At 40.3% G+C, this 288358-nt stretch overlaps 2 protein-coding genes across 3 annotated transcripts; one reads left to right on the top strand and one right to left on the bottom strand.

Moving 5' to 3' along the window:
• Window positions 1–77515: 77515 nt before the first annotated feature.
• BHLHE22 (basic helix-loop-helix family member e22) lies at window positions 77516–80443 on the top strand. The gene has a single exon (XM_027128008.1). It carries the CDS (start codon window positions 77636–77638, stop codon window positions 78737–78739), a length of 1104 nt encoding a protein of 367 aa, XP_026983809.1. The 5' UTR covers window positions 77516–77635; the 3' UTR covers window positions 78740–80443.
• An 11749-nt stretch (window positions 80444–92192) lies between these two features.
• CYP7B1 (cytochrome P450 family 7 subfamily B member 1) lies at window positions 92193–273634 on the bottom strand. Of its 2 annotated transcripts, none has more exons than XM_027128006.1 (6): window positions 273347–273634; window positions 120748–120884; window positions 111220–111807; window positions 110540–110746; window positions 100473–100648; window positions 92193–93273 (listed from the first exon to the last, which is right to left on the bottom strand). In XM_027128006.1, exons 1-6 carry the CDS (start codon window positions 273457–273459, stop codon window positions 92986–92988), a joined length of 1509 nt encoding a protein of 502 aa, XP_026983807.1. In that variant the 5' UTR covers window positions 273460–273634; the 3' UTR covers window positions 92193–92985. The 2 variants fall into 2 exon arrangements, with proteins under 2 accessions (XP_026983807.1, XP_026983808.1); XM_027128007.1 differs by lacking the exon at window positions 273347–273634 and adding an exon at window positions 170670–170769.
• Window positions 273635–288358: the final 14724 nt, after the last annotated feature.

Here is a 288358-nt window from a genome sequence, read left to right as displayed (position 1 = left end):
CTCTGAAAGCACAGGGAAATGAAGAACCCCTTTTAAATCTAGATAGAGGCTATACTGCATCTATTCAATATACATGCACATATTTGTAAACTTTGTTTGGAAAAACGCATTGATGGAATGTTAGTTACCATGTGGAAAATGGAGCACATTAGGGCAAGAGTGGGTGCAAGGGATGAGTGAGTTGTGGAAAAAGGAGCATTTATTGAGAATGTCTTACATGCTTGTCAATATTCCAAGTGCCTGATATACAGTATTTTATTGTTTCTCTTAATACCTCTTGAAACAGGTATCCTTACCAGTTATACCTCCATATAACAGATGATAAAACCTAGGCAAAGGGAGACCAAATCACTCCCCCAAGATCACAGTTATAAGACTTAGATCCAGGACCCAAACTTCAGCATTCTGATTCCAGCCCATCCTGGACCACTGGGCCAGACCACAGTCCTGCATGAGAGAGACAGTGGTCACTTGGACCAGGGAGGGGCAATGGAGATGGAGAGAAGCTGATTGACCGGAGACACATCTATGTTTATATTCATCTGTCAGAGTGGAAAGTGGGAAACAATGCTAATGTCCTACACTAGGAGGTTGACAATAAAATTTCAAATATTTATATAAAGGTACACCGTGTAGCTATTCAAAAATCACTTTTTCTCATTATATTTAATAATAACAAGCAGGAAGGGCACCGTTTATTCTTGACTGAGAACATCATGCTAAATGAAAAACATAAGCATATAAAATGCGTATTTTGGATGGCTCCATTTTTGTTTATTTATTTATTTTGCGGTACGCGGGCCTCTCACTGTTCTGGCCTCTCCCGTTGCAGACCACAGGCTCCGGACGCGCAGCCTCTACGGCCATGGCTTACGGGCCCAGCCGCTCCGCGGCATGTGGGCTCTTCCCGGACCGGGGCACGAACCCGTGTCCCCTGCATCGGCAGGCGGACTCTCGACCACTGCGCCACCAGGGAAGCCCGGATGACTCCATTTTTGATAAACCTGTGCGAGTGTGTGCAAGGATCTACAACACTAAAAAGTCTCACAGCCACACGAAATGGGTTGGGAGTTGAGACTATGTGTAATTTATATTTTCTGTTTTGCACCATCTTTTTCCAATTATTTCTGCAAGAGCATGCACTGTTTCTATAATGAAAGCAAAATGGTTTCGGGGGAATAAAAGGATAACAAAGCTACAGTTCAATCCTGAGAACTAACAGGACCAGTGGAGATTCAAGACATGGGCTGACAGGGATGATGGCAAGAAGGTGGGATTCGTGCCAGGTCAGCCCTGCAGCTACAAGCTCCTAAGCGAGTCCAGCAGGTTTGGTCAGCACTGGCTGAGGCACATTGAGAAGCTGAGCTTGCTGAGAGGTGATCTTCAGCATGAACACACAGAGGACACGGAAAGCCACGCACTACAGGACCAGAGAGGACAAAATAATTCATCCAGAGCCCCGCACAGAACCTAAAGTCTGTGCACTGAAAATGGGCACTGGAGAAGACAAGGAGAGGAAGTGCGGTGGACAGGACAGAAAGGGGGTCAGAGTAGGGCAGGTGGAGTTTCGTGTAATTTATCCATCCTCCGGGTAGGGAGCCTCGTGTAATTTGCACAAAGGTGCTCTATGTGCTAGCTGCAGCCAAGATTGCGAGATGAGCTGAGGCCAAACGTGATGGGGCTTTGGAGTCCAAAGTCATCAAAGGTAAAGACGCACAGTTGGGAGAAACTGCTAGACGCAGGGGTCTTGAGGGATGAACAGGATTTATACTGGAGAAGTGGACAGACGGGAAGCGATCTTGTACTGGGGTGGAAAGAAATTTAAACATTGAAGTTCAAGGTGGGGTCATTAACTAGATTTTGAAAACCTATTGAAGTTTGGGAAACTCTGGGCTTTTGCCTTCAAGACTTCAATAAACCAGCAGAAGGACAATAACATAAAAAAAAGATCCCTGTAACAGGATGCTCTCTCCTTCAAAGGCCTCCTTTCTCCTGCTTCCTTTCAAACTATCTGCCCCCTGGCTCTACTCTGACTTTTGGGAACAGGCATACCAGTTCAGACTCTCTTCTTTGGGGGCAGAATTAGAACTCCAGTAAGACCCATATGCTACCTAAGGGACCACATTCCTCAACTCAAGCTACACCGAGACCCATGACCATCCAGTGCATTCCGTCCAGGGAGCCGGACAGATCAAATAAAACTTTCGTTCATCATTTCAAAGATGTTCTGCTGAGAATATGTTCATTTTCCCTCATGCAGGCTTGAGCAAAGTTTACTTTTTCCGGACAATTGCCATTTCTAGTCCATTTGCATGCAGTTAGTCTTCCACTTTTCCGCAGAGTATTTTATTGCCAAGCACGTTTCAATGATTTATTAGCTAGTTCTCCACTAAAGGCTGAAAAGTTGTTATTTCCTCCATGTTTATGGATGATAAAAAACAGAGCCGCAGATTAGTGAAGTGTCTTCTCAAAGGTCATCCCACAAGTTTGAAGGACGGAGCCATGGTCAGGACTCGTACTCTCTGACGAGCCCCACCCTGAGAGGCCCACTGGGCCCACCACCTCGCTGCAGGACAACATAACATGCCGTCAGGGGCAGGTGTTGCCTGTCACCCTGACCATCCATCATGCCCATAAAAAGATGCATTTACAAAGAGGGATTTTAGAAAATAGCTCCTATCCAGGTGGCTAAAATCACTTTACCGAAACAAAGGCTTAGAAATCAATGTCTGAATAGTGGTCCCGTTTTCATCCTCACCTAGCTTCTCTCTGCTGGCCAGCCGGCACAACTCTGAGTCACCTTCCCCTGACATTAGTGACAGGTCCTCAAAGAATGAAAAATAAGATCCTTTAAGTATTTGTCGAAGCAATTAGGAAAGGAAAACTTGGAAAGGAGGCGAAGTCACCTGCTGAATTATGAGTGAGGACTAAGGTTTGGGGATCGTCTGCGGTCCCAGATTTATTAGAACCACTTCTCAGTTCTGTCTCCTCCTACCTGTCCTTTTTCTTTGTTAAAGAGCCATTTGTCATAGGTGATTGGGGAATGAATTTAAATGTCACCAAGAAAAATAGGCCATGGAATTGATCTAGAAGAGAAGAGCTACTCCAACTCCTTTATTATGCCAGTGAGGAAACTGATAGAAAAGTTATGTAAATTCCTGAGGACTACATGGCAATTACTGGAAGCATAACGTCTGTAGACCCATCATTTAGATCTAGAGATCCACTGCCTCCCAGCCTAGGGTCTATTCTGCCACATACCCAGAACACAAGTAAATTAACAAAATTCAATCACCTGTTCAATAAATTCTCGGTAAGGGCCTACTATGTACCAGGAGTTTGGTAAAATATAGCTCTTGCCTTCAAAATACCCATTGTCTAATGTAACGAAAGCAATACGTTATCTGATTAATAACTACAATAAATTTTAAAATGCTTCCATAGATCATAAGATGAGGGGATAAAATCAGCTTGACTATTTTTTTAATTAAAAAATTGTATCAAAATATAGTTGACTTACAGTATTATATTAGTTTCAGGTGTGAGATATCTTCTGTTTCTAATTACTATTTAAAAATTAAGGGACGTGTCTTTTAAAAGACACAAAGGGAAAGGAAATTGACATAGTCTACAGAAAGGCTGCACTTCCTTATTTCCTCTCAGTTTGTCACTAGTGCCCTACACCGAGATGCTAAGGCCCCTTCTGTCCTGAAACTACCTGTGAATAGGCCAAGGAGTAAAATTTAGACACATTGTGGGACTGTTATGTGGAAATGTGTTGTTTCAAACGGCTGTCATTCATGACTGAAAGAACAGATTATTTTCAAATGCAGACGTGTTCGTGAGTAGTTGAAGCAGGAAACATATTTCGCTTCCCCCGCCCCTCCACATACTGATATGAGAATTGTAGGATCTGGAGGACTATAGTGGGCGAGGCAGCACAGAATGTAAAGGCGGTACAGGTTGGGTCAGGGCTGTGTATGCGTGTGTGTGTGTGTGTGTGTGTGCGCGTGTGTGTGTGACTCAGGAATAGAAGATTCTACCTCTTGGCTTTCGTTCCTGGGGAGTTCCTCCAAGGTAAAGTCCAAGGGGAGCCAAGCTGAAAGTCTGAGCTTCAGCAGAGTCCTAGGAAGTAAACATTCTGAGAGGCTTTTCCATATCTGACCACCTAGAGGAAACTAGGATAAAGATCAAGTTCATCAATCCTTTTTTTTTTTTTTTTTTTTTTGTGGTATGCGGGCCTCTCACTGTTGTGGCCTCTTCCGTTGCGGAGCGCAGGCTCCGGACGCGCAGGCTCAGCGGCCATGGCTCACGGGCCCAGCCGCTCCGCGGCATGTGGGATCTTCCCGGACCGGGGCACGAACCCGTATCCCCTGCATCGGCAGGCGAACTCTCAACCACTGCACCACCAGGGAAGCCCCCTCTTTTTTTTAATAGATTTTTATTGGAGTATAATTGCTTCACAATACCATCTTAGTTTCTGTTGCACAACAAATTGAATTCAGCCATATGCATACACATGGCCCCATATCCCCTCCCTCTTGAGCCTCCCTCCCACCCTCCATATCCCACCCCTCTAGGTCATCGCAAAGCACCGAGCCGATCTCCCTGTGCTGTGCTGCTGCTTCCCACCAGCCAACTATTTTACGTTCGGTAGTGTGTATATGTCCATGCTACTCTCATTTCGGCCCAGCTTTGCCCTCCACCCCATGTCATCAAGTCCATTCTCTACATTTACCTTTTTATTCCCGCCTTGCCACTAGGTTCATCAGTACCATTTTTTTAGATTCCATATATATGTGTTAACATACAGTATTTGTTCTTCTCTTTCTGACTTACTTCACTCTGTATGACAGACTCTAGGTCCATCCATCCACCTCACTACAAATAACTCAATTTCACTTCTTTTTATGGCTGAGTAATATTCCATTGTATATATGTGCCACACCTTCTTTATCCATTCATCTGTCGATGGACACTTAGGTTGTTTCTTCAGTGATCTCTTGGTTATTTAGTAGCAAACTGTTTAGCCTCCATGTATTTGTATTTTTTACATTTTTTTTCCTGTAATTGATTTCCAGTCTCATAGCGTTGTGCTCAGAAAAGATGCTTGATAAGATTTCAATTTTCTTAAATTTCCTGAGGCTTGATTTGTGATCCAAGATGTGATCTATCTTGGAGAATGTTCCATATGCACTTGAGAAGAAAGCGTATTCTGCCACTTTTGGGTGGAATGTTCCAAAAATATTAATTAGATCTATCTGGTCTATTGTGTCATTTATAGCTTGTGTTTCCTTATCCATTTTCTGTTTGGATGATCTGTCCATTGGTGAAAGTGGAGTGTTAAAGTCCCCTACTATTATTGTGTTATTGTCCATTTCTCCTTTCATGGTTGTTAGCATTTGCCTTATGAATTGAGGTGCTCCTATGTTGGGTGCACAAACATTTATAATTGTTATATCTTCCTCTTGGATCGATCCTTTGATCATTATGTAGTGTGCCTCCGCATCTCTTGTAACAGTCTTTATTTTAAAGTCTATTTTATCTGATATGAGTATTGCTACTCCAGCTTTCTTTTGATTTCCATCTTCATGGAATCTTTTTCCATCCCTTCACTTTCAGTCTGTATGTGTCCCTAGGTCTGAAGTGGGTCTCTTATAGACAGCATATATATGGGTCTTGTTTTTGTATCCATTCAGCCAGTCTGTGTCTTTTGGTTGGGGCATTTAATCCATTTACATTCAAGGTTATTATCAATATATATGTTCCTATTACCATTTTCTTAATTGTTTTGGGTTTGTTTTCGTGGGTCTTTTTCTTCACTTGTGTTTCCCGCTTAGAGAAGTTTCTTTAGCATTGGTTGAAAAGCTGGTTTGGTGGTGCTGAATTCTCTTAGCTTTTGTTTGTCTGAAAAGCTTTTGACTTCTCCATCAAATCTGAATGAGATCCTTGCTGGGTAGAGTAATCTTGGCTGTAGGTTTTTCTCTTTCAACACTTTAAGTATATCCTGCCACTCCCTTCTGGCCTGCAGAGTTTCCACTGAAAAATCAGCTGATAACCTTATGGGGATTCCTTTGTATGTTATTTTTTTGTTTTTCCCTTGCTGCTTTTAATATTTTTTCTTTGAATTTAATTTTTGTTAGTTTGATTAACATGTGTCTTGGTGTGTTTTCTCCTAGGGTTTATCCTATATGGGACTCTGTGCTTCCTGGACTTGGGTGACTATTTCCTTTCACATGTTAGGGAAATTTTCAACGCTAATCTCTTCAAATATTTTCTCAGACCCTTTCTTTTTCTTTTTTTTGGAACCACTATAATTCAATTGTTGGTGTGTTTAGTGTAGTCCCAGAGGTCTCTGAGATTGTCTTCAATTCTTTCCATTCTCTTTTCTTTATTCTGCTCCTTGGCAATTATTTCCAGCATTTTGTCTACCAGTTCATTTACTCGTTCTTCTGCCTCCGTTATTCTGTTATTGATTCCTTCTAGTGTATTTTTCATTTCAGTTATTGTCTTGTTCATGTCTGTTAGTTTATTTCGTAGTTCTTCTAGATCTTTGTTAAACATTTCTTGTATTTTCTCAATCTGTGCTTCCATTCTATTTCTGAGATTCTGGATCATCTTTACTATCATTACTCTGAATTCTTTTTCAGGTAGATTGCCTATTTACTCTTCATTTATTTGGTCTTGTAGGCTTTTACCTTGCTCCTTCATCTGTGACATATTTTTTTGCCATCTCACTTTTTTTTTTTTTATGAGTGGGATTGTGTTCCTGTTTTACTGGTTGTTTGGTCTGAGGCTTCCAGCACTGGAGTTTGTAGGCTATTGGGTAGAGCTGGGTCTTGGTGCTGAGATGAGAACCTCTGTGAGACCTTGCTCCAATGAATATTCCCTGGCATCTGAGGTTCTCTGTTAGTCCAGTGGTTCAGACTCAGAAACTAACAGATATGTTAGAAAGAATGTAAAACTACAAATATAGATGAATCAACAACCAGAAAGTACATCAGTACCACAATAGTAAAAAAGAGGAGGAGGGAAAAGAAAAAATAAAAGGGGGGGGGCCTTGGCTGTGAGGGTGGTGCCTAAGCAAGGGTGAGGTTTGGGGGGTGGGTGGGGCCAATGCTCAGGACCCACAGGGCTGGAAAAGGCCCTGGGGGCCATGGGGGGGTGGGGCTTAGGCTCAAGGGAAAGAAGGGGCCAGGCGTACCACCCATCCCTGATCTCAGAGGTCTGGGGACCTCACCTGGGAGCCCAGCAGGCTTCCTGGGCTTGAGTGGGTGGAGCAAACGTCCTCCTCTCCTCTCCTGCTCCTCTGGTCTGGGGTCTGTGAGGACCCCTCCCGCCTGCCTCTCCTGATTTCCTCGGCCTCCCTCCTATGGCCCCAGGACCCATGCAGCCTGGATGGGGCTTTGAAAGGGGGAGAACCGGCTTGGGAGCTCAGCAAGCTCCCCAGCCACAGTGGGCTAGGCAATCGCTCCTACCTGCCTCTCCTGATCTCCCCGGTCTCAGGGGTGCTGATCTTGTCTGGCCTCCACTTCTCCTCCCCCCTTGATCCCCCTACATCCTACCGGTTCACTCTGGGGTTCCTCCCATCCCCTTGGGGGTCAGTCCCCCACCAGCGGCCGGCAGGTGCCCTAGTTGTGGGGAGACATTAACTCCACATCTTCTCACACCACCATCTTGACTCCTCCCATCAATCCTTTCATTGCAACCTCTTAAGAGGACAAGTGGAGAAGGCATCATCCTTTTGAAGGACGGGAGGAGGGCAAAGGAAAGACAGTAAGTGTATGGACAGACAGAAGACCAAGGGAACAATTTATAAAGGCCACTAGAAAAGTATTGACAAAGCATCACATCAAAAATTATTACAAAAATCGAATTATCATGGTGCTGGAGAGCATGCTGCACTAGGAGAGTCAAGTTAAGCCATTAGTTTCCCGGAAATATTAACGCTCCAAAGGAGAATCTGGAAGAAGTGGATTTCGTGACCACTATTAAAACGCCAAACTTTCTTTAAGTCAAACTATGGAAGGACTTACACAGCTAAGTAAGTGGCCATATAGAAGCAGGGATGTTTTAAGGTGGGTAAACATAAAATAAAAAGTTTAGAGGAAAACAATGGAAATGTGAAATCTTTAGAGACTGAGTAAAGCAGTCCGGCTGTCACGAGGGCAAAACCCACTATACTTTCCAATGTCTTAATATAATATATCAATAATATAATATAATGTAATACAGTATAATGTAATATATAATACAAATCAACATCCTAAGGGCACCAGGGAAAGGTACAGCAGAATTAAACTCTCTGTTTCCCTGGTGCTTAACCACGTATTTGGTTGTGTTCCTTGGTTCCTGTACTTGTCTGTGGAGTAGGGTTTTGGAAACTCCACACAGAGACTTTTGGTTCCGCTTTGTGAATTGTGAATAGCAGTCACTGGCCCTCCTTCCTCTCTTAACTCTGCCCTCACAGCACACTGAGTGTTGGTTTCTCCTTTTAGGTGATGTTGACCAGGCACATTGTTGAATTCAACTTTTGCTCAGTTCATTTGGTTCTTATCTATGTTTTTTGTTTTGTTTTGCCAATTTGCCAATTTCATGAGTATGTGGTTTCCAGAATTTTTTACTTTTTTTTTAAATTAAGAAAATAATTTTCTCACTGCCAATTTCCTAGAAATTTCACGTGATTTCATTTTTACGATTATTTATTATTTTTCTAGGATCACCTTTTCAAGCCTTCTCAGCAACTGTGAATATAAATTGCCAAAATTTTGGATCTTAAGTCATTTGAAGTGTCTGTGTTTTGTTTTGTTTTGCCCATTGTAGGATTTAGCACTTCTCTTCCTCATCATTCTTTAGCTCCCTGTCACTCAAGTCTGTGTACAGTGAGGGAGAGAGAACAACCATGAGCACCCATGTCTCATTCAGGGAACAATTCCCTAGGGTATTTCTAACGTGGAGAGTAATGACTTAGACCAAGGCTATTGGTTCAAAGGAAGAGAAACAGACACCAAATGCCTATGTGGTCAGCACTTTTCAGGACTGGCAAAGGAAAACCATTTTTAACCTAATTTTTTGAGAAAAACAGAAATTGCTTTTTAAAATGTATATGCTTTGACCCAGAAATTCCATTTAAGGACATTTATACTAAGGAATTAATTGTACAAGTATTAAAAGATAGCTGTACAAAAACATAAACTCTAACTTAATGCAAAATATCAAAAAATTTGCAAACAGCCTAAAATTTCTACATTGATTAAATAAAGTATGATACTACCATACTATGAAATATCATGTAAAAATTTTAAATGTTAACATCGAAATAGATTTATTGATATGGAAGATGTTCATTTACATAAAGTGGGGAAAAAAAAAAACAGTTTACCAAAAAGAACTTTGTGTTATTGTCTCATTTTGCTTATATGTGTGTTGGTAAAGTATATGTATGAATAGAAATAGAAATGGAGAAGAGGACTATACATCAGACTTTAATAATATTATCATTAGAAGTATAATTATGATTAAATAGTTTTCTTTTTGCTTATTTGTTTTTTCCATTTTTCTACAATGAATGTAGATTTTGTACAATAAAATCTATTTCATTTTAATGAAAGGAAGGACAGATGAAAATCCTAACATGTCAGAATGAGTAATTTAAGGCAGAAAAAAAGTTGGTTGTTGTCTTAGAGGCTTATGGATTTGTGGCATGCACCTTCAGAAAGAGGAATAATTTTTTGGCCTAGGGTACCTAATAAACCAGTAAAAGCCTCATTCTCCTTTCTGGCCCTTTCCTTCCCCTGACCTCAGCCCTCCCCCATCCATACAGGGGCTGCTTGGGCAGGTTCTTTAAGCAAATGAGGAAAATAAATGGTGTTTCCAGCACAGTCGTCAAGGCTGTGTCGTTTGATTATGAAAACTGACCCTGCAGGACCCCTGAGCAGAGTCATCAGGAGTCACACTGAGCAAGTGTCCACTTTCCCAACACGAGAAGCATTTCCTCAGGTAACATATTTCACTGACATACAGAAACCACTGCTTGCTTGCAATGGCTCAGTCTTTCTGAGATTGGCCGAGGTGAGCATCGGCTCGAGTTTTAGAGGACAACCCATGCAGAGAGCTCCATTTCCCAAGTATCCATGGCAGCCCTGATTTCCTTCATCTACCATTCCTGAGAGCAGCCTTCGGCTACCTGTGATTTCACAGGGGTGTGTGTGTGTGTGTGTGTGTGTGTGTGTGTGTGTGTGTGTGTGTTTGGGGGACGAGCGGTACAGGTAGAGAGACTAAAGACAGTGCTATAGCCTTTCCCCTCTTCAGAAGGCAAGAAAACTCTCGTGCAGACACCAGTGGCATCAGATAAGAAATTGTCTTCAGCAGCTCAAGGACCCACAAAACTGTTTCGGACCCAGCCGAGGTAGCACTGATAAAGGCCGATGACAATCCACCAATCTCTCATCACACTACTTCAAACACATTGTGTATTTCTCCAAAAAGTTAATTCAGAGACAGCTTTTCTTGTCTTAAATACGTTGACTTTGTTTTTCGGGACTATAATTTTCACCCCTTCCCATGTATCTATCTTGAAAAGTTATCTATTAGCATCAGGATGCAGTGAAAAGGCCAGGAACTTTGGCAATAAAAAGATAAATATAAATAATGACATACCCACCATGGAATACTGGGGGACTTCATAATTTCTCTGTGCCCTCAGTTTTCTCATCAATAAAGGAAGCTGAATAAGAATTGCTACCCAGGGACTTCCCTGGAGGTCCAGTGGTTAAGACTCGGCATTCCCACTGCAGGGGGCACAGGTTCGATCCCTGGTCAGGGAACTAAGATCCCGCATGCTGCACAGCGCGGCCAAAAAAAAAAAAAGGAATTGCCACCCAGAGTTGGAGGGAAGATTAAACGGTGCTCCTCCTGCCATGTCAAGCGCACGAAAGTTAGCCAGCCAGTGGTTCCCTCTCCCGTGACCTGGGCACCATTTCTGCAACTGCAAAGAAAGTAGGAGGTATCCAAAAACTCCCCTGTTGATAGATGTTCAAAACTTTATGGAAATTGCAGTGTCATCTCCAGGAGGCATGTAATAACTTGCAGCACAGAAGAGAGAGACTAAAGAACTGATTAATTAAAAGCGACAGGCGCAACTTAAATTTCTTGTTGGATGTTAAAACAGCTAGTGACAGGGTCTGTAAGAGAGAATGATTGAAGGGATTCACTGGCCAAGGCACAGCCGTATTAAACGCTGTCCCTCTGGTTGAGTCCGCCAGGAAATGGCATGGTCTTTATTATTTCTTTCAACCTCATCACTCCCCTTACAAAGTAAACAAAACCAAAACAATTCGGGGGTGGTTTTGTATTTTTTAACCCTCAGACTCCTGTTGCTGCCTGACCTAAAAGAGGATTTTATCTAGCTAAGTTATAGATCATTAAGCTGAAAAAAAAAAGTTTGCCTGTTACTGCTGTTTCACCATCTTGCCCCATCTTGTCTCATTAGCGGAAACTGATTGAGCATGAAGGTGTCTCTGGCTGTCAGTAGATAAAGTAGGTGCTCTTGGCTTTCATCTGTTCTGAATTCTCCTGGTCTCATTATCTTCCCAAGGTCAGATTCTCTGACACGGCGGCTGCACTTCATTCGGGCAATTACTTGCCAGGCAGCCGTAGCCAGGATAAGGTTTCTGGTCTGTGGCATAAAGGCAGGCATGGGCACCACGCCCATCCCTGTGTTCGGCCCCCAACCCAGCTTTCTCCAGAGCCACGGTATCCAAGATCGGTGTGGCTTGTTCAGGGCTGCACTTTAGCACCTCTGAGGCACTATCCCACTGGGATATTCTAATTAAGCTGCGGTCCCATACAGGTCATAGAGTGGTGTCCAGTCTTATTTTCTACTGGGACAAGTTGTTATATCACAGACCTCACACTTTGGGCCCCATCCTTAAACTTCGTTGTTCTGCTTCAGCGAAAGGCATAGAACCACAAAGCTATACAATCTTCACTCTTAAATCCGTCATCCTCACACCATTAATAATTCCTGCTGGACTTCCTGTTCCTTCGAGAGATTGTAATGAGCAGCTGAGCAAGGAGAGAATGTTCCAGGCTCCAGCCCCAGGAGCACAGGTCCCACCAGAGCGGCTTGTGAAGGTGAATGTGGTCACAGTGGCTTTGTCTGAACTGAGTTCCTTCTTGCCTGGGGCGGGCAAAGTCCTTCCAAGTATTGTTTTCCTTTGCAAAGACTCTGTGCAGGGAAAAGAAGGAAACAGTTTTCTGATATGATTCACTTAAAGGTGGATCTGGTTAGCGTTCACATTTTCTTCTGAAAATCTGTAGAAGAATCTTGGCCATTTGGTTTGTATAGAGATACACACACCAGCCAGGCAGCATTTCGTTAAAAGAATAGCTTCTCCTCAGATGAGATGCAAATCCACTGGCAGTATCCACATTATTTTCCAGATTGAAAAGACAGTGCACAAATGCACACCCATCTTTGTGAGGTAGGCGTGACCAAGCCATCCAAGAGGCGGCCAGAGAGCCAGGCCGCAGGGCAACCAGGTGCGAGCCTTCGTGGGAGGAGCAGTCTGCTCCCTGGGAAAAATCCGGCCATCTGCCCTCTTTCTAACACAATTCACTGACCCTTATTTCCCGGACTTAACATGTGCAAACAGAATGGTCCTTGGCCCAGGAATGGACATATAACCATTATACTTACTGCACTCTCCAAACTCACAAATTTCAGGCCCCTCTGCTCACAATGGAGCTGTTTCCTACAGTGGCATCTACTCTGTGCTCATCACAAAAAATAACCGAACCAAGGGAATTTGAAATATTTTTTGCTTCTTGCCAAGAAATGATATATGTCCAAAAACTTTAGGTCAGAAAAATAATTCTCCAGAACTCTCATGCAGTTAAGTACACACAGGAAGCCCAGTGGGTGATCCAGTAGCTTGGATATCTATCTACACGGCACAGTCTTGTGCTTTTCTGAAATTCTGCAAGGTTGTGAACACTCAGCTTTATTTTCTGGCCAGTGTCTCTGGGTCTTTAGCACTTGGGTGTGTAAAAATGTGCAAGCCACTGTTTGAGGCGCTGTCCAACAAACCCAGCAATATAACTTTAGGACTGAACTTTTTAAGAGTTACTCTATTCCTCCAAATTAGAATTTTGTTTGTTGAATTTGTGCATTCTTTCCTGCCTCGCTCCTATGGCCTTTGGTTTCTTAAGGTGTCGTACAGGAAGATGGGTAAAGTATAAGACAAGCTCCCGTGTTCTGTGTCTAGAAGGGAGAGGCTTCAGTTGATGGGGGAAAAATCATTGCATCACCCGGCTACTAAGAAAGGAATATGTCCCTCTAAGCAAGAGCAAAAGCTAAACGGGTTGGTCCTCGAGGGGTGGAGAATCTGGAACCCTCTCTTTTCTGGCATTATCTCAGGAGATGACTAGATTCTCAGGAGCCTGGTTTTGTCCATCAAGATATATGATAATCACGATAGCTAACATTTAATGAGTATTCATTCTATGCCAGGCACTATGCAAAGTACTTAAAAATACTTAATCCTCCCAACAATCCAATGGAGTAGGGGCTCTCATTATTCTCATTTTTCAGATTAAATAACTGAGGTTTTGTAACTTGCAACCCATCACACAGATCACAGGTGCTAAAGCCAAGTTTTAAGATGGTGCCAGGCATAGGAATGGATTTAGAAGGCCACAGCCTGGCAAGTTACCTAGAGCATTCTATCAGTCCTCTGGCACTAAAAGTTACTAAGACAGAAGCATAAATCTTTTCAAGGTTCACTATTTTAATGCCCCTTATATTTCTTCACATTCTTTGTGCATTGATTTCCTTCTTTTTCCCTTTGAAGATTTCGTCTGTCTTAAATCAGGTAAGAGAAACCAAGGAAGGGATTTATAACACTTTAGTGCTCAGGGGTTTAAATAAAGAGGTTCATATGAATGTGGCCAAACTATGTTAAACGCCCTTATGGGAGGGTAAAATGGGGTAGGCTGGACATTATGATTCATTTTATAAGCTTCATCTCCTCACATAGGGATTCTTTTTCTAAAAACTCTTGTCCATGTTTTGTATTAACAAAAGACAGGGGGTTTTTTTGTTGTTGTTTTTTTAACGTTTTTATTGGAGTATAATTGAAAAGACGGGGTTTTGTTTGGTTTTGTTTTTTGTTTGTTTGCATAACAAAGCTGGGAATGGAAACACAATGGCGACATATGTACCATAGATTTCCTCCAGCTATGGCTTTCACATTTTCTGTTTGCCCTTAAGGCACCATCTCATGATCTTGGAAATGAAGTCCAAAGAGAATCTATTACCATAAAACATCACCCAGCAGTCTTATCATATCACTTGACAGTATCACTTTGGTTAACGTTGAGTTAGTGTTTCTATTATAAACCCAATTTACTGAAGGGGCTGGGGGAGAGGACAGGAAAAAGAGATGGGCTCATATGTCAACGTGTAAAATGACATGAGGCTGAAAGCAGGTTGCCAACCAGCATAGGACTTTTGGACCATGACATCAAAGGGAAAAAGAATTCATTTACATTCCATGTTCATACTATTCAAAACAGGTAGCACAAACGTCATCTAAACGATGAGTGCAGTACCAACAGGCTAGCGTATCCTGCTGGTGGGAGGTGGGAGGGTGTATTAAACAACTGGAGGGAAAATAAGGTAGAGAAGATGTGATAGGAAAAGCTTCAAGTAGGAAAGAGAACTAAGCCCTAATCCTGTTTCTGCCATTTCTTAGCCACATCATAAGTCACTTTACAATTTGCATAAGGAGATGTCCATTTCTCCATCTTTAATATAGAGCCCACAATGCCTCTGATGATGCCTGAGCAGGTTCCTGTAAGAAGCAAACCAGGTCCGTCTGAAACTGCACATTGAAGCTCAGGAACCACAAGACAAATGAGCGACACTCTCCTAGCCCTCACCCAGCAAACAGGGTCCCTGATCTGCCTGGCCTGCGGGTGGGAAGACTCGTTAAGCACCTGGGTGACTGCTCAGACCTCACCGCCCCGAGGCCACACTGAACCCCTCCTGGAGCCACTCTCGGCTTAGCAGCTGGAGAATTTCCCAGGCAGTGTCAGGAGAGGAGACCCGGGATACTCAGCCCACCCTTCAGAGACGAGACTTCCAGACGGCAAGGGGCCCTAGGTTTGCTTAAAATGTTAGTATCATATACATATATGTAAAATCATACATATGAGATAGACATATCTCATATATAATCATATATGTACAAAATCATGTCATATTTATTATTTTATACACATATGATTTTTATATTCGATGGATTTACCGCATATATATGATTTTCACATATATGTTTTATATGTGATTTCATGCATTTTACATAATTTTCCATAATCTACATGTAAAGTCATATGTATAGATTTTGTCATATATCTCTATACATATATATATGTACTGGGCCTACCAGTTAATCAATAAGTTTAGGTTTTGAGAAGAAAATGTTTTCATAAAATATTTCTAGGTACGCATTTATGACTCCATGATTTAACAATTTTTGAGTACCTGAAATGTGATAGACTGCAGATTAGAAGCAATGTAAATAAGCCTGAATGGAGAGCAAAATACAAGAAAATTAAAGTAATATGTCACTGAGATCAGAAATTTTAATTAGTGCCTAACATAAAATTCAGTTAGTATCATTTAACTGTTTGAGGAATAATTCTGCCTTAAATTGCATTTTCTGTGCAACTCTTGTGAATATTATCTCCCATGAGCCTATATTAATTTAAGGACACTATAAAGATTGATTCATGAAATATACAACAATAGGTTAGTATCAGCCTGGAATTCCACTTTGGGAGAAGTGATATATATGATTTTCAGAGGAGAGGTAGGGATGCAGCAGAGGCAAGGAAAACTTAGAATGAATTATGACTAGGGACATGTGGAGGACAGTTTGAGAAGTTAAGATAGTAGAAATGCCTATGTAGGTAAATAGCATTGATTAGGAAAAAGAACTCAGTCTTGAAAGGAGAAGTCTCCCTTCTTGGCTGGTGACAGCAGGAGTGACAAACAAGGAATGTGGGTATCTCTGTTTGGATATTCGTGGTATTTTCTTACATGAAGTTCATGTCAATCATTCAGCTGGCTGGAAGGCAGTGTCCCAGTGACCCAAGGTTCTCAGTGAGAGAGACAACACCTGTCCAGGTGGCCAAGAGTGGGGGCTTTAGAGACAGACTGATCCAGGTCCCTGCATCAACCCTGTGACCTTGGGCAGGTGAGTTTACCCCCTAAGTTCCAAGTCTCTTGGCTATGAAATGGGGCAGCGATATAACCAATATCCCATCGTGAATATGAGGATAAAATACCATCAAATATGAAACGAGCTTAACCACATACTTAGCACCTCGTGTGGGCTGCATCATCATCTTGAGAGGACCAAGGAGGAGGCTGACCCTGGAGATCAGGGCTCCTCAGGAAGTGCCACTCTGGGATATGGAGTCTGCCTGGAATTCCAGCTGAGCCTGAACCACTGGCTGGTGCTTTCTGAACCCAAATGAAAGTATTTTGTGTCCCCAGTTTCAAGAGTGCTGAGCAACATGGTTATGGCTTGCAGTTAAGAATCAGGAAGATAAATCAGAGAGAAAACAAAAGGACCTGGGCACAGATAACTGAATCCTTCTAATTTTCCTATTTGTTATAATCTGTGCTACATTTGGGCCCCAGCCCACATCAGTGCTGGGTTTCAAAGATGAAATGCATTCAGGAAAAAGAGCCCAGTACTTCTTCTGAAACTTACTGGCTGGGATCAGTCAGTTATTTAAACCCTTTAGCTCTCATTTTCTCATCCATAAAATGGGACTAGTAATCATAAAAAGAATAAGAAAACTAGATATGGGGACGATCAAAGAGAAAACATATGTGAAGGTAGTACTTGGACAGCTTTTCTTTTTTCTACAGAAATTTCATTTCTTAAATCGCCATTTTCTGGCGCCTACTCATAACAGATCTTCTTCCCCAAAGGGAAGGTGATTTTTCTTGTCAAGTGTTAGAGATCTCCAGGAATCTGAGTGATCACAGGCTTTCTATTGATTAGAAATGCTCCCAGTGTAGGAACCTAAGCCAGGGTCTCCAGAAAGCTGGCCTGGAAGCTTTGCCCGCGACTCACCCTGGGCCACATCCTCAGCTTTCCTGGATGACCATCAACCTAAGAACAGTGGCACATGCTTCTGGACGCGGGCTCTGGACTCAAATTCCAGCTCTGCCACACAGCGAAAGCCAGCAGTTTTCTAAGCACACAAAGAATTTAAGCAAAATCACTGTCCCAATATTAAGGATGATAGTAAATTCATAGCCTATATACATGTTAGACACACATACAGATTAGACACATTTCCTGTCCTTTAGGAACACAGAACCTGTCCCTGATTCTCCTCTAATTCTCTTTCCAACACTCACCAATAGCATCCTAAGGTCCAGGTTCACTGTGTGTGAGAGCTGTAAATTACAAAATGGGGAAAAGTTTTTCAAGTTTTGAAGGAGACATACATAGTCCTTCAATCGATTATGGGAGACTATTCCAGTTTTAAGACATGAGGATGGGAATGCCCCCTTTTGGGAGGGTATGCAAAGCAGCAAAAGTGCAAAGCTGACAGAAAGAGAAGTTCGGCTGATCAGGTGTGGCAACTGAGGCAGAAAGCGAGGTGTTATAAAGTCTAATTGTGACACGGTCAAGAAAACGATGTCAAAATTAAGGGAGGGGCTTCCCTGGTGGCGCAGTGGTTGAGAGTCCGCCTGCCGATGCAGGGGACACGGGTTCGTGCCCCGGTCCGGGAAGATCCCACATGCCGCGGAGCGGCTGGGCCCGTGAGCCGTAGCCGCTGGGCCTGCGTGTCCGGAGCCTGTGCTCCGCGGCGGGAGGCGCCGCGGCGGTGAGAGGCCCGCGTACCGCAAAAGAAAAAAAAAGAAAAAAATTAAGGGAAAGGAAAAAAGTACCATCAAGACCAATTTTATTATCTTGCTGGCTAATTATTAGCAGAGTATCAGTAAAAAGGAGGGTATCTAAGGGTGTGTGTGTGAGAGGGAGAGAGAGAAAGAAAGTATAAAAGAAATAAAGTCTAGAACATAGGACAGAAGCAACTAGCTATGGTAGATAAAATATATACATATATGTTACCACAATAGCATAAAATCCTTCCTACAACTGTAAAATATCTTAACAGAGTAAAAACCATCTATAACTTTACATACACACATTTTCACAATGTTTTAAAGCTTTTTACAGTGGCATTAAATAATTTTAAATGATTTTATATATATATATATATATATATATATATATATATATATATGTATATTTCAAAGATTCCGTTTTGAAACTTAGATAATCCAGGCACATCTTCTCTAGAAGATGCACCCTAGGTAGGGTCTGTAGCAGAACTTGCTATGTGTTCTCCAAGATCTGTTTTCCCCTTCTCCCCTGGTAAACTAATTTTTTGCTGGGCAAATGACTACCCAAGATAAAGGCAACATTTCCAAGCTCTCCTTGGAGTCAGGACTCAGTTGTGGCCAACGCTATAAGAGAGAAAATTATGCATACGATTTCTAAGCTGTGCCCTTGAAGGAAAAGCATGTGCCCTTCTCTTCCCTTTCTCACTGCCTGGTGGCTGGAATGCAGACGGGGAGGTGTAGAGCATCTTCGTCTGTGTGAAAAGAACAATCCCCCAGGGACGGTGGAACGCAATACAAGGCACCTGGACCTCTGGTTATTCAGTTTGTGAGCTTGAACAGATATATGTGAGTAAAAAACAGCTCTCTCTTTATAAGCTACTTCTATTTTCAGTCTCTCTCACAGAAGCCAAACTTGTATTTTAAGACATCATCTCTCTTCATTTCAAGAGGGCTAACGCTATGCTACTACATCTGCATTGATTACCATGCCAGGGGGTAGGAGTGTCCGGGATAGAAACTATGCCACAACCTCATCCCCAGTACAAAGGAGACCGATCAGAATTGCCCTGGTGGCTCCCACTGTTGCTGGCGCCAGGTCCACAAGTTCACCTACAGCTGCCACAGACAATTGCCAGCACGCTGCCAGCTTTGCACCTCGGGATTGCATCGCTGGTCTTCCCTGCCTGAGGGCTTTTTCTGGGATCAAGGGAGCTTGCTGTGTATCCCTCAGTGCAACCCACAAGACAGAGGAATGACATGCCTGGGGGTAGCTCTCAAACAAAGGAGGATGGGAGCAGGACCATAAACGCCCAGTCACCTCATCCTTAATTGGAGAATTCGGAGGGGGATTCCCTCACGGCTTTTCAGAGATTGACTCCCCAAGCCCATCTAGACCAAGTTGCCCCAGCGGTAACCCGGTCACTGACAGGCTGACTGGCCTTTCTCCTTTCCCTGTCTCACCTTCCCTCTTGCCTCCGGTCATCTCCTCCCAAATAAACCATGTAGCCGAATTCTTCTTTCAGGATCTGCTGTTGGCAGGACTCAACCCCCCAAATGCCTATCCTCTTGATACTTTCACTCCAAAGATGTCTGAATCGGTTAGAAAGAAAATAATAATTCACCAAAAAAGTACGAAAAATAATCGCACACATTTGTCATCAGGTTGTTTGTATGAAAAGTTTCTTAACTTCTCCTATGTCACAAATCCTACAGAATTTTCCCAGGATGCAAGAATTTCGAACAAAACCTTGCTCACAATGTTAATGATTGTAGGAAAATTTTCTGTTGTAGGAAATAAACATCTCTAACACGTCTTAACATAATGATCTATTTAATGCAAAGATTTGGGGCCCAAGTAAAAGTTTGGTCAGCCAGCAAACTAAGTGAACATAGAATGCTTCCTAAAGGTCTTCATACTCCATCATTTCCTGTAAAATTATAAATCATCACATGAAGTCGCTTCCTTTACACGTCCCTTCTGAAATATATCAAACTGGGAAAGACGCAAGAAACTCCTTCCCCTGCTTGCCTAAACTTACTATTGAAATACCTTTACAAAAACTCCAATTTCTGGCTTTGATTTTCCTGCGTTCAGAGGAACTTCTTGTACATACATTTGAAAGTTTATGCGTTGCAGTAAAAATGTAGTTTACTGGTGTATAATTGCTGTTTGGTTCCTTTGAACGTTAGTAAAAACATAATTCTTATTAATAAGGGAATTCAGTGAATATAAAAATGAGGGAAGAATGGTTTAAAAGCTTTTCATTTCTAAAATGTTTTATTCATATTGCTTTATATTTTTATACACTTAATTTACTGATCTGACTCACCCTCGATTTTAAGAACTATAAACTCTTGAAAGCATAACTGTCACCATAACAGAGGCAGCATTATCTTTCACTTGTCATCTTTCCAATTAGATAATAGATGTACAGAAACTAATCTAATTGTGACACTGCTCTGTGTGTAGTAAACTTCATGGTAACAAATCTTTTATTTTAAAATAGAGGCCTTGGGCTTCCCTGGTGGCACAGTGGTTAAGAATCCACCTGCCAATGCAGGGGACACGGGTTCGAGCCCTGGTCCAGGAAGATCCCACATGCCGCGGAGCTACTAAGCCCGTGTGCCACAACTACGAGCCCTGGTCCAGGAAGATCCCACACACCACAGAGCAACTAAGCCCGTGAGCCACAACTACTGAGCCCACGCCACAACTACTGAAGCCTGCGCGCCTAGAGCCTGTGCTCTGCAACAAGAGAAGCCACCACAATGAGAAGCCCGCGCACCACAACGAAGAGCAGCCCCGCTGGCTGCAACTAGAGAAAGCCCACGCCCAGCAACAAAAACCCAACACAGCCAATAAATAAATAAGTAAATAAATAATGCAGAGTTCTTGTCATGAAGAAATGGTCTACTAACTAGCATATTAAATGCTCTCCTTTGAAGGAAACGCAGTCCAATAACTGGGATAATGAATTTGTGGTAGAGTACCCCTTTAAAAAGAGATGCATTTGATCATCACATTGCATTCAGTGAGACCAAATGGTATAGGTCAATCCTGAGATGTTCTCACTGCCCTACTTATTAAGCCATTTGATTATCTTTGGTCTCTTATTGTTTCCCGTTTTCTAGAAATGAAGGTTAGATCAGCACTTCTCTTGCTAACCTTACACAGGGAAGTACCATCTAGAAGAAACTTGAATGGGCTGGATTTCACCAGCCTGTGGATCCAATTGAGGTCACATTTATTTTAGTGCCAAAATGATGCATATTTGGAGCTCCACCTTCCAAGGCAGATGCTGAGCCATCCACAAAGGGTCCTTGGTCGCTTTCTGGGTACCCAGGGGTGTTGTCTCAAGTCCATCTGTGCTCTCCCACTGCTGCCAGTACTTTCTGTAGGCCCCAGCTCCATCACCCCACCCTGTCCCCCGTCCTGACTAGGGCTCTCTCCTTAGCATCCCCAGCTTTTACTCCCAGCTCTGCTGGACTCTCCCAGGGTCCTATGCCTCAGTAGAAAAAACTGACCTCCCCTCAAAGTATCACCCCTGGGTCCTGGTGTCTCACCAAGTCTCTCAGGAAGTCAGCTCCTTTGGTGTCTTTCTCCCAGCTCCCAATCCAACAAAACAGAAATATCACCGGGGGGAAAAGAAAAAAGATTTCCCCTGAATCTTCAGAGAAGAAACAAACTAAACTCTCTCAGGGGACCTGAACACAGAGGAAATACAATTCTGCTCACCTCTCAGAAAAATTATTGATTATCTTGAGTATCAGGTTAGTCATTTAGAGTGGCATTAACTTAAGCAGCTTTCCTGGGGGCAATTCTGCTCCACAATTGAAGGGTTAAATAATTCCCTTTAAGGGGCTCTTCCAAATCAAAGGACCAGACTGTCCCAAATCTCATATCTTCCAACACAGAATATAACATTCTTGCAGTTTGAAACTACTGACTCTGTTCTTAACCTTCTACCACTGCAGTTAAAACATTAAATATTAAATATTGAGGACAAGTTTCAGCAGCACTCAAGCAGGTTCCCAAGCTCTGCATCCCACCACTCCCCCAATTCCCTGCTCATCAGCCTGGAAATAGAGTTCAATTCAGAGCTACGTGTTGCACAACCCACCGCACCCTGCTTTAACCTTTGTTCAGAGAATATTTAAGATTATTGCCAAAATAATGCTTATCTGAAAGAAAACGTTAAATAAACTAAGCAACATTATGACTATATATATGATCTCTAGAGCAATTTCTCTACTGCACCCCTAGTAGTTTAGAATTTAACTTCATATCCTTCCAAAGTTAAAATTAAATAATGAGAGGGTGGCCTAGTAACTTGGAGATCTTTCTGCAATGGTATCACAAGTGTCAGGGAATCTTGCTACTAGCTTTGCCCAACTTAGAATTTATTTTTTAAATTTTGTGTGTGTGTGTTTTCTGCTTTTTTTTTAAATTAATTTTTATTGGAGTATGGTTGCTTTACAATGTTGTGTTAGCCTCCACTGTACAACAAAATAAATCAGCCATACACATACAGATATCCCCTCCCTTTTGGACTTCCCTCCCATTCCATTTAGGTTACCACAGTGCACTAGGTGAGTTCCCTGTGCTATACAGCATGATCCCATCAGTTGTCCATTTTATACATAGTATCAATAATGTATATGTGTCAATCCTATTCTCCCATTTCCTCCCACCCCACCCCTTTCCCCCTTGATATCCATACATTTGTTCTCTATGTCTGTGTCTCTTCTGCTTTGAAACTAAGATCTTCTGTACTATTTTTCTAGATTCCACATATATGCGTTATTATACGATATTTGCTTTTCTCTTTCTGACTTACTTCACTCTGTATGACACTCTCTAGGTCCATCCACATCTCTACAAATGACCCAATTTCATTCCTTTTTATGTCTGAGTAATATTCCATTGTATATATGTCCCACATCTTCTTTATCCATTCATCCGATGATGGACGCTTAGGTTGCTTCCATGTCCTGGCTATTGTAAATAGAGCTTCAATGAACATTTTGGTACATGACTCTCTTTGAATTATGGTTTTCTCAGGGTATATGCCTAGTAGTGGGATTGCTGGGTCATATGGTAGTTCTATTTTCAGTTTTTTAAGGAACCTCCATACTGTTTTCCATAGTGGCTGTATTAATTTACATTCCAACTTGGAATTTAACTGCACACTAAGGAAGAGATATCCTTAGATATCTTGAAGATTACAGGACAACTAAAGACGGGAAATGTTCTCAGTGGGAAGACTTTTAAGTTCTGGCACTTTCAGTCTACCACATCTCTCCAGAGTGAGATTTGACATTCCATGTTTGATTGTATAAACATGAATAAAGATATGATCTTTATTCTTGTTCAGTGGATCAAACCCCTATGCTAGATGTTCTAGCCAGGGCAATTAGGCAAGAAAAATGAAATAAAAGGCATTCAAATTGGAAAGTAAGAAGTAAAACTATTTCTATTTGCAGTTGACAAGGTCTTATATAAAGAAAATCCTAAAGAACCCACAAAACACTATCAGAGCTAATAAACTAGTTCAACAATATTGGATGATATAACATCTATATATAAAAAATTAGTCTCATATAGCCACTCCAACCTCATTTTGGTTGTTGTTTGCGTGCTGTAGCTCTTTCCCACGATTTTCTCTTTGTTTCTGGTTTCTAACAGTTTGAGTATAATGTGTCTATGTGTGAATCTCTGAATTTAATCTACATGGAGTTTGTTGAGCTCAGATGTGATAAGATAAGACAGGTAGATGAACATAGACTAATGTTTTCAATCAAATTTGAAAGTTTTCAACCATTATTTCTTCAAATATTCTTTCTGCCTCTTTATAATCTCTCTTCTCCTTCTGGCTTTTCAGTGGTCATTAAGTCATGAGAGTGGAGCCCCCATGAATGAGATTTATGCCTTGATAAAAGAGATCCCAGAGAGATCCCTCACCCCTTCCACTATGTGAGGATATAGGGGGGAAAATGGCCATCTGTGAATAATGAAGCCCTCACCAAACACTGAATCTGCTGACACCATGATTCTGGACTTGCCAGCCTCCAGAACTATGAGAAATAGATGTTTGCTGTTTATTAGCCGCCTAGTCTCTGGTATTTTGTTAGAGCAGCCTGAACAGACTAAGACAGTAGTGCCTCACAGGCTCTGAGACTCTGTTCAGTTTTCTTTGTTCTTCTTTTCTTTCTGTTCCTTGGATGAGATAACCTCAACTGGCCAATCTTCAAGTTCTCAAATCCTGTTTTCTGCTTGCTCAAATCCTCTGTTGAGCACCTCTAGTGAATTTTTTATTACAATTATTATATTTTTCTATGGAGTTTTTAGTTTTAAAATCTGTTTCTTTTTGGATATTCTCTATTTGGTGAGACATCATTCTCATATGTGGCTTCCTCGAATCCTTTGATAATATAAAAAATAACTGAACTAAAGCCTGTTTAATAAGCCCAACATCTGGACTTCCTCAGGAACAGTTTCTATTGACTGCTTTTTCCAGTGTACGGGCCATACTTTTCTTTCCTTGCATGTCTTATATTACTGCTTAAAAAAAATGGCAACTCTGCAAATTAGATTCTACTCCCTTCCTAAGGTTTATTTTTGTTACTATTTGTTGTCATTTGTTGTCTTACTGACTTTTCTGAACTGATTCTGTAAAACCCGTGTTTGTCATTTGTGACCACTGAAGTCTCTCCTCGTTTAGCTTAGTGGTCACCTAATAATTGGACAGAGATTTCCTTAAGTGTCTGGGCCAGTAAGTTTCCCAGTTTTTGCCAAGGTACTCTGTGCACATGTTGGTGAATGCCTTCAACTCGCAGTCAGGCAGTTTATAATTCCACCTTAGCCTTCACTTTCCACTGTATAGAGCCCAGAGGTGAGAACTTAGGGCTTTGGCTGATCTTTCCTGAGTATGCGCACAGCTCTGGGCATGTGCACAGCCCCACACATATACATTAACTTCTAGATTTCCAGATGCATGTTGCAGCTTTTCCAAGTTCCCAATGGACATCTCATTCCCCAGCTTTTCCTTTGAAGCTTTTTGGTTAACCTATTTGCCCCAGTTGTTATTTACCACCTCAGGCAGGCACAATGTTAAACAATTGCCTCTGATTATTTTGACAAATACCCCCGGGGAAAAGGCTGTCTGCACCAGGAGAGCTGTAATTACAAGTGCTTCTTTCTGGAGGCTACCACAGAACTGGGGAGGGGGAGTGGGAATAGGGCAGGTTACAATGTCACTGTTCTTACTAAGATGGAGTCATTTTTCTTGAATAAACTTCCCCAGATCGCTCCAAGCTCTTTGCTAATTGCCAGATTTCTGAAAAAGTTGACTTTGACTTTTTTGCCAGTGTTTTCATTGCTTTAATGGAAGAAAGATTGTTTGGAGGTACTTACTACCCCATTTTTGCTGAAGTCCCATCCCCATTCCCCAATGCAATGCATATTGTTTTTATTCATTTATTTGAGCAAAAATTTTGCTCAATTTGGGAATCTTGTTTTCCTTAGGACCTCATTTAATATACATCACTAATAAAAATTTTATTTACACCTATGAACACATGTAATTTTGGTCAAGTAGCATTTTACAAAAGGAAGCATTTTATTCACAAAATCCCATAATAGTCATGTACACACACACAAATGAAAACATCCCTCACGCACACACAACGGCTATTGTGCCCTCAGTGTTCACTAATTTCTGTTCCTACATGCTTATCAACTGGTTTGCCTCGAATAATGCAGAAGAAACAAGTAGAAGCTAAAATGTGGTAGAAGCTGTAATTTCTGAAGGAATAATGACCCTACCACCTCATGCCACCACCCTTCAATCTTCATCAGAAACTCTGGCCTTCAGTAGTCGAAGAGAAAAGAAACTGGAAATGCAATAAGGCTCTCTTCACATCTCTCTCTGGTGAGAAACAGAAGACAAAGATCTAAGACTTTATGATCCAGAGCAGCTTCTGGTGTGGCCTATGCTTCTATGTGGCACATTCAGGTCATCCAATTCTTGACCCGTCCAATGTGGATTCTTCAACTTACAGACTTTACTGCAAACCTGGGAAAACTTCCATTGTACAAGGTAGAGATTGCGTTGCTAATGTTGGGCCAGTTTCAGGTGTGCTAATTACTAACAAAAAAAGGTGTTAAACCTCAAAATATGCAGGTGAAAAAAAGTAAAGTCTATTTGCATCAAATTTACCTTTCAAATGTTATTCCTCTTGAAGCAGCATGATGTTATTCTACAACAAGGGGTGGGAAGCATCAAAGCAGTGCTGTCTGTTTGTAAGATGAGGCACATTTGGGGTTTCCTTTTTGAGTAACAACTCTAGAAGGCCCTTGTACCAGCACGTATAAAACATACCAATGAAGATCCCTGGCTCCGGATGCGGCCTGCCAGAAGCTGAGGAGTGTTCACTTTAAACACAGTAATAACTTTGTGGACTAGACAACATTCATGCAACTGAAAACAACATACGGTCTTCAATAACATGAAAGGTACACTAGGAAAGGGCAGCTCTGAAGAATACTTTTAAGAAATAGGCATGGAAAAAAAAAGAAAAAAGTAGGCATGGAATTAAATTCAACATTCTTCTCCTAATTCAAAAACAAAACAAAAAAAACCCCAGAAATGTTTATGTGTCTTTGTTATTCTAAGAAATTCGTGAGGGGAAAATTTATGTGACTATACTTTCTTCCACCACCCCCCAAAAAATGTTCAGAGCGCACCTTAAACCACAAAGATAAAAGAGAAGCAGAATATTTAAGAGCTGTTCGAAGGTATAAGAATCCAACTCATTACACACAAGTTTACTGTCACCAACCCCTATCTGCCAATCGAAGTTCTGTATCTCCAATCTCTAGCCTGTCTCAGGACCCATCTTAAAAATCTGAGAAATCATGCTTTTAAAATGTACTTCTCATTGGTGTTGTACCCAATCCCAGACAGAGTTGTGGAAATCAGCACATACTATTTGCCTGGAAGAGTAAACATCTCTCTCACTGCTTCCTTTTGAAAATTCTACATAGTGTTTTTCAAAAGAAATCATTTACATGTAAGATGTAATATGGAGCTGTGAAGTGTAGTCATGGAAACCATGATGGTAGAGAAAAAAAGAGAGATTTGGGGATTTAGTGAGTGTTTTTGATTTTTTCAAATACAATAGTCCGCTTAGCAAAATAAGTCGTGCCATATGGTGAACTGTGTGTGGTAATTTTCTAAGCTTGCAAATAGAATTCTGCAAAATGTGATCAACTGCTAAGTCACTGCACTCCGAGTAAGCCTGAATTCCACAATTGCTCACTGTTCCCAGGGGTACTAGATGCCAACACTATACATACTGCAAACAAACAAACAATGCTTAGGATTTAATTTTAAGAATGCTCCAATAAAGACGCATGGGATAGGACAGATATTCACTAAAATCATTCAACTTGAGAAATAGAGAAATAGTTGGTTTCAGAAGGTCGTAGGCTTCTTTGAAAACTCACTGCTGATTGTCTCTCTGAAACTCAAACTGCCCTGAGATTCAGTTCTTGCCCTCTCTCCACCACCCACAGTCCATAATATTGGCATTATTCCCTTCTAAAAGTGAGCATTTTCTATGTCTCTAAATATAAATCAGCTTCTTCTACAAAGAAAACAATCGCAAAAGTTCAGTGATAAGAAAAAGCATCTATTACTTTTTTATGCAACGGCAAGTTGGCTGAGGCAGTTCTGCTTTGGACTCCAGGTCTGTGGGTTGAGGACAGCTCTGCTCCATGCATTTGACACCAGACCCCAGGCCGGAGGGCCAGCAGCTACTCCAGCAGGTCTTTCCATGGCTATAGCCAAAGTGCAAGAGAATAAGCCCAACCACGCAAACATGTTTTAAGCCTCTTCTTGCATCTCATCTGCTAACATCACATTGGCCAAGTAATTTGCAGAGTCAAGCCCAACATCAAGGAGAAGTGGCATATGCTATTCTCATGGAGGTAGAGAATAGCATATAATAAGCCAATGTACCACAGTGCACCTTTTTGTTCTCATGTATTCTCCATCCTCCCACACGCGAAATATACTCATCCGCATTACACTCCTCAAGTCACAGCATCAGGCTCAACACCACGACCTCATGATCTACATCTGGTCTGAATGCAGCTCCGTTTGATTCACCGGGCCATGAACTAAAAACACAATTTGCCCATCCCCACACACCCAATACAAAATGATGAAACTTGGATAGAGTACCCACAATAAATACTCCTATTTTTTAAAGGAGTATATGATAGTTCACTTGTCCATAACAAATCAGGAGCCCTGCAGAGCAAACGCTGTCAGGTCTTCAAACTGGATAGGGAACTTAAATGATTGCTTGCTAACTGCTCTTTCCCTACAGATAGACCGAAATAAGATATATATAACGATATCATGTAACTAGTGGGAATAAAAGCAATAGTGAACGATACCTGTGCACACCTCATAGGAGGAAGATGAGCCTTCCTGAACAAGAATACTCAATGGAAACCTTTACCTGTGTAATCATGTGAGTTGAGAAAAGGTGGTTTGCTTCGTTCTCAGTGAATATGGAACCCATAAATAACAGAGTCATGGGTTATGGTTCCTGATAAGACCCTGGCTCTGTTTCCTGGTAGTGGTTCTTAGTCCACTGTCCCCATAGACTTCGAGTTGGCCCTCTTGGGGCTTCTGCCATTGCCATCATCCCGCTTGACTAATTCTGAAGAGGGCATTTGAAAATAAGTCTTTCTTGGCCTCTGAGCAGGGATTTTTTTGGGGGGGTGTGGGGTTGTTTTGCCTTTTTTTTTTTAAGATCAATTCCTGACTATATAAAGTTGGGAAGCAAGAGATTTCTTTTTTTGCATTTTTCTTTTTTTTTAATTTTTAAATTAAAAACAATTTTTTTGGTGTAGAAATTTCATTTTTTTTAAATTGGAGTATAGTTGCTTTACACTGCTGTGTCAGTTTCTGCTGTGCAGCAAAGTGAATCAGCCATACGTATACATAAAGCCCATCTTTTTTGGATTTCCTTCCCATTTAGGTCACCACAGAGCACCAAGTAGAGTTCCCTGTGCTTTACGGTAGGTTCTCATTAGTTATCTATTTTATACATAGTAGTGTATGTATGTCAATCCCAATCTCCCAGTTCATCTCACCCACCCCTCTTTCCCCCTTGGTATCCACACGTTTGTTCTCTATGTCTGTGTCTCTATTTCTGCTTTGCCAAAAAGATCATCTATATCATTTTTCTAGATTCCACATATATGCGTTAATATACGATATTTGTTTTTCTCTTTCTGATTTCACTGCAAGAGATTTTTTTTACATCTCTGTGTCGGTGTCTTTCAGTCTAGGCTGGCAGCACTTTTGCTAATACTGGTCTCTCAAAAGAGTGGTTTGTTTTCTATGTAATTAATTCTAGTTAAATCCAAGTGCCAAGAGTCACACTCATAATACTTTCCAAGGCATGTCTCTCTCTAGACTTAATTTCAGGTACTTTGGGTACATTAATCTTCTGTGGGAACTTGCTCTCAATTCTTCTAGAAGCCCTTTTGTCTAGCTGAGACTATCTACTAACCCACACATTCCATGCATACGTCTTAACAAAGGATGTTAGATCCAATGTTAATTTGGTCTTTAAAAACACCACATCTTTGTTTTAATTTTAAAAAACTCTTTTATTTTTCAAACTTGAGATTTCTGGTCTCTTTATAGTCCGTCTAAATCCTCCTTGCTAATCAACCAGCGTTTCCTGAGCTTATCTTTTTCCTGTAGCACTTTGTTTCAAAAGCTCGTGCTTTTGAAATCTCCTAACTAAATGCTACAAGTATATTAGGTACATTTTCTGTCTTCTCGGTTACTGCGAAGCAACAGTTTTATCAAATATTTTGTCATTTTAGAACACAAATGACCATTTTTACAGCCTCCCATGATAGTTTCCCCATTACCCCCTGTGCGGTCCCAAAGCCAAACCCAAGCCAAAGATCTGAGGTTTTGATACGGCAGCACCTCATTTTCTTACCAACTTACATACCAGTCAGTTAGGGCTACAGCAATGCTACATTTATTTCCATATGTATGTATTTTCATGCTGACTACTGTTGAGCTGATTCAGGATGAATTTAGCTGCGGTGGCTTTATATTCGGCTGTAGCTTGACCGAGCCTGGCCCCATGAGGCATCAGATATCTAGGAAATGTTCTCCTGGTAGAGGCTGGGGCCGGGAGACAATGCTGCATGCATCACTCATGTGTCTGCACATCTTATAAGCAAAGGCACTGACAGCCTTTACTGTGGACTATTTTTTTCAAAGATGTATGGTAAACAGACTTAGAAGATAGAAATAGGTTCTCCTACAGAATAAAAGGGAAACATACTGACTGCCCATTATAAAAGATTTGGGTTCCCTAAGCTCAGGGTTTCTCTCTTGTAATGCAACTCACTACGAGTGCAGGTGTCAGCTGGTCCTCCTCATATCACCCTGTGGGAACTGGGGCTTGGGAAAACAACACAAGAAAAGGCTGATACTCTGTAATTGCTGTAACAAAGCTCTTTGTCTGATGTGGGAGCCTTATGTCTTCTGCCAGCATCCATGAAACTGTGGCAGAATAATTTTTAGCTTGCAAATAGGGTGAAATATCAGACCTATTATAGTTCCTGACCATCAGAAGCAAAGCAAGTCACACAGCCAAGCCCAACACCAATGGGGGGAGAAAGTATAATTCTCCCATGGAAGGAGGGCAGAAGGGAAGGTAGGAAGTGAATATTTTCTGAGTAACAACCTGTACCTATTTACCATTTATTCTCATTTCGAATACTACATGAATTTTACTGGGAAAACAATAATATATAAGTGATGAGTCTTGGCAGGATTGAGAAAAAGGTAAAAATTTCAATGGACCAAACTCCACAGCATTTTTCTTTTTCTATCTCTTATGGACACAATTTCTCCTTCCTTATTTTGCAGATTTTCTTATTACTTTCCCCTTCTCCCATTAAAGTATTTTCTCAGATATTCCATGCCAGCTAAAGTTTCAATATTGGCAGTATTTATGAAAGTCTTTAAAATAAAAAGGAAATCCCAAAATGGCATTTCAGGTTAAAGTTGAGTGAAAAGAAGCCAGTGTGACCTCCAAGGGTTCTCTAAAACCAAACCAGAAAGGCAGTAAATGTCATTCCTCTTTACATATCCACCACCATTAGGATTCAACAGCAGCACGTATCACTGATGACAGCGTGGTGAAGGACGAGTTTAATTTAGCTGGTAGAGTATGCCATGATCTCACTTGCTCAAACCATGATTGTTAAGTCAACAGCTTTTGTAACAAATTAACCTATTTCCTCAAACTCATATAACTACAAGGGATTCACAGAATACCAGAAGCAAACTTACCCCTCTGGTACAACAGGTACCAGATAGGTACTTCCTACTCAGTTTCAGTAACACTGGACAAAAGGCTTGCAAACACATGACAGATTAGATACTGGAGTTAAAGTTAGGTGATGATTTCTCATCAACAGGAAAGGTAATTGAAACTCCAAGAATTTAAGCATTTAATAAAAAATAAAAGTCATGCCAAATTAGGATTAAAATCAAAACTTGCCGACCAGTATTTTATCTCCTATATTTCTAGTCTACCTACCAATCACACACAAGAAATGTTGAAAACAAACACCAGTCAAATCCTCAGCTGTTGCGTAATGTTTAATCTTTTTCATTGTGTGCAGTTATCATCATAATTTCAATATCTGTCTTATACCTCATTCTCGCTGAACAGGTATTATATTGAAGGCCAACTATTACAAGAGCAAAGGGACTATTCTAGGCACATGGATGCTAGTGTAGCCCCAACACCTGCTTACTGATTCACTTGATGTTAGTCTTATTCTTATCTGAGGCTCTCAGATACCAAGAGCTTTGGTTTATTTGAAGGCATCTTCCCAAACTGAACAAGAAAAGTCATCTGGTTTTGCACTCACCTTTCAAGTGTAATGGACAGAATTAAAGACTGATGAAAGCACACGAGGTGGGCTGGGGTCAAGTGAGCCATCATGACTGGAACCCAATGTCCTGCAGGGGGGAAAAGACCAGAGAGGTAAATAAGAGCTAAACTGTAGGGTTCTTTGAATGCTAGGTTGGCAAGTTTCTCTCACTAACGGTTTTAAAGCAGAAAAATGACATGATCTACCTCTTACGAAGACCTCTCTGGAGAGACCTGAGCCTGGTGGTCAGGACAGTTAGGAGATAATCACTGAGCCCTTGGGAAGAGGTTACTGAGGGCCTGAAAAGGTGGATCTAATGGAGGGGGCATTACAGAGATGGACTTGACTAAACTCAGTGACTAGTCTTATAAATTTATAAATTTCTAACAACATTATAAAAATGCTTAGAGGTAATGAATATTTTTAACAAAATAAGAAAAGTATAGAGAAAAATGTGAGTATCCGTTCACCTACCACCCAGCTTAAGATATAAAATGCTACAAATATAATTGAAGCCCACTATATGCTCTTCCCCAAACCCAATCCCTCCCTCTTGACCACAGGCTACCTCTATCCTAAATTTAGTATCTATCCATATTCTCTTTTTTCTCTTCCTCCATCCCTTTTCTTGTCTGCTGTAACCACTATGTTTGTTCAGTGAAGAAATGTTCTCTTGCTAAACCACAACTTTAAATATTTGCTTGTAGTGTGTCCAAATTCTAGATGAATTTTCTAACTGGTCTCTTCCTTTTGTACACATAGGGCTTCTCCCACTATGGTTCTAGCAATCCCCTTCTTCACATGTCATAAAGTTACATATTTTTCCCATTTACGCCTTAGACATTTGTCATACACCAATTATTTGCCAGCTACTCTGCTAGGGACTGGAAATACAATAGACGTGGTAGGCCCACTGTAATTGCTTAGTAGGTATTTACTGAATGAGTGAATAATAGGCTCTATTCTTGCCCTTGAAAGCTTACAGAATAAAGAAAGAGAAAGACACAGCCACGAGGTGATAAATGATATTAGACAGAGTAATAAAGGGCTATGGGAATACTAGCCGAGATATCCAACAAAAGGTCGTCCCCTGGTTTATTCCATGGTATATCAGAACACTGTCACTTCATCTGATGACTTGCCACTTAAACGTTTCCAGACTACTACCATTCCTGCACCTTCACAAGGTAAAGACGTAAAGAAAATACGCTTACTTGTCAAGATGAGACCACCCCCCAGAAGATATTCCAGTACTGGCCAGACAATGTCCACTTCCCCCAGTGTGGCAGTGGAGAGACATCACCAGCTCATCGCCAGACATCACCTTGAGCCCCACCTTGACCAATCCCCGGAAGCTCTGTGCATGCAAGGGCCCCTCCAGAGAGATTTCCCTGCATCCCCACTTCCAGTAGTGGGGACCTGCCTTGACTACAATGTAGAGGCGGATCACTTATCACAGTTACCCAACAATAACAATGATATACCAAAACTAGTGACAATGACTAGCAAATATCGAGCACTTACTATATAAGTGATACGTATATAAAAATTCGCATGTGGTATCTCATGTAATCCTTACAGACTCTCCATTAAACATCAGGTCTCACCCACTTCAGATCTAGGGACACATACAAACTGAAAGTGAAGGGAGGGAAAAAGGTATCCCATGCAAATGGAAATCAAAAGAAAGCTGGAGTAGCAATACTCATATCAGACAAAATAGACTTTAAAATCAAATGACAAAATCCTTTGAATCTAAGCCCTAGGACAATAACACCAATTGAAAGTGTGTATTATATTGGGTTTTTCTGTAAATTCAAAGTCAGAGATGCTCTTATAATATTTCTAAGAAATCAATATATCTTGAACATCATGTATTAAAACAAAGAAAAAAGTAAAATAAAAAAAAATTCAGGTCTCATTATTTCCCCCCATATTTCCTGGAAAGTTTCCCAACTCACCCTCAAGATTGTCAAGTAATCTGTCCGAAGAGATAGAGCCAGAAAAGGCAGAGGTATGCCAATCTGAAAGCTTCCAATCCTTTAGGAAATTGTTATGATAATGATAGGAAGTTTTAGTGCCATTAGCAACAAATTATTGACAAAACAGTAGTAATAGTAACAGTCATAGCAGTGTGCCTGAAAATGGGACAGCCTGGGCAGAAAGAGAAGTGATCCTTGGTGGAGGAGACCCCTACCAAATGCAAGTTCGGGGACTGTATTGACTGCATTGCTCCTTTGTTTAGCAGACAACCAAGAGTAGGTAAGGACTCACCTTCTCTCCGCTTGTCACACCAGGCAGTGGTTTCATACTGAGGCAGCAAACCCTCTGCTGTGACCTGTGTTAGTAACAGAAAATTCATTTCTATAGTTCCCTTATGGTTTCTAGAGACAATTATATATATATATATATTTAAGCTTGGCTGATTTTATTCATGGATTCCACCCAATAGTTGACACATTACAAGGGGCGTAAGTCCGTATTGTGTAATGTGTATCAACATCTCACAGTTATGAAGTATTGCATTCCAGAGTAGAAAGGTCTTTTTAAAATGATATGCATCTGTGACAGTCTGGCTCAGAGCATCCAGCTGTAGACCCGTGTTGCTGATGGGAGCCAGGGTGTCCTCACTGGTCCTTGCTGGCTGAGGGCTCACAGAGGTCCCCTGGGACACCACAGAGGCAGAGTGGCAATCGGCCTCACCTCAGGTGTCAGTGACAGTGGGTGGTAGAGGCTGCAGAGAGCAATGAACTCATGGAAGAAAGGGACTCATAAATTTTATAAATTCTCAGGGCACGTGGCCTATTCTTCAGTATTTTTTTTAGGACCGAATAATTAACTCCCTTTAGGCACGACCTTCTCAAGAAAAGTTTCCACAGAAGGTATAATATATGAGCTAGATGTTCAAGGAAAAATAAGAATTCACCAGGTGGCAAAGTGGGTGAAGGCCCAGCAGATGCAAAAACATAAAGGCATTAGGAGGTTCTCAGCCTTTGTCGAGATGAGCTGTGAGGTGTACATGCATTTGTATGTGAAATCATCTATTTATCAGGTTGTGTAGGGCTTTTTCTTAAATGTTATATCAGGATTATATTTTAAATTCTTGAAATACCATTTATAAAATGGTATTCTCTCACACAGAGCGGGTCCCAATTTATTTAATCATTCCTTTATTGTGGGCAGTTAGGTTTTTCCCAACCTTTCTGTATTATAAGCAAGGCTCCAAAGAATATCATTGTGTATAAATTTCCATCTGACTTTCTGATAACTGATTTAGAGTGTATTCCCAGAAGTGGAAATACTCGGCAAAGGGGAATGGATGTATATGACCTTCTGGATTTATATCAATAAATTGCTTTCCAGAAAAGCTTACATCATCTGACTTTCCATTCACCTATGCAAGAGAGTGCTTGTTTCCCTTAACCATTTCCACTTTGGGGTATTAATTTTAACAAAACTTGCTAATGTCATTGAGCTGAAATAGCATCATTTTGAATTGTTATCTCTTTGAACTTTTTCTTCCTAATATAAAATAGTCGTCATTTGGTCATTGTGAGTAGTAACACCCCTCTTCTTTTGGAAAGGGTGCTCTGTCAAGGAGAATATCAATTTCTGCATTGCTTCTATCTACAGGCTAAAGAGTGGAACGGAGTGCTACTTCCTAACATTGTGACCTGGTCTAAAGCGGGCGTAGGGAGGGACTTTAATTCCCAAACTTCTGCCTGGTGTTGGAATAACAAAAGTTGCTGAGTCTGTTGTTTGGTAAGGCCCTGGGGATGATCTGGAAGCAGAAGGATGAGAAAAGAAGAATGGACATTGCTCTGCGTGATAATGTAATTCTCTACATTATCTGTAGGAAAAGTCTCTTCTTCCTTATTATCTAAAAAGTACCATCTGCCATTGGGTGATGTGTATGTGCATGTGTGTTCTCTTCACAATTATATAAGTCAAATTTTACATGGTCACATGTGACAGAAACTGAACTCGAAATAGCTGAGGCAATAATAAGATTTGTTGGTGCCAGTAACTGAAACTTATGGGCTCGATCCAGGAATTAAAACAAGGAGCACAAGCCCTATCATTTTCTTGCTCCTTGTTTAGACTTTCTTTTCCTCTGTGCTGGCTGGCTTCATTCTCAAGCAGGCTTCCTCCATATACCTGTCCATGTGGCCCTCACCAGCTCCAGATTTTCAGGGACCTTAGTGTCCAAAATCCCAAAAGGAGAGGGTACCTCTTTTCCAATCATTTCAGGAAAAGTCCTGGAGGGGGATTTGATGGGTCCCTCTCAAAAATTGTACCCATTTTTGTACCAATCACCAAAACCAGGAAGGATATTTCACTCTCCCTACTCTTGGAGCCAAAGAATAGGGTCAACCTCATCTGGACCACCTGGGCTAAGAATTGGGTCCCATAAAAGGATGCTGGGACAGGGGTGTGCTCATAGATGTTTAACAGTTGGTTCTCTCAAGTACAAAAAAAGCCCTGATTTGTCGCAATTGCTGACTGCCATGGTGTAAACACTCCTACTATGACTGACTGCAAACTACCAACAAGACACATGAAAGAAGAGTTGGGAAGAGATGCACAGCATTGGCTCCTTCACACCACTGTGGCTGGACCAAAGAAGAAGACTCAAGCAAAAAGCACCAGGTCCCTTCTGAATTGTCCTACCGAATCTCCCAACCCCACTCCGCACATACTTCCTACACTTCATATACAACAAAATATTACTATAGTCAGTTACACTGATAAACTAGACTTTGGGAAATTACATCTCAGGAGATACTCTGATATGGAGAAGAAGACGGAACCAGGAGACAACTAAACCTTATGACAGAGAATAGAGTTTTCCTAAAGTGGGGTGGAGATTTTGTAGATAATCAACAGAATCATGGCTTTTCTTAAGCTCATCGGTAGGCTGAGATTACAAGGTTAATTGTGGCTGAGAGAGGAGTAAAAGCAAAAACCATCTGAAGGAGAGGAAAGACATCTGAGCACAGGCTCTTGCTCTGATACAAAGCAAAACTCTGCTACAGTTGGTCAAGACTGAAGCAGCACCCTCCAGCAAGATGCCCACCACAAGCCTCACACTGAGTTACAAGCAAAGTCAGTTTCCCACTGAAGGAAGAACAAGCATGAGAAGAGACCCTCTTTATGCTGAAGGCACACACTGTGCTGAGAGCTAAGAGTAGAGCAGAATATTTCCTCTTTGATTTCTTCAGTGATCACCTCGTTATTAAGTAGTGTATTGTTTAGCCTCCCTGTGTTTGTATTTTTTACAGATCTTTTCCTGTAATTGATATCTAGTCTCACAGCGTCACGGTTGGAAAAGATACTTGATACAATTTCAATTTTCTTAAATTTACCAAGGCTTGATTTATGACCCAAGATATGATCTATCCTGGAGAATGTTCCATGAGCACTAGAGAAAAATGTGTATTCTGTTGTTTTTGGATGGAATGTCCTATAAATATCAATTAAGTCCAGCTTGTTTAATGTATCATTTAAAGCTTGTGTTTCCTTATTTATTTTCATTTTGGATGATCTATCCATTGGTGAAAGTGGGGTGTTAAAGTCCCCTACTATGAATGTGTTACTGTCGATTTCTCCTTTTATGGCTGTTAGTATTTGCCTTATGTATTGAGGTGCTCCTATGTTGGGTGCATAAATATTTACAATTGTTATATCTCCTTCTTGGATCGATCCCTTGATCATTATGTATTGGCCTTCTTTGTCTCTTCTAATAGTCTTTATTTTAAAGTCTATTTTGTCTGATATCAGAATTGCTACTCCAGCTTTCTTTTGGTTTCCATTTGCATGAAATATCTTTTTCCATCCCCTTACTTTCAGTCTGTATGTGTCTCTAGGTCTGAAGTGGGTCTCTTGTAGACAGCAAATATATGGGTCCTGTTTTTGTATCCATTCAGCCAATCTGTGTCTTTTGGTGGGAGCATTTAGTCCATTTACATTTAAGGTAATTATCGATATGTATACTCCTATTCCCATTTTCTTAATTGTTCTGGGTTCATTATTGTAGGTCTTTTCCTTCTCTTGTGTTTCTTGCCTAGAGAAGTTCCTTTAGCAGTTGTAAAGCTCGTTTGGTGGTGCTGAACTCTCTCAGCTTTTGCTTGTCTGTAAAGGTTTTAATTTCTCCATCAAATCTGAATGAGATTCTTGCTGGGTAGAGTAATCTTGGTTGCAGGTTTTTCTCCTTCATCACTTTAAATATGTCCTGCCAGTCCCTTCTGGCTTGCAGAGTTTCTGCTGAAAGATCAGCTGTTAACCTTATGTGGATTCCCTTGTGTGTTATTTGTTGTTTTTCCCTTGCTGTTTTTAATATGCTTTCTTTGTATTTAATTTTTGACAGTTTGATTAATATGTGTCTTGGCATATTTCTCCTTGGACTTATCCTGTATGGGACTCTCTGTGCTTCCTGGACTTGTTAACTATTTCCTTTCCCATATTAGGGAAGTTTTCAACTATAATCTCTTCAAATATTTTCTCAGTCCCTTTCTTTTTCTCTTCTTCTTCTGGAACCCCTATAATTCGAATGTTGGTGCGTTTAATGTTGTCCCAGAGGTCTCTGAGACTGTCTTCAGTTCTTTTCATTCTTTTTTCTTTATTCTGCTCTGCAGTAGTTATTTCCACTATTTTATCTTCCAGGTGACTTATCCGTTCTTCTGCCTCAGTTATTCTGCTATTGATCCCATCTAGAGTATTTTTCATTTCATTTATTGTGTTGTTCATCGTTGTTTGTTTCATCTTTAGTTCTTCTAGGTCCTTGTTAAATGTTTCTTGCATTTTGTCTATTCTATTTCCAAGATTTTGGATCATCTTTACTATCATTATTCTGAATTCTTTTTCAGGTAGACTGCCTATTTCCTCTTCCTTTGTTAGGTCTGGTGGGTTTTTTATCTTGCTCCTTCATCTGCTGTGTGTTTTTCTGTCTTCTCATTTTGCTTATCTTACTGTGTTTGGGGTCTCCTTTTTGCAGGCTGCAGGTTCGTAGTTCCCATTGTTTTTGATGTCTGTCCCCAGTGGCTAAGGTTGGTTCAGTGGGTTGTGTAGACTTCCTGGTGGAGGGGACTGGTGTCTGTGTTCTGGTGGATGAGGCTGGACCTCGTCTTTGTGGTGGGCAGGACCACGTCGGGTGGTGTGTTTTGGGGTGTCTGTGGACTTATTCTGATTTAGGGCAGCCTCTCTGCTAATAGGTGGGGTTGTGTTCCTGTCTTGCTAGTTGTTTGGCATAGGATGTCCAGCACTGTAGCTTGCTGGTTGTTGAGTGAAGCTGGGTGCTGGTGTTGAGATGGAGATCTCTGGGAGATTTTTGCCGTTTGACATTATGTGGAGCTGGGAGGTCTCTTGTGGACCCGTGTCCTGAAGTTGGTTCTCCCACCTCAGAAGCACAGCACTAACTCCTGGCTGCAGCACCAAGAGCCTTTCATCCATACGGCTCAGAAGAAAAGGGAGAAAAAGTAGAAAGAAAGAATTAGTAGAAGTAGAAAGAAAGAAAGAAAGAAAGAAAGAAAGAAAGAAAGAAAGAAAGAAAGAAAGAAAGAAAGAAAGGAGGGAGGGAGGGAGGAAGGAAGGAAGGAGGGAAGGAAAGAAAAAAGAAAGAAGATAAAGTAAAATAAAATAAAGTAAGATAAAATATAATAAAGTTATTAAAATAAAAAAGATTATTAAGAGAAAAAAACAAAAAAATGGACAGATAGAGCCCTGGGACAAATGGTGGAAGCAAAGCTATACAGACAAAATCTCACACAGAAGCATACACATACACACTCACGAAAAGAGGAAAAGGGGAAAAGATCATAAATCTTCCTCTCAGAGTCCACCTCCTCAATTTGGGATGATTCGCTGTCTATTTATGTACTCCACAGATGCAGGTACATCAGGATGATTGTGGAGCTTTAATCCGCTGTTTCTGAAGCTGCTGGGAGAGATTTCCCTTTCTCTTCTTTGTTCTCACAGCTCCCAAGGGCTCAGCTTTGGATCTGGCCCCGCCTCTGCATGTAGGTTGCCTGAGGGCGTCTGTTCTTCGCTCAAACAGGACGGGGTTAAAGGAGCCGCTGATTCGGAGGCTGTGGCTCACTCAGGCCGGGGAGAGGGAGGGGCACGGAGTGCGGGGCGGGCCTGCGGCGGCAGAGGCTGGCGTGACGTTGCACCAGCCTGAGGCGCGCCGTGCGTTCTCCCGGGAGAGTTGTCCCTGTATCCCGGGACCCTGGCAGTGGCGGGCTGCACAGGCTCCCCGGAAGGGGGGTGTGGACAGTGACCTGTGCCCGCACACAGGCTTCTTGGTGGCGGCGGCAGCAGCAGCCTTAGTGTCTCATGCCTGTCTCTGGGGTCTGTGCTGATAGCCGCGGCTCGCGCCCGTCTCTGGAGCTCCTTTAAGCAGCGCTCTTAATCCCCTCTCCTCGCGCACCAGGAAACAAAGAGGGAAGAAAAAGTCTCTTGCCTCTTTGGCATTTCCAGACTTTCCCCCGGACTCCCTCCCGGCTAGCCGTGGCGCACTAACCCCCTGCAGGCTGTGTTCACGCCGCCAACCCCACTCCTCTCCCGGCGCTCCGACTGAAGCCCGAGCCTCAGCTCCCAGCCCCCGCCTGCCCCGGCGGGTGAGCAGACAAGCCTCGGGCTGGTGAGTGCCGGTCGGCCGTGATCCTCTGTGCGGAAATTTCCCCGCTTTGCCGGCCGCACCCCTGTCTCTGTGCTCTCCGCCGCGGCTCCGAAGCTCCCCCCCTGCGCCACCCGCAGTCTCCGCCCGCGAAGGGGCTCCTAGTGTGTGGAAACCCTTCCTCCTTCACAGCTCCCTCCCACTGGTGCAGGTCCCGTCCCTATCTTTTTGTCTCTGTTTATTCTTTTTCCCTACCCAGGTACGTGGGGGGTTTCTTGCCTTTTGGGAGGTCTGAGGTCTTCTGCCAGCGTTCAGTAGGTGTTCTGTAGGAGTTGTTCCACGTGTAGATGTATTTCTGGTGTATCTGTGGGGAGGAAGGTGATCTCCGGGTCTTACTCTTCCGCCATCTTCCCGGAAGTCTGCTCCTGAATTCCCATAACTTGTATTTTTAAGTGTTTCTTCTTAGAGAGATTAGAGAATCTCTTAAATTTCTTTTTTTTTCTTTTTTTTTTTTTGGTTTTCTAGTTTCCTTGGAAAAAAAACATGAGTTTTTAAATTTCTCTGGCATTTATTAAGATCTAATTGTTTTCACTCTATCACTGCTTTTAATTCAGAAAGCCATCTTCATCCAGATATTAAAGTTAAAAACTTCCTTGCTTCCTACTTGGTATCTCTTTTGGGACCTATAAGGACTTGGCCGAAAGTTACAACTATTACCACTGTTATCACAAATATAACTATTACACACTGCTTTGCAGTTATCTGTTTGGCAGACTTTCCCCTTATATGGGAAGATTCTCATGAGAAGAAATCACTCCCCATTCATCTCCCTGTGTTTCCATCTCTGACCACAAGTGTTTGGCACATGATAGGGACTTGACAAGGGTGTCTTGGAGAAATAAATGAGTGATAGGGGTCTGAACAGCTGGGCCTTATTCCTACCCCTTCCACGGTCACAGTGTGAACACAGGCCTACTCACTGCACTCGTTTATAAAAGCTAAATCCTGCTTCTCAGCATGTTGTAGTGTAATCCTAAAGAAACCAAGCAAATCTAACCAGAGAAGCATTTGAGTTGTATTCGTTTCTTTGTGTTCTCCCTTCCATGACATAGGAGGGCCTCATTAAATTACTTGCAATGAAGGGGTTTTCTTTACTATAAGACAGTATAGCTAGAAGTTTAGATCATAGGCTGTGGAAACAATTCCTGGGATTAAAGGCGAGTTTTGCTACACACTGTAGTTTTGCACAGTTAGTATCTTTCCCTGTAAAATGGGGAAAGTTCACCTCTGATAGGGCCATCTGGAGGATTAGTTGAGATAACGTGCGTGAACCTAGCACATAGGAAAGGGACAGTGAAGGTGAAGAGCTCTTTTGATTAGCTCTGTTCTCCCTCTATCCCATCTTCATTGAGTGCTTACAATTCACCGAAAGTTTTTAACGGGTTGTTTGACACAGGCTAGCACATTGGGAAGAGGTGGAGAGCCAGGGGCAACGTGGAGGTGTGTGTTCTCGTGCCCACTGGCCTTACTGGTTGAAAGAAGGCAACTCCCTCAGCATCTCTGGCCATGCTGAGAATGAGGGGCTGCGCTTAATCCTCTCTGGCCCTGCAGTTCTGGGATTATCCTGTAGGATGGCCGTGATTGATAGAAAAGCCTTCTCAGCAAGCTTTGCTCTTGTGCTCTGTCTCTGCAAAGATGAACCATTATTTTTCATCTCATCCTGTCATCAGTGCCCCTCAGTCATCCCTTGATGCTTCCACTTACATATGTGCTGCAAGGTCTGAGGGCCTGGATGCCACCCTTATTCTGTCTTCATTCATGCTGTGATTTCTCACCTATTGAGAACTGTTCTATTTGTGTATCATTCCAGCAGCTGGCTTCCTCCTGGTCTTTTTATTTCTCTTATTTGCTTTACAAATTAGAGAGAAAAATTCTTTCCTCATTTTTTATTTCTGTCATGGGGCTGGGGGCTGGGAGTAAGCTGGTCTTCAAATGTCTTTCTTCATGCCCAGAAAACAGGAAATCGAAGGGCACTGTAGAATTTGCTTTTAAGCTAAAGTACATCTGGGATTGTACCTGCTTGGGTGTCTGGGCTGTAAATAAATACTAACCAAGTGGTTATTTCACCAGGATTTTAACTACAGGCTCATTTGCTTCTGTGAAATTCTAAGTGAGACTCATTTTTTTAAATGGCTGGTGAAGAGAGACTACAAACGCTGTATTCTAGGCAAATGGTATAGCCTCCCAAGGCCATCCACCATGTGCCAGCCAAGTGTCTAAATTGCTACAGCTCAAATCCCACTCCAGTAAACAACATTAACCGAAAGGTTCACTTTGATGAATCATTTTCAAGTCCTGAAAAGTGGTCCACGCTGACATTCAGTGTGGCATAGGGGGAAAAACATCATTTTAGAGACAGGGTGATCTGAGTTTGAGTAATTTGCAGGACAGTATGAAGATTAAAAATAATAAAATCGGGCTCCCCTGGTGGCACAGTGGTTGAGAGTCCACCTGCCAATGCAGGGGACATGGGTTCGTGCCCCGGTCCGGGAGGATCCCACATGCCGCGGAGCGGCTGGGCCCGTGAGCCATGGCCGCTGAGCCTGCGCGTCCGCAGCCTGTGCTCCGCAACGGGAGAGGCCACAACAGTGAGAGGCCCGCATACCGCAAAAAAAAAATAATAATAAAATAAAATAAAAAAATAAATAAAAATAATAAAATCATAGTAGATCCTGCTTACTGGGAACTTACTCCTTCCTGGCCCTAGGTTCAGCACTTCCCAATATCATCTTGTTGAATTCTCAACACAACGCTTGGAGGTAAATAAACACTCACATTACCCAGTTTTGCGGATGGCAAAAGGGAGGCTCTGAGAGCTTCAGCGACCTCCCTAAACTCACACTGATGGTAAATGGCAGAACCAGGATTCATATCCTGTCCTGCCTGAAAGCCAGAACTGCTCTGAACCAGTGGCCTCCAGAATCAGGTCTGGACAATAGCACTTCCTTGGCCGTACAGGAGTCCCCTGAGGCTCCCGGAAAGAAACAGAAACCACAGGCTTCACCCTGGGAGACGCTGATTCAGAGGCTCTCAGATGTGAGCCAAGGAATTCTGACAGCAGCCCCAGTCTACCACCTACTCCACAATAACCCCTGGATTCTGGATTTGTGGGAGAAGATTCCGGAAACAGTCTCTATATTGTGGCTGCAGAAGAGAGAAAGACTGGTGGGTTTGGAGGTAAAGACATAGGCTGTCATCTTTAGAGCAAGTTGCTTGATGGTGCTGTACCTCAACTTCACACATCTGAGGAGGGTGTCATAGCGTGTACCTGTATCTTCTAAGGTTGTAATGAAGATCAGAAGAGATAATGGTAGACTGTTATATACACGCATGTCCTACACATATTCCTATAGTATTCTGTTTCTTATTCCTGGGTGGAGAAGACTTCAGTGCTCTATCTAGAACAACGTGGATCCAGTTTCTACCATTTTTTTAAAAATTGGTACAGTTGATTTATAATGCTATGTTGGAAACCTCGTTCCCCACAGCCTCAGTGGCTTTATTTCCAACAACCAGCACCTTCAGGTCCTTCTGAAGGCTGCCCTGGGGCAGCTGAAGTTGCTTTGTCCTCAGAGGTTTACCTGGGGGGTTAGGGAGGGAGGGGAGGCCCTCCTGGCTCAGGTTGGGACAATTCTGAGGCATAAGCTACTCTGCAGAGCTCCTCTGCAGGGTCAGGACTCTAGGCTTCAGCCTGAGATCACACCCTTGCGTGGCTTTTCCCCCTTTCCACCTTGCTCGCTCTCCCATCAGTCTCTCCTGGGAGCCCTTCCGTAATATGTTGCACAGGAATCTTCCACTTAAGATCTGCTCTAACCTAACCTCTAGGATTTCCCCCCAAAGTCTGAGAGCAGTGCCCTTCTATCTGGGACCCACCAACACAAACAATCATAGATTCCCCTTGGTCTTTCCTTCTCCCCAAGCCCAGCACCATATTCTAGTTTAGGTTGTGATGGAGTTCTAGACTCTCACACTGATAGTCAACATTTTTTCCCCTGCCTTTCAGCTGAAGAAAAGGCCCAAGGCACCGGGGCTGCTGGAGGTGGAGGGCAGGCCAGGCATAGACTGTGGCACACGTGCTTGGTAACTGCCACATCTCCTCCCAGGGCAGTGAATGAAACAGCTGCTCAAATGGGAGGAGGGGAAAAGGGGAGAAGTTGATGGGGTGACACCAGTTAATATTTCCAAAATATTCTACCACGTGACTCAGTATCACAGTTGCTTTTCTCACTTTTGTTTATTGTTAGCTTGCTTTTTACTCATTGGTTCTCACTGGTCAACACTTTGAGAAGGAAGTTTCCCCAAAGTGACTTCCGCCACTATTCTCTTTTGAGTGGCAGATAAAGGCCCCTCTAAATAGGACTCTGTGCTACCAGATCCCTCTTTGACTCTCTCATCCTGAGTTGGACAGGATCCGTAGGGTGTGAGGGAAGTCAAAACTCCTGAAATTTCCAGAGAAAAGTAAAGTCTCTGAACACTAGGATGAGTAGCCTTTTGAGCAACCAAATATTTTTCACAGCATGGCTATCTCAGTTCAGCTCATTTATTCAAGCTACAGAAGGAAATTCTCATTAGAAAAAATAAAAACCTGAACTCTTAGAGTTAGTGCATCCCTCTGCCTGAATATTAAACATCTTTAGACCCAAAATAGCTGTAAGAAACTAGTTTAGGGAAAGGATTGACACAATGATCCTAAAATGAATGTTACCAACTGCTCCACATCATATATTTAGAAAGCATCTGTTTATGTTGTTTTGCTGTTCTAATGACTAAAATCTGAATGGTTTAATCATCTTTCAAATATCAAATAATCTTTATTTTGACAAATGTCCTTATCGGTCCAGACTTTCAAACCCGAGGACCTAGAATGAGACAACATAGCCATTTTCATGCCAGCAAGAGAAGCAACTCTAGGGCCTCAGGGCTAACAGAATCACCTCACATCCCAGCTTACGGCGTGGCGCAGCCCATGTGATGCTGAAGCAGCCAGGTGAAAAGCAGAACATCCGACGCCTCCAACAGCTATTTCAGCTGCACGAAGAGTCGGAACGGCTGTATTTTACCGCTGGCTAATAGATTTAGGTTTTTAATGAATGACTGAGACAACTGGATTTTTCTGAAAAATAAATTTATGACTGAGATGACTTAGAAAGGAAGGCTGCCGTAGGAAAAGAAGATCAATTCCCAACCAATCTGGGGAACAAAAGATGGTTAAAAACTCTATATAAAGAATCCTAACTCAGGGCCTATGATAATAAGCTACTTAAAGCTTACGGGAAGGGAAAAACACAAAACCCACAGTTGAAAAAAAAAGGCATCCACACTTTTAGGTATTAGATGAAAAAGACTGAATTCCATTTTAGAATCACTTCAGTAAAATTGTAAATGATGGTTATAAACATACTGCAGTAACCTAAAAATAATAATAAAAAAATAATAAAAAATAATAAACTATTATTATATGATGTTACATATATAAGAACACTAGAAAATGTATTACCAAATTTCATGCCATCAACGGTTAGTTACATCCACACTGACTTTAAGGCATACGCAAAACTGCCAACAGTCGAGTTAGATTTGGGGAACTATTTTCCTTTTCTCTATTTTCAAAACTTTCTGTAATAAGGTTAAATTCCTCATAAAAATATGAAAATATAAACCCATTTAAAATTACACCAATTTTAAAATGGGCCCTGAGGCACACTTTAAGAGCTCTGAAATCAGAGCTGCACCGCGTGGTCACTGTTTGCCGGTCAGCAGAAATGCCACGGCTGCCACTGCCTCTCGGTTCCCTGAAACTTGCAGAAGGGGCGTCAGTGGCTTGAAGAAAATTCTAAAAACAACCGCCCCTACGCGCTGCGAGCAGCCTTCAGAGGCCGAGTCAGGCACGTTAGTTTCCACTAGGATCCCCGCCCCATCTCTCCCCAGTCAAGTGCCTTCACCCAGCGCTGGTTTTATAACAAAACAAAGAAGTTTTTCTTCATAAATAAAGATTGTCTGCACAGGAAAAAATCCTAGAAAGACAACGTAGATGTCACTACAAACACAGAGAAACTACCACAACCCTTGACTGAAAATCATGTAGAACACTTTCTGTTTCCAGTGTACAGCAAAACAACAAATAAAACCACAACCATGTAAACAAAGGAATGATTGCTGCTAAATTAAGAATCACAACAGCATCTCCTCTTAATAAATGAAACAGTGGAGAACACAGGCTTTTTTAAAAAGTTGCCCAAGTTTCCCTTAAATCTAATCTCCTTAAGATTTTACTTCTAATTCAACACACGCTGGGACATAAAAATTCCGTTGGAGATCCTCGTGGAAGATGTGAGAAGTGAATGCTGGGTTCAGACTGTACATGATGAAAAATGTACAAAAAATAAAGAAAAAGAAAAATAAACCAGACAAAGAGAGCACACACACACAGCTATCCTCAAACCGCTGCATCATTCACAATCATCGATGACTTCGACTGCACTAGTGATACAGAACAGTTGGACTCGATAGAGCGACAAAGTTTTAATGATATCTTCGTCCATTCATTCTGCTGATGGTTTCCTTCTTACGTATGCATAGAGAGGGATACACGATAAAAGATATCTGGGTCTAATCAAGGCTAATACTCTTTTCAACAAGTGGAAAATGAATGATCTAAGTGATAAGGAATCATTATGCCATAGTTCAATTGGCAGCAACTTTTCTCCTTAGTGGAATATAAAATAACGGTGAAATCTTGCAAGCAGCGGTGTCTTAGCTTGAATGAAATTCAGCATTACCAACCCCAGGCATTTTCAGCAGGTTTTGCAGCTACTTTTAGCAGTTATCCGGTATTTTGTAACTACTGTGCTCTTCTATTTTGTTTAACACCACACCCATTATTTAGGGGAAAATCATTAACCAAGTTAACTGGTAGTTGTAAATGGACAGAGGTCTTGAAAACAGGAAGGCCAGTGAAATGATACTGAGACTGAAGATGGTTAAACATAATTTCAGGAAAAACAGCTATAAGGGACTTTTTATGCCTTCTAATCATCTGGGAGAAATAATCGATCTTTAGCGACAGAAAGAATTCCAACTGGCAGAAAAATCTACCTCCAGGGAACAAGTCAGATAAAAGCCTTACCCTGGGCTTCCCTGGTGGCGCAGTGTTTGGGAGTCCGCCTGCCGATGCAGGGGACACGGGTTCGTGCCCTGGTCCGGGAGGATCCCACATGCCGCGGAGCGGCTGGGCCCGTGAGCCATGGCCGCTGAGCCTGCGCGTCCGGAGGCTGTGCTCCACAACGGGAGAGGCCACAAGAGTGAGAGGCCCGCGTACCACAAAAAACAAACAAACAAAGAAAAACGAGGTATGTCCAGAGAGCTATCGGAGATCGGGAGAAATAAAGGGACATTTGCAGACAGTGCCCCAAGCTTCTCCTTGATGATGCTTCACAGCTGTGTGCAGAATTTGTCCTCAAAATAGAAGACGACAGGGGGACACAGAGTGTGAGCATACACAGGTGGGCAGCTGTAGGGATAAGGGTTCTGGGTTGTGTAATCCCCATAGAAACACCACCAGGGGAACAGAATGTCTGAATACCTGCCACTCCCCACCTTCACCTAATAGGTGGGTTAATAAACCCACTTTGACCAATGGCTACCACCTACTGGACTATGACAGAATGAAAATGTCTGTGCTTTAACAGGATGTGCATTAGGTCCATACGCCTCCTTGTTCTAAAAAAAAACCCAGAAAATATTTGGTGCCAGTTTTTCCTATCGTATGAACATTTCAAAATCCAAATTTTATGGTAAGAGTAATAATGGAAATCTCTTTTCTAAATGTTTATTAAAACATACCACTTATACTGAGCCTGCACGTCTGGAGCCTGTGCTCCACAACAAGAGAGGCCGTGATAGTGAGAGGCCCGCGCACCGCGATGAAGAGCGGCCTCCGCTTGCCACAACTAGGGAAAGCCCTCGCACAGAAACGAAGACCTAACACAGCAAAAATAAATAAATTAATAAACTCCTACCCACAACATCTTAAAAAAAAATCACTTAATAGAATGTCCTTAGGTGAATCTAGACCTCAAGATTTTTTTTTTAACCCTCCGTAGAGACATTTAAGAAAGCAAAACTGGACTGAGATCGGGCTAAGTTATGGACATTCTACACATTCTTTCTAAGATCGATTTTCTTCAGATTTCAGAAGGTTCTGATGTCATATGATCACGTGACAATCTCCTTGGCTCTGTAGGGCCAGTCTCTCCCTGGGGTAGAGAAAAGATTTCCCTAGAGAGAAGAAACATTTCCAACGTCAGTTACTCTAGGGAATGATCAATTCTACGGCAGGAAATGAAGACTCTGGGAGAGGTATTACCTTGGGTGTTACGAGGTGCGGGCTGTACCAGAGCTATGTGGTCTGGAGACACTGGCAGCATGTGGAGAGGTAGGCCAGGCACTGAACTGCTGCCGCCCCGTAAAGACCAGCTGCGACGAGGCAGAACAAACTCAGCTGGACGCTCGGGGCCTGGGCCCCCACCGGGGCAGTTTTCTCTGTGCTGTATTTCCTTATGTAATGGGAGTAATGGTTTTAAACCTCCTAATGTAAGTTTACTTTTTTCTTTTCTGCTTCCTCTCTGTGATGACATTTATCCCTACAGGGAAGGGGAAAGCAGCATGGAACAGACTCTGCCTAGGCACCATCCCAGATCCACACGCAGGCTTTGCTTACTGGCCTGTGAAGCCCCCAGTGGGCCTCATCCTCTTCCACAGGTCACACAGCCAGTTGTCTCTGCAGCTACAGACAGCGCCACCCCCTTCTCTCCCGTTGCACTGAGGTGAGGGTACGCTGGGGTTTGTTTGGCATTCCTGTTAGCGTTAAAGCTCCATGGGCCTGACCGTGACCCATAGGATATGGGAGGCAGGGCACGATGCTTCTCCCTTCCTCTCCCCGACTGGCTATACAGTCCCTTCATTTATCCCCCCTAAAGACATCCCGGGAGACTGAGCAATGGTCTTGCCATTATGCTCAACAACACATTCCCCTTACATTTTCTTTCCCTCCTTCTCTGTGTCACTTGTCCTTCCCCTACTCCTGCTTCTTTGGGATTGCATTTCCCAAATCAAACATCAGTTTGGCCTCAGGCTCTGCTTTCTCGGGGTGGGCTAGGCTGACACCATAATCCCCAGAGTCCGTCCTAGGAAGAAGGAGGAGATGAAATAAGAGATCTAGCCAGATGGGAAAAAGAAGTGAGAGACAGAATCATAGGATGAAAACATAGACTCTGGAGCCAGACTGCCTGGATTCAAATTCTGGTTCCAACCCTTACTAGCTGGGTGACCTTGGGCAAGTTATCCAGCTCTGAATACATACTTTTCTAATCTGTAAAAACAGAGTGATAATAGAACCTGCTTCACAGGGCTGTTGTGAGGACTGAATGAGTTAATTAGTAGAAGAGTGCCTGATACGTGGTAAGAGCTATATTAGTGTAGCAGCTATTCACCATCACCACCACTACCGTCATCATCCAGGCCGCAAAGGTGCTGGGAGAATGAGGGAGGGGGAAAAAAGAAAAGCAAGAGATTAGCTGCCAGCATCCTTAATTCCAACTCCCATCAAACAAAGGAATGGGAGACTGCGATTGGAGAGGTGTATAACCCCAAGATGGGGGCGCCAGATGGGTCTGAGGGCATCTAAGAACATAGCAGCCAGGGCCTCAGTTCCCTTGGGCACAGCACAGGTGAGGTGAAAGCCTCTCTGAGAAGCATTCGGTTCAGTCCCAGTATTGCTCCAGTGGGGAGCACAGTATCTGTGAAGAGAGAGAAGTGAGACGGAGCCCCCAGCTCTGAGCAGGGAATCCAGAAACACCAGCTTGGCAGGGGTGGAGGGGCCCAGGTGTGGGGAGAGTGGTGCAAAGAATTCTGAGAGAATGGGGGGAACCAGGAGATTCTTGGAGACAAGAATGCCCATGGTGCAGCACACTGAGGGCTGAGCTTTGCAGATACTGCAGCCTACATCTGGGGCTGTCAGCAGAGAGACTGGAACAGGACCAAACGTAGCAGGCACCAGTACCAATCACCCACAGGATCTGCAGAATGAGGGGATTTCAGAGGAAGTTGTACATTATCTGGAAAATAGCACGCAGACCAGAGCCACGCGCTCTCATCCCCACAATGGATTTACCTATGATCTTCCCTGCACGGAGGTACCAACTTGGGAAGGCAAAGAGCGGAGGGAACTCTTTAAGACAGAGGGATCACTCCTGAAAGACCTGTGACCTGTGAATGGGTTAAATATTTATCAGAAGATATATTATAAATATTTATATTATATTTATATTTTATTATAAATATATATTTATAAATATAAATAATTTAATATAAATATAATATAAATATATATTTATATTATATTAAACGTAAATAAAGTATATTATAAATATTTATCAGAAGGTATATTATAAATCAGGAGGATCCTGATTTATATTTTCATAGAAAATTTCACTTTCTTCCCCTTCGCCCTGCCCCTCCTTCATCAGTGGGAAGGAGAGCCCTGGTGCCAGATATTATCAGTTATAAGCCATGAAGGCAGTTACATTATCTTTGCACATCAGAAGAACTCTCAGAAATAACAGGGCATTCAAAAAGCATCATTGCAGAACTCAGGTGTGTAGAGTAATGATTTCTGACAATAAAATCCTTTGGGGCTTGTAACATTGAATTTTAAGATTTTTTAAAAATCCCCTGGACATTAATATTATCCCTTTAAGACCACTTCCACTTATTTTCTCCTCCAAAGGAGGAATTGGGGTGAGGGAGGTGTGTACCAGACATTCAATGTGTCTGAAATCACAGGGCGAGGGGGGCCAGCCGTGTTCATTCAAAATGGGCAGAATATTCTGCTCCCTTTTCACTGGGGTAAACAGCACATATCCCTTAAGGTCAAGCAAGTACAGAACCTCAAGCATGAATAATTAATAAGGATGTACAAGATGTCAGAACTCACGTTCCCTGGATTTGCTAAGATACAGATAAATTGGAATCTGACAAAAACAAATTGTGTTTAATAACCCTTAAAGACGTGATCTCTGAAGCATTCTGCACTGCTCTGGTTGCCCCTTGTCCAACTTCTTCTATCTCAATTTATAGTTGACAAAGACTAGCGAGAAAAGAATGTTTGAACTTAAGTAATAAAATCAGTTACCAAACCACTTACTTTATCACATATTTAATGTGCTTCCCTACCACCTTTTTAATATAACTTTCTAATCTCTCTATTTAGGGAAGACACATAAAGTATCATTTAGTTTCAGCTGAGAAAGCACCTTCCACAGCCAGCTCTGGGATCAGAGTCACGGAATGAATCATCTTTGCGAACTTTCTTGGTTATGGGGAAGAGATGGGTGGTATAAAGTAGCTCTACTTAGAGCAGGAAAAGAAAAAGCCCTCTGACACTCCCAAAGCGAAACTTCCCAAGACCGGACGTAGTTCTACCCTGGGCAAGATTATGAAAATAGGGAGAAATTATACTGCTATAAGATTCTGTATTCCTCCACATTTTTATCAATCATTTCTCCTTGGGGGACCTTTAAACCTCTCCATTAGTTCTTGACAAATGTTACTCATTTGCCTTTCTCAGATTATCCAAATATTTCCTTCCTTCAAGAACAGATGTGCCCAGTTAGGGAGCAACTGTATGTGTCTCACAACTAAAGGAGAGAAAACATGAGGACCCTAAGTTACTCCAAAAGGAATTTAATACAAATAACCCCTTCCCCACAAAAAAGGAAAGCATTACCAAAACTCAAGGCAGCATTCAAGGTTAAGTGGGTCCAAAGGTTTTCAGCAACTCTATAACTACCTAGAGTTAAATTATGTCTTCAGTGTGTGTCTTTCATGGTGCTGTGTGTGTGAGTGTGTGTGTGTGTGTGTGACAAAATAATGCTAATTACAAAACTTTTCTTCAGAGCCTTGACACATCCAAAAAAATAAATATTCCTTTCCTCTATCTCACATAGTTAATTTAGTTTGATATTAAGAAAAATTATAGGACTAAAAGTGGGACTAGGAAGGCCACATCATTAAGGGAAAAGGGAAAAATACATGTCACATGTTATCATTCATTGAGTATAAAGACTACATTAAAAAATAATATTTTCTGATAAAGCTGGAACTTCCAACCACTGAGGAAACAATGTATTATTCACTAAATGGTTTTGGAACACACTACCAATCATTTGTACAACAAATTACAGTAGTTCATATATTATACTGCACCAAAATGAATTCCAAAGATTACAAATGAATTCCATATAGATTACAGATATAAAAGTAAAACCATAAAATACTAACAGAATGTAGGCGTGATGATTTACATGATCATGGTGTGGAAATGGCCTTTGTAAGAATTGTGCCGAAAGCAAAAACCATTTTAAAAAAGATTAAATTTAATCATATAAATTAGAACTCGTATATTTCCAAGATCCATTGTGAAGAAAAATTAAAGCAATGCAAAAATTCCAGAAAATATATTTGCAATATATGATGAGAAAATACTTGAGATATTGAAAGTCTGTCAGAAACAAATTAGAAAAATGAAAACACCAGTAGAAAAGATTACAAATAAACTTAAAAAGCACTTTACAAAGATGAAATCAATCAGTCCTTAAGCATATGAAAAAATGTACAAAGTACTAGTCATCAAGGAAATGCACATTAAAATGATTATGAGATGCTGTTTCCATCCACCAAATTGCCAAAGATTTTTTAAAGCTGAAGTTCTAGGAATTGGCAAGTGTTCAGAAAAATGGTCTCTCAGAGAAGCATAAATTAATATATATCAGTTGGGTGATATGTATGAAAAGAATTGAATTGTTCTTTCCCCTTTTCCCAAGACTCCCACTTCTGGAAATATTCCTTACCTAATAAACGTAAATGGCAATATATTAATATGTATCTGAGAATCACAGAGCAGACTGGCTCATTCACTTCCATTCCAGCTCCCTTGTAGCATATTTCTGTCAATAAATATAAATCTATATAATCAATTTTAATGACTTCCTAATTGCATTGTGTGGCTATGTGATAACTTATGTATCCATGCTAATAGAGACTGAGGCCATCTCAAGATTTTGTTTTTGTTAAAAATGCTTCAGAGAACATACTACTAAGTACATCTTTGTACATGTCTCCAATTATTTCCTTGAGATACAATTCCCAGATGTAGAATTACAGAGGCAAAGTGTGCCCATCTAAAGTATAAATACATAGTTGTAAAAACTTGTAGCAATTTATTCCCATCAGTAATATAGGTGCCATTTTTCCATACCCTTGCCTCAGAGAACATTAATAATCTTTCTAAATATTACCTTTCTTATAGGTAAAAAATAATATCTCTTTGCTTTATTTGGTAATTCTTTTTTTGCATATGGAACATGAATTTGCCTATTTTTCTATTATATTAAAAATATTAACTTTGTCTACATGTGCACTGCAAATAGTTTCAACAAATATAGTTGTTTTTGACATTTATGTTAATTTTTTCAGTACAAAATTTTAAAATTTCTACATGGTTATGCCGTTAAACTTTTCCTTTATTGTTTCATTACTTAGTGTCATTTTCCGAAAGTCCTTCCCACCCAGCATAAGTGAAAAAATATTCAGTGCATTTACTATTTTAAAAATGTTCCATTATGAAAAATTTTAAACATATATAAAATGGAGAGAATAACACAGAAACACATCACAAAGTCAACAGTTATCAAGCATTTGCAACTGTTGCTGTATTTATCTTTATATCTGTTTCACCAGGTTTGTTTTTGTTTCTGTTTTTTATGGGGTTTTTTTTGCAAAAGTAATGTAAATTCCTGGTATCATATCACTCCTATATCATTCATTATGAATCTCTAAAAACAATTTTGTTACAAATCCACAGCTACAGTTTTACATCTAACAGAATTAACAACAATTCCTTGGGATCATATACCTCAACCACTATCAAATTTCCCCAGCTGACTAAAACGGGTCCTTTTATTGCTAGTTGGTTTGAATCATTTATAAACCAGGCCCACACACTACTTTGGATTTCATGTCTCTTAGATCTCTTTTAACCTAAGAATTTCTTCTCTTTCTTTCTTTCTTTTTTTTTTTTGTGGTACGCGGGCCTCTCACTGTTGTGGCCTTTCCCGTTGTGGAGCACAGGCTCCGGACGTGCAGGCTCAGCGGCCATGGCTCACGGGCCCAGCCATGATCTTCCCGGACCGGGGTACGAACCCGTGTCCCCTGCATCAGCAGGCGGACTCTCAACCACTGCGCCACCAGGGAAGCCCTCTTTCTTTCTTTTTTCTTGTTATTGAATTGTGACAGAAACCAGATTCATTATCCTAAAGAATGTTCCCACTTCTCAGATATAGTTGTCTACCGCCTCATGGTGTCATTTAACTTATTCCTTTATCCTTACAATTCCTGTAAATAGAAGTTAACTCTAGGGACTTGATTAGACTCAGGTTCAGCCTTTTTTTTCCCCAAGAATAAGAATACTTCATCGGTGTTACTATGGGCTTCATATAGCATCCTGTCATTAGTCAAACAATATCTGATTGTCTCACCTATTAATGCTAAGATCGGTTTGGATTTAGTTTTCTCATCACCCAGAGCTTTGTACTTACCCTGAATTGCGTTCTATTAATTGCAACTTTTCAGAGTAAGAATTTGGCACCTAATTACTTCAAATAGTGTCCAATGATTTTATTTTTAATTTTTCATCATGAACCTATGGGTTTTTTGTATATTCAATGTGTACCGGTCATTTGCAGTTACAAATTGTCCCATTTTTGGCCAAATGGGAGCCCTTTCATGTTGGATCCTATGTCCTTCGACATAAAATTAATAGATTTTTTAAATAAGGTTTTAATTTCAGAATGGTTTTACATTTATAGAAAAATGACAGACAGTATAAAGAGTTCTCATATGCTCCACACCCATTTTCCCTTATTATTAGCATCTCACATTAGTATGGTACATTTGTCACAATTGAGTCAATATTGATACATTTTCCAAATTATTTAAAGTCCGTACCCTATTCAGTTTTCCTTAGTTTTTACCTAATGTCCCATTTCTATTATAGGATCCCACCCAGGTTAACGTATGAAATTTAGTTGTCATCTCTCCTAAGGCTCCTCTTGCCTGTGATAGTTTCACTTCAGTGTAAAATAAAAGAGATAAAAGGATAAAAGTGTAAAATAAGTACAAATTGTGCAATGTAAATTTGCATTGAAAATAGTAGAAATTCTTGATGTTTTTTCAAAAACATACATTTTTTTGCTCTGTTCACTAAAAATGTCTGAAAGAAATGAAAACTACATACTCTATATCCTACTCTGTTCCTTGCTTTTTCTCAATTAACAATATATGCAAAAGCTCACTCTAGTTTAGCCTGTAGATATTCTGTTAGGATATGATTTACATGCTATAAATTTTACCCAGTTTTTAGTATACAATTCAATGATTTTTGTTAATTTACTGAGTCGTGCAACCATCACCACAATCCATTTTTTGGACATTTTCATCCGCCCAGTGAGATCCCTCATGCCCTCTTATAGTCAATCCATGTTCTATCCCCAACCCCAGGTAACCACGGATCCACTTTCATCAGCCCAGTGAGATCCCTCATGCCCTCTTATAGCTAATCCATGTTCTATCCCCAACCCCAGGTAACCACGGATCCACTTTCTGTCTCCACAGATTTGCCTTTGAGATCTGCATCATATTCAACTGTATAGATGGACAGTAATCTATTCAATCAGTTCCCTCTGGATAGACATTAGAATTGTTTCTCAAATTTTGCTATTACACATGATGCCATAGGGAATAATCTTGTGCATAAAGCACATCATACATCGTACCAATGTCTGATGAGATAGATTTCTAGAAATGGAATTGCTGAGTCAAGGATAAATTTATACGGAATGCTGCTAAATTCCTCTCCATGGAGTTTCATTTTGCATTCCCACCAGCAAATATGCGAGAGTGTCTGTTTCCTCACAACCTTATCAACAGAGAATGGATGAAATTTGGGATTTTGTCAATCTGCAATCTGAGAAGTGTATCTTGGATAATTTTAGTTTGCATTGCTCTTATATTGAGTATATTTAAGCAATTTTTTGTACTTTTGAGTGATTTTCATGTCTTATATGAAATATTTGTTCATTTCTTTGCTCACTTTTTTTCCTGCTTTAGGAAACTTTTATATTTATATTTTTTAATGTAAATTGCAAATATATGCTTCCCTTTTATTATTTGTCTTTGATTTTTCTTGCCATGCAGAATATTTTAAGCATATAATAATCTCTTCTTGTATTACTTCTGAATTTTGAATCATAGTTAGGTTTTTTCTACTTCTAGATTATAAAATGATTCATCCATGTTTCCTTCTTATACTTTAATACCATGACAACACCTGACTTTAGTGGAACTTAATGTCTCATTTAGTAAGAAGCTGACTTCCCCCCAGAGAAATATATATTTTGTGTTAAGAAAGGATCTATCCATTCTTATTTTCTTGAATTTTTAAAACTGAGGAATGTATTCAACTTTGTCTTTTCAGGTGTCTTTTCCCTAAACACATTTGCATTTCTTCAGTGAACTCCACTTGACTATTACGTTGATTTTTAATGGGCTGATGGATACCATTTGCTACTATTTTAAGATTTTTTTTTTTCCCTCAACTGCTGCTAAAGTGCTTGGTCCTTCCAGGAGACCTAATTGGGACGAGGCCCTCACTTCGTCCTGAGGTTAGCACTAAGGCACTACAGCACCAGCCCAGTGCTCGCCGCACCATGGCCTGGAAGGAAGCCATCACTTTTATTGATATTACTGATACGTTTGTTCTCAGTACTGTCATATTGCTGTGTGTTACATTTACTATATACTATGTGGTCTCTTTTCCTTGTTATTTCTTTTCTTTCAGTTTTAGGAAAGTTTGTATATGCGTTCCAGCCCTTACATTTATACTAAGTAATACCTTTATATAATCCTTTAGTCACTCCTATAGTAAGACGGTATCTGTTGGTTCTCTATTACGTAAAGTATTAAAGCTAGCTTTAAAAATAGTAGGGTCACGTGGGACAAGCCGAGCAAGGTTTAAGGGAGGCGCCCCTCTGAATGGGTTTGTGACGGTGGCGTTTCCCCTGCACAATCTCCGAGGGGGTTGGTATAATTGGAAGCCACCTTACCTGGCCTGAGGTTGTGTAATCGCATCACTACCTAGTCCAAGAGGACACGAACAGAGAGCGCGTTCAGGAAGCAGTCTCTCAAAACAGGATGAGCTCATCATTGGTTGGGGGCAGGGGAAGCACAGAAAAAGCTAAACAGAAAGATGGCATCAAATAACACTTCAAAATTTTGCATGAATTTTGCCTTATCATCAGTTAGGGATTTCTACCAAAATTTCCTTAAGAGACCCAAGGCACATATCCTATGATCCAGTCTGAGGCCACCCACTGGGTACCTAAACTGCTAGCTTGCCAAGTTTTAAACTCTAATTACGCTCGGCAATAGAAAACGCAGTTTGGATTAAATTCTACTGAAGTTGTCCTTATGATGCAGAGAAACTCATCAACAAAGAGGTCTTTTCCATAGAAGATCCGGATAAGAGAGTTTTGGGTAACTAATGAAGAGTTATGACACAGGCTGATGGTACAGGCCCAGAATCAAGTGCACGTTACTGGCCTCGTGCCGCACTAGACTATCTTTTCCAACAATGCTAATGAGGCAACTCAGGTCGTGAGGTGGGTGATCTCAGGCATAATACCTCAAAGTACCTACGAGGGATATTGTGAAAATTAAAGAGTTCACCCGTGTAAGGTGTTTAGCATAGTTTCTGATGCATTGTAGGACTTCAAGAAATCATTCTAACACTTCTATCATTATAAACTTCCATTGGTATTAGGCCAAGGGGAAGGACTTTAGCACAGATGTATCTGTGAAGAAAAGTACACCCTTTTGTCCTTCACTGAGATGGGCTATTTCTCAAAAAAAAAAAACCCCAAAAAACCCCAGGATATAATTAATTTGCCTCCCCTGAATGTTGTGACAATTTACTAATTAATACTGTAAAGTGCTTTGGAAACATCAAGTGAAGTTAAAATGCTAAATATTGTATAAGAGCTTTCCTTTGCATTAGCATCTTCAACACACAATAATGTAACCTAATTTAATTAAACAATACAAAGTTAAATAATAAAGAGCAGAGGAAGAAATAAATTAAGAGGCATAGTCCAGGGAGAAAGGCATGTTTTCAGATGAGATTTGAAAAAAGAGTGTGAATCAGTGAGGCAGAGAGGCCCTGGAAAGTTGTTTTACTTGAGAGAAGCTACAGACAAGGTCTCTCCTTAGCCAATCTGCTACATTCCCTGGGACCTCATTATAACATTAAATGCATCAGCATCTCAAATAACAGTGAATGTTAATGGCCATCACTGGTGCGACACAAAAGAGCAGTTAATTACCCTTTGGGAGAGTAAATGCAATCATTACTGAGAATTGTTGAAGTCATATAAAAGTTGAAAAAGATAATAAATTGTAGCTGGCTAACACTGAAGATCCGGGCTCCCCTTCCGTATTTTAGAGTCACTCCTGGGAGGCACCTGCCCAGCCAGGAACTCCATTTCCCCTACTCCAGCTGATGGAACATGAACAGAAGTGATGTGTGTCATTTCCAGACTAAGGAGGATAATTAGTAATTGTGCTCTTGCCATAATCATTTTCCTTCCCACAGTGCCCTGTATATTGAAGAGAGTGGCATCAAAAAAAAAAACCAGAAAAAGCTGAATCCCAGAGTCTCCACATGAAGGAAAGCAACCCAGGAGAGCTGCCCAAGTAGGAACATCCACCTTGACTCAGCATGGGTGAGAAACAAAGCTGTATTTGCTAAACCACTGATACTTTAGAGCTGTTGGTTATCATGCCTAGTAATATATTACCATCACTAGTAATATATTTTTATTTCTAAAGTTGATTTTTGACCTAAACACCTATTTATTAGAATAAATATTTATCACAGATCGTATAAAAAATGGAGTGAAGGGGCCGAGCAAGAAACAAAAGCTGTCGTTGAAAGAATCTCTATGCAAAGTGGAGAGTACAGCACTTGGTCAGTATGGCTGGATGAAGAGACGGGGAAGGGTCCACTCTTAAACATGGTACAGAGGTCAAGTAAGAGAAGAAAAGTTTCTTTACAGTAAGTCCCCTAAATACGAACGAGTTCTGTTCTGAGAGCACGTTTGTAAGTCCAATTTATTCGTAAGTCCAACAAAGTTAGCCTAGGTACCCAACTAACACAATCAGCTATACAGTACTGTACTGTAATAGGTTTATAATACTTTTCACACAAATAATACATAAAAAACAAACACAAAAAAGTAAAGAAAACGTTTTTAATCTTACAGTACAGTACCTTGAAAAGTATGCCAGATACATGAACTAACTCACGTGATTGGACGTGTGATCTCATATTCACATCTTTGAAAGTTCACAACTTGAAGGTTCATACGTAGGGGACTTACTGTAAAGTGAATTGGATTTTGGAACCCGGATGTCATAAATTGTCTTTAGTGAAAGCAATTTTCACTGAGTGTCAGTAGGATAAGTCACACTGTAGCTGTTTGAGGATTGCAGTAGAAGTGAGGTACGGTTCTTCTTTAAGAAACTTGGCATGAAAGGGAAAGAAGGATGTAGAAAGGTAGCTAGAGGAAGCTGTAAGGAGGAGGGACAGTCTTGTTTCGTTTTGTTTTGTTTCAGGATTGGAGTGACTGGTGGATATTGCAGGAAATGCTACCGCAGAAAGGGAGTGGTGTGAGATACAGGAGAGTTCCCTGGAAAATGGGACAGCATGGAACAAATGGGGAGGGACGTGATGGCAGGAAAGGCACCCCTTCCTCCACAAGCAAGAAGCAAGAACAGGTCCTGCTGCAAATTGGAGGAGGAATGGCTGCCTGCTCTCACCATGGGGACTGCAGAAAATTAGAGACACGGGCACTAATGTTTCAATCAATCAATAATGATAATAATAAAAGAAATGGCAATAATTCAAGACAATGAATAAAATAAAATATATATACAATACAAATAAAAATATATAAAACCAAATATTACTCAGCCATAAAAAAAGAATGAAATAATGCCATTTGCAGCAACATGGATAGACCTAGAGACTGTCATACTGAGTGAAGTAAGTCAGACAGAGAAAGACAAATATCATATGATATCGCTTATATGCAGAATCTAAAGAAATGGTACAAATGAACCTATTTACAAAACAGAAGTTGAGTCACAGATGTAGGAAACAAACTTATGGTTACCAAGGGGGAAGGGGGAGGGATAAATTGGGAGATTGGGATTGACATATACACACTATTATATACAGAATAGATAACTAGTAAGAACCTACTGAATGGCACAGGGAACTTTACTCAATACTCTGGAATGACCTGTATGAGAATAGAATCTAAAAAAGAAAAAGAGTGGATACATATGTACATATAACTGATTCACTTTGCTGTAAACTAACACAACATTGTAAATCAACTATACTCCAATAAAAAAATTTAAAAATATATAAAACATAATAAGGGGGAAAACTGCAAGGATAGATATAGAGCTAGATTCACATACTATAAGGCTACAAGTGTGAAATATAGTAAAATAATATATAGATACCGGCAATATATTTGCTAGTTATTTTGCAAATATTCTGAGTTAAGTGAAGAAGAAGAAAACTAATTATTATCGAGGGAAACTATGCACCAGGCAGTGAGCTAGTTTTACAAATATTTTCTCATTTATTCTGTATCACAATTGCATGAAGTATCATTTCCATTTTTTTTAACTTGAATAAACTGACATATGATTCAGAGTTATTAAGCAACAGAGCTAGGGTTCAAACTCATGCCTGTGACTTAAAACTCATGTTCTCATTATACTCAAAACTGCTATTGCTTTAGCAATGAAAGAGCATTCCCTTTGGAGACAAATAAACCAGAACTGATCTATTATTTCCACATCTTACTTCGTACATTGTCAGTTTCTGAGAACACGGTCTGTGTTTTTTTCACCTTTGTACCACTTAAAGCGTAGCACAGTGGTTAAGTATATGGAAGGGATCCAGTGAGTGAGCATAGTATTAAGTTTAATTTCCTTATGTCTATTTTAATATTACCAGCAGGATTAGATCCTTATGTCTATTTTAATATTACCAGCAGGATTAAATAGAATTATTACACAAAAGACAAGTGAAAGAGAGAAAACAATTTTAAAGAAAAATGTGTAATGAGATAATCAAGAAAGAATGAAGATGGAAAAGCAACAGAGGGTGTAGATCACACAGAACCGTAGAAATAATTGCCAAGGGCTGTGTGAGTGATCTGCACTGATAACGGTGGAAGTTCTACCACTGTCAGTGGATAAGAACACATTCCTGCTCTACGCCAGCCCCTAGTATTTTTAAGTAGGGGCCCTCAAAAAGTCTAAACAGCATATTGTTGTCAATTACTCACTATCAAATATTCCAAAAATGCTTTGTTTTTCCCAAAACGTAGATTGAATTTCAAAATTACATTTCCATGTTCACACTGCAAATAATGATTTTTGCTGAAGATGAGAGTTTAACCCTTTTTAAGACTCCATGTGAGAAGCCCAAAAGCCCTCCTTTTAAGGACCAGACTTTAATATATACAATTTTAAGAACAATGGAGTTAAGAGTTTGGAAGCAAAATAATGCATATTTTAACAAAAGTTCACAGTTTTAGGTAGCAAAGGAAATCATACTATGCATAATACACAATAAGCAACATTTGCAAACTACATGTATGGAGCAAGGATACATCCGGTAGAATATTTAATTTGAATACTATCTTTGGGTTATGCACTCAGCATGTCAAATAGTACCAGTTATTTTAGTCACCCAAATTAACAAAATATTTAAATGCTTCACTCCAAGTCTATAATTAACAAAGTCCCAAACCAAAAACCATAGGAAAAGGGGATGGTACGAGCTAAAGCTAAAACACCAGATTTTATTCTTTTATTTAAAATTACTTTTATAAATGATAATGGCTTTTTTATGACATTCCAGCCAAAAGAAAAACAAACCAAAAAACCAAAGAAATAATGACTTCAAATCGAACTAGCTAGAAGTTATTCTTATGAAACATAAGTCATCATCAGCCTAGACATCCTCACAGGAATAAATACAGATAAAGACAGAGACGTAAATGACTATAAAATAGGGATCGTTCTACGCACGTTTTTAAATTATTTAATTTTTGCACTTAACAGCAAAACAGAATTGAAGCATAAAACATTCTAATTATAGATAAAGTCTTCCCACTAAAATTAATAAAAATCACAATGAAAAAGATTGAGGGGTTGGAATTAATTATGGCTACTTTTTAAACTGCAGTTCACTTTTAAGTACTACTGACTGATAATATAGTAAACTGAGGAGATTCTCACACGAACACTTTCTCCTATCTTTCATTTTTTTTAACCTTTGGCCTGTCAAGGTTTACATTCTGTCCCAACTCTAATAATCCCCATAGATGCTTTGTCTTAGTTTTATACTGAAATGAAATGCTCGCCTCCATTCCTTTCATCAAGTTGTCTTCCTTCCTGAGTTCTTTATTTTAGTTAATTGCCTAGCTGGCCAAATTTCAACATCAAGTTGTCTTTCTAGGAAGGACTCAACAATGCTGACTAGTAACCTGCCTCTTGCCTTCAGACTTAATGGACAGCTTGGATGGGTGTAACATTCCTGGGTCCCACTTGGCCTCAGAATCAGGCTTCTTTTACTGCCCTGCCTTTGGGCATTGGATGTTGCTATGAAGAAATCAGGAGCCAGCCAGTCTTTCCCCTGATAGGTGCCAGATAGGAAAACACTACATAGACTCATTTTATAGATTAAGAAACTGAGGATCAGAGAGGTTAAGTGTCATACAATTTAATTAACCACAAAACTGGAACCAGACTCCAGGTCCCTTGACTCCTTGAAGTTCATAATAGAAGGTCAAGAAAATGCTAAGCGTAGCCAGCTATGGACGCTATTGCCCCCATGAACATCATGCTTGAATGTGTCTCAGAAGATGGCCATTCCTCACTTATTTCACCTGCTGCACTGGAATTCACACTCCAAGTAATGCAGCAACCTGCCTTCCTGTACGTGATTCATAGAATAACGTGGCAAGTATTTTCTTTCCCTTTCAGACATAAGATAAAGTGTGTAACTATTCACAGTCGCAAATTAAACTGAAAGCACAATGAAAAGAAGATGAAACCTGAATACGATGAATATGAAATATCAAATATGTGTTTACAGATGTGTTAGAAACAAATGAAGATGAGAATCAGTGAAACAGAGAAAGCTAAGATGTATGAAAGCATTCACCAGCTACCCTTAAAAATCTTAAGTAATTATAAGCCTGTGAAGTGTTGAAATTATGTTATGCATTTGAGCAAATGGAAAATCCATAAAATCCATTTTTATATTATAAAATGAGATTTTAGGAAGTATCTGTTTGCCTATCTAATGGCCTATTTTGCAATAAGTGCCTTTGTAACCGCCAAATAAATTTACAAGCCTAGCATGCTATGATTATTTTCTATCCCTTTTCTAAAGTAAACTATGTATATGCAATTATAAGGGCCATGGAGTGTATATAGAGCTAAGAAGAAGAGATTGTGCTAAAAGGGGTGTCTTTCCTCGAAGTAAAGAAAAAAGTAAATTTTGATATTTTCAATCACAAGTAGAAAATTTATTTTTAGGATATCTAGTATAACGGTTGCCGCTACTGAAATTACATTGAATTAACTAGATACTCCACGTACATGTACCGTGTCCACAAACTCATGCCACTAGGTGGCAGTGGCGCCATCTAGGCCACTAGGCCATAGGTGGCATTGACCTCATACAACAGCTTCATCCTGATTAATGCACACCTTCTCTCCCCTACAGCATCTAGAGCCTGCCCACAATTCACACGTGTCTCCTTCAGAATTCTTTTGCTGTTGTTAAAATAGAATTTAATTAACAAAAAATTAATTAGATATCTATTTCCAAAAGCAATCTTCTTAGAAACAAGATTTAAAGAAAGCCCTGTACACGACCACAGAATATTTGCTGTGTTGCTCTGGGTCCGTTTGAGTTGAATTGCACTGCGTGAATTGAATCCGGTTTGTACAGATAGAGGCATCGCTGGGATGTTTAAATAGGTTTTGTCACCACTTACCTTAATTTAGGTTTTACAAAATTACTCTGACATGCTTCCCAGAGGCAGGGGCTTTCTTGATTCTGCACCTTCAGGTGAGTTTTAAACTCACTGCTTACTCTTATCAAGATGAAGATCACATTTGATCCTGCTAATGAGCTTTGAAGCATAGTTTCTCCTTGCAGGACGGTTACTCTTCAAAAATAGGCTGAAGAAATTCCTGCTGAAGCCCTCTGCTCTTTCTTTTACCTCTCAAACCTACCCATGGTTCAAAACTGTCACCTCTGTTATAAGTCGCACTCACTGAGAATCAATGCTTCTTAGAAACACTGTCATCTGTCAACCTCTCTAACATACTTCCTCTTCTGACACTTCATTTAATAGTGGAGGTTCTTTTTTTTTTCCATGCATTCATTTAAGAGATCCTATTAAGTAAGTTAGCACTATTCAAATCTCTTCAAGTCCCTCCTTAAAAAAGTTTTGCTCTCTTATCTTTCATTATCCATCAGTATATTTTGATGTAGATGGAAGAGATTGATTTTAAAGCTTCTATAGATAACTATCATGTCTTCATATTTTAACATCAAGTTCCACAAAAAGTGTCTGTATTCATTAAACAAGGAACAAAAGCTTTCCTCATAACTGTAGTCTGAGATTGTATTCAACATGTCTATTTCTGTATCATAGCATATTTTTAAAATGAAAAAAAGAGTCCCATGCATTTAAAAAGAAAAATAAAAGCTATAACAGCATCAGCAACTAGAAAATATAAGGGGGGTTGATAGTAACGAAAAAACAGTGAAGAGCTGCCCTGACTTTAAGTCGTATGCAAACCGCTTTCTTTGAAATGGTAGCATGATGAACACAAATGATATTTTTGGGTCTTGGCACATCAAACTACCCACAGATGAAAGATGACTTAATTGCTTTGACCACAGTCCGAGTCAGAAGAGCTCAGTTGGCAAATATAAAAATAGCTTGGTGCTATTTGCATTTGCATTTGAGTAAGGAGTGATTTCATTTCAATGCCAAAAGTCTAAGTAACAAAGCAGCCCACAGGTAGTGAAACACTCCTTGCAAGTAACAGCTACAATCCCTGACCAGACTGTCTAAGGCTGCAGAGGACACCTTGATCCTGTCAGCTCCCTCCGTGTGCACAGGAAATACCGCTGTCAGCACAGCGCCTCCAAATTCAGATCACAATATACTGAGAGTTTATGTCTTCAGAGGTTAAGCACTTAAGCATTCAGAGATTTGTTGCCTGTACCATCACCTTTACATAACCTCCTAAAAACCTTTTAATAATTAATTATTATTCTAAATATCTGCTGTTACTGTTAGTAGCTTAAGTTGCTTCTCATAATTTCACCTAACAAGGTTTTTTCAAACAATAGTCACAGCAGACTGAAGCTTGCTATATTTTAGACTTTACTACACAGCAGCCCCCCACAAGTAAAAATACATAGAAGAGGAAAAAGACGACACAAAGAATAGGAAATTTCTCTAGGCCTTGTATTAAATGTGATTCCAAAGCAAGTAATGGTAAAATGGGCACTATGGACTTTCCATTTCTTCTAACCAGTTATCTTTGAGATGATGTTACTTTCATGTTTTCTAAACTTTGTAATATAAACAGCAAACTTAATTCAGAAAAAAAAAAAAAAAACCTGCCATCACTGAATCCCACAGCCAGGATCACAGACATTTAAATCAAAAGTCACCTGAGTTGGAAAAGGTTTAAGTTTTTTCAATAAATTATTTTTTATCATGACTATAAAAGTTATATAGTACACAGAGGCTAGCTGGAGTTACATACTTTAGTGTACCTGAATTGCGAGGAATTCTTTCCAAGACATAAAGTTGACAATCAGACATCTGAGTATGACTGGAAAATAGCAGTCCCTGAAAGATTAAAGTGTGAATTTTAGTAACCTCGAAGGCAAAGACCATCGTTCTTCCACTTTTGAACCAGGAAATAGAATGGGCCAATGATGGTACAAACACATGTAAGGAGATCAAAGGGTGAAGCCATACCCCAAAATCACTTTGTCAAAGCTGAAAGTGAGAATTCTTGCTACACAAAAATCTATTTGTTCTGCTCCTTAAAAAACAGTTTTGTGATCAAGCTAAGATAGAAGTTATAAAATGGCTCAATTGACAGAGTAAAACTGAATTATTCCTATTGAAATTCAATAAAGTCACTAATGTTGCAATATAATCATATATAATATATGATAATACATATTATATAGCATATTATATATAATATATTTTATTATCATAAATTTCCTTCAAAACTTTAATTACTAGTAATAAAGGGCAGGTATCTGTTGTTAAGCAAAGATATATCATTATATCCTACATACCATTATTATTTTTAAATGCATTCTTGATCCAAACAACATGAAAGAAAATGGTTTTAGGTAATAAAATGTGAGAAGCAAAATTACGGAAAGCAAGTGCTTAAAATTAGGAAGATCACTCTTAATATTTTTAAAAAGAGAAGAGAATGAATAATGATGCAAAGAACCCACAGGAAATATTAACACTTTCATTTATTTAATCATTTATTCTTAAGTTTTTTTAATTGTAAAAAAATAATCTACACGCATAACAGACAGTAAATATCTGTCTGTCACCCATAATCTTTATCAAACTATTTAAAATAACTCTTGAAAAACCCTACCATTGACCCTCAAACCTCAGTTCCCAGAGAGAACCAGGGGTAACTGTTCTGTAAACTTCTTTCAAATTTTTTCCTGAATGTGTCCACCCACATACCTTTTTTTTAATAACAGAAATGACCTTGTTAGATTCTACATCTTGCTTTTTCAACTTAATCATGTGTCAGAAATGTCTTTCCAGGTCAGTGTATATAGATAGGTTGACTTCATTTACTTTTTATAACATACTATTTTATAGAATGGAGACACCGTCATTTATTTAATAATTTGATTACTAAAGAACACTGTTTCATATTTTTTGCCTTTTCGGAGAACCCTTATACCTGTATCTATAGGACTCTTGCCATTATTTCTATAGGATAGAGTCTTAGGTGTCAGACCCAAAATCACCTTCACAAAAAGATTGTACTGATTTTCACTACAACCGTTTTCCTCACAGCTCTATATATTATTACTTTTTTTTAATTTTGCCTATTTTAAAATGTTTTAATTTATATTTTCTTTTGACTAAGGATTCTGAACATCTTTTAATATCTTTTTTTGGACATTTATATTTTTTCTACTTGTTGCCAGATTAAATTATTTTCTTATTTTTCTATTAGATAGCTTCTTGTTTGTAGAAGCTCTTTGTATACTTAATGTATTTATTTTCTCCTTCTAGTCTGCTATTTGTCTTTTAACTTTGTTTATGGTGAAATTCTTTGCAGAACAGGAATTCTAATTTTTAAATGTGTAGTTAAATGGGTCAACCTTTTTCTGTGTGAGTCTCTGGATTTTTGCCTTGTTTAGGACAGCCTTTCCACCCTTAATCTATAAAATGCATCTCTATAAATAATGTTACCATCACATTACCTTAAATGCATTTCTCAATCCACAAAGAATTGATGTAACTCTGATTCTAGTAAAATAATAAAACAAAATTTAAGTAGAAATTATCTTCAAATGTTACAGAGTAATGAATATTGCCTAGGAGGCAATAAACAGCAGCTGAGGAATAAAAAGAAAAATAATTCGGACAAACCTGATTTCCTTTCTTGAGAAAAATAACTAAATTAGTGGGTAAGGGAAAGCAAGGTGTGTAATAAATTTAGACCTTTGACATACATTGTCTCCATAAATCTTTCATAAAAAATTAATTCAAATTGGCTTTGAAGTGAGCACCCTCAACTGAATTGAAAACTGCCTGATGGACCATAAACAACAGAGATAATAATAGCATTGATGTATCCAGCGGTGGGAAGGAAGAAACAAGTACCATACTAAGACCAGTGATAGATCTGGGTTCACAAAGCTTTTATATTAATGATCTAGACGGAAGAAAGAAAAATGATGCAATCATTAATTTAACAAATGTCACTAAGTTGAAAAGCGTGGTCCACACATTTGGAAGCGTTATAATAGAAGCTTGTGGTAGAGGATAGAAGCACAGGGGGATGTCCAAGTCAGAACTGACTTTGCACCAAATCCACGGCCCTTTCTCCATCCATACACTAGTTAGTTCAGTCAAATCACACTATGGTGACCACTTTGTAACTGGCTAGAGGCAAATTCATTCATCCAAGACCGCAGAAAGAGAGCAAGTGCTCCCCAAGCAGGGCGTAGGGATATTCAGGAGAGGGGAGAGCAGTGGAGGAGATGGGCTCTGACAGTGGGAACACAAAAGGTCCAGTACCTATCGCTCTTACTCCCAGGACCCTCCAACGTGGCCCCAGCAGTGAAAGATGCTCTAAAATCTGCCAGCACCTGAGAGCTGTGATTTTTTTTTTAAGTAAATAAAATACAAACCCATAATGATAATTCAAGGTGATGGAACTGGTTTAGATGAAACAGTCAAAGAAGCATAATAAAGTGCTAACATTCAATTCACATAACATTTTAGTGATTACAAAATGCTTCCACAAGGTCTCCTTGGAGTAACACCCAGGGGTGGTCAGGAAAGGAAGATGAATGGATCCATTTTCCTCTGGAAGCTAAGTAGGATCAAGGAAATTGCCCAAAATTACATAGTTACTCTGCCCGGGATCTGCTATTTCTACTACACCTACTCATGTCTTTTAAAGTAATCACAGACAAGTGCAATCAGGTTTGGACATGTGTAAAAATCATAATTCAAAAACTTCTTTTTTATTTATTTATTTATGGCCATGCCACGTGGCTTGCAGGAGCTTAGTTCCCCGACCAGGGATTGAAAAACTTCTTTTTAAAAGAAAAGCACGGCTTCCCTGGTGGCGCAGTGGTTGAGAGTCTGCCTGCCGATGCAGGGAACGCGGGTTCGTGCCCCGGTCCGGGAAGATCACACATGCCGCGCAGCGGCTGGGCCCGTGAGCCGTGGCCGCTGAGCCTGCGTGTCCGGAGCCTGTGCTCCGCAACGGGAGAGGCCGCAGCAGTGAGAGGCCCGCGTACCGCAAAAAAAAAAAAAAAAAAAGAAAAAAGAAAAGAAAAGAAAAGCAGACTTCATCTTCATGAGACAAGCACTTTCCACATACACCAAACACCCTAACTGCATCCTTTGTCCTCTATTCTGCATACCTACTTTTCCTCAGCCTTCCTTCTTTCTATCCTTCCTTCCTTTTTCTTCCTTTCTGTCCCCATGACCCTTGTTCTCAAAAACAATGGGAATATGGGAGGTAACTCAAGGGAGTAAGGATATTTAAGTATGTACACGTATCACAAAACAACCTTCCTAGGAAAACCTCAACTTCTTATCTGGGAAGGCAATGGCAGATTTTTTTTTTTCATAAGTACCTAAGGCCTAGGAGACTCTTCAGTCACTTTGAGGATTACCTTTCATCTCTCTCTGCCACACGGTAACATCATCCATTCTCCACACAGGCATTTCAGGACAACAGACAGATATCCTGGTTTGCCTGCCAATGTCACTGTAAGCAAACGATGGCCCCCTTCAGGTAGTCTCAGTGAAACATTTCATCAGAGGAATGTTATTTTTATGTTGAGGCACTCTTATGATGCCTTGCCGCTATTGATTTCCTTTTTTAACATTTGCTTACCACTGTGAAAATACAGCACAAATGTGTGTGTATGTATTTCCAAGTGGACAACTCAAAACAGTACAGTTTTAATCCAAATACATTAATAGGAAAACCAAGTCAAATGTTTCTTAAACATAAGTTAAAATGATTATGTGCAGCAATACTGCATTGCTAGAATAGATCAAATGACCTCATCGAAGATGTTTGAGAAGGTGTCAAACTTATCCATGTTAAGTTTAAAAATTTCAACTGTGAAAAGCTCTCTAGCTAACCATCTGTTTATCTAGTTCCTCCTATATATAATCAAATTTCTTTCAAACAGGAAGGCTTACATTGACAGAGTAAATGAGTCCAAATATTTGGCTTCACTTTAATTAATCAAATAAAATTAATCTTTCAACTGAAGTGAAGTTTACATTTGTCTGTTTGATCTACAATATTTTTGAAGGATATTCATAATATTTTGTACACTACAAAAGGCATATCTACTTTTATTTGTATTTCAAGCAGCTGGCCTGGGCATATCATCATAGATGAGAAATGTTCTTAATTGGGGTATCATCTCTATACTGGATTTCAATCTTACAAAAGGGAGCAAAGCTTGCAAAAATACTCATACTTTAGAAATATTTTAATTCACGAAAGTGTTAGGTATCCATGGTTCTATTACGTGCATTAAATTTTTGGAAAAAGATTTAGCTTCAGATGAAATTTCAGGCTCAGAAAGCCTAAATTAGACATTCTGAAAGATTGTGAGATGATAAGACTGTTAAAGAAAGTGAAGGGCTATTGAGAAAAATGGGGCAGATTCTTTACTAATGTTGAATAGCAAAATTCAATGAGGAACTAGGAGGAAAATTTATGTCTCAACACACCATCAGTTCACAGTAATCTCCTTTCTATCATATATGGTAAGCATAAGCATCGTCCACAAAAAGTAAACCAGGAGAACTGCTTTTACTGAATAAACACATACTTGAACGAGAAATGTCTTGGTGATTAAAGTATCCGAACAGTAATTCAGCAATTGCTTTTCACTAGTCAATTAATGCCCGAGAGCACTGAGTTATTTATAAAGTTACAGTATTTTTTTGTGTAAAATAACTAGTTCAGATCCTGATTTAGAAATTAATCTGAGACTTAATTTCTTCCATCAAATTATGTATTTATGATAAGTTAAAGAATCATATTTTATCACAAGTCCCTAGAATAATAACTATATCCCAATCTATAAAAACAATGTGTGTGTAAATGTAACACACAAACTTCTATTCACAAATAATTAGCTTCCAGGATTGTGTCTAGCAACCTTTAATGATCATAAACTTCCAGCTCATCTTTTGTCATCGCAATCACTTTATCACTAAAATAATTTTTGAGGCGTAAAATAAAGTGTGTCTCCCATATTTGAATATTTCATATTCAGCATTTAAGTATGCTGTTGTCATCCACCGCTACATTCTCCTCATTGCCAGGAGATGGCGCTATGGGTTTTAAATCTCAGAGCTAAAATCCCAAAGCAGAACTGAGCCCTTTTTAGTTTGTTTCTTCCTTAATTCGTGGACAGCAGACAAGCCCTAAACGTGTTCACTTTTTTATCCCAACAATTTTTCTTTCTCCAAAAAAAAAAAAAATCGAATGTTTTTCAAGATTCGATAAAGATAAGCTTCGAAAGGAGAAACACGTGTAACACAAGTATTATCAGTCCCTAGGGAGTGTCACTGAACGCAGGAGTACGTCCAGGTACGAAGGAGGGAGTGAATTCTTCAGAAACTCTTTTCACAAGTTTTCCTCTATCCGTGCATACTACCCGATCGCTGGGGTCCCAGCAGTGATAGACGGGCGCCAAAGTCTTCTCTCGCTATACCGTGCCCCTCCCCTTAAAAGTGGCGGCAATGGGAAGATCCCTCGGGAGCCAGGTGAGCCCTTCGCTGCGAGCCCGGGCACCCGCCTGCGCGCCCGCGTGGGGCGCGCCGTCTCGCCGAAAAAGCTGCTTCTCTGGGGGCTGAGCGTTTCCCTTCAACGTTTGTTCAAACTTCAAACAACTTGCCGCCAAACAGTCTTGAGGATCAACCTCTTTCCTTTAAAATACACAAAGGGAAAATCTTCCCGAAATAACTTTATATCAACAGGTTCCTGCTTTTCCAAGGTCGAAGTACTTGGAATTGCCAAGAACTTCAGATCAATCGTAAGGCTGGGGCCCTTGGCGCACTGCCAGTGACGGTCCAGCTCCCAGGGCCCCGGCACCCTCGCTGCCTTCCTCCTCATTAGGCCCGCCAATCCCCAACACACACGTGGACCCATAGCATCTCTCTGCAGTGAGCTTTGAGGGACCTAGCCAAGAGGGTAAGAAAATATTGATGACTAAACGAGGCCGAAAGCCTTGACTTCACCTTAATGGGGTTGAAGCTCTCCACCACCAAGTAGATCCTGCGTTCCCAAACCCGGCGGGGGCGCAGGATGATGAACCTCAGCTGTGCGGGCTTCAAGCTGACCCAAGAGCCACCAGACGGCGTGGGGCGGGCGAAGGGCGGGGTGTAGGCAAATGCAACTTCAAGGTCAACGTGCCTCTGACTGGGGCTGGAGAGCGGCCAAGGGTGCACGGGCCTGGAGCGCTGGGGGCGCGCCCTGCTTGCGCGCGCTGGACGCGGCGGAGGAGGGCTCGGAGCTAGTACTCCTCCGCGGTTTTGCGACAGAAAGTCCCTCTGGGTCGCCGCAGTCCCTGCCTGACGCGACCTCCCAGGCTGGACTCCGCCGCCTCAGGGTATGCGCAGCCCCCAAAGGGTTTCCGTCACTCTCAGGGAATGTGCTTTTCCTGAGCAGCTCCCAAGCGAAAGTTCATGTCATTTTTACCAAACTTTGCTTTTTACTTTTTAGAATGTTCTCAGATAGATAAATTGAAATGCAGACACACAAGGAAAATTCTCCCTTTCAGAAAACACAGATACTCAAATCCCAGTCTTTTGGGGTTCTCCTAACTTTTAAATCTAGATAAGTAATAAGCTGTTTATCAGGGCTATAAAAATAACAGAGAGGAACTCCTGGCTTTGCTCTTTAATGACGGATTAGATCGTGTTCCGTTCTGATTTTACGTGGGTTCCTATTTCAAATTTCAAGCAAATATTAAGGAAGACGATCACTAAGAAATGTAAGTGACCTAAAAAATTAGTTTGGTCTAAAACTCAATAGCTCTGTAATTTCAATGCGGTGCGGCTTGCTGAGTATTTAAGAGTCCTTTCAAAGCCGTAGGTGTGTTCCTTCCTGCTGTAACAAAACTGTATTCATCTTTGCACAACATGCGCTGGCGTCTGTAAATTTGGTACTCAACACTCGGCCAAGAATGCTCCCTATCCTGATATGTGTCTACCAACCAGCCTCAATGCGCCAACCAGCCCAGTACCAAGAGCGCCCTGCTGGGTGTCCCTCGATGGCGCCCACCCCACCGTCTGGACCACGGAGTGGCCTGAGCTGCCCCACCATGACTGGGCAGAGGAAACAGTCCCCTGCGTTTCCTGTCCCCCAATCGCTTCGGTAACTCACCCTGACCTTCTCTGAAACTGCACAGACTCAGGGGATTTCGCTTCCAATGTTTCATTTCCAGGGGTCATCTGTGGGTCAGAAGTTTTGGCCGCGGGCTAATTTCCCACCCTTTCTTCCCAGGCAACCAGAAATTTTTTGTTTTGGCTTTTCCTCTGCTCTCCTTACAACTTGCTAGTTATAGCAGGAACCCAGGCCCTTTCCCCTCTTCTTGGCAGAGCAAAGTTCAAGCGCAGAGCTTTATGGAGCTCTTACGGCCAGAGGGTGCTAAGTGAGCAGGTGACGTCAGCCCTTCACTGGCCCGAAACCAGGCGGCGGGATCCCACTCAAGTGAGGAGAAAGAGCCTAGGCCGTGACTTAGGGCTGGCGACGATTAAACCAGGTAACGAGACACCGGGCAGATGTGTTTTCATTGCCCTGTGAGATAAATGCAGCGTTAAGTGCCTGACAACTTCCCAGAAGCAATCAGCAAAAGTTTACGAGTGCATAAACCTCAAAGACCATTCCCCGAAGGTTGTTATAAGGCCCACATTTAAAGCTCCTATAAATTCTTCGGCACTTTCCAAAATCTAAGTTTCCAGGGACTATTAAGCAGTCACCTCCTCCGAGGAGACCAGGGGGATTTTCTTGAACCGCCAAGGAAAGAGGTTTGGGGCTCCTACTGAGTGAAATAAAGCTGCGCAAAAGTTTGTTCCGGAAGTTTCGATGGCGGAAGCGGGGAGCGGGGGAGAGGAAGGAGGGCGTGGAAGTGGGGTCCGGGAAGGGCCAGGAGGTGCTCTTCGGGACTGAGTTATCTGACAGCGGCGCAGGACCGGAGTCTGTCGGGGGTCGCGGATCTAGCGGCATCTTGGCCGCTTTCGGCGGTGGCCCCAGCTTGGCCAGTCCGGTCCCGCAGGGCATAGCCCCATGTGGCGCTCGTAGCTAAACCCTATAGCTCCCACCCGGCCCGGACACGGTAGCTCCTTCACCCTTCTAGTGCCGACTGAGTGGCCGGCAGGAATACAGGCGTCCTGCGGAAAGTGCCAGCACTCTAGAAAGGGGAGCCGGAGGGAGAATCGAGTCAGACACTGGAAACGTGTCTCCACTCCGCCCAGAGCCACGACGGTGCCAGCCTCGGTCCTCCCCTAAGTGGCCAGAGTTCTTTGGTCAGTTAGTATCAGGCACACACGACTCACCTATGTTTATAGAGAACCTTTGTTTATGAGCCCGGTGACAACAAAGCTGCTAATTGAAAAACAGTAACAGGAGCGTGTCGTTAGCTTCCTAAAGCTGGAGGTTAATAGCTGCGCGCGCCGGGGGACGGAGGCGGGAGGGAAGCGGTGAGCGAAGGGCCGCCCCGCACGTCTACGTGCTTTGGGGTCCCCAGGCGAGACACGTGGGCCGGCTCGAGCCTTCCAGAGCCGCCGGCCCGGGTCCCAGGCTGGAAAACGTCCCGCAGCTCGCCTGCTCTTTCTCAATCTTTGGGATCCAGTCAATCCCAAGGCACGAAGGTAGCTGATGACTGCGTAGCATTTCTGTCCCGGTGAGACTGAATCTCAGGCAATTATTTTGAAAAGATACCGCTGGGCCCGTTTTCCTCAGGTGAAAATGCAGACGTTTCTATGCCGTCCTCACCCCTCCTTTATGAAATAAGGCGCCCAACTGTTCTGATATTACCATTCAAAAACAGGTTCTGTGGCGAACCTCATTTGTGAATCTATTACAGAGATTAATAGATTATTTCTCCTTTTTCAACTAATTCTCAGTGGGGAAATTTAACCATATGGTAAGGAAAGAATTAGAATTTCATCACATTAGAGCAAAATGTAATGAAAAGAGTCCAACACCTGGGGCCAACTCTGAAAGCCACAATTAAAAGGATTTTAATGAAACCAGAGAAACCAAAAATTTCATAAGCTTCAGTAATTCTGCCACATAAGAGAGATTTACTGGAGGGTGTTGGGAAATATTGTTTTTACTTATGTCATAAGGATGAAACCCAGCCGCTAAATACCATGTGCTCCCAGATACGGGACACAGGAGCTGGAAGACCGCGTGTACCACTTCCCATCCGAAGAGGAGCACTTGTTTTCACACTTCGCCTTCCTCTCCCTCTAAGAACCGAGGCAGACCCAGATGTCCCTGAATGGCTTCCTAGCTATGGCGGCTACGTTTCTGGGTAAATAAATGTGCACAAATGTCCTCCTTGGTGTGTGAGAAGATCTGACTACCGGTGAAGTTGACTCTTCCGAAACAGCTGGATTTTCATCTTGAGGAAAGTTTGAGCAATCAGTTTCTTCCTGTTTAGGAAATCCTGTGCTTCATTAATCACCATCACTGTAGCCGTTCTTTGGAGACGGCTGCAAAAGCACCCCCCTCCCTTTAAAAAAATCTAATGGGCTGCATACGCAACTCGATCTTCATTTTCTTTCTCTCCTCCTCCACCCCTCCTCTCCCCTCTCCCCGAGCACCGCCTCAGTCCGGGTAGGAAATGGGCAGGGAGTGGGTGAGCGGGGGCGGAATAAGGCAGTGTGTTCGGGGGGGGGGGGGGGGGGGGGCGATCGCTTTGCTGTCTTACTAAGAATCTTGGGTGAATTTGGGGCAAGCCAGCGGAGACACCACTTCCCCCCGAAAATCCCATCTCCACATCCAGACCAGAGTCATCCTAGGAACAGGGGTGGAGTATCAGCCTCCCCCGGAAAGGGTCATGTAGCACAGGATGAGACAGTAGTGGCGAGGGAAGGGCAGTGGGGAGGGGGGTGCAGTGGGGGGAGGCGTCTGCTTTCCACGGGACTCCCAGGCTTCGCCGCCGATCTACAATTTGCTGAAGGAGCAAAGAACATCCTCGGCTCTAAGTAGGGCTTTTAGTGTGCTCATTGATGAGTGAAAGTCGCCACACATGTCAAGCTAAAGGCAGTTGTTGGGTTACTAACAGGACCCAGCGCCTTGCAAACATATGCGCTAAGCTGTGTATACAGATGGCAGGCAGAATAATGGAGCAGGCGCCTTTTATAAAGCTCTAGCTGCTGCCTGTCTTCAGACCTGGGAAATGAAACTATTCAGACTCGCGGCCAGATAGCGCCTGCGATTGTTTGTTACCGTTTTAATCCTATTAATTAAAACGTTAACCTGATTGGGTAGAAAGCTCTGTCCCAACAGGCGACTCTTCTTCATAATAACCTACTCAGAGATAATGATGTAAAAGACTCCCCCGTCTGTGGCGGCGGCTGGTTGATGGGTCCGGAAATCTCTTGAAGGTGAATCCAAGCAAGATAAACGGTGCGGAGAGAAGGCGCGGGGCTGGGCTCAGAGCGGCGGCGGCGGCAGCGGCGGCTCCACTCCCTCCGCGCCCACCCTCCCACCATGCGGGGCCGCGGCCCATGGTGAGCCCCAGCAGGCAGCACCATCGGCTGGAGACGAAGAAGAAGAAGAAGAGGAGGCGGCGAGCGCGGGGGAAGGCGAAAAAGAAAAAGAAGGGGAGAGGGCTGCCAGCAGCACCGGGACCGACGCGCGCACCAGCCCCAGAGCCCGGCTCGGGCGCGGCTGCGGCGCCGCCCGACTCCCGAGCCCAGGCGGCGGCGGCCGGCGCTGGACCATGGAGCGCGGGCTGCACCTCGGCGCGGCCGCCGCGGGCGAAGACGACCTCTTCCTGCACAAGAGCCTGAGCGCCTCCGCCGCCAAGCGCTTGGAGGCGGCTTTCCGCTCCCCGCCCCCGAGCATGGACCTGTCCCTGGCGCCGCCGCCTCGGGAGCGCCCGGCGTCCTCCTCCTCGTCGCCTCTGGGCTGCTTCGAGCCGGCTGACCCCGAAGGGGCAGGGCTGCTGTTGCCGCCGCCCGGGGGAGGCGGCGGCGGCGGCGGCGGCGGGGTGGGCGTCCCCGGGCTGCTCGTGGGCACCGCCGGCGTTGGGGGCGAACCTAGCCTGAGCAGCCTGCCGGCTGGGGCCGCTCTGTGCCTCAAATACGGCGAGAGCGCCAGCCGGGGCTCGGTGGCCGAGAGCAGCGGCGGCGAGCAGAGCCCCGACGACGACAGCGACGGCCGCTGCGAGCTGGTTCTGCGGGCCGGCGGCGCCGACCCGCGGGCCTCCCCGGGCGCGGGAGGCGGCGGCGTCAAGGCGGCCGAAGGCTGCTCCAACGCCCACCTCCACGGCGGCGCCAGCGCCCCCCCGGGGGGCCCGGCCGGCAGCGGCGGCGGGGGCAGCAGCGGCGGGGGCAGTGGCGGCGGCGGCGGCGGCAGCGGCGGCGGCGGCAGCAGCAGCAAGAAATCCAAAGAGCAAAAGGCGCTGCGGCTCAACATCAACGCCCGGGAGCGCCGGCGGATGCACGACCTGAACGACGCGCTGGACGAGCTGCGCGCGGTGATCCCCTACGCGCACAGCCCCTCGGTGCGGAAGCTCTCCAAGATCGCTACGCTGCTGCTCGCCAAGAACTATATCCTCATGCAGGCGCAGGCCCTGGAGGAGATGCGGCGCCTCGTCGCCTACCTCAACCAGGGCCAGGCCATCTCGGCCGCCTCCCTGCCCAGCTCCGCGGCGGCGGCGGCGGCGGCCGCTGCCCTGCACCCGGCGCTCGGCGCCTACGAGCAGGCTGCCGGCTACCCGTTCAGCGCCGGGCTGCCCCCGGCCGCCACCTGCCCGGAGAAGTGCGCCCTGTTCAATAGCGTCTCCTCCAGCCTCTGCAAACAGTGCACGGAGAAGCCTTAAACACCCCCCACCCCCCGAAAAACATAAGACCGACCCCAAAGCTAGAGGAGAGTGAAAAGCTGCTCCCCACCCCCCTTTATTTGGTCCTCTCGTAGTCGTGAAACATTTGCAGAGAAAACAAAAGCAGAGGCGAGAACTGCGGAGAACTATCAGAGACAAACGGGACTTCTGGCCTCGACATCCCCAGAATCTCGGTCTTCGGGGTGGGGAGGGAGGGAGGAGGGAGGTGGAGTTGGGATAGAGTATGGATGTCTTTTTTTCTCGGAAAAGTGGCAACTTTGGTGGCAGCCTAGACCGCGAGGAAGCAGAGTTTTCCTTTAAGGGTAAAAAATAAGTTGAGAAGTAGGTGTTATTAAGCGTGGAGAGTATTACGTGGCAAAATAGTAATCCTACTAATAATTGTGAATTTGGCCAGTGCTGAGGGGGAGAGGAGTCGTCCGGGGTTGGGTGGCTTGTGGCACGGAATATTCATTCAGACAAATCAGAAAGGGCACTTGAAAATAAATTTTGATTCTGAGCCAGGAGAAAAACTTGAAATGTAGATTTATTTAAATGAAGAAAAGAAAAACAAAAAACAAAAACAGGAAGAGACACGTTGCTATGAAAGACTTGTATTTTTTATTGTCTCTGAACTTTAATCCTGTGAAAATGCTCAAAAGTTTTGGCAAGAGTGATATTAAAAAAAAAACTGACTGTGGCTGACAGAATTGCATTTAAAAATATTTATGTGCACCTTGTTACTTTCCACTCTGCAATGATGTATTAACGATTCATGGTATTTATTTGTTATTCTTCAATGACCCTTCCACATCAACAGTATTTATCCTGTGTTAAGGTCATGGGGTCTTATGTGCAGATTTTTTTTAATGCCTCTAAAATTCTGTTTTATAGATTAACTTATATTGTGTGCCAAGTGTTTAAAAGGGTTTATTTGCCAACAAGTATGAAGAGACATACTGATGTATCTGAGCTGCTTAGGTTTATCAAAGGTCACCTGGATATCTTCAGCTGCATCATCCCTGTATTTAAATTGAGCTTTAATAAATTGCTTCAGTCCAAAAATTACAGGAAAGGTGTATTCTTAATTGATGAATGAATTGATCTCTTTTTTTGAAAGGGGACTCCTTTGCATTCTAAAAAGGAAAGACATCACAGCAATAGATCCTATAAGTAAGAACATGCTAAGCAAATATTTTTCCAGGCTGTGCTGTGCATTTTTAAAAGGTCTAATTTAATTGCTTTTAATATATGTATACATATATAAGTTATTTTAACTGTGGAGAATTATTTAAGTTGAAAGACTGGTTTGATTTGCCTATGGTGTGAAATCCTTTGTTATTTTTCTAAAAAAATTTTTAAAAGAAATAAAATAAAACTAAGGAAGAGCAAGAAGCTATTTACCCAAAGCGAGCTTTCAGTTTTAGTTTGCATGGCTGTTTGCCTGCCTTTCTATCCTACGAAAATCAAGAAAACCTTTTTTAAAAATGGAGTCCTGCTATTTTCCACTCCTTGCAGATAATACTAATTCAGTTTGTCAGGTTGGATGATGAGTGGGGAGCTATGATGGATCTATTGGCGGGTTTTGGATGTGTAAAGAATGATATATATATTAAATAGGTCAATCAGACTATGACAGCTATGTACAACCATTTGTATGTGTATCTATGTCAGAGAGAATCTTTATTAAAATATTTTGATCAAACATTTCATTATGCTGTGCTTTGTGGAGGGAGCAATCACCTCCCTTCTGTGTTACTCTTTGCTTGAAAGGTAACAAAAAAGAAAGGAGTTTCAGAGAAGGTGGAACTAAAGTTTTGTCAGGGATACACAATTAGGAGCAGCCCTAGTTCACTTGTTTACTTGTTAAAGGACGATGGCTGGGCCTGGTCATTGGAGGATTGATAAATGGGGTCAGTGGTGAGACCCAGAGGAGGTCCAGAGCTCCTGTTTGCTGGCACGAACTTTGAAGGCCCTGCCCTCCCTGGAATTCTTCTCCCACTCTGTATGGCATTGTTAACTACCATGCCAGGGCCCATCAGAGAGGGTAAAGTTTCCTAAAGAGTTTTTATCAAAATTTCCATCTCCAACTTCCTAAAAGCCAAGGAAAAGCAATGGATTTGGATTCTCTGAGGAAGGATTGTATTGTGGCTTCTTCCCCCTGCTTTTTTTTTTGTGACAGAAGAATCAACCAGGTTGAATTATATGCGTAAACAATGCCCATAGAGATTTTTTTAATGTTCTAGTGTTGCTTGTTAATGAGATTTGTAAGGGAGTATGTGTGGATTGGGTTGGGCGTTGATTCTATTAAAGAATGTCTGTATAGGCTTGTATTTGGACTTTAATAATGCCCTCAAATTTAGAAGGTTTGATTTTTATTGTGGTGGAGGTTAAAGAGACAGTGATGGTGAAGTTATAGTGTTTCCTCTGTAGGCCGTTTGCTAAATGCCTTTTGGTCTGTGTAGCCTCAACCCATAATGATATCCCTAAATGCCATCAAACTTAGTGGGGGGTGAGGGAGGGTATTTTCTGCTCCACTTGCCATCAAAAAAGATTAATCAGAACCTGTAACTTTTCAGAAAATGTAACAGCAAAGGGCCTTGAAGCTGAAGCCCTCCCAGTCTGGGAGTGGGAGTAGAGGGAGGGAAGAGACCGGGGCAGCCCCCAGGCAGGAGGAGACCCGTCTCTCAGCATTTACCAGACAAAGCCTGGGTGCGTCTAATTATGATTATTAAAACAATTTCCATGACGATGTCTAATATTATGTTAATTTGAAAACAACTGTGTATGAAAACTGTCTACTATAATACCTAAATTCATTTAATGAAACACATCGTTAAGGCAATTAAACCTCCTGGATGTGATTAAGAAACATAATTATGACACTGTTCTGCGCCATAATTGGGTGCCTTTAATCAAGGGGTAAAGTGATCAGCAACACAGCCATTAGTTTGTATTGTTCTGGCCCTGCTGTCCATCATTCTGATTAGGAATTAACCACAGCCGCCATCAGTCGAATTGTTTTTTTTTCTTTTTGCATGTTAACATTGTAGGGGACACATTCGCTGCAAGATTCAACTGCTTAATATTTCTCATTATTAAGAAGGCTTCCTTGATGTATTCCCTCTGTAACCTCTGTGCTGTTCAACTAGTATTAGAAATAGTACAAATAACAAATCTTGAACTTCAGGAGAAAAAGGAAAGCTCACCCTCCTTTCATCCTTTAATAACTCAGTCTCCAGCCCTTAGTCCTGAAGGAGACTGGAAATGATTGGGGGTCGGGGAAAGGAGAGGATGTTGAGAATAAGTCGGAATGTCAGACAAATATGTACAATTGTGCAAAGTAGCAGGGTTAATAATATTTATTTTCATTTTGCTAATTTCAGACAAATTAATTCTCTTTCCAAATCCAGGAGCTGACCAGCGTTGGGTTCTAGGAATAAATGTGGGACATCTAAAAGGGGCAGGGGAGGACTTTTTGGTGATTTACTTAGGTGGCTTTCCCTGCGCTAACCCCAATGTTTCCAGTTTCATTAGCAGCAGCTTTTAGGGAAGGAAACCAATGATTGAAGAGAAAATTCTTCCCACACCCGGCAAAACCCCCGGCCGCTTTCCGGGGCCCCTGGACTCCTGGATTTCAGCCCAGTATGGAAAGTTGGTCCACACACTTGTGGGCCCCAGTATGTCCTTCCAGTGTGCACCATCTACTTCGGGACTGGGTGACTGAATACCAGGGAATCAGTGTGGTCTTGCTGAAGTGCCCTTGGGCCAAAACAGAAATCCTGGACCCTAAAACTGCGGCGTCTGCCAGAGAACCTCGGTCAGCCCCAGAGCCTTCGTCCACCGCGCTTTGGGGCGTTTCTCCCGGGAGCAGGGGACGATCCCCGCTGCTCAGGTTTCTTAGGAAACTGACACTGGGCAGAGGAGGCCGAGCGAGGAGCCAGAGTCCCACCTGGGCTTTTATTCCACCGGTTTCCTTCTCTAACTTCTGTCTAATTTCAATTTCCTTCTCTAATTTCGAATTCCCATTTAGGTCTCATCTCCAGCTTGACATGGGGTACCTACAGGAGTGAAGCGTGTTGAGGCTTTTCGTGGACTCCTACAGGACCAGCAAATGATCACCTTCGAAGAGCTCACTAGTTACCCCTCCTCCCTCCCCGTGGTGCCTGTGTGTGTGTGTGTGTGTGCGCGCGCGCGCGCGCGTGTGCGTGAGCGCGCGCTCAGCAATGCGCTCTCCACTCTCAGTAGCTGGGCATCCCCTCCAAGACCCTGTGTTGAGCTTAAATTCCGCTCCCTCCTATGGCACCCGGCACCCATCCTTCCTGCCAACAGCTCTCTAGGGAGGGCCAAGGCTCCACAGGGTTCCCGTCTCCGCGCTCACGGCCCGGATGCCGAAACCCAACCTTTCTACGCGCCCGGGACCCTGAGATTGCTCCAGCATGAGTGGCATTGACTTTTCCAATGTAATGACTTATGAAAGATATAATCATGTGTTAAATTGAATCCTCCGTTTAACTGTTAATGGTGTGCTCTGGGCACATTTACGTATTAGATGCTATGGTAACTAATTACCACTAGGAAAAAGGATAACACACTTCCCAGACTTTGAAAAATAATGATGAGAGTTCACTTCCCGGCTCGCAGCACACAGTGGCGGCTCTGCCGGGCGGAGCGGCAGAGCGGAGACCCGAACGTGTGCCGGTGGAAGGAGGGAGGTGATGAATCCTGGTCGGGAGAGGCTCCTTGGTAAAAGCTTTCATGAAAATGCGATTCAATGGGGAAGTGAGGGATGGGGAGGGCCCACTATACGGTGCTGCCTCTAAACAGAATTAAATTGCAAAACAAACGTCAGAAAGAGAAGTATTCTTTTAATTAAAATGCAGGTCAGGCTGAATTAATCACGTGCCAAGCAACTTTACATGAATTAACATTTTTTGTTGTGTGGGCAAAATACATGAGCCCATCTCCTTCAGGGTCTGCGTTGGCGCTTATAACTTGGATGCCCCTGGATCCGCCAAGCCAATGAGCTGCGGGTTGATTTAAAGCTGGCCTTTTACATCAGACATTGGGCACAGTCGAAGGAAACGGGAGGGAAAACCAGGAGACAGCAACTTAAGGGTAAAAACAATTCTCAGGGTAAGAGTCTTTTCCTCTCCCCGCCGGATCTCTCTGGCTCTTCGAATCGGTTGATGAGTGTTTACAAGAACCAGGGTTCTGTAGACTGTGCAAAATAGCCAGGTGTCTGTTTCGCCCCAGGGCCAGGGCCAGTGTTTGTGCTGGGACCCGGGAGGGCAGGAGGAAGGAGGGGGCGGCTTTTCCCACAGGCCAGCCTGCCAGCCCAGGGTTGCAGACAGAATGACGTCCACAACACGAGTGCCCACCGCGCTGCTTTGCTCAGGCTGCGCCCCGGGAGGGACTCGGGATCCGCAGCCGCAGAGCACCCCTTCTCCTGGTCCTTCCCCTGCACTGACGTCCTGGGCCCCTTCTGCGGGGCGCAAGGCCCTTCAACCTCTAAGTGCCTAGGGACAGAACGCGAACTTCGGGGGCTCTGCCTCAAACTGTCTTTCGAGGGGAGGCACTAGGATGGGGTTGTCCCCTGACCCCCGTGGCCTGGAGAGTTCACCTGCAGATGACAGGCTTGTAAGAAGCACCCCGCAGCCGAGCCAATCCCGGGAATTCTGTGAAGGCGTCCCAATTTTAAGCCCCAAAGAGCTCATCGCTTCCTAGCAAGGCAAAGAAAGTGTGCTCGCTTTCCTTGACGCTCGATTTTGGTTAAATTCTATCACTTTTCCTAAATGACTCGTCTTAACATAATCCAGGAGACTTGTGGACTATTGCAGAACTATCAGGTCCCCCTGAGTGCGTGTGCATGTGCCTGTGGGACTTTTCTTTCTTTCCTCTCCCTTGTGTTCCCGAATTCCGACGATATAGAAATACAGATTAGAGAGCTCTGGAAGAGAAATTACTGGGCTGGGAAGGTTAGACTGCAAAGGGAAAGAGGGTTTTGCGGTTACCAGCCCTCCAGCCCCCAATATATCATGGACAAGCCTATCTTAGAAGTCACCAGGATGCTCAAGATGGGGAGTTGGCTTTTATTAGGCACAAGGTGATGTCGTTTTCCTTCCCAGCTTGGGAAAGAGTTAATTCTTTCCCAAAGACGACAGTTGCCCTTGTCTTCTCAACCTGATTCAGAGATGCAATAAAATATGAAGCAAATTTATGATCTGTTTCAAGCACTTTATTGCTGTATTTTTAAATTCATATATGCACATATAAGAACTATGATCTGTGAATAATTTGAAATGTGATACTAGAATGATACATTTTAGATAAAACATAACCATATCTTTATATAATTGTCTCAGATTAAAAGAAAAAAGAAAAATAGATTTCTAACGTGGCCCAAACTGAAAAACTAATGACAACCATAAACTGCTAACTAACCATAAATTAACATCTTCATCAAATGCTAAAATGGTATCAGTGGTTATATAAAGCAATTATTATTTCTCTTTCTAAGTTTTAGAATAAAGTTCAGGGATATTTAAAGGACCCATTATTTACCAATGCTTCCCAATCTTAAAGATTTCATATTTTATTAGGAGGATGGTTGCCACTCAAATCTACTATGGTAATAGGGATGTTTAGAGATGAGAATTTAGTTTTAAACATAAAAATGCTTCATGGCCTAACCTCATTTTATGCATGTACTCTGCTCTGGTAATTACTGAAGAACTTGGTGTAAGGATTTGTGTCAAATATCCTTATCTCCTCTCTGAAAATGGAAGACAAATAATTTCTTATTATGTGAGAGGGTCAGATTATGTACCCAACTGGTTAAAACATTCAATCATGCACTGTCTGTTGAAGCAAGTGCAGCCACATTTGCCATGCAGTCTCTTTCTGCAGAGCTGTGGTCAAAATTCAGATGCTAAGCTGAGCCTGTCCCCTCCATCTGAAACTTCCATGAAAAAAAAAAAAGAAAAAGATTTTCTTAACCAGGCCTCCACAGAAACATGAAAAGCTATGAAAGGAAAGGAAATCTATCTATTAAATCTATGAATGTATCAGGGCGCAGGGGCAGGGAATAAATTACTTTAATTTTCTTTTACAGAAGCATCAAGCATATATATCTTTAAAGTGTAGATTTCTCAAAAGAGTGTAATTAAGTAAAATCTGGAATTATTCAACAAAGTAAGCTCTTTTGAAAACTTAGAAAATTGTGTTTTTATGAAAACAAAATACTGATTTGGACTATGGAGGATCTGGGTGGAACACACGCAAATTATCTCTGCCACTCAGGTGTTACTTCCTGTGTGTTGCCCTATTGGGTAGTTATTGTGGATAAACATCTCCAAAGGTCAAGGATTAACTAAGATCTGCAACTGGCTAAGTCCTATGATCACTGTTTAGTTTAACTTTTGACAAGCATTGTTTAGTCTGAGGACTTTCTTCTTTAAAAATGAATACTATTTTTATAGCTTTTCTTGTAAGTCTAAAATTAGTTTAAAATAAAGTTAAAAAAATACTGAACTTTAAAACATGGAGAAAGTACTACTTCCTGTATGCTTCTAGATTAAAAAAATTCAAAAGTGATTTCAAATACTTTAAAAACTATTCCATTTAAAGTATAAAACAAAGGCATTTATAAAATTTTAAATATACTGGCCAGTTCTTAGAAGTTACAGAATGAAAGTATACTTCATTTAAACAGTAATTTGAACATGAAAGACAAAACCACTTACTTAAAAATGTGGGTTGTCAGGTAATAATGACATATATGTTAACTTTAACGGTTAGTTCTTAGAAATAAAAGTTACATGAAATAAATGTTCTCTTGCAAACAAATAAGAATCTCCAGCTAATATGTGCTTTATAAGTGTTTTAATTTGACTCAACGATAAACCATTAGGTATTACTACATTTACCTGTTACTTCTATTGCCCTAGTTTCTCCTATAAGCACAAAACTTGTAAGTTGTAAGGGAAGTGAAATACCTCATGAGTCTATCTCTAAATTTACTTTCTAGGTAGTCTGGAGTATATCATGTCTCTTCTTATAAAAATGAATACATTTAGGAATTAAGAACATAAACTATATCTCAAAAAATTAACAAAAACTATATCAAACACACTTAAAATTACCAGCATAGCCACTATTTTTTTTTCTATTCAGCTATATCCTCAATAGAAAATGCACATTATTACTCACATGACCATGGATAATGCCAGACAGTTCTGCAAAATTATTGTTTACTCAGTGTTTTTTAGAGTAAAATTGAATGTAAAGATAATTATTTCATAGATTGTCCATTTAATGACATAATTTACACTAAGTGTTCAGCAGTACTGAACTGCCTAGTTCAAATGAACAGGAACACTTTGAGTCTAGCGCGATCTTTAAAACATTAATGGAGTGTTTCTTAGAAAAGCTAAGTGTCCCAGTAAAATGCTGTATGTACAGTTACTGAAGAAGCCACACTTCACCAACAGCATGTTCTGTGTTATGTTTTATTTACAGCTTGCATTTCAGCTCTATGAATACACAGAATAGTGTCCAAATATTACTCAGCCTCATTCATTATCTGTGGTAAAGTGATCTGCAGAAGACGAAGACCACATCTCTCTTATGTGGAAAGAAATGGAATCTCTCTCCCATTCTTGTTGTTCTTATACATCTCTCCACAGAATAATAGCTATTATTAAGAACTGCAGCCTAGCAAGGTCAGCCTGGTTAAAATAAACTTGTTTCAAAACTCATTAGTCACTGGTATTACTTGGATCTGTTTTTATTTCCCACATAAATAAGTGAAAATACATTGAAACATATTCTGAATATAACAATTAATGTACTTTTATCGAAAGTATGAGAAAATAAAAATACATGTATATGTATGTGTCGGGGGGAGATGGGGATTTGGGGATCTTCAGACAGCAAAATTATTTCCCAAATAATTTACTATTTGTAATCAAATCTTCTGTCACCCAACATGCTCCTAGTAGGGAAATAAGGGGACACAGTCATTCACCTGTGCTTTAAAAGTTAATTTATTGGCTTGTTGTAAATTTAAAAAACAGCATTAATTGAGTTACAAAGCACTTGCATTTCTTACCTAAGGACTTTTCAAGATAATTTGCTTCCTCATAAATCCACCTATATACCATTTTAAAATCAAAAGAGTATTAAACAAACATTCAGGACAATTTTTTTTTTAATATACAGCACTCCTCTGCTTAAAAAATATTTTAAAATGTAAGTATTGCCAAATTACCTCCTTTAAAAAATTGTTCAGGAGAGATTTTCACGAATTAAATTTATCTTACTCAAGACATTATAAACAAAGTAAACATTTAAGCAAAAAAGTTCCATCGTCAATGATCACTGATTTAGATTAACAATCTGAAGTAGACTAAGTAATAATTGCTTTAGAGAAACATTAGAGAGCTTTATGTGATCATCCACTGTAATTTAAAATAATGCTACAGGGAACTTAATCTTGGCTTGCTAACTTTTTCCTAATTGAGTATGTGAATATGAATACCTAATAATGCAGTTCAAGTACATAATGGTTTGCAATATTGGCAAATTTAATAGATTAAAGCAGTGTACATTCTCAGGGCCTATAATTCTTGTTTTATAATTATTGACATTGTTTTATACGAAGATCAAAGTCTAGATAGTTTTTGTGCTTTGATCTTTGAAATTGTTTTTAAGATTCCACGGTTAAATTTGAAGAAGTAGCTTACAGGATATGCTACCCAAATTATTTTTCATGAGAAAATAAACAGAATCATGCAAATTTTGAGTATAGAAGCTCCTCTGCCTCACACTTGTGACCCAAAAGTTAATGAGAAAATGGAGAAAATGTAATGAAGTACGCCACGAAAGCCAAACAAGGCAGATAAAAGTCCCCGAATAGGTTGCTTATCAGCATTCCTTACTCAGTGATAAATAGCTTTTCCCTGAATATCTTCAGAGCATTTTGTGTTTGCTAACTGAATGCTTCATTACTGTTGGTCATTGATATAAAATAATATTTTTAGTTATTCATTTTCTTTCATTTGAAATTTAGAAGAGGCTTAAAAATGAAAAGATGAGTTTTTACTATATGTAAAATACAGCTTTTAAACAATTCTGAAGCCTCAATGATTGTATTTGGTTTTCATTATTTGTAACATATAATCACAATACTTGATGTATATGTTTTATTGTATGTAATTAGGCTCACAGTAATTTCTCATTAGAGAACACTAATTTGGAATGAGTGATGGAAGTTTCGTTAGAACTGGTGATGAATCAGAATTTTAAAATAGTTTTAAGGAGATGATTTATTACAACTACATTTATAATAAATTAGTTGGGTATGTATTGTGTTCTCTAATAAATTATGTGTTCTTGAAGAAGGGTAATCCAGTGCATAGCATCACATCTTGGATAGAGGGAATGCTCAATAAGTGTTTGACTGAATAAATGAATAATGAATTAACTAATGACAAAAAATGGTTCCCTTTAACAAATACAAAAGAACAGTTTTTAAAAGGCACAACATTGTCAAAGTATCTCTTTTACACTTTAAGTTTGTATATTGCATTACACTTTTCAAAGTAAGTTTGCACATCTTACTGTGTTCAATCCTCATGATGAACCCTGGTGTCAAAAGGCCTTAATATTTTTATTTTGCAAATATGGAAACTGAAGCACTGAGAGGCAAAGTGACTTGTTGATGAAAACAAACCAGTTATGTCATAGCTAGAATCCATGTCTTTTAACTTATTTCTCCACGACATTTATTCTATTTATAAACAATCTTTAATTACCAGATTTAAGCCTGTCACAAGACTCTCTTGTTTTGGTTCTACCACCCATTGCTTTTATGTAATATTTTACATAATACTTCTACTCTAAATTCCTTTCGCTATAAATTAAGCAGAAATTAGAATGGAATACTTTTCTGTGCTCTCTCTGCGGTAGCAGCACAAAAGTGTACTACTAAGATGAATTTAAGAATCTGGAAGCTTCCACTTCAGGCAACATGGTGGAATACATGTCCTAGTACAAAACGAATGGGCTGTACTTTGTGGCAGGCAGAAGATAAAGCTTGGGGCCCAAGCGGGGCGTGTGTGTGTGTGTGTGTGTGTGTGTGTGTGTGTGTGTGCGTGCGCGCGTGTAATCCGAGACCTGTACACAAAGCCAAGAATTTGCAGAGACAGCACCCTCAGTAAGTGACTTAGAAAGAAACCTTGCTCCACAGAGAAGGACTGTGGGTGTACTTGCCTGTCTCAGCCTTGACTTTGGGTAAAGGGGAAAAAAACCCCAGAAAGTCTCTCCTGTCTATTCCTACTCATAGGGTTGCAGTCTGGCTGATTTAGGGCTAGAACCCACACTATCTATGTTGTTCCCAATCCCCTTTCAAAATACTCAAGTTGAAAATGTAAAGTGATCTCAAGTTGATAGTAACACCAGCAGTCAGACAAAAGCAAACGCAAATTCTCTCTGGAGGTGTGAACTTTAAACTCAGGTCTTAAAAAAATGTCCAGAGATAAAATTCCAAGGAACATGGGCCCAGTAAACAAGCCATCCTGAGGCAGAGTTAAAAGAAAAGCAAACTACAGAATCAGACCCACAAAACACTGATGATGTGGAAATACCAGGTACAGAATGGAACACAAGTCTGGAACATCTCAGAGAATGAAGGCTGACACGGCCTGTGTGTGTGTGGGCACGCGTGTGTGCATGCGTGTATGTGCGTGCGTGCATGTGGGCGTGCGCACGCGTCAGTGTGTGCGTGCGTGCATGTGGGCGTGCGCACGCATCCATGTGTGCGCGCGTGTGTGTATGCGCGCGTCTGTGCGTGCGTGTGTGCACGCATCTGCGCACACGTGTGTGAGTGGGTGCGCACACGTGTGTGCGAGCGCGCGTGTGTATGTGCGCGTGTGGTGAGGCTGCTGACGACAGGGTTTGCAGCTCAGGGTGGAGGGTGGAGCACACAGTAGTGGGAGGACGTCTGGGTTCTCCTTTGGCCTCTCCCCCCAAATTAACTGTCCCACCAACACAGTTTCCAACACTGGGTAAATAGAGCATTAAAACATGGTGGGTGCACATTATGGGTTACTATACAGCAGTTAGAAGCACAGATTAAATATACATAAAGTAATATGGATATATCTTTAAAAATATAGAGTGTAGTTAAACATTAAGAAGAATAATGATTTATAGAATATACATTTATGAAAATTAAACACATATGCACCCAAGATAATAACATATGTTTTATAAAAACACATACAAATAAAAAGATACACACCAAACACAGACTATTTGCCTCTGATGGGGAGGGGTATAATGGTGGCCATTAGCGATAAAATAGAACGAGTAAATAAAGCCAGAGGGCCTTGTTTGGGCCAATTATAATTGTGTACCATGAACTAAGGGGCATAAGGCATGTGATCACCCAGTCCTATGAACCTGAGGTTAAAATAAAAAGAAGGAAGAAACAAACTCGATGGACGGGTTAAAGAGTAGAATAAACTGGCAGAGAAATCTAAAGATCAAAAGAAATTACCGAGAATGTAAATTAGAGGGGGAAAATACGAGGCAAAAAGATCAAACATGGAGTACAGAGAGAGATACAGGAGCCTGAGGGAGGAAATATTCAAAGAGATAATGACTGTGAACATTCTACACTTCATGAAAGACACCATGACATGCAAGCATGATAAACAGAAACTAAGAACATCAAAGACAAGGAGAGCACGTTAAAGCTGTCCGAGAGGCAGACTACCTACTGAATAATTAAACCGAATAAAGGCTAACCTTTTCAGAACATGAGATATCCTCAAAGCCCTGTGAGGAAATCACTGTCAATCTAGACTTGTGCATCTAGCGAAATCACCTTTCAGGAATGAGGGCAAAAAGGAAAACATCTTCAATCTGGCAAAAACAAAGTTTAGACTGGTAGACCTTCACTAAGGTGCACTTAAAAGAGTATGGACTTCAGGAAGGAGAAAATAAATGCTAGAAAATCTATTTAGTTACTAAGTATGGTTAAGTATTTTATACTGTTATTTTTAAAATCAATTTCCTTTTCAAAAACAATAGCACATTTCCGAAATATCAGAAGTTCCAAAGAATGCAGCATGAATTAACTGGGTTTAATGACCTGCTTTACCTGTTTATATACGGCATCAGCAGTTAGGTAGGATGCCAGACAATCACTTGGCAATCTGATACTAGCAATCTTTGAATCCTCCACACTATGCTGCATTGTGGCACATGGAATTATACTGTATTACATAATGTTGTAATTCAAATAAACTCCAAGTCCAAGAGGTGAGGCGTCAGGAACAAATACTGCTATCTAGTTTCTCAGTTGGTGTAAATGGAAGCATTTAGGAAAGTTAATTCCAACACTGGCATAACCCTTATAGTTTACACTGGAGTCAAATGCTACAATCAGTCCTGTACTGAGCTCAATATTTACTCCTACAATAAACCTAATACTAATGTCTAGGGCAATTGCTGAATATATAATAGGTTTTTGTGTGTTCCTACACTGATAAATCTTCTCAGTGTCTCACTTGAACATGAGTGGCCTTATATAACCAGAAATTCTGTTCTATTGAGCCACAGTATACAAAGTAATAAAGAACATTTATGGATGATAAAATATTGAAGTGAAGTGGAAGCATTTAATCTACTGCAAAACTCATTTAATGCAAACGTACCCTGGCAATATAGCTATTCTTGATATTATACTTGAAGGGAACATTTTCATCCAGTGTATCTCATGGAAATTTAATTTCCTTCTTCTCTGAGAACTTGGAATTTGTTAGACTGTGTCCATTTCCAGCACAAATTTCCATTAGTACATAAAGTGTATTCTTACATATTAGAGAAGAATTTGGGACTTTAGAAAAATCCCACAGTGTCAAGTCTATTGCTGTCACGGCACATTTACTATGACACTGCAAATCACAATATGTATGAAGAAACTTAAAAAAAGCTACTTTAAGTTAATCATTATGTTGATTTTGATGTCAATTTCATGCCACCATGCTGTTTCTTTCTTTCTTTCTTTTTTTTGATGGGTTTTGTGACGAAGTACAGACTGGACTGATCTCAGATCAAACAGAAATTGGCACTTTTAAAACAAACAAAGCAATTACATTTGAAGAAATTAAAAACAAATAGATGAGCTAAGGACATTTAGGTTAGCTTTGATAGATTTCTTTTCTTTCCTTTTAGCTTCTTTAAGATTTTACTTTGTACCTAAATAAAACATCAGAGTCTGGATACTGAATACCAAACAAAAAGCGGTTGTAGTTTAGTTCTAAGGGCTTATCATCAATTATTTCTGAATCAAAATAAGTTAAAAATACAACCAACAATTGCTTTATCTCAACTATTGCCAAAAATCGGCCTGGACATTTGCTGACTCCAAATCCAAATGGCATGTGGTAATACTTCAACTTTTTCCCTCTTTTAAAAAAGGCGGTTTTCTTCTTACCACTTTCTGTAAAACGATCAAATCTAAACTCCTGTAAAGAAGAAAACAGAGTGTTAAAATAAAAAATTTCCATGAAATAGTTTGAGTTCAGGTTCACACAGTTGCCCGCTCTCCCTGCCCATCTTTTTTTTTTTTTTTTTTTTTTGCAGTACGCGGGCCTCTCACTGTTGTGGCCTCTCCCGTTTCGGAGCACAGGCTCCGGACGCACAGGCTCAGCGGCCACGGCTCACGGGCCCAGCTGCTCCGCGGCATGTGGGATCTTCCCGGACCAGGGCACGAACCCATGTCCCCTGAATCGGCAGGTGGACCCTCAGCCACTGCGCCACCAGGGAAGCCCCTCCCTGCCCATCTTAAAAGTCTTCTTTTAACCCAGAAAATACCAGGAAGTAAAACTTAACTAAGTGCAAATCATGTATGAACTTTCAAAAAACCCCAGTGTTATTAGAAAATTACTTCTCCCATATCAAACAAATTCAAACTTTTCTATATGACTTTTCTTCACATTTCTCTCCTACGCTGAGTTTCCTAAGTATAGAGGCAGTATTTCTGTTTTTGTTCTCTAAGGTGGGTCTCCACATACGGGCACTTGAAATACCAATGCTGGGTAGAGGGAAGGGCTCCTGCAGAGCTACCATGGTTAGTGGACAGTGAATCCTACTGGCCCCAGAGGCTGCCTACCTAAGGATCCCTCGTGTGCCCTTCTCTATCCCTTCCCATCAGCTACTGAGGGATGAGAAGGATGAGTTTAGGATTTAGTGTTGGGATGAAATAGATATTAAATAATAAGATTCACATTAGGCACTAGAGAAGAACTAAGCCACAAAATCGGTCTGGCTTGTGTTTTGATGTTGTATCGACTTTCTCCTATGACAGCTCTATTTAGAATGAGTGTTCTTTGGGTTAACTCTCTTGGTTTCTGAGATGTTTTCACAAGTAAGTTATAGTACTTGTTCCAGAAAATTATGGGACTGGTTTATGGAGGGTGTTGGGTCCTCCATCTTAATTTACTCTCGTGTGAGTCTCTGAGAGGACACTGAAGGACCTTATTTTAGCCCATGGTGAATTAAACCATCGATTACATTAACGCACATGGCATGCATGACAATGACCAAGTCTTTCCCGTATGCAGGGCTCATTAGCGTTAGACCTGCTCAGCTCACAGCTTTGCTATGAACTATGAAGCCAAAGGCAAAGAAGCAGGTCAGACTGAAAGCATTTAGGTTACAGCGAAAACCCTACAGTTCACGTATAAATCCTGAATCTGTCACAGATGATCTGATTTTCTCACTCAATGCCAGTATTCATGTCAGCAAAATCATTTCCTTTAAAAGTATTGGTTTTATCCCCAATTACCTAGGATACTGATGTTGATAAATATTCAAGCTTAGAGAACACATTTTGTGTGGTTTCTATTCCACCCCCTAAACTTGCAAGTTGATGAAATCATAATGGCAAAATTAATCTGCATCAGAGTGCAAGTATATTTTCCCACAGATAGTTCTGGGATGTATCTGGGTAGGATCTAACCAGTGCTAACCTAAAAGTATCTGTCCATCCTTGTAGTACGGATAAGGACATTCTCTGTGGACATCCACTTTGTTACTGGAGATAGGATGGCTATACGGTACTCTCTCCCAGTAAATCTTTTTCCATTACTGGGGCCCAAGCCTGCTTGCCTGGGTTCAGTACAGGTGCTTCCTCCTTCTTACTGACCAATCTGAGGAGAGCTCTTCCCAAGAGCTCCTTCCCTAGGCCAAACCAGTTGATGTCAATTTTGCCACGAAATGGTTTTCTATTCTGAAAAGCTCTCCCTGTGGTCAGTCCTATGGTTTAAGCCAGAACATGCAAAAGGAAAACTTAGCTTGGGTTATGACTTCATAGTGTGCTGATATCATAAATAAACCAGAGACTGTCATCTTTGTGTACACGAATATGCAGCTGAGAAGTCACAGTGACCAACAAAGAATGCCGAAGTGCTCTCCCAGCCCTGCCATGTTCAGTTAGTGTATGTTCAATACCCCCAAACATCTAGTCAACCAGTAATGTCACTCCTCTAGTTTTCCATCACCTTCCATTCGATTTCCTCACAGTAAATATCATAGAAATTCCTATTTAGTTGTTTATATTATGAAACAAGAAGGGAAAAGGCCAACTTCTTCTGCTCTGTGGCTACCATTAAGCTCAAAGGACATATGGGCATAAATAGCTTTTTGAGTCAAAATTTCTTCTCAGTTTGTTTTCCGTTGCCAGGACATGGAGAACCCAAGCAGGAGCCAATTTTAGTATGGGCTTGTGGCAGCTGCTAAGAATATAGTCTGGTTTTAGAAAAAAAGAAGGGGTGTAATAGTCTCACCCCAGAAATTCTGGGGTCACAGTGACATAGAACAAAAAGTTAGAAAGCTCAAGATGCTTTGATCTTTGATCTGGAACAACTTGAATACAGGATTTGTCATGTTGCAGTGACCATAACAGCTGGGTGCTTCATGATTAAAAAGGGTCAATTAAATGCAATATTATTCAATGGAGAAGAACAGAGAAATCATAAGAGAAAAGCATGAGACACTGAAATTCCCCATCACTCCTCTACTGACTGTTGTGGTTGTTCCTCAACATCTTTCTTCTGCATGAGATCTCTCGAGGCACCAATTGTGGTAATCCCATTGCTCTGGCCTCTCACCGATTTAGGAGAGGGTGTATGAACCCGTCTCTCGGTGCTACAGGGGAGGAGTGTATGGGGCCATCTGGGAGAAGTTCCCTTCTTGTGAAGAAAGAAAAACACGACAAAATGGTCCATCACTCTTCCTCCTCTAGACCTGGTTATATGTGAATATGATGCCTGCAAGGCTGCAGCTGTGCTGTCACCAGGCTGAAGCTAGCCCTCAGGAGATGGCAAGCCAAGAAATCCCAGGAGATGGGAGGTGTCACACTGTCTTATTCATCTCCATATTTTCAAAGCCCCACCAGAGTGCTATGCACAGTGAGGTTCCATAAATGTCTGTTGAATTAGTGAATAAATACATGACAATAAAGTGTATTTTAAAAGCAATCTTCAAACTTTTGAAGAAAACAGAGATATTGAATGAATAAATAAAGATGGAGAGAATGAAGAGTAGATGAATATTCAAATAGAAAATGTTTACAAATAGAAAATGGTATAATATTTAGCACTAGAAATAAAGATTGGGTAGACGATACAATTTCCTGGATAGAGAAGAATTTTGGGTATGAGTGACTGAGGAACACTGCGTACCACTCTAATCTGTGTCCTCCAAATTTTATGTTTAGTTCAGTTCAACAGCTTCTTTTTAGCACTTCCTGTATGTGCAGCATTGAAGTTTGGTTGCTCAGTGGTTGCTCAGTTTATGTTTGTATCCTTGAAATGTACTAAATGGCACAATCTCTATTCCAGTTTGAGAGACAGACAAAAAATTATTGAGAGTATTTCCACATTTGTCATGACTAGTATATTCTAATAATAGTGCAAATAATCAAAAGAATGTTGATACAACAATTTTTATAGTGATTTAGAATTTTTTCAAGGGCTTTCAAATTTATCACTTTATAATCCTTACACCTCCGAGAAGTAGGTTGGGCAGACTTGCATGAGGTGAAATAAGGCTTTTCGTCTTCAGAACCTTGGCGGGGGGTTGGGGGGTACGTCAAAGGCTTTGTAATTACTTTGTTGTTTCCCTGTGTCCTTACTTTAGGAGGCTATATGGTTAAGGTAATGCGTTACCATCTTAAATGTTGGCTGTTTCTTCCCTATGGCCCAGCCCTTTATACCTCAGCACCTCCATAGAAAAACCAACCAATAGATCTGGTCTTCTCCATAGCTCTATTTTTGGATGCTGCATTTTGGCAGAAAAGTAATCATCACCATTTACTGATTACTTGAGAGCCAGTGGCTAGAATTCTGGCTGACAACTGACAAATTTGAAGAAGCCTTCATAAAATTTTTAAAAAGTATCCATTCCTAGTTAATTAAGAGATCATCTAGATTTTCTTGGGTAGCATTTAGACCGATAAAGAAAGAAGAAAAGAGAACTGGGAACAGGTGGTTCCTTTTGCTCTCTCTCATTGTTTTAATTTCACGTGCCAATTTTCTTTTCCACATCAGCACGTGCCACCCGACTGGCTAACATTACAATAAGCTAAGGAACCCATATTCAGGAAAAGAATACTTCTTAACACAGTTTACGTGTTGCTAGCTTACAGGCCCAATTAGGTTCCCAAACATTTTTTGTTTAGCCTACATTGCGTTTTAAACTTAATTTCTCCAAACGTTTAAAAATTCTAAGCTTCACCCAGGAATCTGAAGTTTAAAAAAAATAATAAAAATGACTTGGTCGCATCAGGTCTACATGCTTGTTAAGGACTGAGGGTTGGTTCCAAAGTAGCCATGTGGTCTCCCTTAGATGCCTCCTGGGCTGTCCTTTCACCAGAGTTCTCACCACTCCTGATAGTATTGCTATATTTACACACAAGCCACCTCATCTACTGGATCTAATTAGGCCCAGTACACATCTGAATGTGCGATATCTAGTGATTTAACGTTTCAACTGAAGTATATGTTCACTTTCAGAACATTCATCCATCTCAGCACCTCCTATTTATTTCCTTCTATGGGTCTCCTGCATGCCAGGCACTGAGAATTCAGAGAAGGTAAGGACAAGGTCTCTCCCCTCCTGGAACTTACAGTATATGGACACACAGGCAAACAAGTAATTGCAAAATACCGTGGGGTATGCCGCATAACAAAGGTACACCCAGGCCACAGAGTGAGCAGTGGCAGATTCTCTGAGGACTGAGGTGGGAATCAGGGACAAAGAAGAGGTGATTAAGGGGGATTACTGTGGAGTCACCTGGAGTCTCTCGGTGGACAAGAGAGGCATTCAACAATAGAGAGATGGGTGAAGGAAGATATAACCTGTTTCTAGAATGAAATATTCTAGGGTCTCTTGGGCTTGAACATCCTGAAACCATGCCTCATTGGGTTGGGGGGAACCAATGTTCCACGAAGGCACCTCAGGTTCCATGTCCTCTGAGAATAACTATACTTATATCTGGAGTTGGTCTTCCTCATGATTTTAGCCTAAGAGCTATTGGCTACTTTCTATATCTAAGGGCTGGTCTTCTCATTCAAGATCTGTAGGGTACAAAAGTCAGGCAGTGAGGAGTATGAACTTCGGATGAGCTCCTGGGATAGTGCTGTCCGTGACAAAGGCCAAGGATGGAATTTTCCAGAACTTTCTTCTCTTTTCTTACTGTTAGTGCATGATTGTTTTGGGATGGGCATCTGTTACACGAGCATCTATACCATCTACTTATTGCCATCCTAAGTGATTAAGAACAAAAGGAATCAATCCATAAGCCTGAGAGTGGTAAGTGCTCAGTAAATGTTTATAGAATGAATGATTACATAAAGGCCTTGCCAAATCATATAGAATTGGTTCTGAACGATACCATTTTTTTTCTGTGCCGATAACTATCAGCATTCCGAAACTCATTGCAAGGAAACAACACAATAGCAAAAATTAGCTAGTTGATTTGAACATTAGTCAGGCATAGCTGGCTAATGTTAAGTCTAGTAAATAATAGAGAATGCTCTTCAACTCAAGCTAGAGCTGCCCTAATGATGCTAAGTCAGAGTTCACAATACTGCAATTTTGTTCTTCCCACGGATTTAGTATGAGGCAAACCCATCCGACTACTCTTTATGATGTAAAGTTTGGGCATTGATATTTAGCATGCCACAGGAAAAGTATAAATCGACACACTTTCAAATGTTTAGCTTTGATAGTTAAATTCCTAGAAGTCTAACTCATGGTCTTTTCCATCGTGGCGGCAGGGTTGGGGGTAGAGAACAGGAGGATCCCTAAGACCTTACCAACGGTGGTGTTTGGTAAACATTGATTATTTTTTGATAACTTTAATGTTGATTTTACTATTGTGACATGAATAATAAACTTGGTGACTAGCAGGATAATCACATCATAAAAATACTAAGCAGAAATTAAAAATTGTAGATAGAAATGAAATTTTTTAAATTTTAAAATATTTTTCAAATATTAGCTATTTACTTGCTTTACTTATTGACCACCTAGTTCCGTATGGAATTTCTTTTTTTTTTGATATTTACAAACGTGGAGATGAAGCCTGTTGTCTGCAGAAATGTTCATTCACTCACCAATACGCTACTTCTGATCTGTTATCATTATTCACATAACGTCTCTTCTGAAATACACAGAAACCATATGTACATTCTCCCCTCACTTAAACAATTTTGCCTTTGCTGATGAAATAAATGCTAATTATCTCATTGTATTTGAAGTTTGTCCTTTTCTTATTAATTTCCAAAATTCAACAAGATTTTAATCCAGCCTGGCTGAAAAACATCTTAGAAACGGGGTTTAAAAGTGGTTCAGCTCTAAACTGCTCAAAAAGAGCACAGAAGTTCCCCTTTGAAACATGGCATTTTATACACAAAAACCACTGCAGCAACAACGTGACTTCCTGAGAAGCACAGGCAGAAGATGACTCTGCTCAATTTGCATGCAGGTGGTGAACCTCTGAAGTGGTATTAAGGGATGAGCCAAGGTGGATTAATTTCCAGTCTTTGATATTCATTAACTCCAGCTTCAGAAAAAAATACAAGGAGATGACACAATTACCCTCAGAGCTTTACCTGTGAGCAGCAGCTTCACAATCTCAAGTTCATAATGCCATCCTAATTGATCAAGAAGGGGCACATACCTTTAGTAAGAGGTGAAAAAGTAGATGAGCTTAACTCTGGCAAGGACGGTATCTGACTCTGGGACAGTCAACCCCACTCTGGAAACACTTAGCAGAAGAGTCATTATTTATTCTCTAAGCCACCTGTCAATAGCTAGCCCTCCATGGGTTTTAATAATTCTCTGCCAAGCAAAACTTAATTTAGGCCTCAAGTGAATAGTGTCCATCAAGGTATCAACGTTCCTTTCATTTGAGGGAACTGGAGTTTGGTCTCATCGCTGTATTTCTCTTTATAGATCGTGAAACCTTTGAAAGAGAGATCCTTAAGGAAACCTTTCAGTAAATAGGAAAATGTTCCCATTGGAAGGAAAAACAGGAGTCATTAAGCTCTCTCAAATTCTTTCTGGAACAAGATGGTAAGAGAAAGAGCGATCACGAGGGAGAGGAATGTGCGTGCAGTATCTAAGAGGGAGCAATACCGGCGTGATGTTTATTTACCTCTGGAGCTTCAAAGATTTCAGGGTCATAATGTAAGACGGGAGGAAAGATGCCTACAAAGTCTCCCTTTCGCAGACAGCAGTCCTGGCTCTCTAAGTGTAGTGTCAAGTCCTCTTGAACGACGCGAAAGATGCCAGAAAAGGAGCATAGTCGCAAGACCTCAAGAATGGTGCTTTCTGAAAGAAACAAGCAAGCAACATTTTATTAAAATGTGACTGCTCTTGAAAAGTGCTCTCAATTTGCCATTAAAGCGTATAAACAATAGCTGTGATTGACAGGGAAATCCTTTCCCAATCAGATCCATTGAGCACCAGGAAGGAGCCAATGGGGGCTCTGAATGGGAGTGAGGAGGGGAGGGATGAGACAGCTGTGGCCCAGCCCCCAAAGCTCGGGGCATTTCACAGGCAGGAGACAACAGCGCTGTACTGGGGCAGAAAGTCATTAATTAGGAACTTCGTAGGCAAGAATGATCTGCAAGCGAGGAAGTCTGTGTTGGGGCATACACACTGGAAATTAAAACCGTATCCCAGTTAAAGTACACCACTGGTGGGTTATTTCACCAACCTTCGGAACAGTGATGCCTTCAAAGCCAGGCTTTGGCATTTACTAACCACTTAGGCAGTTAATAGTAAAGTAATTGTAGTAGTGCTTTCTGAGATAGCTTAACACTTAATTTCTTTTATGCTGGTTGTAAATAAAATGTGAGTCAGCATTTGCTGGAAAAATTTCAAAGGAAAAATAATAGGAATCCGAAGAAAACCATATTTCCCCCAGCATCCAGGGAAAATAACAGCCACCATCATAACCTGGAAGATTCCAGAAGCTGAACGTCCTTGCTTTCCCAGTGGCCTTCACCTTTTGCTCCTAGCACGACAGATTTTATGGCTAATTTCCGGCAATTTATCCTGGCAGTTTGAGGAGGAATTCCTTTGGGAATAATATGCATAATTTGCATAAATCATTCTGATAGCATGCATATCAGCATGCAGCTCCTGTCTAGGTCTGCATCTTTGCCTTCATAATCAAAACTGACTATGTTTTCACCAGCGTGAATGGGTCTTAGAAGAAAAAGCTTGATTCTCTCTAATCAGCAATGCGAAAAAAGAGCTCCAAATTGAGCGTTCTTTCCCCCTTCACATGGTAACAAATGGTTGTATTTATGGCTTGCAATTTAGAATCTCTGCCTCTCTCTCTCTCTCTCTCTCTCTCTCTCTCACACACACACACACACACACACACACAGAGGCCAGTTTCTTAGTGTTCAGCAAAGGTCTGAAATGTAGAATAACCAATTATTAGATTACAGAGGCGGGCAGGTCAGTGAGGGCTTGCATCAGGCAAAAAATAAAAATAAATTCTATTTCCCCCAAATTGAAATCTATGCACATCTTGCATAGGGCTATCAAGTAGCTTTGGGGACCTTCTCCCAGGAGGTTTCTCCCTAAGCATTCATTTGTCTAAAGAAATGAGGCTGCGGTCAGCTCTGTGTGGCCAGTGTGGTGATTCGATATGACGTACAGTGAGGCTGTGCATATTCTTCTGGACTGCCTTCGTTATTATAATCAGGAAGAGTCAAATCGGTTTGTTGGTGACAGGGCCAGAAAAGAACTTTGGTTTTGGAACATGGACTCCACTGCAGATAGCCACAAGGCACCTGACACGACGGATTTCAGCTGGCAGGACACAAGCGACCAACATTTCTATGGTGAAAAGCAAGGGTCAGCTTCCCGTGTACTGCTGCTGGCTCATGTTGAATCAACAGCAGCATAACATCATTTTAGCTTGTGGTGTGAAATGGTAGCTGACATATGCAGCAGTGCTGTGCACCCACCAGGTCCAGGAGTGGTGTGGGAAGAAGAAATACAAAAGCAAAATAATTGTGGGGTGGCCACTGTGACAGGGCAGGCATCCGAATAACACGGTCACATCCCATTGGCTGACGTGCTCGCGGGAAGTGTGGCAGCTTGCGCCCACTGCGGTATCACAAATGACAATTGGGCAAGCGTATCTTATGCAGAAGTTAATCACAATAATGGAGCACAAAGTGTGGCTTAGCGGTCAGGTCATAAATGACAAATCTGTTTTACCTTCCAGGACCGGTTATGTGCGCGAGACGAGGTTGGCTCTGGATCGCAGCGATCATGTTGAGAATCATCGGAGGACAAAAGGAATGAGTGGCATTATTATCCACAAAGGAGAGGGGAGCTTCCGTGGCTCTGCGTTACAACGTACAGACACAAAAGCCACAGCCTTGCCGCCAGCTCCAGGAAGAATGCAGGCAGGGCTATATATACGTTGAGAAGAATGACAACTGCACAATAAAAAAAAAATTGCAGCCTCTACTTGTAGTTGTCATAGTTGAGCAGACACCAGCCAGTGCCACTGACAGACCAGCTGGGCCCTGGGAGGCCTTCCATGCTGCACAGTAAATTACCCTGCATGGCGGAGCAACATCTGTTTCTGTGCTAGTGCCGAACAAACAAGGCAATTGAAAACATACCAAGGGATAACCAAGCAACAGATGAACATGACCCGCATTTTTTCCCCCCTTCTCACACTCGAGGTGCTAAACTTCCTTGTGCAAGCACTCCACGGAAGAGAGGCCAGGTTGGTTTGATAAGGTGTTGTCAGAGAGATTTTACATATTTCCAAAATGGAAAGAAAAACCTGATAGTATTGTTATTCTTAGAATCTTCTTTCCCCCTTCTATCTTCATTTCTTTTATACCAAAGCTAGCACTCAGTTCTCAATTCGCTCTAGAATTAAAAAAAAAAAAAAAAAACTTTCCATACACTTATAAATATTCAGTCTTTAAACCTAATTTGCTATACTTAGTTCACATGCCTTCAAGCATTTGTCTTCCAATTTCCACTGAATAAATGCGTACTAATGAGAACTAGAGCAAGCTGCTGAGGCAAAGCTGGGTGACTTGGGTCTGGCCTGCCACCAGCTTGTGATAGGCGGGCAAATTGAGTTAAAATGAAAAGTCTTGTCAGCTGAAATTCAACATGGTAGCCAAACAGCAAGCTGTCAATCATTCCAGCCAAAACAAGGGACTGCAGGTAATAAAAGGTCATTGTGATCATTAGTGCACTTGGCTTTCATATGCAAGTTAATTTTAATTAAACATGATCTCTATCTGTAAATGTTTTATAAAACTTGTGCATAATGGGTTGTTAATTTATACTTACATTTAGCAGGTAATAGGACCCTCTACTTACTAAACGCATTGTAGAAAAATGGCTATCAAGAATGCAAATATTTGGGGGGTAATTTACACCAGGCACTGCAAGGTGCCAACAATTGCAATTGTGATTAAGATAAGGCTGCCTGTGTTTTATTAAGAAGTGAACTTTACTGACTAGTATCACCAGGGAACTGGATTACAGAATTCCCACAGTGAACTTACAATTCAAAGCCTGCCCTGTCTTCTTCACTTGGCCAGGGAGATTTGTTTCTCTTTGCAGGATATAAAAATATTCTGATTAAGTATCCCTTCTAAGCAAAAAGCTGGGGAGTATGTTGAGCTAAGATGCTTTATAATGTGACGGGGAAGGAATATGGCAAAGGAGAGGAAATGCTGGTAGAAAAAGGAATATATACACTCTCTCTTCTGCCCTCATAGCTCAATGCTGGCTGTACTAATTGACAGATGATTCTCATTTGCAGATTTAAAGAGCTGAAGCCGTTCATGACAATCAATAATGCATGTTACAACGCAACCACAAATAAGCACATCCAAATTTCTGCCTCACACTTAGGCCACGTCTGGATATGTGGAATGAATGTACTGTGACATGGCCAGACTGTTAATTTGGGTCATCTTAATGATTGGTGCAGACTGTCACACCATCTGATTAGCCATGGTGATCAGTGGATAGCGGCAGTGGCTGCAGTGAAATGAGCAGCCAGACCCTGCTGCAGTCGACGGGGGCTGAACACGCCGATGGTCTGAAAAAGGAAGGCGGACAGGAAAGGGAAAGGGGGCTCTGGAGGCAGTGTGCGCTAGAAGGGTGAGGGTGAGGAAACAGAGTGAGCCTCCAGATGTGTAGGCGAGTTTTTACAAAACCACTTTCGAGACAGGTGAGACGGTAAATAAGGCACTGTGGTCATCAGCCAATTTGAAGCCAAATAACTACTCTTTGGCTCGACAACTGTGTATTTTAAGTAAAGTTAAAAGCAAATCTGAATTGGTACGAATGCCTACTTTCACTCTGCGCTGCAGGCACGGCTTTTGGTTTACTGCTAAAATACACAAACGTAAATTCAACATTCACAGAGTCAATAAATGCACTATTAAGGAATTTCTCTGCTCAGGGCACTGGGCCACTGCTGTTGGTGGAAAAAGAGAACAGAGAATATGGATTTGGCCTTCACGCACACTACAATCTAGGTATTAAGTCGGAAGGTACATATATACAGGAATGCTCTCCAGGATCCTAGTGAAGATACTGTTCCATTTTTGATTGGATAACTCCAATGATGGCATTCAGAAAGTCCATTTTAGTAGCAAGTTATTTTTCGTACTGAGCTGAATTTTCCTCCCTTAAATTTCCACCCTTTAGAAGACACAAAGGCAAAAAAATTGAATCTCTCTTCCACATAACAGCCCTTTAAAAATATTTAAAGACAACTATCATGTCATTTTTTAATTGTCCATCAGAGATGATATGGCCTTTAGTCTTCAATTCAATTAGTCAATATGCCTCTTAAAATGTGGCAGAGCTGGGTGTGCTATTTCAGTTGGAAAAGTAGAGAGGAACTACTTTCTCTGCCCTAGATACCACACTTCTATTAATATTTCGTTGGAAGCAGATGAGCAACAGATTTTTGAAGTAATATCTCTCCATGGACTTGTGTTAAGCTTTCTGATATCCTATAGGTGATCAGCTCTGACTGCTCATTGCAATCACCGAGGTGGTTTAAAAAAAAATAAATGTTCCATAACCGGCCAATAGCATCAGAACCACTGCATTAACTAAAACCTTTAAATTAGGGGTTTTGAACCTTGGTTACACATTAGAGTCACTTTGGAAGCTTGTAACGCCATCAGCCTGTACCCCAGACCAATGAAATCAGAACCTCTGGGGGTGGTTTGAGTACTTTTTAAAGCTCCTGAGATGATTCCAATGAGCAACGGAGGTTGAGAACCACCCTCTTCTGCTGGGCCACACATTTCCTCATTCTGTTCTTACGCAGTTGATTTTTAGACCTAAGTACAATAATTTGAATTCTTATTAAATTTCCCTTTCAATCCTTTCAACTCCTGTTGCTGCCATTCATTATATTATCTAGCCCTCTTTGTTTAGTGCTGAGCTGAAAATTTGACAAACATCCAAATTAGTATTTTTCACTTTTTAACCAATGTCTCCTTATGTTACGTATAAAAATCTCACTACCTGATTTCTGGTGTACGCTTTGTGGGAGATACCTCTCTCTCCTCCCCCAGTTAGAAATTTCTAACATGAAGTAGAATTTTACCTCCTGTATATCCCCACTGGAAGAGAGGATTTTGTTAAACTTTACTACTGCTGTCTAAATTATAGACACTTTTAATTTTTCAAATACACAATTATTTTATAATATTGAATGAGCTTTTTCAAAATAACACCCACAGTTATGACAAATACATCACACTAAGACGTTAATAGTAAGGCAAACTGTGTGTGTGTGTGTGTGTGTGTGTGTGTGTGTGTGTGAGGGGGGATATACTGGAACTCTCTTTGTAACTTTTCTGTAAAACTATTCTAAATAGAAAGTTTATTTAAAAAAACCCTCAAAATTCTGATGTGAACCTCTAGCCCCAACCTCACCCTCAAACCCAACTGCGTTTGAGAATTCGTGATCTATATCCTTGTAAAATATAATGGGCAAGGTCTCTGGTACATTTCTAGGGCATTTTCCCCTGAGTTGACAACATTTATACGTTAGCGCTGAAGTTAGGTAGAGCCAGCATCAATTTCCGGCTCTGCCACTATCTAGTTGTATGATTTGGGTTGGTTAACTAATCTTTCTGCACCTTGTTACGTAACAATTAAATGAAGATAATAATACTTGAGGATTAGATAAGCTATACTTGTACTTACATATATATATATATATATATATAAGCCAGTACTTGATCATTAAATAAGCTAATAAAAGCCTGATACATAGTAAAATAATAATTATGAATATTATCATAATGTCTCATCCTGAAATTAAGAATACAGTTAACACTATACCATCTAGCCCACATTTTCTGATCTAATCATGTGCATATCACAGCTAGCATTGATGAATCAAGATACAAAGAACTCCTCTCCCCTCTCTGTTTGGACAATGAAAAAAGACTCAAAAAATTCTGGTATCAGATAGGTTTGAGGGGAAAAGCGTGAGTGTGGCCAGAAAACCCAAGTTAAAATCCTGCTTCTCTCCTTTACCTCCATGACCTTATTAGCCAAGTTATTTAGCACCCTGAGAATTTTCTCATCTGTAAAAATGACAAAATAATAGTTCCCCAGGTCCCCCAGTATCTTAAAGAAGATCATATGAAACAATAAAAGTCCATAAAATTGCTTTGAAATATTGAAGTCATGAATATATTTAACATGAACTATATCTAATGATAATGCCAGCTTGGTTCGTAAATAATTGAAAATAAAGAAAACAACATAAACGTCATAGGGATGCCACTGAGGTTAAACATCATCTTGGTGATAACAATAGACAACAGTTACTGAACCCATACTTTTTAAGTTATTTAAATACATTTTTCAGGTAAATCTTGAAGTAAGAAGTAGTACTCAATGAGATTATTTGCTACCCATTTATCAAAACTTCAATTTTGAGAACTTTCTCTTCTCACATTATCTTTTTCTCTTATATTCTCTCTGAATCAACTTTTCTACTTTTCTTTTTCCTGTATTGGAAACCTGTAGTTCTAAGTCCTACCTCTACCCCAGGTTCTTCTTTCCGGGAAAACAAAAACATTCTTACTTTTCTTTTAGTTTCTCAAACTTTCATTCTATCAGCAACTTTTCCTATGGAAATTTAGGCCCCAAGTAACAGTTCTCTGAACCCCACCGTATATACTGTCTTATTCTAAATTTATATTTAATTGTAGAGACCTTTACTAAACACTGATATTCCATTTTAGTGAGGACATGGTACGCAGAATCTTTATAACAAGTTCCATATCTAAAACAATATAGTTGTGTTTTTCTTTATCTAAAAGAAACGGGTAGAATGGTTGTAAAGAAAGATGGAAAAAAGCATAAAATCCATCACAGCCTCTTGCAACGGACGACTGCTTTGCATTGCGTTAACAGGCTTGATATTTAAAAGCCCACTTGATGCTACACGTTTTAAGTTTTGCTGATGTTGTGTGTATACTGATGTCAGAGTAAATCTGACACACGCGAGGCCTATAGGATTGGGCCACGAGTGTCAATAATATGTGCACGATGATCACATCACGCTAAGCCTATGCCCCCTCGGGCTCTGTCTTCAAGGATCACTCTAAACGAGAGAAATCATTTTTGTTTAGGAATAACATACTGGTTTCTACAGCATTCTAACTTTCCTTTCCAACTTCGCTTTATTATCGATGCGCGATGACATGCAAAATCTCTGTAAAAAAAAAACTCCTTTCCCTTTGTTTGCTCTACCAATATCAAAATTCTCCTTCCTGGTTTAAAAAAAAATGCAGCAGTCCTTTCATCCTTGTGAACTTTCTTCTTATAATAATAAAAATTCAAGATATCTTTCTTTAAAGAAATTGTACTTAGAATACATAGAACTCTTTCTTTAAGGAGATGAGATGCACATACACTCACCCCATGCAGTGCACTGTACACATTTAATTCTGTAAATCTTGCCTTTCCTCATATAGTTCATACCCTTTTGATAGAGAGAAATACGATAGAGCTATGACTAGATGCAGAGGTTATCTGTTATGAGTCTGATTCGTATAAAAATTTGCTTCAATCTGCATTGAAGATGCAATCTGATAGACATTGCTTCAAACTGTCTATCTGGAGAAAGAAAAAAAGTGGACCCTATTATCTAGAAGATTCAATTCTCGTAATGAACAACACTGGCCTCTGCTGGTACCCGAGGTTGTGATGAACGGGGTCTACCTTCTAGATTGCTGAAGGTGCTTCCTGTACTCAGGTGGATCTCCAGGCACTTGGGATTGGTGATGGTCATTTGTTGATGATAAGTGAGCTGTAAATGTCTGAGGGCTCCTGGATGAAAATCTCTACTCTAGTGATGGACTTAAATGGACCCGGATTACGGCTCTGGAACCTGCCATTTCTTCAGCTTGAATAAATTTAAACGTGTCTGCTTTAATACCACAATTTTAAAATGGTCTTTTCTTTCAATAGTGAGAAGTTAAGAGTAAAAAGAGAGTTGATGAATTTCAACTAAATTTTAAGAGTTTATAACTGTGTTCCGAATACAAACACATATTCCTTAAAGTTTATTTGCTTTACGTCCCTGTAGTATCTGACTCATAAAATGCAATTGAAATTACTTGAATAAATGGGAGATGAAACCTTGATATTCATAGGAACCATAAATCTTCTACCCAGAAAATACTGCGTGTCTACGTGAAAGCAACTACCCAGAACTTTATGCAAAGTTTGTGCATTTGGTCCCCAGTCATTCTGAAAAGCAAAATAAAATAATATTTGTATTTTAATAATGCTGGGATTATTTTCCTTCTCCAAGCAAATATAAAATTACTTTGATAATGCACTTTGTTCTACAGCGGAAACTAACACAACACTGTAAAGCAATTATACTCCAATAAAAAAAATAAATAAAATTACTTTGATAACGTATGCTAAAAACGGCATGACTGAACAAGCTAGCCAACTGTCACTACAAGGCAAGCTTCCTGCTACTGCCTTTGATGGGTCTTATCCTAACCAGTGGGAACAACCTCCGGAATACTTGGGGCCATTCTTCTTAATGTCAGCTGGTGGTCAACACTGATCAAGACCTGTAGGGCCTTTGCTCCCAGAAGTTCCCATCAAAGAACCTGGAACATATTTAAAAGGGAGAAAATTGAGGCCAACATGGGCTAAGATACTTGCCTACATTGTCAAACGAGGGGAGCAACAGAGATATATAAAGACTTGCTCCTGCATTTGTCCGAAGGGCCCTGGAATAGTGTATAGTAAAAGAAACCACAGGATGAAACGTCAACACAGACAAAGCAGAGAATAACTCGTTGGACTGGAATTTAACTTTGGGAATTAAAATTCATTCACATAATGAGAGTCGTCTTATCAAAACCGGAAAAGGCGAATCCACTGTTATCAAAAGCTCACTGTTACAGGCACACAGGCCTACACAGAAAAAGAAAAGCAACTTAGTCACTTCTGACCTCAAACGTATTTGAAATAGTGACCATGCATATCTCATGAACCAGTGACTATTTTATAAAATATTGACATTTCACATGAAGTAATTTGTAGCTGTGGCTTTTTCTTTTCCCTCCCTCACTCCCTCCCTTTCTTCCCTCCTTTTTTTTTTTTCTTCCCCAAGTGTGTTTAAATCATGAACTTCCAGTGGAAATCACTCTTACTACATTTTTGCGAATCATACGCTGCAAACTGTATAATACATCTTAATCTCTGCCTGAAAATATGGACACCATTTGAGGGAAGAATAAGTGTGTTTTGCACACAAGTTGTCTGTCTGAAATACTTTCTTTTTTAATCCCGAATACCTTTCTTGTTAAGATAGCCCAGCATCGTTTGGAAAGCATTAACACACCAACAGATGCTCAGAGTCTAGTGACTTAACAGGCATAAACCTTTTTTTTTTTCAAATAATTGCAAAGCTTTGGTTTAGCCTTTTGCATACCTTACATAGTTAATTACCTAGGCCTTAATGTTTACATGCAATGAGAGTATCTACAGCTATAAACTACATAATTTATAATTGATGTAAATGGGTGTTATTATGTCAATTAGGCAGCTGTGTCCTCCACCTCTTGGTAAACAGCTTTGAGTGATAAACTGACTTTGCAGAGAGATACCTTCTTTTCTTCATAACAGATAAAAATAAATTACCAAGGTAGACCAGGCTGTCCAATTGTTCTCTGGTGAGGTGGATGGAAAATCCAGGCCCTTTCTTTTGACCTGTTGACTGCAGCAAATGGTCAATTTCGTCACGCAGCACTGCCATAGCTTCTGGGTGCCGTAGAAGGTAATACATCGTCCAGAACATAGTTGGAACAGTGTTTGACACAGAGGCCCAGAGCAAGCCTAAATGATGTGCTGGGAGAAAATAAGTGAAAAGGAAGATTAATAGCGTTTATTACACTGATTAGATTTGCAGTGTGCTAATTAAAAGATGTTAGGACACAGACCCAGCCAAGGATCAGTGCATGCTAATGAGGACCAATAGGCTTCTGAAGTCTAATTTTCTGCTTAATGAGAATAGTTTAAAATGTAATGTGTGTGTGGTGGGGGAGGGGAGGGGGGATGAGATAAGAGGAGTAAATGCAGCTTAGTTATACTCTTTCTCATTATCCCTGTTAAGTATCTTGCATTAGCATCTCAGCAAAAAAAAAAAAAAAAAAAAAAAAAAAATCAATTATCACAAAGGGTTGTTTCAGAGTAAAACATTTTATCATTAGCCAATTAGAAAGAGCATAAAAATTCTCAAGGTCACCATTTTGTCTTTTTATTTCAAAGGTCTACTGTAAATTATTTTATTTTAGACAAGTCATCATTCAGAAGTTTCTTACCTCCTATTTCAGTGTCCTTGGGCATATAGTATTTCTCCAGGATATCTTGCCTCATTTGAACAACTTCTGACCATCCTTGTAACTTGGCTAAGTTTTCTGTTGTCAATTGTTTTATAAGTTTCGTTCGAATAGACTTGATGTTTCCTAGAAGCTCAATGGGTATGCCTGATGCTAAATGTGTGAATTTGCCATCAAATTTAAAAAAATCATCTCTTAACTCAGTCATGAATGTTTTCCTATCGCCAGAGAGAACATTTCCATGTATGGCTGTAAATGTCACCTCAAATATCACTGAGCTGCAGAATGTCAACAAATATTCCGTGTCCCAACTTGTGGTTTTTAAGAGCTGTGGTTCAAAAACTTGTTTTAGAGTCTGCATTGTGTTTTCCATCAGTGTGTCCAAATGCTTCCCTCTTAAAAGTTGATAGCTAGTATGAATCTTGTCGTTCAGGTCATGATATGTCATCATCTTTTTGACAGAAAATACTCTCATTAAGAATTTACTAGTAAACATTTGAAAGCTTAATTTTTGATTTTTTACCACTGACTGGTACTGGAAAGGGTCCAGGATAAACGTTATGTAATTTCCTAAAAGAAATAAATGAGAATATGAATTCATGTGGTAGTAAAACAAAACAAGATATCTGAAATTTGAGAATATCTTAATCAAAATTAGAAAGACCTTAATAACTCACATCTCAAAAGATGTAAAGTACAATAAAAATCTGTTTGATTCAAAATTCCACTACATATTTCCTTTTAAAATGGAAGATTGTGGGAAAACGCTAGAAGCTTGAAGTTAAATGTTCTGAAATTCTTAATGACTTTCAAAAAGATAGTTTATTCTTCAAATTTTTATTTTAACAAACTACCAAGATATTTAAATTATCTTTTAAATAGTCTCAAAATTCATTACTTAAACACCTCTTATATTTTTCCCCAATAATACAATCAGAAAACAAACAAGCAACTCAAATTGGTAAGATGCTACTCCTTTACTGATCACTTACACTGCATAAAGAGCTTTTTCATGCTTGGTGTTATCTTAGCTTTGATTGGATACAATAATTTTAACTCAAATAAATGAAGATGTGGTACGAAGCAGGTACTCACAAATGAACATCTAATTCAACACTAACAACAAATCACAAACACCAAGGTTTTCATTTTATCGATGAGAAAATAGTAGCTCAGGGAGATTTAGTAACACGTCCAAACTCTCATATTGATTTGTGACCGAAAGAGGATTTCAAAACTAGAACCCATCCAATCACGCTTTCATCCATTCATTCATGCATGCATTCAACATTTATTGACATCCAGATACTTGGTTGGATCTCTTTCCTTTTGAGATAAAGATGTAAATGAACCATTGTATTGTTATGGACAGTAATAGAGCAGAGGTGGGAACACAATGTAAGGGCAACAGGAAGTGAGATATGCTTCGGTCTGCCTGGAGTTATCAACAAGGGTTCTTTGAGGAGGTGACATTTGGCATTTTCATATATCAGTCCAGACTTAGGGTACTGGTTAAAAATACAGATTCCTTCCTGATTCTGATTCAGAAGGATTGAAGGTGGGACCTACAAGTCCCTCAAGTGATTTTATAAGAAGGCACATTGAGGAACAGAGTCATACTGTGGTCTGTCTCTCCAAACTGGCACGGATCTTGGAGATTCCTAGTTGCAGCCTCTCCAGCATTTATCAGCTAAAGAAAGTCAGGAGAAGTTAAGAGCCAAGATCATGCCACCATTTTTAGTGGCAGAGCCTAGACAAGAAGACAGTCCCCATGCACTGTTCTTTTCCTTAGCCGGTGCTGACTCCTTCTCACTGGAGGGCTGCTTTAAGACTCCTGCTAATTAGAGATAATATGTAGGCAGTATTCAATGCTCGCATTAATAAGTCTTCCCTTTCCAAGAACACACATGAAATTTCGACGATCCTACAACTTTAACACTTATTTGTCTTCTAGAAAACAGTAAATAATTAGACATGAGAGTTTGTCGAATCATCTATACTTAGCTCTTCACCTCATCATTCCTGTGTGTGTGTGTGTGTGTGTGTGTGTGCGCGTGAAGCTTTCTTAGATGAACAACTTCTCGCTTGTTATTTACAGTAACTCAAACAGCATCACAGAAATTAAATTCAATTTGGTACCAGATTTAGGATAAAGTTTTGAATAATTTTCAACCTAATCCTAGAAACAGGATAAATGTTTTTTTGTTTTACAATTGTAAAACAGAGTTTAAGTTTTTAGTGTACATGAATAGATGTGCTATAATTCTTTTTCTAAAAATAAATCGTATGACTTGAATTGTATCCACTCTCTTTCCCCTTTTATTTAATAAGGTGGGCCAATCTAGGAGTGAGGGTAAAGCTAGAAGAGACTACTCATTCTGGTCAGACCCTAAAGCTGTATCTACGAAGTAAACTGGATTTTCTGCCCCCCACCCCCTCCCCGGAGAAGAAAGAAAAAGGAATCAATTGGATTTGGGCATATTTTATGACACCTGCTTTACCATGGCAGCTTAATTAAATAAAACTGCCAGCATCTGCCTGACAAATAATTGAAAAAAGAGTGAATTCTCTTACTTTGCAAAAGATATAATTTTAGGCAAGGCTGTGTATTTTCACAGGTGGTGATTCATACTTTTCTCCTTTCACTAAACAAAAGGATTTTGCTTATAAATGTCTTTACAGAGTTATTTTAAATTAGTCAGTAAAATTCAGAGAATATATAAAAGGCTCAGTCTGTAAAACATAATTTCTAGAGAATATTTTGAATTTTTTTCTGACCAATTTTCTATATTCATCAAAATCTAAGTGGAAAGGCAAAACTATCCAGCCATGGCAACAGAAGCCACTGGCTATTGGCCTACTGAAGTAGAGGCTTCATGGACTTTACAGTCTTTATCTAGAATTCATCAAAACTACACATATATTCCCTCTCTCTCTCTTTCTCTATCTCACCTTGGGGGTAAGGATATGGGAAGAAACTATGAGGTTAATTTCAAATAAAAACAGTAAAAGCTAAATGTAGAAAACTGTGTCTGGTTAGCAACCAATTTTAATATTTTTTTAATAAACAGTTTGTTGCATACAGGCTCTTTTAAAAAATCATTACTGATGAGTTTAAAGCAATTTGTAGATAAAATTCTCACTCTTTTCAAGACTCTTTACACTCCGGGATCTGTATTTTCTTTTTCTCATTCTTATTTTGATTTTCTTTAACATCAAGGCATTACGCTTTACTGACTCATCTGAATAAGATGTGGATTGCTGAGTAAGACCTTTTGATTTTCTGGATTTTACTTTTTGAGTGGGTTTGGAAGTACTAATAACACTGGAGATGCTAGCTGGCTTTCCAACTTTTAATCTTCAGTATAAACAATTTAAGCTAAGTTTTCCAAAATTAATATTAATTTAAACCATCTGTCCACCATCTGCTAACGTGAGATGCAAAACCAGAGTTTCTTTGTAATCTTTAATAAGACAGTTAGGAAAACACATATACATTCATAAAATGAATTTAAATTTCTTAACAAAGGAAATTTGAAAAGTTATTCTAAAGGCCATGGATTCTTGAGCAAAAATAACTTTTGTTCCAGTGTGGTTTTATGTAAATGAATGCCACGTGTCAACAGGCAAGTTGCCTAGTTCACAAAGATCACAAGATAGAAACAATGTCCTTTGCTGTGTTTTCAGAAGGGAGAAGAAAGCTATCAGCAGCTGATGTGATACATTGATTTAAAGAATTTCAGAGTTTGCATTCGTCTAAAATATAAATGTGAAAACGAGGTTCACTTTTGCAAAAAAGTATACGTATATATAAAACCATCCTTTTGAGCAGTAAATTTGAAATGGGGTCAAAATTTTTAATGTATTCTTTACCAATAATTTCATTGTCTTCCTTTTTTAGGAGCTGGCTGGGCCTTAAGATATTAACCCCAGCATTCCTGAATAACCTGCATACGATGGTTTACTAACTCAACAGCCTTTTCACTTCCTTCAAAATTACTTCTTTTAGGAAGGTGAAGCTACGTGATGCCAAGTATGTCACTAAATGTTAAAAAAAAAACAACACATCAGTCACTTTGATGTCTTATACACAAGAAGTTTGACATCTGGGTCATTATAACCTGAATTTTGATGCTTTCATTTCAGATATTTGGTGCAGAAACACATCCAAGAGAATTCAGAACACCTATTTGACTATTTGAAATAGAAATGCCCAGTCAAGAAATATGAGATAAATTGGAATTTTAAAGAAATTTTCCATAACTATAACCTTTTGATCTCCATGTTTAGCTGGCTCTTCAATAGACGTTTTTTAAATGTCAAGCTGAAAATATTCATTGGAAGAGTGGACTGTGAACCAACTTTTTATTTTATGAGGATGACCACGTTATCCTCCCCCTCTTATCAGCGAGATTTCGCTAGCTGTTGACAGTGATGTACAGTGGTGCTTCGCTGGGGTGACATCTAGGGAAAACGATTCCGCTGCACCACCACACAAAACCAATTAGAGAACTATTTTCTGCGACAGGTCACGAATTTACGTGGTTTCTCATGAAAAGATGTACCTTTTAATTTCTTTATTAAGATGACATCCACGTCCCTTGAGACTTTTGGGGATGACAATCATTTGCTCATCACGCAAGAAACATACACGCACTGAACTCACATCATGGGACAACGGTGGGAGACGCTGTTCCTCATTCACATTTTCCAAATGAGCTATTTTGCAAACTGATCATTAGAACCACATACATAATAAGGATTTTTTACAGGAATTTATTCAAACTCTAGGAAGAAGCTAAAGGGAAGTAGCAGTTCGTATTCAACTATGGCTGTCTACTGTTGAGTTTAAAAAGATAGCCATGGCCAAATTATTTAGACATGAGAAATTCAGCAAGCTTCTCAGTATCTAAGATGAAGATAACAAGTGAAACTGGTTTTCTGTTTGTTTTCTTTTTTCTTCTTTAACATCTTTATTGGACTATAATTGCTTTACAATGGTGTGTTACTTTCTGCTTTATAACAAAGTGAATCAGCTATAGATATACATATATCCCCATATCTCCTCCCTCTTGCGTCTCCCTCCCACCCTCCTTATCCCACCCCTCTAGGTGGTCACAAAGCACCGAGCTGATCTCCCTGTGCTATGCAGCTGCTTCCCACTAGCTATCTATTTTACGTTTGGTAGTATCTATAAGTCCATGCCACTCTCTCACTTCATCCCAGCTTACACTTCCCCCTCCCCGTGTCCTCAAGTCCATTCTCTACGTCTGTGTCTTTACTCTTGTCCTGCCCCTAGGTTTTTCAGAACCTTTTTATTTTTAGATTCCATACATATGTGTTAGCATACGGTATTTGTTTTTCTCTTTCTGACTTACTTCACTCTGTATGACAGACTCTAGGTCCACCCACCTCACTGCAAATAACTCAATTTCGTTTCTTTTTATGGCTGAGTAATATTCCATTGTATATATGTGCCACATCTTCTTTATCCATTCATCTGTCAATGGACACTTAGGCTGCTTCCATGTCCTGGCTATTGTAAATAGAGCTGCAATGAACATTGTGGTACATGTCTCTTTTTGAATTATGGTTTTCTCAGGGTATATGCCCAGTAGTGGGATTGCTGGGTCATCCCATTCTTCTTTAGATTCTTTTCCCACATAGGTTATTACAGAATAATTAGTAGAGTTCCCTGTACTATACAGTAGGTCCTTGTTGATTATCTATTTTATATATAGTAGTGTATATATATTAATCCCAAACTCCTAATTTATTTCCCCCCAAGAGTGACTTTTTTAAGTGAAGAATACAGTTTTGTATTATGAAGCCAAAAGCTCACTTAGAATAGAAGCCCCAGCTATGGCCTTTATTTGTATTATAGTAAGTATTTCATCAGCTCTAAGGTACTGGGAATTTCCTTATCGAATATTTATTGTGAATCAATCAGTGCTGAGCTCTGAACTAAATGTTGGCAGTAAAGAAGTTAGAAAACAATGAAGGGAAATAGACAAGTGAATTAGCAATACACTCACAATTTATTAAATGCCATGACAGAAGTTATACTAGGAGTAATTGGAGCCTGGAAAAGAGGCATCAAACACACCATGGGGAGGGAAATGGTCAGTGAAGGACTTTGGGAGGAAGTGATACGTGACGATGGCCTCAAAAGATGCATCCACGTCAGGCATCTTTCAAGGACGACTGAGAAACAGAAGAACAGCGTTCTGGCAGAAAGAACCACAACAGAAAAAAGCAGCACAAAAGGACATGGTATATGAGGAGGAAATTCCAACAATTTGGTGTGTTAATGGTGCATTATAGTAGCAAGAGACGGGGCTGGAGAGGTAGGTGGAGCCTTGACCCTGAAGAGCCTCATGAGGGTCACCAGATACACTACAATGTCTCTGTTTCTAAGACACATGGTTTTTTTTCCATTTCAATTCTTCTGAAATCAGAGTGCACATAATTACTGTTGGAAGAGACTTGCCAGTTGCCAGCCAAGGGGGTAAGATGCAATGAAACAAATACTACCTATTCCTGTGAGAAACTGACCATGCTGACCATTTCATCCAGTTGGATCATTTTTTTCCTCCCAATGACATGGAAATGGTAGCACAAAAGTGAAGTTGCTCTATGTACAAAAGGTTGCTTCAGATACTTGGCAACATAATTACAGTACGAAGAAATTATCTAAATTCTTTAGGCATAGAACATAAAATTCCAAAGACTGTTAGAGAAAGATAAAGGGGGTTGAGCAAAGAAAGAGGCACGTGTAAATATGACCCAGATAAGGAATGCTCAGCATCGGTGGAAGACCCAGGAGGCACAGTGTCAAGACAGTGAAGGAACAGAGTGTTTTGAGAAGGAATGAGGGATCAGCTTTGTCCACCAGATAGAGAGGTCCAGGCAGGTGATGGCCCATTAATGACCTCAGCAAGGCAGAAAGCTGGTTACAGCTAGGAGGCCTCTGGGAGCTAAACAACCGGGGGCAGCAAAGGTAGGTAACTCTCTTTAAAAATCTAGATGCAAAAGAGAAAAAACAGAAGTGAAAAGTTAACTAGAGGAAAATACAGGAAAGATTAAGCATGGTTAGAAGCTTAGGGTAAGGACCCAAGAGAGAAAATAATGAAGATACATATATGAGAGGAAGAAATAATGTAATGCCAGCCCAGAGGAGACAGTAAGCGTCACGGGGACAGGTAAATGGATTGTCTTGAACATTCTCTGAAACTGGAGCAGAGGTGGTAAGGATAACTGTGAAACATTTGATAGATACGTGGGGATCTGAGTGAGAGCATACCTGATGTCTTCAATTTTCTTGGGAAGGAAAGTGAACTGTGTTACAGAGACCGGTAAGAGGTGGAGAGCTAGAACACAGCTTTCCTGCCCTCCACCTGCACACCCAACCAGAAGTCAGAGGGCAAAGGCGTGGAGATGATCTACTGTGTAGAGATTGGCCTTCCGGGACAGGGCAGACACAAGTGAAGAAAAGGGATGCCTAGCCCAGGTGATAAACTGACGTGGAAGACTGTATGCAAACATGGCCACGATAAACTTCTTCTCTCTTTCTACATGGGCTCCTTTGCAATGTGACTCTGCCACTCTGCCCAGGAAGAAGTGGAAATCTATTTTCCTAGCCTTGAACCTGGGTTGGCCCGTGACTTGCTTGTACTAAGTCTGGAAGTGAGGTTCTGTAACATGTGAGCCAAGGCCTCAGGAGGCCTTACAGATTTTCCTCTCACCCTCTTGAAGTACTAGCTGCCACATATATAAGGACATCTTCTTGAGGACGAAACATCATGTGGAGAAGGAGGCCCAGCCAGGCATGTGATGAGGCCACCTTGGGCCATTTAAGCCCCAGTCAATCAGCCAGATGACTCAAGCCACACAGGTGACCCGGGCCAGAGGAGCTGTTGTTTTGAGGCATGACATTTGGGAGAGGTTTGTTAGGTGGCCAGAGATATAGCTGCTACAGCTGGAGAGCATGGGCCTTGAAGGAGGATGAGCTGAGCACATTCCAGCTTCTCAGCGCCCAGTGATGTTGGGTTACGTAGTGATGCTGCTGTGTGCTTTTTCCTTGTTTTGTAAACATTTTATTGAAGTTAGAACCATAACAGATATATTTGTTTTCACCAGCAGGATTATTACTTTATTTACATCTGTGCTAATGAAAGCTGTGGAACATTCTTAGGTCCACACTGCTCTCTGTGCACTGAACCATAACAAATACTTTTAGATTAAAAATATATTCTAGATCCATGGCTGTTAGGGGCTCAGGGCGAGGGGAAGAGGAATGAATATGTGGAACACAGGGGATTTTTTAGACCAGTGAAACTATTCTGTGTGATACTGTAATGGAAGATACCTGACATGTTGCATTGGTTAAAACCCAAGGAACTGGACAACGCAAAGAGTGGGCTCTAGTGTAAACCACAGACTTTTTTTAAAAATAAATTTATTTTATTTATTTATTTTTGGCTGCGTTGGGTCTTTGTTGCTGCGAGCGGGATTTCTCTAGTTGCAGCAAGCGGGGGCTGCTCTGTTGCGGTGCACGGGCTTCTCACTGCAGTGGCTTCTCTTGTTGCAGAGCATGGGCTCTAGGCACGTGGGCTTCAGTAGTTGTGGCATGTGGGCTCAGTAGTTGTGTCTCTCGGGCTCTAGAGCGCAGGCTCAGTAGTTGTGGTGCATGGGCTTAGTTGCTCTGTGGCATGTGGGATCTTCCTGGACCAGGGCTCGAACCCGTGTCCCCTGCATTGGCAGGAGGATTCTTAACCACTGCCCCACCAGGGAAGCCCCTAAACCACAGATTTTTTTTTTTTGCGGTACGTGGGCCTCTCACTGTTGTGGCCTCTCCTGTTGTGGAGCACAGGCTCCGGACGCGCAGACTCAGCGGCCATGGCTCACGGGCCCAGCCGCTCTGCGGCATGTGGGATCTTCCCAGACTGGGGCACGAACCCATGTCCCCTGCATCGGCAGGCAGACTCTCAACCACTGCGCCACCAGGGAAGCCAAAACCACAGACTTTTAATGTTGTATCCATACCGGCTCATCAGTTGCAACAAATGTGCCACACTAATATAAGATGTTCATAACAGGGGGAATTATGATCAGGGGAAAGAGGAGATATATGGGAACTGTCTGTACTGTCTGATCAGTTTTCTGTACACCTAAAACTGCTCTACAAAATCAAGTCCATTAACGTACTCTAGCTTTTCAAGAAACAATTCTTAAAGGTAAGCTACACCAGACCAAACGACAGGTGATACCAGGAGAGCGGGGTTCCCTAGGGACCCTCAAGAGACTTCTATACTTTGTTTTTTAATGTGAGGATTACTGTACTCAAAAACATAGTTTTCTTTTGCAGTAGCCTACAAATAAAACAATAATGTACAAATATTCCATATTTTGCCTAGAGAAAAATATAACAACATTAAAGAACAAGTGAGAAATGATGATACAAGTAAGGAACTTATTGTGCCACTTACCCCCAACTTAAGTGCCACTTACCCCCAAGGAAAAGAGTGAAAACGTCACCATACTGCTTTTGAAGAGTAGTCATGAAACCTAGGGGATCTTTTTGTAATTTCAGGGCTTCTCCAAAGTAAGGAAGCCAGCCTTTTATCAATGGAGGTTCACCAGGTCTCCTATAGAAAAAAAAAAAAAAGGAGAGAGAAATTAAATCATTCTTATTTTAATACCTGCGGGTCATTAATCCAGTCTAGAAGTAGACTGGATGAATTGTACAGTTTTTTTTCAGTTCTTTTATTCAATGATTCGTATATAATCATCAACATGTATTTACTGAGCCCCTCCAGTGTGTGTGGCTCTGGGACAGACAGTTCAATTTACAATTTTTGGTGAGCAACTTTTGTGAGAAATTGTGTCTTGTGAGGCCCCAATGGTTGGCTGAAATGACAGACATATTCAGTAAACATTTTGTGTTTGAGCACTCTTGCTGTGCTCTGGGGGTTAGATGTCAGGTAGTTTAGTTGCCAAAGTAAAGCTCTTTGCTGTCAGATTTCAACTAGACTGGAATTACATAATTAGAAGAGGGGAGATTATTAATCTTGAAAAATCTTTTATGCTGTTGAGAACAAGAACTTCAACATTATTTCCATGAAGGGTGTTTTGTTATATTCTTTTATGAAGATTTTTATTCAAACTACAAATAAATAGGAATATTTGTTAAATTTTACAAGATAACTCTTTTTAACATACGAAGTGTGTTCAGTGAAACACTGAAATGCTGTGAATTAAAAACCAAGTTTCTTCTTTTTTGACCTATAATCCTAGCAAAACCGGACTTCAAAATTTCTTCCTTGGGACTTCCCCGGTGGCGCGGTGGTTAAGAATCCGCCTTCCAATGTAGGGTACATGGGTTCGAGCCCCGGTCCGGGAAGATCCCACATGCCGCAGAGCAGCTAAGCCTGTGCACCACAACTACTGAGCCTGTGCTCTAGAGCCCGTGCTCCGCAACAAGAGAAGCCACCGCAATGAGAAGCCCGTGCACCGCAACCAAGAGTAGCCCCCGCTCGCCACAGCTAGAAAAAGCCTGAGTGCAGCAACGAAGACCCAACGCGGCCAAAAAATAAAATAAAATATTTCTTCCTGGTCATTTATTTGGTGAACTCAATCTGACTTAAAGTTTAAAAAAAGATCCAAAGCCATTTTATCCTAGAAGGGATTAAAACAAATATTCAAGAGAACTCTGATGATACTCTATCCCATCTGTGAAGATGACTTATACTACACACAGTACAACCCATTTTGATTAATCACAAGATATTACAAGCTCAGATCTAATCAAAGATCAAGATTATGTTCATACTCAGCATGGAATTCTATGTAGCTAGATTAACCCTATCAGAAGCTTCTATTTTCCCACAACCCAACATGGTAGAATTAAAGTTAAAAGAAAAAAAAAAAAAAGAAATATCAGATTTTTCAGGGGAAAAATAAACTGAAACAAAATAAATCCAAGGTGTGATAGAAATAAAGGAATCAGTATCAAAACTTTGCTTTCTGTTTTTAGAGGACAGTTTATCTTTATACTAATTTACAAAATATATGCTGTTGTTTAAATACATATACTTAGAATAGGAAGACAGGAAACATTGCATAGAAATGTGCACCTTATTCTTCACCCCACTCCCCATGATTTTCTTGAATGTAACTTGAGCAATGAAGACTTGCTTTTTTGAGAAACATACAAGTGTACCAAGAAAACACTGCAACAGTTAATTTTAGGTCCAAAGATTGATAAACGAGAAAAGACTGCACATGTGACTAGAGAGTAGATCCCCAGCCATAGCATGAAGGCTCTTCACCAATGACTCTTCCAAAATCTGCAAGCGATCTAGTTCACAAAATTTCCTTTCAAGATATGAACTCTCTTCCGTGGCCTACTTATACTGTTTTGTTTAATGTTACTTGAATGTTGCATTGTGACAAAGATTTTGAAAGGCTTTTTGTCATATCATTATTTAATGCAATTCATTTCATCCTCTGTGCTCTGTCACGCGGTCCAAAGTTGTATTCTTCACGGGGTTTCCGAGGGGGTAAAAGATGGAGCTCAGAAATCCGGGGGAATATGAACTTAACATTCAAAGTGAGGGAAACACATTAGGAAACCATTTTATTGTTACAAAGATGAAAGGGTCATCATTCCTTTCAGCTGTGCTCATTCTGGCAGAAATAAGCCTCAAACTATTAAACACCATGTCACAACTGTGCATGTTTTCAGGAAAAAATATAGTACTAGTTCAACTTACGACCCACCGAAGACAAATAACAGAAATCTGTCTTCATCAGTGTATTTGTAAAAATTATTTAGGGAGGAAAGACATCACCATAATGAACCAGAAAGGCCTGCTGACACCTGGCACAGCACAAATACTGCTATTTGTCTCTCTCATGCTCTGTGACTTTGAAAATGAAATACTGACTGCTCACTGCTGAGTGAAGGGATAGGATGCTTAACACTTATTGGTGGTGCTCCAGTTCCAAAGCTTAAGAGGAGCAGGTCATGAAACAATGGAGGGTAACTAAAAAACTCCCCCCAGATCAATGGTCCACATCCCTCTTTTTCCTACTCAAACAATATACACTTCCTCAAATATCCTCTTCACTATTTAACAGACCACAAGGACATATCCTGTAAATTATACAAATTAAAGCTTACAAAGGTTCTCAATGATTAAACCCATGTTCTATGCATAGACCACTGCATCACTGCTCGCAAGGTCTTCCTTACAAGTTGTAGGACACATCTTAAACTTTATGCAACGTGTCAAGTACGGTCCAAACTTGTCTGGAAGCAAAAAGTGGAGAAGAATCTAAATACATAAGATAGCTATAAAATATAAAAGACATTTTAGACATTTTCCTTTGGTGAAAAAGAAGCACATAAAATTTAAGAGTGGACCAACACAGAATACTTGGTTTCCAATGACATATGAAGTTTGTCTTTCTGCTACACCTTGCGTTTAATAAACAGGTAGAAGATCTGACCTGTCACACATTGTTCCCCTAGACATTTAAAGGCCAACACTTTCCAAAGCAATCTATACTTGTCAAAGTAATTTCTTTTCCATTTTTCCCATGATCATTCTAGGCTAGGAATCCCAGTTATTGAAATAACCTCCTAAGCAAGTAGGGAGCAACCTTAATACATGCACAGCAATCCAGGAAAAATAAAATTACGTGTTGATTAAAAATTGATAAAGACTTAATATATTCGTATCAGGTCACCTAATATCTGCAATGTTACCTTAATAATTTTTTACTTTTTCCTAATTGATAAAGATTTTCTTTGTGTGGGTGGTTAAAATTTCAGAAACTACACAACTGAAGGGCGTTGCAGTAACCGAAGATAACACTGACCTTTGGAACAAACTTTGCTGTTGAGCGAGGCACATTTTTTTTTTTTTTTTTTTTTTGGTACACGGGCCTCTCACTGTTGTGGCCTCTCCCGTTGCAGAGCACAGGCTCCGGACGCGCAGGATCAGCGGCTGTGGCTCACGGACGCGGCATGTGGGATCTTCCTGGACTGGGGCACGAACCCGTGTCCCCTGCATCAGCAGGCGGACTCTCAACCACTGCGCCACCAGGGAAGCCCCAGCAAGGCACTTTTGAAGCTGCTCTGTTTTATGCTTCCTTGACTTACTCTGGAAGCTACTTGACTGGAAATGTCATTCGCCTTATAGTGTCTCTTAGAACTGTATTCTAGAAACATCCTCTATTCCTCCACTATGTTTTGGCTCCAGTGGGGGCACTGGGATGCCCAGAAATGTTCCCACAACTCTGGAGAGTTAAGGATCCACATGCTCTTCAGGATACTGGTGAGAGGGAGCCTCACCGCAGGGCTGTGGATGGAAGGTCCCTGAGGAGGAGTGTATGGAGGAGTGTCTGAGCCTTGGCGTCCTAGCAGCCTCAGCAAGTGCCCAGGTGCAGCAATAGACACCCATGCTTTGCTCTCTCTGGAAACCAGGTGAGGGACAGCCAACTGGAGCACTTCAGTAAGGGATACAAAGGGGGAGGACCACTCCCCAAACCCTAGCCAGGAGGCACCCCCAGGAAGCAAAGACGAACAGCATGAACATCTGTACAACAGGACTCACCAGATCAACAGAAAGGAAGGGGAAGAGAGAATCCCAAATCTCATTTAATCTTTGTATAAAAGAGACCCAGTTTTAAACAAGAAGTGACTGAGCAACTTCTCAGTGCAAATATTCAGTGTTTTCTGCCATCAGCAGAAATAGGGGCTTGGAAATTTGAGTTCAGTTATAAAGAATTAAAGTTACATTTCTGCACATCTGACTTGTTCTGGGAAATTTTAAATCCCAATGCTAGCTATGTGTAGATAGATGCTCAGTTTCTTCCCCTGAATGAGAATAATAATATTCAATTTAGAGATTTACCAATCAGGCTGAGATAGAGTATTTGAAAGTAGCTGGTACACAGAGCCGGGTTAGTTTTCTTGTTATTTGTATATTGCAAGCAGTGCCTGGAAGTGGTTTTGCTCAGCCTGGACTCTTTGGTTTGTCAACCCTCCCTGCTTATCTATACCTTTCATGGAGCTGCTCAGGGTTGAAGCATGGACTTCCCTATCCTTCCAATCACTGGCTAAATGAAGTTGTTAAACGCCCAGATATACAAAGACTCAATAACTTCAGGTGAACAGGCCCGAAGTCTCTGCAAAGAGCTGACTTTCTCAAGGAAAGAATGATCATTATTCAGAACAGCTTCACCAGGTGTGTGTCTGTTTATGATGAGGTTCTCTGGACGTGACCTGGTCCAAGAGTTAATGAAATGTCTCTGCATAAGATGCAAACAGGAATTTGGGGGGTGGGCATTAAGGAGAAAGAGAAAGAAAGGAAGTGGAAGGACAGGGAAAAACTAGTCAGGCCACATCATGCTAAGCTGGGACTCTGGGAAGGACCATGGCAGGATGCACGGCATGGCAGGGTAGGCTGCTTCCAGGAACAGGTGTGACCAATCTTCAACTCTAGGAAGTTGTTTGCTGGCCTGGGAGCCACATGGCCTTTTTCATCTGCAAACATTCATTTTGAGTCTGTTGGACACACCACAGAAACTTGTGTCAATGGCAGGTGAAAAAGTTGAGGAGTTAGGGCAGCGTCGGGCTGAGGGACTCTACTGGGTGGGGGGAAAGGGTCAAGTGCATGTGCAGGAGGCAAACACAGTGGGAAGGTCGTGAGCCAGAGAGCACCAGCTCCTCCTCCTGCTTTGCAAAGAACCCTTTGGGTATTAAAAGGAGAATGAAAACCCAAGCTGCAGGCTGGAAGAACAATCTTTGCAAAACACACTTCTAATAAAGGACCAGTATCCCACATGTACAAAGAACCCTGAAAACTCAACAATAAGAAAAAAAGTTTTAAATGGGCAAAAGGTTTGAACAGACATCTTATCAAGGAAGGTATGCAGATGGAAAATAAGCATATGAAATGCTCCACATTGGATGATATCAGGGAACTGCAAATGAAAACAACAATGAGATGGCTAAACTCAAAACATGGACAGCCCCAAATCCAGACATGGATGTGGAGCCACAGGAACTCTCCTTGTTGGTGGGAATGTAAAATGGTACAGCCACTTGGGAAGACGGTTGACTGTTTCTTGTAAAACTAAACATAATACCATACAACCCGGCAATTATGGTACTTGGTATTTACCCAAGCGAGTTGAAATTTTGTGTCTACACAAAAAACCTGCATGCAAATGTTTTCAGCAAATTTTTCATAACTGCCAAAACTTGAGAGCAATAAAGATGTCCTTTTTTTTTAATAATCCAATTTTTAAAACTTTATTTATTTATTTATGGCTGTGCTGGGTCTTCGTTGCTGCACACAGGCTTTCTCTAGTTCTGGCGAGCGGGGGCTACTCTTCGCCATGATGCAGGGGCTTCTCATTGCAGTGGCTTCTCTTGCTGCGGAGCATGGGCTCTAGGTGCCTTGCTTCAGTAGTTGCGGCACGTGGGCTCAGTAGTTGCAGTGCGTGGGCTCAGTAGTTGCAGCATGTGGGCTCGGTAGTTATGGTGTACGGGCTTAGTTGCTCCTTGGCATGTGGAATCTTCCCGGACCAGGGATCGAACTGGAGTCCCCTGCAGTGGCAGGTGGATTCTTAACCACTGTGCCACCAGGGAAGTCCCAAGATGTCTTTAAACTGGTGAATGAATAAGCAAACTTCTATATAAGTCCACGTAGTGGAATATTATTTAGCTATAAAATGAAATAGCTATCATGTCCTAACAAGACTTGGAGGAACCTTAACTACATATTGCTAAGTGAAAGGAGCCAATCTGAAAAGGCTACATACATTATGATTACAATCATATGAACTGGAAACAGTAAAACTATGGGGATTGTTAAAAGATCAGTAGCTGCAAGTTGTTAGGGGAGAAGGAAAGCAGAATGAACAGGTTGAACACAGGATCTTTAGGGCAGTAAAACTATTCTATATGTCACTGTAATGGTGGATACATGTCATTATACATTTGTCAAAACCCACATAATGTACAACACAAAAAGTGAACCCCAATGTAAACTTTACGACTCTAGTGAATAGTAATGAATTCATGTTGAGTCAATTGTAACAAATGTACATACTGATGCAAGATGTTAAGAAGATGGAAAACTATGTTGTTGGGAGGGTCAGGAGGAGGTTTGGGGAACTCTGCAATTTCCTCTCCTTTTTTTTGTAAACCTTAAACTGCTGTAAAAAAGAAAGCATATATATAATGAATTTTAAGCAGGAAACATATATCAGTTTCCATTTTCTTAAAAAAGTTAAAGAGATTTTTACAAAAGACAGGCAATTCTAGATTTTAGGATTGGTCAGTATGTAAACTGGTACAATCTGCAACTTTTTCTTTTTTTTTTTTAGGAGTGAAGAGTTCTAGACACCAAAAAGTGAGAACATCTACTGTGGATGGTCCTCAACCAGTTAGGTCCATTTCTCGCTATGACCTCATAAGGAGCCATTGTAATGGAATTCCAAGCACCTATTTAAGACCCTGCCTGGACTAAGTTTTTTTTGTATCTTTTAGCTCAGGAAGCTGGTTTTCAGTGACCTGAGGGACTTTGACCAAAGTTAGTTTCTTCCTTGGCATTGCAGGGTTTTTGACTATTTTGTTTGCTATTATTTTTTTTCACTTTTCCTTTACTCTTTTTGATTTTTCTCATTTTTTTAAAATTTCTTTTTCTCATTTGTCTTTTTTCTTTATACTGTTTTTCCCATTTTTTTCTTTATTCATTTTTCTCACTTCAGAAAGTCTGTTTGTTAATATCTGTTGTTTGTTTATCTTCATTTTTGTCTGGCCCTGTGCTTTGGTTCTATTATAAAGATCAGTTTTTCAGGTGGGCTTTGGAGGTGATTTTCTTTTGAGGTGATTTGGATCAAGTTTTTCACCAGCTTTTCTCAATTTTAAGCTGACCTTGGGGCACTTTGTCTATGCAGTAAAAGGCAATCTGCTGCAAGGCCTCTTGCCTGCCAAGGAGAAGGATGAGACCCACGTGGGCAATGACCACCAACAAGTATACCTTCACCAAGGTGAGGTGGCCCCGGCACATCCTGACTGGGAAAGAGGTGGCCGTGAAGGTCATTAACAAGAGCCAGCAGAACTCCTCGGGGCTCCAGAGACGATCCCACAAAGTCAAGATAATGAAGGCCTTGGGTCACCCCAACACGACGAAATTATATGAAGTGACGGAGACGGAGGAAACACTCTATCTTGTCGTGGAGTATGCTGGCGAAGGTGAGATGTTCCGTTACCTGGTGGATCATGGCAGCATGAAAGAGAAAGAGGCTCCAGGCACATTCTGGCAAAGAATGTCCACGGTACAGTATTGCAGCCAGAAAATCCACCCTGGGTGCTGACCTGAACGTCAAGGTTGCAGACCTTGGCTTCAGCCACGAATTCACCTTTGGCAGTAAGTGGGATACCCTGTGTGCCAGCCCCCCACCCCCTTGTGCCGTCAAGGCCAGAAGTAAGATGGCCTCACAGTGGATGTGGGGAGCCTGAGTCATCCTATAAATACACTGGTCACTGATCCCTGCCTTTTGATGGACAGAGCTTGAAGGAACAGGAGGAACAGGTACTGAGTGGAATCCACCATATTTTCTTCTACTTGTCCACTGAATGTGAAAACCTGCTCAAGAAATTTCTCACCCTCAATTCCAGCAAGGGAGGCACTTTTTAGAGCAAATCACAGAAGTTCCCTGGATGCCTGCAGCTCAAGAAGGGGAAGAGCTAAATTGTATGGAGCGACTCCCTGACTACAAAGTGCCTGGTGGGCTGAGCTGGTGGCGTCCACGGCTCCACCTTGTGAAGAAGGGTGAGCGGCAATGACACGATGTGAAGGTCTCCGCCCTGAGTCTTTATCCACAGACAGAGACACTCACCTCAGAGTCCACCAATACTTATTTCTCAGAGAAATTTGTTCACAGGACACCTTTAAGTGAATAAAGCAGTTAAGTAACCACGGGCACAACAGAATAATATTATTTTCCTTAAAGAAAATATGGGAATAGAAATGCAAAGACTCTAGTATGGTTTAAGATGTTAATGGTCATTATTTTGGGGTGGCGAAATTACAGGGGTTTGGCCCTCTGGTCATCTGACCTGCATGACAAAAACATACTGCTCTTGAAGATTATTTGTCATTGATTTTGTAGGATGTTTCTCAACCTGGGTTGTCTGATGTTTTCGCATGATTAGACTGAGGTTGTTAACATTTTTGGAAAGAATCTCACCGAAGTGTGCCCTTCTCAGTGTATTGTGTGGAAATTTAAAGAAGATGCTATTTTAGTGTGAACACGAAAGGCAGGTACAGAGAGCACTGTGTTCTAAAAAGCAGTCGATGGCAAAAGCTCTACAAATCAATCAAACGCTGATTCTAAAACTGAGCGCACCGTTTCCGAGGTTGGGGAGTGAGGCAGCAGCCTGAGGTCCGCCCTGAGGATGTGCGCACCCCATGCCACAAACAACCACACCCCAAAAAGGAAGACCAGACCCTGGGGGTCAGACTCTGTAACTGTACAAAGCATGGACACACTGTGCCACCCGGATCGCCCATTACTTCTTCCAGGGTTCAGGCAACCTGCCAATGGGGCAGGCACAGTTGGTTTCCGTGACAGCCGCGGGAGGGCGGGGTGCTCGTCACAACTGGGGTTGCAGCTGCTGGGCTGTGACAACCTGACAGACCCTTCAAGGCTTTGAAGGAAGAAGCCTTGTGGCACAGAGGACACTGTCTCTACCCCCCTCACAAGACTCCAGTGCATCTCATGTGCACAGTTAGGGAACAGGTTGTTTCCCCTTGTAAATGATGAATCATATATGCTTTAGGACTCTTGATTCATATGCGGTACATGTATGATCTGCTTAATATTTGTTTACTGCAAGAATCAGACCTCCTGTAATCTCTTTTCAGGATGAGCATTAATCCAACTCTGTCTAGAGAAATTATACAATTCATTACCATAGATAATCTCCATTGTACCCTGTGCTTAATCTTCATTTTTTCCCCAGTCCTATAATCTTGCAAATCCACTGGTGCTGTGTGATTGGCACCTGGTGTTCACACAACCTCTGCCTCACAAAAAAATACATGAAAAATTCCTGGATAAAAATGCCACTTTTCAGTCTATCAATGATTCTATTCTCTGCTCGTTGGTAACCTCTGTACCACTCTACGAAGATCTGTTAACTTTGGCAGAAACAAGACCTTTACTCTTGAAATGTTTTGGCTCTATCAGGATGGCAACTGACTTAAAACTTGACTTAATTTCCCAGTAGCAAAGATATTCACCATTCAAGCACTTTTGATCAAAGTGCTTAAATGTAAAGGCAATGTAAAAGCAAGCAATGCTTAATGGTTACAAATGTCTCCATTATTGGCATGGAATCAGAGCAAAACTAGTACAAACGTAACTAAATGTATCTTTACACCCTAGAGCATAACTCTTCAAGCCATATTCCAGTTGAATCTTTAACTGTCAGTTCATCTATTCAATTGTGTGATCTGAACAAAGCTTTGTCTGTACAATGTGCCTTCTAAACTCGATTCCATTAGCAGATTTATACGAATGCCTTGATCAAGTGAGTGATTTGTAGATGCTCCTTTGGCTAAGAAGCCAAACCACATCCGTGGAGGATTTTACTCTGAGAGGTCTATGATTGAGGGTTTTTTTGTTTGTTTGTTTGTTTGCTGTGAGGAATGCCCAGGTTGGTACCATGGAATAATAATGTCAAAGCATATTTTATAAAACTATAATTTAAAACTTAATTGAGTCTCAAGCAGGCTTCATAATGACCACAATACTGGAATATCATTTCTTTATAAACTTGACCTTGGGCTAAGTAGGGCATAAGTCCAGCCCTCATCTGTTCTTTTTTTTTTTTTTTTGCGGTACGCGGGCCTATCAGTGTTGTGGCCTCTCCCATTGTGGAGCACAGGCTCCGGACGCGCAGGCTCAGCGGCCATGGCTCACTGGCCCAGCCGCTCCGCGGCATGTGGGATCTTCCTGGACTGGGGCACGAACCCGTGTCCCCTGCATCGGCAGGCGGACTCTCAACCACTGCGCCACCAGGGAAGCCCCCTCATCTGTTCTTGTGTTCGCTGCTACACAATAACTCCTGATTAATCTCGCTACACTGTGTGGCTCAGATCTGGGTCTCTGCAAACTACCACCAATTTGGTGACTTTAGCCAATTTGCTTAACTTATCTGTGCCTCAGTTTCCTCATCTGTAGAATGGACATTCTACCACTGTACTTTCCTCATATGAGAATTAAATAAGTTAGTGCATGTAAAGAACTGAAGACAATGCCTTCACATAGTAAACACTAAGTGTTAGCTGCTATCACCATCTTCACATTACTACTGGGGATTATCTAAAATATAAATATAATCACGGGTCTCTCCTTATTTCTCTTCCCTGAAAGTTTTCAATAGAGTACCAGTTTTTAAGACATTTTTTCATTTGCTAGCATACTTCCTTTATTTGTCTGATTTGGATTTTAGTTTAGGGCTGCCATATATGATTTGGTGGTAAGGAAATGGGGCGCCAGAATCACCTTCTTACATTTTTCCGGGCTTTATATTCCCTGAATGAACACACTCAGAAGAACAAGAGTGGCTCAGAAGAGCCCTGAATCTTAGGAGGAAGCTGGTCAAGAACGTTTAAATGGCCTAGACAATTCTAAAAGCGGGAAATTGATTCATAATGGAGAGTTATTTCAAGTCCTTAATTAGAAAACCATGCAACCGAATTTGTAATTTCTGAGATGATCAGTTGCTAATTTATTTTACAGACAGGATTTGAATGGACTCCATGGAGGAGATATCAATTCCATTAACTCATCATTTCTTACATTTGATTAAATCATTTGATTTTGAAACATTTAATAAAAAATCAGAACCCACAGTTTTGTGGAAACTAAATTATAACAGAGGACTAGCCCAGAGAGCCTTGGGAATGACAATATAGAGGTCAATGCCAACAATATAGAAATGCATAGTCAAGTCATCAAATGAAATTTCATCAATACAAGCCTATGAAGAAACCAAGGTCCAAATTCTGAAGGCCAACACTAAAATAATCAAGCCCGGCATGTCAGAACCACAGGAAAGGTAATTCAAGGGGATTCTGGTTTGCTGAGGTGGGAAGCTAATGAAAAGCCTGAGGACCATATGCTACATAATGCAATAATTCAGAACCATATCTGAATATTGGGTAAAACATTAACAGAGCAAAAACTAATAGTATCTCTACATTTGTAATACAGCACACAGCACTGAGAAAGGCAACATTTTGCTCTTGTCATGAATTAGAGGGCTTTTAGAAAGGGAAAATATCATTCTTTTCCAAATACTGGTTCCTGACTTTGGCTGGTGATTTTAAGTCACTGCAGAAAAGGAATGTATGACTATTCCAGGAACTCCATCATCACTAATGTTAGAACATGGGACACAGAAGGCATATACAGATCATTTAAATACAGACAATTCTGAAGTTGTCTTGAAAAGTCTAAATTTCTATTAAAGATAACCTTCTATATATATATATATATTTTTATTTATTTATTTATTTTTTGCGGTACGCGGGCCTCTCACTGTTGTGGCCTCTTCTGATGCGGAGCACAGGCTCCGGATGCGCAGGCTCAGCGGCCATGGCTCACGGGCCCAGCCGCTCTGCGGCATGTGGGATCCTCCCGGACCGGGGCACGAACCCGTGTCCCCTGCATCGGCAGGCGGGCTCTCAACCACTGCGCCACCAGGGAAGCCCTCTTCCACATATTTTAAACATAATTATTGCAGTGTCCTTTGCTCACTTTTCTCCCTCTTATGTGCACCCTTCCACTTGTTTTCTGAAATCAATTTTCAGTGTTTTTACCATGATCATTATTTAGGTAGTGTTCAATTGCTTTGTTTCTGTGTTTGCCTTGTTTTCTGTGTACCCATCACTAATTCTTATCAATCTCTTTCAGTCCTCTCTAAAATCACTCACAATATGGTTAGACATATGGTCCTGTAATTTTCATATAGCTCCTCTCTTATTTTCCATCAATTTTTATTTTGCTCTACTCAACAAGAGCCTTTCTTGACTTTTTCCCTTCCAGAGATTATTTTATTTCTACCTTAGATTTCTAATTTCCAAGAGGTCTTTTGTGCTCTCTGCTTCTACCTTATACAAATTACATTCCATTCTTGTTTTATAAATGCAATTTCTTCTGTTTCTAAGATTAAACATAGTTTTTTGAGGATTTTTTTCTGTCCTCGAATTGTCTGTTTCCTTTCTTTTCTTTCTGTTTCTTTGTCATAGTTTCTCTCTTTCACGATAGGAGCTTTCTTCAATGTCTCATGATCTTAGCTTTCTCTCACATTTGAACACAAGGCTGTGTGCGTGTTGGTGAGGCTGGTGGACGTCACCATATCATGATTGGAAAGGGGCCTCATCATTTTAATGAGCTACCTCTCTCTACCAGTTACATGGATGAGGCTGTATCTTTTAAGAATTCTAATTTTGCTTTAGGGACTTTGGAAATAGGACATAGTGTACAAATATATGCAAATACATTTCCTATAAATAGTTAACATTAACCAATTTTGAACTTGTCTTAATTCTAATTTTTTTGGAGATTATTGCCAAAGTCATTTGGAGTAATGTTTGCAGATAAAAAATCTTAGAGTTCATTTCTATTTATGGAGGTGAGAATAAATAGACAATATTATCAAAAAGTTAGAAAAGAGGAAAAGATGATGGGATGTAGAGTTATGCAAGTTTTCAGTTGAAATTTCAGGGTGAAATAAGCGATTTTATTAGTTCACTGTATTGCTCCCAAAATTACTCTAACACTCCCGTAAGTTAGTTATATTATCTTGTTTCCGGGGCTGCGAGGATTAGGGAGAACTGGCAGGGAGAACTGAGGTACAGATAGACTCTTCTTTTTCATTTGAGGAAGCGTGTGTGTGTGTGCGTGTGTGTGTGTGTGTATGTAGGTATGCATGCACACATGTAACTGTATTTTGAACTAGGACCTGACCAAAGTGATGCCAATGTCAGTAATACATTAATCCTTTCCACAGACCACCCATCAGAAGGCAAATGTGTTAACTCTCAGTAGAGTAAAAAGCATTAAAAAAAAGCAAAGACTCCAATCTCTCTCTTCTAGTTCCTCAGATACTTCCTTATCCCTCTTCAGAAAGAACTGGATTTTGGATTTTGACAGAACGCTCATGCATCTATAGAAGATGTTTTTTTTCTCCTCTATAAACAGGAACTGAAAAAACAGAAGCCACTATTAGATTTGTAAAGACCACTCTACTGCTTTGAGAGCTTACAGGTAACTCCTCAAAACACTAATTTAATGATTGTTAATGACCATTTAAAATTCATTCTGCTTCTTTCCAAGAATTAAAAATTCTACCCCATTATTTTCAAAGGATTTTATTTCAAAGTATGAATATGAAAGAAACAAGCAGTTTATGTGTGTGTGTGTGTGTGTGTGTGTATACATACATATGTACATGCTTGTGGCATGGAAAGTCCCTTGAAGATTTGGAACAAATATATTAAGAAATCTTATAACTCTAGTAAGAAGACAATCCAATAAAAAATGGGCAAAAGATGTGAATAGACATTTCACCAAAAAAATATACAAATGTCCCACAAACACATGAAAAAATGCTCAACGTCACTAATCTTTAGGGAAATGCAAATTAAAAACTAAAATGAGATACTACTACTCACTCACTAGAATGGCTAAAATCAAGAAGAATGACTGTAGCAAGCGTTGGCAAGAATGAGGAAGAACTGGAATGCTCATACACTGCTGGTGGGAATATAAAATACTATAATCACTTTGGAAAAGTGCTGAGCAGTTTCTTATAACGTTAAATACACACTAACAATACGATTCGGCAATTCTACTCCTAGGTATCTCTCTCTACCTAAGAGAAATGAAAATATGTGTCCACACAAAGACTTGTATGTGAATGTCCGTAGGCACATTCATCATAATTGCCCCAAATTAAGAACAATTCAAATGTCAGTCAACTAGTGAGTGGATAAGCACAAGGTAGTATATCTATATAATGGAATATTATTCAGCAATGAAAAAGAAACAAATTACTGATGTATGGAACAACATTGATAAACCTCAAAAGCATTATGCTAGGAGAAAGAAGCCAGACACATGATTCTATTTATAGGAAATTTCTAGAAAAGATAAAAATAGAGGCACAAGGCAGATCATTTCTCCCTTGTGGTTGACGGTAGGAGCAGGGATTAAATGCAAACAGACATAAGGAAACTTTCCAGATGATGAAAATGTTCTAAACTGGATTGTGGTGACGGTTGCACAACAGTATCAATTTACTAAAGCTTATCAAATTGTACACTTAAAATGGACGAATCTCATGATATGTAAAGCATATCTCAATGAACCTGCTAAAAGAAAGGAGGCATCTTATATGATGAATTTCGTATTTCCATTGTCAGAAAAGTCTTTAAATGAAATATATCACACCAAAAATTATATTGATATTTAAATTTCTGTTATTAGGTAAAGAAAAAGCAAGGATCCCTTAACAGAGCTTAAGCGTTCCATTTAAACTTAGATGTTGTGGGCAAGTTTTGTACCACTTCTAAATATGAAGAAATATATTTTTATTTTCATGTTTTCTAAACAAAAAATCTCTTCTGTAATGATTTTGCTGAACACTCTCTATGACTTCTGCAAAATTCCATAAGTAAAACAGGGTCCTGAAACTGAAGAGTTTTGGGAGGCTCATCACGTTTTACAAATAAAGAAACAGAATCAGAGAAGTAAAATAATTTGCCCCAAATCACATAGTAACAAAAAAGACCAGGGACTAGGTCTCCTGACTCCCAATCCAATAACTTGTTTTTTTTCTGACTACACTATCCAAGGAAAGACAGGCACATGTCAGGTTTAAGGGAGTACTGACTTTCTGAAATCAGATTTTTCTCTTTTCTGATATGTTTTTCACTTGCAATGAGCCCAGGGCTGATAATGCTACAAAGTAAATAAACATAAGATGTTATCTCCCATAAGGCAACTTCTGTTTGTGGCCAAATGAGCCAAGATGAAGAAACACTTCAAATAAAAGACTCAGCGGGAGTAGCAGAGCAAAGGGCCTGCTTAGCTTCAAAGGAAGTCTGACATATAGCCACTGTGCTTCATAAACTAGAATGTAATAAACTTGCGTGAACAAAAATCTCACTTCCATATTCAACACAGGTTACATGAATGAGCCGTATGAGAGCTAATTTTTGGAAACAACATTAATTCTCTGGAAACAAAATGACTCACTTGATATCAGCCAGAGTGTGGTAGTCCAAGGGTTTCAAATCCTACATCCCATCCATACCTTTCCTCCAGATTCGAAGAGTTATCTCTAGAAACTTCTCAAATTAAATCTTAGTTTAGTTTAATGTCTGGGTTTTAAAAAACTCACCTCTGGTTGGTGGAAGTACAATAGGCATCTGAAGCAAAAGAAAAGATGAGGATATCTGTGTCTCAGAAAGTTTTAGCCTTTACTATCACCAACTCAGAGCTGCATTATTTGTACTAAAGTGATGGAGACTAAAGGATTTGTGGCACCTAAGTTGTCAGAGACCATATACAGCAGTATTGATCCAAAAAGCCTCAGGAAAACTAATTCTTAACAAAATCTCAGTAAAGCCCTGGACGAAGAGAATATGAGAACTTTATATTCCTTAAACATACATTTTTAAGGAAATAGCTTAAGAGCTGTGATAAACTGCAGTAGTGTTCAAACTATCCACTGCTCCTTCCTGTAGGAGCATTATTCACTGATGCCCCGCGGATGCCTGGCTTAACCATGTGACTCTCATTGGCCAACGATCTGTGAGCAGTGACACATGCCACTTCCTGGCAGAAGCTTTATGAGCCGTCACATGGCTCACTATGTTCTCTTCCCATTGACACAAGTCAAAAAATGTCCCCTAGTGAACACTCTCCTTAAATCTGGAAACTCGAATGAAGGCAATGACTTATGGTGAGCATATAGGGTGAATAAGAAATAAATCTTTCAGTTGTAAGCCACTGAGTTATCTGACACTGTAGTGTAACTGAGCCAAAGATGACTGAAGCAAGAGTTAAACAGAAGAGATTTGTTTCGATTAATGAACTACACAGTACTTTGGCGACCTCAGGCTGATTGCAAAATAAGAGTGCTGCCTACTATATATAAAATAGATAACTAATAAGAACCTGCTGTATAGCACAGGGAACTCTACTCAATACTCTGTAATGGCCTATATGGGAAAAGAATATTAAAAAAAAAAGAGTGTGTGTATATATATATATATATATATATATATATATGTATATGTATAACTGATTCACTTTGCTGTACACCTGAAACTAACACAACATTGTAAATCAACTATACTCCAATAAAATTTTTTTGAAAAAGTGTTGCTATATATTCCCATCACCCTAGACCAATATTTTGCAAACATTTTTGATCCAATGTATATATATTGTGATAGACTATACATATATATTATAGATATATGAATATGTAGATGTAACTAAAAGTCATGAAACAATACTATGTGTGATGTACTCTGATATTTTCTCTTCTATTTTATTTTATTTTTTTTGTCCATTTTTTTAAGTCCATTTCAAGTCCTGTTAATGGGTCACAACCCATTATCCTAATTTCTACCCAGTGTTTACCTTGTTGGATTATCCCAAAATGTATATTCATATTATTTTTTTTTCTCCCAAATTTTAATCCAATAGTACTTGACTCTGGATTCACCACAGAATCACCAGGAATATTTTTTTTCATATACTGCTCCTGACCCTCAGAGATGGTGATTTATTTGGTATGGACTGGAAATTATTATTTTAACATTTGAGAATTCCTTGGTTCCTTTCTCAGAAGAAGGCAAGAAGCAGAGCCACTGTTGCCAAGCGTGTCTAAGGCCTGGTGATGATGCATCTGAAGGAGCCTGTCCCTGGGAGAATCAGCAAGATTTTAACTTTTGTTTTATATCCAAATTATAGCTAGCTATACAACAACTTTAAAATGAATTGTTGTAACATACATTTAATTATCAACTTCCATATAAATCACTGGGACATATATCTGTTTTATGCGAATACACTTGCTTTCATTCCTGAAAACCTGTCACCTTCATTTGGCCTTTGAGCCACAGAAGACCCTAAAATTCCTCTTATCTGGTCATATAGCTCCTTTTAGATGCCAATGATTTCAAATGAATTTTGGCTCTGTGTAGCCATCTCAATTAACCTGGGTGACCCATTCATCAACGGATCAATCAATTCATTAATTCAAACAATTACTGGGTACTCAATTTGTGTCAGATGCTGTTCTAGGTGACAAGGACATGAAGAAGAATAAGAGACACAGGATCTTCCCTAGGAGAACTCAGTGTTGTTGGAGGTGGGTGTTAGGTACAAACTCAAAGATAACTGAGATACATCGTCATGACAATAATGAGAGGGCTTACAACGGATTATGTGCTCTACCGTGTAACTCACTTAGTTTGATTTACTTTTTCTGTACTTCATTTTTCCTGTCATCACTCTGTTGAATTTAAAACCCTAGACCATATGCATCTGCTCCTCTTCCCTGTGTGTCTGGTCTCCATACACTCTCGCCAGAGGAATATGGTTACTCAACAGAAAGACGGTGGTATTTAAGGATTGTATCCATCTTGGCCACGTAAAATTATGCTCAAATCCCCGCATGGGCGTGCAACTCCCAGAGTAGTTTACTCACAATCCTGAAGGATGTGTTCACATCCTTTCTCCACACATATCATTAACGTATTATTTAACTTCAGTGCTTGTTAAGTGGTGTTTTTGTTTGTTTGTTTGTTTTTGCGGTACGCGGCCCTCTCACTGCTGTGGCCTCTCCCGTTGCGGAGCACAGGCTGCGGACGCGCAGGCTCAGCAGCCATGGCTCACTGGCGCAGCCGCTCCGCGGCGTGTGGGATCTTCCCGGACCGGGGCACGAACCCGTGTCCCCTGCATCGGCAGGCGGACTCTCAACCACTGCGCCACCAGGGAAGCCCTTAAGTGGTGTTTTGATGGCTACTTGTCACACCGTCCTGTGAGTATAGTATTAGGCTAACCAGACAGACTAGGGAACCAAGGAGTGGGTACTAACACTTTCCTGAGCGATACCAAAATCTAGGCCATCATTCTGGTTCTTTGTGCTGCTATGAGGAGACAGTTTAACCTGGAAAATGTAGTAATAAAACTCACAAGGCTAATAATTGAGAGGTTGGAAAAACATGCAATTTTCAGAAAATGGAGGGGAAACTTAATAGGGGCCTGCAGCTGTGAAAGAGGATGTATGATGACTTGAAGCTCTTAACTTATTAAATGAGAGTGAAACACGGTGGCTTTAAACTGCAAAACTCTAAACTAGCTTTAAATTTCATATAAGCATAAAGGATAAAGCCTTAATGGGAATTGCTACTAAGGATAAGGAGATTTGGAAACTCGCACACGTTCTCACAGGTCTTAGGGGTGTGAGGGTGGTCCTTCCTGAACATGAGGGGTTAGATCAAATGTTGTTAAGTTTCTTCCAGATTAAAGTTCTAACAAGAATTAAACTGGGCTCTGCAAAGGTTTGGAAGAAGACGGCCAAACCTTCCACGTGAGGCCACTTTAGTGTTCTTAAAAGTTAGTTCCTACCAGTTCAACAGCTCTGACTGATTGCCATTTGTCTGTAATGAAGCCACTTTTTATTTTGAACCCCTTTCTTTCTGAGAACCAGAGATGATTTAAACTATTTTTCTCTTATAGTGGAGCCATAGCAGTTGATTCTAGCTATATCCAGATGGTTTGCATTGCTTAGGCTGATTTCTGTGAAACTGTTTAATGTTGTTAATAATCCTTTTAATACATTTAGATTTGTGTGCAGGGTAAAGGGGGGGGGCAGATCTGGTACAGACTAGAAGTCACAGCTCCTGCTGGACTTTTGTTTATTTGTTAAATCCAACTGTGGTCTCTCGTACTAGTTCCAATTTTGTTGAACTCTAAGTAACCCCTTCCTTTAAGCTGTGACACTCAAAAGCAGTGGTTCATTAATAGGGACATTCAGGGAATGTGAACCTGATTGGGAAATGCATACCTTAGAAAAATAAATTTTTTAACTATAGTTTTTATTCTGTAGAGGAAAAATCATGTTGTGAAGCAAGATTATCTTCCACATTCAGTGAATCCCAGGCCTGTTGATTTTAATTTTTAAATATCCAACTTCCGGCTCTTCAGCCCACCTCACAAGATGTTGGCCCGACCTCGCTTCCCAGCTGGACCCTAACGAAGGCCTCCTGGCTGACTGGTCTCTTTCATCTCAGCCTCATCCCTATAGAGGATAAAAATAATAACTAACACGTATTGATAGATTACTGTTGGGTTAGGCACAGCGCTCAGTGCTGTTCATGATCTCCTTTAATCTTCATAATAAGGTGAGAAGGTAAGTTCTACTACTGTCTCCATTTTCTAGACGAACAAAGACTTAGAGGTCAAGCAACTTGCCCAAATCATGTCAATTCTGTTCTTCCCAGTAAACCAGAATGTGAAGGCGCACCAGGCCGCTTTGCTGATTAAAATCTTTATTGGCTCCTTGGAACAAGCAAAATGAAGCACAAGTTCCTTAGCATGGTGTTTAAATCGTAACGATCACAGTCAAGTTTGGAGTGCTTTCTGTGTATCCAGAATTTCACTCCGGTGGCTACGAATTCTCACCACAACCCCACAAGAGAGTGTGTGCTCTCCATTGTGGCAGATGAAGACATGAAATCTTGGGGGCAATTTCTAAGGTCACAAAGCTGTTATTCATTGGCAGAGATGGGATTCCAACCCAGCCCGTTAGACCCCAATCCTGTATTCTCCCCTCTGCCACTTCGCCTTTTTCCTCCAACCTATATGACTTCACCTGCCCCTCTACCTTTTCCTGCCTTTCACTCCACTCCTGTACTCAAGTAATTCAGGAACACAGGCAATTTCCGAAACATGCTCTTCCCTGTATGAAGAATGTATTTACTTCTCTTGTTCACTTGGTAAGCATCTAGATGTCACTTAAGACTCAGCTTAAACAAACCACTTCTTATGAATGATTTGTTTCGATCTTCCTCCTTCTACCCTCTCCTGGCTGGAAGATGATAACTATTTTATTTTCAATGGTGCTTTGTAAATAGCTGTGAAGAGGCTGCTACCTTATTTTATTGTAAATATTTATTTATAATAGATAGCAATGGGGAATCATATACTGATTCATTTTACACCACTAATTATTCCCGAATGCCTACTGACGTGCCTTATATTTATCTCTGTTTTCCCAGCTCTTAGCACAGTGCCTGACACTTAAATAGTCCCAAACAATGACAGTATGAATGAATGACTAAGTAGATGGGGACTCCACTCAGGAGTGTGCAAGAGCGGAAGCAACAGCAGTCACTTCTGAATCAGACTGTAAAGCTCCTGAAATACAGTTTGCCCTGATTCACTTGCCTTCTCCTTTTGTGGACATAGCCTTTTTGATCTAAACACCATGTTTTAAAAGATGCCTTTAAATAGCCAAGGAACCCTTCTAACTCCTGAAAGTTGCAAATACATAGGAAGCGTTTGCTAGGTAATTCCAACAGGGCGACCCTTCACATCCTGGGTTCTTTAGCTCTGTCACCTCAACCAGCATCCCAACTCCAAACTACTCATATGTTGATGACTGCCCTCGTCACCCTTTCTCGGCTAAGTTCCAAGTGCTTTCTTTTCAGCCACTGTTTCATCACTAAGAGACCAGGTTGCACTCAGCTTCATCCTAGATCCTGAGGACCAAGAATTTCATTTCTTTCCACTAAAGCTGGCAGCGCCATGCTCCGCTCCTGTCCGCCCCCTGGACGGCCAATCTTTCCCCTGAAGTAGCCCAATTCTCCCTGGCTCTCAGCAGCTCCATCCCTGCCACTGTTCTCCTTGGTCAGACCCACTCAGGCCCCTCTAGGAGGGCTGGAAATACAGACTGCAACTGCGCAGTTTCAGGTTCCGCCCAGGCCAGGGAAGGGAAAAGGTTGCTTGTACTGTTTCTCTTTGTTGTGTCTCAGATCACACACTGTCCATGGCCAAGGTCAGCTGTGGGGTGTGAGTGTCTGTTGCGGGGGGGTAGTACTGGAGATCTGACCTATTTGAAATTTCAATAATCTAGCTAACAGGAGTTCACTATTTTTCAGGCCACACAATAGAAATTTACCTACACACACACACACACACACACACACACACACACACACACACACACACTGCTACTGGTTCCAGCTCAATGTTAATAATAATAGAACCCTCTTATGTCAGACACTGTGCGAAAAACTTTGAATAGATTACCTCATTTAATCTTTACAATCACCCTCTGAAGCAGATTTTTTCTTTACTCTTTTTTTCCAGAGAGAGAAACCAAGACCTGGGGAGGTAAGAAACTTGTCTCACACTATAGCAGGGAAGCTGGGATTTGAGTGGGGCTATGCCTCCTCTCCCCTGAGTCAGAAGGTGCGTTTTGGCTCTCACCCCGCCCTCCCGCCTGAATGCTACAGGAACGCCATGCCCCAGAATTGGATCAAGCCGCTGCTCTTTCACCCAATTTCACTGGCTTTGCTGATGACTGCAGACTTAAAGGGCCAGAGTGCAAAAGGGTGAGAGACCCTGGCATGAAGACAAGGCTGTGAGCAGAGCCTTCATCTAGGTGGGGCGTTACCTTGGTCGCACCTGTCCTTTATCTATCAATTCTTGTCTGTCCTAAAGGCACTGAAGCATGAGAAACACGGAGACAGAATATAGAGTTGAAACGCCAACAGAACAATGGCATAATTCGTTTGTCCAAAGGAACCCAAGCCAACTGCAATCTGGCTAGATTATGCATGGAATTAAGATTTGTCTCGGCCAATCACACTGGCATAATCATAAAAAAGAAACCCAGACCATGGCTGGCCATGAACTGGACTCTAGCAACTCATACAATTATTTTCTAGGTGTCGTATATGAAAATGATACTAGCCACTACTGCCAGACTGCCAGTGGGACATACGTTAATGCTCATTGATTCGGCAGACAGTGCCTACTGTGCTAGAGGCCTTGCGTCCAGGCTCTAGATGACGGAAGAAGTTATGAGGGTCAGAAAGGTCAGCATCATCATTCTTTAGGTTCCAGCTGATCTGGTGGTTGAGGGGTTCAGGGGGGTTAAAGTCCGCAGACAGCTCAAGAACATGCTTCAGGCTGAGCTCTGCCTTTGAAAGGGAACTGGGAGTCTTTACAACTGATACATTGTCTCCTGATACTCTGATATGGGTTATCTCCCTGGCCTGGTAATAGCTGTTTATTTTTACCTTCTTCTGTTCTCTTAAAATCATTGATTTCTGAGAACTATTCTTCTGCAAGGGCCAAGCTTAGATCACAAAATAGCTCAGGCCTAAATGGCTTCTCTTATTTTAAGAAAGTTTAGGTCTGGTTCCCTTCCTCTGGGAACCTCCTACCCCATCAGCTTACAAGATGATGAAGGTGGGGAGATTAAGGCTATATGGAGTATCAAGGATCCTTGACTTTTGGAGATCGAGGTCATGTTCTTATGAGGTGATCTGCAGAGGCTTCAAGGAGGAGGTGGCATTTTACATCAAAGGCAGAAATGCTGAAGGAAGGAATTCTAAGAAAAAGGAATGCTGATATTTAACAAGCTATGTAAACCAGACTAGGCAAACTGCATTCAGGCAAATTGTTTTAACTCAAACTGCTTCACCTTTAGAGCAACTTGAAAAAATTTGCTCAACATCACTAATCATTAGAGAAATGCAAATCAAAACTACAATGAGGTATCACCTCACACCAGTCAGAATGGCCATCATCAAAAAATCTACAAACAATAAATGCTGGAGAGGGTGTGGGGAAAAGGGAACCTTCTTGCACTGTTGGTGGGAATGTAAATTGATACAGCCACTATGGAGAACAGTATGGAGGTTCCTTAAAAAACTAAAAATAGAGCTACCATACGACCCAGCAATCCCACTCCTGGGCATATACCCTGAGAAAACCATAATTCAGAAGGAGTCATGTACCAAAATGTTCATTGCAGCTCTATTTACAATAGCCAGGACATGGAAGCAACCTAAGTGTCTGTTAACAGATGAATGGATAAAGATGTAGTGCATATATACAATGGAACATTACTCAGCCATAAAAAGAAACAAAATTGGGGCTTTACACCATTGTAAAGCAATTATATTCCAATAAAGATGTTAAAAAAGAATAAAAAGTTAAAAAAATTAAAAATATTAATACTATTTCTTTAATTATTTTTAATGACTGCCCGGTCCTAAAATATTAGCTCTCACTAACACGCAGAAGTTACACTTTAAGCATTTGAAAGTTAATGTATTCTTTCTGCAAATAAATGTTAATGCTCTTTTTAAGATGATTTACTTAATAAAATATATGCACTGACAAAGAAAAGACTTGAGGCTATACACACACCACATGTTAAATTAACTGTGATTGTTTCTGGGTATTGGGACTATGGTTAATTTTCATTTTCTTGTTTGTACTTTTCAGAGTTTTTCAAATTTCCAGTAATAAAGATGTATTTCTTGGGTAAACAGTTAAAAGCACCAAAGTTATTTTAAGTGGACCTTTAAATGTGTTATTTTGGAAAAAGTGTCAGAGCTAATAACTCAGTAACTCACATTTAATAGCAAAAAAAAAGTACATTTAACAAATAAAAACCCACTCACATGCCCGGCACTGTCCTTGTCATTAAGGGTACTGAGATGAATCGGAGTTCCCTCAGAGTTTGCAGTCTACTGAGGGAAGTAAATCAAATGACTTAGATAAATTAAAAATATATCATTTTGATTTGAAAGAAAGGATCAGGGTCCTGTGAAAGAGGATCATGAGAACAAACACTATTAAACTGGTGGCAAGGAGGGGTTAGGGAGACAGGCTCGGAGCAAGTGACATGGGCGGCCCAGATCTGAAAGGTGAGTAGGGACGGGCAGAGGAGGAATGTCCAGGTGAGGGGAGCAAGTTGCCTGAAGCCTGCGGGGGAAGACAGCTGGCCACAGGGGCTGGACTAATGATGCTGTGTCTGGAGCACCCGAGGCGGAGGATGCCCTGGATGGGAGGAACCTGGAGAGACAGAGAGGGTCCAGATCTCGCGAGAACTTGTAGGCTCTCTTCCGCCACCAACTATAATCTGTCCTCCACAATAAGTAGTGTAGCAGGTAGGACTGAAGGAACTCAGGCAATGAGAGACAAGCAAACAGCTCAGACACTTGGCATAAATCCTGGCGTCACCTTGGGGAAGTTCCTACCCAGCCTACCTCTACCCAACCTTAGTTATCTGTAAAACAGAACTCACCCTCATGAGGGTGAGGTGGTGGTTAGATTAAGTGAGATTATGTGTTTGAAGATCAGTGCCTAGAATAGTATAATCAATTTTAAAACTAATTATGATGACTTCCAAGCAACATCTTGGGTATCAAAAATCCTTTCCATCACTTCTTTTTAGAGGTGAAACCAGAAGTAACATGTGTTAGTTTGAAAAAAAACCTATTCATTACATAACTAAGAGATGTATATAATTAAAGAGCCTGTTTTTAGGGTATCAGTTTTTGATGAAAAAGAACAAGCTTGTCTAAATGTAATTCTACATACACTCAAATACACATGCACATACATACCATTTTTCTCTTTCAAAACGTTGTTTTAGATTTGCATCATTCGATTTAACTGGGGCTCAGAATAAACAAATATATTTTACACTGCCTGGACAGCCTACATTTTCATGTTATCACAAATGCATTTTAGAAAGGATATCACCCAAAAGGCTTATCTTCCAGGAAATGCAAACAGAAGGAGAAAAATCTGAAATGGCCACCTAGGAAAGTGTGTTTGCGTTCTGCAGAATGGTTAGTTTTGATGACTAACTGATTTAGTGAATGAGAATGAGTAGAACTCACCAGAATTCTGAATCGAAGAGAAAAATAGTCTACTATCCAATTATTTGTTTGGATTTTCCCCCTTCAACCCTATTGGTTATCCCTGTTATTTAATATAATGGTGAGTTGCTTCGTTATAGCCATTATCTGCCTTAAAAATATTACACATACCACCAAATAACAAACGCTGTTGGCTATTAGAAAAGAGTTGTGCTACAGTATTATTATTATTATTATTATTTTGCGGTACGTGGGCCTCTCACTGCTGTGGCCTCTCCCGTTGCGGAGCACAGGCTCCGGACGCGCAGGCTCAGCGGCCATGGCTCACGGGCCCAGCCGCTCCGCGGCATGTAGGATCTTCCCGGACAGGGGCACGAACCTGTGTCCCCTGCATCGGCAGGCGGACTCTCAACCACTGCGCCACCAGGGAAGCCCTACAGTAGTATTTTTATGTAACCTGGGAAATTCAGGTGAAAACATATGGACCCTAGAACGTTCATCTGTTCTACTTCTGAAGTCTTTACAACCCTACAGGATAGGGCTTCCACTCTAATTCCCTTACTGCCATCCAGCTTCTCACCCAAACAATCTCAAAGTTACTGGATATAATAGAAAAAAGCCAGGGTTCAGGGGCTAAAGGTAAAGTGTCTGCTTGATTTAGATATTTCCTTAATTAAATATAGCCATTCATTCTCAAAGGCGGAGGGGTACTTTGAATGACTGGGGGAAATAGAAGGGAAAAAACCAAAACCTACTACTATGTGCTAAGTTGTGCTAATTAGGTCAATATGTTTCTTATTCATATTTGCAAAATATCTGTGATGGGAGAAATAACTGTGTTTTGGTGCCTTGGAACAGGATGGGGAAAAATGATTATCTAGTCTTTTTTTTTTTTTACAACCTAAAGAAATGTTTTATTTGGATCTCCATCAGCAGTTATAAATATTAGATACAGGATAACATATAGTAGGTGTTTTTGATTGTTTTTGTAAACCCACTTAACTTTGCCAAATAGAAAAAAATATGATGACATCATCCTCTGTTCAATCGTATCAAATCCTCTGTACAACTCAACTCAAATGCTACAGACAACTGTTCAATCTTTCAAAGGATTCTTCTAGTATAGGAATAGTTTCAGAGGGTAACTACTTTTTTTCCCAAGTAAGATCAGCCTTCCTGTCGCCAGCAGTATTTGAGATGTTTGGGGTTTTACCTTTTTTTTTTTAAATTTATCTATCTATTTATTTATTTATGGCTGCATTAGGTCTTCATTGCTGCGCATGGGCTTTCTCTAGCTGTGGCGAGCAGGGGCTACTCTTCATTGCAGTGCGTGGGCTTCTCATTGGGGTGGCTTCTCTTGTTGCGGAGCATGGGCTCTAGGCTCGCGGGCTTCAGTAGTTGTGGTACACGGGCTCAGCAGTTGTGGCTCGCGGGCTCTAGAGAGCGGGCTCAGTAATTGTGGTGCACGGGCTTAGTTGCTCCGCGGCACATGGGATCTTCCTGGACCAGGGCTCGAACCCGTGTCCCCTCCATTGGCAGGTGTATTCTTAACCACTGTGCCACCAGGGAAGCCCTAGCGCTTTACCTTTTGATGAATACATGACATGCCAAGTTCTATGGGTCTACAGATTCATCACTCTCCAAATTTATAGGGATGTATGCAGTGTGATTTGATAAATTGTTTTGTTTTGCCTTTCATCACTCATACGATATTGAAAGGACGCTCCCTGCATATCTTAGGCATCATCTATCAAAAATAAGGCTTTGGGGAGAACAAATAAAATGCGGTAAAAACTTGTTGAACTGATAGCTATATAGTATGAATGTGTCATCTCTGAATATGAAGGACCACTCTATGAGGCTCGTATTTTATATTTTTAGCAAGTTTACATATCTGGTTCCCAGTGGTTTAAACTGCACTTTGGTTCAAACGTTTGCAAAGCTTCCCAAGTGTCTTTGGGAGAGAGAGTGCTATAAATTAAAATGATTATTAATCTTACTAAATCTATTCCTTTTTACTGGCATTTACTTAGGAGATCTGGGCCTCCTTATGATGGATTGGTTTGGCAACCTACTTGACATGCTGGTTGGTATATGAAATAAGAAGCTGGATCCTGACACTCAGTCTTGCTTTGTCTTGTTTTTAAAGGAAAAAAATCTCTTTTAAACTGACAAGTACGTATATTGACCAAAGAATGGTTTAAAAAGAGATTACTAGGACTTCATAATTGCTACACCTGCCAATTTAAATCAAGGTGGGAATGATAATTCTATTTACATTTTATCACGAGAACAAGTTTCCCTAATTAATAAAATGTTCTTTACTCGAGGCCACTAATGACTATGAGTCCATAAAAATATGTTTGAATCCCAGAAGAAAATTGTTTTACAGGTTACAAAGCCTAAATTTCCCTTCTTTTTTTTTGGCCATGCCTCGCGGCAGGCGGGATCTTAGTTCCCTGACCAGGGATCGAACCCCTGCCCCCTGCAGTGGAAGCGCAGAGTCCAAACCACTGGACCATCAGGGAATTCCCAAGTCCTCAATTTCTTATCAGAGACATAAACCGTAACAGTCAAGAGCTCTGTTAAACAGATTCCATGGTTAAAACGTTCACCTCTTTTTAGACCTTAGGCAATCTTCAATGTAACAGGTAATGGAAAAGCTACTTTGCCAATATAGAGAGCTCAAATGAATGAAAAATCAGAGACAATAAATTAAAACAACAGGAACACTTCAAATTTGCCATTCTGATAGGAAACGTTTCATACACTGAAAATTTCCAGGGCTGTTGATAGCATGGGGCAAATGGGAATTTTCATACCCTCTTAGCCCTTTGAGTTCAGTATATCTTACTGATACAGAAAGATTTCTAAGGCATGCCATTGAATGAAAGTGGTAAGTTATACAATAGTGACACACTACTATGGTTCAATTTATATAAATGAGTCCTTCCCTCGTGCATCAATAAAATATATGCAAAAATATAGATTTGGGAAGCTTGAAACCGAACTCCCAACAGAGCTTGGGGTAGGAATGGGGGGAGTGGAAGGAGGGTGCAGGATGAAGGGGCTTTCCCAGACACTCCTGTACCAGTTCAACTTTTTATAGGTAGTTCTGCCCTCATATTTCTTATGTAATTATTATTTTAAAGAAAACATGTCTTTATAAAAACCTGTGGATGAATTACCTCGTTCACAATTTGTCACAGAATTTCAAAGCAGGCAACGGCATCATTCCATTTCTTTGAATTTGATTTGTACTGTACTCTGAAGCTTCAGGGATTTTCTAGAGTCCCATGGGGGGAGGGGACAAAGGCTGCAACTAGTGGGTTTCTCACACACACACACACACACACACACACACACACACGCCACTCCCTACCAACTCTGGCTTCCAGCTTTGCCTTTCTGTGTTTCACAGATGAGAATTAAATGTAAGGTTTTGTGTGAGCAGTGTTTCAGGACTTAACAACGTTTAAGGGCTATTCCAGCTCCATCTTGAATTTGTTCCCACAAGGACTACAACCCGACTTGCCCAAAGCCACACGCCAGTGCAGACCCCAGAGGACATTAGGGGTCTCACCTTCCCTGGTGTCACATAGCCAAGGCCTCTCCGTAACGCCAGGGAGCCCCCACCTCATACATACATCACACAGCCGCACACTGGGAATCAAAAGCAGGCAGCAGCCGGGGCAAAGTGATGAACAGACCTCACCTACACCAGCTTTCCTAGTCACTTCCCCTTAAATGTTTACAGTTACCCTTTAATACCTTAGGTAGGTATAATCACTTCATGTCTTCTAACTTCCTTAGGAGAGAGAACTTTTGTAGGACATGATCTGAATAAGTACACAAAGTAAGAAAAAGGTCGGTTTCCACTATTCTCCTCAAGATAAAAGGATTGACAAACGAATTCATAAAATGACATTTATCACCGTCGGTAAAATATAACACTAAAGACACTAAGTACCAAACAGGTTAAATCGGTCACCTCCCCCACCCGGTTAAGAGCTGACCCACAAGGTCCAAACGGACAACAGCTCAGAGTAGGCACAGGGGCCACTCATTCTGCAGGAACCAAACCTCAGCAGCAGACCCTTCCAAGCAAACAGTTCACTGCCATCCTCATCTGCAGAGATGAGGAGAGACAGCTCTAGACCCAGAGAGGGCAGAGGGAAACCCACCCCACTGGGGTGTTAGTTATAGTCACACAGTGGAAAATGGCAATGAAAAAACAGCCTGACATAGACAACCAGACCCCCAAATAGATCTTTTCTCATTCTTCCCGCTAACAAGGATCTCCCCTTCTCTGAACGCCTAGTCTTTTCTTTAAAATTGGTTTTAGTATCACTCATTTTAGCTCTGAATCATACACTGCCCATTGCTGTGGCTTAATTGTTTCCTTGTGTGGAAAGTGTCTTCCCATCCAGATCATAAGCATTGGAGGGCAGGGCTATATCTTATAGGGCCTCTTGTAAGGCCCATGCAATGAATTAATTACTAGGTAGCCAAAGTATTACTGACTACCCACAATGTGCCAGGCACTGCTCTAAATACTAGAGACACAGAAGTGTGATGGTTAGTTTTATGTGTCAACTTGGCTAAGTATCAAATTACTACAGTCAGTTGACTCTAAGTCAAGGAGATGACCATTAATAAGGGGGGTGGGCCTTGTCCAATCAGTTCCAAGGCCTTAAAAGCAAAACTGAGTTTTCCCTGAGAAAGTAGAAATTTCTGTCTCAAGATAGTATCATCTTAGCCCGTCTTAAAATATTCAGGCTGCCATCCTACACTATGGATTTCAGACTTGATGGCTCCTAAAATCATACGAACTAATTTCTTCTTTTTTTTCTTTTTTTTTTTTTTTTGCGGTACGTGGGCCTCTCACTGCTGTGGCCTCTCCCGTCGCGGAGCACAGGCTGCGGACGGGCAGGCTCAGCGGCCATGGCTCACGGGCCCAGCCGCTCCACGGCATGTGGGATCCTCCCGGACCGGGGCACGAACCCGTGTCCCCTGCATCGGCAGGCGGACTCGCAACCACTGTGCCACCAGGGAAGCCTCATATGAGCTAATTTCTTAAAATAAATATCATATATACACATTATATACATACATGTATTATATATATCACATATACACATGTTATATATCATATACATTTTATATATATATATATATATCTCCTATTGGTTCTGTTTCTCTGGAAAGCGGACTATTATAAGAGTTGAACGAGATTTAAGGTTTTGTTATGGAACGTACATTCTTCTAGGGGGCAAACTAATAATCACTTATACGCATCACTACTCAAAAGAAATATAGTGAGTGACAAGGTTGTGTAGAAAATACAGCAACACAAATATTTTTGCAAGTGGCTGGAGAGCTACACTCAGACTGAGTGAACTAGGAAGGCTTCTCTGAAGCGGTGACATTTAAGCTGAAACTGGAGTTGATACTCTCCTGACTTTTTTTGTTCCTTCCACAGAGCTTGTATAAAGTGATTTACATAGTATGCACTCAATATATTATTTTGAATAAATAATGAGCAGATTAATAATATGGTCTTAGAGAAGATTGGCTATTCTAATTTTAGGTAACTAAAAACAAGCCGGGTTTAGGACCTTAATGAGAAGACAGTCTTTCCTCCACGATGAAATTACATCAACTTGGAGCTAGAGGCTCTTGTTTCTGGCTTGATTAACGAATGGAGGTGACTGATTAAGTCGTTCTGGGTATGTAATTCCTTTTACCTGCACTGATTTGAAAACAATACAGATATAACACAGTTGGCAGACAAAGTACAAAGCAGAACAACCGGGCTTCCCTGGTAGTGCAGTGGTTGAGAGTCTGCCTGCCGATGCAGGGGACACGGGTTCGTGCCCCGGTCCAGGAGGATCCCACATGCCGCGGAGCGGCTGGGCCCGTGAGCCATGGCTGCTGAGCCTGCGCGTCCACAGCCTGTGCTCCACAACGGGAGAGGCCACAACAGTGAGAGGCCCGTGTACAGAGAAAAAGAAAAACAAAAACAAAGCAGAACAACCATCCCTTTCTGACTCTCTTCTGCCTCTTCTTACCTCCTTCTTCTCTTCCTTTTCTTCAAAGCACATAAACTCTCACCCACTCTGAACGCACAAGACTTGATGCGTTATTTATCATGGAGAAAAGATTCTGTATTTCATCTTTCTTGTCCACGATTCTTACTATCTAGCCAATCACATTTACTATCGTTATTACTGAATGATGTGTGTGTGTGTGTGTGTGTGTGTGTGTGTGTGTGTGTGTGTGTGAGAGAGAGAGAGGGGAGAGGGCAGATGATGGGGAGAAAGCTGACTCCTCCAAATCTTAGCCCAAGAGATGTCCTTATCCCAGAGCTGTAACTCATATCAATTAGGGGAGATCTGGGCTTGACAACCATTTCAGGTAAGGCAGCAAGACCCAGGGGTGCCTCTCAAAGAACGCAGACTTGAAGTTTCTGTTTCTTAGCTCATACAAACTGACTTCTGAGTGTGAGCATATGAGGCGTAGGTTATGGCTAAAGACCAGGTGTAGGCAAAGCGAGGGCCACCATCAGCTAGTGCGCCCCCTTTTGTCTGTCCTTCACGGATTGCAGGTTTTCAGATGATACGTGAGAAGCGATGTTAACCATGCTTAAAAATATACTCATTCTGTTCAGCTGGGTCTTATGGGGGTCAAATGTGAAGACAGTAGTCATGTTCAGGGCTAAGGGAGAGAGTGAAAAAGCAAATGAGTTACAGTGGCAAAATTACAGCATCCATTTCAGAAGTTAGACATAAGAAAGTCAGATTCAGAGTCTCTTTAGTTCCATCTCAAGAGGCATTGTACCTGTCGTGCACCAGCTCAAGACCTGGGGGTCTAGACAAAATAAAGCCAAGTGAAGCCATTACAGAAAAGGATACTTGGAATGATGGAGAATGGGGTCAGGTAAGTTGCTGGTTTCTTTAAAGGTTCAAAAAGTTTCAGGTAGAGAAATCATGTCTTAAAACAATGATTCCACCTATTGGGAGGGATTAACTAAGCCAGTTAGGACTGTGCTGAGACCTCTTTCCTTCCTGTCTGGAGCTATGATGCAGAAAGTGTGAGTGGAGGCTGATGCTCTGAATATAGAAGGTACTTTGGAGCATTTTCAAGCAGACTCCCATAGGCAGTAGAGGTTGACCAGAACAGGTAGTGTGCGAAGAGATAAGAGGCAGTGCTGAAGACTTAATTAACATCTATGCTCTGAGAACAGACAGAATACTTTGCCCACCCAGCTTGAACAGGATTTCCATGGTAGCAGGGCCATGTTTTGGGGTGAGGTCATAGGATATGCATTTGAAGAGTTTTCTTCAGCAAAGGAGAGGGGAAAGGGAAAGGTCATGATAAGCTACACAAAGAAAATAACACTCATTTAGAGTCAAGAATCATAGATTTTTTAGAATTAAAATGGACCACAAAAATAACTCAGTTTCTCACCGTCATTATTTCAGTGGTGAACTTGAAGCCCAAAGAGAAACACCTTTCATTTGAAGAAATCCCTTTCTTCTGCCATGAGTAGGTACTTCTATTCTGTAGGTAGAGACTACCCAAGCCTACCAACAGGTTCTTGACAGCAAACCATCTCTACAGCACTTGCCCTAGGCCCTAGTTCTCAATGATATTATAGCAAGAGAACATTTATAAATAAAATCTGGTGTTTTTTTGTGTGTTTGGGGGGTTTGTTTTGCATTTCATTTGTCAGCCTGCTGTGGTCCCACCTATTCACACTGATTCAAGCTATTACATAATAATAATAACCTTTTTTTTGGGGGGGGGTTAGGACAAGAATAAAGACGCAGACATAGAGAATGGACTTGAGGACATTGCGGGGGGGAAGGGTAAGCTGGGACGAAGTGAGAGAGTGGCATGGACTTATATATACTACCAAATGTAAAACAGATAGCTAGTGGGAAGCAGCCTCATAGCACAGGGAGATCAGCTCGGTGCTTTGTGACCACCTAGAGGGGTGGGATAGGGAGGGTAGGAGGGAGATGCAAGAGGGAGGAGATACGGGGATATATGTATAGCTGATTCACTGTGTTATAAAGCAGAAACTAACACGCCATTGTAAAGCAATTATACTCCAATAAAGATGTTAAAAATAATAATAATAATGCCAAGGGTAGGGATTTATAGGCAGTAGCTCAAGGAAAGGTATTAGACTTTCTCCTGTGAGCCCAACACTTCTGATGATTCACTATATGCAGAACATTCTATGCACCACTATGCAACCCCTCTCTCCCCCTGCCCTCCTCCCACACCTTAAAGGTTCAAGTTACCTATCTAGACACCCATTTGCTCTGGTCTCTTGGAGTTTCTCCATCTTTTGTGGACCCTGGTGTCCCGGACATTTTTTTTTTTTTTTTTCCCGGACATTTTTATGGGGCTGCACTCTGTTCTGATTTTCCCTCATCTTATGTTTAAATGAATCTGCTTGGAAAATACTGTTCTGTATAATGTTTACTCTGTTTTATAATCCTAACCCTTGATTAAATTCCCCCTGGTCTTCACGTCTGTCCAGGAAGTGAAATGCCTTTGCCTTATCCCTGTTTGAACTTGATTTCGGATGGCTTCCCGCCTCCTCCACATTCTTGGGTTCCTTCCTATTACCGACTTTCCATCATGAACAAGATAATAGGTTTAGGCTTGCGGCTGGCGCTCCCTTGCTCTGGTCTTGTCCCCCCTGCTGTCCCTGTGGCTGCCACATTAGCACTGTAGCCACTTCCTGGGAGCCAGTGTTAACAGTACGCGCTTGAGTTTCTGCAATTCTTGCCACTGTAAGTCGGGTGTGAGGGCCAAAGCAGAAAGCATAACTCAAACAAACCAGTGTTTTGAACAGAATTATGACTGCGGGTAATTCATGAGTCTATTAATTGTTTGTTCTTTCCTGCTCTGGGTGACATATTAGCCACCATCGAGTCTTTAACCATAATAAACGGGCAGACAAGGTGACAGTGGAAACAGGTCCTTGATTAAAAATCCATGCCCTGCAAACCTGCAAATTAGATCATCAGAGTAGATGGGATAGAGTTTCTCAGCAAAAAATGCACCATTGCCACAGACCTCTCAGAAAATTAATAGCCATGGGTCTAAAGGATTTGCGATAACTTGATGTTTGGAAAAGTACAAAAATATGCTTTAAAATGATATCCATCTAAAGCCTTAAAAATGGTGTAAAATACCTGGTTCCTAAAAATGCCAAACAGCTAGCCTGAGTGCTCTGTCTGCCCCTTCCCTCCTTCTGCCCCTCCGGAACCGAGCAAGGTTTTAGCACCTTGTTGACAGAGCCACGAAGTGAATGATCGACACTAATGGGATTTTTAATCTTCAACCTAATTAACTTTGTTAAAATTAAGCCTTACTAGGAAGAATCGGCACAAAGAAATTAATGGAAGCAATGGAATTTTTGCTGGATTTAACAGCTGAGTACTGACTCTAGCTATAATGCACTCAGAGACAGATATTTTAAATTCAGTTCCACTTTTCTCTTGTGTGCTTTGGAGTTTCCATTTTCAAAAGCGCCTACGTTCCCAGCGCTGAGCGTGTCCACCTTTGCCACTGGCGTGGACCAAGCTATACCAGAGAGGAGATCTCCTCGTCTGTCCACGCCGTGTACCCTCCACCTTGTTGGACCTGGTTTGCCTAGAGCCTGGCAAGGGTCTGGCATGTGGCAAGTGATACATGTTTGTTGAAAGAATGAATGTGTGAATGAGTAAGTAATTATAACTTTAAAAATGGACGGCACTGAAGCTCCAGCTTACTTTCCTCACCATGTGGTTATTATGTGAAAAGAAGCAAGGATATAGTGAATTGGCTACGTTCTTCCTTGTAGAAACTAAGCAAGCTGATGTTTACAACATGACCTAATATGGAGAAGAACTTTTTAAATTTTTCTTTTATTCATTTATTTTTATTTTTTAAATTTTTTATTGAAGTATAGTTGATTTACAATGTGTTAATTTCAGGTGTACAGCAAAGTGATTCAGTTTTATATGTATATGTGTGTGTATATATATATATATATATATATATATATATATATATTTTCTTTTTCAGATTCTTTTCCCTTTTAGATTATTACAAAATATTGAGTATAGTTCCTGCTGCTATACAGTAGGTCCTTGTTGGTTATCTACTTTTTTTTTTTTTTTTTTTGCGGTATGCGGGCCTCTCACTGTTGTGGCCTCTCCCGTTGCGGAGCACAGGTTCCCGACGCGCAGGCTCAGCGGCCATGGCTCACAGGCCCAGCCGCTCCGCGGCATGTGGGATCTTCCCGGACTGGGGCACGAACCCGTGTCCCCTGCATCGGCAGGCGGACTCTCAACCACTGCGCCACCAGGGAAGCCCTCTGTTTTGTATATAAGTTCATTTGTACAATTTTTTTTAGATTCCACATATAAGCACTATCATATGATATTTGTCTTTCTCTGTCTGACTTACTTCACTTAGTATGATGATCTCTTAGAAGACAAGAATCTTTCATAGTAACCTAGCTCTAAGCAGAGCCACTACCAATTAAAATTCATGTACACCTGAAGTCCAGTTAATGAAAAATACAGCAATACCTTGTTTTGGATCATAGAGAAATGGAATATTTTTGATGCGCCAGCTTTGTATAGCTGTAGCTATTACAAAATATTCAGGATAGCAATATTTGAAAATTTTATCACAAATTTCCCTGACTCAATATCATCACGCATAATCATAACTTAAAAAAAATTTATGACTGGAGGTCTTAATCATGAATAGCAACTACGAGATGATGCTCTGCACAACAGGGGTAGTTTCAATCCACTGAGTTTCCTGGGGCTGCTTGTCTGTATTCTTTCTGATTCCTTTAAACTTGGCTGTTTGGGCCACTTTACTTCTATGTGCACTCCAAACTCTGGGACAATTCATATCTCTAGGTAAGTAAATAAGAGCAATAATTCACAAAGTCACCCTAGTGTTGTTTTTGTCACTAACTTTCTTTCTTTAACCTTTTTTTTTTTGCGGTACGCGGGCCTCTCACTGTTGCGGCCTCTCCCATTGCGGAGCACAGGCTCCGGATGCACAGGCTCAGCGGCCATGGCTCACGGGCCCAGCCGCTCTGCGGCATGTAGGATCTTCCCGGACAGGGGCACGAACCCGTGTCCCCTGCATCGGCAGGCGGACTCCCAACCACTGCGCCACCAGGGAAGCCCCAGCCTACCCTTTCTTATCACCACACACCAGCGATTCTAAACAATGTTCCTGATTATATACTCCTCACCCTAAAAACCTTCTGTTGATCTAAATTCTAAGCAATTGTTGGGCTTAATCAGAATAGCACATTTTTCTTACATTTCCCTTCATAAACATGGTATCCTGCCTGAAAGTTAAGTCAGGAGAACTACCAATCATACTTCCCTCCTATCACACCCAGACTCAGTGCCATGCTTTTATTTCCAGAGTAAGTTCTTAACTGTTCAAAAGGATGTAAACTCATTTTGAATAATTCATGTCTCCCAATCCGGGGGTTCTACATAGTTCTGTGTTTAAACAGTAGATTCTAAATAAATATGATAGCACAGTGGTTATAATGGTGAAGCAACAGAACCAGTGTTACAATTCTGTCATTTTACGTAATCCCTTGGAATTTTTATTTAGCTCAAAATTTTAAAAGACAAAATAGTACAAACCGCAAAGTGTTATATTTTTGTTTGGTAAATGCAAATTTTAGTTCATACATGAAGTATTTTACTGATTTTGAATAATATCTATTAAATCAAATTTACTTCTTTAGTAATTTTAAAGACTTTAAAAATATTAAGAAAATACTTATGACTGATTATTACATAATTCATCAACCAATGATTGTGTCATATAGAAGAAGGAGTAGTAAAAATCCCTTCTGAGTGGTAAATACACTAGCTCCAACACTGGGACAAAGGTGCTTGACATGGGGAGTATGGGAGCAGAGCCTGAGAGGGTGCCCCTGAGATACACAGGCATAATCCCAGGGTCACCCACAGTATTATGTATCCAGGTCCTGCTTAAGGGCGGACACATTTTTCCTGCAGAGATTTACCAAAAAAATTGACTTTTGTACACAGCTCCAAGGCCAACCCTCAGAGGTCTGGGACATCTTGTACTCTTGGGGGGATACAGGTAGATCTCTAGTTACCAAATCACTCAGCGTATAAAGGCTAAATGGGAGGCTCCTTAGACAGAGACAGACGAATCCCATATGATATCGCTTATACGTGGAATCTTAAAAAAAATGATACAAATGAACTTATATACAAAACAGAAATAAACCCACAGGCATAGAAAACAAACGTATGGTTATCAAAGGGGAAAAGGATAAATTAGGAGTTTGGGATTAACAGATACACATTACTATATATAAAATAGATAACCAGCAAGGACCTACTGTATAGCACAGGGAACTCTACTCAATATTTTATAATAACCTATAAGGGAAAGGAATCTGAAAAAAATAGATACATATGTCTGTATAACTGAATCACTCTGCTGTACACCTGAAACTAACACAACATTGTAAATCAACTCTACTCCAATAAAAAGAAGAAACGCATTGAAAAAAAACACTGGGGGCTCCTTGAGGTCAGGGACTCTGTTTCATTTCTTAACTCTCAGTCCTAGCACAGTGCATGGAACAGCTCTGATGTTCTGTGTGTCCAGAGAACGAATAAGCAAACGAATAGATTTCAAATAAAATGAAGGTCTTCTACCACAATAATTCATATACTTCTTAAAATGTATCCAATTAGTCTGTGGTTTGTCTTCAGTTTTATATGTATTCTTTGCTCAACCATTCATTAGTAAATATTTATTGGTGCCTACTTTTTTTTTTTTTTTTTTTGTCGGGGGCGGGTATGCGGGCCTCTCACTGCTGTGGCCTCTCCCATTGCGGAGCACAGGCTCCGGACGCGCAGGCTCAGCGGCCATGGCCCACGGGCCCAGCCGCTCCGCAGCATGTGGGATCCTCCCAGACCGGGGCACGAACCCGCATCCCCTGCATCGGCAGGCGGACTCTCAACCACTGCGCCACCAGGGAAGCCCGGTGCCTACTTTTTGATGGCACTATTTTAAGCCCTGGGAATATAATAATTGACAAGTACAGTGTTTAGTCTCGTGAGTTAAGTGCTTCCTGATCACAGAATAACATGACATAGTATCTTGTGCGTGACACACCCACATGCACCTGCCAACCATTCAGGAAATACAGACTACGTGGCATTCTCCCTTGAATCTCACGGAGTGACCTGGATTTTACACAGTTTGAGACCATCCAACGCAAGAGGTTTCAAAGAATCTCTTCAGAGATTTATGGCTGGATTGCAATTTTGTCCTCCTAATTACAAGGGGCAGTCACATTGGCTTTGGACTTTAAACTCTCATTAAATTTACCACCTGGCATGTAGTAGACCCTCAATAAGTATTTATTAAATGAATTAATCATACAATATCCACAACGGCTCATTTGTGATCTATTAATAGTATATAAATTTCTCAGGAATACAGTCTCTATTGCAACTTGATTTCTCTTGCACTTTTAATTCAGTCTTAAATGGTCGTTCACTCCCGTTTTTTTTACTAGTTCACCGCATTAAAACACTGCCTTCTCCCCCCTCAAGCTTGTGATTTAAATATGCTCGCAGAAATTCCTATTAATTCCATTCCAAGTATTTGCACAGAACTGATCCACCATCACCGTCTGCTAATGATGCATCTGTCATTTTATTGACACCCCTAAACAGCTTTATTCTCTTTTCTAATTAAGAGACAAAACTGGTATTGTCAGCTGATGAGCCGACATTTGGGGGCTTTTGTTCTAATGTAAAAGGCAGCACACACTATGCTGTGAAAACAAAAACTCAGAAATGTTAACAGAAAAGCCCACTAGACAAAATATATTTACGTGTACAATTTGAATTAAGATGGTTAGAAGCCTAATACTCATACAATATTTTGAGTTCCAGGGAAAAAAAATACACACTCATGGCAAAAGAGATTCCAAACAAAAAGTGGTGCTTCCTGCCCTAACTGGTCATTAATATTCGGAACAAAGCAGTCTCGTGCTCACTAGACAATCAAAAACCCTAAGAAAGGAAACCCTTTAGAACTGTTCAAAATAATATGCTGACTTGTCATAGAGATAACAGTAACATTTAAATAACAGCTAAATAAGAACTAAAAGTTTCTTACCAAAAACCCATAGAAAGGAGGTAAACAGCACATTTTTAAGGGCTAAAGAAAGCAATGATTTCCTGATGATGATATTAGCCAATTGCCAGAGAAATGATAATTACAGAGAAGTACCAAACTAACTGCTCACCAGAACGTTCTCAAGCAACTGAGGAGGACAAGCCGTAAAAGCTCTATCACCATCACATTAAAAATCTAATCTAAAATCATTGCATGTCAGAAAATTAAGGATTCATCAAAATATTCCCAAAGGTTACAGGCTGAAAGGAATGCGTAAGAAGGAGCCACAGTCCTGGATTTCTTCACGTAGAAATGGATCATAGGGTCTCCATTTTAAAATAAACTCAATATAAAAACCTGGTCTTGCCAAATGAGATCATTGTTATAAAGCAGTCAGCACGCATGCCGGCACACAGAAAGCATCTGATAATATTAGCTGCTCTTATTATTGTTACTATTATTGTGGTGTCAGAATCAGCTCCTTTAGTGCCTTTCATGGTTCCCTCCCAAGGTTTAAAGGAATCCCAGAAGGACTGCTTGTGGCTAAGGCATAATTCTAGCTAATTCTGTTTCTACCCTCCTGTCTAGATATTTTTGCTCTTCTTTGGCACATTAATTCCAAGCTCTTGTCTCCTACCTAAATTCCCCCTCTGCCTAAATGCTTAGGACAGAGGCTCTGATTTGCATGTCCTGCCTTTATGGCTCATTCCACCCTGACTTTGCCTTTGTATCACTCCATGTCTGAGACTATGAACAAAACCTCCCGCACATGTAGCCCAGGGTTAGGCTCCAATTCCTGTCTGTTGAGAGGCAGAGTGCGGGTATGTTATGAGTGAATAAGAACTGCTGTCCACCTGCACCAAGGCTGCCCTGCCCTAAGCCCTTAAAAGAATCAGACCTTACAGGGTACTTGGGGTCACTAATCCAGCAGAATTGATTTAGCATCAATCCTTTATCCCTAAAAAAGTCATTAGAACAAAAGAAGGTACCTATCGTGTTCCCAAAAGCTCCTTTTTGTGACAACGAAGCCAATTTATTAGTTACAAATTAAATGCTGGCTCATCCACGATGACTCAGTGGACACCCATGTCATCCAGGAACTGCTGCTCCCACCATCCACACAGGAGCTGCCATGTGCTAATATGTGCTAATATGACCCAGTCTTGGTTTCAGTAGATTGGCCCAGGGTGGGCATTTCACCTACAATGAGCCAAGATGAGCTTTCCTCTGGAATACTCTGGACAAGCCAAGAGGTGGGAGTACATGCAGTGATACGCAGAGCAAAACAATGTCTACCATCAGTGTGTGGTAACATGACTGCTGCTAGTGATGATTATACCATCTACCTCGTGGTAGGGGAAAGAAGCTGACGTGACAAGGTTCTCCTTCTGAGGTAGCCGAAGGAAGGCTGTTCACAGCCTCCTGTAGTCCTCTCCACACACCCCCAGGCTAGGATGGGTTCGTGTGACAAATACACGGGAGAAGTGAAGGTATTTGACGTTCCAGAATAGGTCATAAAAGGCTGGTTGCTGTTTTGGGTTCTCTCTCTTCCCCTCTCTCTTCAGACCACTTGTTCTGGGAAGCAAGCCGCCATGTTGCACAGGCCTGCAGGCTGAGCAGCTTGGTCTCTGGCCAACACCCAGCGAGGGATTAAGGTCTGCTAACAGTCATGTGAGCAGATTTTTCAGCCCCAGTCAAATCTCGAGATGGCTGCAGCTCCAGTCAATATTGTGACTGCCACCTCGCTAGAGCCCCTGAGCGAGAACCAGCTGGCTAAGCCACTCCCAGATCCCAAACCTCAAAACTGAGAGAATGAATGGGGCGGGGGGGGAGGGAACTTATTATACAACAATGAATAACTAATACATGTTTGGAATAGAAGGTCCGATGTATAAGTATAGCACTGAGTTGTGGCCAAAGGAGAAGCCTAGCATGAGCAAGTAATGAATTTATTCTAATGGATAATTTGGCCGGGCTGTGGTGCCCAGTTGCTTGGCCAAACACTAGTTCAGATGTTGATGTAAAGGTACTGATGGATGGGATTAGCATTTACAGTAAGCTGATTTGAAGTAAAGCAGATTACCTGCCATAATGTGGGTGGGCCTCATCCAATCAGTGGAAGGCTTTAACATCAGAACTGATTTCCTGAGGAAGAAGCAATGCTGCCTCAAGACTGCAACACAGAAACTCTGCCTGGGTTTCCTGCCTACTCGCCTGCTGTATGGATTTTGGACTTAAGGCTGTGACATCGACTCTTACAGCCCTGCAAATTTCAGACTTCCCAGCTCCATGATTGCATGAGTCTTAAATTCCTTAAAAGTTCTTTCTCACAGATACATGTGTATACACACACACACACACACACACACACACACACCTGTATATAAAATATATATATTCTGTGTATATATATATATATAGAATATTATATATATTATCTATATATCGTATTACATGTTATAATATTATATTCTATATTCTCTATAAATATATATATATATATATGTATATATTCTATTGGTCTATTGGTTCTGTTTCTCTGGAGGACCCTGAATAATACAAATACTAAGAGAAAAGCCCAGTAGAGTCCTTACTGGAGTAGCAGAGGAAAGCTTTTTACAGAACATAACGTCTGAGCTGTGCATTTGAGGATGGGTAAGCTTCCGTTAGGGAGTTAAAGGGAAGAGATGAGAGGCCAGGCAGAGGGGATGGCAGACGTCGCTCACCAGTGCCAGATTGACAGAGCCCAGTCTGTCTGGGATTGTGGGTGTGGATGGTGGAAGACAAAGCTGGAGAAGAAGTGGGATAAGCCAGGTTGTGAAGCATCTGGAAAGCTAGGCTAAGCAGCAACAGTCATCCTATAGGCCAACGTGAGCAAGTGGACGCTTTTAAAGTAGGGGCACTAACCAAAAGGCACCCACCTGCACATAAAACCCCAAATTCATTTTGGGTAGAAGAGTTGAGTGCACTTGGATAGGTTAAGTTTAAGATGCTATTAGACCTCTGACTGGAGATGTTAAATGGGCAGTAGAGGGCTTCCCTGGTGGCGCAGTGGTTGAGAGTCCGCCTGCCGATGCAGGGGACACAGGTTCGTGCCCCGGTCCGGGAAGATCCCACATGCCGCGGAGCGGCTGGGCCCGTGAGCCATGGCCGCTGAGCCTGCGCGTCCACAGCCTGTGCTCCGCAACGGGAGAGGCCACAACAGTGAGAGGCCCGCGTACCGCAAAAAAAAAAAAAAAAAAAAAAAAGGGCAGTAGGACTACGAGTCTGGCGTTCAGGGGGAGAGAGGTCCAGTCTGGAGATTCAAGCTTAGGGGTTTTCAGGGTGTAGGTGGTATCCATGGTTACCATGGAGCTGGGTAAGACCCCAAGCTGGGGCACGAGGAGAGAAGAGGAGGGTCTTCAAACCGAGCTCAAGGGGTTCCAGTGTTCAGAGGTACCCAGAGGTGGGGACGTAGGAAAGGAGACTGAGAAGAAGCAGCCCAGGAAGTAGGAGCTGAACAAGGAAGCAGGAAGAGAAGAGTGTTTGAGGAGAAATCAGTGAGGCATAAGCTTGTTTCAGATATAAGTCCCCCCACCCCACCCGGCTCTCAGTGGTTGGAATGAGGAACGGAGCAAACAGTATCCGACCTCAGGGCCTTTGCACCTGCAGGTTCTTCAGTCTGGAATGCTGTTCGTCCAGACACCCCTGTGGTTCACTTCATTCCCGTTGCTGTTTAAATATCACCTACTGAGAAAAGCTGCCCCTGACTCCTACTTAAACACTCCTTCCACCACAATCAGCCTCTCTCCCCTGGTTACAGGATATGGTCTGTTTGGTCCACTAAAAGGGAAATCCCACGAGGATGGGGGGGTCTATTCAATGTCCTCAATGGTGCTTCCTCAGAGTCTAGAGCAGTGACTGGCACAGGGTAGCATTCAACAAACCTTTGTCAAATAAATGCACGATTGAACTTATACACTCCTCATTCCACATACTGGGTATTCAAGAGACAACACAGCATAAGAGAGACAGAAGAACACGGTGGTTTAAAACAGGTGGTCCAGAAAAAAGAGAAGCAATCAGATATGTGAATCTAAACGCTGACTCACCATGAATGGGACAACTACAAACACTGACGTGGGTGTGTTATATTAGTGACTCAAATATAATGAATGAAATTGCAAACAAAACAAAGGTCAAATTTCCCTTGGTTTATACCTTTGCTATATTTCTGGAAAATTCTTAAAACTAGACAAAGATCACTTCGTGTCTGAGGTAGCTAGTCTCTGGAGATGGTCCTCAGTGTTGTTCTCCTCCCTGTATGGAAGAGCTGTTTCTCACAAAAGGTGGAGTTTCTTTGTCCTCACCTTAAGTCTGGATGGGCCTTTACCAGTAGAAAGCAGCCCAAGTGCTGTTCTGAGACATCTAAGCCCAAGGCTGAAGAGTGCTGGCAGCTTCCACTTGCAACCTTTTGGAAGCCGCTATGTTATGAGAGCCCAAGCCATGTGAAGATGCCACATGAAGGAGGTCTGAGGTGCTCACACTGACAGCTCCAGCTCAACTCCCACCCAAGTTTCAGCAGCGTGAGTGCGCCATCTTGGATGTTCAAGCCCAAGTGAGCCCAGCTGACTGCAGCAACAGTCCATGTCACCTGGGACAGAACTGCCCAGTTGAGCCAGTCATCTCATAGGATCTTAGGAAATAATACACTTCTATTGCTTTAAGCCGCTAAAAAACAAACAAAAGAACGAAGCAGGTGGTCCAGAACCATACGGCCTCACTTGCTGTGTGAGGCTGAGCAAGTTACTTGCGATCTCCTTTTGCTTCAGCTTCCTCATCTGTAAAATGGGGATGATGGGAATATCTACTATTGATTGTAATGAGAATTAAATGAATTCACATTTTTAAAGGGCTTACCAAAATGCCTGGTACATAATAAACATGTTGTAAGGCCTTAAATAAATAATTTAATAGAGTCTCGAAGCAGCAGAAATAATGCTAAGATGTAATTTATTACAGAATTCAGACAAGATAAAGAGATTTATTTTTTAAAATACGTAAGGTCATAATCAGCATTCAAAAACTTCTTCCAAGTTCAGAGACGATCTCACCCCAAAGCATCTATGAACGCCATCTTCCCAAGCAGTGACCAGCAGGCACATGGAAGGTGCTTAATAAATATTTGGTGATGGTTTGAATTAAAGTCTGCCTTAATTTTTGTCTCCTGAATAATTCAGAAATGCATAATAATAGCAAACAACTCTACTTCCCAGACATTTCTCTAAAAAAGATATTCACACAGGAAAATAAGCACATGAAAAGATGCTCAACATCACTGGTCATTAGAGAAATGCAAATCGAAACCACAATGAGATGCCACCTCACACTTAACTAAAATGGCTGTAAAATGTACAACCACTGTGGGAAATAGCCTGGCAGGTCCTCAAAAAGTTAAACACAGAGTTATCATATGACCCAGCAGTTCCACTCCTAGGTACCACCACGGGAAACAAAAACATAGATCCACACAAAAACCTGCACACAAATGGTCATATCAGCATTATTCATAATCGCCAGAAAGTGGAATCCAAATGTCTATCAACTGATGAATGGATAAAGATATGGTATATCCACACAATGGAATATTATTCCATTGTTCATATTATTATTCCATTGTTCACAATATTATTCCGCCATAAAAAAGGAATGAAGTACAGTTATACGCCAAGATACGGATGGACCTTGAAAACATTATGCTAAGCGAAAGAAGCCAGACACAAAAGGCCATGTACTGTACGAGGCAAAGTTTCCAGAACAGGCAAATCCGTAGAGACAGAAAATAGATTAGTGATTACGTAGGGATGAGGGGAGAGAAGAATGGGGCGTAGCTAACAAGCTCTTTTTTGGAGGTAATGAAAATGTTCCAGAATCAGGCAGTGGTGATGGTGGCACAGCCTTGTGAATATACTGAAAACTGTACACTTTTAAAACGTGAATGCTACAGTGTGTAAATTATATCTCAATTTAAAAAAAAATAAACGCACCCCCCCCAAAAATTCGATAGCATCTAAAGGTATGTGGCACATAACAGATGCTCAACAAATGTAAATTTTTCTTAAAAAAAATTAGTCCTTGGATAATTCAAAGTTTCTTCAAGTATTTTTCTTGTGTCCATTTTCACTCTGTATAGCTGGGAAAACAGCTCCACCTGCTTTCAACACTGTGGAAAGGAGTAATAAATAATAAAAGCCACACTCGTTCATTGCAGGTCTTTTCCCTAGATAAAAATCTCTCTCTTGCATCCCAGTGGATTTACCCTAGGTTGCCTGTAAGATTCTCTTCAGTATGAGCTCACTAAAGCTGCTAGCACAGGGGACGGAGACAGGGCACCCTGCAGGTCACGCTGCCCTTCCCAGCCATCTCCTGGGTTTGCAGAGTTCCCTCATCCTATATCACAACACAGACAAGTGCATTCAGTACCAAATAATTATACTCAGCTGTTGTTCCTATGCTCTCAGCTCCTATCATCAGCATAAAACTCATTTCCCGACTCAGTGACAGCCATGGTGATAACATAGATGCCTGCACATAAAACCCCAGATTCAAGCTGGATCACGGTACCTGTGACAGTGTCATGGCAGCTCCTGCAGGAGCACTCCCTGCCCCTCCTCTGGCACCTCCCCAAGCAAAGCTTTAGAGATAGGGGCTATCACGGCTACAATTAATATGGAAAAAGCACTGAAAACTAGCTTTTTGTGAAGCTTTTCCATTTTCTAGGACCTTTCTTTCCTTCCTCCCTTCCTTTTTTTTAAAAAAATTCACCCATTTATTTAGCGATAAATATTGATTACATATAGATTACATGTCAGACGTAATGCTGGATGCTGAGGATACACGGAATGAAAAAGACACACCTATGACCTATGACGAGTTTACACTTCATTTTACGATACAATGCACAGCTCCCAGGAAGCTCTCAGGAGTCCAACTTTTGCTGAAGTGCAAGTTTCTGGGGTTCTGGTTTTCTAGGCACTGGGTGCTAAAAAGCTGTTAACTTAAAAATAGATTTTGAGACGTCTGTCATTAAGTTGAAACAGCCTTTCATTGCTTTCCTAGTATCAACTAGGTTTTATAAAACAGCTGTGCAAATGCTTTTACCTTTAAAAGTATTCTTATTTGTCTCCAAATATATTACATACTTTTTTGAGATAAATGCTTTATAATATGTATGAACATCAAACTTTAAAATATAAGATATTTATAACGTCTTCCTGGTACTCGTTATTTAAACAAATAATGAAGTAAACACTTATATAAATTCAAAATACTCATAAGTGAATGGTAAATTCAATTTTATTTCTAGGCTTTTCTTAGACATATTAGTAACTGAATTCCTTCACGACGCACCCACACACATTGCCCCTACTTTCTTGACAGGAACCACAAGGACTTGGCTTCTATACTGACACTTGCGGACATATATCCAGAGACATTAGTATCCCCCAAATCATAAAAAGCGTAATAGTGTACTTTCCCCTTTCTGCACTATTATTTATTAATTAAATCAGTCCGTGTTGAACTATCCATTGTCTGTATTGATTACACACAACTCCAAATTGGCTAATAGTCCAGCAAAAAAGTTATCTTATTCTGGGTTTCAAGCGGTATCTCCACTCTGGAAAATGCCTCAAATACATTTTAGCTGTGTACTTATGACATTAAATATATCTTCTCTTCATAAATAAGAAGAAATACACTGTGATGTAATACCCTTTTTTTCTAACTCTAAAAGAATGGCCCAACTCTACATATTCTGGAAAATAAAACCAACTATTTGACGCTATCAAGTTTCCCATCTTTATGATAAAATGCTCTATTTAAAAAGTAATGGACTGACACTGATGAAAGAAATTAAAGATGATACAAACAGATGGAGAGATATACCATGTTCTTGGATTGGAAGAATCAACATTGTGAAAATGACTCTACTACCCAAAGCAATCTACAGATTCAATGCAATCTCTATCAAACTACCAATGGCATTTTTCACAGAACTAGAACAAAAAATTTCACAACTTGTATGGAAACACAAAAGACCCCGGATAGCCAAAGCAATCTTGAGAAAGAAAAATGAGCTCCCTGACTTCAGACTATACTACAAAGCTACAGTAATTAAGAGAGTATGATACTGGCCCCAAAACAGAAATATAGATCAGTGGAACAGGACAGAAAGCCCAGAGATAAACCCACGCACATACAGTCACCTTATTTTTGATAAAGGAGGCAAGAATATACAATGGAGAAAAGACAGCCTCTTCAATAAGTGGTGCTGGGAAAACTGAACAGCTATACGTAAAAGAATGAAATTAGAACACTCCCTAACACCAAACACAAAAACAAACTCCAAATGGATTAAAGACCTAAATGTAAGGCTAGACACTATAAAACTCTTAGAGGAAAACATAGGCAGAACACTCTATGACATAAATCACAGCAAGGTCCTTTTTGACTCACCTTCTAGAGAAATGGAAATAAAAACAAAAATAAACAAATGGGACCTAATGAAACTTAAAAGCTTTTGCACAGCAAAGGAAGCCATAAACAAGAGGAAAAGACAACCCTCAGAATGGGAGAAAATATTTGCAAATGAAGCAACTGACAAAGGATTAATCTCCAAAATTTACAAGCAGCTCATGCAGCTCAATATCAAAAAAACAAAAAACCCAATCCAAAAATGGGCAGAAGACCTAAATAGACATTTCTCCAAAGAAGATATACAGGTTGCCAACAAACACATGAAAGGATGCTCAACATCATTAATCATTAGAGAAACGCAAATCAAAACTACAATGAGGTATCACCTCACACCGGTCAGAATGGCCATCATCTAAAAATTTACAAACAATAAATGCTGGAGAGGGTGTGGAGAAAAGGGAACCCTCTTACACTGTTGGTGGGAAGGTAAATTGATACAGCCACTATGGAGAACAGTATGGAGGTTCCTTAAGAAACCAAAAATAGAATTACCACACGACCCAGCAATCCCACTACTGGGCATATACCCTGAGAAAACCATGATTTAAAGTCATGTACCACCATGTTCATTGCAGCTCTATTTACAATAGCCAGGACATGGAAGCAACCTAAGTGTCCATGGACAGATGAATGGATAAAGAAGGTGTGGCACATATATACAATGGAATATTACTCAGTCATAAAAAGAAACGAAATTGAGTTATTTGTAGTGAGGTGGATGGATCTAGAGTCTGCCATACAGAGTGAAGTAAGTCAGAAAAAGAAAAACAAATACCGTATGCTAACACATATATATGGAATTTAAGAACAAAAAAATGTCATGAAGAACCTAGGGGTAAGACAGGAATAAAGACACAGACCTACTAGAGAATGGACTTGAGGACACGGAGAAGGGGAAGGGGAAGCTGTGACAAAGCGAGAGAGTGGCATGGACATATATACACTACCAAACGTAAGGTAGATAGCTAGTGGGAAGCAGCCGCATAGCACAGGGAGATCAGCTCGGTGCTTTGTGACCACCTAGAGGGGTGGGATAGGGAGGGTGGGAGGGAGACGCAAGAGGGAGGGGATATGGGGATATATGTGTATGTATAGCTGATTCACTTTGTTATACAGCAGAAACTAACACACCATTGTAAAGCAATTATACTCCAATAAAGATGTTAAAAAAAAAAGTAATGAATTAACCCAGATGCTGTATATTTGGTGGGGGCGGGTGGACAGACAGCCACTCTTATTCACAGCCTACTTTGATCTCAAGAAATTCTAAGGTCCTTGTAATCTGTAATCCCGTTTTCTGCTTCGAAAATACTGGTTAAAGACACACACACACCCCCAAAAGAATTTTTCTTTCCCGGATGTGAAGGAGTAACACACATTTTCAATAACATATATATGTTGAGCTGTGGTTGGAGAAATATTTGAGACTTTTCGTATTCAAAAAAGAATGTGGAAAATACATTTTGGAAATGGAAGAGATTGTCCACGGCAGGCTTATGCTTCTCCTTTAGCTGGAACTACTTTTCCTGTTCATTCCACTGTGGGTTGTGGAAAGAAATATCCCCAGGCATTCTCTTTCTGCCAGGACATTTTTGTGGTTTAAACATGCACATAAGCAATTCGTTTTATGCCTTCCAGTAAGAAATGGAACTGAATACTCACAGTATGAAGGGACTGCACATGTGCCACTTTGCACGGAACCCACCACGCCATCCTCCCTCCTGGTTTTATGAACAGTTCAGTGCTGCGGGATGGAGCCACTCCTGGGATAAATGCTGTTCAGGGGTGGAGGCAGAGGCAGCTTAACCACAATAGTGAGAAGAGTCATGTAAACAGCTTAGGTATTATTTAAATATTCTACAGAAACATCCATAGCTTCATCGAAAGCCTAAATTGACGTAAACATTTCTGAAAGTTGTATTCTTTACCCAAAAGTGTACATTTCCTCATTTATCCACACAAATGCAACCATTAGCTAGGTAACAGAGTTTAGAGAAGTTAAGTTGACTTAACTAAACAGCAGAAAATGAGAAATCAGCTCTCCCTAAAGCTCTGAAATAAAGGACAGGAGAAGAGGAGCCAAATGAATATTCACTCCTCCTATTTTCCTCCTGTCCACTGTCAAAGGTTCCAGACTACCAGGAAAGCAGGAAACCCACTGGCACATGCATCCAACACAGGTAAAAACGGGCACCAGTACAAGCATATAGTTGTGATGGCAGCTGGGGTGGGGGGATGCTGGTGGTCCGAGGTGGGATGGGGATGACCTCCAAAGCCCTTTCCAAGTCTACATGCAATAGGCTACTTTCTGCTCACCTCTGTCTCCCAAGTGCCTGAGACAACCTGGGTGTATAAAGGAACACATTCAGGGAAAGGGGAATGGCACAGAAAGTACCTTCCACATCAACCTTGTTAGCCTGAGGAACTAACAAGTGTGTGTCCAGCACAGCACCCTTGGGCTCATCAGAGCATCAAGGATGAACAGGTGCTGATTTCTCCCTCAGCCCAGCCTCTCCCACCTGCAGAGGAGTTAAGTCATGGTTTCAGGCCTCCTGCTTCATAACTGTTAGATCAGGGGGCCCACACCACTCACAACTCCTCAATAGCGACCGTGCTTATCACAGGGTTTCTGGGAATACCCGCAGGGCTGTACTTTCTAACAAAGGTGTTTATACTGGAAGGTGCAGAGTGCTGATATCTAGATTCTATCTCAAAGTGCTGAAGCCAATCAGCATTAACCATGTGTCCTCTGTGGGCAAAACATTATTAGAAAAGAAATTCACAGATGCACTAAGGAGACAGACTCATGGAAATGAATATCCAGTACACTGACAATTGGTGCCTGCCCAAAACAGCCCCAGCTATCCACCTTCCATTGCTCCTGATTCCATTCTCATGAAGCAGCCTTTGCAAGACCAACATGACACGCTAGTATTTGTGTCCCTGAAAGGGTCCAGCTCCAGCGAGAACGAGGCCCTGGAGCAGAGGATGGAGCCGGGTCCTCGCTCTGGCCTGCCAGCTGCTTCCCTCAATACTGCTAGCTCAGTCGTCTGCAACAGCAACAGAAACCGGCCAGAGACATTTCAAAGAACATCTCAGAGGAGCGCAGAGAGAGCAGAAGCTGCATCACAGCGGACTGAGTGGATCACAGCTATAGCCGTGGAAAGGTAAAAATAAACTCAAGCTGCTTTTCTACAACTTTCTCTGACTATCACACTGCGTACGCCTTCAAAGAGAGCAGAAGAGGGGAGGAAGTCTGCTGAAGCCATTCTGTGCGTTGTAATTATCTGTAATTTTCACGAGCAGGGACCCAGACTATTTTTTCACTGCCTCTCTGCGCAGCACAAAGCACTGGGGCTGGTTCATGACAGGTGCTCAATAAATATGTGAATGGATGGATCGATGAGAAATGAATGAGGGTCCCTAATTCTCCTAACCTGTCCTCGAGCCACAAATGACTCCTCCAGGGGCTAATGCAGACCCTTCCAGTCTACTAGGGTGAAAAGCGCTTTTCCATTTCCAGCACTTCATATTTATTTATTTATTTAATTTTTTTTTCTTTTTGCGGTACACGGGCCTCTCACTGTTGTGGCCTCTCCCATTGCGGAGCACAGGCTCCGGACGCGCAGGCTCAGCGGCCATGGCTCACAGGCCCAGCCGCTCCGCGGCATGTGGGATCTTCCCAGACCAGGGCACGAACCCGTGTCTCCTGCATCGGCAGGTGGACCCCCAACCACTGCACCACCAGGGAAGCCCCAGCACTTCATATTTAGATTCAAATTGTCCAGACCCATCTAGGTTCTGCCAAGTGTCACAGTCTTGAGACCACCTGCTTCTTTGCTCTCAGGGCAATGACCTCTTCTCATTTGCAATCACTGTTCTCCAAAGGAAGCCCCATTACGACCATTTGTGGAGCATAACCATGACAATGAAGTGCTGTCGTGCAGAAATCTGAGGGTGTGGCTAGCGGGAGTGTCAAGGCCCCCCCCCCCCCAGCATGGGTGTACCTGCATGCATGTGTGTGTGTGTGTGGGTATGTGTGTGGGGGCGTGTGTGTGTGTGTGTGTGTGTGTGTGTGTGTGTGCTGGCCCAGAGCCTTCAGAGGCAGGGGTTCCTTTTATCCAGCCCTTCAAGCTTAGGGCCACAGCAATGCTTACGTAGCACCATTGGACAAGGAGGTTAATTCTCAGAGATGGCATTTAAATAATACTTTCACCTACTATTGAAAACAAGAATTGTACACCTGTAACATATAATGTTGTACAGAAACTATACTTCAATTAAAAATAACCCCAAAACAGAAAAAACAAAAAACCCAAACAAGAATAAAAATCATTATACACTTAAAGTTATGGGTGAACTGGGAGCGGGGTGAGAAAGGACCATAATATATACATGGAATGGGTTAACAATGAGCTTAGAATGCATATTTCAAGACAGTTCAAGAAAATAAATGTTTAAGAAAAATGAAGACTAATGCCACACACACCTACATATATATATACATATATACACACATATATACACACACACACACAGTTGTGTGTGCATACATGCCTGATGGCCTCCTAAGCCCACTAGCTAATTAACCTGGTCCTCCCAGGAATCCTGTGAGGAAGACAGATAGTAACAGTCTTCCCATCTTAAGAAGAGAAAACTGAGGTCTAAAGTGACCTGCTTAAGGCCAGATGGCTAGTAAATAGTGACAAGATGATAACTGGGTCTTTTGCTCCCCAGTCCAGCGTGTTTATTTAGTTAATCTCTCCTCAATATGCATGGAGGCTTGGGAGACAAAATTACCATCAGCCCTCTTTCAAAAGGGCAACTAAAAAGAAAGGGAGAATAAGGCAATGGGTTCAAGTCTACTATTTTACTAAGCTCTCCAGGTTCTATACCTATTGAATATTTCATGAACATGAAGACGTCCTGTAATTGCTTCATTCCTGCCCCAAATTCAAAGACAAAAATAATTTAATTTTGAACTTTTTGTAGTATGAGCTGATTAGACAATATCATCTGCAACAAACTTTTAATTATATGCTTAGGGTCAAACATTTGAAACCTTATTTTCATTAAACTGGTACTGCCATCAACTCTGCTTTTTAATTTTGAATACAGCTCCTTTTCTATTTATCCCAACCGTATATTCAGCTCAGAAGCAAAATCTTCCAACTCCTCCCTTGCTCTGGATAAGGGTGAATAAGTGAGTTCTGTTAAGTTGCTGTTGTACGTTAGTTTGAAAGGCAATGCCGCCTGTTCTCTGATTGGGTTGTCAGGAAGGTATGGAGATGCAGTGAAAAATACGAGGATGCTACTAGGCCTAGGTACAGACTGTTGTCCGTGCTGGTCCACGATGAGACACAGAACATGAGGGGAAGCGTTTAGAAACTCTCACAGCAATTTCACAGAGTAGTTTTATGTCTGATGACTATAATAATAAAAAATTAGGTAGTATTTCAAATGCTTTTTATTTCACTTTTCTGGTCATTTATTTTTATTGTATTTTACAGAAGTACTGATCCACGACCAACTGGAAAAGGAATAAAAGAATGTGTCCACCGCCACAGAGAGTTTGAGAAGCACTGTGCTGGGCAAGTCCGCCAGCCCTTCTGAGTCAGGTTTTAGTTGAGAGGAATCTAATGATTTCCTACAATATCAAAGATACCTATCAAACTCTTAGAGGAAAACATAGGCAGAACACTCTATGACATAAATCACAGCAAGATCCATTTTGACCCACCTCCTAGAGAAACGGAAATAAAAATAAACAAATGGGACCTAATGAAAGTTCAAAGCTTTTGCACAGCAAAGGAAACCATAAACAAGACCAAAAGACAACCCTCAGAATGGGAGAAAATATTTGCAAATGAAGCAACTGACAAAGGATTAATCTACAAAATTTATAAGCAGCTCATGCAGCTCAATAACAAAAAACCAAACAACTCAATCCAAAAATGGGCAGAAGACCTAAATAGACATTTCTCCAAAGAAGATATACAGATGGCCAACAAACACATGAAAGAACGCTCAACATCACTAATCATTAGAGAAATGCAAATCAAAACTACAATGAGATATCATCTCACACCAGTCAGAATGTCCATCATCAAAAAATCTACAAACAATAAATGCTGGAGAGGGTGTGGAGAAAAGGGAACACTCTTGCACTGCTGGTGGGAATGTAAATTGATACAGCCACTATGGAGAACAGTATGGAGGTTCCTTAAAAAACTACAAATAGAACTACCATATGACCCAGCAATCCCACTACTAGGCATATAGCCTGAGAAAACCATAATTCAAAAAGAGTCATGTTCCAAAATGTTCACTGCAGCTCTATTTACAATAGCCAGGACATGGAAGCAACCTAAGTGTCCATCATCGGATGAATGGATAAAGAAGATGTGGCACATATATACTATGGAATATTACTCAACCATAAAAAGAAATGAAACTGAGTTATTTGTAGTGAGGTGGATGGACCTAGAGTCTGTCATACAGAGTGAAGTAGGTCAGAAAGAGAAAGACAAATACCATATGCTAACACATATATATATGGAATTTAAGAAAAAAAAATGTCATGAAGAACCTAGGGGTAAGACAGGAATAAAGACACAGACCTACTACAGAATGGACTTGAGGACACAGGGAGGGGGAAGGGTAAGCTGGGACAAAGTGAGAGAGTGGCATGGACATATATACACTACCAAATGTAAAATAGATAGCTAGTGGGAAGCAGCCACATAGCACAGGGAGATCAGCTCGGTGCTTTGTGACCACCTAGAGGGCTGGGAAAGGGAGGGTGGGAGGGAGACGCAAGAGGGAAGAGATATGGGGATATATGTATATGTATAGCCGATTCCCTTCGTTATAAAGCAGAAACTAACACACCACTGTAAAGCAATTATACTCCAATAAATATATAATAAAAAAATGATACCTGTATCTCAATATGAGAACGTAAGTTAAATGTAACTCACGTTACATATATATATGTGTGATAACCACCTGCATTGTCAATTACCCCTGGTGTTGTGGGTCCTCTGCCTTCTGCATACACGGATAGTGAGAAGCAAAATAACCCTGCAATAAATCAAATCAAAGGTCACTAAGGTGTAAGGTGGGATATTTAAGCAAAAGCCAAAGGGCCCTGCTGGAAGCCTGAAATTGTAAAAATCTGAACTCTGCTGACTAAAACCAGCCGCGCTGAGAAGGGAACACTGCCCCTGCCCTCCCTCTGCTCTCTGGAGCCGAGGTGAAGTAAGCAGGTGGTTTCAGCTCAGTTCCTCATTTATAAACCGGCTCAGCGAAAATACACACACAGAGCCACGTGTTTGGTGGTCTCAGAAGAGGGGCTGAGGACTGACCGGACATGAGACACAATTACCCTCTCACCCTCCAAGGAAGTCCCCGCAGGTTAGGGGTGATGGATATCAGCAGGTCAGCATGAAAAATGCCAGCACAGCTGCTGCTCTGTGGGGAGGGCCTGAGGGGGAAAGAGAAGGTTCTCACTTCCATATGACTTCTCTCACCCGCACTAGAATGGACTTAAGAAAACAAGTGATCACGTTATCCCTAATATATGTTCTTGAATCCCTCATGGTCCTTCAGATTCTAAATCTCTGTTATCTGGAGGAAGCATTTTAAGTTATCACCTTTGAAAGTTGTACTTTCTTTTAAAGAGCAAAATAAAATAGGAAAACTTCCGTTGGGGGGGGCTGTAAAATGAGGGACCTGATGACACTGAGTTCGATTATTTTGTATTTTTATTATTTTGTATGACATTTTGCATGCATACGATTTCTGGGTAGACAATGGATATATTATCAACCCTCTAATAAAGCCTGTGTTTCCTGTTCTCATGGGTTTCTTGGGCATTCGTGACAATGCGGACTCCCCCTAGTGGCCAAAGTAATATACGTAAATGCACAGGTTTGCTGACAAAAAAGGTTTATCTTTTGTAAACCTGTATGTTTTCAAAAGAAAATAATCTTTTGTACAATTTCTTTTGGAAGTAGTTCAAATGAAGTAGTTATATATAAATCTAAGAAAATGTAAAATGTAGATTTTATTCTTAAATTATTAAGTGTATATGGTAAATGCTATATTTAGCTTATCATTCTTATAATTGATTAGACATGAATTCATCCTTCTGAATTTATAATGTTAAATGTTCAGCATAAAGAAGACTCATTATGAAATTTATTAATAAAGCCATGATTATTCTTTACCAATACCAGCGCTTAGTATTTAGGTGATTGAATTTCCACAGACAGATTATTTCCAAAGCAGATATCAGGTCATTCAGCAGAATCATGATAATCTGATGTCTTCAATGAAGGCTTTATTTTACGTAACAAACATGTACCCTTTAAGGTGAAATTACAGATTCCTAAAATACTAGAATTGAAAGTTCTGATTAAAGGAGATAATATGTTTGGAAATGCTATAAACTGCAAAGTAAGAACTTGGATATAAATGATTATTTTTGCCATCTAATCCTAAGACTTTGTTTTATGGGTGAACTATAAAAACCTGGGAACCAGAGAGCTCAAATGACTTGCTCTTGGGTCACTGAACTAGTGAAGCAGAAGAGGGAGCTGGAATCCGGGTACCACGACTCTATCTTTTCAGACCACATATGACTGAGGAGAAATAATCCTAGTTTTACCAGCATCCTTCCTTTAAGTTTGCATCTTTGCACAGACTTGTGACTATAATGTATGCAGACGGATTCCCACATAACAGAGTCTCTTTCCTTTGGACATATCACTTACAGTTTTTTACATTTTATCGATTATTTAAGCATTTTTAGAAGCATTTACTAACTGACAGAACAAACTCCTAGGGAATTTCTTTGATGGAATGAAAATGAAAAATAAGTAATTAATAATAACAGTAAAATATATGCAGATTCCTGGTCCAAATGATCTCTTCATTACTATGGACTTAAGAGTTAAACTCTGAGTTTCCTATAAATTTCTGGGATTTTGGGAAGAAGAAATGATGCCAAATTAGTAAAAGTACTTTGAAAATTTTGGTAAATGCTATAAAAACAAGTTCTTGTTTTAGTTAGCCAAAGTTAAATCACACAGAAAAAAAAAATGATTTTATCTATGGCTATAGTTTCCTGGAAGATGAAGAAAAACAGGAGGAAATCAACAATCCTTTTAGGAAATAAATAAAAATAGAAGAAATTCACAAATTCTCTCCACAAACATGTACGGAGCAGCTGTGCTAGGTGCTGGAGACTGCACTATAACTTCCTCCTGAGAGTTTTGGCATTTGATTTGGACTAGAATTAAAATCTTATTATAATCATAGCTGTGAACTATCACAATTATATTCACATACAAAAAGAGTAATGAGTTGCCAATTCTTGGGGAAGGCCAAACACAGTTTGAATCCTTGAGTTTTTTCTTGACATGAACATTTCTAAGCGCCCTTATCAATCCAGGTTGTAAGCTCTGAGAGACCAGGGGAGTGTGTCTGTCTAATCCACTTCTGTACGTCCAGCTCATAGGATGGAATCGGGCACAGGGTAGGCATCCTTACGTGTTTGCTGAATTTGAACTCCAGACTGGAGATCACCAGAGTTCCCCTGAAGGGTGAAGGGTTGAAAGGCTGAAAGAGGAGGATGGAGAGGTTTCACTGCCTTTGTAAACAGCATGCATGCGATCGAACCACCAGCAGCCGGGGGAGGACATTCAGTTTGGGGCTTCACTCTTCAGATGGGTGAACGTGGACCACAATGAGCAGTACTTATCCAACGATTATGCAGCATCCCCCAACTGTCCCCTACATCCCAAGCTGGTGGATGAAAAATGCATGAGCTCTTAACCATGGGTAGAAATGTCAGAAGAGCAGACAACAGATATCAACACTGATTCTTCAGAGTTAATATGAAACAAACACACACAAAAACAAAAACAGTTTGCACGATTCACTTTTCATTCTTTAAAGGCTGACCGAGAGGGACAAGACGGTGCCGGCTTAGACTAGATGTCTTCACATATTACACTTATCGATGGTGACAATATTTTGGAAATCAAGAGTAGAATCACCTTGCTCCATGTCTCTGTGTCAAACAGAATGCCCAGCTCAAAAAATAAAAAGAGCTGAAGACACACAAAATCCCACCAGTTTTCCAACGTTCCATGCTTTGGATTTTTTTTTTTTTAATTCTAACGCATTATGGGTGATAGAAGCTTCTTTTTACTGTCAGAGAGATCAAAGAGAGGTTGAGACAGACTCCATAAACAGATGCTGCCCAGTGACAAACCTGAAAGAAGCAGACAGTGAGGCCAGATGTTGGGGTGAACTTCGGTCTGCAGAGCACATGGGCATGGTGTTGATTTAGATGGTTGTTGGCAGAAGCTTTAGCTCCAGCAGCAGGGGGAAAAAAAGTCAACTATGGAATCCTTCCCTACCCTTTCCCTTCACTGGAAAACCTGAAACCACTGGTCAGTAGCACTGATGGCTGTCAAAGAAGTTGAAGTCGCCACACCACCCTGCCAGTAGGTATCACATCAAAAAGGAGATGGATGCGTGAACAAGACCATCTTCAGGCTGTGCCATTTTGCACCGCACTCAGCTTTCAACAGCTGTTTCTTGAGTGAGTACAGACGCAAAATAATTATATGAAAAGAACAGCGTATTCAATCGGCGGGCCAATGTTTACATTTATCCCTTAGTCATTAACGGGAGATCGAACTAAGACAGACACTGACATCTGAAGAGTTAGTGGCCTGGCCCACAGGTCTAATTAGTGCCCAGTGGAAGTTCTCTTATATCAAGCCATTAACTCTCAAGAAAGAGGAGAAAGTATTTTTTAATCAAGCAGAATTTCTCAAGTCAGTACTGCGAGGAATATCTAATGGCATGTTACAGTTTTAAAGACTCCAATCACATTATGTGTTAATGCCCATCAGTCACTCAGTCGGAATTGAAAGGATGTTTCTAGTGACCCCAATGTTCTCATTATTGTAAACACTCCTAAATAAAACAAAGGATCTGACAGAATTTTAAATCTTAGCCACCATACAGTGCTAAAACACATAAAGTAAAGAGAGTCTTGCTTTATAATATCAGATAGGATTGAAGACCACACAGTTCTTCTGACGCTTTTAGACATTTTGTCACTTTACCTGGAGAAATATACACTGCTTATTCTGCACTGCCGCTGATGTCCAGCACTTGTCAAAACCTCTATCTGTCAAGGCCTTCACAAAGAGTTGCAAAATGACAGATCAGGATGTCTGAGTTGATGGAGCCCCAGGAAAAATGGAACAGATAGAAAATTCATGACTCTAAACTACATCAAAGTGACTTCTGTCAACATCATGTCAAAAGAACTGTTCATTTTTAGAGTTTTTTTTTTTAATTATATAAACACTTTTTTGAGCATGAGCTAAGTGTAATGAAAAAATTTTCCTGGTGTACAGTATGATCATCCAAATGTTCCAAAAATATACTTTAGATCATCCAGGAATATGGAAAATTCTAATAGTAGACACTGTCTGCCAGTTAAAACCAATGACATTCAAGAGAGATGTATGAAGATACTATCGGCTTAAAATAGGACAAACCATCTGGCCATAAAGGAACAAAAGTATATTTTTTGCATTTTTTTGGACCCATCAAATTTCTACAACTGGATTAAATTTTATTCTTCTACAATCAGTTCTGATCCATTTTTTGCTTAGTGTGACAATTTTAAAACACGAATTCAGTGTTACTTTCCTAAACAGGTTTCCTAAAATATCTGGCATGATATTAATTTTTTAAAAACCACTGCAAAACTCTCCTAATGCATAATTCCCTTAAATTATTGCTTTCAGAAGGAAGTAAAAAAAATAAATAGCTTATAATATGCAGTACTGCATACATACGCAGAACCACTCCATAATCACATTCAAAGCGTCATTCACCGAATGAAATATGAGTTGCATAAATCTGGAAATGACCACTCTCTCGTTTTAATTCCCAACACCTTTCAGGAAGGATGGCTGGCACCTGGTGCTGGAACCCAGGCAACTTGATTCCCCCTGCTCATGTGTCACTGAAATAAACAGGAGAAGCGACCTTGTGAAGCAGGGCCATGGACTACGCAGTGTGTGCATATACAGAGCAGACAGGAGGGAAAGTACATCTGATCCACCACACGACACATGCACGCACACATGTGCAGGGACACAGGTGTGCACACACACATGCACCTGAAAGAGGAATCAGATGTGCAACTTCCACAGTCACCATAACTGTCCACGATACGGTCGATCACTCATACTCTCCGTCCACCTTTCCCTTTAGCTAGGATTTAACAATTTCACACCAGTGCTTTCTCATAGTTCCTCTTACAGAGACCGATCTACAATCCTAACAGTAGTGGCTACCGATTTGGTACACTTGTCCAGTGGCAGAAAAAAAAAAATCCATTATCTGTGACCAGAAAGGTTTGCTTACCTCCAGAATGACAAAAGAGCTCAAAAATAATGACCACCTCCAGTTTGGAGAGAAGACGCTCTCTTCAACATGGTCCCATTGCATTCTGTCTAAATACATACGGGAAGTATCATCCACTAATATAGAAGTACGACAACATCCCCATTTCTTATTATAGGCAGAACTCAATATATCTTGGGTCCTACTTACGAAAAGATGTTTATTACCTGTAAGTGTACAGAGGTATGGGCTTCACAGCAGTCGTGATTGGTAATAAGCCTCTTTTTCTCATTTACATTGATAGCAAGCATTAGTGAAGATATATGCATTTCATTTCATGGTTCAGAAAGAACAAAGTATATGTATATGTGATAGCAGTGGGTGGTTAATGAAATAGTCTGACAAACATAAGCTAATACATAATCATACCAGAATGTGAACCGGAACACCTGTTCCTGCTTTTGCAGACTTGCAATTCTTAAGGAAAAGTTACCATACCCAAGGATGCAAGCCACTACTATTTAGACATCAATATGCTCTGAGGAAATTTTAGTCACTTTTTTGGTGGTTGCTGCAATCATGAAAAGGTGGCTATTTTAATGATATCAAATTTCTTTTGCTTGTGTCCTAAGAGTAATAAAAACTTCACACATGCGTGAAGCTCCAGTAATTATTTTAAACTGCCTTCTGTTGTCCCCCTGAGGAACACGGTGGTATTTGTTTGATGCAGTTTAATTAGTGTCAGGGTAATTAATGCTATGCTAGCTACATGAGATCAAAACCCTTTCTTTGTAACACTCTGGTAACTAAGAACTAAGAAAAGGAAGAGGTTTGAAAACTTAGAGGCATGGTGTTAACCTGGTCTCACAAGTGAACCGAATTGCTCTTCTCTCTCTCCTGGCCTCGCCCAAACGGCAGTATCAGTCCCTCCCAAGGACAAGATCGGCCCGAAATGTGCTGCAACTTCCCTGTCAGGCAAAAGACCCGGCGGCTGCTACGGAATTAAATTCTTTTTTTATGGGTGTAATCAAATTAACTAAAACATTCACGGTCACCAGGCACCTTTTTACCATAGTTTAATCCTTTAATAATGAAATAGTAAACTTTTGCACTGCCAGAGAACTAAAGTCCCTGGTAAACAGGGTATGATCTTACCATGTGCTGAAATATTTTTTCAAATAAAAGCATCATTTGGTTTAATGAATGAATGTGATTCTGCTTAAATGCCGGAATAAAATTTGCATTTAATGGTAGGTATATGTATTCTCTCTATTTGACAATGACGTTAACAGAGGAGAAACAGTGATGGGCAAGGAGAGAAGTTAAATACATAGAAATTCCGGACACACATATCATGTGCACCCCCATAAATCCTTTTTAACTGTTTCTTTGGTAATAAGCAACGGCAGTATAAATCTCCCCACACACAAACTCAGGCTGATCACAGGCTTAAGGAGATAGCTCCAGTTATCTTGACTGGATAAATTATTGTATCCTAGAGGTTACTCCAGCTTCTAATAAAGCACTGTGGCTAACAAACACAAAAATAAAAAGATCAACCGTTTCCTTTATTTTATAACAGATGAAATTACAGGCTGCACAGAATAGACACAATGGCACTGAATTTATTTTTACTCTCAAAAACGCACCGTGCGATGCTCATTTTGGAACAAGACCGGTACTTTAACACAGTGATGATAACCAACATTGGACTGATAACATTTTTTTATGGGAAGGAGGGGCTTTAATGGCACATATCTAAAAAATAAACATTACTGGTTTAAAGTCAAACCAAATGGATTTAGCCCATTCTGTAAGTATACCAAGCATGAAAATCACCTCTGCACCGCACAAGAAATGAACAAAGAAAAATTCTTCTAGAGGGTACAAATGTTAAGTCAATAGTAGTTATGAAATTGTGTCAGTATCCATCAGCGGCTGAAATTAAGGTTAACATTATAAAATGAAATTTCACCAGCTCAGGCTGGCTAAGACAGTGTGTACTGAAGACATCTGTCTGAGATCGGTCATTCATTACTGAATACCTCGTGGGATCAGCTGACTAGCTAAGTATGTTCTTTCCCATCTTCAGCTCTGCTTCCTGCAACTTAGTTGTTTATCAATTAAAGTGATAAATACAAGTGACTTTGGTAACCTGAGAAACGCATTATGTAGCAAAGCAACCTCCAGGAACCCTGCGGTAAGAACTGCGTGCAAAGTTCAACAACTGTGAAGGAACTATTAAAGAGGACACACAAACAAGTGACCTTGACTGACAAACGCACTTCATTTCAGCAATAAACAGCGGTGGTGCTGATAACTGTTCATTGGCGCAGAGAGTAATTACCTATCTGTCAGCGTTGCTGGTGTGTGCGAAATAGTATAAATGAAACATACATAATGTACGGCAATAACATCGGGCATGCAGAACCTAACGTATTATCATCATTCTCAGGACCCGGTTTTATGTGGCTGCCACCACTGAGTAAATGCCTTCTAGCCATGATAATTGCATTCTAATCTCTGTTCCATATTATAATTTTCATAGCTAAAAGATACCGAGGACCAATACGTTTTAATCAAGGGCTAAATAGAACACAACCTGCAACTGGGTATTTTATACACCTATATATATTTTTTCTTTCAAAAAATTTAGTCAGTTTATGAAGAGGCTGGAATGAGCTGTAAATTTATGGGTGACAAACCCTGTCAATGTCACCATGTTGGAAATGGGCTGAAGCGGGCTTATGAAAGGGTTGGGGGCTTTGTCTTCCATTTCTTTCAATACTTCTATCTTATTCAACACCATGCTATCTCATTCAATGTTTCTATTCTGTTCCAAAATACAAGGTTAAAATTTATTTTTGAGCAAAACAGAAGATACCCCTAACCAACAGGAGAAAAAGAATCATCTAGTTTTTAAGACAAATTATCTTGATTTAACAGAAGCGTGGAAAAATCTCCCCCACCATGACGCTCTACGATTCGTATAAAGCTGTCTGACTCCTGCATGCTTATTTATTTTGTCCCTTTAATGCAAATGAAATTTGATGACACCTCTAAATCACGTTTAAGACTGTACAAAAGAACCCAGGAAAATCTTAAGTAACGGCTAGGCCATCAGGATAAACCCCTTGTCTCAAGGATGAAGCATTAGAAACCCTCGCAATTCTCAAAGTGAAGAGAAAGCAGTGTAGCTCAAACTACATAACAGAAACAGTTGTTGGTCAACCAGCTCTGTCATTCAGAAAAGGAAGGAAATATATGAATATTGAGAAAATGCATTGGCACACCTGACTGTTTTAATTTAGTCCTCAGATCTTTACAGCAAGAGTGCATATTTTGGAAATTTTAGGGAGGGATTAAACTAATAATTAATGTAATAGTCTGCCTCTTTTTTTTTTTTTTGTGGTATGCGGGCCTCTCACTGTTGTGGCCTCTCCCGTTGTGGAGCACAGGCTCCGGACGCGCAGGTTCAGCGGCCACGGCTCAAGGGCCCAGCCGCTCCGCGGCATGTGGGATCCTCCCGGACTGGGGCACGAACCCGCGTCCCCTGCATCGGCAGGCGGACTCGCAACCACTGCGCCACCAGGGAAGCCCCAAGTCTGCCTTTTTAAAGAAGCATTTTAATTGATCGTCCAATGTCACATTTTAAATCACAAGCGTGATTTTAACTTTGGAAGGACCCCCATCTTCATTTGTTAACTTTTGGTTTGCTGGTTTTTCAAAGTGGTTTTCTAAAATTGATACTGTAGTTGATAAATGAAATCTTGATAGGAGATAAGGCAAAGCAGAGAGATAGCTCAAGTTTTTCTTCAGTGCGTCCTTCTGTTTTCTGCATTTTTCTTTCCAATTCCCAGACAGGAGAGAAAGCAATCAGAAAAACTAACTGATACTTAGTTGTTAGGGACATGACAGATTAACTCTCAGGGAAGCACGTCTATTTGAAGAGGAGGCAAGGCTGAGATAGTCCTACGGTGAAGAAATAAAAAGACATTAAGTAACTGTCCATTCTACTCATGCACCATCCCACTTGATTGTATGGCTAGCTCAAAACAGAAAAGATTCTACCCAATTTCAAGGCATTTAATCAAACTAGGTACTTCAGGATATCCTATCAAAAGGCATATCCAGTAGATGAATAATGCCTTTAAGTTCCACAGATAGATCTTAATCATTGCAGTGGGTTGCCCATTTAATTCATATGATACTCCTTACCTGAGTAACTTAAGTCTTTCTTGATGTGTAGCATTATATGTGCTTTCCAAGTAGGTTTAAGAATACGGTATTTATCAGAACACAGAGAAAATTTTCAAGAAAAGCTCGTATCCTATTTCATTGATTTTAAGAACAACAGCACATTTTTTTACACTTTAATGTCTTTGAAATAGCTCCTTATAGCCTCTGCCAGCCAGGTGGCAGCTGTTGACACCTCTGGTAAGATCAAGAGTCCTCCAGCATCAAAGCATCTTAGACTCGACTCTTGACTCCACATTCAGTTAAACAGAGTACTTCATGCTAATCTGGCTTTGAGGAACATCTGTTACACGTTTATCTTAAAATGGTCCTGCTTACAATCACATCTTAACAAAATGTCCAACCAAATAATGTATTTACTCTATGTTGTTATATAGGGTATGTCTGTGTGACACAAAAAACATCTAGTTAATTGACTGAATCAAATAACTAGTTGATTTAATGGGGGGAAAAATCAACTGAAGTTACGTAGTTCTACTGACTGTACTACGAGCATATGGACCTTTCACTGGATGTATTGAGGCATTTATCTCTGTGGCCTGCTCCATAATTAAGCAAGATCTCATTTACTGGTGATTCTCAGCCTAGGAACAGGGCAGAGAGCCAAGGGACTCACTCATCTCCATCTCCGGCAAAGGGACAAGTGACTTTCTCTCTCCAGCGGAGAAGCACTGCCCTAGGGGCCAAGTGTGTCTGGTGGGGTGTGTCATGTCACTCTGGTGTGTTAGGGTGGTAAAAAATATTGAGAACCAGTGGAGAGTATAATCTGTATAATTCAAAACAAGTTGGGGCGGAGGGAGACCACCGTTTCATAATTTTCTCAAATAGCCCCAAGGATATTTATCCACAAATATGATTAGAACTCAAGTTGTTTATTGCCTCCTTATACACCAGAAAATTGCTATTGCATTTCACAGTCGTTATTCTCAATGCCTGAAATCTAACTTTTTTCAATGAATACATGTGGAATAAATGAATGAATCAATGAGTGAATGAATGGTATTCTCGCAGGTTAGTTTTTCTTTTTTTTTTTTTTCAGTACGCGGGCCTCTCACTGTTGTGGCCTCTCCCGTTGCGGACACAGGCTCTGGACGCGCAGGCTCAGCGACCATGGCTCACGGGCCCAGCCGTGATCTTCCCGGACCAGGGTACGAACCCGTGTCCCCTGCATCGGCAGGAGGACTCTCAACCACTGCGCCACCAGGGAAGCCCACAGGTTAGTTATTTTATAAAAACATACATCCTAATGTCATGTTGCAAAGCTCACACCAAAAAACCCTTCAAAATGTTAAACACAAAGTTCTCTGTCACGTTCTTTGGTGTTATAAGATTTTTTTTGGTAATGGAATTATTTAGGATTGATGGTTTTGCAGTTAAAGTACACTTTTAAATCAGAAATTAACTTTTAATATATGACTTGGTGATGATAATACTGAGGTATATAAAGTGTAGTTGCCTTCTTATAGGCAATATACTTGATTAATTTTGAACAATTTAACAGTGAAAGATTAATTAAGAATTTCATCCAGTACAGGCCATCTTTCTTTTCCAATTACATTCCTTTAGAGTCACTAAAACCGTTTTAATAATTGTACTGAAAATGCTAGAAAGTATCAAGATAATACAGTGACTCAGCGAGAACAATAAAATTCAGGGATGTGGCACTTTGATACTTGGGAGTATTTAACACTGTGGTATATACATAAGCCTTCTGAACTCCACTGGGTTATTATAACTGAGGAGGTCTAAAATCAGCCTTAATTTTTTTTAGTTATATAAGAACTACTTTTTATTAAATATCTACTTGAAAATACTTTGCTGGAAAAAGAAAACAGTATTAAGAACTCCTCTAATCAGATGCTAGCAGGTTTCAAGCTTATGCTGACATTTTCTCAGAAGATATATTCAGTCGAATTGTCTTTGAAACAAAAGAATACCTTATACAGCTGTAAACTTGACCCTCAAGGAAATTTTACAGTGCAAAGGCAAAGCTGAAGTTAGGGTTCATGGTAAAATTGACTATGAGACTGAGTACAATGTGCTAATAATGAATATAAGGGAAAATTTTTAATTTCGGGGCTCTTTCATACTCTTAAGCTAGAAAGATAGTTATTCTAAAACACTCCTTCTTCTCATATATTAACTTCCCATATATTTCTCATAGACTAACATACTAAACTATTAGTCATTTAAGTATGTAACTTCTGATGTTTCTAACTTTGGTCATCAGGATCCTAATTTTAATGGAATAGAAATAGTTGTCAAAAGTTTAGCAATTATGAAAGCTTCCTTCCCTTATTTGGTTTCTGATAAACAAGTTGCAGTAAGAAATCCTGGTTGCTTCAGAGCAATGGAAGTGAGTTCTTGTCCTAAATAACTGCTCTAGTATTCTCATCAACTGGATTTAATCAGGTCCATTTCGTCCTGTATTAAAAATATTAAAATAACCCCAATAAAAAATGATGCTACTTGATAGACAGGCTTTCCAACACCACCACGAAGAACAGGCTTTCAAGGAAGACCTGGATTGCACCTGTCTTAGCTATTCACATTGCAAGTGGTTCACCTCTTTGAATCGCATTTCTAAAGTAGTGCAGTAATAGTAATGCTTCACTGACACACAGGAAGTCCCCTAGAAATGAGAACAAAGACTATTATCAGAAAAGTGTCTTCTTAAAAGAAGGTACTTAGATCACCATCAAAGCAAAGTTGAGCAATTTATTTAATGCCATCGAGTGGCTGACAGAATCACAGTTTGTATTAGAAACGCTGAATGATTCAGCTTTAAACAAGAATGCATTAGTATGCGTTTAGAATCTACACCTGAATAACTCAAAATGCATATGCTACTCAACATATGTGTGTACCAAACAAGCCTTCAAGAGAGAAAATGAAAGCCTCAGAGTTCTACTAAGATAATGCTTTCATCCTTAATGGAGTTCATTTTCATTTAGTTTTGAGGGTCGCTAGAGGCCAACAAAGTGAATATCCGAGCCAACATTATTTCCCAAATTCCAGAGTCTATTATCTGTTTCAACATATTTGTCTGATTCAAGTCCCCGTTCCCCTGATAACTGACTAGTCAATCAGCTTTCTGATGTCATCTCCAGGTGAAAGTTTTTTTCTAGGCAAAGGTATAAACCAAGGGGGTATATTTGGGACTGAAGAGTAACCTCTTCCTCTCTTTTGAGTGAACAGAGACCTCACTAACCCAATCGGACTAGTAAAGCTGTTTAAAATCTTAATAGATTCTACTGCAGGCATGACTTGCAACCAAAAGCTCATCACTGGGAATGGAATTCATCTGTCACTGGAAACCAAAAGTCTCTCCAATCACTGATATGCAATGCTCTGCTGGAGAGTCAGTTATTCCCAAGTTATACTAGTAAACGATTTCACCAAAACATGAACATTTTATTAACTTAGTTTTTTTCCATTTTTCTTGGACTCTAACTTGTTTTTCTAAAGACTTAAAATCCAAAATCAATTGCAAAATTCTCTCTACTCTGACCCATGACAAACCCTGGACTTCTGAAGAAGTTTTCACTGGTAAATATATACAGGAAACTGGATGTGGCTATTTTTTTAATAATTCACTATCAAAATATAGCTGGAAAGAGGGAGATATACTCTGAGTGTACGATGGTTAGGGAGGGGAGGAAGGAAGGTAGAGGGGAGCTACCCTCAGAAGTGCTGATGACATAATTCTAATCCTGCCAGGTGTGCTGTCGTTTCTTTGGCAATACCCAAATACGCGTGGTTGAGTCAACAGATGTTGGACAGCAGAGTACAAATCTTATCTAAACTCAACCTTGAGTCTTGAGTGTAAACTTTACATATTTCGCTTAGGATTACAAAAGATCTGAATGAAATCTTAGCTTAACTCTCTTAAAATTTACTGAGCCTGAAGGTTCTATGATATCATCTTCTGTTCTCTCATTTGCCCCCGTTGCTGACACCAGTTCACCCTACTTGTCGACAAGTCACCCTTACCCCATTCTCACGATGAGCTGATATGCCACTAACTTTCCTTTGGCACTTTGGAAAACTTATTTGTCACTATTCTGTTGTACATGAAAATTTTTTTTAACATCTTTATTGGAGATAATTGCTTTACATTGTTGTGTTAGTTGCTGCTGTATAACAAAGTGTATCAGCTATACGTATACATATCTCCCCATATCCCCTCCTTCTTGTGTCTCCCTCCCACCCTCCCTATCCCACCCCTCTAGGTGGTCACAAAGCACGAGCTGATCTCCCTGTGCTATGTACATGAAATCTTTAAGGAAAGAAGTCTCCCATAAAAAACCAGAAAGGTATGAATAAAGTATTTTTAAAAGGTATAATGTCAATATCAGGATTACAAGGCAGCCTGGACCTTTCAGCTTGTTGCTTAACGTTCTGTGTGATACCCTCCCATTTAACCATTTGATGCCCAATACTGAAGAGTTTCTAGCAGGTGACTGGAGAGATGCCAAATAATAAAATTAAAAGACACATGAAAAGCTCCCAGAATAGATAATGAAAGCAGAATTAAGAGTGAAATGTGTAAACAAAGTTTAGAAGAGCTAAAGTATTTTGTGGTTATTGAAATATGATACCTCCACCACATTGATCATCATGGACTCAACTATGGTTTCCGAAACAATACCATACTTTTTATATTCAATACTTTGATGACTTTTAAAGTTTAACTTACAGTTACTCTTCTGAATTAATGTTTAATTCAAAACTCATGGGACTTCCCTGGTGGTCCAGTGGGTAAGACTCTGCACTCCCAACACAGGGGGGCCCTGGTTCGATCCCTGGTTGGGAACTAGATCCAGCATGCATGCCGCAACTAAAGATCCCATGTGTGGCAACTAAGACCCAGTGTAGCCAAAATAAATAAATAATAAATAAATAAATATTTTTAAAAACGAAAGTTCATTATTTTAAAAATACGGCTTAAATGTATTCCATATTCTTGAAAGTATATGTGTCTCTAATATATGCATTCTGATCTAGTAAGTATTCAACACTACAGGTATTAGTCATTTAAATCACAGCACACGTAATCATAGTCAAAAATATTTACATAAGTTTTCCCTTCAAATAAAGCCTGAAGATATTTGTGAGTGTGAGTGTGTGTGTGTGTGTGTGTGTGTGTTACGGGAAAGTCCCTTCCATTGATTTTGCACTGCTTTTGTGTAGCTAGGTGGAGGGATTGCCCCTAGATAACACAATCGCTCTGCTTTGTACGCCCATCCTCCTTTGCCTCCCCCTCCCCAGAAGGAATGCTAACGTGTCTAACTGTGGGTGGCAATGATCTGACCTGCACTGGTCTGTGTTACTTGAGGAGGTAGAGCTCATCTTGAAAAAGCAGAAGCAGTGGGAAATTCTCTTCTTCTTCCCTATCAGCTCCAGACCAGTGGAGACAGCAATCCTCCTGGCAAGGTATGTGTGCTCTGAGGACATCATGATTTCCTTAGGTGGCCCATCACTCCCACATGCTGGAAGAGCCAGAAGTAGACTGTTATGCAAACCCTTTTACCTGCAAATGTCAAGCCACATTTTCCAACCAGCTTGATCAACAATAACTTTGATATTTTGATTTCCATCTGTCTATCTCATGTCTTGTTTATTAGCTGTTTCTGAAGATAAGTGGGTGCAGGGAGAAGAAAGGGGTACTATACACGGACTTCTCTCTCCTCCCCACCAAATCTCTAAAGCTATGGTGTGAGGTGTGTGTGTGTGTGTGTGTGCGTGACTGCAGAATTGAATATACATATACATTCAAGTAATACCTTCATTACTACCCAGAATGTATGTAAATGATTAGTAGACCAGTGAAAATTATTAAGAAACTAGAGTTCTGAAACTTATAAGGCTGTTCATGAACACCTGGACTGTTTTCTGTGTTCCTTATTTTCACTGTGTCTTTTACAAAGAATGAAGCAATTTTCAAGGGTATTAAAAGTGAGATACCTTAGGGTTAATCTGGATGAAACCGTAATTTGTGTCACCAGCACAAGAAAAAGGACAAATGGTCTAAACGTGTGGCCTTCTCAAACAAGAAAAAAGAAAATATCAACTTAGAAAGTACTCTCCCCAAAGCACTTAAGAGTGTCTAAAAGTAGGCACGATAGATAGCAAAGGAGTCAATTCTGAGTTAGTTTCACTATGTTTGTTGATTTTTATTTCCCATGAGCTATTCTGCCTCACATTTCACCATTGGGGACTAATTTGTTTGAGTCTGATTTCATGACTGATCATGTCAGGTCGCAGTACTTGGATGACATTTTTCTGTAGGCTGGATCAAACCCCGTGCTATCAGATAACAACAATGGGGCTCAGATCATTTTTCTGAGGGTGTTTGCTGTTCAAGCAGTAGACAGTCACAGCAGATTCAATCTCACTGCTTGCATTAGGCTCAGAACCAGCCCCTGTGACTCTGGGATCTCTTCATCCCTCCTCATCTACTAGTGTCTCCAGCTAAGTCTTTCTGAAGCACAGATCTGCAGGTCACGCTCCCCTCTGAAACGTTCAATGGCTCCCCTAGTACAGACAAAATCGAGATTCTTTTAAGTGGAGTCTGAGGTCCCACTACCTGGCTCGAACCTACTTTGAAAACGTAATCACTCATCCCCCAAGTCCAGTCAGACAGAACCGCTCACCATTCCCTCATCTTGCCTTGAGTTTTCTTCTCTCTTTCTTTGCTCACATGGTTGCCTTTGCACTGGCATTGTTTCAAGTCCAACCTACCCACTTTTCAAGGACAAAGGCCACTTCTCTTTCAGTCGTTGGTTCGTTCTTCATTCATGGAGTGAATTCTGTTTAAGCAGTTCCTATATGCCAGGCACTGTGTTTGGCACTTTCTCTCTTAAACTGTTCTTACGTTCCCAATTCCTCTAAGCTTAGCTGGAAACAATCTTGCTCCTCCCTGAATTCTGCTTGCACTCTGCCCTCAGTTAGGACCCTGACATATTCAGACTCAGAGACTCGCTTCATATATCAGTGTAGGCCCACAGTACCTGACACATAGTAGGAACTCAATAAATTTCATGAATGGATCAGTCATTGGTTTAGTTACAGATGACTATATAAATACAAAGTAGCTTGCAAAATACAGACACTATATGTAATATATATTTTTATATATTTACTTGTAAGATATTTATATAATTATATATAATACGTACATATGCAGGCATAAAGCACCTTATAAAAACAGGTGAAATACCTTACCTTCAAATTAAGCTTAATATTTAAAAATTATATAAAATATTCAAGGAACCTAATTTTAAAAGGAAATACCTACTTTGTAGCAGTTTAAAATAGGAAAGCTGCAAGAGCTTAAAGAATGAAACTACACACATCTTTTCCAACTTAAAAATACCTTCTCTACCAGCGTAACAAACAGCACATCTAGAAATAAGTACACTGCAGATTGCTCATTCCCCTTTTCATATTTTTAGAAGGGGGAGGGGAGAGATGGGGCTGGAGGAAGCGGTGGAGCAAAAGTTTCATTTTTCAAATCTTTGAAAGTTTAATCCACCTGAAAACAAAGCTAGAGGTGCTAGGAAACTTTAGCTCCAGTAATACTGGTAATATTTTCTGTCCTCTCAGCACAGAGGCATAGATCTGCTACAACTTCTTCAACAGCAGAATCACTGGACCCCACACATCACAGCTGAGTGGAAATGATTTCGCAGCTGCACCGTAAGCCTACTGGCGTCTCTCTGGATCTGCAGCCCCAGCACCCTGGGAGCAGTCACTGCAGGTCAGTGCATCCCCTCTGCTCTCTGGGAAGGGGCACATCGTGGCACCACGAAGAGGTGAGGCATCAGGGAAGGCTGTCCGCCCAGCGTGGATCTTGTCATCTGTCACTCTCTGAAAGGAGCCCCTGCCTTAGAGAAGGAAGCCAAGGTCTGCGAAAAGGACTCCCCACTGACCATTCTACTCTTGTCTCCCACTCAAGTTTTAGTCAGTTCTTGCGAAAGCTAGCTAAGTGGGGCATTTGCTGTTCAGTAAGGCAGAGAGACTCGAAGGTGCTCTCGTGAGGGTTATTTTAAATTCCCAATATTCCTATACTATGCCTTCCTCCTAGACAATAACGTAGAATTTGATTCGAATCTTCCAGATAAGTCTTGCTCAGAAAGCCACCTACCAACAGTCACCAAACCAACAACGCTAACTGCAATTTACAGTACGCATGTGCTAACAGTCTTATTGCAGCACTTTCAATAATGCAGATTGAAAATTATTTCTGTCTTGGTGACTACGTCTCATTTTCATAAATACTTAAAAAACATGATTTTATGGCCACCCTCACTTTATTATTACATACATCCTAGGATTAGGGAAAGACAGAAAGTAAAGAACTTCACAGAACACCTAACAGAGCCCCAGCAGATGTTGATATGTCAGGAAATCACAGCAGCACCAGCAGCGATAGTAACGTTTGTAGTTGTAGCTCCTAGCCAGGCTGTTCTTTTGCAATCAAGAATCTTCTTGAAATTCATACCCTGAAGCTCTAAAAAAAGGAATCCAATTTGTATCTACAATAATAGCATTCTCACAGACAAAAATATAGATATATCAGCAATCCTTTTTAAAAACACTTCTCTGGAACTAGCCATTTTCAGTAGCACTTATAATCTGGAGCTCAGAACAGGGAACAAGCTGGCCTGTCCAAGGGCAATTGTCTACCATGAACTCAATGCTAGAATCATCATGTCACTTTAAAAGCAGGATGATAAAGACAGGGTCATAATTTTATAATATGGTATATATTATCACCACTTGATTGTGCATTTGGAATTTGCATTTTGAAAGGACTTGGTTTTGTTCATGATTGTAGCTCCAGCTTTGGACTGGCACATTATAGCCAATCAAGATAAATTTGTTGAATAAATGCTTGAATTGTTATAAAAGTAGATAAATTTTTTCCTCCTAATGATACATACATATGTATATATATTTATACACACATATAAATATATATTTTTATAAGACTGAAATTTTCTTAAACATCGTGAGGCCAAGAGAGAATAATCACAGAGAAAAAGAAAGTTCAGTACAAGAGTAGACTGGCTGAACATCCATGTATACACACGGGAAAAGTAAGATACCAGCAGATGCTAGAGCATTTTGCATATATCACTGCCTGATAACATTTTTTTTTTTTTTTTTTTTTTTTGCAGTACGTGGGCCTCTCACTGTTGTGGCCTCTCCCGTTGCGGAGCACAGGCTCTGGATGCACAGGCTTAGCGGCCATGGCTCACGGGTCCAGCCACTCGGCAGCATGTGGGATCTTCCTGGACCGGGGCATGAATCCGTGTCCCCTGCATCGGCAGGTGGACTCTCAACCACTGCGCCACCAGGGAAGCCCTGCCTGATAACATTTTATGTCTACGTTGATCTTCTCTCCTGAACGATAAGCTCCTTGAGGATTCTTATTCATCTTAACCATAACAGAGAAATCCCATAAAATATGAGCTGGATGAATGGATGAAATAGAGAGCTGATTAATAAATTAATGAATAAGTAGCACCATCAAACAAAAGTTGTCAGTGTGTTGTATGAGACTTGTCAAATGATCTTTTTAGGACCCAAACATACAAAGTGTAAAAGCAAGTTTCCAATTAATCACACTGCTACCAAGAAGCTTAACTGCATGCCAGAACAAAGACCAACACTATTAAAATAAAGAAAACACCCTAAAATAAAATCCTCAATGTCCAGCACACAAAAGAGCCATTAGGCATACAAAGAAGTAGGAAAATACAGAAAAAAGTCTATCAATAAAAGCTGCCACAAAGACATGAGAGAAAGAGAGAATAAAATTAGCAGACAAAGATGTTAAACGTGCTCTATTTGTTCAAGAACGTCAAATAAAACATGAACTTAAAAAGAAATGGGAGATTTAAAAAATGGAAATTTTAGAGATGAAAAACAAAATATCTGAAATGAAACTACAGTGGATGAGATCAACAGTAGATTACATTAGATACTATAGAAGAAAAGATCAGTCAACTTGAAGAAATAGCAACAGAAACTATCCAAAAGGAAGATAAAAAAGATATTTAAAACTTAAAAGAAATAAAAGAGTTGTATTGACCTGTAGGACAGTATAAAGCACTCTAAGCAATGCAACTAATTGGAATTCCAAAAGGAGAGGAGAGAGAGAAGCAGACAAAAGCATTTTCAAGGAATAATGGCTCGATTTTTTCCAAATTTGATCAAAATGATAAACTCATGGACCCTCTCTTTTTACATTATGCCATCTCACAGAAACTGCATATTGGATATCTAAAAATTCAGCAACGTAATTTTAAACCAATTGAACTTACATGGCGTCTATCTCACACCAGACCCTGTTCTAACAGCTTCACAGGTAGTAAGCCACATAATCCTCACAGCCTGAGCAGGGAGGAGCTCTAGTTACCCCCGTTTTACAGGTAAGGACATTGACTCCCAGAAATAGTAGTTAATGTGCTAGACCACGCCCAACTCTTAAGTGGATCCACGACTCAAACCCTTGAGGTCTGGCTTCAGTGTCTAAGCTCTTAACCACTACACCATGTGGCCTCTGTTCCATCTGTGCAAGGGACAGACATTAACATTTTAAGCCGCAAGCCTGAGCCAGAACTGCCCATTTTTATGCTAAACATGGTTTTAAAACACTTCAATTCAGTTGTGGTTTTTATAAATAATACCAAATTACCCCTTATCACTCAAGATCCAGAATTATGTCAATAAATGTGTGCAAATTCATACGCAAACTGGCAAAAAGACCATGAACATGTTAGCATTTAAATCAGTGTGACCCGCCATTTAGCCATTGACTCAAATCAGCAGAAAAACCGTGTGTGTCCGGAAAAGTGAACACCTGTGATTTTCTGAAGTCATATTTAAAAAGAAAACCAATGGCCTTCAAATACCAGAGTTGTCAGCAGCTTGACTCCTAGTCGGAATCAGAGGGTTCTTGCTGACACATGTAGCCTCTGCTTGTCCTTTGTCACATATGTGCTCCCCCTGCAAACTGTCAGTGACTTGTCAGAATTGATCAGGAAGTCTAAGGTCATTCCTCCATGACGGACAGATCTGGACATGACATCGTCCCATTTCTGGTTCTGTGTCACATACCGTATGAAAACTGATGTCCCCATCACCCTACTTTCAGGATGAATAGCTGCATACAGGGATGATGAAATTTTTAAAGGTTAAAAAAATAAACAGGATAATTTCAGCATTTAAGCATGCTTTAAACAAATATTTAATCTAATGATGCCAAGAGAAGGGTTGCCTTGTAAAAAGATGTAGAATCCTTTTTCCCTAGGTACCAATAAAGCTGTCATACTCCTTGTTTAGGAATGCAAACCATTAAACAACCAAATGTAGAAATAAGGAAGGAGGGGATTTGGGTAAAAGACCTGAGACCCTGATGGCTCTCAAGGCCCCCAACTCATGAATCACAGGCTAGAATTCTGGAAGCATCTTTGTACCTTTCCAACATATCTACCTTGAAATTTGGTAGAAATTAGGATATGTGTTCCTTTTCAAAGACCATTATGTAAAACACAGTGGGCATCTAAACACTTAGACTGTCCTGTCTGGAAGAGAAAAATGCTGGAAATTTTTTATGACATTTGTAATAAGTCTGACACCATGGAAATATATTGAGACAACAATAACTGTAATCTTATTGAGGAAGAGATAGGAAATCACTAACTGTGAACATGGTTATAAACTATACACTTTATTACTGAAAGGAAAAAAAGGGACAAAAAATGACACCCTGTGGACAATTGACATAAATCAGCCAACAACACCCACGCTGCCCTCTCCTTAGGCTTCCTAACCCTCTTTCTTTCATTTCCTCACTGCCCCTGACTTCTCACATGTCATCCTTGCTGGTCATTTCATTCACTCTTACAGATTTCACCACAAAATGCAGAGGAGAGAAGAGAATATTCCATTCTGCCTCAGCCCAGGACCCTGCCTCCATTCTCCCAGAATGTAGCCGTCATGTTCCATCTAGGTCTGCAGTTAGCCAGTGGTTATTTGGGGTGGGGGGAATTCCATGGGGCTTCCTGTGAGCAGCGTGGTCCATTCTAGGCACGCAAGGTCCCTTGTAGGATGGCAGATGCAGGGTGTGGGCTAAGGGCCACTTGTATCTCTGCCTCAAAAGTATCACAGGTAGATTTTCCTTGGGTAACTGTAAAGGTAAATATGAGATATATTCCCTGAAGCGCCTACCTAAACTTCCAGTGGCGAGGCAGTGAGGGCAGGGTTACTCCTTCAAGGTCATTACAGTTCCATCTGTTGTGCTACTATAATCATGCCCTGAATAGTCACAGGATGCAGTGGCTTCTAAATTGCTAAATTAGCGTTGTATAGTTTTGAAGCCACTGGGGCAGATTTTCAAGGAACTGCAACTCAGGACAAATGGTTTTGGTAGATTTTAGGACAATTATGGGTACACAACTGATCATATCCATCACTCAAAAATTAGATGAGGGCTTCCCTGGTGGCGCAGTGGTTGAGAGTCTGCCTGCCGATGCAGGGGACACGGGTTCGTGTCCCGGTTCGGGAAGATCCCACATGCCGCGGAGCGGCTGGGCCCGTGAGCCATGGCCGCTGAGCCTGCGCGTCCGGAGCCTGTGCTCCGCAACGGGAGAGGCCACAACAGTGAGAGGCCCGCGTACCGCAAAAAAAAAAAAAAAAAAAAAAAAAAAAATTAGATGGAATGAGATTTAGAAGAATACAAATTTGGAGAGAGCATACGAATGTCATATGGGTGAGCTATGAACATTTATGATACTTGAGATGGTCCCGTGACTCACATTGTCTGTAAAATATCCTCCTCCGTCCCCACACTCAAATACCAACCACTTAAAACATAATAAATTGTTCACTGTAAAATTTTCATTATTAAGACCCCATAAAGCAAAACACAAAGTACCTCCTCCTTAAACCATGTACGTGATAAATCAACTGCGCAGCAGATTCACACATTGTTCATTGTCTGTCAAGATATTAACAGTGGTGATTTCTAAAAAGAAGTCCGGAATTTTAAAAGCCAAACTGAGTTGATCAGCTAGGACAGATTGCTGCTTGTCTAAGTGACTTAGTTTGTGTGACAGAGCTACAAGCTGCCTTCGGGTTCACAAGTCCTTCAAAACCAAAGATCCATGTTAATGGAAACCTTTTCAGCATAAAGCACCCAACAATCAGAGTTAAAGTTTTATTTATTGGCTTTGACCATCTACTTCTGTTATCAACCATAAGGGCCCATACACTTCATCAACCCCTAACAATAGCCGCAAGCTTGGACAATCTGTCTTGCATCTTCATTGGGTAAGACTTCAATGGAACTGCCTGGATTAAAGAGCAGCCCACGCATAAAATGGAAACTCATTAAAATAAACTTTCTCAAAGGGGGAAACTTCGCTTCCAATTGAACTCAACTGTTTTTATTTCAAAGATGAAAGGCCCATTACCCAGTCATACATTCATGTGCTCTTGGCCTAAGTGCTTTCTATTGGACGACTTTAACTTTGGGTCCCTTCCCATGTCTTTTTGGAGGCTTTAGAAACATAATAGGGATTCAGCCCTTACTGAGCCTGATTGGAACACAGTATCTGTGAACCTCTTAATAATACTTCAGACCTTTACGGTTTAATTTGCAATGGTGTCCCTTTTGTCTGCCTTACTGGCCTTTAATCTTAAGTGCAATACACCCACGTTACATTTATTTGCAGAAAAGCACTGGATACCTAAGGATTTTTTAATGTGCCCATTAGAAATAGTGATTTTTAAAAACACACAGGTATGGTTATTCACATAACAGAATGCAAAGCTGAATGAATAGAAGGACGATGTCAAAGACGGTTGTTTACATGAAAACTGACTAATAGCTCTGAGCCTGAAAACTTCACCTTGAACTTATTATGAGCCTATTTTCAGTGAAAGAAACAACACAATAAAATGAAAAAGTCAAGAGAGTGGGAAAACCTCTGTTATGTGAAAATATCAGCCGTCCTATAAAGGAGTAATATAACCGGTATTAGCTGAAGCAAATTATAATATTCTCAAAGCTTTAATTTTATATGAATGACCATTAAATGAAGTGAACCACAATCATGGTTACTTAGATGCGCAGAATATTCAGAGAATGTTAATGCTCAAAGCAATGCAAAAGCATCCACACAATGGTTGTACACACATGCCATCAAAAGGAAATTAAGCTCTTTAAGATCGGTTGTATGTCATTACATAATTTTCACTCATACATCTCTGAGACCAAAATGTATGTCATGGGCATATTTTAAAAGATACATTAGTTAAATAAATATAAATCTCTTGTGATAAAAATATTCCTTTACATTATGTAATTATAAAACTATATGTGGATGAATTTCAAATTTTATCATAATTAATAACTACTATAATGGTCTCTGTGTAATGGAAGTGTTATATATATTTTTTTCAACAAAATTTTTCAGCAGAGTTTGCTAAAAGGCTCTCAATTATATTCTGAATTTAATCTACTTGTAAATTACTTCCAAATAGGTATTTTCCTTTATGCAAAAATGTATTGAAAATGAAATGTATAAATACATTTTTTTCTTTAAACAAAAATTATTAAAAACAAAATTAAAATCTAAAATAGTACAAAGTCACACACACAATCACAAATGACAAACTATAGAAAAACACTTGATTCTTACTGAGTTCTCAACCTGTAATGTCAATCTCAAACTTTTTTATATATTTGTTTTGTGGTTGTGTTTACTTTTAATAGAGAATGCATTAAAACTTCAACATTACTTTTAACTAACAACAATGAAACAAAACCTACCTTCACTGAAATTACAAACAACTCTGTCATTCACCCAGTTACACAACAGGCTCAAGTACAAGATAAAACATCTGCTCTGGCTGTTAAAAAAGCTCTAAGTGAATTCTGTGGCTTTGCTCAGCCAGGACCACATAGATATAATGTTTCTCCACTCCTTTTAAAAAATACCTTAGTTTCTATATTTTATTTTATATGGTTTTGGTCTTACCAGATCTATCCTATCATCAATATGAAAGAAACATATTAAAATAAGCAACAAGCTCTCAGGGAAAAATAGGTCTGTCTCTCTTTAAGCAAAACCAGCATGTAAATGGAGGTGAAGGATGATGAAGAGATTCACATTTGTAACGCACAGCACTAGCAATAGGAATTTTTCAGCAGTGAACTCACTTGTTGAAATTTGCAGTTTTAAAAATATATGTTACTTACAACGTCCTTGAGTGTATCTAATATACAAAGTAACACTTCACATTTATATTGTATTATTTCCTGTAAATGCTTCCATTTATCGTGTTGTTCAAATAAGTCCACAGAATCTGGATTGCTCCACTAAGAATGTTAATTCATAAAGATATGATTATTGTTAATTAGAAGCTGTTCTTACCTTAAAAAGTTAACTTATGAAACTTGCATTCAATACAAACCATTTACAATTTAAAAAAATAACAAAATGGGGGTATACAATGCTTTCTTGTTATCAGAAGGTTGAGTCATGAAAGTTCAGAAACTATGATTAATTTCTTGTTGAGTGAGCTTGGTCAAAGCTGCCACATAGCTTCCCACAGCTTTAAGAAGGCCACTCTGTAAGTTCTGTTTTCTGGATGTGAAGTTCTTTTGTCATCTCAAGCAGCATAGCTAGTGTATAAATACAATGGAAAACTGCATGCTAGAAGCTACAGCCTCTCTAGACCATCGTTGCAAACAGCAAACAAGAACAGCCAAAAGTGGTCCAGTATGTGCCAGACTTCACATGGCCCATCAGAGAAGCTCCCCCCAAACTTACCAGTGTTGAAAATCTTAACCACAAAAAACCACTGCTAACTCAAAGGAATTTTATTTTCATTTAAATAAAGTATATAAATGAGGAACAATATTTAACAAGTTATTAGATGATAAATAGCTTTAAAATTTTGGACATAAGAACATTATCTACTAAGGAAGATCTAATGTCATTTAAATGCTCTTACTTTTGCACTGAAACTGTTGTGTGTCAAAAAAAGAGATGAGACAGCACCTTTCCCCTTACACATGCTAATACTTGTCTGGGATGTTCTCAGTTTCCCTTTTGATGATGTCATCTTCTGATGCTCTCCTAGGAAGACAGGGATACCACAGTAGCAAATTTAAGAACAGCAAACAGATGATTTAAAGAATGTATAGACTGTTTGGGGCAGGGGGGAGGGTAACTTAAAAAAATTTTTTTTTGCCTTCTTTTTCTTTTTGCCTTAATCCTCTCATTTGGTTTAGAAACATAAGGCCCTGTTCACTTCATTTAAGCCCCACAATGACTGGAAGCCTGATCAATCTGTCTTGTGTCATCTTAGGGTGAAACTGCAATTGAGCGGAAGCAACAGATGAACAAAGGCCACATTCAAATCTGCAGCTCATTAAAATAACGTTAAAATAGAGTAAAACCCCAATTGTAAGTGAACTGTAGCTGGGTTTTTCCCCTGCTAAATACATTTGATTAATAAACTATACAATCATTAGCCCTGAATCAGTGGTCTTTAAAGTAACTTTAAATAAATGTCTTGATCTTTTTAAAAATTTGAACATTTTGAAAAACATATTAGAAATAAGCTTTCAGCAAAGCACTAAATGAGATAACATCTTAGCATGTTCCAAAGGCACATCCCATCAAGACATCATTCTTGAAGATTCTATACAGTATGTGAAGGAATCATTAATTTAACGGTTCCAGCTCTCAATTCCTATGATCCTATAATGATACATCATAGGGGGTGTTTCTATAAACAAATGCCCATATTGATCTTCTACGCAACAATTTGCTATCCAAATGCCCAATAAGTAAGCTTTGTAGAACTTTTGTGAGTTTTAAGTAACCCAGAAATTCAGTAGAGGTATACATAAGTAAACATACTATCTCTGGAGATTTGTTTTCAATTTGATCCTGTGGATTCTGGCCTGTACCGAATCCAGGGCTGAGATATTTATAACACATTTGATAAGGGATAGTCAGGGTTTGAGATAGTCAAATTATAGTTGGGAATACATGTGTCTATTCTTATGTACGTCTGATGGGTTTTTGATAAAAGGCATATTCACATGTCCTAGAAACTGCTTAGGCAATCTGGAGATATCGATTAAAATTTAAAGAGGCATAAACTCTTCAACCCAAAAAGCCTCACCTCTAGGAAAATCTATTCCAGAGAAATAAAAGCATCAATATGAAATCATATGTAATCAAAGATATTTAGTGCAGAATTGTTTCTTCAGGGAAAAAAAGAAAAAAAAGACTGAAAAAAAATCTAGAAACAATAAATGCTGGAGAGGGTGTGGAGAAAAGGGAACACTCTGGCACTGCTGGTGGGAATGTGAATTGGTACAGCCACTATGGAGAACAGTATGGATGTTCCTTAAAAAACTAAAAATAGAACTACCATACGACCCAGCAATCCCACTACTGGGCATATACCCTGAGAAAACCATAATTCAGAAAGAGTCATGTACCAAAATGTTCATTGCAGCTCTATTTACAATAGCCAGGACATGGAAGCAACCTAAGTGTCCATCATCGGATGAATGGATAAAGAAGATGTGGCACATATATACAATGGAATATTACTCAGCCATAAAAAGAAACAAAATTGAGTTATTTGTAGTGAGGTGGATGGACCTAGAGTCTGTCATACAGAGTGAAGTAAGTCAGAAAGAGAAAAACAAACACTGTATGCTACACATATATATGGAATCTAAGGGGAAAAAAAAGGTCACGAAGAACCTAGGGGTAAGGCGGGAATAAAGACACAGACCTACTAGAGAATGGACTTGAGGATATGGGGAGGGGGAAGGTAAGCTGTGACAGAGTCAGAGAGTGGCATGGACATATATACACTACCAAACGTAAAATAGATAGCTAGTGGGAAGCAGCCGCATAGCACAGGGAGATCAGCTCAGTGCTTTGTGACCACCTAGAGGGGTGGGATAGGGAGGGTGAGAGGCAGTGAGACGCAAGAGGGAAGAGATATGGGAACATATGTATATGTATAACAGATTCACTTTGTTATAAACCAGAAACTAACACACCATTGTAAAGCAATTATACTCCAATAAATATGTTAAAAAAAAAAAAGAAAAGAGTTCAGTATGCTAGGTTAAATGTAAACAACTTATTAAAAAAAAAAGACTGAAAAAAGGAGGAAAACTATAGATCATCCATCCTATGGAATAGTACACACCTTTAAAAGAACATGTTAAGAGTCATACCAGCGGGACAGGAAAATTTTCCATGATGTACTCTTGAATGAAAAGATGCAGAGAACACACTTAAAAAATAACTAACACTAGCAAACTCCCTATTCATGCTTCTGTGCACACCCGCAGGTTTCCTCTGATTATATGCTCTTGGAGCAAGGTTTGAAAGCCTGCATCACCGGTTGTTATATAGAGTATGCAAGGGTGCTGGAGGAGGGGGGCACAAGTAGGAGATGGGGGTGGAGAGTTGGCTGATAACAAGAATTATTTTTTAAAAGGTCCTCAATGAAAACAGCATATTACTCCAATATATCGGATTTTAAAAATAAGCATGTAATATGTATATAATCAGATTAAAGCCACTTTCATGAATAAAGAAGAGATGGCTGAGAAACAAATGTAGCTGGAAGCTTTTCAGGTCATGTATAGCTTTGCTGTTCAATTCCTAGCTTCTCCTTATGCTTGCTTTATAATTTGGGAGAAATTACTGTATTACTCCAAGCCTCCATTTTCCACTTCTATGCAAAGTGAGGTAATGATCAAGTGGGCATTAAATGAAATCATGTATTTAAAACACTTAGAGGAGAGAATGACCTCAGGAGACCCTCAACATCTTGTGATTCTGAAACCCCTCACCACACTCTGGCCCTGGGGTTTAGGGAGGTGGCCTCCTTGCTCACAGGGCTGTCTGGGTTCAGGCTGAAGCAGCTACTAAGTGGCTGTCAGACATGTATACACAAAACTGAAGGCTCAGGGCCCACAGATCAGAGAAAGGAAAGCAGGGAGCGAGCGAGAAAGGTAGGGAAGTGGGGCAGGGATGGAAGAGTGACTAACTTCTTAGGTATCTTCTTGGTGATGAGAATAGAAAACCATGAATCCCTTAGTTCAGTACAGCGATAGACTGGAAAGCCTCTCAGTGTTCAACCCTGGGTCCTGAGACGTCTACCGGCGTCTCTCCTTCGCTCACTGGCCCACCAAGGGCCCCCTCTGCCTACAGCAACAGGAACCCACAAGCTCTGCTCACCACCACTGCATGCTGTCCTGGTGGGTGCCGGGTCAAAGCGATCCGAGCAATCACGAAGGAAACAGACGGTACGTTTCATGGATATCTGGTCCCCTTGTGACGATCTGACTGACATTTTTTAATTAAACTGGCCCACCGGAGTTTAATTAAGGTGTTGTCTTCTTGAGATGAAACTAAAGAAAAAATAGATCCCTTTTACGGAACAAACATGTAGGATAAGAAACCTTCTTTCAGTCCTCTGATCTTCAGAAGAAAAGGAAAAACCAAAAACCTCCATGGTTTCCCTTATTCCTTAACTTTTTCACTTGTCAATTAGCAAAGTTGTTTCAGAAGTGATTTAAAATGAACCAAAGATCAACCCCATAACATTCCATGTATCTTAGAAACTATGGAGACTGAATATGTATTTGGGGGGATCAGAAGGTCCTGCATCTGAATGCAATTTCATAGAAACCAGCTTAGAAAATATGTATTCACGGACCCTATAATGACACAAGCTCCGTAAAACGCTTTGAATACCACGAGGAAGCTCACAGTCTAAAAAAATGTACATAAAACAACTTCTGATTTTGGAAAGAGCACTGGCCTTGGAGCCAGGAGAGCTGACTTTGGCTCGAGCCTTACTGTTTCCTGGCTCTGTGACCTTGAGTAAGTTACCTAACTTCTCTGAACACCAGCTGCCTGGTTTGTAAGGAGGGTGGTGGTGAAGATAAAACGGGCTGAGGAAGTGGAAGGCTGTGTAAACTTTGCGGTGCTGTACGAATGCAGGGAGCTATCATTATTGTTTGGGAAATAGAGATTAAGGGTATTTAAAAACAATTTTCTTTGGGAAAGGCAGATCTTTCTTACAGAACTTCCTTGATTTACGATGGGATTATGTTCTGATAAACCCATCATAAACTGAAAATATCATAAGTCAAGAATGCATTTTTTACATCTAACCCACCAGTCATCACAGCTTAGCTGAGCCCACCTTAAACGTGCTCAGAACACTTACATTAGCCTACAGTTGGGCAAAATCCTCTAACATAAAGCCAATTTTATAATAAAATGTTGAATATCTCATGTAATTCACTGAATACTGTACTGAAAGTGAAAAACAGAATGGTGGTCCGGGTACAGAATGGCTATAAGTGTATCTGTTGTTTACCCCCGTGACTGTGGGGCTGGCTGGAGCCTGCAGCTCGCTACTGCTGTCCAGCATCAGGAGGGAGGATCCTATCACATATCGCTAGCCCAGGAAAACGTCAAAATTCAGAATTCAAGTAGAGTTTCTATGGAATGTGTTATCACTTTCGCACCATTGTCAAGTCAAAAAATCATAGGTTGAACCATCGTAAAACACAGACTGTCTGTACATAGGAACAGATGAAAACACCTACGGCTTTAGAGTCAGACAGACGTACACTTGTGTCTTGAGTGAGCCACTCACTTACTAGCTGTATTTTAATGAGATAAATGGAATAAAAGTATACGGCCAGCCTGTGTTTGATTCAATGCGGTGTGTCCATTCATCTGCTCATTCAAACATCATTTTTGGCACACCACTGCATCTGGAGAGTTTCTGCTCTCTTTGAAATGGGGGAAATAATACCCATATTCACTGCCCTGAGGGTCAAAGACTTAAATGAACTTACAGTGGCAGGTACAGTTCCTGATTTACAGTAGGAGCTCAAAAAATGGCAGGTTTCATTTGATTATTACATGATTAAGAACAAAGAAACAAAGATTCCTAGTACAGCCAATTTGAGTTTTTCCTCAATCTGAGAAATTATCCAGATTTGAAATAACATCCTTGAATTTTTACACTTTTGTAACTTAGGATCATCTAAGTGTTGACACTGTTGAACCCCTTCTCATTCCTTTTTACTATTTTTGCATGGACCCCACCTTCTGAATTTTAATCTGGTGTTTCCCATGGCCAGGCCTGCAGCTCTTCAGAGGACAACTCTGAGGCTGCCGGGAACACTTTACTGCAGGTGTGAAAAGTGGGAAGGGGCCTCCCTGGTGGCGCAGTGGTTGGGAGTCCGCCTGCCGATGCGGGGAACGCGGGTTCGTGCCCCGGTCCGGGAGGATCCTACGTGCCGCGGAGCGGCTGGGCCCGTGAGCCATGGCCGCTGAGCCTGTGCGTCCGGAGCCTGTGCTCTGCAACGGGAGAGGCCACGGCAGTGAGAGGCCCGCGTACCGCAAAAAAAAAAAAAAAAAAAAGTGGGAAGGACCTGTGGGTCTGTGACCTTCTTACGCACCCTGTGACTGTCAACCAGTGATTAGGGGGTGATGGATTATGAACCTTCAACACATATAATTCATATTCCAGAGATCTTCTGTGGGACTAGGCTGAAGCCCACCCTCCGGGAGATCCTGAGATCAGCCTCTTTCCTCGGTTTCCTCCCCTCCCTGTCTGGTTTTCCCTTTCCCTTAAGGTTTCCCCTGGGAGTTCCTGCACAGGAGTTCTGCTTCAAAGGACACTGATCTAAGAAAATATGCTGTTACAAAGTCTCTTGTAATTTATTTTACTTAATTTTGGAGCCTAAATTCTCATACCTCTTATTTCTTTCAAATAATGTATGTAATAGTTCACCATTTCTTTTGGCTGACTAGGTTTCTTAATGACATAACTCTGAGCCTTCACTGCTTTCCTTAAATTATTTGTTCTTCACAAATTATTTTCTGTTCACTTGAGCTCTTTTAATGTATATATAACCAATGAACCAATTTTCATGATAATTCCCATGAATCAGGTCTTCACACAATACATACATTGATCATAAGAGTAAATGACACAAAGGACCTGAATTCATGAAAAGAATAATTATGAAGATTCCAACATCAAAGTGACTGCTTCTGTCCCATTCGTTCATTCTTCTACACTGAAAAGGACCACAGGAAACAGTTGACCAAGTAGAAATCTTTAGGCAAAGATTATGCTAATATACTTGCCAACAGAGTCAGGGAAAGTCAGTCTAGAAAGACCAATGAGAGCAAAGTCTTTTTGCACTAAAAGATGTAAAACTAATAATCAAGGTTCACGGCCAGGGCAAAGTGATTTGCCAATGCTAAGACAGAATTCCAAAGGTATCTTCCATTTCAAAACACAGAAAATTAAGCAAGAATGTACTGCTTTAATCACACTTGGATTCTAACTTTTGAAGAAGCATGGCTAATTTGAAATGTATCTGAATATTTAACCAAAGTATGGAGCGAGAACATTTAAATGATCCTCTTTCATTATCATCATTATCTCTTCATCCTCTCATTCACCACCACAACGCAGAAGTTATGCTTGCCACTCATGCAGACAAGAGGGTCATAAGTCTTGGGTTGAGCATGCAGTACCTGCTGTGGTACATATTCTTCTGCTAATGAGCATGCATAACTCTTCATCCTCAAGGAACTGTCTCTGCACATAAAAGGATACATAATTTTTATAATGCTGAAAAGAAGTAAATACAGCTCATTGAGTTTTCTATGGAAGGATTTGGAGAGTATAATTATCATTCATTGCCAGTATCTCCAGGCAGTAGGTTGGTTCCTTTCTAAACTAGGGCCATGCTTAAGTTTTTCTATCATACAAGCAAGTTACCAAGCATGTTGTTCCTAAGTAGAATGTGAAAACAAATTTTAGATCCTCTTGCTGCTTTTGGTGGCCAGCACGTGAAGCTCTTTTCTGGAGGGCAAGTCGTAGGCTATTGGAGCCACTAGGTCCCATGCAGTGAGCGGAAAGTGCCCAGATCTTAAAAAGATCCTTCCCCACACTCTGTTAGCCCCTTGCCTCTGTTGAGAAAAAGTCTAAGATATAATTCACACCAACAATCTAGATGTGTAAAAGACATTTTTCTTCCGGCTGTATTCAAATTTTAAGTTATTTGTTGGGTAGGAGAAAAGCATTATATTCTCTCATAATATATAGGAAGTGCTCTGCAAAGAAACTGACACATACCAGATGTTCAGTACATGTTAGGTGCTATTATTGCAATTATTACTATCATTAAGAAAAAGTCCAGAAAATTACAACACACTCTAGAAAAATCGGGAAAACAAGTGAAATTCAATTTCAAAATGTTTAGGGAATTTCTGCTATTTCCCAAGTTCTTCAAAATGCAATAGTAGCAAAGGTCTGTTAAGAGAGAAAATTTCACAATAGGAATTCTAGCTCAACAGCAATCAGACTGAGGAAAGAAACCCGCACAACTTAGTCAAAGGGAAGCTGAAAGATAACAACTAATTTAAAGATATATGCTCAGATGGCTTTATGTTATTTGGTACATCAAAGCAAAGGGAAAACTTCCTGTGCTAAGTACTTCATTACTTGACCAGAACACACGCACACACACACACACACACACACATACACAGAGGCAGTCTTCACTTTGCACTGTAGTTCAGAACTGTAAAGATAACTATATAACCAAAACTGTACAAAACAGTCTTAATAATCAATGGGAAAAACATTCTGAACAGACAAAGCAAGCCTCAGAAGCAGACTCCAATATTACACTGATTGTGGAATTAATTATAAGACACGGAATTAAAAATTACTGTGCTGAATATATTAATGACTCTAATAGAAAAATATACAGCACTTAAGAAGAGATGCATCATGTAGACAGAGAGATGAAAACTTTAAGGAAGAATCAAAAGGAAGTACTAGAAATAAAAAAATAGTGTGACAAAAACAAAGAATGCTTTTGATGGGCTCATCTATAGACTGGATGCAGCCAAGGAAAGAATCAGTGAGCTTAAAGATAGTTCAGTGGAACTCACGAGACTGAGATGCAAAGGAAAAGAACGAAAAAAACCAAACAAACAGAATAAAGCATCCAAGATCTGTGGGACAATATCAAAATATGTAACAAATGCATAATTGGAATAACAGAGGAAAAGAGAGAACAAAACAGAAAAAATATTTGATGTAATAGTGACTAAGAATTTTCTAAATTAATGACAGACACCAAGCCACATATGCAGGAAGCTCAAAAAGCATCAAGCAGTGATCAAAATTCCATACCTAGGCATATCATATTCAAACTGCAGAAAACCAAAGACTTGAAAGAAATCAGAGGAGAAAAAACTCTTACCTAAAGGTGAACAAGGATAAGAATTACAGCAGAATTCTCTTCATGCAAGCAGGAAGAGAGTGGATTGAAATATTTAGTGTTGAAGAAAAACCTTCATGCACCAAATTTGGTGAATTCTACATGCACCAAAATTATCCCTCAAAAGTAAAGGAGATAAAATGATTTTCTCAGACAAACAAAAACTGAGGGAATTCATCACCAGCCAACCTGCCCTGCAAGAAATGTTAAAAGAATTTCTCCAGGGAATAGAGACACAGACGTAGAGAATGGACGTGGGGACACAGCGGGGGAAGGGGAGGGTGGGATGGCTTGGGAGATTAGGATTGGCATATATACACTACCATGTGTAAGGCAGATAGCTAGTGGGAAGCTGTTGTATAGCACGGGGAGCTCAGCATTGCGCTCTGTGATGACCTAGATGGGTGGGATGAGGGTGGTGGTGGGAGGGAGGTCTAAGAGGGAGGAGATATAGGGGATACATAGAGCTGATTCACTTAGGTGTACAGCAGGAACTAACACAACATTGTAAAGCAATTATACTCCAGTTAAAAAAAAAAAAAGGATTTCTTCAGGGAAAAGGAAAAAGTTATACGTCAACAACGTGGTCCTACATAAAGAAAGGAGGAGAGCTTAATGGTGAAGGACTGGCATGTTCTCCATAGGACAGAGAAGAAGGCAAGGATATCCCCCTCACCACTTCCATGTAATATCATGGTGGAAACCCTGGCCTGTGTGATAAGACCATGGAAGAAAATAACAGGTATGCAGACTGGGACAGTCAGCGAGGAAGGAAGAAATAAAACTTTATTTGTAGATGACATGATTTTTTATGCACAAATCCCAGAGAATCAAACAAAAAAATCCTGAACAAATAATCACTCATAGCAAGGTTACATATTACAAGATTAATATGCAAAGGGCAAATGCTTTCCAATATACCAGCAGTGAAAACTGGAGATTGAAACAAAAACACAATACAATTTACAATAGCACCAAAAATGAAATATTTAGGTATAAATCTAACAAAATATGCACAGGATCTACATGCAGAAAAATACAAAACTCTGATAAAAGAAATTAAAGATTTAAATAAATGGAGATATAGTCTATGATAATAGATTAGAAGACTCAATACTGTTATAAGACATCAATTCTTTTTCAACTCATCTATATATTCAACACAATCCCAATTAAAATTCCAGCAATCTATTTTGTATTGATAGATATCAACAAAGAGATGAATTAATATAAACTTTCTAACCTTCTAAAACTGATTTACTGATCAGATATTACCATTATTCCCATAGAAGATCTATGATTATGAAAATTAGAAAACTATGTGTTTGGCTAAATTGAATTGTAATTCTAAAAAATACCTTATGACGAGAAATTACGTTTTGTACTACTTCAATTTATTTATTTTTTAAACGTCTTTTTCAGAGTATAATTGCTTTTAATTGGTGTGTTAGTTTCTGCTTTATAACAAAGCAAATCAGCTATATGAATCTATATATCCCCATATCTTCTCCCTCTTGTGTCTCCCTCCCACCCTCCCTATTTCACCCCTCTAGGTGGACACAAAGCACAGAGCTGATTGCCCTGTTCTATGCGGCTGCTTCCCACTAGCTATCTATTTTACATTGGGTGGTGTATACATGTCCATGCCACTCACTCACTTCATTCCAGCTTACCCTTCCCCCTCCCCGTATCCTCAAGTCCATTCTCTACATCTGGGTCTTTATTCCTGTCCTGCCCCTAGGTTCTTCAGAACCATTTTTTTTTTTAAGATACCATATATATGTGTTAGCATACAGCATTTGTTTTTCCCTTTCTGACTTACTTCACTCTGTATGACAGACTCTAGGTCCATCCACCTCATTACAAATAACTCAATTTCGTTTCTTTTTATAGCTGAGTAATATTCCATTGTATACATGTGCCACAACTTCGCTATCCATTCATCTGTTGATGGACACCCAAGTTGCTTCCATGTCCTGGCTATTGTAAACAGAGCTGCAATGAACACTGTGGTATATGACTCTTTTTGAATTATGGTTTTCTCAGGGTATATGCCCAGTAGTGGGATGGCGGGGTCATATGGCAGTTCCATTTTTAGCTTTTTAATGAAACTCCATACTGTTCTCCATAGTGGCTGTATCAATTTACCTTCCCACCAACAGTGCAAGAGGGTTCCCTTTTCTCCACACCCTCTGCAGCATTTATTGTTTGTAGATTTTTGGATGATGGCCATTCTGACTGGTGTGAGGTGATACCTCATTGGAGTTTTGACTTGCATTTCTCTAATGATTAGTGATGTTGAGCATCCTTTCATGTGTTTGTTGGCAACCTGTATATCTTCTTTGGAGAAATGTCTATTTAGGTCTTCTGCCCATTTTTGGATTGGGTTGTTTGTTCTTTTGATATTCAGCTGCATGAACTGTTTGTAAATTTGGAGATTAATCCTTTATTAGTTGCTTCATTTGCAAATATTTTCTCCCATGCTGAGGGTTGTCATTTCATCTTGTTTATGGCTTCCTTTGCTGTGCAAAAGCTTTTAAGTTTCATTAGGTCCCATTTGTTTATTTTTGTTTTTATTTCCATTTCTCCAGGAGGTGGGTCAAAAAGGATCTTGCTGTGATTTATGTCATAGAGTGTTCTGCCTATATTTCCTCTAAGAGTTTGATAGTGTCTGGCCTTACATTTAGGTCTTTAATCCATTTTGAGTTTATTTTTGTGGATGGTGTTAGGGAGTGTTCTAATTTCATTCTTTTACATGCAGCTATCCAGTTTTCCCAGCACCACTTATTGAAGAGGGTGTCTTTTCTCCATTGTATATTGTTGCCTCCTTTATCAAAAATAAGGTGACCATATGTGTGTGGGTTTATCTCTGGACTTTCAATCCTGTTCCATTGATCTCTATTTCTGCTTTTGTGCCAGTATCATACTGTCTTGATTACTGTAGCTTTGCAGTATAATCTGAAGTCCAGGAGCCTGATTCCTCCAGCTCTGTTTTTCTTTCTCAAGATTGCACTGGCTATTCGGGATCTTTTGCGTTTCCATACAAATTGTGAATTTTTTTGTTCCAGTTCTGTGAAAAATGCCATTGGTAGTTTGATGGGGATTGCACTGAATCTGTAGATTGCTTTGGGTAATGGAGTCATTTCCATAATTTTGATGCTTCCAATCCAAGAACATGGTACATCTCTCCATCTGCTTCTATCGTCTTTAATTTCTTTCATCAGTGTCTTATAGTTTTCTGCATACAGGTCTTTTGTCTCCTTAGGTAGGTTTATTCCTAGGTATTTTATTCTTTTTGTTGCAATGGTAAATGGGAGTGTTTCCTTAATTTCGCTTTCACATTTTTCATCATGAGTGTATAGGAATTCAAGAGATTTCTGTGCATTAATTTTATATCCTGCTACTTTACCAAATTCATTGATTAGCTCTAGTAGTTTTCTGGTAGCATCTTTAGGATTCCCTATGTATAGTATTATGTCATCTACAAGCAGTGACAGCTTTACTTCTTTTCCTTTTGGATTCCTTTATTTCGTTTTCCTCTCTGACTGCTGTGGCTAAAACTTCCAAAACTATGTTGAATAACTGTGGTGAGAGTGGACAACCTTGTCTTGTTCCTGATCTTAGTGGAAATGCTTTCAGTTTTTCACCATTGAGAATGATGTTGGCTGTGGGTTTGTCATATATGGCGTTTATTATGTTGAGGTAAGTTCCCTCTATGCCTACTTTCTCGAGGGTTTTTTTATCATAAATGGGTGTTGAGTTTTATCAAAACCTTTTTCTGCATCTATTGAGATGATCATACAGTTTTTCTCCTTCAGTTTGTTAATACGGTTTATGACATTGATTTATTTGCATATATTGAAGAATCCTTGCATTCCTGGGATAAATCTCACTTGATCATGGTGTATGATCCTTTTAATGAGCTGTTGGATTCTGCTTGTTGGTATTTCGTTGAGGATTTCTGCATCTATGTTCATCAGAGGTAGTGGCCTGTAGTTTTCTTTCTTAGTGACATCTTTGTCTGGTTTTGGTATCAAGGTGATGGTGGCCTCCTAGAATGAGTTTGGGAGTGTTCCTCCCTCTGCTCTATTTTGGAAGAGTTTGAGCATAGGTGTTAGCTCTTCTCTAAATGTTTGACAGAACTCGCCTGTGAAGTCATCTGGTGCTGGGCTTTTGCTTGGTGCTAGACTTTTAATCACAGTTTCAATTTCAGTGCTTGTGATTGGTCTGTTTATATTTTCTATTTCTCCCTGGTTCAGTCTCAGAAGGTTGTGCTCTTCTAAGAATTTGTCCATTTCTTCCAGGTTGTCCATTTTATTGGCATATAGTTGCTTGCAGTAATCTCTCATGTTCCTTGTATTTCTGCAGTGTCAGTTGTTACTTCTCCTTTTTCATTTCTAATTCTGTTGATTTGAGTCTTCTCCCTTCTTTTCTTGATGAGTCTGGCTAATGGTTTATCAATTTCGTTTATGTTCTCAAAGAACCAGCTTTCAGTTTTACTGATCTTTGGTATTGTTTCCTTCATTCCTTTTTCATTCATTTCTTATCTGACCTTTATGATTTCTTTCCTTCTGCTAACTTTGGAGGTCTTTTGTTCATCTTTCTCTAACTGTTTTAAGTGTAAGGTTAGGTTGTTTATTAGAGATGTTTCTTGTTTCTTGAGGTAGGATTGTATTGCTATAAACTTCCCTCTTAGAACTTCTTTGGCTGCACCCATAGGTTTTGGGTTGTTGTGTTTTCATTGTCATTTGTTTCTAGGTATTTTTTTATTTCTTCTTTGATTTCTTCAGTGATCTCTTGGTTATTTAGAAGTGCATTGTTTAGCCTCCATGTGTTTGTATTTTTTACAGGATTTTTCCTGTAATTGATATCTAATCTCATAGCGTTGTGGTCGGAAAAGATACTTGATATGATTTCAATTTTCTTGAATTTAACAAGGCTTTATTTGTGACCCAGGATATGATCTCTCCTGGAAAATATTCCATGAGCACTTGAGAAGACAAAGTATTCTGTTGTTTTTGGATGGAATGTCCTATAAATATCGATTAAGTCCATCTTGCTTAATGTATCATTTAAAGGTTGTGTTTCTGTATTTAGTTTCATTTTGGATGACCCGTCCATTGGTGAAAGTGGTGTGTTAAAGTCCCTCACTATGATTGTGTTACTGTCGATTTCCTCTTTTATGGCTATTAGCATTTGCCTTATATATTGAGGTGCTCCTATGTTATTTATTGGGTGCATAAATATTTACAATTTACAATTGTTATATCTTCTTGGATTAATCCTTTGATCATTATGTAGTGTCCTTCTTTGTCTCTTTATTTTAAAGGCTATGTTGTCTGATATGAGAATTGCTACTCCAGTTTTCTTTTGATCTCCATTTGCATGGAATATGTTTTTCCATCCCCTCACTTTCACTCTGTAGGTGTCCCTGGGTCTGAAGTGGGTGTCTTGTAGACAGCATATATATGGGTCTTGTTTGTGGACCCATACAGCCAGTCTATGTCTTTTGGTTGGAGCATTTAATCCGTTTACATTTAAGGTAGTTATTGATATGTATGTTCCTATTACCATTTTCTTAATTGTTCTGGGTTTGTTATTGTAAGTCTTTTCCTTCTCTTGTGTTTCCTGCCTAGAGAAGTTCCTTTAGCGTTTGTTGTAAAGCTCGTTTGGTGGTGCTGAATTCTCTTAGCTTTTGCTTTTCTGTAAAGGTTTTAATTTCTCTGTCAAATATGAATGAGATCCTTGCTGGGTAGAGTAATCTTGGTTATAGGTTTTTCCCTTTCATAACTTTAAGTATGTCCTGCAACTCCCTTCTGGCTTGCAGTTTCTGCTGAAAGATCAGCTGTTAATCTTATGGGGATTCCCTTGTATGTTATTTGTTGTTTTTCCCTTGCTGCTTTTAATATTTTTTCTTTGTATTTAATTTTTGATAGTTTGATTAACATGTGTCTTGGCATGTGTCTCCTTGGATTTATCCTGTATGGGACTCTGTGCACTTGCTGGACTTGATTGACTCTTTCCTTTCCCATATTAGGGAATTTTTCAACTATAATCTCTTCAAATATTTTCTCAGCCTGTTTCTTTTTCTCTTCTTCTTCTGGGACCTCTATAATTCGAATGTTGGTGCATTTAATGTTGGTGCATTTAATGTTGGTGCATTTAATGTGCATTTAATGTTGTCTGAGAGTGTCCTCAATTCTTTTCATTCTTTTTTCTTTATTCTGCTCTGCGGTAGTTATTTCCATTATTTTATCTTCCAGGTCACTTATCCATTCCTCTGCCTCAGTTATTCTGCCATTGATTTCTTCTAGAGAATTTTAAATTTCATTTATTGTGTTGTTCATCATTGTTTGTTTGCTCTTTAGTTCTTCTAGGTCCTTTTTAAACAATTCTTGTATTTTCTCCATTCTATTTCCAAGTTTTTGGATCACCTTTGCTATCAGTACTCTGAATTCTTTTTCAGATAGACTGCCTATTTCCTCCTCATTTGTTTGGTCTGGTGGGTTTTTGCCTTGCACCTTAATCTGCTGTGTGTTTCTTTGCCTTCTCATTTTGCTTAACTTACTGTATTTGGGGTCTCCTTTTCACAGGCTGCAGGTTTGTAGTTCACATCGTTTTTGGTGTCTTCCCCCAGTGGCTAAGCTTGATTGAGTGGGTTGTGTAGGCTTCCTGGTGGAGGGGACTGGTGCCTGTGCTCTGGTGGTTGAGGATGAATCTTGTCTTTCTGGTGGGCAGGACCACATCCGGTGGTGTGTTTAGGGGTGTCTGTGACCTTATTATGATTTTAGGCAGCCTCTCTGCTAATGGGTGGGGTTGTGTTCCTGTCTTGCTAGTTGTTTGGCATAGGGTTTCCAGCAGTGTAGCTTGCAGGTCATTGAGTGGGGCTGGGTCTTGGCATTGAGATGGAGATCTCTGGGAGACGTTTCACCATATGTTATTATGTGGAGCTGGGAGGTCTCTGATGGACCACTGTCCTGAACTTGGCTCTCCCACATCAGATGCACAGGCCTGACACCTGGCTGGAGCACCAAGACCCTGTCAGCCACACGGCTAAATCTCCCAAGTCCATCCAATTCATTCCTGTTTCATGCTGAGCATGCAGCATGACTCCTGTAATGGACTTTTCAGCCCACTGATTGAATCCAGCAAGTGTTTGACAGTTGATCTGTGTACACCAAAATGTTGACAGTGGTTATACGAAAATTCTGGAGTGAGGAGAATCTTCTCAGTCTAAAATTATAATGGTAAACCCACCAAATAAGAAGATGAATGGATTCGACCTCAAGTAGCTGTAATATTTCTCTTAGCTCCCTTTGTGCTGAGGATGCATTGGCAGAGGCACAAGGGAACCTTCTGAGTTGATGGTCCTTTTCTGTATGTTGGTAGGGTTTTAAGATCTGTCCATTTCACAATAAGTAAATTATATTTCAATTTCAAAAAACTCAGCCATGAAACTTTCTGATCCTTTTCGGTCTCTTTCTCAATCCAGTCTTAAGAAAGCACATAAAATAATACTTAAAAATTCCCTCTGAGAGTGTGGACAGGTTTCCCCTGCTCACATGGACCTCCAGGAACCTGATGAGCTTCCAGGCCTGATCCTCTGCCCACTGAGGCCCCCTCCAGCCACGCGGGTCCTCCAAACTCCGGAACTCCACACTCCAGAGGCCCTCCTTTCCACATGCTGCCTCTCCCCTTCTGCCGTACTACGTCAATTTAAATCTAATTTGCAAAAGCTTAGTTCACATTAAGACCCTGGATAAACATTACACTGAGTTAATTAACAGGTAATCATTGAATAATTGGGTATTTCTTTTTTATTTTTAAACAAAGACACTTTTTTAAAAGTCTTTATTGAATGGCATCTGTTTTATGATTTGGTTTTTGGCCACGAGACATGTGGGATCTTAGCTCCCACAGGGATTCCATCAGGGATGGAATCACACCCCTGCATTGGAAGGTGAAGTCTTATCCACTGGATTGTCAGGGAAGTCCCGAATACTTGGATGTTTCTAAGTACAATAGAACACTGAGCCATTGGTCTCAAGCATGATGTTAATCCACGTATTTTTATTTTTGCTTCCTATTCTGATATTTGTGGAGTGCTTTAACCTCTGGGTTATATTAATGAATGTGTTCACAGCTGCCACTTTAAGAAGGTGTAAAATAGATATTTCTGGCTGCAGGGGTCATACCATGTGTCCTTGTGAACTTTGCTAGTCTGCTAAAATGCTAGCATGTGACTGATATTTCTTTATTACTTACCTCTCAGTTCTTTCTGAGAAACAGAAGTTACTTTACTTAAAAGTCATAATTAATATAGGTGATTAACACTATATTAGAAGTAGTAGTAAAGAAACAGGTTGTCTATGCAATGTAATGAGATATGTTTTGCTTATAAAGGAAAAAGAGTGGTTTTGCTCTCAAGTAAAGTATCCAGCTTTCCTAGAATATAAAAGATTATGAAGATTACGTAAAAAATTATGAAGAAATAATTTGAAGGCATACAGAAAACTGTAGAAATTTTGTAAAATTCATTTGCCTTTGTTTATAACTACTGAAAATAATAAGACTGAAGGAAGCACTGAAATATGTTAAAATTTTGGCAAAACCTCAATTTTGATGGGTTTATTCATAAAGAAAGAACTCAAGAATACTGGAAAATATTATATTAGAATTTTTTTGTTAAAATGCCAAGATGGTCTTAGAGAATTCAGTCTACTCTTTATCAAAGGTAGCAAAGGGTTATTTTCCTTTCTAACCTTCTATATACCATCAGAATAACTTTCTATGCTTTTTGCTTACTTTATCATATCCTTGATTATTAAAAAAAAAGTTTCTCTTTTTTAAAAATGCTAGGGTTCATTATAATTTTCTTCCTTTCTCGTATGTTCCCTTAAAAATATTGTATTGCCACCTTGATGAATAAGCAGCCAAGCTAACACCATTCTTGGTTCCCAGGCACCTTTCAATCAAGTGACCAAATTCCCACTAACAACGCTGGATTCTGCTTTTCCAATATTAGACCCTAGATTAACCCCAAAAGAACTTTTTTCAAGTTATTTTTTTACACCTAAACTATCTCTGAGGCTTCTCAGATGGCTCTTGGGCAATCACAAAGATTTGTTCTCTCACCTTATAAAAAGAAGGATGCTGGAAATAATTAGGCTTGCTTAGTAGGTTCTATATCTATTATTTGGTTCAAAAACAATTGGTTGAACACACAAGGGAATCCCCATAAGGTTAACAGCTGATCTTTCAGCAGAAACTCTGCAAGCCAGAAGGGAGTGGCAGGACATATTTAAAGTGATGAAGGAGAAAAACCTACAACCAAGATTACTCTACCCAGCAAGGATCTCATTCAGATTCGATGGAGAAATTAAAACCTTTACAGACAAGCAAAAGCTGAGAGAGTTCAGCACCACCAAACCAGCTTTACAACAAATGCTAAAGGAACTTCTCTAGGCAGGAAACACAAGACAAGGAAAAGACCTACAATAACAAACCCAAAGCAATTAAGAAAATGGGAATAGGAACATACATACTGATAATTACCTTAAATGTAAATGGATTAAATGCCCCCACCAAAAGACAAAGATTGGCTGAATGGATACAAAAACAAAACCCATATTCATGCTGTCTACAAGAGACCCACTTCAGACCTAGGGACACATACAGACTGAAAGTGAGGGGATGGAAAAATATATTACATGCAAATGGAAATCAAAAGAAAGCTGGAGTACCAATTCTGATATCAGACAAAATAGACTTTAAAATAAAGACTATTACAAGAGATAAAGAAGGACACTACATAATGATCAAGGGATCAATCCAATAAGAAGATATAACAATTGTAAATATTTATGCACCCAACATAGGAGTACCTCAATACGTAAGGCAAATACATCCATAAAAGGGGAAATTGACAGTAACACAATCATAGTAGGGGACTTTAACACCCCAATTTCACCAATGGACAGATCATCCAAAATGAAAATAAATAAGGAAACACACACTTTAAATGATACATTAAACAAGATGGACTTAATTGATATTTATAGGACATTCCACCCAAAAACAACAGAATACACATTTTTCTCAAGTGCTCATGGAACATTCTTCAGGATAGGTCATATCTTGGGTCACAAATCAATCCTTGGTAAATTTAAGAAAATTGAAATCGTATCAAGTATCTTTTCTGAACACAATGCTATGAGACTAGATATCAATTACAGGGAAAGATCTGTAAAAAATACAAACACATGGAGGCTAAACAATACACTACTTAATAACCAAGAGATCATTGAAGAAATCAAAGAGGAAATCAAAAAATACCTAGAAACAAATGACAATGAAAACACAACAACCCAAAACCTATGGGTGCAGCAAAAGAAGTTCTAAGAGGGAAGGTTATAGCAATACAATCCTACCTTTAGAAACAGGAAACATCTCAAATGAACAACCTAACCTTGCACCTAAAGCAATTAGAGAAAGAAAAACAAAAACCCCCCAAAGTTAGCAGAAGGAAAGAAATCATAAAGATCAGATCAGAAATAAATAAAAAAGAAATGAAGGTAACGACAGCAAAGACCAATAAATCTAAAAGCTGGTTCTTTGAGAAGATAAACAAAATTGATAAACCATTAGCCAGACTCATCAAGAAAAAAAGGGAGAAGACTCAAATCAATAGAATCAGAAATGAAAAAGGAGAAATAACAACTGACACTGCAGAAATACAAAGGATTATGAGAGATTACTGCAAGCAACTATATGCCAATAAAATGGACAACCTGGAAGAATTGGACAAATTCTTAGAAATGCACAACCTGCCGAGACTGAACCAGGAAGAAGTAGAAAATATGAACAGACCAATCACAAGCACTGAAATTGAAACTGTGATTAAAAATCTTCCAACAAACAAAAGTCCAGGACCAGATGGCTTCACAGGCGAATTCTATCAAACATTTAGAGAAGAGCTAACACCTACCCTTCTCAAACTCTTCCAAAATAGAGCAGGCAGAGGAACACTCCCAAACTCATTCTACGAGGCCACCATCACCCTGATACCAAAACCAGACGAAGATGTCACAAAGAAAGAAAACTACAGGCCAATATCACTGATGAACATAGATACAAAAATCCTCAACAAAATACTAGCAAACAGAATCCAACAGCACATTAAAAGGATCATACACCATGATCAAGTGGGGATTATTCCAGGAATGCAAGGTTTCTTCAATATACGCAAATCAATCAAAGTAATACACCATATTAACAAACTGAGGGGGAGAAACCATATGATCATCTCAATAGATGCAGAGAAAGCTTTCGACAAAATCAACACCCATTTATGGTAAAAACCCTGCAGAAAATAGTCATAGAGGGAACTTTCCTCAACGTAATAAAGGCCATATATGACAAACCCACAGCCAACATCATCCTCAATGGTGAAAAACTGAAACCATTTCCACTAAGATCAGGAACAAGACAAGGTTGCCCACTCTCACCTCTATTATTCAACATAGTTTTGGAAGTTTTAGGCACAGAAATCAGAGAAGAAAAGAAATAAAAGGAATCCAAATTGGAAAAGAAGTAAAGCTGTCGCTGTTTGCAGATGACATGATACTATACATAGAGAATCCTAAAGATGCTACCAGAAAACTACCAGAGCTAATCAATGAATTTGGTAAAGTAGCAGGACACAAAATTATTGCACAGAAATCTCTTGCATTCCTATACACTAATGATGAAAAATCTGAAACTGAAATTAAGCAAACACTGCCACTTACCATTGCAACGAAAAGAATAAAAATCTAGGAATAAACCTACCTAAGGAGACAAAAGACCTGTATACAGAATATTATAAGACACTGATGAAAGAAATTAAAGATGATACCAATAGATGGAGAGATATACCATGTTCTTGGATTGGAAGAATAAACATTGTGAAAATGACTCTAGTATCCAAAGCAATCTACAGATTCAATGCAATCCCTATCGAACTACCAGTGGCATTTTTCACAGAACTAGAACAAAAAATTTCACAATTTGTATGGAAACACAAAAGACCCCAAATAGCCAAAGCAATCTTGAGATTAAAAAACGGAGCTGGGGGAATCAGGCTCCCTGACTTCATATTATATTACAAAGCTACAGTAATCAAGACAGTATGGTACTGGCACAAAAACAGAAATATAGATCAGTGGAACAGGATAGAAAGCCCAGAGATAAACCCACGCACATATGGTCACCTTATCTTTGATAAAGGAGGCAAGAATACACAGTGTAGAAAAGACAGCCTCTTCAATAATTGGTGCTGGGAAATCTGGACAGCTACATGTAAAAGTATGAAATTAGAACACTTTCTAACACCATACACAAAAATAAACTCAAAATGGATTAAAGACCTAAATGTAAGGCCAGACACTATCAAACTCTTAGAGGAAAACATAGGCAGAACAGTCTATGACATAAATTACAGCAAGATCCTTTTTGACCCACCTCCTGGAGAAATGGAAATAAAAACAAAAATAAACAAATGGGACCTAATGAAACTTCAAAGCTTTTGCACAGCAAAGGAAACCATAAACAAGACCAAAAAACAACCCTCAGAATGGGAAAAAATATTTGCAAATGAAGCAACTGACAAAGGATTAATCTCCAAAATTTACAAGCAGCTCATGCAGCTCAATAACAAAAAAATAAACAACCCAATCCAAAAATGGGCAGAAGACCTAAATAGACATTTCTCCAAAGAAGATATACAGGTTGCCAACAAACACATGAAAGGATGCTCAACATCATTAATCATTAGAGAAATGCAAGTCAAAACTACAATGAGATATTTTCTCACACCAGTCAGAATAGCCATCATCAAAAAATCTTCAAACAATAAATGCTGGAGAGGGTGTGGAGAAAAGGGAACCCTGTTGCACTGTTGGTGGGAATGTAAATTGATACAGCCACTATGGAGAATAGTATGGAGGTTCCCTAAAAAACTAAAAATAGAATTACCATACGACCCCACAATCCCACTACTGGGCATATAGCCTGAGAAAACCATAATTCAAAAAGAGTCATGTACCAAAATGTTCATTGCAGCTCTATTTACAATAGCCAGGACACAGAAGCAACCTAAGTGTCCATCATTGGATGAATGAATAAAGAAGATGTGGCACATATATACAATGGAAAATTACTCAGCCATAAAAAGAAACGAAATTGAGTTATTTGTAGTGAGATTGATGGACCTAGAGTCTGTCATACAGAGTGAAGTAAGTCAGAAAGAGAAAGACAAATACCATATGCTAACACATATATATGGAATCTAAGAAAAAAAAAAAAAGGTTATTAAGAACCTAGGGGTAAGACCGAATAACGACAGAGACCTACTAGAGAATGGACTTGAGGACATGGGGAGGGGGAAGGGTAAGCTGTGACAAAGTGAGAGAGTGGCATGGACATATATACAGTACCAAACGTAAAATTGATAGCTAGTGGGAAGCAGCTGCATAGCCCAGGGAGATCAGCTTGGTGTTTTCTGACCATCTAGAGGGGTGGGATAGAGAGGGTGGGAGGGAGGGAGATGCAAGAGGGAAGAGATATGGGAACATATGTATAACTGATACACTTTGTTATAAAGCAGAAACTAACACACCATTGTAAAGCAATTATACTCCAATAAAGATGTTAAAAAAATGAAAAACAAAAAATAATTCGTTGTAAGAGCTGCACGGGAAGAGTAGTCATATCAAAAGAGAAAAACAGCTTGCTATACGTTAATTTTATATAATAAAATATTGTTAACATAGATATATCTCAGGGATAGTATTTGTCAATATCATTACGTTGTTCTTCCTTTCAGGAGGAACACAATCAAATCCTTATGAGACTGTTATGTTTTCTACTCTAACAGAACAATTTACTCTCCTGCCTTCTATATTATATCAGTTACTGTGATCATTAACCACAGCCATTCAAATCTGTCCACTGCAGCAGGTAGTTTCTGCTTTTTGCTCATGTGTGCCTGAAGGTTCTGCTATAAACCAAAGGCTTGAAATTTGTCTTTAACAAGGAACAGACTCAGAATGGTGATGTAAAGTACCAGATACTCTTAACTACTGACATTTCAATTATCAGAATATGGGTTCAAGCTTCCAAGTTGACACCACCTGGACAATTGGTGTAACACAGGGTTGGACTTCTGTAACTCTTTTTAACCCAGAAGCTGATCATTTAGGAAAAGCCAATCACTGAACCCATAATCAAGGAGCTAAGAATTCCATAGGAACGGATGAGGGGAATCCAACTTTGGCTACTTGTTCTGGAATTTTGTTGGTATTATTCTTAATGCTCTATGTGCTCACGAGTGTGGGAAGCATCCTTTCTCATTTCCATGATCTATTCTCAAACCTTTAATTTAATAGACCACTTTTGCACAACTTACAATAAGCACTCTTTATATGTTTCAAAAATAAAAAGCAGGTCTATAGGTTTACTGGATGTTTTTATTTATGACATGTATTAAGATACCAGCTTATGACAGGATGGAAAAGGACAAAAAGAAAATGTACCATTATGTCCACAGTTTTTTAAAATAAATTAATGCCCCCCTGCAAGAATTTATGAGCAAATACCAAGTAGATCATTCTATTGTTTTCTCAGCTTCAACTTCTATCTAATCCCTGAATCATATGGTTCAGCCCAATAAAAAAGAAAAACAGAGTAAATAGCATGGTTTCAGATAAAAATATATTTTTCATTTTATTAGCTTGGAGCAGTAAACTGTTCCTTTTCACTAGAAAGAAGTTGAACTTCCCTATGAACACACTGAGTGCATTAAAATCATGTTATTAATTTCTAAATTATTTATTTTGTGATATTCTATCTCTAACACATATTTCTTATAAACTTAAACTCTTCCTGTTAGCATCTCCTGGAGAAATTTTATTTATCTTGTTAAGATCTAGAGAATCAATACAAGTGGAGTTTTTTCCAGTAAATTCACTAATGGAAATAAAATTACCAAAGATGAGTTATTTAATATGTACTATTAACTTCTATTAGTGAAATTCTTGGCTAATAGACCATTTTTGTTAACTAACTTTTTTATTTATGAGGGTTAAAAATTTAGAGAGCATACTTCTACATTTATTGCTGAAATTCTTTCTAAATGATATTGGTACACTTCTTTACTTGCTTGAGAGAGGAAGCTGCATGATGGTTAAGAGAAAGGCTTTGAAGACATATAAACATGGGTTCAAAACCAAGTTTTATTCTCTGACATAAATCATAGCAATGTTTTCTTAGGTCATTCTCCCAAGGTAATAGAAATAAAAGTGAAAATAAACAAATAGGACCAAATTAAACTTATAAACTTTTGCACAGCGAGGGAAACCATAAACGAAACAGAAAGACAACCTACAGACTGGGAGAAAATATTTGCAAACAATGTGACCAACAAGGGCTTAATTTCCAAAATATACAAATAGCTCATACAACTCAATTAACAAAAGAAACACCCAATCAAAAAATGGGCAGAAGACCAAATAGACACTTCTCCGAAGAAGACATACAGATGGCCATGAAAAGATGCTCAACATCACTAATTATTAGAGAAATGCAAATCAAAACTACAACGAGGTATCACCTCACTCTGGTCAGAATGGTCATCATTAAAAAGTCTACAAATAATAAATGCTGGACAGATGTAGAGAAAAGGGACCCCTCCTACACTGTTGGTAGGAATATAAATTGGTGTAGCCACTATGGGAAACAGTATGGAGGTTCCTTAAAAAACTGAAAATAGAGTTACCATATGATCCAGCAATCCCACTCCTGGGCATATATCCAGAGAAGACTCATACAAAAAGATACATGCACCCCAATGTTCATAGCAGCACTATTCACAATAGCCAAGACACAAAAGCAACCTAAATGTCCACTAACAGATGAATGGATTAACAAGAAGTGTACATATATACAATGGAATACTACTCAGCCATAAAAAAGAATGAAATAATGCCATTTGCAGCAACATGGATGGACCTAGAGACTATCAACCTAAATGAAGTAAATCAGACAGAGAAAAACAAATATCATATGATATCACTTATATGTGGACTCTAAAATATGATACAAATGAAATTACTTACAAAACAGAAACAGAGTCACAGACATAGAAAACAAACTTATGGTTACCAAAGGCGAAAGGAGGTAGGAGAAGGATAAATTAGGAGTTTGGGATTAACAGATACAAACTACTATACATAAGATAGATAAACAACAAGGTCCTACTGCATAGCATAGAGAATTATATTCAATATCTTGTAATAAATTATAATGGAAAAGAATATGAAAAAGAATGTATATACATATATATGTATAACTGAATCACTTTGTTGTACACCAGAAAGTAACACAACATTGTAAGTCAACTGTACTTCAATAAAAAATCAAATAAAATAGAGAAAAAACTCCCCAAGTTTCCCAGTTATTAGTTGTGGGACCCTTGGAAAATCTGAACCTCTTTAAGCCTCTGCTTCCTTTCTGTACTAAAATACAAAAACCTACCTCAAAGGTGTTGGCAGGTTTGCTTTCTTCTGTGGCCTCTCTCCTTGGTTTACAGATGGCCGCCTTCTGGCTGTGTCCTCACATGGTCTTTGCTCTGTGCATACCCATCCTGGTGTCTCTTTGTGTGTCCAAATTCCTTTTCTTATGAGAATACCACTCAGATTGGATTAGGGCCCACCTATATGAATCCATCTAACTTGACCTCTTTAAAGGCTCTATCTCCAAATGTAATCACGTTCCAAGGTACTGGGTGTCAGGGCTTCAATACACGAATTTGTGGGGGCGACACAATTCAGCCCACAGCACATTCTAAAATCCTTTTCATTTTATTAGTTTTGAGCAGTAAGTTGTTTCTTTCCATATAAAGAAACGGAACTTCCCCATGGTAAAATCCAATAATAATTAGCTATTAAGTACAGTATCATGAATATTATGTAATTATTTTTTGGTGGCTGACATGTCATTATGGTACTTCAGGTCATCATTCAGAGTATCACCTACCACAACTATAGTTATTTCTACAGATATGCATGGGAAAAATAGTCAAATGTTTATTCATGTTAGGAATATAAGTTGGAAATTGCTTTTTGGAATAAACCCATTTTATTGGCTTAAAAAATTATAATTGGTCTCATTCTCCTAAAAGTAGATGGGAAATATAATCAGCTGAGTGTTAGAATAATGAAGTAGTGTCTGGGTCTATTAATTGTACATATAAAACATTTAAGACATTATGTTCAAACATTAATGTAATTAATTATTAATTAATAATTAACTTAATGTTCAAAACATTAAGTTTGAACCAATGAAGTTTATTTTACAGATATTTCATAGCCATTCCACCCACACATATAGGTCAATTCAAATAAAAATCAGAGATTTAGTTGAAAAATAGCCTTTAGTATTTTTCTTTCACATACACAGGCCTACCAACCTAGTGGTGGACTGAATTTGCCATGATGGAATGTTCTGTAGGCTCCACCCCATATCATACTCACAGTGATGCCAAGACAACCAAATAGATTCAAGAGAAGCAGGGTAGGCTGCCAATTAAAGTGTTTTAATTAAAATTATGTTTTTCTCTTTCTGACTTACTTCACTCTGTATGACAGACTCTAGGTCCATCCACCTCACTACAAATAACTCAGTTTTGTTTCTTTTTATGGCTGAGGAGTATTCCATTGTATATATGTGCCACATCTTCTTTATCCATTCATCTGTTGATGGATACTTAGATTGCTTCCATGTCCTGGCTATTGTAAATAGTGCTGCAATAAACATTGTGGTACATGTCTCTTTTTGAATTATAGCTTTCTTATGTATATGCCCAGTAGTGGTATTGCTGGGTCATATGGTAGTTCTATTTTTAGTTTTTTAAAGAACCTCCATACTGTTCTCCATAGTGGGTGCATCAATTTACATTCCCACCAACAGTGCAAGAGGGTGCCCTTTTCTCCACACCCTCTCCAGCATTTAGTGTTTGTAGATTTTTGGATGATGGCCATTCTGACCGGTGTGAGGTGATACCTCATTGTAGTTTTGACTTGCATTTCTCTAATGATTAGTGATGTTGAGCATCCTTTCATGTGTTTGTTGGCAACTTGTATATCTTCTTTGAAGAAATGTCTATTTAGGTCTTCTGCCCATTTTTGGATTGGGTTGTTTGTTTTTTTGATGTTGAACTGCATGAGCTGCTTGTAAATTTTGGAGATTATTCCTTTGTCAGTTGCTTCGTTTGCAAATATTTTCTCCCATTCTGAGGGTTGTCTTTTCGTCTTGTTTATGGCTTCCTTTGCTGTGCAAAAGCTTTGAAGTTTCATTAGGTCCCATTTGTTTATTTTTGTTTTTATTTCCATTTCTCTAGGAGGTTGATCAAAAAGGATCTTGCTGTGCTTTATGTCATAGAGTGTTCTGCCTATGTTTTCCTCTAAGAGTTTTATAGTCTCTGGCGTTAAATTTAGGTCTTTAATCCATTTTGAGTTTATTTTTGTGGATGGTGTTAGAAAGTGTTCTAATTTCATACTTTTACATGTAGCTGTCCAGTTTTCCCAGCACCACTTATTGAAGAGGCTGTCTTTTCTCCATTGTATATTCTTGTCTCCTTTGTCAAAGATAAGGTGACCATATGTGCATGGGTTTACCCCTGGGTTTTCTATCCTGTTCCACTGATCTATATTTCTGTTTTTGTGCCAGTACCATACTGTCTTGATTACTGTAGCTTTGTAGTATAGTCCGAAGTCATGGAGCCTGATTCCTCCAGCTCCGTTTTTTAATCTCAAGATTGCTTTGGCTATTTGGGGTCTTTTGTGTTTCCATACAAATTGTGAAATTTTTTGTTCTAGCTTTGTGAAAAATGCCATTGGTAATTTGATAGGGATTGCATTTAATCTGTAGATTGCTTTGGGTAGTATAGTCATTTTCACAATGTTGATTCTTCCAATCTAAAAAAAAATGGTTCTGAAGAACCTAGGGGCAGGACAGGAATAAAGACGCCAACGTAGAGAATGGACTTGAGGACATGGGGAAGGGTAAGGGTAAGCTGGGATGAAGTGAGAGAGTGGCATTGACATACATACACTACCAAATGTAAAACAGCTAGCTAGTGGGAAGCAACTGCATAGCACAGGGAGATCAGATCAGTGCTTTGTGACAACCTAGAGGGCTGCAATAGGGAGGGTGGGAGGGAGTCGCAAGAGGGAGGGGATATGGTGATATATGTATACGTATAGCTGATTCACTTTGTTATGCAGCAGAAACTAACAAAACGTTGTAAAGCAATTAAACTCCAATAAAGATATTTAAAAAAATAAAAATAATTTATAAAAAGAAAAACAATTAAATTAAAAATATGGAAAATCAGATATTTTCTTTTATCTTCTTAAGAAAGACTGAAATTAAAGTCTTATAACAGCCCCTATATTTGACAACAGAAGTTGTTTGGTACATATGGTGTTGAGCCGTTTTTCAAACATATCCTACAAACCTATGAATTGTCTTAAATTTACCCTGTTATTTCTGGTTTTAGCTGCAACAGAAAGCAAAATTTCATCCACAATCAAATAGCTCTGCTTGAGGGAATTGTCACTGCTCTATAATGAACCCCAGAGGAATTTTAAAAGTCAATAAACTACAGGTATATATATATATATATATATATATATTTTTTTTTTTTAAGCAAAAAACCAACTCTAGGCACATTTTTATTAGGACTCTACAGTACTATGACAATAAGCTTAGGTGTAGTAATATCATGACTAAGACAAAACATATGCATGTCTTATAACTGGCTGATCATACAAATAACTATTAAATATAAACACATATGCTTTTGTAGATTTGTTGGAGAGATTCGTTAATTGCTTAATGAAAGATGTCTTTCAGATACTAATTCCTTCATTTAGTTCAACAGATTAAATTTTATATGAGAAGATATTAGCATGCATGCAATGAACTGACAAGGGCAATCAAAAAGCTTAAATGTTAATGGATAAAACATAGCATTCAGGTTATTTTTAAAAACTAGCCAGTATAATTTTCCTTTTGTGTGCTTCCATTTGCTCTCTGCATTGATCAAAATGTCCTTTTTAATACTGATGCAAATACTGCAATATCAAGACTGTTTCTACATTTTTCTGAGTTGTAAGTAAGTCAATTATTAAATTTGAAGCAGTGTTCTAATTTGCAAAACTAAAGGACTTGACACTTGCAACGAAAGCAAATCACTTTTTGTGCTACAGTTTTAAGTCCTTACCTAATTTTATGGAGATTTTAGATTTCTAGTGTGCAGAAAGCTTTAATACACAAGTAGCTTTACCTCCATAGAGTTAATGTCAACCATGTTTTTGTGAGAGAAAATTGCCACTAATACCAACAGACCTGTGTCTTCATTCCCCCCAGTCCCCTTAAACTGCAGTTCAATCTGGTATAATCTTTTTTCTTCCCCAGTAGGGTGCAGGGAGCCCTCTAGCCTCCAAGCCTGTTTCCTGCTGAGGTACATATTGGCCAGCATACAGCTGTTCAGAACAACTATTTGCATCGACAATGGGGTCATCCCACCACGTTCCTTTCAGATCAATATGATTGGTAGAAACAATAGTTTGATTCTGATTGCTCTACAGTATGCTTGGGTAGAGCCTCTGAATGCAAGTGAATTGCTTAGAAACAATGGGCTGGTTCATCATCCAAAGCGGAGCTTTTCAAACAGCTGCCTCTACCACACTCACCCTGACAACGTCCAGAAAAACAGATGGTTTCAGCATTCATGGCCAGTTTAGTGAAAGCCCCTGCGTGTTTTTTAATCTATTTGGTATGAAGGAGTGTTTCTCTCCACTAAAATTTTCAAATATGTTTAAATTCTCTTGCTGAATCTCAGCTGAATTAAAAAGAAAGAAGTAGGTATTTACGAGGTGAGAATGAAATCCCTTTCTTAAGGCAGTATAGCCAAGGTCTTTTGTTAAAATTGCAGTGTAGACCTTCATGTATGTTATATGTAGTAATTTTGCAACACAAAAAGGTAGATTAATAATGTAGCTTAGATCCCCCAGCACTGATCTCCCTAGCTTCTGCTGACTATTTAAAACAGGCCTTTAAGGTTACTTTAAAACGATGCATTTTGTCCCTGGTTTTGTTTTACCACAAGAAAAATCCATTCTGAGAACTGCATAGAGAAAAACACAAGAGACGCTGTCATTCTTGTGTGTTATCATCACTCATTTATAGAATATATTAAAATATATTTTGTAGTCAGTCAGTTGCAATGGCTGTGAAGACTCAAGTATTGATTCTAAATGCATTTGGATTCTGGTACCTTAAAAGAAACAATAACTATATTTTATATGTGAGCTCTCATCCCAATACTATTTTCCTTCTGCATTTTTATAGTAAGGATTAAGAGCAAGAAAATTTTTACCCAATAGCCAGGAGAAATACTTTCATTTCAAAGTTCAGAGGCTGGATTCAAGTAAAATCTATTCCTGTGGGAAATAGTTAAGATGACCTAGTTTCTAGTAAATTACTAGAAACAGGATAGTAAATAATTTAAAATTAATTTTTTTCATTACTTAAGAAGATATACCCAATGCTATTTATTTTTTCTAAATGTCATTTGTTTATATGATAACTCTCTAAGGACACAAAAGAGATTAAAAGGACCTTCTGACATACTCGTTATCAACTGCCTTCTGTGGAATGTATTTAATCCCAACCTGCATCTAGACATCTACACCATTACAGCATATCTTCACTTTATGAAAGATTTTGTTCTTCAAATTTGAGTACAGAACAAGTTTATAAAAATAATTGTTTTGTCATTGACCTGACTGGAAGTTCATAGAAAATATTCTGTTATTCAACTAAGTTTACTAATCCTTAAAATGAGGAGAATAATTTTATCTATATCATTGAGCTATTAGCTGGATTAAATTAGAGAGTACTCATAGAAGCACTTCACACGGTTCCTGGCTTATCATTATTATTATTATCACGACCACCGTCATTATCATGACTAGAGAAATATAAAGAAAACGTACAGCAGAAGAAAGCCTGCTGCTATTAAGTCACCCAACAGCAAAGCTGATAACTTGAAAGAGGAAATATTTAGGTCGTGGCCTGGCCCGTAACCCTCTGTGCTTTGCTGTGGAAGCAGCACCTCCATAACCTCAGGATCTGTGCTCGCCCCCTCTCACCAACTACTCTTCTGGGGTCTACGCGATGTTTCTCAAGCCTCCAGAGTGCAGCCAGAGTTGAGGCAGCTACTGCCCATATGTCTCCTTCCCTTTCCTTCTAAGCGTGGTCTCTCCCTGCCATCTCTCCCTCCTCAGCTCCACTGCCACCCCGGGATTCTGCACCAAACACTCCACTAAAACTGTAATTATCCCACCGATGACCAAAGATCCCCTAATTGCCGGATCCAGTGAGCACCTCTCAGCCCCTGTGGTTTTCAGCTTTGCTGCAGAATCTGAATCTGTTGACCATCATTCATCTAACCGGTTCCTTCACCTGCCCCTGTGCCGGGCCCTAGAAATACAAAGAAGCGTTTATTGAGACTCGCTTCTCGGCACTCCCCCCCCTCCCCCGCCCCACCTCCCCGCAGCGTTCTCTCCTAGGTTTCCTCCCGTCTTTTCAATCTTTTCAACTTTTCAAACTCTCACAGTTGACCCTTCTCTGCCTTGCAGTGAAATGTTAGTGTTCTTCCGGTTCTACTGTCTACGTTTGATCTTAGTCTACTAACCTTCATTATCTATCTATTCATTCAACAAAACCCTTACCGAGCAGCTCCTAATCCAGATGTTATCTACGCCAATGATTTCAATGACATCCTCCATTCACCTAACAGATACTGTCCAGCACTTACTCTGTGCCAGGCACAGTTCCTGGCGCATGCATTAACTGATGAATAAACTAGTCTCCACCTTCAGAGAGTTTTCTGTGTGGTCAAGGATAACTACATACACAATCACAGCACTGAATGACGTACAGAGATGAACGCACAGAGGAGGTTCACCCAACTTGTACTGAGGGTTTAGACTTTACATGTATAAAAGCAGGAGAGAGACGTCATCAGATTTGTGTTTTATGAAGATCACTCTGGCTATAATGTGAAAAATGGGTTCAAAGCGGGCAAGGACCTGAGGTAGGAGGTGCTTTAGTAATCCAGGTAAACGATGATAGAAAACAGGATTAAGGTAGAGGCAGTAGGGAACCGAAAGAATGGATTTTAGAGCAATTTATTAAATAGATTTGTATTACTTGTTAATTGAGCCCTGAAGCAGGTTACGTAAGAAACTCCTGGAAACAGGATTGGAGACAGGAGGTCAGTATGTTTATACGGCTGTGTTTCTACGGCCCAAAGAATATCACCCTGTCAGAGATCGTATGACAGCAATTTGTAATTGCCTGTATATGGGATTATCTCCTGCATCGGGCCACTGGTTTTCCATATTTCTCTACCTCCATACTATCCGTAAATGCAATCAACTTCCATCATAATACGTCTTACGAAAAGCAGTGTGGGTGGAAGGGGGAGGAGAAGAGGGAGGAAGTTCAAAATATCTAGGGGAATATACAGCAGGAAAATTTGAAAATCCTCCACAACACAGAAAGTTCCTTGACAGCAGGAGGGGTATCTTTTTAATTTTTGTTTACCTAAGACCCAGCACACCCTGTGAGACAAAACCAGGTGTTCAGCGTCTCTTGAATGAATAGATGAATAACAATGCTAAGATGCTCCTGGGTTTTTTAGCTAAGGATACTCCCGAAAGAGAAAAGAGCCAGCTTTCCCCTCAGTCTGACCTTCTGTGATAGATGTTTCTCTTTTATGGCTCTTTTATTTAGGGGCTGGGGTGGGTAGATATGAGAGAAGATATGGGTATGGAAAGAAGAGCAAAGTTCCAAGTCAAAGAGTCCTGGGGTTTCGGGGTTGCCAGGATCCTCCACCTTTATCTCCCCTTGCAGGACTGAGATCTAAAAGGTTGACGTGATGTTCCCAGTCAGGCATGGTCACACAACAGGATCGAGATCCACTGACCCAAATCCAATGGTCTTCTTCTTTCCCAAACTTCACAAACAAAACCTTTTGCAAGGTTTGAAACACCGAGATGTTGCAAATGATCCCAATTTAAGGGCATGTTTGAAGTCAAAGGAATGAATTTAATCACCTTTGCTTCCTAGGGAAAAAGTAAGTGGGGAAAAAAACGATATTGGTTCCATCTGTTGACTTAGTTTTATTTGTATGTTTTCCAACTCCTTCCAAGTACATTAATAGCCTTAAGCAACCTTTAGTACACTAGATATGATGCTTCTTCCATCTGCAGACAAATGATTCTCTAAGTCTTTAGCGTGGGCGGGGTGGGGGGGGGCGGTGCAGCGCGAAGAGGGAACAAAGCTTGCCCGGAGCATGATCAAGGGGAAATGTACAGTCCTGGGACAGTTGTTCAATAATTTAATACTGAGTTGGACCTGCCTCTCCCTCTGCCCTGGCTTTACCTCCTCTTCCCAGAGCCAACCCTAATTCTTGTCTTTTGCTCTCTTGCTGGTTCCCCAACTTCTCTAGGACAAAAGTGATTTCTATCTCGGGGCTACTCTCCAGCCACCATGCTGCCATTTAAACGTCACCAATGCTACCTGTGCACCTGTACATGCACCTCTTGCCCCTCCCTTTACAACGGCCAGGAAACCATCCCCCTATCGATGCCGGATATCTTTGCTGCTAACCTCACTTCCCATTAACTTCCTGCTGCAGGCACGAGTCCCTCTCCAGTTTAATCCCAGTTGGGTCTCTCTGTATTCTCGGTCCCCTGGTTGCTTCCTGTTACCGCATTCTTAATTCTCTTAAAATATTAACTGTTCTAAATTTTTAAAATGATGTGTTTTCATTGAAGAAAATTTATGAGAGATGAGGAAAAGAAGAAAATAAATGTGATCTGTCATCTTATCAGAGATAACCACCGTTGGTATTTTGCTAAATCTTCCTTAGAAGCCTGCACAACTCACATGTACATATATAGAGTTTTATTTGGAAAATGGCATCATACAGCCTCATAAATCAGCTTTTTTACTTAATAATACGACATAAACACTTTTTCATGTCAATAATATTCCTATACAACACACTTTTAATGGATGAATACAATTCTTTTATAGGGATATACTATAATTTATGTTAATAACCTTTTGTTACTGGTTGTTATTTAGATCATTTATTTTTCATGATTATAGTAAATGCTATAATATGTAGTATATATATTTATATATAGAGAGAGATATAGATGCAATAACCATGTATATTAATAAATGTTTAAGCACCTCTATGATTATTTTCTTAGGATAAATGACGAGAATTGGAATTGCTTAGTCAAACGGAATGGACATTCTTTAGGCTTTCAACACATACAGGAAAACTGTCCTTCCAAAAAAAATGGAAGCAATATACACTACAACTGGCAGTATATGAGACTGTTCATTGCTGTCCAAATCCTTCTTGTCTGCATAGCCTTTTCTTTTTTGCCTCAAAAACTAGGTCATCTTAACTATTTCCCACAGGAATAGATTTTACTTGAATCCAGCCTATGAACTTGGGCATGCTCCTCGACCTTTCTGATCTCTTAACCTCTCTGACAGCACGGGGAAGAACACAACACCACATGGGCACAGTAAATTCACAACAAAAGTTCATTTTCTTCCTTCCATATGCCACATACCAGCCCATATGTAAATGATCATCGCCACTCTGTTTTGTTACTTATCCTTTCATGTATATGTTTGTTCTAAAAAAAACACCACCACGATCTGCTTTCCAGGGATGTACTGTTATGAAAAGCCAGGCCGCCTATAGAATTAGAAAGCAATATCACTCATTGCCAGCAGATGCCACTACCTGATCCATGATGTATACCAGAAAAAAAAAAAAAAAATCATTAAGTTCTAGGTCCCTTAAGCAAATCAGTGCTCTAGCTAGATCACGCATGGTACACAGCTGAGATTATGTAAAAACTATGTAAAGGAAGTTTACTTCCAAGCAAGGCTACATACTTCGGAATCGATTTTCATAGTTAAATGTCATGTCCAACTTTCTGTTAAAACAAATTGTGTGTGTAAGTATACGTATATGTATATATTAAGATAAACTCTAAAGTTCCCTCAAGAGGTTTATATTAATTATGAGCTGTTCTCCAATGTATCTCTGCCACCCACAGAGTTCTAATGACTTTAAAATATGCTGGTAATGAGGAAAGACATATGGGATATTATGTAGAGCTGAGGTAGGTGGTAAGAGATACAGAATGGGACTCAAGGAGAGAATGTTTTTTCTAATGTTCTCTGTGTGAAATTATACAGTACAGTGTTTGAAGGGAAACTGCAAAACCTTATGTCTTTTTCTATATATGTAAGTCTATATATATAAGTCTATATATATGTAAGAAACTTTGACCCTATATGTAAATATGTGTGTGTGTGTGTGTGTGTGTGTGTGTGTGTGTGTGTGTGTAATTTTTGTTATAGTTCCTCTTGCAATGTAGGAAGAAAGTAAAATCTGAGAAAGTTCTATATTTTAAATGTACCCTCAATGTCTTCTTACCAAAAACCTTGATTTAGGTTTTCTAGCCAAGGATTATGAAAGCTCTGGAAAATTCACTATGCATATGCTACTTCTGTTACATGTTAAACAGATGAGGAGAAATCTGAGAGAACCTACAGACAGCACATGCACAATTAATAATCTGGAAAAGTTAACAGAGTGAACAAAAAGTAAAGGTCAAATACAAATTACTAAGGTCTTCCAGTGTTTGAAATGTTATTTTCCATTGAAGATTTAAAGAGAAGACTTTTGTTTAGAAGGTACCAGAATTCAAGGGTTCTCTTTAAATAGTTAATACTCTTAAAAATGAAGATGATGGACTCAGATTTGGAAAGACTGACAGGAATTTCTCATAAAAACATTGCAGCGATTTTTCAAAACAACAAAAAAATCAATGCCAAATACCCACTATTTAGAGCTGTTCTTGATTTTAGTTCATTGATGGCCTACAAAATATTTATTTTGCTTTGTTGAAGTCTGAAGCACTACGCCAATAGTTATTTAGCATCCTCGCATCAGCTCCCACAGCTCTGGCTTCCTCTCTATCCTAAGCCAATATATATAGAATTTCTCTGAAACCCAAACATGTAACCCTGTCGCACCAAAGCTTAACGTTCGCTTTGAGGGAAAGCAACCCATTCCCTGTGAATGAGACCTTCTGCACTGACTGTTGCACGTTCATCCTAAAGGAATAAATGTCAACTGAGGGAGGGCTTCGTAATGGCAAAATCGATACGATTCCTGCTCTCACGAAGCTCAGATTCTAGTCACTATAAACAGACAGGAGTAAGAATCCACGAACCAGAAGGTTTCAGACTGTGATAAGTCCATAAAGGAAACCCAATGGATTCATTCAACAGGGGGAGAGGACAGCTTTAGATGGGGTGACAAGGAAAGGCCTTGCTGAGGAGATGACATTTGAGCTGCACGTTGGAGGACAAGCCTGAACTCGTCATGAGAAAGTGGGGGCCGAGCTCTAGTCAAAAGAGCAAGGGTGGGGCTTCCCTGGTGGCGCAGTGGTTGGGAGTTCGCCTGCCGATGCAGGGGACACAGGTTCGTGCCCCGGTCCGGGAGGATCCCACATGCCGCGGAGCGGCTGGGCCCGTGAGCCATGGCCGCTGAGCCTGTGCGTCCGGAGCCTGTGCTCCGCAACGGGAGAGGCCACAGCAGTGAGAGGCCCGCAAACAAAAAAAAAAGAGCAAGGGTGCAAGGGGCAAATGCTTGGGACAGCCAAGGGACCAGTGTGGCTGGTGCCCCGTGCACGACCTGGGGCTTTGTGGAGGAGGGGGACGCCAAGGATGGGAAGAGGCTTCTGTGAGGGCCCTGCCACCCCAGCTAGGACGTGCACTCTCTTCGGAGAAAACCAGGAAGCCAGGAAGAGTGAAGCAGGGGCCTGACACGCATGGCCTGATTAAGTTATAAAAAGCCTGTGCGAAAAGCGCAGGAGCCCTTTTGTAGTACTGGAATATTTTTAGGATTGGGATACTTGCGCAGACTTGAGGTACTGATCCTTTTAATGTTTACGATCCGCGAGAGGTCGCAGCGTCTGTCTTAGCACCAGAGTCTGACTGCCCTGACGGTCACCTGAAGTGCTTGAAAAGATGGTCTGATACATTAACTTTAAAGCAATGCTTTAAATGCTTAACAGAATCGATTGAACAGAGGGTCAAGGCAGACGGGGCCCCGAAGGACTAGAAGTTAGCGCAGCAAAGGTGAGAGGAGAGAGCTGTGGATTTGGGCAGACGAAGCTGCAAGAAGACTGGGGCCTGGACCAGGAGGCATGTAGTTTGGGAGGCTGGTGCACGGCAGGCAGGCAGCACGCATCTGTCAGGGCTGCAGGGCTGGACGTGCAGATGTAACGCCCTGTGTGCCACGGACCGTCGCTGGGGTGAGGAAAGGAGTGATATGATCAGATTCGAGAAGGAACTAGAGCTTTGAGGGAAAGTGTAATGAAGGGAGGGCAGACAGCTGAGCGCTGAATCTTGTGCAAGGCCCGTTTTTATGCAGAGAATTTCAGAGCAGAAGAGGACTTAGGAAAGGATCATAAGAGCAGCATCCTGGAAACCAGAGATGAGGCTTTCAGGGGACTGAGAAGTGGGAGGAGCCACTGCTTCAACGATTGCAAGTTCCACTGGCAACTTTAGGGAACAGTGATGAGGCGAGAGGGATAAATAGCTCACCAGATCACAGGGTGACTTCAGTGGCAGAGCTGGGATCCAGGCTCACGGTCACATCTCCTTCACAGCAGGCCCACTGCAATAGTGTCCGTGTGTGTGTGTATGTGTGTGTAAGTGCACACATGCATGCTGTGTATGTGTTTTAAGATACACACAGAGAAGATAATTTTTTGCTGGGGTAGGGGAAGCTGGCCACTCCTTAAGATCCCATGTAAGTGCTTCACATGATTAGAGAAGGAACATTCTACTTGTTCCATTTTATTTGTAACATCGTTTCACTTTGCTCCGTTTCCCTTTTATCCTCTCCCATATCTATTAATCTTCCTATTGTCTGGTTTCTTTTCTTGTTAAAGAGGGGCTGGAAAACATTTTCTGTAAAGAGCCAGAGAGTAAATATTTTAAGCTTCATGGGTCAAGAGACACAATCAATTATATTACGCAGGTATTCATATGCTAAGAGTGGGACAGAATTTCCACATATTTCTCATTGATGAAGTTTAAGATATGATAATAATAATTTAGTACACTTTTTCTTGCTTTGTTGTCATAATACAAGCCAACTAAAGAAAGGAATGGAATTCTTTTGGGGGGGAGTCACATTTCACTTAATTGATTTTCAAAGTTAGCCTTCTTCATCCTCAGATCAGCTGCACAGTGTTCATCTGTAAACACCATTCCGAGGTCGTAAACCATACAACAAAGAGGCAGGGGTTGGGCTGGACCGGGCTTGCAGGGCACCTCCTGCTCTGACCAGTCGCCTCACCGCCTGCCCAACGAGTCCTCAACGTGGTGCGTTTCCAGCTGCAGCCACAGCAAGGAGTGTCTGGCTTCCCAGTGGTACCTGTGGTGGCTTCATGTCCAACTCTTCTCTCCTCTTCCTCATTTTCCCCCTCTTGCCCTTAATGGAAAGCACTCTTTCCTGGTCCATGATATGCACCAATCGGGCGATTTGGATTTTATGTCCAATGGGGCGATTCTAGGGCCTCAGAAGAGCCCTGTCCCTCAACAATGAAACTGGCTGAAGGATGAAATTTCTTTAATTTCAAAATTAAGTATGACTCTCGATAGGCAAAGGCACCTGGGGAGGAGAATACACTGACTGGAGATCCTGCACACGAAGGCACAGTTAAATGTCGAACCATTTTTTCAGCACGAGGTTTGTTCTGGAAGCAGAATTGATAGATGCTGGGATAGCAGGAAGACCTATCAAGGAGTAGAGGAAAGAAACACAGAGGAAAGGTGGCCTGTCCATTTTGCATTTCACTGTCATCTGGCAAACGCAGGTTCAGGATTTACTCTGTACCACATACCGAGGAAACAGTTTCCTGGTGCAGCCACACCCCTGTTTCCAGCTCCTCGTAATGTGCTTCAGGGGAGCTGCAGTCCATAAAATCTATCTTGGAAGCCACCATAGAGAACATGAAATGCACATCCTTCTTTCATAAATGAGAAAACTGAGATGCGGAGAGGTTGATGCTAATTTTCTTGGTAAGTGTTGACATGCTATTTAAAGTTATGGTTTTGAGTACTAGAGAAAATGTGGCCTTATAGCACTTCTGGGGAAAAAAGGTACAGCTTCTAGGAACTTTCAGCTTCAGTTTGGGCTCACCCAGGCGGTTTAAAGAGTCACGGGCGCAGAAAGGCATCTCTGAGTCAGAGACACAGTGGGCATTTCCAGCACTTAGCGTGGAGACCGGGCAGGTCCCCAGTTGACTCACCTGGAGGATGCTGAGAGGCCCAAGTTCCAGAAGTCAGTTCATTTTGTAGAGTCCCATGATGAGAGCCCAAGAACTGGTCAAATGAGAGCCAAGACCTTCCTGCTTTTGCCCATCAGACAACCCACAGAGTGAAATGAGTATGGGATTAGGAATCAGCTGGAGGTGGGTCTGAATTTCAGCTCTGTAGAAGTGGCCTTAGGCAATTCAGCTCAGCTCTTAGGCTCAGTTTCCTCCTGTGCAAGGCAGGGGATTAATATCTACTCCACAATATGGTGGGTAAGATTGAGTAGGCTTGGACTCTGGGAGGGCTCACGCCAAGGCATACTTCCCAGAACTTTTGCTGCCAGTGTCCTTGTCCCCGCACTGAACCACAGCCACCCCCCGCCTCTGCAGGAGACCCTCCAACGCTAGCAGGTCTCAGTGAAGGAGTTTGGGTATTTCTCACAAAGTGCCATTGCTGCCTATGAAAAACAGGTTTGTAGTGCTCCACGGCTGCATGGAGAGTCCAAGAACTGCTAAAAACTGATGCCCCGTGGCTAACAGCGCCTTGGTGCTCCGGCCGGGGGTCAGGCCTGAGCCTCTGAGGTAGGAGAGCCGAATTCAGGACGTTGGTCCACCAGAGACATCCTGGCTCCATATAATATCAAACGGCAAAAGCTCTCCCAGAGATCTCCATCGCAATGCCAACACCCAGCTCCACTCAACAACCAGCAAGCTGCAGGGCTGGACACCCCATGCCAAACAACTAGCAAGACAGGAACGTAACCCCACCCATTAGCAGAGAGGCTGCCCTAAATCAGAATAAGGTCACAGACACCCCAAAACACACCACCCAACGTGGTCCTGCCCACCACAAAGACGAGATCCAGCCTCATCCACCAGAACACAGACACCAGTCCCCTCCACCAGGAAGCCTACACAACCCACTGAACCAACAGTAGCCACTGGGGGCAGACACCAAAATCAACGGGAACTACGAACCTGCAGCCTGCGAAAAGGAGACCCCAAACATAGTTAGTTAAGCAAAATGAGAAGACAGAGAAATACACAGCAGATGAAGGAACAAGGTAAAAACCCACCAGACCAAACAAACAAAGAGGAAATAGGCAGTCTACCTGAAAAAGAATTCAGAGTAACGATAGTTAAGATGATCCAAAATCTTGGAAATAGTATGGAGACAATATAAGAAATGTTTAACAAGCACCTAGAAGAACTAAAGAGCAAACAAACAATGATGAACAACACAATAAATGAAATTAAAAATTCCGTAGAAGGAATCCACAGCAGAATAACTGAGGCAGAAGAACACATAAGTCACCTGGAAGATAAAACACTAGAAATAACTACCACAGATCAGAATAAAGAAAAAAGAATGAAAAGAAGTGAGGACAGTCTCAGAGACTTCTGGGATAACATTAAACGTGCCAACATTAGAATTATAGGGGTCCCAGAAGAAAAAGAGAAAAAGAAACAGACTGAGAAAATAGTTGAAGAGATTATAGTTGAAAACTTCCCTAATATGGGAAAGGAAATAGTCAATCAAGTCCAGGAAGTGCAGAGAGTCCCATACAGGATAAATCCAAGGAGAAACACGCCAAGACACATGTTAATCAAACTATCAAAAATTAAATACAAAGAAAAAATATTAAAAGCAGCAAGGAAAAAGCAACAAATAATACACAAGGGAATCCCCATAAGGTTAACAGCTGATCTTTCAGCAGAAACTCTGAAAGCCAGAGGTGAGTTGCAGGACACATTTAAAGTGATGAAAGGGAAAACGTACAACCAAGATTACTCTACCCAGCAAAAATCTCTTTCAGATTCAATGGAGAAATTAAAACCTTTACAGACAAACAAAAGCTAAGAAAATTCAGCACCACCAAACCAGCCTTACAACAAATGCTAAAGGAACTTCTCTAGGCAGGAAACACAAGAGAAGGAAAAGACTTACAATAACAAACCCAAAACAATTAAGAAAATGGTAATAGGAACATACATATCGATAACTACCTTAAATGTGAATGGATTAAATGTTCCAACCAAAAGACATAGATTGGCTGTATGGGTACAAAAACAAGACCCGTATATATGCTGTCTACAAGACACCCACTTCAGACCCAGGGACACCTACAGACTGAAAGTGAGGGGATGGAAAAATATATTCCATGCAAATGGAAATCAAAAGAACCCTGGAGTAGCAATTCTCCTATCAGACAAAATGGACTTTAACATAAAGACTATTACAAGAGACAAAGAAGGACACTACATAATGATCAAGGGATCAATCCAAGAAGAAGATATAACAATTGAAAAATTTAGGCACCCAACACAGAAGCACCTCAATACATAAGGCAGATGCTAACAGCCATAAAAGAGGAAATCGACAGTAACACATTCATAGTAGGGGACTTTAACACCCCACTTTCACCAATGGACAGATCATCCAAACTGAAAATCAATAAGGAAACACAAGCTTTAAATGACACATTAAACAAGATGGATGTAATTGATATTTATAGTACATTCCATCCAAAAACAACAGAATACACTTTCTTCTCAGGGGCTCATGGAACATTCTCCAGGATAGACCATATCTTGGGTCAAAAATCAAGCCCTGGTAAATTTAAGAAAATTGAAATCATATCAAGTATCTTTTCTGACCACAATGCTATGAGACTAGATATCGATTACAGGGAAAAAACTGTAATAACTACAAACACATGGAGGCTAAACAATACACTACTAAATAACCAAGAGATCACTGAAGAAATCAAAGAGGAAATCAAAAGACACCTAGAAACAAATGACAATGACCCAAAACCTATGGGATGCAGCAAAAGCAGTTCTAAGAGGGAAGTTTACAGCAATACAATCCTATCTCAATAAACAACCTAACCTTACACCTAAAGCAGTTAGAGAAAGAAGAACAAAAAAACCTCAACGTTAGCAGAAGGAAAGAAATCATAAAGATCAGATCAGAAATAAATGAAAAAGAAATGAAAGAAACAATACCAAAGATCAGTAAAACTAAAAGCTGGTTCTTTGAGAAGATAAACAAAATTGATAAACCATTAGCCAGACTCATCAAGAAAAAAAGGGAGAAGACACAAACCAACAGAATTAGAAATGAAAAAGGAGAAGTAACAACTGACCCTGCAGAAATAAAAAGGATCATGAGAGATTACTACAAGCAACTATATGCCAATAAAATGGACAACCTGGAAGAAATGGACAAATTCTTCGAAGAGCACAACCTTCCGAGACTGAACCAGGAAGAAATAGAAAATATAAACAGACCAATCACAAGCACTGAAATTGAAACTGTGATTAAAAATCTACCACCAAGCAAAAGCCCAGCAGCAGATGGCTTCACAGGCGAGTTCTGTCAAACATTTAGAGAAGAGCTAACACCTATCCTTCTCAAACTCTTCCAAAATAGAGCAGGCGGAGGAACACTCCCAAACTCATTCTATGAGGCCACCATCACCTTGATACCAAAACCAGACAAAGATGTCACTAAGAAAGAAAACTGCAGGCCACTATCTCTGATGAACATAGATGCAAAAATCCTCAACAAAATACTAACAAACAGAATCCAACAGCACATTAAAAGGATCATACACCATGATCAAGTGAGATTTACTCCAGGAATGCAAGGATTTGTAAATATATGCAAGTCAATCAATGTGATAAACCATATTAACAAACTGAAGGAGAAAAACCATATGATCATCTCAATACATGCAGGAAAAACTTCTGACATAATTCAATACCGATTTATGATAAAAACCCTCGAGAAAGTAGGCATAGAGGGAACTTACCTCAACATAATAAAGGCCATATATGACAAACCCACAGGCAACATCGTTCTCAATGGTGAAAAACTGAAACCATTTCCACTAAGATCAGCAACAAAACAACGTTGTCCGCTCTCACCACTATTATCCAACGTAGTTTTGGAAGTTTTAGTCACAGCAATCAGAGCAGAAAAAAAATCAAAGGAATCCAAATCAGAAAAGAAGAAGTAAAACTGTCACTGTTTGCAGATGACATGATACTATACATAGAGAATCCTAAAGATGCTACCAGAAAACTACCAGAGCTAATCAATAGATTTGGTAAAGTAGCAGGATACAAAATTAATGCACAGAAATCTCTTGCATTCCTATACACTAATGATGAAAAATCTGAGAGTGAAATTAAGGAAGCACTCCCATTTACCACTGCAACAAAAAGAATAAAATATCTAGGAATAAACCTACCTAAGGAGACAAAAGACCTATATACAGAAAACTATAAGACACTGATGAAAGAAATTAAAGATGATACCAACAGATGGAGAGATATACCATGTTCTTGGATTGGAAGAATCAACATTGTGAAAATGACTATACTACCCAAAGCAATCTACAGATTCAATGCAATCCCTATCGAACTACCAGTGGCATTTTTCACAGAACTAGAACAAAAAATTTCACAATCTGTATGGAAACACAAAAGATCCCAAATAGCCAAAGCAATCTTGAGAAAGAAAAACGGAGCTGGAGGAAATCAGGCTCCCTGACTTCAGAGTATACTACAAAGCTACAGTAATCAAGACAGTATGCTACTGGCACAAAAACAGAAATATAGATCAATGGAACAGGATAGAAAGCCATGAGATAAACCCATACACATATGGTCACCTTATCTTTGATAAAGGAGGCAAGAATATACAATGGAGAAAAGACAGCCTCTTCAATAAGTGGTGCTGGGAAAACTGGACAGTTGCATGTAAAATAATGAAATTAGAACACTACCTAACACCATACACAAAAATAAACTCAAAATGGATTAAAGACCTAAATGTAAAGCCAGACACTATAAAACTCTTAGAAGAAAACTTAGGCAGAACAGTCTATGACATAAAGCACAGCAAGATCCTTTTTGACCCACCTCCTGGAGAAATGGAAATAAACACAAAAATAAACATGTGTGATCTAATGAAACTTAAAAGCTTTTGCTCAGCAAAGGAGAATATAAACAAGATGAAAAGACAACCCTCAGAATGGGAGGGTTGCAAACGAAGCAACTGACAAAGGATTAATCTCCAAAATTTACAAGCAGCTCATGCAGCTCAATAACAAAATAACAAAAAACCCAATCCAAAAATGGGCAGAAGACCTAAATAGACATTTCTCTAAGGAAGATATACAGGTTGCCAACAAACACATGAAAGGATGCTCAACATCACTAATCATTAGAGAAATGCAAATCAAAGTTACAATGAGGTATCACCTCACACTGGTCAGAATGGCCATCATCCAAAAAATCTACAAACTCTAAATGCTGGAGAGGGTGTAGAGAAAAGGGAACCCTCTTGCACTGTTGGTGGGAATGTAAATTGATACGGCCACTATGGAGAACAGTATGGAGGTTCCTTAGAAAACTAAAAAGAGAACTACCATATGACCCAGCAATACCACTACTGGGCATAAACCCTGAGAAAACCATAATTCAAAAAGTCATGTACCACCATGTTCATTGCAGCTCTATTTACAATAGCCAGGACATGGAAGCAACCTGGGTGTCCATCGACAGATGAATGGATAAAGAAGATGTGGCACATATATACAATGGAACATCAGCCATAGAAAAGAAACAAATATGAGTTATTTGTAGTGAGGTGGATGAACCTAGAGTCTCTCATACAGAGTGACGTAAGTCAAGAGAAAAACAAATACCATATGCTAACACATATATATGGAATCTAAAAAAAAAAAAAAAAAGGTTCTGAAGAACCTAGGGGCAGGACAGGAATAAAGCCGCAGATGTAGAGAATGGACTTTACGACACGGAGAGTGGGCAGGGTAAGCTGGGACGAAGTGAGAGAGTGGCATGGACATGTATACACTACCAAATGTAAAACAGACAGCTTGTGGGAAGCAGCCGCATAGCACAGGGAGATTAGCTCGGTGCTTTGTGTCCACCTAGAGGGGTGGGATGGGGAGGGTGGGAGGGAGACGCAAGAGGGAGGAGATATGGGGATATATGTATATGTATAGCTGATTCACCTTGTTATAAAGCAGAAACTAACACATCATTGTAAAGCAGTTATACTCCACTAAGATGTTAAAAAAAAAAAAAGATGAGTGGGCTTATGGAGTCTAGTACAGAGGCTGACACATAATAGATAGGTCAACAAAACAGAATTACTAATGCTCAACATACTTGCTCTCTTATAAACAGACTGATATTTATAAGCCCAACTTCCTATCAGTCGGGAAAAGGATAGAGAGAGCGAAAATTCAGGAAGTACTTAAGACAACAGGGTATTAGTACTTTCCTAGCATAATTATAGCCTTTATAAAGGTCCTGGAGTCTCCCCAGGCCCGAGGGAGTTACAGACATCAACCATGGTCAGTGTTCACCTCGGCACCACTTCAACATCCTCTCAGTCCTCTGCTCACACCAGCCACGACTGAGCTGACCAAGTTCAGTGCAGGCTTCCCCCGCCTCACTGGGTGTGCATCTCAACAGTATTTCACCGAGCTGCACTGCCCGTTCTTGCTTTCTACCCCTGACCTTACATGACTAGAGCAGAGGACATCCTAGAAGCCCCCTGAACACCCACACATGTGCCACCTGGCAGTACGGAGGAGCTAACACTCCCAGAACTGCCCCGGTCCAGTAAAGCGTGGGAGACTATGCTGAATGCTTCTTGCCCCTATGATCCTCCCATGGGGAGAGTCCTCATGATGCTTCTGAGGAGGTCACACCAAGTTCGGTACAAATGGTGGCAGCTGCAAATCACACCCTTGTCCTGGCTTTCCCTCCTTCCCCGCCCTTTGCAACTGCCCCCTGGGTCACACTCTTAAATTAACTACCTGCACACAAGTCTCTGTCTCAGGTTCTGCTTTCAGGGGAATGCAAGCTGACATTACCTATTTCCATGGTTATCTAGAATAATAGGTTCGTGAAGTTGAAAGGGACATGAAGCAGAGTTTACTTCAAGGATGAAAAATAAATGGCTGGGTGCTGCTCTCTCGCCACACTCCTGTGACAAAGATCACTAACTCAATGTGCTGCTCTTTCCCAAGGAGCCCAGACTCAGCTTCAAAACCCTTCTCCACACCGCTTCAGGTAGCCTCCATCAATTAATTGGAACTGATGCTCGAGAGAAGATTCATTTGCTACCTCGGTCCTGCAGACTCAGCCAGGGCAGATCTCAGTTCTGCCACGTATTAGTTATGTAGCCTTGAAATAACTTTCCTAACTTTTGTGGATTTCATTTTTCTCCTCTATAAAATGGGCATAATAATTTCTTTTCACAGTGTTATAAAGAATTTTTACTTCTTTAATATTTAGTAACATAATATACGGAAGCACCTAAGAATACATTTGACACATATTCGATACTCAATAAATGTAATTCTGTTCTTCCTTGCTTTTATCTTAAAATACAATGAGCAGAGAAGTACAGACACAGTGACTCGCTGTGTAGACTTGGCAAGTAAACCCCATCTCCATATTTTACAGCTGTAAAAAGTATATAATAATCTATACATCATTCCTCATTGTAGCGAGAATACAATGAAATAATGAATAGACCACAGTACTGCTTCCAGTAATAATATTAGTATTATTACAAACATTACATTAGTAATGATATAATTACTTATATTGGTGTTTATTTCAAATGAAGAATTCTAAGGTTAGTGAGTGTATAAAGCATGTCTTTTTACTCTGTATTTTTGATGCTTTGACTTCTAGGGACTTGCTGACACTGAAGGGACTGCCTCTCTCTGGGGTAGCCAATTCCTAGAGATAATAGACAGCTCACCTGCAAGCATAACTCTCATGTGCAAACCAATTACTCGAGCCCACAGCTCTAACCACCTCTTTTATCTTGGATTTTCACAATCTGGGTGACTATCCCCCTGCCCTAATCACTCCAGGGCCGGGCACCAGACAACTAGCAACAGCCCCTATGCCCCGGAGCCTGCTGAAATCATTCTAAACTAGCCAATCCTAAGCCTGCTTGCCCTGCCTTGCTGTTGTTTCCTCTGAAACCACAATAAACTCTCTTCCTCATGCTTTTCCCTTGCTCTCTCTACCTCTGACCAATGCTGGTTGCTTCCCTGTGTGCCCACCCCCACCCCGGTGTGGTATTATTCACCACACCTGAATAATACTACAACAAACCCACATTTTAAAACAATGAGGCTAGGAGATCAATGTCACCTACCAGATTAAAGGCAGAACCCTCAGTCCCTGCTCTGTCACACTATGTTGCCTCCCATCTGGGGCATCAGGCAATCCTGACCATCTCTAGGAAGACAAGCCCCAGTGCTGACCAAGGAATTCACCAAAGCACCTTGGTGGGAAGGTGGAGGAAGTTCAGTAAGTCTTAGGGTGACCTCCCAGCCTGGTCAGACCCAGTGATGGAGGGAGGGACTGGAGCCCTGACTACAGAAATCTGGAATTGCTGTAGCTCAGCAGAATCAAAGATTTATTCTCTCTTTTTATTTTTGGCTGTGTTGGGTCTTCGTTGCTGTGCACGGGCTTTTCTCTAGTTGCGGTGAGCGGGGGTGTGCTGGCTTCTCATCGTGGTGGCTTCTCTTGTTGCGGAGCACGGGCTCTAGGCCTGTGGGCTTCAGTAGTTGTGGCTCGTGGGCTTTAGAGCGCAGGCTCAATAGTTGTGGTGCACGGGCTTAGTTGCTCTGCGGCATGTGGGATCTTCCCGGACCGGGGCTCGACCCCATGTCCCCTGCACTGGCAGGCGGATTCTTAACCACTGCGCCACCAGGGAAGTCCCCCAAAATTTATTCTTAAATGTCACAACGAGTGATTAATCAGAATACAAACATTACTGCTGATGTCACGGCTAAAAGGGGGTCTACGTGATAAAATGTGAGAGGTCATCAACCTGCTCATTTCTGAATTCATAGATCCTGCTTCTAAACCAAAATCAAGATCCGGAACAATTCTGCTGTAGCCTTGAAATAACTTTCCTAACTTTTGTGGATTTCATTTTCCTCCTCTATAAAATGGGCATAATAATTTCTTTTCACAGTGTTATAAAGAATTTTTACTTCTTTAATATTTAATAACATAATATATGGAAGCACCTAAGAATACATTTGACACATATTTGATACTCAATAAATGTAATTCTGTTCTTCCTTGCTTTTATCTTAAAATACAATGAGCAGGGAAGTACAGACACAGTGACTCGCTGTGTAGACTTGGCAAGTAAACCCCATCTCCATATTTTACAGCTGTAAAAAGTATATTTTATTCCTTTTCTTCTTTCTGATGGATGGGCTTCATGCTGTTTACAATCATTTACATCTCCAAATATCTATACTTTTTACATTATTTTACAAAAATAAATCCCGGTGGGTTCCCTTTTTATCCATCAACTGCACAAGAAATGTACTAGAAAAAAAAAAAAAGTCAGCAACAAAGAACAACCATATGCCAAATTATAAGAACTAGCAAACAGAGGCTGACAGGTCAATGAATTGTAAGAAAAAATATGGAAAATGATCAAACTATAATATGAGTAAAGAATATCAGACTTCTATGAAAATGGAAATTCAGACCCGAAATAGGTCTGAGAGATCATGAAATACAAAAATCTTTATTTTATGAACATGGACACAATTTCAGAGTGGTTCAATCATTTGCTTTAAGAGGAAGCAGCTAATAAATGAGAAAGATACTAATGACTGAAAGTCTAGAGATCTGAACCCACCTTATCATAGCTACATATCATAGGTAACATGGATTATTTGGGGAAAAAATATAAAAATCCCAATAGTTTACAACTTTATTTTCAGCTGTGTAAGCCCAAGAGAGGATCAATACTTCACAGAATATTTGGTATTATGATTTAAAAAATTAAAATGTAGAAACGAGATTTCTGAAGTCAAAATTCATGATCAAAATTGTCTTAAAATGAACACTCACTTCCTCAAAGGGATTGACAATATTTAAAAATATGTATATATAAGTACAGATTTGTCACTAGGTTAGAAAAGACTTGAAATGATCAAATTAGAAAAGAGTAGAATCAGTTCCTGGACTGGTGGACACATTTTTTCAGGTAAAAAAATATGCCTGCCCTCTGTTGACCACCTAGAACCCTACTTAGTGACATGTGGTTTCTACCCGAATGCACATAACCCAGAATATATTTAGAGATTGGTCTATTTCTAGTCACACAAGTTTTGTTTCCTAAATAAGACTTCAGATTACCATTTTGGGCTGTTCCCAAAAATTCCAGCACTCCATATGGTTGAAGATGTGGTCCCATCTTCTTCACAAGACCTCGTGTGAACTGTGTACAGTACTGTCTTCAACCCTTTCGTTCCTATGCATTTTCCACGGTGAGAAGAAATGCAGGGCTTATGAGGAAGGCGGGAAATGAGAAAGACAGGCATGTTCCAAAGTTGAGATTCTGAACTGCTTTCCAAATTTTTCAAATGTGAAAATTTCTTTAGTTTGCACAAACTGTTATAAATGATAGCACAGAACATATACATTCAGCTTATGGAGAGTCACACAGTATGGTAGTTATCCTAATTACAGCTCAAAAACCTACTACAGTAGATTTTTTAGCGCATCAAGAAGAATATTATAGTTACAATTTTATCTATTTAAAGAATGATTTGTAAAGCTACAGAAGTCTGGAAAGGGTCACTCGGGATGTATTACAATTATTTTCGATACGATATGAGAATAAACTTACCTGTTCATGAGTGATCGTATTGATTTCCTTTTCAGACACCTCTTCAGTTACATGTTTAATTGTCAATTTTACTTATATTAACCAAATCATTAGCCTCCCCCCAAATTTCTAGAATTTCTGTAACACTGATAATAACTTACACGCCAGGAAGTTAAGACAATGAATTACTAATACTTGGGTGGAATTAGCTCGAGAAGATAACACAAATAGGTTAAAAAGTACATTACTTCACTTATTTTCATACTGCATTTGAAACCTTGGTTAAATGACGCAGTGATCAGGTCTACCAACTGTTTACTATAGCACAAGTTTGCACAGTATTAAAGGCATCTATTTTAATAGTTCATATCCTTTTTGAGAGGAAACTAGTTTTGGTGGCCGTCATTCATGTAAAAGTGCAAATCCTTCCAATCATCTTTCAGAGAACTGTTGTATGCATTAATCTTATGAGCCTAAATTAACCAAAAGACTCCACAGTATTCTTCCCCCCAAAAACTTCCCTCCCCACTTTACTATTCACTGTTATAATTACTAGTGAATAATAAATGTTTTTCGGGTATTTCTTACATTAAGAAACTGGTAGGTAGATAGGCAAGTAGATAGATAGACAGATATTAACAATGTACAGAAATCTAAAATAGCAGAGGAGAAGTAGAGGTATTATTTATATTTCCAGGAGCAATTATTTTGTAATTTGCTCTTCTGATGCGTTTCCAATCTTTATTTTTTTAAAAAACTAATGGATTCACCTTTTTTTTCTGTGATAATTTTCCAAGTGAGGTTACTTTTTAAAGCCATATTTAAATTAATGATTGATCTGCAATCAGCTTGAGTTTCCTACATATAATGAGAGAGCGAAAGCGAATCCACTGACTGAGCCTCTTCCATGTACCTGAAACTGTACTAAGCATTTAACACCATATCTCATTTACTCCCCAAGTCAAAACTGTGATATGTCTTATTATCCCCAATTTATGTAGGAGAAAACTGAGGCCCAGAGAAGTTAGGTAATTTATCTAAGATTATATAATTGGCTATGCTTGAATTCAAAGATTTGTTTGACTTTAGATATAACCAAATGCCTGACTTGACCATTTGAAAAATCAAACCAAATCAAAACAAATTCCTCAATAAAAGAATCACCTGCCTCTGACTGGTTCTAATGCCTGGTGGATTTTCCAAAACAGACTACAGACTATATGAGGTTAGTTGCACGGAAGTATTAGCTACACACCAGTTTTTTTCATGTCACCCCATTATACATTTCTGCAAAAAGTATTATGTATATTAAAATTTTAAATATTGTTTTTAATGATCATGACCATCATACTCTGTTAAACATGTTCTTCTGGGTTAAACTATCATTAAATTATAAAATCTTTAGCAGCACTCAATTGAACAAAACAAATTAAATGCCTTGCACATTTTAATACATTATTAAATTTAAAAAGTCAAATTGGAATCGAATCCCGTAAGAAATGCATGGGAGGGGGTGGTACGGCGCCTTGATTAAAGCAGTCTTGACAAATACAAACACTTTGAATCTTCACTTTCTTCGCTCCACCAAAGAGGTTTTTTTTTTTTTTTTTTTTGCGGTACGCGGGCCTCTCACCGTTGTGGCCTCTCCCGCCGCGGAGCACAGGCTCCGGACGCGCAGGCTCAGCGGCCATGGCTCACGGGCCCAGCCGCTCCGAGGCATGTGGGATCTTCCCGGACCAGGGCACGAACCCGAGTCCCCTGCATCGGCAGGTGGACTCTCAACCACTGCGCCACCAGGGAAGCCCCAAAGAGGTTTTTATACCTTGAGACAATGGTACGATTCAGTAAGGGTTGGAAGATTGTAAAAGAGAAGTGAGGATAGACTTCTTGGCACCCAAGCACTTCTCAGGCATATCACTGTTAGATTAAAAGTTTATGACGTACATACAAAAGTAGAGAGCCCAGAAGCAGACTACCTTCACATCATCCTCTGCCTGTCCTCCGAGGGACGTACAAACGCCATTCCCTTTCTCTAAAGACTATTTTAACCCCTGCTAAGTCTCCATTTCCCATTACATTTTAATTGTTCAACCTTTCATAAAAAGATTTAAATATTAATACCTGAATGTGAAAAAGAATAGATACATGTATATGTATAACTGAACCACTTTGCTGTACACATGAAACTAACACAACATTGTTAATCAACTATACTGCGATGTAAAATAAAAAGTTAAAAAAAGATTTAAATGTTAATACTCGAATGTGTTCCATCCATTGCATTTCACCATAGTGTCAACTGCTGGCATGCAGTTTGCACTTTCTGTATTTCCAGTCTTTCCTTCTGTTCCTCCAAGGCAAATTGATCTGTTCCCTCCATCCCTCAAATATCATCCATCCTGGCTGGCCCATGCCTCCACTGTCATCCCACCACCCCAGCCTACCACACAAGGGAAAGTCTTGTTCTCCCTGAAGACTGAGATCCAGCTCATCCTGTAACACTGGGCCAATCACCACCTCCTCCCTGAAGTCTTCCCAGAACAACACGGAAACAGTGCTCTCTCCTTCCTTTCAGAAGTCCAGCAAGAACCAGTGTTCCTCCCATTCTTCTTCACCCCATCTTTATTGTTTAGTATGGTCAATGACATTGTTCTGTGAACAGACGCCCTCCCTTTTCACCACAATGCATCCCTAAAAACCACATTGGAAAGTTGGAAAGCAGACTGTCGTCAAGACCATTCACGTTCTCCACTGGCCACCATGCGATACTCCAATCACAAGGAGTGAAAATAAGCCACAGGTGAGGCCAACAGTGTCATAAAACCAAAAAAAATATAACACTTCTGTATCGCGACATATAAATTGGGGAAAAAAACTATGGCTTAGGTCATAGAGTTTTAGGGTTGAAGTGGATCTTAGAGCCCCTCAGTTCACAGATGGGGACCCTCAGGCACAAAAAGGGTGAGAAACTTGCCCTGAATTTCAGAGCTGAGATAGGATGGGAAGAGAACTCGAGCACAGCTCTGCTGACACACAGACCAAAGCTCTTTCTAGTATATTCTACTGCCCTGTTGTACATGCCTATTAAAAGCGCATACTTTACACAGCAATTATTTAAGGAGCCTTAATTTGCAATAAAGTGTTCAACTACCATAAAGAATAAAACTACTGAACCATAAATCTAAAACCAATATACTCCTCACAATAAACATGAAACAATAACACAAATAAAAACCCCAGGGTGAGCTCCTGGAGAGGGGCGGCCACACCTTTGTCCACACGGTGCCCGGCCCCCTGGGGTCACTCCTATGCTGTGCAGGACCCCACAGGCCAGCACCGGTCTCCTCGGGCTCCACACGTGGCTGGGCCCTAGAGCTATAAAATGTATCCAGGGGAAATCTGAACACCTCTTCTTTCCCCCATAAATCTCCCAGTGGCAGGCAGACGTAATCCAAAAATTAATTGATCATTTAATTCAAAGATTAATTTGCAGCATCTAAATAATTTGAAGCTGTCACTAAAGACCTTAGTTGAGAGGATTTAGAACTATCGTTCTCTACCCAGCTTCAAGATTGGATTTTATGGGGACTTTTGAAAACCAAATGAATCAGAATCTCAGGGATGGGATCTGAGTATCATTTTTTTAAAAAACTGATACACTTTAATTCCGATAATTCTGATACACTGGGAATTAAGAACCATTTGTTTGGAGAGTAGAATTTTTGTCAGTTGGGTCCTTCCCCTTTTTCCTTTATGTTTCCTGCCCAACTGGCAGGACTTTTTCAGCTTCAAGTGACAGAAACCCAACCTGCTTTGGCTAAAGGGGAATGTGCTCACGTAACTAAAGTCAGGAGTGAAACTGGCCCCGGGAGTGATAGGAAGCAGGGGCATGATGCCCTCAGAGCATTCCCCTTTGACCCCTCTGCATATATATAATATATATATATATATTCTGTATATATTCTATATATTACATAGAAAATATATATTACACACCACACATACACACACACACACTCATCTTACTGGTTGTGCTTCTCTCTAGAACCCTGACTAATACACTATCCCTCTCATTAACACAAGGAATTCTCTCTGGAAATTCTCACCTTTCTGGTCTATATCATCGTTTTCTCTTTCTATAGGATCATTCCCATTTGTATTCAAACATGTTGTCATTTCTCTTATATAAATCTAAAAGAATAACCCAAAACAACTTGCCCTTAATTGAATGTGCCCCACCAGCTCCTGTCCCATTTGATTCCTTCCCCAACAAAACTTTTTGAAGATTATCTGCAGTCACTGCCTTCAATTTCACTCCTTCCGTTTTCCACTAAGCCTCCTCCAAACAAGTTCTCAGCTCTACCACCCCAAAGAAACTTCTCCCGCTGAGATCAGCACCAATTTCAATGTCAATAAATTCAAGTCACCTCTTGGTCCTCATCTTACTCGTCAGCAGCATCCGACAGAGTTCGCCAGGCTGTCTTCCCGTCACTTGTGCGTTCTTCACTTGGACGCCACACTCAAGGTCTTCCTCTACCTCACTCATTGTCCCTTCTCAGTCCTCTTTTCCCTAAATTCTGAATGTGGGAGTGCCCAAGGCTCAGTCCTTGGTCCTCTGCTCTTTCATTTCTACACTCCCCCTTTAATCTCATCTACTCACATTGCCTTCATTCTCTTATCTACATGCCAGTGACCTGCACGTTTATCTCTACAATCAGACGTCTCTCCTGAACTTAAGACTCAGCTATCTGACTGCCCACAGATAACATTTATATGTCACATGAGATGCTGGTGAAGATGTGACAGCTGGGAGAACTGTCCTGACCTGACAGCTATTTCTACTAACCTACCGGTCACTCTGTCCCTTCTACCAATAAAAATCATGAAGGTAGAACTGAAGAAAAAAATCATGTCCATGGATACAACTGCCAAAGATAATACTACCACACGGCATCCCAGATACTGCACATCCACAATGTCTGAAACAGTGGACTCCTCCCCTTAGCCCCAAACCCTGTCCTCCTCAACAGTCTCTATCCTGTCAAGTGACCCAGTTACAGTCACTCAGACCAGCACCCTAAGGGTCATCCTTCCACCCTCCCCTTCTCCTTCCTTCTAGCCACGTGCAATCCAATACCAAGTCCAGTAGTTTTTACTCTAAGAATTTCTCTAACCTAGCCCCATCATCAACGCTTGCTTTTCTGTGGCTTAGTTCTATCCTGATTACCTATCACACGGTGTAATGGAACTGCTGGATTATTTGTATATTTCTATAGATTTCTGGGTTCCTTGAGGACAGAAACTTTCATCTCTGTACGTAGCCAATACATCTTTGTTGAGTTGAACTGAAAAGAACACATGAAAGGGAAGACTCCTGAGTTAAGAACAGGGATTTGGGTGGAAAATCCATTTCTTTGCCTTGGTGATTGTTGAGAAATTCATATCAGTAGTCACAGTTGACCCTAGCAGCGTCAACTTTTCCTCCCAGTGCAAATCACAGCCGTAAGGTCATGTGGAAGAAACAAGAGTGTACACAATGACAAATATAGGTGTTAAGTAATATGGAATTAATACAGTAGGAAAGTGTGAAATTTAAAGACTGGGACCTATTTGGACATGTCTTCCTAACTCAACTATAAACTCCTTGGAGACAAAAATGGTATCTTATTCTGCTTTCTACTCAGGGTTTTCCATACTGTAGGAGGTCAACAACTATTGGCTGAATAGTGAACACCTGCTTTCCTTCAAGTGTCTGAGCAATGAAACCTTTCCAAACTCATCTGCCTGCCTCCAAAACTACTCCTATCTCCAGAGGTAAAATAACTTGTGAAAAGTCTTACCTCAAATAAGTAGCAGAGCTAGTATTTAAACTCCTTATCTCTCTGGTTCTAAAGCCCTAGTCATTCTGCCATATTGCCAATCTGAAGTATCCTGAACGAAAATAAATGGTCAAGTACCTCACTCTCTTCTGTTTCATTTTTGTGCCAAGAGTTTCAGCTGACTTTTCTTGAGATGGCCTTCTTGTCTCTGCTCTGGGTTATGGGGACATGCTTCAATTTCCAAATGTCCTTATTCAATCCCATTCAAACAACTCTCTTGCTCTAATTTTCAGACACAGTGTTTCTTTGAGTCTTCAGGAATGATATGGTTTTCATGGCCCTGAACTTACTCTGGGATTCAGAGTCTTGTGATGCTTCTATGTTGAGCCCTGAAACTATTCTTATACTTTATAAATGTCAAAGGGGAATTCCCAGTAACTGGCTTAGCTCTGACTCAGGTGAAATCATGGGTCATGCCCTTCATAGTCAACACTGTATGTCAGGTTTCTCAGCATTTTGTGAACCAGTCATGACTACAAAGAAAATCGTCCACAGCCTTTTAATTCCATATTATGATGAGCAATGATCCTCTAAGTCCTATTTTTAAATTATTAATGTATTACTTATTGGCTGCCTACAATGCACCAGACACTTTTTTTTCTAGGTGCTAAGGACACAGAGATGAATGAAAAGCAGACTGATTATCATACTAGTTGCTGACACACTGACTGAGGAGCGATGCATATTCACAGATAATTATGATACATTGTGAGGTGAATTCTGAGGTGCTGGGAGAGGCTGAGGAGGAGACAGTGAACTCTGCGTGGGAAAGATCTGGAAAATCTCCAGAGAGATGGAGGTGTTACACTGGGGCTAAAAGAGCAGAAAGAAGGGTATGGTCATGGAGTCAGAAAGAGACTCGCTGTGTTTGAGAAGCAGTACCTTCTGTAGAGCTGAAATATATGTAGTTTGGGGGCTTAATTTGAGAATGTCAGTGTCCTGGTAGAATCACATCATTTCCTTAGGGATTATCTAGTCTGATTTCCTTATTTATAGATGAGAATACTGAGGCTCAGAGACAGTGAGGAATGTTATCATGCCATTTCTTCTTCTGGGTGAGTTTCATTTTTATTGCTGATTTCATAAATATCATGGTCCTTGTTCTCTTTGAATAGGGATACATATTGTAAGTATGTACATACTACATACCTAGTATACTCAGTACATGTTCTGACTGTACCATCCTAATGAAAGCTTGGAAATAGCAGGTGAAAAAGGAAAGCACGCGCTGCTGTGGATTCTTCTTCACTTGATCCCACCAGGGCTTCAGAGACCCTGCGAAAAGCATACTTTGGACGTAGCCAAAATTCTGGTCATTTTCTAAAGTCATCCTGTTACAGGGAGATCAGCTCAGTGCTTTGTGACCCCCTAGAGAGGGGGGATAGGGAGGGTGGGAGGGAGACGCAAGAGAGAGGGGATATGGGATATAGGTATACGTATAGCTGATTCATTTTGTTATAGAGCAGAAACTAACACAACACTGTAAACCAATTACACTCCAATAAAGATGTTAAAAATAAATAAATGAATAAAGTCATCCTGTGACAGACAGAAACAACACCCCTGCATGTTTCTTCCTTGGTTTTTCCTTTATTGATAATAATCAGTTCTAAGGAAGGGGGTGTATTTGAAAAGAAATCTATGTATGTCTTAAATACAGTTAGAAAACTGTCATTGTTCAAAGTTGTTGACAAAGAATGATCGATTTTAGCTGATTAAGTAACCTAGCATTTTTCTGAATTTATTACACAGGTCATGAGATGTCCTACAAACCTGAGTCACCCTGAAATACTTAAAGGCCCTCTTACCCCGTCATAGAAACACACTGCTTGAGACTCCAGTTATGTGTTCTTTTTTATAAGACAGTAACAATCTTTAAAGTCCAAAAACAGACATTATTTCAGCTTTTGGTTCTATTTGGCCAGAATTTCTTCTCAAATATGACTGTCTTAAAAGAGTACAAATATAGAGTTTCAAAGAGGGATTGAGTTATCTTAGTCCCACTAAAGCAGATTGAGAAAACTGACATGAATCGGTCACTTTGGCTTCTAGAAGAGCAAAGACTAGCCCTTTAAAAATATTATAGTTGCCGGGGCTTCCCTGGTGGCGCAGTGGTTGAGAGTCCACCTGCCGATGCGGGGGACAGGGGTTCGTGCTCCGGTCCGGGAAGATCCCACATGCCGCGGAGCGGCTGGGCCCGTGAACCATGGCCGCTGAGCCTGCGCGTCCGGAGCCTGTGCTCCGCAACGGGAGAGGCCACAACAGTGAGAGGCCCGCGTACCGCAAAAAAAATATATATATGTAATAGTTGCCTATAAAGTGGAAGGCAATTTTCATATATCTTCCAAAGCAATGTAATTAAGAACATCTGTACCTATCTACTCAACTTTATTAACTTATATTTGGGACTAAAGAAACTGCTCTATAGTAGATCTCTAGTGAACACAGGGAAAAGCACAAGAACAAATAAAATATGTAGATGTTTCAGGAATAAGACTTTTGCTTTAACATTTTCGAGATCTATGTTTGTCTCAAGGTAAGGCAACCACTGTCCAAGAAGTTAACTACGATACTGCAGAATGCAAACATAAATCATAAAATGAAGAATGGCATTGCTAAGATGCAGTCTAGCAAGACTATTCTATTATAGATCCCCCTGTAAAAATCAAGCCCAGGTAGGGCCATTTTGTAAAAAGAAAAAGACAACTAGAAGAGCTGATTAAATACAAAAGAATAAGTATCATAATCAGTGAAGAGATGAGAAATTAAGATTGGATCTTCATCAAATAACATGAGAACTATTTACAGAACTGCTACCCAGAAATTTCATGGCAATGGCGCCTCCTCTATTTTATGTGATAGTTTATCTCTCTAGTAAAAAATATATTCAATCCTTGGCTAGGAAATTAACTGCTGAAGTTTTTCCCCTATTTTTGTTTAATTAAGTAGTTGAATACAATATTCAATATGGCACAAAGGAACCTGAATCTACCTGAGATGTAAAATGAGTAAAGTCTGAGTAGCACAATAAGGCATTATCGTAGACCATCTGCAGAGCCTTTATTGCTTACTGCTGGGGCTTAAACAGCCTTGAGTCACATTGTTATTATGACTTTATTCCATGGTCCCTAGGAATACTGTAGGATTTGATCTTCTGTACCTTTCTTTTTTGGTTGAAACATCCCACCCAAAAAAAACTGTGTAGTGGTTGTGTTATTTACAACCAAAGGACTCCATCCACCAATGGAGTGGGTTCCATCTCCAATGTCTCCCTGTACGGTAAATCTAGAGATTAAAATAAGAGGGGAAAGTTCTGTAAATACATATGGAGAATTTCAACATAGAAAGAAAACACTTATTTGAATCAATGCCTTTAGAAAAATAAAAATTTTAAAGACTTTACTTTTGGATTCCTTCCCTTAAAAAGTAAGAGCCACTTTAACTTCAAAATACGTCCTGTTTTTAGAATTGGGGTATTAAGCCATTATGCTGTGGCCCACAAATGCATCAGAGTCACAAATGCTGTGGTCAAACGTCTTCACCCTTCTTCAGTTGACTGGTGATTTCATATGTTCTAGGAATATTTTTATCTTTTGGCGTGATGCTCTATACCATATGGTATAACACACTGACAAGCAAAAAGGGTAGAACTAGTTTGAAATATATACACATATATACACACATATATTTATACATTTATATATTCACACACACATACACTGCATGCATAGTGAAAGAAGTTGCATGTATGCCTACAAAGAAATAAGGGCAAAGTTACACATCCTGCACACAGGACTGAGATTCTTTGTCTGTGTGGAAAACATCACTAAAATCCAAAGCAAGATTGAAAGTTCACTATAGACCTGAAAGCATTCAAGAGATATATCAGAAACACCTACATTTTGCTACATCAAGTAATATTTGAACTGTCTGTAACACTTTTTCACACAATATTTAATGCTGCTTCTCTAAGTGCAATAATAACTGCAGCAGTGACACACAAGTTGCAGAATCCATTTAGGAAAAATTGTTAAAATGGGAAACACACTCAATTATCTTTAATTGATTCCCAGAGGGTGAAAGTATCCCTTCCCTTTGATTCCAGGTTCCCTCAACATGATTTTCCTTTGGAAAACAGTGATCTTGAATCAATTTTTACAAGTTTTCTAGAAGATTAAGGTGTGACACTCAACCTGCTCATTAGTCTTTGTGTCAAGAGGTAGTCTTCCCTAGAAGAAAACACAGAGGAAAAGCTTCTTGACAATGATTTCTTGGATAGGACACCAAAAGCACAGGCAACAAAAGCAGAAATAAACAAGTGGGATTATGCCAAACTAAAAAGCTTCTGCACAGCAAAGGAAACAACTGATAAAATGAAGAAGCAACCTACAGAATGGGAGAAAACATCTGCAAACCATACATCTGATAAAGAATTAATATTCAAAATCTATAAAGAACTCTGACAACTCAATAGCAAAACACCAAATAACTTGATTTAAAAATGGGCAAAGGAACTGAATAGACATTCTACTAAAGAAGACATACAAATGTCCAACAGGTATATGAAAAGGTGCTCAACATCACTAATCATCAGAGCAATGCAAATCAAAACCAGAATGAGATATAACCTCACACCTCTATTACATATATATTAAAAAAAAAAAAAAGCCAAGTGTTGGCAAGGATGTGGAGAAAAGAGAAAAGGGAACTCTTGTACTCTGCTGGTGGGGATGTAAACTGGTGCAGCCATGATAAAAAACAGTATGGAAGTTCCTCAAAGACTACAAATAGAGCTACCATATGATCCCACAATTCCACTTCTGGGTATATATCCCCAAAAATTGAAATAAGGGTCCCAAAGAGATATCTGCACTCCCATGCTCATTAAAGCATTATTCATAATAGCCCAAGACACAGAAGCCACCTAAATGTCCATCGATGGGCAAATGGATAAAGAAAATGTGGTTTATGCTTATAATGGAATAGTATTCAGCCTTAAGAAGGAAATCCTGCCCTTGTGACAACATGAATGAACCTAGAAGAAATCATGCTAAGTCAGATAAGCCAGACACGGGAGGACAAATACTATGTCATATCACTCATATGAAGAATCTCAAACAGTCATAGAAGAGAGTAGAACAGTGGTTAACAGGGGATGGGGGAGAGGAAAACAGAGAGGTATTAGTCAAAAGATAACAAAATTTCAGTAATACCATATGAATAAGTCCTACTGATCTATTGTACACCATAGTGCCTCTAGTTTATACTGTATTACACACTTACAAATTTGCTAAGAGGGTAGATATTAAGTGTCCTTAATAACAATAATAAAGAGGGTGGGAAAACTTTTGCAGGCGATGGATATGTTTATGGCACAGGTGGTGGTGATGGTTTCATTCATGTACACTTATCTCCAAATTCATCAAATCGTATACATTAACATATACAGCTTTGTGTATGTTAAAAGAGGAAGAGAGAGAGAGACAGACAGGGTCCGGCATGATCCGTCCTGTTCTCTACTGTATCTGAACAAAGGACAGTGTGGACACATGGTGAACCTCAAATCCTCTGCTAAGCCATTAAAGCGACTGGGTGCAAGCGCCAGTAAATGGAATGAGGAAAAACAGGTGTTTTCTCACACTGCCCAACAAATCACTTTCATACCATCTAGTGTCAGAAGGAGAGGACAGCAGGCTAGTACTGCCTGCTTTTTTCGGTCTTAACATATCCTTCTTTTAAAAGCCCAAATGTACGTATTCATATCTTAGTTAAATTTCTACTAGAAATGCTTTAAAGTCATATTAGATTTCAATACTTTCGTTTTCAGACAAGGGTAAGGGCATATGCCAGAACATTATTGCAAGAAAACTTAAAAAGTAAAACAACAAACACAAATGTTGTTAAATGGCCGGACTTGAAGTCAAGCACTGTGGATCTGAACCCTAACTGCACAGTATTCCAGTTGTATGACTTTGGGAATATTATTTAAACAAGACTTACTTTTTTACCTCTGTAAAATGAGGAAAGTTATTTTGAGGGAGGATTCAATCAATTAAATCTAATAATGGCTATAAAGTACTTGCCTCAGTGTCTTGCGGGCACATAGGAAGCGCTCAAAAGTATTGGCCGCCATTATTACAAGTCAAAAACAATTCTGTAGGACTTCATACTCAACACACAAAAATAGATTGAAAAGTCAACAATATCGTAGTAGCTAATCCAGGTAACTATCCATCATCCAAAAATGTTAATCCCTTCACATCCTGCCCCCAAAGTACAGCACTGCCAAAACACAGTGTCACCACTAGACATGACCAAACAACAAGCCACCTGTCTTCTGGGATAAAGGGGTTTGGGGACCACAGTTCTAAGGGACAGCTAATACAAAGCAATGCTTTCACCAGAGCAATGCTGGTCTCTAATATTTATCAGTAATCATCCCACCATTATTAGTGTTCAGGGTACCAAAGATGAAAATGTGTGTGAATCTATGTGATTAACCAATACCAGGCTCAGCCCTTTCACAAAGGAGCTCTGATCTGTTCAACAAAGCACACTGTCCACCCACGCCAGGGAGCAGAAACGTAAGCCCAGTTATACAAATCCAGAACCTAAAGCTGAAAGTTAACAATACGTATTTTTAAACTCTGAATTTTCAGAAGCAGGAATTTTAGGAATTGACTGCACTCCAGTTGCTATGTTTTCAGTCAGGTCTATACTGAAGAATAATCATTGAACCAATATATGCTCTCCACTTGTAAATATTCATGATAGGTAAGCATTTGCTTATGAAATCTTCACTTTCTAATCAAAGTGGCAGAAAATTGATATGTATGACATTTATCATTTTTGTATACAGTTTGTATATTTTGATATCAATATCTCCAATTCTAAAATATTCATATTGGAAATAGATAACAATTACTGCACCAAACCCATTCATTCATCCTTCATTCTTATAACAAGTATTCACTGAGGACCTACTCAGGGCCAGGTATTGTGCTAGTGCTAAAACTGAAGTCAAGCTTTTATAGTTTCTTCTTCATTATTATCAACTATTTAGGACAAAGTTATGAGGAGAAATGACAATGGATTTAAATCCTGTTATAGTTGTACTTTTATTAAAATTTCTATTAATTTTTTTCTATTAATTTTTGTATTAAGCAATTACAGACTTAATTAATCCTTTCCACTTTCCTACAGACAAAAAAAATGATCCCATCCCAAATCCTTCTATGTTGAAAAAAATGCCAAAGCCATAAAATGAGCGCTTCAGCTATAAAAATGCACGATATAATAGATGTCACCTTCTCTTATTCAGCAAAGGGGCATTCTATAACTTTGTCCTTTGTCTTTCACAGAACAGTAACCTGAAGTCGTTTCAGTGGGGTTTTACTTTGGATAAAGTACAAAAATATTCTTCTCCAAGAAGCCGTTAATCTTTCCTCTGCAGCTGATGATTCTCTCTGCTCACCTGATTTTGGGGAAATCAGTGAAGTACAGCGTCCTGTTACTGCGGACCCCTTCCACTCCTCAGAGCCACCCTGGGCTTTCTCCTCCAGGCTGTGGGTAGCAGTGAGCAGGGATGCACCTCAATGCCTGCAGCCCACATCACATTTTCCAAAAGATTTTAAAGATGCACAGAGTTACATGGATACATAACAAACATTCAAACCTTACTTGTGAATTGATGGATAAGGAAGAGAGACATCAATGAATAGCTCGTGGTACTCTGCGAACTTTGGGACCAAAAATTCTCCAATTATTATGTATTAGCGTAGACACTGAGTATGTACAAATGTTTGCCTTCTATCCTGCTCCTCGTGGGCCACCAGCAAAGTGATTCCAGTCCCAGTCTTTTCTGCTCTCTGAAACTTCTTGCAAGAGGCTGTATAGTTTAATGCAAAGAGTACGGGGGATCTGGCTGTTGTGTTAGCTTTCTGTGGCCACTGTAACGAATTACCACAAATCTGTGGTTTAGACAATCCTAATTTACTATCGGGTGGTTCTGTCGGCCAGTAGTCCAAAATGGCTCTCCCTAGGCTAAGATCAAGGTGTAAGCAGGGCGAGATTTCTTTCTGGAGGCTCTAGAGGGGAATCTGTTTCCTTGTTTACCCAGCTTCGAGAGCCTGCCTGCATTCTTTGGCCTTGGCACTCCTTAATCCATCTCCAGAGCCAGCAATAGTCAACTGACCTCCTCTCCTGCCTCCCTCTTCCAGGTTTAGTGTGTGATTACACTGGGTCCACCCAATAGTTTGGTATCACCCCCCATTTTAAGGTTAGCTGATGAGCAACCTTCATTCCACTTTGCAGAGTGACTTATTCACAGGTTCTGGAGATTAAGTGTGAAAAACTTAATCTCCAGAATCGTCACTTTGAATGACACACAACTAAACAGCAACGTATGTGTTTTTCAAAACTTACCTGTTCCACTAATTACATAGTGGGAATACTCTCTATCTTCAGGAACTCTTTTTTTTAAGTTACAAAATAAAATAGTGATGCAGCCTGAAATGTCTCAAATGGTAACAAGACCAATCCAAACTCCGCAGCTTAGTAAAGGTAAGAGTAGCACCCTGCAGGAATTGATCAGTCATTTAATCAAGAATCACAAATGTGCCTGGAGATGTCCCTATCACCTCCTATGTAAAAACATAAAAATCCACCTGTTAAATCAGCATTCTTCTGAATAGATAATGACTTTGCTTTCAGCTGCCCACATCCTTATCCTACATTTTCTTATAAGAAAAAGGGAAGAAAGAAGAAAAACACCCACTAGTGATGACAACCTAGTTCCTCTCGCTTTCTAGGCAATGGTAACAATGTGAGGGACCTGGGGCACCAGGGGCCACCTTGGGGAGTAATTAAGTGATTAGAAAGAAGAAAATTGACTTGTGTGATACCGTTATGTCAACAAACCAACATTTCAAAACAACGTGTTACCTACATAACCTTGACAATTCATAACTCAAAAATAATCACTGATTGAATTTTTACATTGACTAAAATTCATCTTAAAAACATGTAAATCTTATTTTTTACCAATTACAGCATTTTGGAGGTGTGGGGATTTATGTGTTGGGGGAGAAGGATGAAAGAGGGAAGGAAACTCATCCCACTTTTTTTCCCCCTAAACAGCAACTAAGAGAAAAGGATCTTTGGGAAGAACAAAGGAAGCCTAATTGTCCAAGCCAACTGTCTTTCAAGTGACTTCACACTTTACAAAACGTGTTCACGGTTCTCATGCACTTTGCTTCTCGTATCTACCTTGTATGGTCGCTGTTAATTCCATTTTCTATTAAGGAAGATGACTGGGAGAGATTATTCAGAAGTCACAGAATGTGGACCCTTTGAATCTCCGAAGGAGGGGGACTCTCTCTGATGTCATCCAGAAGATGTCATTTGTGAGGTGTCCTCTCCTGGGTTCAAATCATTTATTTATTTATTTATTTATTTAACAACTTTATTGGAGTATAATTTCTTTACAGTGTTGTGTTACTTTCTGCTGTATAACAAAGTGAATCAGCTATATGCATATGTATATTCCCATATGCCCTACCTCTTGCGTCTCCCTCCCACTCTCCTTATCCCACCCCTCTAGGTGGTCACAAAGCATTGAGCTGATCTCCCTGTGCTATGCAGCTGCTTCCCACTAGCTATCTATTTTACATTAGATAGTGTATATATGTCAATGCCACTCTCTTACTTCATCCCAGCTTACCCTTCCCCCTCCCCGTGTCCTCAAGTCCATTCTCTACGACTGTGTCTTTATTTCTCTCCTGCCCCTAGGTTCATCAGAACCATTTTTTTTTTAGATTCCATATATATGTGTTAGCATATGGTATTTTTCTCTTTCTGACTTACTTCGCTCTATGACAGACTCTAGGTCTATCCACCTCACTACAAATAACTCAATTTTGTTTCCTTTTATGGCTGAGTAATATTCCATTGTATATATGTGCCACATCTTCTTTATCCATTCATCTGTCCATGGACACTTAGGTTGCTTCTGTGTCCTGGCTATTGTAAACAGAGCTGCAATGAACACTGTGGTACATGACTCTTTTTGAATTATGGTTTTCTCAGGGTTTATGCCCAGTAGTGGGATTGCTGGGTCCTATGGTAGTTCGATTTTTAGTTTTTTAAGGAACCTCCATACTGCTCTCCACAGTGGCTGTATCAATTTACATTCCCAACAGTGCAAGAGGGTTCCCTTTTCTCCACACCCTCTCCAGCATTTATTGTTTGTAGATTTTTTGATGATGGACATTCTGACAGGTGTGAGGTGATACCTCATTGTAGTTTTGATTTGCATTTCTCTAATGATGAGCATCCTTTCATGTGTTTGCTGACAATCCGTATGTCTTCTTTGAAGAAATGTCTATTTAGGTGTTCTGCCCATTTATGAATTGGGTTGTTTGTTTTTTTGATATTGAACTGCATGAGCTGCTTATAAATTTTGGAGATTAATCCTTTGTCAGTTGCTTCATTTGCAAATATTTTCTCCCATTCTGACGGCTGTCTTTTTGTCTTATTTATGGTCCCCTTTGCTGTTATGCCCACCTCTTAATCCTTAATCCCTAACTTAAATATGCTACCTAACATAGCAAAAAGGACTTTGCCAATGTGACTGAATTAAGGAACTTGAGATGGGAAGCTTATCCTATATTATCTGGGTGGGTTCAATGTAGTCACTAAGGTCCTTATAAGAAAGAGGCAAGGGCTTCCCGGGTGGCGCAGTGGTTGAGAATCTGCCTGCTAATGCAGGGGACATGGGTTCGAGCCCTGGTCTGGGAGGATCCCACATGCTGCGGAGCAACTAGGCCCATGAGCCACAACTACAGCGCCTGAGCGTCTGGAGCCTGTACTCTGCAACAAGAGAGGCCGTGATAGTGAGAGGCCCGCGCACCACAATGAAGAGTGGCCCCTGCTTGCCACAACTAGAGAAAGCCCTTGCACAGAAACAAAGACCCAACACAGCAAAAATAAATAAGATAAATTAATAAATTAATAAACTCCTACCCCCAACATCTTCTTTAAAAAAAAAAAGAAAGAGGAGTGTCAGAGTCTGAAACAGAGATTGGAGTTCTGGTGACCTCAAGAAGCTGGAAGAGGCAAGGAAATGGATTCTCTCCTGGACCCACCAAAAGGAATGCAACCCTACCGACACCTTAACTGAAGCCAGTAAGGCCCATTTCAGACTTCTCATATCCCGAGCTGTAAGCTTAAAAAATGTGTGCTATTGTCCTTTCCCCATGATACTTTCTGTAAACACTTTCCCCTATTCATTATAAACTTTTAATTCTGTTTTAAGTGTGCTCTTCAGGAAGCATAATATTTAGTGCCAATTTTTATTTCATTTATTTAAAATAATTTAACTATTTTATATTTATTTTCTATTGTTTTGGTAGGGCTGATTTTTGTCCTTTTTACAGGGGATGGGGAGGTAGGGAAAGAATAGTAGAGATGTGTTTGTTTTCAACTCTGCCTTGCTACAGACTCTGCTTTTATATGATGTTGTCTTCTAAAATAAATTGGAAAGTATGTATCTGTATTTAAGTCTATTATTAGTAAACAGTGATTTTTTAAAAACATGTATCTAATTATTGGACAAAAACATATTTCATATTTTATATATATATCCACATATATATATATCATATATATATCATGACTTTCTGGAAATGAACTGGGCTTCCTAGCACCACCCAAATCTTATCTTCTAAGTTAGAATCCTATTACTACACTGACCCCGAATGCTGGTTCTTCTAAAAAGAAAAAAATGATTAAAAACATTTTAAAAGAATTTATCAAAGTTTTATTTTAAATGTATCATTCTTTTTGTCTTATGAAAGAAATACGTATGTATTATGACAATCTAAAAATATAAGCATGAAAAAGGAAATAATAATCATTTCACAAAAAAGATATCACCTAGATATAATCACTGTTAGAAGTCTGGGTTTGGGTTCCAGTAATGGTGAGATAGCTTGAAATAACCTAACATTTTCACAGATAGCAAAAGACAAAACAAACAAACAAAAAATGATTTAAATGCACTAGAGAACAAGCAAAAGAAGGCAGATACTGAAGGGGAGTCAACCCTTAAAGAACAGACCCATAATGAATTAAGTCCAGGGTAGACAGCATTTCCTCTGACCCGTCTGCAAGGGGGAGAGACAGCTGGAACTCAAGCAAAAAGCTACAATATTACTGACTGAGGTGTCAAGAGTTTGGGATACTGAAGTGGCTGGAAGTCAAGAAGAGAAACCTAGAAAAACATGCATATAGACACCCTTCAAATTGTTGGCCAAACCTGGAAGTGTACATCTGTGGAGGAGACTTCAAAGAGCCCTGTGGAAAGCATCAGCTGCAATATTCAAAGAACTGAGCAGAGATTTCTGCTGCTGCCCACTGCTGGGGAGACAGGAGTTTAGGGTTTGAATCCCATCAAAGAAAAGAAGCTTGGTAAATATGCTGAGCTTTCCACAGACTCATCTTTATAAAGGATAAAACTAAGCTTCCCCCAAGTTCAAGAGAATCGGCCAGAAATACATCTGCACACTAAAACAAAATGCAACACTCTTCAGGGGAAGACAATAAAATTCAGAATCTAGAAAGATAGGGTTTATAAACTAACAGACTGGCCACATCAGACATAGGTGAAAATAGCGAGCAACTGGAACTCTCATATAGTATGTACTGGTGGAAGTGTTACAAAAGTACAATTACATTGGAAAAATGGCATTTTCCAAAATGGGTGTGAGTATAAGTCTTTACCCTATGATCCATCAACCTTCTCATAGGTTTCAGGATTTTAACCCAAGAAGGAACTAAATATATGTCCACAAAGAGTCTTGTAAAAGAATGTCTACATATGCTTTATTTGTAATGGTCCCGGACTGGAAATAACTAAAAGTCCATTAAAAGGACAATAGATGACCAACTTGTAGTAAACACATACACACACACATACATAATAAATGTAGTATATATATATATATATATATATATATATATATATATATATATAGTACATATATACATGTATATACCACAGTTTATATATAGAGAGAACATAAACTACTCTGCAATGAAACAGAATGAATGAATTACTGATATATGCAACAACATGGGTGAATCTCAAAACCATTTTGTTGACAGAAGAAAGCCATACACAAAAGAAGATACTGCATAATCCCATTTATAAGAAGTTCAAGAACAGGCAAAACTAAATCAGAGCTCAGGGGTGGGGACTAACTAGAAAGAGGTGTGAGAAAATATTCTATTTCTTGACTGGGGTGACGGTTACACGGGTGTCTACATATATGAAAACTAATCGAACGGTACATTTAAAATCTACACATTTCACTGTATGTAAATTTGCCCCCCCCCCAAATGTCTGTGGTATATCCTTGCAGCCTTTTATATTTTTAAGAAAGATAAACACAACCCCTGACATCGAGATGCCTGCTTGGCACTCCTAATGCGGACAAAAAGTGTTGCCTGCCATTCTAGTAAACAAAATGCTGTCTAGCCACCAGCCACTGTAGCCACCCCTGACCGTGTGGGGCACTCTGGGGGGAATTCAGGATGGAGAAAAACAGGATGCTGGCCCCAGGCAGTGAAGATACATATATAAGAAATCATTTCAATGAGCCTGGACTCTTGCACCTTCCCATACGTAGAAAAGCACTAAAATCGTTAACTTGAAATGTCTGTTTTTTTGTGATCAGCAGTAATCTTTTGATGTTCAACTGTATGATGTTTTTTTTTTTCCAGCAAAAACTCCTATATATCCTGGCGCCTCCCTTGCCTCTTCGGAACAGTTCCTCAGAGCTACCTGAGAGGCTGTCTTCTGGGCTATATAGTCTTCAGTAAGGTTCCGGGATACAACATAACTCACAACTTTTAGGTTCTGTATTTCTCTTCAGTTGACAGTAGCTACCACACTTCGCTCTTCTGATGAACAGAAACAATTGCACAAACATTAAGCCATTCTTAATAACAAACATTTAAGTGATCAAAGAAAGCCACTCTGTGACTATTATAAAGTCAAAAACGAGATCAATCCATAATCATGTCTAAATACTGACAAAAATCATGAATACTAAGTCAATAAAATGACCAAATATCCCCCAAACCTTGCTAATTCTAGAGTCTGTTGCTTACTTACTAATTACTGATTCAGCCTCAAAGCATTCCTCTTGCCTCATAGAGGAGATTAAGGTTTCCAGTCATAGACCAGCCCCAGCTTTCTGAGAGTTTCTTACCAACAGAGCAAAAGCTTGCTTCCTGGAACCTTCCCCCAAATCACATAACACAAACCCAAATGCCATAAATAGGTCCTTTCTACACTCTTTTACCCAGAATGAATGGCATGTGTTCCTTCTAGTTGCCATAAACAATAACTCAACTTGTTCCACTACAGGTGTGTTCCTAGCAGTCATTGGCTGGAGATCATGGACACCATGTATACGAACGGTGTTTTTAAATTTTTTTCACTTAATGTATCTTGAATATGGCTTTCTATGTCTTCATATAGTCTACATTATAGTTTTTTATGGCTACATAACTTTCTACTACTCGGATATGCTAGAATTTCTTTAACTAAACCAATATTTTTCAGAAATCTAGGGTTTTTTCCTAATGTTTCACTATTATAAGCAGCCCTGATGAGCACTGAGCTGGTGAAATCTTTAAGGACCTTCACGATTATTTCACCAGGAGCAATTTCTTTAAATAAAACTACTGGAATGACTGGCTCAAGAGATATGAAACAATACTACATTGCACTCTTGTCTGAATATAAAATTTTAGCTACTGTAGGACAGACAGCACTTCAATCCACTTCAAACAGGCTACCATGCCCATTAACTCTCAGCTTCACTCTTACCAATTCTGCATCTTGTCAACTCTGATGGTCCTTTGTCCTCAACACACTAGACTTCTCAGCAGCATCTGACACAGGTAACTCCCCCTACTTGTTTAAATATGTCCTTACCTAGCTTCTGGGACACCACATTCACTTGGTTTTCTTCCCATGCCACTGGCCCCTCCTTCTCAGTCTCCTTTGGTGGTCCTTCTTCTTCTGCCAGACTCTTCAACAAGGAGAGTGGCCCAGGCCCCCTACTTTTCCATCAAACTTTTTCACAAGGTGACCAATCTATACTCATGATTTTATGTTCCATTTTCATATTTGTGACTTTCATAATTAAATATCCTCCCCGGACCTCGCCACTGAGCACCAGAAACACAGACTTCACTATTTATCTAACACGTCCCTCCAGACCTGCCCTACCTCAGGGAATGACACCACACACTCCACCCAGATGATCAGACAAAAACAAAAAACAAGGGAGGAAAAAAAAAAAAAAGCTATGAAGAAGAACCTGATAGTATGAAAAGTGACCCGGTTAGAAAAGACAATGAGTGATTTCAAAGTGAGTGCTTTAATGTTGAACTTCTCTTGTTTCTCCTTCCACATTTCAAATCAGATAATGAAGTGACACACTTCTGGGTTTTGGTGTTAATATGTTGTTTATTCTGTTCTAATGAAAATAACGGAGTAAATGTATAAAATACACATTATAAGTTCATTAAGTCCTCACAAAAATCCCATGAGGTGCATTTTTCCAGATGCGGACCAGTGGTAAACTGAGGCACTGACAGGCACCCAGAGGTACTGCTCATACCTTACACTGGCATTTTCCTAAAACATTTCGCTTTTAGTGGAATGAAAAGAAAGAAAATTCCGCTCCTGAAATACTCTATGAATGCTAGGCCACAAAGCATCAACTCACTGTAACGAGGCACCGAAGCATGTCTGGAAGCCATGCGTGATGCATAACTTATAATGCAAACCTAGGGCAGACTACAACCGAGCCCGAGCAGCAAATCGAATTGGTCCCCACGCTTGCATACGTGTGCGTGTGCCTGGGAAAGAGGCAGACGGAGCCTTTGTCTTTACACACGACCCCCAGAGACGCCGGCGCCCGCAGTCATGGAAGGGGCTCCCTGGACCATCTGGGTCGCGCGCGGTCGCGGGGCCCACGACGCATGCGTGACCCAGGCGCGAGGCTGCTCGGCCGGGCGCTTACCTGGTGCGCCGGGCGTGCAGATACAGTACCAGCAGCAGCAGGGCCGCAGCGAGGACCAGGCCCGGGGGGCTGAGAGGCCGCGGCAGCCACGGCTCCAGCGAGAAGCTGCCCATGCCCGCGGCCACGTCTTCCGCCGTCCGGATCGCGCGCGGCCGCGGGGAGCGGCCTGGGGTGTCTCTCCGAGCTGCGCGGCCGGCGAGTCTGCAGCCGGCAGAGGGTCCCGGGAGGCTGGCCTGGCGAGGCGCCGCCTGAAATGTCACCGAGGGCCCCCGGGGCCGAGTCTCAAAGTTCCCGGACTCCCCTCCCCCGGCCCACCCCCTCCCCCCCGACCCATGCGCACCGCCCCGCTCGGCCACCGCCTCCCGCCCGGCCGCCTCTGGAAAACTGCGCGCCGCCCACCCCCGCCCCCCCGCCCCCGGGGCAGGAAGAAGGGCTAGAGAAGAGGGGGAAAGGGGCTAGGATTTCCCGAGCTCGAGCCGCTGAAGGCCTGAGGGAAGGGGATTTCAGTTCGGAGTTGGAAATGAGTCGTTCGGGTCCGTCATGCCCTCGCCCGCGCCCCGCGACCGCGCTGGCCCTCGAAGAGGGTTGGGACTGTGCCCGCTGCGCCCTGGCCCCGGCGACCTCTTCGGCAGCCCCTTCCTCCCCGCCCCCAGCCGGCGGGCTGCCCGCGCGCCCGCGCTGCCCTTCGCGCGCCCGCGCCCCCGCTTCCACGCCGCGCTTCCCTGCTTGCCCCCGCGCCTGCTGGGCGCCGAGGCCAGTCCCAGAGGCCGGCAAGACAGGGCCCAGAGCTGGGCCGGGACCCTCCGGGAGTCCCCATGGGACACACCATCCAGGAAGAGAGAAGACAGAGGAAACGAGCTATTGCAAAACGACGCTAAGGTACTACGACATAAGTGGTACAAGCCCCGCAGGTTGTCCTTAGAAAGGATGAGGGAGAAACTTTGAAAATGTCTTTTCCTGAGTAATGACCATTCACATTACTTCGCACATGTGTATTTACTCTCCACACCAAACTTGGAACGTAAGTTTTAGCAATGTATTAGAGAACATATAATGAGGCTCAGGTTAAGGTAACTTACCCTGGGTCTTCGGTTGATAAGTAATTAAAAAACATTCTAGGGCTTCCCTGGTGGCGCAGTGGTTGAGAGTCCGCCTGCCGATGCAGGGGACACGGGTTCATGCCCCGGTCTGGGAGGACCCCACATGCCGCGGAGCGGCTGGGCCCGTGAGCCATGGCCGCTGAGCCTGCGCGTCCGGGAGCCTGTGCTCCGCAACCTGAGAGGCCCACGTACGGCAAAAAGAAACAAAAAAAACCCAAAACCATTCTAACCAAGGGTATTCCAGTGCCACTGTGTTCTTTCCTTTATGCAAGATTTTATTTGCGCAGTTCTCAAGACTATTACAGCAGCTTCACAACTGGTCTCCGTACCTCCGACCTTTGAGTTTTCCAGCCCATCCTCTCCATTGCCACGTCCCTAAAGCACAGACCTATCCAGCTTTGACCCTGTTCGAAACTCTTACTGGTTGCCTTTGTGATAGAGATAAATCTTCATCCTGCAGTGAGAAGTCTCCACAATTTGTCTCCATTCCCATGGCTAGGACAGTTCCATATACAAGAAAGCTGGAGCCACAGTGTCCCTCACAATCAGCCCTTTCACACCTTGGCTTATGACATTCTCTCTGCCTGAAAAAGTTTCCTCTCTCCCCTAAATACTAAAATGCTACCTACCTGTCAGTGCCCAGTTCAAATACCACTTCCTTCTAGAAATTATTCCTTACTCTTGTAATTAATCTCTCCCTCCTCTGTACTTTTAACACTGTCTCTGCTTTTGACTCCATCACATTTTCCCTCTCTATCTGAGTTATTTCTGTCTATGTCTGTCTGGCCTGCTATAGAAGGTGAGAATCATCTCTTAGACAACTTTTTCTGCAACTACTCTCCACCTCCTGTCACCCTGGCCCCCGACGCTGGAGTTGAGGTACTGTAGTTGGAAGTACTTTGCATGTGCCTGGCCCTTGGTCCATGCTCCAGAACTGAATTACTGCTGTGTTGCTGTCCTTGGCCTTAAAGCTGTGAATGGCTGGGCAAGCATGAGAATTCCAATGTTTATGAGTTTCTTCATCTGACTTTTATTCCAGGGTTTTCTACTGCCTCTCCTTTCTCCTGTCATAGATTCAGTTTTCCAGGAAATCAGGGTACAGTGAGCCAACAGCTATTCTGTCTCCTCCAAGAAAAAGCAAATTGGTTTCCATCACTACCTGGCCAGCAGAGCCAGCATGCAGGATGGTATCCATGCCGTGCCTTTCTGTACCCACTGCAAAAAGTGCCTCTCACTAATTTTCATGAGAATCCTCAACTTTTATACTTTAGTTTTCCATTTGATCTCCTGGATGACTCTCCTCTTTGAAGACAGAGGTTAAAATGTTCAGCGTTAATCAATTTGTTGAACATTTACCATGTGCCAAGCACCATGCTAAACATTTTATTTTATAACATTAATAACAGAAAACACCTGCTGTTAATCACAGTGTCTTACGTAGGTGGAAGGAAGAATACTACACTGTCACCTACTAGATTTGGTTAGCGACTGTGTCATCTCCCTATGGTATCTTACCTAGAATGCTTTATGGTATTCACTTAATAAATTTTGAATATATGTTTCTTTTGTGTTTTCCACTTCTGCTAAAAGGGGGCTCCATGCTGTAAACTGACCTGGTTGAAATAAAATCTAAAGACCTCTTTTATTCCTCTTTTGCTTTTGTAGCCCAATATCAGCATCATGATATTCAATCCAGTTCAATCTATTTTACCTCCAAAACGTGCCTTTATTCCCATCACTTCTCTGACAGAGATGACTAGTTGACCCTCCATGTCTGCTTCCCCCTCCTTCTCAGTAACAGGCCTCGATTTTTAACTGAGCCCATGGCTGTCCATTATAAAGACTGCTTTCCCAGCCTTCCTTGTAGTTAGAAGTGACCATGCAACTGAATTCTCACCAGTAGGCTAAGTTTCAGGTGTTACTTCAGGGAAGTGGCCTTAACAGGAATGGTCGGGCCCTTTGCTTGCTTCCTCTTTTCTGCTGTTTAGAATATAGACACTATGCCTGGAACTCAAGCAACCATCGGAGCACGTATAAGTATGTCCCAAATATTGCATTCAGTATTATTTGCTGTTAATATGAAATTCAAATTTATCTTGGGATTCTATATTTTTTTTGGTTAAATCTGGTAACTCTAGTTTAATTTCAACACAGGGGTTCATAAGGCATACAGGTAAGGCAACTAAATTCTAGCTGACCAATGGTCCCCTCCAGAAATCAGCCACAAATATTTCTTTCAACACTGGCTACCAATGTTAGTATCTTATGTACCTTGGCTACACGAATTAGACCAGGGTTAACAGTCAGATCTAAAAGAATCATGGGGTGGCCTTTATACTTTGAGGTATCCAGATGTGGAAATGTGTTCAGTACAGATAGCAACTAGCCTAATCATCTTTCTTCAGAAAATATTGATTGTGAGACACACGGAGAGAGAAAAATACAGAAGTAGGACCAGAGGGAGTAAAGGGAGAGCGTGATATATTGGAGTCTCTAAAGGAAGAGTTATGAAACTCTAGGTGACAGGTCATACTCCAAAGCCTTCCCCTTCAGCCCAGTTGACCCTCATCTACCAGGTGGTCTAAGCTGTCAGCCTCTTTCTCTGTTCTCGTTCTAGTCTATGATTAGGGCTTGAATTCTGTCCCTGTTTCCCTTGAGGCCTTCTCTTTTGAATCTAAAGAGCATGTTTGGAAGTCACCAAAACTTGAAAAATGACTATTTCCCTGCATTTCAACATCTATGTCCTAATTCTTCTGCTCTGACTTTGTCGTTTTTTTCTTTTTTTTTTTTTTGACCGCTTGGCTGTGGGATTTTAGTTCCCCAGCCAGGGATTAAACCCAGGCCCTAAAACAGTGAAAGCATGGAGTCCTAACCCCTGGACCACCAGGGGATTTCCAGTCGTGCTCTGACTTTGAAAATATGAATACACTGGATTGAGGCCTCCAAGTCCACCTATTTTGTCAGTAACTTCTTTTAAGTGCAAATTGTGTCCATGGCACTATGTCTGGACTGCTGGAGCTATAAAAGTGAATGAGATGGCTCTTCCTTCAAAGAGATGGACCTAAAAGGACTAAACGTGTTGACATTGGAAAGGAGAAAGAAAAGAGGCTAGTCCACGTGAGATTGTGGGGTGAAAATGAAGGGATTTAAGAACAGGCACCAATATGGCCGCAATCTTGTGAGCTCCTGGGAAGCAAAAAATGTGCTGGGGAAAGGGCATCTTGTAGGCTTTAGTTATTGGGAAACATTTGAAAGTCCCACTGTGGAAATTGTCAAAGAGGAATTTTACACTTTTTTTTTCTAATATTGGGAATTTCCTAAAAGCAGGTTTGAGTATTCAGGCCTGAAATGTCCCATAACCTTTTGACATAAAATGTAGATTGGGTTCGAATCAGAACTTTAACTGAAAAGAATGACTGCTGTTATTCTCCCCTTGCTCGTGAGCTCTGTCTTAACTAACTTTGACTTCCTATCCCCTTCTGTTAGAATTAAGACCACTTCTGGGCAAAATTGTGAAGCAGAGGAAGGGAAGAAAACTGAAAAGGATGGAGAGGACCTGCCATGGGCCAGGTACTGCTTCATGTTTTACACACACATTTTATTTAATCTTCAGAACCTACCTCTGATGTAGGCATTACTAGTCCTTTAGACATAAAGAAAACCAAGACTCAAAGAATTTCAGGGCGCCCGTGATTATTCAGCTAGTACATTCCACTGTGCATTCATCCCTCCTTCCACAGTACCATCTTGCCTTCCTCAGAGCTTTCTTTCGCTAACCCCTTACCACATCTGTTCAATCATTCTGGCCTCCATTTTTAGGGATCCTCTCTTTACCTTGAGCTGCCCATAACCGAGGCACCCCATGGAGACAGTTGGGCCTCTGCTTTATACCCTGGCCTACCTCAGAGCTACCTCACTAGCTCGGAGGCTAGTCTTGGCTTTCCCATCTGAAAAATGTTATAAGACTACTTTCCCTATAGGTTTATGAGGATGAATTTGTGAACAGTAAATATATGACAGTCAGAATGCCTGGGGCTTCTCCCTTTCTTTGCATTTGAGCACCTTCTGCTCCTTTGGCAGAGGGTATAAATAGAAATGAGTTTATCAGACAAGCTCGGCCCAACTAAGGTGTTAGCCTGTTGATGTATTACTTCTACCCAATTAAAATGTAAAACGTGCCATTTCTTGCTTGATTAAGGTAGCTATTCTGGTTGTAGCTAAGATAGCAGTGATGGTAAATATATATATATATATATATATATCCTGAAACCTGAGTCTGCTGTTAGTATTGTTTAATCGGCACAGAGTGAATAGTGAGGCACCTTAGATGCTGGCCCTGAACCTGACCAAACATATCTTAAATCACAAATTCTTCCTCTTATTCTGTCTTTCTTTAACATGTAAACAATGCAGTTCTTTTCCCTTTAGTTGCCCTTTCTCCTGAAAAGCCAACTTATAGTGTTGACCTAGCACTCAGCTTACACGTACAGACATGGCAGGCAGGAATGCTTATTCGATAAAATGCTGTTGAATGAACAGAGTGACCCAACAATAGAGAGTGTTGTTACATTTAACTCTTTTTTTTTAATAAAGTACAATTTTAGGTAAGGCCTGAATATAATTATTTTGAAGCAGCTTTAAAAATGGTGGAACAGATGGCTCTGATTATCTCCAAGAGGAAGGAAAAGATTCAAGAGTTTTGTCATTTCTTGTTTAATAGTCTTGGCATTACTTATACATACTTGAGTTTTGAAAACACTGGCTTATAAATTCACAATCCCACGCTAACCCTTAGTTCATACTCATGATCTGACCCTACTTCCCATGCCAAGATTTGAGACTCTCCATCTCTGTTTCTGATTCACTGGCTTTTCCAACATTTCATTTCCTGATTAGCCACTGAACCCAGATTTCTGAGGACAGAAAGCACAAGGATCCCCACAAACTTATCCCCCAGCTATCTCTGTTCACTAAGGGAGAATTTTAGACTCAAAAACTTCTTTTGGGGGTGGGGGTGGACAGTTTGGGCCAGGCTGGTTCCTGGAGAAGCAACAAAAGCCCTGGTCTGGAATAAAATCTACCCACCAGGTTCTGCTGTTTCTGCCTGTTACAGGAGAGGTTTTGGAAAACAGACTCAGAGAGAGACAGACCAGCGCAGGACTATATTAGGACAGAGTCTCAGGATCAACACCAGGGGTTGAAACTGACAGACAGGGGGAAGTATTGGGTTGGGGTGCAGTTCATCCAAAGACTCGGCCTGTGAGGGTACTGAGGACCCAGGCGGCCCTTTAGAATCACCCCAAGATGGGGTGAAGGTCCAGGCCTTCAGATCTCAATATCAGCATGCCTTTGGTTGTGGACTGCCCTCAGGATAATGGAAAGCTGAGGGTGACCTTGGAGAGGAACTCTTCCTTAGCTGAAGGCAATTCCTGAAGCAGCTGCTGACACTCCCAGAAGCGGAGCGCATAGGTTCTCCCATCCTGACAGAATCTGAGCGACACAACACAGTGACCACTAAATACACAGTGTCCACCACATACACAGTGTCCACCACGTACACAATGACCACTACATACACAGTGTCCACCACGTACACAGTGTCCACCACATACACAGTGTCCACCACATACACAGTGTCCACCACGTACACAATGACCACTACATACACAGTGTCCACTACGTACACAGTGTCCACCACATACACAGTGTCCACCACATACACAGTGTCCACCACGTACACAATGACCACTACATACACAGTGTCCACTACGTACGCAGCGACCACTACGTACACAGTGTCCACTATGTACGCAGTGACCATTACATAGTGTCGCTATGGTGCCACAGAAATGTATCAGGGCAGGTAGCGCATAGATGGTGATGAGTCTTGCATTCATTCATTTTGTAGTTGTTCTCTTTCTCACTAGCAGAACCATAGTAACACTAGCCTCTCAGCTTCTGAGATACAGCAGTCATGTTTATTAAATGATTCTAATGTTAAAGAAAAAGTCTTTAGACTACAGTACACCACCCTTATCTGCAGGGGATACCTTCCATGACCCCCAGTGGATGCTAAAAATGACAGATAGTACCAAACCCTATATTTGTTTTTTCCTGTACAGACATACCTATGATAAAGTTTAATTTATAAAGTAGGCACCAGAAGAGATTAATAACAAAAACAAATAACAAAATAGAACAATGATAATAATATACTGTAATAAAAGTTATGTGAAAGTGATCTCTCTCTCTCTCTCAAAAAAAAATCTTATTGTGCAAATTTAATGCCTTTTCCATCTTAACTAAGCACTTATCCTGCACCTTGGCCATAGCTTTTGCAGACGGAGGTGCGACAGCAAACCTAGCACCAATTTATTTTTCATTCTGCACAATTTCACAGACAGAAGATTTGTTCTTACCACAGATCTTAGCAACCTCAGCATACGATTTTTTTTTCTTTCTTTATTAAGTGAAGAACTTTCACCTTTTCACCCTTAAGTCTTCTCTTTGGCATCTTGCCAGGATCACTACTCTTGCACTTTGGGGTCATCATGAAGTAACATAAGAGTTACTTGAACACAAGCACTGTGATACAGCACCAGTCCATCTGATAACCGAGAGGGCTACTAAGTGACTAACAGGCAGGTTACGCTGAACAAAGGGGTGGTTCACGTCCCAGGTGGGATGGAGTGGATGGCGTTAGATTTCATCACGCTACTCAGAATAATACGAACTTTAAAACGTATACATTGTTCATTTCTGGAATTTTCCATTTAATATTTTCAGACCGCAGTGGACTGAGGGTAACTGAAACTTCGTAAAGTGAAACCATGGGTAAGGGGGGGACTGGTGTGTTTATGAGTCAAAGATTTATTACAATATTGCAACAGGAAAGCCTCTAGGAGGTCAGTTCAAACATTTACTCTGATTAGAAACACTATAGAAAGAGAACGTCAGCTAACCACTGTTCAACTCCTGGCTGATAGGGGACAGTCGATGAGGGTGTTGACTCAAACAAGTCCAAACCCATGAAAATTTATCAGAAAACCACTTAAGCATGTTTCAGGAATGCTAAGCTCTTTCCTTTCACTAGGCAAAATTTCTGCTGCAGACGAGGTTGGGGACAATTTTTCTTTTACATTAACTAGCTACATTTTGTTTATTCAGTCTATCATGGTGACCCTTCCTTCACAGAGCCCCACCCCTCTTATCTGGCTGCTTGCAACCTGGATTCATGGGAAGTCCTTCGACACCCACACCTTTCTTTACAGACTAGAGAAGACGCCATTCGCTCTTTATCCCCCATTCCTATCTGACTCCTCAGTGTGTGAACTCTGTTCTCAGATTTCTCCCCACCTTCCACTTTCTTGTCCAAGGCTCAACTGGAAAATGACCAAATTCATTCCCTCAAGGTTTTCTGAAGCTTTTTTCTCGTTTCCTCCTCCAGTTTTCTGATCACTAACATTCCCACGGTTGATCCATTCCTTTCCCCTTTCCTCTCTGAAGTCTGGCATTTTCTTCCACCAACAAAGAGTGCTACATTTTGACATTATGAAAGCAATAAATACTAGCAATTATACGTTTGCTGGAAGTTTTGAATATTCTCATTTATGAGCAAACATTGCACTAACGCAAGAAGAAATTAATTGATTTGTAATGATTCTGAAAAAAAGTCTGATTTTCTGCTTGCTGGGGTTCAGCTATAACTCAGATGGGTATATAAGACAACATCAGCCAGCGACTTCCTAAAATCACATGTGCAGGATCTGTTTTGATCCTAGAACAACTGATAACCAGAGGCAACTCTGTACTTTCACTTGTTTCTGCAAGAAACCCAAACACAGCAGGCACTGAAGCCTGTGCTACAAATTTGTAAGAGGCCACATTGTACAGAACATAAGGTTCCACACAAAATATCCTCAACGTTTTATGTTCCCCTAGTCCTCTTGGACTGCATTGCAGTTGGAAATTTCTTTCTCTTCCCCCTGACAGAGTCCAGCCTCTCCAGTTCTACTTTCCCTCCAGAATTTTCCTCTTCAAATATCAAATATCTCCTGATTTTGTAAAGCAAAGCAATTCAACTCACACCTTTTTTTTTTTTGTGGTACACGGGCCTCTCACTGTTGTGGCCTCTCCCGTTGCAGAGCACAGGCTCCAGACGCGCAGGCCCAGCGTCCATGGCTCACGGGCCCAGCCGCTCCGCGGCATGTGGGATCTTCCCGGACCGGGGCACGAACCCGTGTACCCTGCATCGGCAGGCGGACTCTCAACCACTGCGCCACCAGGGAAGCCCCAACTCACACCTTTTATTTGAGCAAACCACTCTCATGTCAAGAAGCTATATAAAAATTTCTTCTGAACAATGAGCATAAATATTTTCAAAATATAATTATCATCAACAACAATATCAATTCAAAAAATTTAAAAAGCAAAATTAACTATTCTCTCTTTCAAGAATGTAAATAAATGTTAGGGAAATTAGAGAAGAATGTTGTCCCCTCCCTCCCATTCTTAAAGGTGCTCTAATGACAGTGATTGGTCACTTAGAATGTCTGTGGATGGACACATATTAACATGAGCCCCTTCTGAATTTATAGGTGTCTCAGAGAGTCCCATTTAGAGACAGATGTCTTTTCTCTACCTATTACTCCCCCCCATTATAATGATTCTTGATCTAGAAAGGTGCAAAGGCTAATTCAGCTTTTCAGAGGTTCCTCCTCCTGCTTTTGTGCTCCAGAACCCCAAAATCCCTTTCTCTTTGGCCATGTCTCCTTGTTTTTGCTTCTTCTGTATCAGTTCTGAACAACCTGAAAATCTATTCCTTATCTAGATTCTTACTGCCATTTCTCAGCAAAACACTTAGTCCTCTAGCATTTATACAACCCACATGCTAAGAAAAACATAATGTGATGCTTTAAGGAACTTTCTATGCTCACATAGAAATTAAGGCATAGATTAGAATTCTGCCTGCCTACTTTTCTCTGCATTTCTGCATCAAGAATCAGAACATAATTATTTTGTAATTGGAAATCTGAAAATGAACCAGCATAGTTCTTTCGAGTCAATAAAGGCATTTTCAAACATTATCTCATGTGACCGCTTGACAGTCTAGCCAGATGAATGCTATCTTCACTTTACACACATACCTGGTAACTTCCCTGACATCAAGCACCTTGTCTGTGTGTCTGTTTCACCAGTGTACACACAGCGCTTGGGAGAGTGTGTGGCACTTAGTAGATCCTCAGTAAATATTTGTCAAATGAATGAAAATTAGAAAACTAATGTTCAGAAATGAAACGAAATGAATATTTATTGAGTACCCACAATGTGCTGATCACCCAGCTACATATTTTCATCTACACAATATTCCCATGAGCTTGACCAAGTTTAGGAGCTAGATAGTGCAAGCAGATGGATTCTCATTTATTAATCTGAATACTTGCGGTATTTTTTCTACTGTATGGGGTTGCCTCACTATATTTAATGCATTTCTAGATTATTTCTAGATAATGTATTATAAATATGTACTATGTATAATGCATATCAGCCTATCTTGTAATTTAGCTCTTTTCTAAAAGATATTTTTAGATCTTGGGTCAATATTTACATAACATTGAAGCTCTAATTTGAGGAAAGCATCCTGAATACAGAACTAACTTAGAGGGAGCAAAGGGTAGGCTTAGTTGCTTGTTTCTGAGAAATATAAAGAACAAACAGTAGGGGCCCTTAGCAATAGATGCTGGGACTAATCTTACCAATTTTGTTTTGTTTATTTTTCTTAAGAAGTAATCTAGAGTAGAAGGTTTGCAGACAGGGCAAGAGTCACATGCCAAAATAACAAGAATGAATGACAACAGACTCTCTTAAGGCTTAGTTAACTGTTATCTGTTTAGTTATCTGTTATCTGTTATCTTAGTTATCTGTTATCATAGTTATCTGCTATCTTAGTTAACTTAGTGTCTGTTTTTGGAAAGAAAACATCTCAATTGTATCTATCAGGGACCTCATCCTGACAGCTTTTTTGTGTTTACTGTAAGGATTTATCAATCGTGAGGGAGGGAAAAAGGAATGGTCCTTCCACCATTGCACTTGGATAAGAGATATAAAGTCATGTGAAATCCACAAGCTTGTTCAGAGGATAGAGTTTATAGGAGAGATAAGGGATACTTTTTGAATTAATAGCCATTCCTTTTTCCTATGTCTATACCTCTCTCTCCTTTTTCACTTCCTTTAGAGCTTGAAACAGAGCCTTAGAAAATGAAGGCTGTTTAAGAAAACAAAAGAACAATTTTGCTAAAATTTCTGTAAAATACCGATAGCACAAAGGTCATTTTGTGACCCATGCATCATATGTAACATAAAATGTTTTTTTCCTATTTCAAGAAGCAGCAGCTTCAGAGCCCTAGACCCAGGTGACCAAAATATGATGGAGGAGATAGAATCCTACAGTGTAACTAGTGATCTCCAATAACCCAACTCCATGGTTCTGGATTCACCATCTGTTTTTCAGTCCACAACTTATTTGCTCTCTCAGTAACTCTCACACTCTCATGAAATACTTTCTTCTCTGCATTTTTATGAGTGTATACTCCCGAGTGTCCTCTTACCTCTCTGGTTGCTTCTTATTCTCCTTGGCCAGTACTTTCTCTACTTGATCACTAAACATCAAAGGGCTTGAACCTAGGTGCTCATCTCTTCTTGCTACAAACTCTAAACCAGTAAACTTTTAAAAACTCTAATCAGGGAGAAAGGAATCTAAGCATACCACTAAGAAATTAATCAATTGTCAAAGGAAGAATTCAAGAGAAAGGAGAAACTGAAAAACAGCTAGAAAACAAAGAACAAAAAAATGGCAATAAGTACATACCTATCAGTAATTACTTTAAATGAAAATAAAATAAATTCTCCAATCAAAAATCATAGAGTAGCTGAATAGATTAAAAAAACAAGACACATCTAGATGCTGCCTACAAGAGATTAACCTCAGCTGTAAGGACACTCGCAGACTGAAAGTGAAGTGATGGAGAAAATATTCCATGCAAATGGAAACCATAGCAGTTTTTCATACTCTACTGGGGTAGCTATACTTATATCAGACAAAATAAACCTAAAAACAAAGGATATAATAAGAGACAAAGAAGGGCATTATGTAATGGTAAAGAGGTCAGTCTAACAAGAAATAAAATTTGTAAATATTTATGCACCGGACAAAAGGAATATATAAAGCAAATATTAATAGACCTAAAGGGAGGAATAGACAGCAATATAATAATAGTAGGGAACTTTAATACCCCACTTACATTGATGGATAGATCATCCAGACAGAAAATCAATAATGATGTAAGTCTTAAATGACACATTAGATCAGATATATACAGAACATTCCATCTAAAAGCAGCAACGTACACATTCTTCTCAAGTATGCATTCTTCAGGCTATATATCACATGTTAGGCCACAAAGCAAGTCTCAGTGAATTCAAGAAGATTGAGATCATATCAACCATCTGTTCTGAGCACAATGTTATGAAACTAGAAATCAATTACAAGAAGAAAACTGAAAAAAAACCCATAAAAAGGTAGAGAGTAAACAACAAGCTACTGAACAAACCAATGGATCATCAAAGAAATCAAAGGAGAAACTTAAAAAATAGCTAGAGACAAATTAAAACAGAAATACAACATACCAAAATCTATGGAATGTAGCAAAAGTGGTTCTAAAGGAAAGTTCATAGCAATGCATTCTACCTCAAGGAACAAGAAAAATCTCAAATAAACAACCTAACTTTACACCTTAAAGAACTAGAAAAAAAAAAAAGAACAAACACAGCCCAAAGTTAGTAGAAGAAAGGAAGTAACAAAGACCAGAACAGAAATACATGAAATAGAGACAAAAAGACAAAATAAAAGGTCAACAAAACTAAGAGCTGGTTAAACAAAATTCACAACTCTTTAGCTAGAGTCATCAAGAAACAAAGTGAGAGGACTCAAAATTAGATACGAAAGGAGACATTACAAACGCTACCATACAAATACAAGAATTATAAGAGATTACTATGAACAGTTACATGCCAACAAATTTGATAATCTAGAGAAAATAGATAAATTCTTAGAAACATACAACCTACCCAGACTGAATCACGAAGAAATAGAAAATCTGAACGGATGGACTACAAGTAAGGAGATTGAATCAGTTATCAAAAACCTCCCAACCAATAAAAGTCCAGGACCAGACAGCTTCACTGATGAATTCTACCAAAAGTTAAAGAAGAATTAATACCAATCCTTTTCAAACTTTTCCAAAAAATGTAATGGAGGGAAAATTTCCAAACGTATTTTATGAGACCAGCATTACTCTGATACCAAAACCAGTCAGGGATGCCACAAGGAAACAAAATTACAGACCAGTATCCCTGAGAACACAGATGCAAAAATCAACAAAATATTAGCAACCTGAATTCAACAATACATTAAAAGGATCATACAGCAGGATCAAGTGGGATATATCAATATTTCAGAGATTCAAGAATGGTTCAATATCTGCAAATCAATCAATATGATACATGAAGAAAAAAATAATACAGTCATCTTAATAGATGCAGAAAGAACATTTTTCCTGGAAGAAAGCGTAAGTGGTAAGCTCCTTGACATCAGTCTTCGTGATGATTTTTTGGATCTGAAATCAAAAGCAAGGACACCAAAAGCAAAAATAAATAAGTGGGACCTCATCAAACCAAAAAGCTTCTGCAGTGCAAAGGAACCCATCAACAAAATGAAAAGGCAAACTACTAACTGAATGGAAAAGAAGTTGCAAATCATATTACTGATAAGGGGTTAATATCCAAAATATACAAAGAACTCATACAATTCAGTAGACAAAAAACATTCAATTTGGTTAAAAGTGGGCAAAGGATTCAAATAGACTTTTTTCCAAAGAAGACACACAGGTACATGAAAAGATGTTCGGTATCACTAATCATCAGAGAAATGTAAATCAAAACCACAATGAGATATCATCTCATAGCTGTTAGAATGGCAGTTATCAGAAAGACGAGATATAACAAGTGGTGGACAGGAGATAAAAGAACCCTTGTGCACTGTTGGTGAGAATGTAAACTGATGTGGCCACTATGGAAAACAATATGGAGCTTCCTCAAAAAATTAAAAATTGAATTACCATATAATCCAACAATTCCATTTCTGGGTAGTTATTTGAAGAAAATGAAAACACTAACTTGAAAAGATATATGAACCTTCATGTTCATTGCAGCCTTCTTTACAATAGCCTTCTTTACAATAGCCAAGCTAAGTGTCCATTGATGGATGAATGTATAAAGAAAATATATATATTTTTAAGAACTTAAAAACCTATATATTTTTAAGATTACATATATCATATATATATGATCTTAAAAGTTCTCATCAGGAGAAAAAATATTTTTTGTAACTACATATCACGATGGATGTTAACTAGACTTACTTTGGTGATCATTTTGCAGTGTATACAAATATTGAGTCATTATGTTGTACACCTGAAACCAAAGTAATGTTATGCCAATTATACCTCGATTAAAAAAACAAACAAACTCTTAACAGGAAAAATTTAAAAATCATGTCTATATAATAGCTCCTGAATGTGTATCTCCAGATTTTTCTAAGAGATAACCCCATACCACACTGTCTATAAAACAGCCCATATGGTTGTTTCATAAGCACCTTGAACTTAGCATGTCTAAACAACCCTTAATCATACCCACCACATCCACTCCTTTTCCTAAGTCACTACCGTCCATCCAGTTGCGCATGACCAAAACTGGGCAGTCAACCCTGCTTCTAAGTCATGTAAAGTCTACCTTAAAACACATCTTAAATTTGTCTCCTTCTTTTCCCCCTCTATAGCCATCACCCTCGTCC

Source organism: Aethalodelphis obliquidens, unplaced genomic scaffold, assembly GCF_003676395.1.
Source record: "Aethalodelphis obliquidens isolate GAN/ISIS:26980383/991018 unplaced genomic scaffold, ASM367639v1 scaffold33, whole genome shotgun sequence".
Taxonomy (NCBI): Eukaryota; Metazoa; Chordata; class Mammalia; order Artiodactyla; family Delphinidae; genus Aethalodelphis; species Aethalodelphis obliquidens.
Note: the sequence above shows the minus strand (reverse complement) of the source record. Positions and strands in the feature narration are given on the sequence as shown.

Excerpts from the sequence above, each read along its gene's own strand:
- BHLHE22 (XM_027128008.1), top strand. The coding sequence starts at position 77,636 with ATGGAGCGCGGGCTGCACCTCGGCGCGGCCGCCGCGGGCGAAGACGAC.
- CYP7B1 (XM_027128006.1), bottom strand. The coding sequence starts at position 273,459 with ATGGGCAGCTTCTCGCTGGAGCCGTGGCTGCCGCGGCCTCTCAGCCCC. Across the intron at positions 110,747-111,219 it reads CAAGGACACTGAAATAGGAG|CACATCATTTAGGCTTGCTC; the intron begins GTAAGAAACTTC and ends ATTTTCTCCCAG. Across the intron at positions 93,274-100,472 it reads AAATCTTTGAAGCTCCAGAG|GAGTTTAGATTTGATCGTTT; the intron begins GTAAATAAACAT and ends TCTTCTTTACAG.